Source organism: Dendropsophus ebraccatus, chromosome 1 (assembly GCF_027789765.1).
Source record: "Dendropsophus ebraccatus isolate aDenEbr1 chromosome 1, aDenEbr1.pat, whole genome shotgun sequence".
Lineage (NCBI taxonomy): Eukaryota > Metazoa > Chordata > Amphibia > Anura > Hylidae > Dendropsophus > Dendropsophus ebraccatus.
The window spans coordinates 167,425,290-167,713,647 of NC_091454.1; the positions used below are offsets into that span (position 1 = coordinate 167,425,290).

Below are 288,358 nucleotides of genomic sequence, written 5' to 3' on the forward strand. Positions count from 1 at the left end.
GTAATAGGTAATGTTAAAAGGCAATGATCAGCCGACATGCACGATGTCGGGTGATTGCCGTCTTTCAACATGTTGAAAGAGAACAATGCTGCTGGCGCTCTCTCCTATGGACTACTCAGGTGATTAAAAAACCATCCAGGCAGCCCTCCCGCTTCTCCTCATGAACGCCATCTCGCTCTTACCCGCTCTGTGTTGGTGCTCACTTGCTCCTCATATTGGGACATGTAATAGAGCTCTTAGTCCTTTAGTTGCTCCATTTAGATTATGCTACTCATTCTACATGTACAAGATCAGCATTATAATGTATGGTGCCCAAGACTTGGTGATACACATATGGAGGGAAAGTTAAAACTGGGTGGTCTTATCCCACATAATTTTTACTGGGGCACAAATTGCTAACACTGTTTTGTATGGGCTTGCATGGACTGGCCAGTGTGCCCAGGTTAACCCGTCTAGTATCCAAAGGACCTACAGTGGTGCAAGTGTACATTAGGACAATACTTAACACAATGTACATTATGTATATATTGCATAACTGGCGCCCACAGCTGCCGATTCCCGGGCTGCCTGCACAGACAGTATAGGATCTATGCCAAGTAACCATTTCCCGTGGGAGTGGCACGTCAGCAGATGTTGCTGAAATGCTGACCGTGGCAGAGAGCAGGCGGCCCAGGAACCGATAACTGCGGCAGAACGGGACAGGTAAGTATACATCACTGTCACATCCCTCTAAGCCCTGGCAGGATTGTTATTTATTAGAGATGAGCGAACCTGGAGCATGCTCGAGTCGATCCGAACCCGAACTTTCGGCATTTGATTAGCGGTGGCTGCTGAAGTTGGATAAAGCCCTAAGGCTATGTGGAAAACATGGATATAGTCATTGGCTGTATCCATGTTTTCCAGACAACCTTAGAGCTTTATCCAAGTTCAGCAGCTCCAGCTAATCAAATACCGAACGTTCGGGTTCGGATCGACTCGAACCCGATTCGCTCATCTCTATTATTTATCAATTTATGCTGCATAACCCCTTTAAGCAAACTATTGTCTTCATCTGTGACAGATTTGTCAAACAGGGTGCACGCATTGATAAATCTGGTGCACTTAAAAGACTTTCTACTTAGAGTAAGGGCCCTATTATTATATGGAGCGATAAGCTGCCAAATCGGGCCAATTATCATTCCACGTAATAAAGACAACAATCACATTGGTTGATCGTTGTTCCAGCCTAAAAATCATCGCCCACCGTGCAAGCATCACTACATGTAAAAGCAATGCATGGTGGACGCCTGATGACTGAGTACAAAAAAATAATAAACCTTATACATACCTTTCTTTGCTCCATGGTGTTCTTCTCGCTTCTGCCCTCATCCTGCAGCCGCCAATGGAACTTCTGGTCCTGTCTCTTAAGTGGCAGGCCGCTCAGCAAATCACTGGCTGCAGCACTGTCCTGTCTCGGCCAGTGATTGGCTGTGTGGCCTGTCACTTTAAAGACGCGACCAGAAGTTCCAGCAGCGCCTATTGGGAGAGGGTAGAAGCAAGAAGGACACTGTGGAGTGCGGAGAGGTATGTATATGGTTTTTTATTTTACACTAGGTCAAGGGCTGCACGGATATCGCTAACGATGTCCATGCAGCCCTTGTTGCACAATTATCAAGCTGTGTAATAGACAATCTAGCAGATCAGCGCTTGTTTATATTAGTGATTGGGTCATCTAATTTGGCCCTAAGTGTACCCATGGAAAGTTTTAGTAAATCTGGGAAATAGTGCCAAGATTCACCTTGGGTCCTGGCATTCATGTAGATATTACATTGATACTAGTTATTTAGGATAAAGTACTGTACACCATTCATTGCAACAATATTCCCTAATTGCAGTGGCTTCATTTAGCATAATACTGTGTCCTGCCATACTGCACAAATTGTTCAGGGATAGTTTGAGCAACAAAAAGCTTATTTTCCCAGATCTCAATTTGATTAAGCATCTGTGGGGTGTTCTAGAAATAAGTCTGATCAATTAAGGGCAGTGGGAATCATGGAACACAAACGGGGGCCAGATCTGTAGCTTGTCATTGTTTCTAATTACTATATGATGCTTGAATGGTTCCGAAGGGTGAAAATTTCAGGCCCATCCTTTATTTGTGGTGCTTTCCATCCATCAGACCATAATAACTCTAATGCTTGTTCAACTCTTATGGACTGCAGGAAAAGTCTTGGGTTTAGAAAGTGGCTTTAAGGGCTTTTTATACTCCTTATGGAAATTATTAGCTGAATGGGCCGATTAGCCAACCATTAGCTGATCGCTGGGATCATGCAGCTCTAAAAATAATTGTTATTCAGCCACACATGTATCTGTGTAAACAGAGGACAAGCCGCCGACAATTACCTAAGAGGAGGTCCGCATGACTAATCCACTGTTTATGTGGCCCCCGCACTGTCAAGGCTCCTTATAATGATCTCCAATAATGATAGGTGCTCATAACAAGCATTTATAATGACTGTACAATTTGCAGGTAGAAATTCATGGTGGCTGCAGTGGGTGTACCCAGCCTTATAGGTGTGTGTGTGCTGAGAGTAGAGAGAAGATTCTAGGCCGGTGGTCTGGGTCCAGGTTGTCTCTTTATTAAGATCATTATTTTCAGAGCCTCTCTGATTAAACCTTCCATTGCTTGTTATATGACAGGAAGTAATTATAAAAGTAAACGATGGAACCTTAATTTAGACGGCAGTCTATTACATCCCAGCTGCACAATTCACCTTCCCATTATTTGAATTATTTAAAAAAGAAAACATGCTCTTCAAAACAATTACTGTAAAAGTGAATAAATGTAGAAAACATAGTGTTGCCATGGTGATACTGCTGACGCCATTAGGTGAGTCATCCCCTTAAACACTCTGGACACAGGAAGAGGGGGCACTGAATGCTCCCCACACAGTGGAGGAGTGAAGGCTGGCTACCACCAGACATCGACTTTTGCAGAATTATTTATAGAATTATCAGCATGTATGTGTACTGGTGTCCACAGACATGCAGGTATAAGGTACTGCTATATAACATAGTATTATAGTATAATGCACTGTGTTACATGTATAGTAGTAGTATACACACTACACTCTATGTTATGATTGAGAGAAGGAGCTCCAGATGAAATCCAGACATTCCTACTATAAAAATATAATATGGTTTTTATTTCATCCCATGACCAGTGCACAGAAACATCAAGTATTTTTCACAGGTATACATCATCTTCAAACATGAGACTGTGTACAAGTTGCATGTTTCCTTATACCTAACACATGAGGGCCACATAGAAGAACATCTTTGCATTAAAGGGCAAACATATAGTTTTAGCCTGCAGGGAGTTAACACATATGAAGGTACAGGGTATATGGGGTATCAGAAACTTAAAGGGGTATTCCACTCAAAAATAACTTTTGATATGTTGTTGCCTATGGTCAGACTAACAATTAATTTCATACTTGTTATTATCTATTCATTCTTCTTCTCCCAGTTCTGAGTTTCTACTTTCTGCTGAAAACACAAAAATCTGTGTGTAAGCCTTTCTCTCTGTCTCCCCCTCCTCCCCCCCCTTCTGAGACGACTGATGTAAACAAGCCCCTGACTGGCTTTATCTGCAACACTGTAAATTCTTTGTAATGCTGGGAAGGATAATCACAGCGAGTTCATTAGCAAATTGAACTCAGAATAACTCTCTCAGCATTACAAAGAAGTTACAATCAGTAGCAGATTATAATAGGTCCGTTTTGGGCGGTAGCCACGGGCCCTGAGCTCCTGGGGAGCCCATGGCCACCCAAAAAGTCTTATACTTTCACTAGAGTATTGTCTCCTGGCTACAGTTCTGCCATGATTTGCAAAATTGCTGCTTTTTTACCACAGTTTTGAACAAATCAGGGCATCATGAGATTATCTATCCTGTACTATGAACACCACACTAGTGCTGCCATAGTTACAGTAGAGTTGGGGGGCCCAAGCTTGGTCAACAGCCCGGGGCCTATGGTGAACTTAATCCGCCCCTGGTTACAATGTTGCAGGTAAAGCCAGTCATCATTACATCATCTCAGCAGTAATATATCTCTTACTTGGAGAGCTGACTGCATACAAATACCCAGAAATGTAGGCAGCCTGCTGAAACCTTAGTCTAGGCATCCATGGGTAAGGTGTATTTTTTATATAAACTGGAGGCTTTATATAAAAAATATACCTTACCCATGATCTGGGCTTACATGTAAACAACTATTAGAATAGGAATATTCTGTTAAATATTCTTTATTCCTACTGATAATGAACAGGGTTGTTATCTTGTCTGTTTGCTCACATAGATGTACTAAGTAAGATTGAATTCTGTACAGGCGGTTACGTGTTCCTAATAAAGTCACATTGTTTAATTAAAAAAAGAGAATTACTGGGAAACTTGATGCAATATAAAGCAGCTTCATCCACACATTGTATTAACTCGATTTAGTGAACATGAAAGGATTTCCATGCAGAACTTAACCCGTGATAATCTACCTTAAAGGGGTACTCCAGCGGGAGGGGGGGGCACTTTTTTGCTCCGGTGCCCGGCCGCTTCCTGGTGTCTGACGTGGGCTCAAGACGTGACATCTCAGGTCCGCTCAGCCAGTCAGTGAATGAGGCGGGATCCGTTTCAAGTCCGCTCAGATCTGTGACCGATTGGCTGAGCGGACCTGAGACGTCACGTCTCGGGCCCACGTCAGACACCAGGAAGCGGCCGGGAACCGGGCACCGGAGCGCTGCGATGCGGGACCCGCCGCTGGAACCAGGGAGGTGAGTGGACGTCTTTTCCCTCAGCCACATCGTCCCCGGTCCAAGCGAAAAAGTGCCCCCCCGCTGGAGTACCCCTTTAATATCCTCATATGTATACCATCTGACAAAATGCTTCTTTCTCCTTTTATTGTGCTTCTTGCTCCTACTCGACCACCAGCTAAAATGCCATTCATTCTGAAAGCCAGCTCAAATCTGTCTACTGTTTATAAGACATACCTGCAGCACATAAGAAATCATGTTACAAGCTGACAATGTATGTCTATGGGTGATGGATGAGGAGGGAGATGGGGGGGAGTGGCTGGAGACCAGAAGCTGCAGAGAGACAGCATAGAGTCCACACAGAAGCTACTGTCAGTAACAGATCTCGCCACAGGGCTTGTTCAAAGTTGAGACTGTTCACTGCTGCTCTATAACGTCTTCCATGCTGCTCTTGTTCTTGAGGTGTTATGGAGACATAATACCCCAGGATCTTGTATTCTGTCTGTATGCAGTATATGACGGACGTCACATGACAGACAGAACCCACCAGCCCAGGGACAATTGAAAATTGGAGATGGAGCAAAGGCAAAATCTTATCAGAAAGTCATCTGTAATGACAGCAACACATTATCTTACCCATATTTTCATATTCTTTGATGGAGAAAACAATAAAAGTAACCTAACTGAATAGCCACTTCTCACCTGAGCTACATGGTATTACTCATGTTTATTACCACACCATCAAGGATAGGTATGAGGATAGAGAGCTGAGCGGGTGTAACCCTTCAGTTATAAAGCGCTAAACTCTGCACAGATCAATGTATCTAGGCAATGATTTCATTGGGGAAGTAGCCGCCTGAGGGGATGCATGGTAAATTTTCTGTATCTAAATCCTGAGCCACTCAGGCAGGGAGATGTGCGTTGCCTGGCTGCTCGAAGCAGACGTGTGATATGGAATTAAATGAGCTGGGGGAGGTGCAGCAAGGACCTAGAAAGTATGCCAAGAATACTAATCCTTCAGTTTTATACAATGGGAATATTACAGGATACAGCAACCTGAAGACCATGAAAACATCAGACACACTGACAGCCTTTAATGTAGAATTCTTTTAACATGGAAAACTAAAGAATCATACTTTCCACACTTAACCCTTTCAAACCTCTCGCACCACCTTTTCAAGGTAGCTTTCCCTTAAAATCAGTGTTCTAAAATATGACTGAGGATTTAAACCAAGCCAGAACTCTCCTCAGAAGAAAATCTGCAGACAGAAGTTTGGGGGGTTTCGCCCCTTGTCTGTACAGAGCTGGGTGATGGCTGGTTAGAAAGAGTGTCATAAAGATGCATGTAGAGGTCACTCCTGCAACACCTTGAATTATAGAAAGGAAAGATAAATAAAGCTGCTCGCCCATCACCTTGTCAAGGTAGCTTCCCAGGGCCCACTCCAACTAGGAGTCATTATTGTGCCTGGGAATGTATGCAAACCCAGTGATCTCTCTAGATGATATATTTGGAGGTAACACTTGTAGTACATCTTCTGTTATGTGGCTGATAGTAAGCTACCTGTATACTCAGGGCTATATGCTTTGTGTCTGGCTACATTCACACATTCCATAGTGTAATCCACAATTACGGACAAAAATTAACTGTGAACTGTGTCCCTGTGTGTGACAGGTGTTGGTGCCATGACAAGTGTATGGAGTGGGCTCTGGACTTGATTCTGCTCTATAAAGCACCTCAGCAGCTGCTGGAGACCACCACTTATAGCCAGCATGGAGCAGTCGTTCGTTCTGGCTATTTAACCATTTAGATACTGTCAAAGCTGACGGTGACATTTCAATGGCTCGGCTATGTATAATTGGTGGTGCAGTGGTTCGGACTGGCTCCCTGCAGTGCGATCGTGGTGAGCCAATCCTCTGCAAGGCCTCCCGAGGCTGCTTGTTTCGGCAATTGTTTTAGCCTGTCTCCAGCATGCTGAAGCAATCAAGTGCTGATATGACGGAGCAATGCAGTACATATAGAGGTTTATAAAACAATTATTTTTTTCTTTTTTGAATATAAATAAATACATCCTATAATAAAAAAAATTTAATCACCCCCACCCTACTCTATTTTTTACGTTAAAAAACAAACTTCTTCCGACATTGTTCATTACGTAGTGCAGCCACTAAACAGCTAATAGCGCATCAGTCCATTTTGCTTGGAAAACCCTTCTAAGGCCATGTTCACACACTGTGAGAACATCGGCTATTGTTTGACATGGCCGTGTCAAACAACAGCCGATGATGTCTGAGATGTTCTGCAGTATGTCAGCCGGATGAACATCACTTGATTTTAATTGGAATGCAGGCTCCAATTTGCCACAGACCACAGTGTAAAGTATGTCCAGGAGCCATACTTTACATTGTGAGCCATACTTTACATTTTGTACAGCCGCTGTTTCCTGAATAGCAGCCGTACAAAATAGACCTGTCAATTTTGTGTGGCCGCAGAGAACAATTGCTGTAGTGTATATAGGGTAGTGTATACACTTCAATGCAATCGGTATTGTTAGTTGACAACGGCCGTTGTTTTCAAGCTGCAACAACGTCTGTTGTTTTACTAACAAATACAGTATGTGAAAGTGGCCTAATATCCACTGTGTCTTTTGAGCTAAACTCCTGCACCAGTTTAACCCCTTAAGGTCAAAGCCAATTTTTGTTTTTGCACTTTTGCTTTTTCCACTTTATGTTTAAAAGTCCATAGCGCTTGCATTTTTCCACCTAGAGACGTATATGAGCGCTTATTTTTTGCGAAACCAATTGTACTTTGCAATGACAGGCATTATTTTTCCATAACATATGCTGCGAAACCGTAAAAAAATCATTTGCGCTCTCAAATTGAAAAAAAAAAGAATTTGTTTTGATTTTGGGGAGTTTTGCATTTACGCCGTTCGCTTTATGGTAAAACTGACTGGTTATGCATGTTCCTCAAGTCGTTACGATTACAACGATATGTAACATGTATAACTTTTATATTATCTGATGGCTTGTAAAAAATTCAAACCATTATTAACAGATATATGTTCGTTAATCCCTTAACGACCGCGGGCGTATATTTACGCCCTGCGGTCGGTAAGGACGTTCAGAGCGCTCTGAACCGCGGCGGTCCGGGGTGCCGCTTGTAGCCCGGGACCGCAGGTATTAGCGGGCACGGTCCGATTGCCGTGCCCGCTAATACAGTAATCGAATGCAGCTGTCAAAGTTGACAGCTGCATCCGATTACCGTTTGCAGCGTCATCCCTGGTGTCTAGTGGGGAGATCGCTCCTCCGGGACGTTAATAAAAGTAAATAAATAAACAAACATGTGTGCTATCGCCCAAACTATTAATTAATCACATTCCTGATCTCGTACGGTAAACTGCGTAAGCGCAAAAAAATCCCAAAGTGCAAAATTGCGTCGCTGTTTGACAGCTGCACTTAGAGGCTTAATTAGCTGGCGCTGCAACGGGACCCGCGCCGGCTAATAGAGGCACTGCCCGGCTGCACGTGTCAGCCGGGATCATCGCCGGCGGGACCCCGCTCTGAACACCCCCCGCGGCACCATGACGTATCAGATACGTCATGGGTCGCTAAGGGGTTAAAGGGGTAATCCAGCGCTACAAAAACATGGCCAGTTTGAAACCACACCCAATCTGGAGACAAGAGAGGGGAAAAAGTGGCCATGTTTTTGTAGTGCTAGATAAGCCCTTTAAAGCTGACCTCTTGCAATAGGCACTACAGAATGTGAATGCACCAAATCTGCATGTAGATGCTCCTTCCAGAATTTGTTCTCCGCCACTTTTGCATCTTAGTAAATGAGTGCACAAGATGAAGGCAACAAAGTAGGAATAATTATATTCCACACCACAAGAGAAGTAGTAATTTCCGTTTTTTTTTTTATAGGTTTTCTATTAATTTCAATGGAGGACATAGCCAAAGAGATAATGGATGTAAAATATGGTTAAAAATAGCATTTTCAATGTCATTATAGTGCAACCTCAGACACTTTGAATAAATAAATTCTTAATCAGCTTGAGGAACATTTAAACATACAAATGAATTGGAGTTTTGGGTGCAGACTGTGTATGTACATAAGATTGATAGGGGTAAAGAATGTGTTTAACATAGAGAAAGTCAGCACAGAACATAACTTTGCTTGAAATAAGATTTATTTTTCTAGTCCCCCTAGGCTATAGGAATAAGTCTGTGGCGAATTGCTTCTACTAGACAAGCATTCTAATATATATCTCCAGTAAAACATTACAGGACGGTCTCTGGGTTTATGCATTTCCATAATTATTAGAACAGTTGAGGCTAAGTAGAATATTAGGAGATAAACCAGAAAATGTGGAATTAGTAAAGGATTTGTACAATACATTTAAGGTTAAGTTTATATCGAGTGCAGCTTGTGGATTTCCCTCTGGGACTATAAACCCAAAAGTCATTATGATCTCCTAAAAGATAGTTTTACTGGTAAATTAGAATACATGTTATGGCTATGACCTTCATTATACCTTTATTTAGGATTTGGCTACTGCTAAAGTTTTTGCTATCTGATAGATATGTGTTTAGTTCCTATGAACAACTACCAAATGACCGTCACTAGTGGCTGCAGTACAGATGAAGACAAAGCCAGCAGTGCCATCACTGCAAAGAGAATCAGAACACTTATCATAGTCACAAGTGTTCTGCTCATCCTGGGGGTTTAAGTGGAGATGCTATGCATTCTCACTTAACCCCTGCCTAGCCAGCTAAGCAGTTTACGGCTTTGGCTCAGCAGCAGTAGGAACATTGGCCAGCTTAGGAGCAAAGGCTTCCTGCTTTTAAGTGGGAAACCCCATTCAGAGTGGGGATTCCCTCATTACTGATGGGAGTCCCCACTCCTGTAAAAAGTGGTACCATTACACCTCAAAAAACTGTTGCCCAAGGTTCCATTGTAAAACTATAATGTGCAGGTATAGATATACAGTATACCGTATAATACAGAGAAATATGTATACTAGGGCTTTATATACACCAACCAGACCACTGCTTTTGGAGCAGAGTGGTTGTCAGTAACCTAGACAACCAGCTATCAACAATGGGAGGGAAATAGTGGGCATATCAGGGGAAGGAGGCAAGTTTGCTAAATCAACGTATTTGCAATATGGCAATATGATTTGATGAAGAGGCGGAGCCTCAAAACGCGTAATCACTGCAATAAAAATATAGATTTTCATTACGACTCTCATCAGTCCAAGTAGTGTATCTTCACTGATGCCGTACAGCGTATAAAAAGTCTTGGACCTCTGCAATACTGTGCCTCCAGTTTGCATCTTAGGCCTTGCTGCGCATACAAAAGGGAGGGAGGGAGGCAAATGGAAGTGTAGAGGCAGGGTATGGCAGCAAAGATTCTACTAAAAGAAATCCAAAGCTACCACCAGCTCAATATGCATTGAGGGAGGGGGGAGACAAATTTGTTTTCAGATCCATGTAAATATAGTATTCATACTATAGAAGAGGCCTGTAAAAGGCAGCATTAGAGTAGACGAATGGATATGAGGAGGTTAGATGAGATTTGCTCTTTCCTTGTAATCTATGATTGTCCTCAGCTCAAATCTAATGCTGGTATTTGCATTAATTCCCGATCACAGCAGGAGAATAATGACCATTTGCTTGCTTTTACCTCATTAAATCAAGTAGCACCTGCATGACTTATGAGCATTGCACAAGGTCCTTGCATATTAAGTGAAGCATGGTAATAGCTCTTCGACCAGAAAACACATTCACCATACTCACTGGTGGATACAAAAATACACTGAGCTGCAGGCACCGACAAATTAACAATAACCATCATAGTGGGATCATCATTCCTAGAATAAGATTATAAGATTATATAAGAGGAATACGTCTTAAAGGAATCAGCTGACACAAAATTCAGATGTCAGAAGAAAACACTGTTAGGTGGTCACCACATATGTCTGGTGCAAAATTGATCTCGACCACAGTACTTGTGTGGTGTGTGTGTGTGTGTGTGTGTGTGTGTGTGTGTGTGTATGTATATATATATATATATCACATACATACACAGAATATAGTTACATTTGATGTGAATGCTGCCATGCTTTGAATCCACATATCAGAACCTATGGAAAATTTAGCTGCAGATCTGCAGCCGCTGATTATGTTGCATATTTATGATTGATTTCCTCACTTTCTGTGTATAGAGGTAAGATCCACAGTGAATATGCAACAAAATCCACAAGTAAATCATGCACTTTTTTGTGTATTTGCGATAAATCTGCTTGCAAAGAATTCTGATGCTTGTGTAATTGTCCTAATGTGGTGTATTAGGTCTGAATGCCTAGGGCAGCAAAAGCTGTAAATATGCCCCGGCATTGATTGGCAATGGTAGCATGATGGAGCTAAGGCATGGCCAGGGACATGAGGTTTGTCACCTGTACAGCAAATGGGATGTAACAAGCCTATGATTTAAGGTAACCAATGACTGGGAGCATCGCCACCAGTGCATTTCTGGCACTGGAGTAAGGACCAATTACATTAAAATATTTTTTTGGGTGGAGGGTCAACTATTATTTAATATATCCATCCTATATTGGATGGCATATAAGTGTTCAGTATATAGCATTTATGTTTCATTCCTTATAACAAGCAATGTTCCATACAAAAATAAACTTAAGCAAAGCTTTTTTAAATACCAGAATGATACGCTGCATACAGCCAGATACTATATACTTACATGCTAAGTACAGTAAATACCATTATTACAATAAAAGGCAGAGTAAATCTTTACATAGTCATTAAAATCAACCCAGACTGGGCAGCTATAACCCATATGACAATAAAATAATTTACTGGGAATAGAGAAATGTACAGTGGTAAAGGTCAGTTCTTATGGAAGAAAAAGCTATTCATCACAGTATGATATGGAATAAAATTCAGGGTACACAGGTTTTTACATTAGAGATTGCAAAGAGGTTGAACTTTACATATGAAGCAATGGGGTTGCAGGATTTCCCTTCTGTATGTCTGTAATCAAGTTCTGTAAATTATGGAGAAGTGACTAATTGTGTTTGATGTAATGTCTCCCTCTAGTGGTGATGGTGCCGGTACTGCAGTCTTCCCCAACCATAATCTCTATTCGCTTTTTTATCCCAGAATCCCTAGTGGGCCAAACTGAAGCTTCTGTGCAATACCAAGAGCCAATAAGGCGTGTGGCAGGACAAGCAGCCTGTTCCAATGGTTTAAAGGGAAGATGGATCGTACCCTGCCATAATATAGAAGGCGAAATAGCCATTTCCATGGCAACTGGCGACTTAGCAACAGGAACAAAGATCTTAAGCAGAAGTGGAGATTGAAACAACAGAGGGGGAAAAAAATCTTTAACAACAAATCCTTGAGAAATAAGGTAATTACCCATAAAGGAGAAGTAATTCCTCCACCACAACAACCAGTGTCCTGTGTCCCCAGATTTCAGTCCACGTACTGGCTGACCGGCCTGCCTCTCAGCTTCTGCTGTATCTCTGCAGCCATTATTACGTTACACAACTGTTATCAATGCATCATTACTGGGATCAAGACCTCAATATAACATGTATACATCAGCAGCAAAGGGCTGGCAGCACCCGGGGCAAGGCAAAATATTGCACCCTCCCTGCTTCCCGACCCATGAATAAGGTGATGCATGAACAATTTTCCTAAGGGTTGGGGTTACAAAAAGAAATACCTCTACATTAAGACAACATATTACAAGAGCAGTGGCCTAATAATACCGTCATACTGGTATTAAATAAATCCCCCAATACACAGACCAATATTACCAATAACCCCACTATAGAAGGGATAAATAATTCCATCACACCAAGACCACTACATAGTGACTGTATAATACCACCATACTGAATAGACACCACTAGGGCTGGGGGGTATACCGTGAAAATACCAATACCGTCACTGGCGTCGGTTAACCGACCTCAACTTTGCCAGGACGGTATCTGCGGTATTTTCACTATCTTCCTGTCTGAGCCCTGAACAGGTTGAAGGAGGTCTCCTATGTGCTGTCTGTGCAGGGACGCACAGACAGCACATAGGAGACTGGCACCGTGTATCTAAGCGCACCTGCCACCCTCTAACCCCCGCCTGGCGTGTAAAAACAGTCCCCCCCACCTGCCCGACACGGTATCTCAGAGTGTCTCCCCCTCCACCCGCCCGACGTCTCACAGTGGCTCCCTTCTAACCCCCACCTGCCCAGCGTCTCAAGACGCCCCCTCCCGTCCGGCCCGCTGTCTCAGAGCGTCCCCCCCACTGGTACAATACCCGAATCACCCGCCCGGCGCCTCAGAGCGGCCCCCCACCAGCACAATACAGCATCTCAGAGCGCCCCCCACCCCCACTGGGCGTCTCAGAGCGGCCCCCCACCGGCACAATACAGCGTCTCAGAGCGCCCCCCACCCCCACCGGGCGTCTCAGAGCGGCCCCCCACCAGCACAATACAGCGTCTCAGAGCGCCCCCCACCCCCACTGGGCGTCTCAGAGCGGCCCCCCACCGGCACAATACAGCGTCTCAGAGCGCCCCCCACCCCCACCGGGCGTCTCAGAGCGGCCCCCCACCAGCACAATACAGCGTCTCAGAGCGCCCCCCACCCCCACTGGGTGTCTCAGAGCGGCCCCCCACCGGCACAATACAGCGTCTCAGGGCGCCCCCCAACCCGCCCGGCGTCTGAAAGCATGTGCAGAGGGAAGGTCAGTGGTCACTACAGCCAAGTGATAAGTGCCTCTGTATAGTGAGGATATGGAGAGTGGGGGGGGTCACATGACTGCATACTATGAGGCAGGGAATGGGATTACTGCAGCCATCTATGGCAACCTGTATAGTGGTGACTGATACCAGCCCCCTATAATGTGCCACCATGTGTCCCCATAAGTACCAGCTACAGCCCCCTATAATGTGTCACCATGTGTCCCCATAAGTGCCAGCTACAGCCCCCTATAATGTGCCACCATGTGTCCCCATAAGTACCAGCTACAGCCCCCTATAATGTGCCACCATGTGTCCCCATAAGTGCCAGCTACAGCCCCCTATAATGTGCCATTCATAGTGTCCTCATAACAGTGCCTTTGTACTGTCACCTATATAGAATATACTATATACCCATTATATATACTGTGTCCCTGTAATGTCACCTGTCATATATACTTTGTGCCCCTGTAGTACATAGCTGTATACCTGTATATACATGTCCTGTAGTGTGTACATAGCTGTATAGCTGAAAATGCACGTCCTGTAGTGTGTACATAGCCGTATACATGTATATACACTTCCTGTAGTGTGTACATAGCTGTGTACCTGTATATACATGTCCTGTAGTGTGTACATAGCTGTATAGCTGAAAATGCACGTCCTGTAGTGTGTACATAGCCATATACCTGTATACACATGTCCTGTAGTGTGTACATAGCCGTATACCTGTATACACACATGTCCTGTAGTGTGTACATAGCCGTATATCTGTATATACACGTCCTGTAGTGTGTACATAGCCGTATACCTGTATATACACATCCCGTAGTGTGTACATAGCCGTATACCTGTATACACATGTCCCGTAGTGTGTACATAGCTGTATACCTGAATATACACGTCCTGTAGTGTGTACATAGCCGTATACCTGTATACACATGTCCCGTAGTGTGTGTGTATATAGCTGTATACCTGTATATACATGTCCTGTAGTGTGAACATAGCTTATTTAATTAATCGCGAAATTGATTTAGCCCAATATCGCCTAGCCCTAGACACCACTATACACAGACCAATATCAACAATAAGACCAATATACAAGGGACAAATAATTACACTGCACTGTGACTACTACCATTACCACCACACAGTGACCACCAAACAAAATAAACATCTCTGTACACAGTCCAATAACCCCTATGCAGTGGCCATGTTGTGATCCCAGCCCTGCAAACTGGGTAAGTTATTACAGTGCAGTGATTCCAGTAATTCACAGGTGACATCTTCTCGGAGTCAATCTCTATTATTTTCTTCTCTACCCATGTGCCGCTCCCTTCTGACTGCAGCAAAAGCATTGTGCCGCTGTATAGTACAGGAAAACATGAATTACTAACCGGTAATTGCTTTTCCTCAAAGCCCATGACGGCACCCATGGAGAGGTCCACCTCCCGCTCCTCTGGACAGGAAACAGTTCACTGGATCCATAAAAGAAGAGACCGCCCCTTCATTGCCAGTTCCTCATCAAGGAATCTCAGGAGCATATCTAAATCTTCTTTGGAAAATAAGTATATATATTTTTTTTTTTTCGAAAAAAACTTACTAATTTAATATCATATAATACTACTTATATGACTATATCAATACAAAGTCTCACTAACAGTGTAAGACCAATATATACAATATAAGGGAGGGTATTAGGCGGGAGTAATTCATGTTTTCCCTCTCGCCCTATGACGGCACCCATGGAGACTAGAATAGGAATTACTAGAGTGGGACCACTGCCTGCAATACCCTTCTCCCAAAGATTAAGTCTTCTTGAGAGGATAACTGGAGCCTATGGTGCTTAAAAAAGGTATGGGGGGAGCTCCACGTAGCAGCCCTGCAGATTTGCTCAATAGATACTGAGGCTCTCTCTGCCCAGGATGTGGCTACTGAACGGGTAGAGTGAGCCCCGAACCCTGATGGAACTTCGATACCTGCGGCTAGATAGGCAGAAGAGATGGTGTTCTTAATCCACTTAGCTATCACCTGGGCAGATGCAGCCTTCCCTCTATTCTTTCCCTGAAAGAGTATTAAAATATTATTGGAAAGCCTCCACTGTTCTGTATTCTGTAGATAATGGATAAGACATCTCCTGACATCTAGACAGTGAAAACGAGACTCCCCCTCATTAGAGGGGCTGGGGCAGAATGAGGGGAGTACCACTTCCCACCTTGGGAAGGAAGGCTGGGTCTGGAGATAGTCTGGAGATCACCCTATCCTCTCTAATAGACATATAGGGTTGCTGAATGGAGAAGGCTGATATTTCTCCTACTCTCCTGGCAGAGGTAATAGCTAGAAGGAAGGCTAACTTTTGAGTGAGAGTCTTGATGGAGAGATCTGCTGCTAAGGGTTCAAATGGAGGTTCTGTTAGCTGGGAGAGAACTAGATTTAAATCCCACGGTGGGAGTTTAGGCAGGGCCGGCCTTTGGGGTGTGCGAGCTGTGCGATTGCACAGGGCGCCTCACTCCCGGCCAGCAGGGGGGCGCTCTGGCAGACAGCTGCACATCTAACTTAGAAACAGAAGTTAGATGTGCTTTCTGTCTGTCTGCCAGAGCACCTGGCCTCCTCCTCACATAGTGGTTCGTTTGGGGCGCTCTAGCAGACAGACAGAAAGCACATCTAACTTCTGTGCAGCTGTCTGCCAGAGCGCCCCCCTCCTGCCTCCTGCAGTGGTATAATCCTCCTCTCCACTCTCCGTGCTTGCTGCAGGGCATCTTTGTTGCTGATTGGTGGAACAGTACGAGCTCCCCTGCTGTTCCACCAATCAGCTTAGCTGCTCTGTGAAGAGAGACAGGCAGCCAGAGCAGAGAGAGAGAGAGAGAGAGTAAGCGCCCCTCCCCCGGCTGACCCGTCCTGACAGAACAGCAGCAGACAGTGTGAGTAATATCCCTGCTTTACCTCCATCTCTGCTCATGCCGTGATCCTGTCAGGTAGCTGGGAGTGGGCTGTGACAGGGACAGCACAGCACTGATGTGGGGGCAGCACAGCACTGAGGTGGGGGCAGCACAGCACTGAGGTGGGGGCAGGGCAGCACTGCACTGAGGTGGGGGCAGCACAGCACTGAGGTGGGGGCAGCAGTCCTGTCACAGCTGGGATGGAGGAGGAGAGGGGGATGAGACCATTCTCCTCCTGTGACTCCTTATCTGTAACTTTGATTTATTGGGGCAGGAGAGGTTTAACCCTTACACTGCAGCTAATGACACAGAAATATATGGTGAAAAGCAATGAAAGAGTTAAACCTGACTTACTGTAATAAATAAAAGTCACAGCTAAGGAGGCAGGAGAGGCCAGATGTGTGTATACTATGGGGGGGTCCCTAATACACAGCATACCTGTGAGCGCAGCCAGGGCCATACATCAGCAGCAGCAGCAGCCCGCCCCAAGACATATCCCATTCACTTTAATTGTAGTCAGCTAGTGACTGGTCAGGCCACTTCCCATTGATATACACAAATGTAACTGGACTGAATAGTGGGATATGCTGCACTATTGTGGTCTGTTACATGTGTGTATACCAGCAGGACGCGGTCTGACCATAGTCACCAGCTGAGGTGACCTGAACGCGGCCCAATTATGGTGGGAGGCTGATAGCTAAGATACACTGCATACATGCTGCAGCAATCTAATATATATATATTATATATATATATATATATATATATATATATATATATAATGTGTGTATTATAAAATAGCCCTTACATGTCACATAGCATTTTTCAGAAAAATTACCCATTTGTTTTCAGTGTTTTCCCCCCTTTTGTGGACAGCAGGGGGTGTTAGGCTGTTTCCACATTTGTGTCCAAACATGGATGAAATCGCGCTTTCCTCTCCAATAGCCGTGCAATGCTGTGGGGATTATTGGCAATATTTCACGGCTCTTGCAATAGGGACTTTGTTTTCCATGTGTTTAAAAATGCATTCTGAATGCAAATATGGAAACACAGCATTTGATGTACATTTTACTTGCTCAGGAGGATATCTGTAAGGGTGACTTTACACAGACAGATTCACATAACAGATTATTGAAGCCAAAGTCAGAAACAGACTATAAACAGAGAACAGGTCATTAAGGAAAGACTGAGATTTCTCCTCATCTCAAATCCATTCCAGGCTTTGGCTTTAAAGTTTGTAATTGTGTGGGGGCTGGGGGGGTATTTGTTTGTATGGCTGGGGGGTAGTCGGGTAGTTGTGTGAATGGCTGGGGGGGGGGTAGGGTAGTTGTGTGTAAGGATGGGGGGGTAGTTGTGTGTAAGGCTGGGGGGGTAGTAGTGTGTATGGCTGGGGGATAGTTTTGTGCATGGGGGGAGGGGTAGGGTAGTTCTGTGTATGGCTGGCGGGTAGTAGTCTGTATGGTTGGGGGATAGTTTTGTGCATGGGGGGAGGGGTAGGGTAGTTGTGTGAATAGCTGGGGGGTTAGTTGTGTGTATGGTGGAGGAGGGGGTTGAGTGATGGGTGTTCCATGTTGTCTGCAGTAGGGATGGTCCAAATCTTCCGAGGTTCGGGTTCGTATGAATCCGAACGCTCGGCATCAGATTCCTGCTGTCTGCCCGCTCCATGGAGAGGGATGGATACAGCCGGAGGACCGCCTGGAAAACTGGGATACAGCCTATGGCTATGGCTGTATCCCAGTTTTCCAGGCGGTCCTCCGGCTGTATCCACCCTCTCCACGGAGCGGGCAGACAGCGGGAATCATTGCAGAGAGTTAGGGTTCGTACGAGGCTGAAGGAGCTTTATGTTACCTTAAAAGGGGGGGGGGGGGGCGCCGAAAAAAGGTTTTGCACAGGGCGCTATGTACCCTAAGGCCGGCCCTGAGTTTAGGCTTGATGGAAGGAAAGATTCTATCTGTCGCCCTCATGAACCTCCTAACCCAGGGATGTTCCGCCAGCTTAAAGTCAAAGAGGGAACTGAGAGCTGAAATCTGGACCCTAATAGTACTAGGCCTTAACTTCTTACTTAGACCTTCCTGTAGGAAATCTAGTACTACTGGGATATCTGGTGGAACTAATACATTAATGGGTTTATTTACAAACCTACAAAATGCTCTCCAAGTTCTAAGATATATTTCTGATGTGACTCTCTTTTTACTGGCTAGGAGGGTGGTGATGACCTGTTCTGAAAGCCCCCTATCTATGAGGATCTGCCTCTCAATAGCCATGCAGTCAGGTGGAGATTCTTGACTTCCGGATGGTAAATCGGACCCTGACTGAGAAGATCCGGAGTCTCTGGCAGTACCCAGGGATCTGTAACGGACATGACCCTCAACCAAGTGTAGGGACCCATGTGTATCAGATACCTGCACGTTGGTACATGGGGCAGTATGGCTTGATCAATTCATACACAAAATTCTGATGTGTCTTTTATTTAGCCTAGGGGCACTAGTATCCGCCATAGGTGTGAGGTGCAGCGCTCTTTTTCTTCCCTGAACCAAGAGAACCACACCCTCCTGGGCCAGAATGGCGCTATCATAATGACCAGAGCTTTGTCCTGCCTGACCTTCCTGAGAACTCTGGGGATCATTCTTAACGGAGGAAAGGCATACAGGAGTCCCTGAGTCCAAGGATGAGCTAGCGCATCTATCCCTATTGGGTTGTCTGATGGGCTCAGGGAGAAGAACCTCTCTATCTACTTGTTCGCTTTGGAAGCGAAGAAATCTATTACTGGATGACCCCACCTGGCACAGATCTGTTGAAACACCTTGACTGACAAGCTCCACTCCCCCTGGTTTAGCTGGTGTCTGCTCAGGTAGTCTGCTTTTATATTTTCTGAACCCTTTAGATGTAGTGCTGTGAGGGAGGAGAGATGAGGTTCTACCAGTCTGAAGATGAAGTGAGCGACTCTCATTAGCTCTCTGGATCTTGTGCCCCCTTGGTGATTTATGTACGCTACTACTGATGAGTTGTCTGACTGGATCTTTACGTGTCTGTCTCTTAGGAGGGGCAGGGCCTGGGATAGGGACATGAAGACTGCTCTTAGCTCTCTGACGTTCTGAGACAAGGCAGCTTCCTCTGGCTTCCATAACCCCTGGAGTATGATGTCTGTTGTGTGGGCTCCCCAGCCCCGAGGGCTGGCATCGGTAGTCAGGATGACTTCGTCTGAGCGTACCCAGGGAACCCCCTTTTCCAGATTTTCTCTCTGGGTCCACCAACTTAGGGAACGTACTGTCTGTGGAGAGAGAACACATAGAGAGTCTAAGGAGTCTGTAGATCTATCCCATTGAGAGAGGATCTGTGTCTGCAGTGTTCGGGAATGATACTGGGCCCAGGGGACTGCGGGAATGCAGGAGGTCATCAGACCTAGAACCGACATGGCCTCTCTGAGTGTAGTGCTCTGACTGTACATGAGGTGCTCTATTCTAGTCAGTAACTGGGTCACTTTACTAGAAGGTAGGAAACATTTCTGAACCCGAGAATCTAGGAGAATCCCTAGGAATTGGCAGGTGTGAAAAGGAGTCTTGACTGATTTATCTTCATTTATTTCCCATCCTAATTTTTTAAAGATTATTTCCACTTGTGCGACTTGAGATTGTAGGATCTCAGGAGAATCAGCCACCAGGAGTAAAATCATCTAAGTATGGAACAATGATGATATCCTGTTCCCTTACATGTGCCATCACCTCTGCCATAACCTTTGTGAATATTCTGGGGGCCTGTGAAATACCGAAAGGCATGGCCCTAAACTGTAAGTGTAGGAAGGCGCCCTTAAACCAAACTGCAACCCTGAGGAATCTCTGGTGTTCTGGGTGAACTGGGATGTGATAGTACGCATCCCTGAGGTCAAGGGTCACCATGGAGCAATCTCTAGAAAGACTCAGAATGGCTGAAGGTATAGATTCCATTCTGAATTTTTCATAGGTAAGGAATTTGTTGAGAGGTTTTAAATTAATTATGGTACGAAACGTAGCATTTGGCTTCCTGACCAGGAAGAGAGTGGAGTAAAAGCCTGCTCCCCTCTCCTCCACCGGTACAGTGACCAATACCTGTTTATCCAAGAAAGATTGCACCTCAAGTTCCATGGTCTGTTGACGCTCTGGATCCCAGAATTGAGTGGTGACAAATCTATTGCCTGGAGGGGACACAAAAGAAATTTTCAAACCATATTTTATTGTATTCAAAATATTCTTGCTGGCTGATATCTTATGCCACTCCTGAATATATAGAGAAAGGCGACCACCCACCGGGGCCTGGCGTCATTGGGGATTGGTTTTTTTGGCGGAATCAGCAGTGTTGAACAAAAGACCTTTACTCTTTCTAGAGGTCCTCCATTCCCTTCTACCTGAAGAGCCTCCCCGCTGACCACCCCTACCTCTGCCCCTATAATTACTTTTGGGAGGCTGGGGTACAACAGGAAACCCTTTCTTCCTATCAGAAACTTTTTCAAGGACTGCATCAAGGGTGGAACCAAAGAGAAATTCACCCTCAAAGGGTACGGCACATAGCTTTGCCTTAGAGGTAATGTCCCTGAGCCAAACTGTACGCCTTGCAGAGTTGGATAGGGCAGCAAATTTGGCGTTTAGTTTCAGGGTATCTGCTGAGGCTTCCGATAGGAACTTAGCTCCCTGACTAATGTTGGAGATAGAAGCTAATAACTCCTCTTTAGGGGCATCGTCTTTAATCTTTGTGGTCAGTTTATCGATCCAGATATCCATAGATCTGGCTACAGATGTGGCCGCAACAAGAGGCTTAAAAGAGGCAGCGGCTGCTTCCCAACCTTTTTTAAGGTAGACCTCTGCTCTTTTGTCCATAGGGTCCTTTACAGTAGCAGAGTCATCAAAAGGTAAGACCCCCTTCTTAGAAATCTTCGCTAAAGGTGCATCAACTTTAGGGGCTCTATCCCAAACAGTTGTCTCCTCCTCATTGAAGGGATATCTACGCTTCATTGCCCTAGGCACGAAGAACTTTCTGTCTGGGTTGTTCCACTCTCTTTTAATCAAGTCCTTAATAGTATGGTGAATAGGAAATACTCTTTTCTTCTTTGGGGTAAGGCCCTGGAACATTCTATCCTGTACGGTCCTGGACACAGGACTGTCCTCTAGCTCCATAGTGCGTCTAACTGCACTGACTAATGGATCAACCTCCTCTATGCTGGAAGCCGAAGGTTCCGACTGGTGAGATTCATTATCTATTTCAACTACCTCACCAAAGTCCTCTGTCTCTGACACAGGATCCTCCTCATCTGCCTCCGTACTGGGACCAGGCATAGGCTCAGACCTGGAGGATTCTCCCGTTTCTACGGGGACTAGGGCCTTTGAGGGAAGGGATGATTTAATTTCCCCTCTAATAAGTTCCTTTGTGTCCTTCATGAAGGATGGTGTTTCTTCCTCCAGGAATCTATTACGACAGGAGCTGCATAATGTCTTATTGTGACTACTCAGCTTTCTGTCACACACAGGAGACACTCTGGTCTTAGTACGGGATGTCTTTGGTGTCTACAAGAAAAAACATACATACTTTGTGTACACACCTATATACCCATAATAAATATATGAAGGTACCAAGATAGCCCCTGTCATACCGGTTGAGTCTCAGAAGGAGTCCCAGGATTATCTGCGCGCTCTTCCATAATGGGAATAGATCTATCTGCAGAGTCTGCAGCCAAAGCGTGCTGTATGCAGAGATTGGCAGCGGGAGAACGTGCTGAAAAATGCAGAGTGCACAGCCAGAAGCCTGCTGAAATACCTGCTCAGCGTGGACACCATCCTCGGTGAACTGCTGGGCTCTTTTAAATCTGGCGCCAAGGAATGGCTGGCTCCTCCCCCTCCGCCGCACGCACAGCACACCCCCTCCGAGACCGGAAGCCCCTAGGAGCTCTCACCTAACAGGCCAAAGCCTGTGGCCCGGAAAGACATGGCCCCGCCGGAACCCCTCCCCGGAAACGCCGCTGCGTCCTCCGACATCAGACGCACGTGACGTGATCATGTGCACGCCGACGCGCGCGTCCAACCCGGAAGTACCTGCATGTGGACCGCGCGCCTGCGGGAGGACGCTGCCAGCAATCCGCGGAGCCAGGGAAGATCTGGAGGACATCATCCGACAGGTGCTGGAGGAGGAAGCCAGGCTTAGCAGCTGCTCCAGGAGAAGCCTTACGCCGCTGGGATGCCGGGAGTAGGTGAGTAAAGCTGGTTGCCCCATTCCCTCTACCTATAACGGATCCTTTGGAGAGGTGGGAGAACCACCTCCTGCCTCCTGCTCCAAAGGACAGGAAACAGAACTGGCGATGAAGGGGCGGTCTCTTCTTTTATGGATCCAGTGAACTGTTTCCTGTCCATAAGAGCGGGAGGTGGACCTCTCCATGAGTGCAGTCATAGGGCGAGAGGGAAAAGGAACCCTGGGCAGTCCCTGCTCCTGGACACGCATGCATATATCTGTAGCATGCTAAGCTATTGCCACAGAGCACCACAGAATCTACATGCAGTAGCAGGGACTGCTCTGCAGGACTCCCTGCTCCTGTACAATACTGAGTGGCCTACATTGTATGCAATGCTATTCTGCTAAGCACTCTGAAAAGACTTAAAAAAAAAAAAACTAAAACACTACCAGGTCAGTTTTTTTCCCATTCATCTCACCATCCAAAAACTGGACCTTGAATGTTCTATTCTTCTGCAAATGACTCTTCAAGGATGTTCTTGAATATCCTTGCAAAGTTTGCAGAGGCAAGGAAATTGTGTTACTGGAGGAGAAAGAAGCAAGCTGTCAGTGACAGGCAGGCTCTCCAGAGACAATTTATTACTGTATACATGGTATACTTGATAAGCATTATATGCACAGCTCAGCAGGAGCAACACGGCTTCCTGTCCTGGCGATCAACTGAATGCTGGGTATTTGCAGGAGCAAATACCCAGAAGTGAATGTATTGCAATGTTAAAATGGCCTCTATTTTAAAGGTTGTTTATGATTTTATGGGAGGCAAAACATGCAAAATATATTTACCTCTTAACGACCACCGATACGCCTCTCTACGGCAGTCGTTACATTAGCGGCGGCTTTTGGTCCTTTTACACGGAGCGATAATTCTCCCAACTGATCGTTTAACGATTTTGAGGCAACAATTTGGTTTTTATAACGATCAGTGTTTAGACGGTAACATAAATCATTTGAAACATTTATTGCAATCATTTTAAGATCGCTTAAGCCCATCTCACACATGGGGTGAATCTTTGAAAGACTGTTTAGACGAAGCGATCTGCAAATTTTCTGTGAACGACCAACGATTATTTGAGAACATGTTGAAAGATCACGATGAGCGATTTCTCGCTCGTCGCTTGATCATTTGCTGTGTTTACACAAGTCGATTATCGCTGAAATGCGATTATCGCAAATCGTTCACTGATAATCGCTTTGTCTAAACACACCATTAGGAGCTGAGCCCGTGCTATATGCAGTCAGTAACAGGTGAATGTTACAGCTGACACCTTTCTGCAATTACAGGAATTTAACCCTGTGCATGCTGCGATCAATACTGATTGCAGCACGCACAGAGAGCCCTAACAGATACAGGGTCTGTGAGGGCTCGCCCCCGTTCTTTGGTGCAGGGATGCCGATCAGTTGCTAGGGTTGCCAGAGGGTAATACTTACCTTCCGTGGTAGCCTCAGTCTCTCTGTTGATTGAGTCTGGCAGACTTAATGAGCAGAGCACCGATCTGACTGATTAGTGCTATGCAGAAGCATAGCACTGATCAGTACATACAAATTGCATTTTTATAGATTTTTATACCACTTCCCATGAAAAAATTAAATCCCCCCCCCCTTATTAAAATGAACCGTTATTGATCCCACATGGTATTCAAAGTAAAAAAAAAAAAAAAAACACCAAACGCAAAATTTCTGAATTTTGGTCATATCATCTCTTAGATAAAATAGAATGAAAGCTAATAAAATATCACATCTACGCAAGTCTTGTACCAATAAAAACTACAAATTATAGCAAAAAAAATAAGCTCTCGTATGTCTCCATAGACAAAAACCTTGGTTATAGAAGACAGAATATGGCAATTCAAAAGCTTGGGTTTTTTTTCTAAAAAGGTTACATTTTTTAAAGTTAGTAAAAAAAATAAAATAAAAAAACGCAAAAAGTATATAAACTGCCTATTGCTGTAATTGTACTCACCTACAAAATAAAGATAACATATAATACAACTTATATTGCAAAATGAACAACTTAGGAGCAAAGGCCCTTAATAAGAGCAGAACTGCAGGGGGGGGGGGGGGGTTACAATTTCGCAATAAAGAAGCTATACCTACCCAACCCCCAGAACTGGGCTCCTGAAGCTATAGGTTCTGTGACATCATATCCCACTCAGAAATGCCTGCTCAGTCAATCAGAGGTGGGACATTGCTGCAGTCACTGACTGGTTGAGCAGGCAGCTCCTGTGGTACCTTGACATAATAGGAACTCAGGAGATTCAGGAGCCTGGCGGTGGCACAGGGACAGGTAAGTATAGCTTCCTTATTATGTTCCCACCACACCCTTCCTGCCCTGGATATTTTTTACCTTTTATCGGAGAACCACTTTATAGGCGATAATGGTGTGATATTAAGAGGTCTATAGCTGGAAACCCTTTTGCCCACTATAGACTGCTCGGAAATTTAGCTGCCGGTCTACCATCACAGCAGAAATGTGTTGAGAACATTTATGTAAATCAGGTACCAAATTGGAGCATTTTCACTAATATATATAATCTGGATTTGCTCCATTGGCAGAACCCAAAAAAGAGGCAAAGCTTACTTGCCAAAATTCTGGTCCATTACAATGACAAACCTGAAAAGTATGAGAAAAACTACATGCGTTTTTAACACAACTTTATTGCTTTAACACAGGAGTGCTGCAATTCAAACAAGAAGCCATTTTTTTACGGATACCACAGGACGTGAGTGCAGTATGTTTATTTTTAGCAGAATACTGTACCATATGCTACACAGAACAATGAGATACAAAAGACAAGTGGAATTAACCATTCAAGGACGCAAACCTCTGTATACTGTATGTTACTGTATATGTTACTTCTGTAAGATTTCATACAGGAACTTAATAAAATATATGGCTTTAATGTGGTATAGGCATTCTCTATATTACTTGTCCCAGACCTAGTATACAATTCAACATATTAAAAAATAAAAACAAAGTTACAATTATAGAAACATATGGCAATAGTTAGTCTAATGGTGCTTTCCATCTACAGACTACTATAGTAATAGTAAATCCTTTCATATAATAAAAAGGAAATATTGCAGACTTCTTGAAAAATGTCCCTACTGCTTGAGACTAAGCTAAAATAAAAAAAAAAAGTTGTTCACATGATTAATCCCCATAACTTCTAGAGCTCCTGTACTGGTCCTCTCCGCTGGCTGCAGCTCTGATGCACCCATATACCCACCTCACCATTACCAATCATTGCGTCTCAGTGGTCTTCAGCTGTATAACACAGAGGCTAGTGATTGGCTGCAGGGGTAATGTGGCATGTTACTGCAGCAGTAAAGAGAGTAAAGCTGCTGAAAAGGATTGGAGGCAGTGCTAAACACAGTAAGGATCAAATTAGCAGATAATATATAATTTTTTTTTTTACCTTGGCAGTAGAATTTCTTTTTTTTTTTTTTTTAAATCAGACAACCCTTTTAAAAGGATTTGCCAGGATTAACAAAGCACAGCTACTTTCTTGCAAAAAACAGCACCATCCCTGTTTTTTAGGTTTTGTCAATTAGAGCGAATGTACCACCAGTCACATCACTTTAAGATTTTTTACATGAGTAGATCGGCGCAGGGATGCCAGTGCTGCAGTTTCCGGTTTCCCGGTTTCCACACACAGCGCCGATCTATTCCCAGTCACCAACCCGAAGCACTGGAGGCAGGCCCTTCTGTCCCCGCTGTGACGTTCTGCCCTCCCCTGTGACGCAGCTCCATAAGAATCAATGAGGCAGCGTCAGAGAAGGGAGGGGTTTCGTCACACTGGGGGCAGGCGGGCCAACCTCCAGTGCTTCAGGTCAGGTCAGCGACCGGGAATAGACCAGCGGCTTGCATTGGCCTATTGAGGTAAAAAATCTCAGAGCGATGTGCCTGATGGTACATTCGCTTTAAGCTCTATTCAATTCAGTGGACCTGAGCTGCAAAACTCCACTCAAACTAAGGATAAGAGTGTTGCTGTTTCTGGTAGAAAGTAGTCATGTTTTTCTAAGCCTGCATAACCCCTTTAATAACAGACTGTGCTTCTTGAGTTGGACCTCTACTGGTAAAGATAGAGTGAAATCAAGGTCAAAGACACAGGAGGTACCATGATTTTATGAAAATCATTATTGGATAAAGGATCAAAACATAACATATAAATTACACATATAAATTCCATCTGAAGGTTGTGTGTGATATTGTGGCTGAGCCCCACTGAAAGCCAGACACAAAAGGGCAGGTACGGCTCTTTTTTTTAAAATTAAACTGCCTTTTTATTATTCTGTGCAAATCTTTTAAATGAGCCCCATTGCTGTGTGTAATAATGCCAAATTGTTGCTTCAGGTAAAAGCTATGGACACCACTGAAACCATTTTTCCATTGTTTTGCATGTACTTTTAGGATATACTTTTACACTGAATGGTATGCTGACTATTTTTCATCAAAATCTGTAGTGTTTCCACATATGTATCTGAAGTGGCAATTCTGCACCAAATCTCATTGTACTTTGTTGATGACAATCATCATTTTTGGATATGTAAAATAAAAAAAATAAAAAATCTGTGTAAAACCATAGCAACCAATCACAACTCAGCTTCCATTTTACCAGAGCTTTTTAAGATATAAAAGCTGTGCTGTGATTGGTTGCCATTGCCAAATTACAAAAGTTTTTAGTTTTACACAAATTGATAGATTTGGGTCAATGATTCTAAATCCACAGATTTTGTTGCAGATCTGCTTCTGCAGCTTACATGTACATTACAACACAAGCTTATAGATGGTGTTCTGCCTTCATTGGGTCAGACAGCTAACAGCTCAGTCTGTAGCCCATCTCTGACCTCTCCTGATGCCTAATAAATATACATAATATAAAATTTAAACTTATATCTATATTCAGGACAGGTGAGAAAAAAAATGACTGAGCCACCAGAGAGCTGTATGATGAAATGAACACAGAACAGCTTGTATTGTGGTATATACACATGCATCTTCCACAAGCACAAGGGTAGACATTTTTTTTAATAAAGACCAATTGCAAATCAGTTTTATTTGTTAATGTACATACAAAGCATAAAATGTGGGTTCAAATGCGTCCATAGCCTTTAAGTATATAACTATTGTTACTGTCTTGGAATCAAAGTGGATAGTCGTGATATACCCTAAGGGTGGGTTCACATTAAGGAATCCGCTCAAAGTTCCGGCAGATTCCGTCGCTTGTACCTGCTCGCTGCAGCAGGCATTTCCGCCCCTGCCATAGACACCATTCTATGGCCGGGCCGATTCCGCTAAAATAACTGTCATGTCAATTCTTTTGACGGACAGCAGAATCAGCCCGGCCATAGAATGTTGTTTATGGCAGGGGAGGAAAAGCGTGCTGCCACTAGCGGATTCGAGCGCCGGAATCTGCTGGAACGTCTCTGCACGGGTTTCTCAATGTAAACCCACCCTTACACTTCACAGTGTACAATACTATTTCAATATGGGTACATCTAAATATATCCATTGAATTTTTCAATTCCACTATGTTCTGGATTACTGCTTGCTGCCAGGGAATGGATGTACGTTACCTGTGATATACAAGTAATCTTTAGCCTGGGCAACCCCCTAACAGGAAGACCTGGACATTATAAAATATAGATCACTAACAATATATATAATGAATGAAGTGTGGCTGCTCACTCTTTTTTTTAAATTGACAGTATAAGACTAAAACAGTTTCCATTAAGACACTATATAACAGTAAACAATATGCCCATGGTTTGCATTCCTTCTTCTATGGGAGGCCCATGATGGAACATACATGATGTCAAAATATGGAAAGAGAAGGAATGGCGAAAATAAAACCGTCATAAACATCCAGCAATCTCTTTTTGATTTCTGGAAATCATATTAGGCTGATGTTCTGGCACAAGTACATTTCCTTTTATACAGTGCAGGGCATCAGCCTTACTACTAGAGCTCAAACATACATAAAGCCCCAATAGGGGCAGGAACGCTGTCACCCTACAAGTTATGTACAGTCCTAAATGTGGAAACGGGATGGATTGTTGCAAATCAATTCTGATTTTGTAAGAATTTCCCTTTTACCGTAAAAGATTTTGTGCATGTAAAGTATCTGTTACCAAACCCAAATGATGTTACACTAGGCCCACACATGAGGCCATGAAAGAGGTGCAAGGTGTGTTCCCTTGTTTCCTTAGATAGTAGACCCTTTCAAATAAAGAAACCTACGTGTACGATCACAGTAGGTAAGAAACTAGCACAGAAAACCCAGCGAATAACTTACATACAACAATTATAAAGATGATCACAACATAAAGTGACAATTTACACTGTACTAATCCACAAGAAAAATCTACAATGTAAACAAATCTGAGCACACAGAATCTGTATACGTAACACCTACTGATCACAAACGTAGAGGATTAAAGCAGACACAAACTTCCTGTATTCAGCGCAGTGGTGACATGGTCCAACCAGTATGGAGAAATACATTGGACAACTGTTTCTACATAAACGTTTATATATATTTATATATATAATATAGATTTATTCATTTAAATTGTAATATTCTAAAAAATAGCATTTTTCTCTTCACTTCTGATACAATAAACCTTTTTCTAACTACAATTAGGGCTTCCGGTTTTATTAAAAGTTCATATTATATTTTGCCTTTTGTTGATTTTTCACTTTTATTTATTTTTCATATATATAATTTTTACAATAAATTACCATTTTAATATATCTCACAATGAAACTAGAAAATTAAAGAAGGCTTTAAAATGTGTTAGAAAAATGTACCTGTATGTTTATACAACTAAATTTCAGTACATCAAAACCGGTAGCCATAATCTGTGGTCAAGTATAACAGCACAGGATGCATTCTAGTAAGCGAGTCCATCGTCTTCTATTCTGTTATTACGGTTCCAGATTACATTCCACTTTTCCTTAAGTTTACATGATTACTTTTCCTAGCAATACTTGAGAATACAGGAAATGATTCATAATGTTATTCTCTTTTGGCACCTAAACTTTTGTTCGATAAGTGGACTGTGAACCATATGCAAGAAAACACTTGCTCAGTAGTGATTTTCAAGTATTCATCAGGACTAAAATGCACCCTGTAAAGTCCAATCAATATACAAAATATAAAGCCGTATCTGCTCTAGCTGCTTTTAGTATAAATCTCTTAGTGCCCAAAACAGGGACACCTGGCAGTATATTCTACACACAGTCTACCAAAGTAGGTAGAAAAAAATGAAATTCAGCCATTGGATATAGGTCCTAACACATACATTCAAAAATAATTTCGCGTTAACATCTCTCTGGCACAGTCAGTCATACCACAAGAGCGTAGAGTGCAAATGGTGTATGACATAATAGCTCAGTGCAGACACTTTTTCAGAACAAATTGAAGAATTCTTATGTAGATATAGACACCAACTCTAACAAATGAATTCCAACTTGAAAGTGTTGTATCGTTGTGGCGAGTGTTTCCAAGTAGACTCCAACTCGGGAGTATTGTATTTAACATTAACACAGTCCTTAAAAGAGTGAAGTATCGGAAACAACCATCAAAATGTAGTAGCTTTAAAACTGTAATCCATATCCACTTGAATAATCATGTAGTACTCTTAGCTTTCAGTTACTCATCAATGCTGGTGAGATATGGACGTACTGTTGTAACCAGTATTGCTTGGACGTATAGTCAGTATGTAAAGAATACTAATGAAAATAGATGCATATACAAATAAAAGTCAATAAATAGGTTGATTACAGTAATTCACTACAAAGGTGTTTAAGAAGTCTTCATCACATATCATTTTCTCAAGCACCCCCTTGGTAAGTATGAGCATGTTATAGGTGATGCTCAAGATGTAGATGAGTGGCTCCTTAGTATGGCAAAGTATTCTTTCACAATCATCGAGTTAAGCTGCGGTCCTATGATTTGTGTTAAAGCTGAGCAAATGTTCAGACTGTTCACCGAAAGGAACTATGGTTAAAAGGTTTCAGCTACATTAGGCTGCAAGCTTTTGTAATGTAGAGTGCAGCTAAACAGGGTCCATCCAAATGTACATGTTGCTGGCAGGCCATATGTAAAGAACTTAACATGTTTAGTTAAAATCCGGCCAAAAAAAACTGGTAAGTCAGTAGTTGAAGGCTTATTTTCCCAGTATCTTCAGAATCTTTTACTGTAAAAAAATCATCCTATAGCAGCTTATAAATATATCATTAAACTCTCTATAGTCAAAACAGCTAATGCTGATCTAGAAGTGATACTGGCACCTGTTCTTCAAGAACATATAATAAGATCTGTTCAATATCTGACCCAATTAAAAACAATAAATGTTTGTTTTTTTCAAAAGTTATTATCAGTAATGATATTGATTGGAAATTGTCTCTACTGTTTCACCCACATTGGGACTGATCAATGCATCTAAAGAAGCCCTCTGGGTTTTATTTTTTTGCACATATATTGCTGACTCACCTCCAGTATTCCAGAAGTGTCATCTACTTCACGCCAGCTCAGCTGAATGCATAATTTTCATTACTGCAGCTGTGTGATATAACCACCAGTATGATAGTTTCACCAGAGTTACCAACTTCCTGTTAACTACATGATGCAATTATCACGTATCAGATCCCTCCTAACAGCATAGATTCCTCCCTACCCAGCTCCAACCTCCTTGTTTATCTCGATGAACCTTTCACGTGTAGCCTGCTGCTAAAGATCTTATATGTGCCTTAAGAGACACAAGTGGTGAAGTGATAGAGAAGATGGGTCCATACACTCTACAGTATTAATCTGTGGACAGAAGATCTATGTCACTGATCTATCATTTACTGCACAAAGATATAACTTACAGCAGGTGTGTAAGTTCTCCATCTCCTCTCCCTCTAAAAAGTGGCATCATGGAAAATGTAGGCTGCACCAGGAAAATATATCAGTAAAGAAAAGGAATCAAGATGGCAGACAACCCACACATGCCACATCCAACTAAAATATGCTGCACTATATAAACAAAAAAATATATTCCCAGAGTGATTCTTTGTGAACTAAAGTGAGGTTTCCTGCCCGTATATGGATAGTTCTGTCAACAGTTGCTCATTTAGCGCTGACTGCTGAATTATCTGATCATCGGAGTCTCTGATCCATGTAGTAGATGTCGCCTCCTCTGTAGGATCTTCACTTGGAAGTAAGTCTTCGTCTGGTGGTTCCGTTTCAGAAGGAGTCTCATCTTCCACACATGGCTTTGATGCTGCTGGCATGTCACAAGGAGACAGTGATGATAGACACAATGGGTCATTATTTGCAGGTTCTTCAGCTGAAGGCAAGTTATGACATATGTCCTGACTGCTGGCTGTGTCAATATTCTGCGTCTGCTGGGGTTGAAACATATCAAGATTCAAATTTTTTCTCTGTTCTTCAGTCAGTGTCTTTTCATTAAAGTTGAAACGTGCTGAAAGGTCTAAATTGGTTGGGGATGAAGGACCGGCACTTGACACAGTGCTGGATGGACCGCTGCTATCTGTTAATGACAATACAAGGTATTTGTTACCATTCATTGGTATTATTCATTAACCAAAAACACTGACATTTTGTACAACCTAGGACTCTTAAAGTGAACCTGTCAGATGGAATTCATGTCCCAAACTGCTGACACTGTTAGATAGCTGTAACGTCAAGGAGACTCATGGTACCTTTCATATATCTGTCACTTTTAAAAAACAATAGGCGAAATTTATCAAACATGGTGTAAAGTGAAACTGGTTCAGTTGCCCCTAGTAACCAATCAGATTCCACCTTTCATTTTCCAAAGAGTCTGTGAGGAATAAAAAATTTAATCTGATTGGTTGCTAGGGGCAACTGAGCCAGTTTCCCTTTACACCATGTTTAATAAATCTCCCCCAATTTATCAAAGCTGTTCCAAAGCTAAGCAGGAAAAACTGAAACTAGACAATCAAAAAATAAGTCCATTAAACAGATATGTTTAAAGGAAAAATGGACCATATTTTTGTGTACGCCTAAAAAAACGGATGTGTTTTGATCCATCTTTATCCTTTCTTTATAATTGAAGTCAATGGAAAAATAAATAAAAATGGATGCACACAAATGCATCAATTTCTTTAATCCGTTTTTTTACATTAAACAGATCTGTTAAACAGACAGCAAAAATGCAGTGTGAACCCAGCCCAACAGTCTAGGTTTCGTTTTTGGGAAAGATAAAGTAAACCCTTTAGATGGGACTTTTATGCCCTTTCAGTGTTAAAAATAGTGTTCAATGGGGGCAGTGCACACAGGCTAGAGAGAAGGGAGAGCAGATACAATGCAGTCTGCAGGAGAGAATCATATAAGGCTGTGTGCAAGTATAGAGAGAAAACAGAGCTCACAAAGCAAGCTGTTGAAGCAACAGTTGGGTTGCAGTCACACTGTAGTTTTTGTTTTTTAAACTGCCACTACAGCTATTGAGCCAAAACTAGGAGTGCATTAAGAAGTAATGGTAAATATAAAGGACGGACTTATACTTCTGCTTCCTGCCAGATCCACTTCTGGCTTTGCCTCAAAAAAATGCAGTGAAAAAGTTTTTGTTTTTTTTAACAAAGCACAAGTACAAAGAATAAAAATGCTTTTCAAAGGGTTTCATAGAAATTAAAGGGGTTATCCAGCACTACAAAAACATGGCCACTTTTCCCCCTACTGTTTTCTCCAGTTCAGGTGTGGTTTGCAATTAAGCTCCATTTACTTCAATGGAACTGAGTTTGAAACCCCACCCAATCTGGAGACAAGAGAGGGGGAAAAGTGTTTTTGTAGCGCTGGATAACCTCTTTAGGGTGCGTTCACACCTACCGCATCCGCAGCTTATTTTTCCGCGGAAATCCGCAGGTCTGGTAGTGCAGATTTCAACCTGCGAGAAATCCGCGTATGTGTGCGTTTTTTTCCGCAGCAAGTTTATCGCAACTGAAATGTCAGTTTAAAATGTCTCTCATTCTAAACTGACATTTTAGTTGCGATAAACTTGCTGCGGAAAAAACGCAAAACGCACACATACGTGGATTTCTCGCAGGTTAAAATCTGCACTACCAGACCTGCGGATTTCCGCGGAAAAATAAGCTGCGGATGCGGTAGGTGTGAACGCACCCTTAAAGTGTTATGTAATTTGTACAAACTTTTGGCATGTCATTCAAACATGTAAAAGGTTTAGATGGGTGACATGTCAAAAGTTTGCATAAATGACACTTTAATCTTCCTATAGTGTTTGATATAGCGATACATACAGATTTTCTACATTTCTCTATGCAATTTTTATGAAGTAACATACACACAAAAAGGACTTACACCAAGGAGGCCGCTCTGAACGGTGTCGTAAAGGAAGTGATGAAGAAGAGAGAATCCTGTGAGGCAGATAAACATCTCCCGCTGTATGGCGGTTCATGGAGTCACATCCCCCTTGATATAAATGAACAAATAGTAGAGATAACTCAGCTGTGACAGAGATACTATGAGTAGATCCTGGCTCTCTGATAACTATGACTATCCGTGTGAGATATTTTTTCATAGACTTTAATATAGCACATTATTAAATTTGAAAAATGGTTCTATTTTTTCCCTAATTTTATAACCTGATGTGTATTGCTTTATACACTGCTTTTGCTGCCATGTGTATATGAAAAGTATGAATTTTATTTGATGAACATTGTACATCAATGGGATAGCAAAATCAACAATGCTAAATTAAAGAATTTAATGAAAAAAATTTATGTATTCACATAGGGAGGAATTCCCTTTTTTATGCAGAAAATTTACCAAACATATTTCTTTGTCAGCTGAATATGGTGCTCTACCGAAGGTCAGAGCTAGGGATGAGCAAATTTACAGTAATAACAAAGCTGTTGTTTTGTTACAAAGAAATTGTTTTGTTAGCTCAGCAGTCCGTTTATCAGCCGGTTGCCTTCTAATTCAATGTGGCTCCACTCAAGGTGGCGGGAAAAGCTGGATCCAGTCCTGGGAAACTTCTCCCAGTGTTCCCAAGACTGGATCCAGCTTTTCCCGGGAGGAGCGGCACGGAGCAACAGTGAGTTAGAAGGCAGCTGGCTGATAAACGGATTGCAGAGCTAACAAAACGATTTGCTTCGTTATTACTGTAAATTCACTCATCTCTAGCCACAGCTACAGGTCTGTACTCATAGTAGGCAAAACAGTACAAATATGAATCCTGTTCAACAGGACAGCTTTCACCACCTCCCTCTACCTCTTTCTCTGGTGAGGGATAGGTTGGTATGTATGTGTGTGTATCAAGGTATATCAACTGCCTTCTTGAAGGGTGGGAAGAGCCCTACCCTCATGACTACACTGGACTCATAACTATTCTTTTAGCACTCCTAATGGCAAAACTGCCCCAATTTGTGCTGTTTTGGTTACATAAATCAACAAAAACATTTGCCAAACCCAAACCTAATGAATCACCTGTCAGTTCATTTAGTATTGTAAAAGTCTTCTCACTTTCCAAAGTGTTCTGATTCTCTGGTCAAGTCTGGAAGAAGACAAAGAAATGACTTTTACAAGACTAACTGAATCTATAGTATGAGTCATCAAGATTAAACCTAATGACTCATTTAATCTTGTAAAAGCCATTCCCTTTCCAAGTGCTCCGATACCCTGGAGCAATCAGGAATAAGATAGTCTAAAGTCTCATTCCAGATTTCTCAAGAGAATCTGAACACTTGATATGCGTAATGACTTTTACAGAACTAAATGAAACTGGCCGATTTATTAGATTTGGTGAACCAGGCTGCAGATTAACTCAACTCTAACTAGGAGTACAGACCTGTACCTACACAGGGCAGTATATACAGCAATCAGACCAGCTTCAAAGCTGAAATCCAGGGTCCCGATTGCTGATGCTCATTTGTCTTAGTAATTGGGAAGGAAGTCCAAGTGCTGTCTTGTAATACAGGGACAAAAAGTGACCATAATGTGACTCTCTGAGAGCAGCCTAAGGTGGGCACAAATGAAACAGGACTGCATTTAACTACTTTCTTTGATCACTAATTTAGAAAAATTTACTTTTTTCCCTTCAAGCTTTGCCACTTACTCTATGTGCCTAAGAAAGACGGCTGAGAGCTTTATGTTTGAATAGACTAGCAGTGCCCATCTCTGACAGTTGCTCTACTCAAATAGCTGGACAAGGGACACCCGTTTCTGTTATCTATTAGGGTTCCGGTGAATGGACTCCCAATGATTAGATAGCCACTGTGGTTCGCAAGAAACCCCTTTTAAATAACACATATATGGCACTGTTTAATGTTGTAAACATACCTGCTGATCCCCTTGAATGGGTCTCAGCAAACTTTTTACATATGTCTGTTAAGAATTCGCTGACTTGTTTGAGAGACAATGAGTTGTGAAGAGTCTCCAGAGGGTAGATAGTAGGAACCATTGAACATCCCTCAAATCCTGTAATAAAAAACAAAATACTATAAGTGTTAGCATGCCTACATTTTAATATAGCACACTATCACATAAGTAGACTTCATTCAAACAAAAGTCTCTGCAAACTACAAATTCATATAGTTTGTATGCAAAGTTTGGGCAGAACCGTGCAAGGAAACCCAATTAACTAGCTGTACTGCACTAATAACCCAGTGACATGTCCCCTATGGCTTTTACTATTTTAGGCTATATTCACACATCCGTAGTGCTGTTTGCAATTGCAGAAAGCACTCTGTGCATTCATAGTGGTCCGCAATTTATGGAACACAACATAGACAGTGACCTGGTCCGCAATTACGGGCCTGCACTGCAACATTTCCTATTTTTGTGGAATGAATCACAGCCTATTCACGGATCAGCAAAAAAAAACAACAAAAAAAACAATTGTGGATGTTTGAATAGGCACGGAGAAACCTATACGTTTTAAATCGTTCCGTTATTGCAGGACAATAATTTAAATTGAAATTACGGACAAATTTAGCGATGTGTGAATGTGAACAGACATTTTGCGACGTGTGAATAGAAATACTTATACAGTGATCTATAGAAAGCAGGGTGTTCATCATAATAGGGGTTGCAAACTATTCCAACCTTTCAAAAGGCTACTGCTTTCTACTGGAGATCAAATAATACAAGTGGGCATACCCTACATCTGTCCTCATTTTACTTTCTCTCCACTATTTCTGTATGGATGAGAATCTTAAATCACTTAACTCATTCAACCTCTGCATCTGGTCAATATTTACTTATGTATACACAAAGGATACAAATCATGAAGGAATATTCTTGAATGTACATCAGGGATGCTATATTTAGTTATAATTTACAATAAAACAACATATTCCAGTCCACAGAAGCTCACACTCACCCCCTTACCACTCTCTAGTAGGATGTAATGTGTACCGTCCTGCTTCCATATCCCATATCAACGACAACAAGTCATCAAGTACCATAGCCATACCCAACCAATACACATCCCAACCTCCGAAACATCATTTTTACTCATTCAGTTTTAAAGTGAAACTATCAGCAGGAAATTCAGACATTAAAGTGGAAGTCCCACATTAAAAAAATTTAAAAGTAATAAGTAAAATAATAAGTAAACTCACCCCTCTTCGTGCCTCTGTTGCACAGCTTCCAGACCCTGTTGACGGCCGCCAGCTGTCATCTTCTGCTGGAAACCGGATACATCACATACCCCGCTCTTCCAGCTGCAACATCACAGCCAGGCTGTGTCAGCATTTTTTCAGTTTCGTGGGACTTCCCTTTTAACCTCTAACAATACTAGGTAGATGTTTGTGCCAGGTGACATGCAGCTTGTCTCACATCTTTTTTCCTGATGTTGCCAGGTATGAAGGAGGCTTTCCTAAGGCCTTACAGTGCTCTGGGCTGGAGCACCTCTTCATTCCCCCTCCCCTTGGCTTGACTGACAGTTTTCAGCCCTGAGACCAAAATCGTATGCATAAGCTGTGTTTTTGTAGTTGTTTTGGACCACAGACTGCTAAAAGAACGGCAACATATTTTTCCTGGGCCTCAAACTGACCTAACGCTGTTAGCAGTTAATGCAGTTCCTGCTGACAGATTCACTTTAAAATCACCCACTATTATTTATCGTACCATGTAGTACCACTTGAAACAGTGCCTGGTGTGGTTATAAGTGCCATTTAGGAACTGCTTATGTGTCTAGATGCGTATTTTTCTCTCTCTTTCATTGATAGTTTTTATTGGACTCTAGATAATCTACAGCATGAAAAATAATCACAGATTTTATTCCACAGTAGAAAATGGTTTTGGAAACCAAAAGCTTTAGCCAGGACCCCTTTTTCTGCAATGCCCTGGGAGGAGGTGGGTGAAAAAAAAAATACATCAATTTACCTTCCTGGCTCCAGCAATGTCACCCCCCTTCCCGACGCTCCAGTACCCCAGTGTCTGGCCACTTCCTGGTCTGAGCAGGCCTGCCACATGACGTCCCAAGTCCCATCTCAGCCATACAGTGGAAGAGGTGGGACACTGCTACAGCTGCTGAATTGCTAATAGCTCATGTAAACAGTGTCGGCTGTCTCTGCACTATATAATGCCCCTAGGGGTAATCTGAGGTTGAGACCACATCTGGAATACTGTGTCCAGTTCTGGAGACATCACCTAAAAAGGGATATTAATAAAATAGAACAGGTCCAAAGACAGGCTACAAAAATGGTGGAGGGTGTCAGGCATAAAATATATCAGGAAAGACTTAACCTCTTCCCACATGAGGGCGTAACTGTACGTACTCATTTAAAATGCTGCTTTTCCCCATCCCTGGTGTCTAGTGACGATCCTCGCATCTTAACCCGGCCGGGGTCTGCGCCATAATGGCGCTGATCCTGGCTCTGCATTCTATTGCTTTCGTCTGCAGCAGTCGAGAGCAATAGAAAACTGATCTCATCGATCTATGTAGAATATCTATACTGCATAGCTCTCAATGAGAGATTAGAGCAGTGATACTAGAAGACTTCTTGTATGTGTGTAAAAAAAGATAAAACAAATTTTGTGAATAAAAAATCCCCTCCCCTAATAAAAGTTTGAATCATGCCCCTTTTCCCATTTTATAAATATAAACAAACAAACTTGTTTGGTATCGCCGCGTGCATAATCGCCCGAACTATTAATTTATTGCATTCTTGATGGGGTAAGCGCATAAAAATTGCAAAGGGCAAAATTGCACATTTTACTCGCATCAAATCCAGAAAAATTGTAATAAAAAGCGATCAAAAAGTTCAATACGCGCAATCAAGGTACCGATAAAAAGAACACATCATGGTGCAAAAAATGACACCTCACACAGCCCCATACACCAAAGAATAAAAGCGCTATAAGCATGGTAATAGAGTGATTTTAAGGAACATATATTTTTTAAAAAAGGTTTTAATTTTTTAAAAGCCATCAAATAAAATAAACGTTATGCAAGTTAAATTTCGTTGTAATCACTTGAGAAACATGTACAACAAGTCAGCTTTACCCTAGGGCGAACGGCGTAACACAAAACCTCCCCAAATTAAAAAAGTGTGTTTTGTTTTTTTTTAATTTTACCACATTTAATTTTTTTTCTGGTTTTGCAGCGTACTTTATGCAAAAATTAAGCCCGCAAAAATTAAATTAGCCCGGTCCTGAAGGGGTTAAGGATTTGAATCTTTATAGTCTGGAGTAAAGAAGGGAAAGGGGGGACATGATTGAAACCTTTAAGTATGTTAAATGACTAAATAAGGTTCAGGAGGGAAGGGTTTTTAGTAAAAAAAAAAAACTGAACTCAAGAACAAGAGGACACAGTGAGAGGTTAGAAGCAACGTGAGAAAATACTACTTTACTGAAAGAATAGTAGATGCTTGGAATGAACTTCCAGCAGATGTGGTTGGTAAATCTACAATAACAGAATGTAAACCTGCCCCGTATATACATATATGTATCCTAAGATAATAAGAAGGGAAATACTAAAGGGCAGACTAGATGGACCCAGTGAACCCGATCATTTTAACGGACCGCCGGAGTTCTCTTACCTTTCTCTGTGCGGTCTGATTGGCGATCTGCTCATTGAGTCTGCCACAGGCAGGCTCAATAAGCAGAGCGCCTATTACACTGATCAATGCTATGCCTACGGCATATCTTTGTACAGTGTATGCAATCTGATGATTGCATGTAAAAGTCCCCCAGGGGAACTTAAAATGTGTAAAAAAAAATAATAATAATAAAAAAAAAAAGTTTTTAAAAATACCCCAAAGCCCCTCCCCCAATAAACGTTAAAATCATCCCTCTTTCCCATAATATAAATAAAACCTACAAAACTAAATAAACATATTACATACCGTAGCTTGCATAATTGTCCGATCTATTAAAATATAACAATTGTCATCGCGAACGGCGTAAGCGAAAAGCGGGGGAAAAAGTGCCAGGATTGCAGATTTTTTGTTACTTTATATATATATATATAGAAAAAATTTATAAAAAGTGATCAAAATGTCCGATTTACACAAATATGGTATTAATAAAAACTAGAGATCATGGCACAAAAAATGACACCCCACACAGCCCCCTAGGTGAAAAAATAAAACCGTTATAAGAGTCTCAATAGGGCCATTCTACTAATAATTAATTGCAAAAAAAAAAAAAGGATTTCATTTAAAATATATATAACATTAGAGAATCTGTGTAAACCTGCATGTGGTTGTGTTCGGACTGACGTATATAATAATGGTATCAAGTCTCTTTTTTTTTCGTATAGTGCATTACGTAGACACAGGAACCCCCCAAAAGTTACCATACTGCATTCTTTTTTTCCAATTTCACCAATTTATATTTTCATAAAAAATATTTTTGGGGTTCCATCATAAATGTTATGGTAGAATGAAAGCCAATACAAAGTACACCTATTCCTGAAAAAACAAGGCCTCACATGGCCCTGTAAATAGAAAATTGAAAGTGCTAGAGCTCTAAGAAGGGGAGGAGGAAAAAAAGAAAACATAAAAATGAAAATTGTCGCTGTCCACTGGGTCATTTTGGGATTGGTCCTCAAAAAAAATAAAAAAGACTTTATAGTACTGGGCTAGCAGCTATCTCCGGTGTATGGTCAGCTTTAAGTTCCTGATCACCCAGATCAACCCCACCCAGGGGTTTTATATTGATCTGATCACAACTAGAGATGAGCGAGTACTAAAATGCTCGGGTGCTCAATACGAATATTTCCCGATGCTCGGGTGCTCGTTTCGAGTAGCCAACCCCATTGAAGTCAAGGGGAAACTCGAGAATTTTTGCAGGGGACCAAAGCTCTGCACAGGGAAGGTTGCCTGAAAACCTGGAAACCTCAGAAAATGATGGAAACAACACGAAAAATGGACAGGAAACAGCAGGGGTAGCATGCATGGATGCCTCTGGGGCTGGTTAATCGCAACATTACGCCAAATTATGGGCAACAGCCGGGTGGTGGCCCTTCAATACAATTTTGCTGACCCAGACCAAGATGGGCAAGGCACATGTTAGGAAAGCACCCAAATAGGTGCAACTGGGAGGACTTTTGGTGTAGTCTATGGAGTCCGTGTGTACCAGGTACTGTTTGTTTCAGAGCACCCATTACACTGCACAGCCAGGATAGGTGTAACTGCACTACAGATCCCAGCAAGCCAAGGTACAGCAGCAGCAAAAATGAGTACTGAGAGAACTTTGGGCAATTTCTTTGGGGTCTATGTGGACCCACGTGCTGTCCCCTTTCTGGCACCAGTTGCTCTGCACAGTGTGCAGCCAAGATGGCGGTAGCTGCACTACAAGTCCCAGCCAGCAGTCAAGAGGAGGCCAAAAAAAATTTAGTTGTAGCCCTTAGAAGGACTGTTGGGTTGGGTTACTCTCCCTGACAGACAGCAGCTCTCTCCCTAATCTCTTCAAGCCTGCGTCTGACACGAGCATCACGGGACCTGATTCTTATATGCCCATGTCATCTGATCTGGCCAGCCAATCACTGATATCAACATGTAGAGTTCCCAGGTGTTGCTAGGAGGTCCCAAAGATTCTCCTGCATGATGACTGGCTGAGAAAAAGCCGCCAAACATGCAGGAAGAGGAAGATGCCACTGTCTTGAGTATTGCGAGATGCTCGTCCGAGTAACGAGTACCCTAATACTCGAACGAGTACCAAGCTCGGACAAGCATGCACACTCATCTCTAATCACAACTTCTTTATTGTGGATTGGTGCTAAAGCTTACATATCACCAGAAATTTCTGCCCAGGGTTGGAGCAAATATTATAGAAACACTTTCAAGGTGCCTACATATTTGAAAAAGAACCATAAAAAAATAAGATTTCTTTACTGCTTTTACATTACTGCTTAAAGGAGAAGTGCGACGCTAAGAAATTATTCTTAGTTATGCTCAGTTGCGGCTGAGCAGTTATGGCTGAGCCGATGACGCCGCAGAGGGGGGCCGGCATCAGGGACGGCTGCAGCGATTCGGGAGGCACATTACAAAGTTGTATAACTTTGTAATGTGTGTTATTTTGTGAATAATTTCTTAGCGCCGCACTACCCCTTTAAGCGTAACACATCTGTTAAATGATATCCATTAGAAGATAATCCTACTTATGACCAATTAACACAAATGTACACATATAACAAAGAATAGGGTTGTTCATGGTCAAGGCATTTTGCTGCATGCACATAAGAGATTCATTCAAGTTGATAACTCTTAGAAAACTTTTATCTCCCTCAGAAAAATAGAAACCATGCAACACAATGTCATAAACACTTGTAATATCCATTATTGGATAGCAGCACAGTAGAATTCAAGCAATTACTGCAATGTTATCATTTTTATTTTTCATTCATTATCATTTTAGTATTTGTAAAGCACCCGGGACTTCTGGCACAAGCCTTCTGCAACACACGCTGCCTGTGCCAGATGAGAGAACAGGGGAGAGAAAAATGCCGGGAGACCTGCAGCAGGTGGGGGAGAGTGGGAGGTGCATTTTGGTTTTTCTTTTTTATGTACAGTGGGGGCCATCTACTAAAGGGGGACAATACAGGGGGCCATATACCGATATGGGGACTACACTGGGGGCCATATTCTGATAGGGAGACTTCACTGGGAACCATTTAATGACAGGGGGACTACACTGGAGACCATATACTGATTGGGGGCATCTACTAAAGTGGATCTACACAGGGGGGCATGGACCCAATGGGGACTACACAGAGGGGCATCTATCTGAAGGGAAGTAGATGGCCCCCAAAGGGGAGTTTGCGATCTACCTCTAAATGGGTCAGTGTATGGGGGGATACTGTTATTTGTATAGTGGATGTTGATTTTATTGTCGCCACATGATTTGCTTCTCAAAGGGGTCCGCTAAGGCTCTGTCACCCAAGGGCCCACAAAAACTGGAGCTGGCCCTGCAAAAGGCCACCCTGCACACAGAATTTACTACAATTTACACCTTCCAGCAGAAGGGTGCAGCAGAAGCTTCTTTGTCTTCATGTGTCCATACTCCTGCATATCTTACAAGTGGTTGTACAGAGTATTGCAGCATTGCCCAATTCTTATCTTAGAAAACCCCTTTAAGGCACCTTTACATTTTCTTTCATAGCTGGGACTGAATCCAAAAAAGGGAAAAGTAAGTCTTCCTTTCACTGTCTTGGCTAATAAAAATAAAACACAAACTGCTCAAATTGTACTGTGTTGCTTAGGAACATTTCTAGCAAATGAACATTTAAGTGAATAAAAAAAGGAAAAATTATTTTTATTACAATACTGTTCCAGAGGCAGTGGTACGTAGCTATATATACACCTAGCCACTGCCAGTATGTATGCATTTAATTGATACAGATGGAGTTGGGCAATGGCATGGTGACAAGTTGCTATTCTCCTTGTAGCCAGCACAGTGTGGTTTTGTTATCTGAAATTGTAGGCTGGAGGCTAGAAATACACTAGTACTGTAAACAGTTATAGCCTCATATAAGGCTCATCCTCATTCAGTTTACATAAGTCCTCTTAGCCTCGAAGATGAGGCCATTAGAGGGATCGAAAAAATTGGCAGTGCCAAGTATTTTTATTTCTTGTTTCCATATTGATCATGTTTTTGATCTTGATAGTTTTAAAAGCCATGGTCTGAAGTATTAACTTAAGTGTTACTGTAGCTTGTAAATTGAGTAACCATTTGGATGTTTCAGCTTTTAACATGGATCGAAAAAGAATAATCTTTGGTGTCTACCATTTACCTCTATGTAATTTTTTTTGATCTTGTAATGTTCCTGTTTGTCACCCCCTATTGCTTGCAAAGCTGTAGAATTAAGGGCCCCTAATAATAAATAATAACAATAGTTTAGCTAACTGCATCTAGTTTATACTTAGTTTCTTAAGAACATGAGTAAGGCCACATTCATACATTTGTATACTGTCTGCATCCCCGCTACTACATGTAGCACTACAGATGTGCATCTGTAGCTGTCTGCAATTGCATGGACCCATTCAACAGTGATAGGTGATCCGTGCAAATACAGGCTGTATAAAAGCTTGCCAGTATTTTTAGCGGCACGGATCGCAGCTCTTTTAAAAAGTGTAAAACGTGACTATTGATATCAATGGGTACTATACTGTCCCCAATACTACTGACGTGTGAAAGAGACCTAACACAAGAGGACAAAAAGCGTTAGTTCACGTATGTATGCAATTCTAATAGGACCAATGCAATATTTGTATCAAAATCTATGAATATGAATCATATATAAATTTCATACATTTTATGACAGTGTGTATATTGCTTAAATAGCAGTCTTTAAGGCTGGGTTCACACTACGTTTTATGCAATCCGTTTTTTTTTCCCATTAGTTTTTTGGAAAAAAAACGGATGAAAAACAGATGAAGAAAACAGATGTATGTGTGTGCATCCGTTTTGATCAGTTTTATAAAAGAAACAGATCAAAAAGACGTACACAAAAACGTAGTCAACCTCATTTTTGTGTCCGTAAAAAAAAAAAAAGGATCTGTTTTGATCCTTTTTTTTTTTAATAATGGAATTCTATGGAAAAACGGATCAAAACAGATGCAAACACATGCATCATTTTTTTGCAAAAAAAATGGATGAAAAAAACAGATTGCTAAAACATAGTGTGAACCCAGCCTAACTTTCTTGTTTTTGTAAATAATATAAGTAACACATGTTCATATACTGATAGATAATAATTATTAACTAATTGTAACTGTGAACTTTTTCCATGCACGGATATAAAGATGTACATAGAGTTGAAAATTAATTACAGGCACTGTAAAAAGTATGAAGAACTAATTACTCATATGGAGTAGTAATTTTTAGGATGCCTCAGTTTTTTACAGTTCTTCAATTAACTTCAATATTATGTACACATTAACCATCAACTTCTAGCTGAATATTTAACATAAGAGCATTATTATTATTATTAATATTATTATTGTTATTAAAGAGGTCAGGTCCAGAACCGATGAAGATCAATTACAATCTCTGTGTAAACCTGGTGGCGTGTTAAATTCAACTGTTAACATAAATTTGGGGAAAATGTAGCATTACATAGAGGTTACTAAATTTAGTGGACATGATTATGTAATGTCATACAAATAATATGTATAGGTAAGGTATACTGACCATATATATGCTGAAATGTCCCAGGCTATTGAATATGAAAAAAGAATATAGAAGGTAATAAGCTAAAAAATAACCTTTATTGGTATACAGAATAAAAATATACTATGTATACAATGCAAATAACAAAAATACAATGTGCATGAAATGCTATACAATATACTGTATACAGTGTGCATAAAGCACTATCTCTCCAACAGATAGCAATACCACAGAACCATACAGTAGAAGTTGTATAGACTGTCAAATAGTGCCCATGAGTCCTCAGCCGAGGAGAGGGAGATACTATAATAGTCAGAATCAACTTCTCGGTCCTATATTGTCGATATTGTCCGTATGTAATACGTGCAGGTCACTGTCTGTTAGGGACTGTCAGTCCCAAATATGTCAGTGTGTCCTGTCACCATCAGTACCATCACCCTTGTTGGTGACGTCATCAGGGGTCAAGAGGTGCACAAGAGGAAGGTACATGAATGTGCGAAATAATGATCGTCAGAGCCCTTAGTGGCAGCCTGACTGGAACACATCTCCGGTTAATCACTGAAGACGGGGAGGCTATTAGTGGGAACACAGCAACACTCACTGTTACTTATTATCGACCCTGCAGAATTTTCCACATTTTGGCCACTGCAGCTTCGGGACAAACTGCACATGGGTCCAAACACCTGGGTACAGTGAGTAACCTGCTTACACCATCTCCCCATCATCTCTCAGATGCCAATATTCTCTAACCTTCATCACGGCTGGAATATACTAAGGGCTCTGACGATCATTGTTTTGCACATTCATGTACCTTTCTCTTGTGCACCTCTTGACCCCTGATGACGTCACCAACAAGGGTGACAGAAACGCGTAGGATAAAGGTGACAGGACACACTGTAACATATTTGGGACTGACAGTCCCTAACAGACAGTGACCTGCACGTATTACATACGGACAATATAGGACAGAGAAGTTGATTCCGACTATTATAGTATCTCCCTCTCCTCGGCTGAGGACGCATGGGCACTATTTGACAGTCTATACAACTTCTACTGTTTGGTTCTGTGGTATTGCTATCTGTTGGAGAGATAGTGCTTTATGCACACTGTATATATTGTATAGCATTTCATGCACATTGTATTTTTGTTATTTGCATTGTTTACATAGTATATTTACCAATAAATATATATATCAATAAAGGTTATATTTTAGCTTATTCCCTTCCATAATCTTTTTTCATGATTATGTAATGCACAGAAAGGCCAAGAACTCCAGAGTGAGAGATGCTCTTTATAGTCACTCTCTAATCTGGTCCAGAATAGGGGGTCACCCTTTACCATCTTAGTTATCTCACTGGCTACTCCATTTATTTCAAGAGTTGATCCTGTCAAGTTGATCCTGTCAATAGGGCAAGCTTCATTTCCCTATTTCCCAATACATTTCCCTATTTAGTTATTAGAAACGTATATGGTCAGAAGTGAGTGAGAGAAGTTGTTTGGGGGGGGGGGGGGGGGTCAGATTGTGGGTACAGAGTCGCTTTAAGTCAAAATTGAGAGAGAGAGAGAATGTTGCAGTTGCCATACAGTATATTTAGCTTAGAAAAGGTTGCCTAGTCCGATACCTTGCAGCCATGGTAAGTTAATAGTAATCATACTGGCAAGGAAAGGAGCAGTGGAGAACAGAGCATGCATGTGCAGCTGATCTCAAATAGAATTAATGCGAGCTACAGAAATTACCATATAATTGTCACCTGCTTTTTTTAGTGGCCAAGACTAATGTTCTTCTCCATTATTTTGACATATATTATTTTAATGTCTCCATTTTTGTGTGAAAAAGCACTTTAAGCCTATGTTCCCACAATGCCATTTTAGACAAAATAAGTAATGAACATGAAGATTATTTGCGGCCATTATTTATTAAAAGATGGATGTCTTTTTCACGGCGGTCCTGTTGTGTGAACATAGCCTAAAGGAGAACTCTGGCCAGGACCCATTTTTTTCTTACCCCCATGTTGCCACCCGCATACTTCTATTCCGAATACTGGCCGCTTCCTTGTCTTGAGATGGGACTTGGCACATGTGGCGGTTCCGCAGCGGGTAGCAGTATCCTGCTCTGCATGGTTGAGCAGGCCTGTCACATCTCAAGACCAGGAAGCAGCCAGACACCGGGGACTGGAGCGGACCCAAGCAGGTAGCAGTGCGGAGGCTAGGGAGGTAAGTGGATGTTATTTTTTCACCCATCCCCTCCCCGGGCATTCAGAAAAAATGACTCCCAAACGAGGTTCTAAATATTTACATTTCCAAGCATTCAAATACTAAATAAATCATTTTGAATGGTGACTTTAAAACTACAGTAACATGAGCAATAACAACTCCATTTACTCTTATAGCTCTATATTTTACAATTAACTGCCCATCTAGACATGATACTTTTACTATGATAAACTTTATAGCCAAGCAAGGAAGCTAGAATAGTACGGCTACTTTGAATCACAATTCTTGTCTTAAGGAAGCCAACTGGTTGGTATTTGGATGCACCAGATTTACCAATCAGCCTGATATACTTTGATAAGGCTGGCCCACTAGTAAACATGGGCCTGGGTGTGTGTGCGCTAATAGCCTTAGACTACAGCAAGTACTATTCAATTGTAATAGAAATAAAAGAGTAAACAATGTGTGTCAAATTTTTAGGTTAGCATTTGTAGCTGCGTGTCTGCCTATGTCTGACATCCCCACTATAAGCTTATTTGTTGGTGTGTGGATCAATGATAATGGCCACTAACTCTTAAATCACCATCCTAGCCATGTATCAAAATTTTTGGGCCACTGTTCTACTCTACGTCTGCATATATATATATATATATATATATATATATATATATATATATATATACACTGTATATGAAGCTATGGAAGCTGAAAAATGAAGTACTTTAGTTTATACTTGCATTTGGCATTTATATTGTTAAATGTAAAATAAATGGTAATGTCGATTTCTGATTACAAACACAGCAACCAAGCAAAGCTCTCAAGTGCATACGTGGAACTTGAGAAGTAATAATATGACTCAAGGCAACACAAAAATGCACAGGAAGCAAATCACTGAAAAAGAACACTGGGGTGAAAAAAGGCAAGTTAATGACCAGACAGACACTCATATGCTTGCTTTGTGGTACGGGCATCTTAATATTTCTCAGCACACTTTGCATTCCATAAAGCAGACAGCGGAACTGTCTCTGCCCCCATAGCTGAAGGCACAGCAGAAAGCGTGCAGTACCGTAGAGGCACTCCAAATCGTCCTGGCCCGATATTAGCCAGTTCTTGAAGAGACGGAGATGGTAGGAGCATTGGTGCAGGTGGTGGGCCATGGCCCCATCCAGACAGATGTTCCGAGACTGAGGGTATTCAGAGGAAAAGCGACGCAGCAGCTGGGCGACCTCGTGGTCTTCCAGGCATTCTAGAGGAAAGTGGCCCACAACAAGCGACAAGGAAAAAGAGAAGCGTGAGGATGGCAAGATGGAAAGAAGGGTCAAAAAGAAAAGCAAAATAAACACATGACGAGGTATCTGGAAATGTGTAAAGCCGTAGATGGAGGATTCTTGCATTCCATGCTAAAAGAATAAAAATATTCAAAACTAAAGCAACTTAATGAGAGACCTAAACATTGTTCAGATTATTTAACAGGCCTTTAGCAAATTGTGTCATAAGCAAAAGCTGCAAAGCATATCAATTAAGTTCATGGCAGTAAATCACTATCTGTTCCTGATTAGTAGCTGCCCAATAGCTATGTCTATAGTAAGAGATGTGATCTGAATATCATATGCAATATTCCACACAACAATCCACACAAGCAATTTTGCTTGTACTCATGTTTTATGTAAATGTGACTAGTTGCTTTCAATGCTTCTTTAAAAATAGTTTTGGCCCTATTTAGCCCTCAAAAAACTACATTCTGACTTCCTGGGCTGCGATGGGTGATTGTAAATTTCTTTTTTTTTTTCTGAATACCATAAAAGTGACATTGCATAAAACAACAAACACATGCAATTGCCATGATGTTAAGAGTGTGTGATAAGCCTAGGGATAGGGCATTCTGTGATTTGAAAATAAGTTCCGGTTGGTCATAAAGAACTACAGTTCTTTATGCGGTCAATGACAGGTACATGCAACTGTAAAGACATACAGTTATTGTACATGCCTGCAGCATATGATCATTGGCATTCTTTAAACCTGTGTTTCAAATGTACAGAAACTAAAATATAATATTTTATGTAAGTTGCATATATAAAAAAAATACACAAAAAGAATAGCTGGAAAATAGTCCTTTGCTTCAAGCTGGACTGTACATTATGCACATTATGTACATTATTTTAGCTTTGTGTTGTGATACATGAAATTATCACCTATCTCAAATTACAATATGTGTATGCGTCTGTGAGTTTGGTGTGAAAAACATCAACAGTTTATCAAGTTAACTGTTCCTTACTGTCTCTTACAAGTCTTAAGGCCCTATTAGGGTATGTTAACACTGAGCTGTGGAATCTGCCTGCCTCAGTGTGAAACAGCGTCTCTATGGGAGGGCTCGCACAGCTCTGCTCTCCACTCAAAGAATTGACATGTCAATTCTTCAAACGGAGAGCAGAGACACGCAAGCCCTCCGATAGAGAAGCCGTTTGACACTGAGGCAGGTGGGATTCCACGGCTTGTCACTTCAGAGACTCCTTAGTGCCAGTGTCGACTTTCCAGCAGGAACTCGGGAAAAGACTAAAGGATGTAAGGAAGCTGGGGAGCTTGGAGAGGTAAGGTAATGCTTTATTATTCTCTATGTAGTGCCGATCTTCAAAAAGGGCTCTCGAACTTCCCCAGGTAATTATAGACCCGTAAGCTTAACGTCCATTGTGGGGAAACTATTTGAGGGGCTTATAAGGGACTACATCCAGGAATATGTAGTGGCTAATAGTATTATAAGTGATAACCAGCATGGTTTTACTAAGGACAGAAGCTGTCAAACCAACCTAATATGTTTCTATGAAGAGGTAAGTAGAAGCCTGGATGGCGGCGCGGCTGTGGATATTGTGTACCTGGATTTTGCAAAAGCGTTTGACACAGTTCCTCATGGACGTCTGATGGGTAAGTTAAAGTCTATCGGTTTGGAAAATTTAATGTGTAACTGGATTGAAAACTGGCTTAATAATCGTACCCAGAGAGTGGTGGTCAATGATTCCTACTCCGAATGGTCCCAGGTAATAAGTGGTGTACCCCAAAGGTCAGTACTGGGCCCTCTTCTGTTTAACTTGTTTATTAATGATATTGAGAATGGAATTAACAGCAATGTTCTATCTTTGCAGATGACACCAAGCTTTGTAGTACAGTACAGTCTATGGAGGATGTGCAGATGTTACAGGATGACTTAGACACACTGAGTGTTTGGGCGTCCACTTGGCAAATGAGGTTCAATGTGGATAAATGTAAAGTTATGCACCTGGGTACTAATAACCCGCATGCATCATATGTCCTGGGGGGAGTTACTCTGGGAGAGTCGCTGATAGAGAATGATCTGGGTGTACTTGTAGATAATAGACTACAGAACAGCACACAATGTCAGTCAGTGGCTTCTAAGGCCAGCAGGATATTGTCATGCATTAAAACAGGCATGGACTCACGGGACAGGGATATAATATTACTGCTTTATAAAGCTTTGGTGCGGCCCCATCTGGAGTATGCCGTCCAGTTTTGGAACCCGATTCATAAAAAGGATGTTCTAGAGCTGGAGAGGGTACAAAGACGGGCAACTAAACTAATAAGGGGAATAGAGCATCTTAGTTATGAGGAGAGATTAAAATAATTACATTTGTTTAGTCTGGAGAAGAGACGTTTAAGGGGGAGATATGATTAACTTATTTAAATATATAAATGGCCCCTACAAGAGATATGGGGAAAAGATGTTCCAGGTAAAACCCCCTCAAAGGACAAGAGGGCACTGCCTCCGCCTGGAGAAAAAAAGGTTCAATCTCTGGAGGCGACAAGTCTTCTTTACCATGAGAACTGTGAATCTGTGGAACAGTCTACCACAGGATCTGGTCACAGCAAAAACAGTAGAGGGCTTCAAAACAGGGCTAGACAAGTTCTTAGACCAAAATAATATAAATGCATATGTATAGAACCTATCACCCCTCCCCTTCCCTGTATTCATCCCCTCCTTGGTTAAACTTGATGGACATGTGTCTTTTTTCAACCGTATTAACTATGTATATATACAGCAAGGACTGAATGATCGAGCCGTGTTATAGGCTTGGTAAGCGAGCGCCAAACTAGCAGATCAGCACTCACTTACACAGAATATTGGGCCGTGTAATACGGCCCTTATACATTGAGCAACAAGATGGGAAGCACTTAAGTGATTGCTTTTGGCTCATTCTAGCAATTGGTGAATGTCAAAAGTTTTTGTAAGTGGCAGTGACACTTAAAATATCAACACTGTCTCAAAACCACTTGTACCTTCGGATAGCTGCTTTTAATCCAAGATATGTCCTGCGGTCCGTTCGGCAGGTAATGCAGTCATTGTCTTAAAAAACTTTTAAATTTGCAGCCGGTGCCAAACGGGAGTATCTGTGTCCTAACTTTGCACCACCTCTCCGTCCCTCCTCCCCACCCTCCTCTTCATTAGGAATGCTCCAGGCAGATTGCCTCCTATTCCCCACCTGTGTCAGCCCGGCACATGGGCTGGATCATTAAGCACATGTGCAATGTTCAACATGGAGAAAATGTTCCAGTGTCATTCCTAATGATGAAGAGGGTGGGGAGGAGGGACGGAGGGGTGGTGCAAAGTTAGGACACAGATACTCCCGTTGGGCACGGGCTGCAAGTTTAAAAGTTGTTTTTTAGGACAATAACTGCATCACCCGCCAAATGCACCCCAGGACAGATTGGACCCCTTGGATTAAAAGCAGCTATCCGAAGGTTCAAGTGGTTTGGGGGGTCAGATTGTTGGTACAGAGTCACTTTAACAAAGCTCAAGTCAGTTCTAAAAGCAGTGCTACTTATTACTGCCTGACTCATAACAGTGAAAACTTTATATCTATTCTAAATCTGGTCCTGCTTACAATGTTTGAAAATGTATAATACATACTGTACATCAAAGGCAACCATTTAAATTTACCTTTACACGACTCTGAAGGGAACGTTTCATCACACTTGCCATAAGAACAGTCACAATAAGGGTACAAACACACACATCGTATACGCAGCAGATCTGCAGCAGATCTAATCTGCTGCGTATCTGCTGCGTATTGCAACAGAAAATACGCTGCGATATGGTGTGTGGGTTTGTACCCTAAGCTGAATTTTCCTATGGCTCACATGTCAGTTTTGTTGAAAAAAGGCTGCTACACTTTAGATTGCTCCCAACATCTTCAAAAGCATGCACGCTTTGTTCAAGCATGCAGCTATTTTTAAGGCAGGTATTTTTTCATATACATCTGCCTCTGAAGGGGAGCCAACACTACAATGCACATCGTGTCTGGACAGCCTTTGGCTGTCCAAGCATACTAGAAGTTGTAGTTTTGCAATAGCTCGTGGGCCAAAAGTTCCCCATCCCTGCACTACAGTAAGGAAATTTGTGTGTTTATTTCTAATGTGTTTCTAATGTGTTTAGGATACATCCCCTTCAACTACAACATTTAAAATCATTATACACAGATACTGTACATTCTAACAATCACTATTGACACAAAAGTTAGTTAGTGTTAAAGGACAACTATAGATTGCATAAAATAAATATCGAAAGATGCATGAAGCTAAAACTCAGAGTGTAGCATTACCTCTAGACACACTACTGTTTCAGCTTCAAGCTTTAAAAATTCCCGAAGGATGACTTAAAATTGAACTTACTGTATATCAGTCAATCTTTTCATTTTCATTTCTAGAATAATGGAACCAACTGCTCAACACAATTTTGTTATTCCATTTTTCACTAGAAGCAAAAAAAATGCCATAACGGTTGACACCATGTTGAAGATGACGATTTAGCTTGTGTCTTCTTACACAAATTGACCATCATTATTTTTTCTTATATTTGATGGAAGTTTTCAAACTATGGTCTTTATAGAGTATTTCCATTTATACACTTGAAAGCCGATTTTCATGTCATATTGCAAATTCAAGTGTTTATGTAACCCTTTCCAACACCTGTACACCTGTTTTCCTGCTCACAGGTCAGATATAAGCAGAAAATATTTCTCTACTGTGTGAGAAAGTGGTGTCCACAAAAATTTACTTACAGTGGAAAGGGTAGGAAAGAAGAATAAAAAGAGTAACAGTGCTGTCAGCTGAACGTTAATTCGCTGCCTATACACATAAATGTTGGCACAATTTCTGTATTCTCATTAGAAGGAGGTGGTGGCTTATGTTTCTGAGAATAATAGGGTCAGGCAGTTAAAATCAAATATTTGTGAGGCCTCCATACACATCATAGTGTTGGTCATTCCTGCTGCAATCAAAAGGTTCGGCCAACTTTTGACTAATGTGTAAGGTCCGTAAGGTGGGAGGTGAGCTGAAAGACTTTTAGAAACAGTGACCAGTGTCTGAGCTGCAGTTCCACTGTATTAGTAACATGGCAGACAATGGCAACAAACTCCTTAGAAAGTTAGAAAGTGAAAAAGTATGATAGGTATTCAAGGATTGAATGAATTGCTCTTTTTATAATTAAATAAAATCAGATACTGAACAATATTTCTTTCCTAATATGCTTCTATTTCCTCATTTTCAATTATATTTTCTTTATATGATTTTGGGGGCAGTATTTAGAAAAATCATTTACAGGACCTCCTTGAACCATTAGGAGAGTTTTAAAGAGGATGTACCACCTCCAGTGCTTGAGCACCGGCCGGTTCCAGTGCATAGAAAGGCCGTGCACGGGAACCGGGGCGTGGCACCAGCTTCCCCGTGACGGCGCCGTTCGATCTGTCGGTTCAGATTAAAGAGGATGTACCTGGTGGTACATCCTTTTGAAAGGCATGTTTTCCTGGCAGCCCTAAGGTGGCATTTAACTTCTCCAGCTGCCATGAGTCAACTGCAGAGTTTTTGGGTTCAGAGAGCGTTGCCGAACCTTAACAGTTCAGCAAGTCCATTCAACACTAATCATTAGCTTCATAAAAGCTTGACATGACTTGTTGCCATTAAATGTATGCTATTGTAGCCTATGGGTGACAGATGCTTTGTACAAATGCTTAACAGTGCCACGTGTCATCCATAGGCTGTATGGCACTCGTTTAACTAATACTGATAACGAATAACAAAAAAAGCTCACAAGGTATTCACTAACTAGATTCCATATTAGACCATGATTAAGTGCACCTCTGGGAAATGTGTTGGTTTTACATACAACCACAGATTTTAAACTTGGATATAGAATAAAAGTCTATTTTTAGTTTTTTACAGGTCTTGGAGTGCTGGATTCTTCACCTTCTTCCATAATGTCTCTAACATATTAGTGATATGCTACTGTTTGCCATCTGTCATAGACTCGTTTTAACATATATGCCGGAAACATTTCTTGCTATATATATGTTAAAAGAGACCATAAACACATTGTGACTAACTTTGTTGTTTTCCATGAAAAAGTACATCATGTGTACCAACGGAATCGGAAGATCTTAAGGGGATCCTGAAATAACATTTCTTTATTCTCTCAGAATGAGTAATTTTGTGTGTGTATATGTGTGTGTGTGTGTACCTTTAAGTCCACTTTAAAGCATCACAAAGGATATGTAGGTGGATAAATCAAAGCCTGATTGGGTGTACTGCAGTGACCCCCGTTGGTGTTTTTTTCTAGTTACTATAGTTTCCAACCCACACACTTCCTTTCCACACAGAATGAAGTGACCTAACATGGCACAAGTCACCTTGAGTCTATTTGTCTGAGCTTAGCTGCGTGTGGCTGACCAAAATGAATATTGTAACATGCTTTATCTCTTTCTCTATAGAGGTTTAAAAAACATCAATTACTAAAATGTTACTGTTCTTTGTTTTACCAGATAATTAAAAGTTGTCCTTTAATTCAGCCAACACAAACTAAAGCCAGGGCACAATACAGGGCATACAGTATGTGCTCAGCACAGATACACAACTCACAGGCATTACATACTGTGTCAATATCAACTAACAGATACATCAATTATATGCTGTAGGGTCAGTACACAAGGCAGCTGTGTGTGCTGCATAGTAGGGATGTCACCTGTTACTGCATGTAAATATTTACAGCTCCCCCCCCCCCCCCCCCCCAAGTCATGACGTCATCACAACTCGGGGGAAAAGGAGTTCCAACGGGGGAACCATGGCCGCTCCAGCTGCTCACTATGGACGCAGGGAGAGGCAACTTGTTACTTGAAATCAATTTACTTCCTCCCCCTGTCGGCTTTTAGAAAACACCAGACTTCTCCTATAATCTGTCTTAGACAAAAATCACATATTTTTCATCTTAGACAGATAGCTTTTACAGCTCAGGTTTTGTATCTCAGAATGAGCTGTGATTGGTTGCTCTCTGTCCGAGACAGACATGTGCCTGTTTTTTGTGTCAGAGATAATAATAAATTTAGATTTATGCGCGGCACCTTTCTTCCTTATGATTAATTTCCAGCGTATTATTGTGATTCTTCAGGTCATGCTGGGTAGTTCCTCACATTTGCAACAGTTATATCTAATTATCAGGGGAGTAACAATTTTCCACTACATGCTATATTGCTTACATCCAGCAGACATGTAGGGAAATTGTAGTATGTGCCCCCGAATATTTGGCCGTTATACAATAATATGTACTTGATGCTGTCCTGTATTGCCTAACTTAAAAACTATTAGAGGGGTATTCTAAACTTGAAAAGTTATCTTATCATCTTATTCACTGCTATGGGGGAATTTTATAAGCATCCTCTGTAACCTGTGCAGAGGTAATTTATCAGGGAGGGGGAGGCTGAGCTCTTGGCAGCAGCTATCATGATCCTGGCTATTCTATCTACTGGTGTCAACTTTTACTGTAATTCTGTTTGTGCATTAAAAAAAAAAAAGAAAAAAAGCACTGCTTCTTTAAAGGGCCCAATATCGTTCGGATAATCGTTAAATTGTTCGGAATGAAGCGATAATCGTTCGGTTGAATAGCAGTTAACGATTAAATGACAAACAAAAAATCATTGATCGCTTAAAAAGACCTGGACCTATTTTTATTGTTGGTCGTTCGCATGGAATAAGACGTTGTTCGGTCGTTCGCAGTAGCGACGAAGGCAATAGCGATGACAAGACGACTGCAAGAACGATCATAAGTAATGATCATCGTTCTATGTAATTGGGTAAACGATTTCAGGTTGTTCACAATAGCGGTCGTTTGAGATTGTTTATCGTTAATGATTATCGTTAATGATTATCCGAACGATAACCATCCCATGGAATAGGGCCCTAACCATTTAGATGCTGCTATCAAAATTTACAGCAGCATTTAAATGGCTTTACATACCCTCACTGGTTTTCAGTGGTCCAGATTGGCTCACCCCATATATGCTTTTAATATACAAGTAAATCCATCCCATAGTGCAGGTTTATGTCCCCGTCCACCCGTCTTCTAGTTTTTAAATAAAAAAATGTAATTGTAAACATAAACCTATTTAGTATTGCCAAAGTGCAAAAAGTCCTTTTTTGGTCACATCACATCCCAGAAAAAAATGAATAAAAAGTAAAAATAAAAATGTAATAATTCTTTAAAAGTAGTAAAATAAAGTTATAAAAATTGTCTATTGTTATAATCATACAGAGTTGCAGAATATAGTAACAGTTTTAACACATGGCAAACAGCATATATACGATACCAAAAATAGCTTCTTTTTTTACCTCACAAATAATTATGTGGTTTTGCAGCATATTTTATGGAAAAAAAAGAGTCTCATTACAAAGTACAATTGATGTCACAAAAAAAAAAAATGGGTCTATAGGTGAAAAAAATTTAATCAGTACGGCTTTTTAAACAAGGAGGAGGAAAAACTAAAATGCAAAAATAAAACTGGCTTGGTCATTAAGTGCTTAAACAATAGGTAACTTCCTGACAGTACGTTTCCTTTTAGACCTTATAGCTGTGAGTGGTTTACAGTTAGTCCCTGTTAATCTCTTCACAGGTACTGTACGTTCCTTTACCCCTTTATTTTCTTAGAATAATTAACAAGACTAAAATGTGTGCCAATGCAACCACCTAATAAGAGTCTGCCACAAGGCTGGGAACACCATGAAAGCTGTAGATTTATATGGCATACTGAGGCTTGTCAGACCACTGATTTAAATAAATAAGCTCAACTATAATGTAACATTATGATTGGTCAAAAACCTGTGATTCCCCACATTACTTGAGAACCTCCATATATTTAAAGGCCAAGGTGACTTTCAACTTCTCCCCTGCACAGCAGTGCTTCCAGCCAGAGTGGAAAAAAAACTTCTTAAACAAAAAAAAAACAAAAAACGAATTTCAAGCAAATAGAGCTGTGTTACAATTCTCTGTACATTAAAAAGAATAATTGGACCTCCTGAGCTCTAACAATGTGCCGCATGGTATTGGGCTGTCACCTTACCTGTTGCTTTACCCCAGTGTTTTTAAGTTGTTTTGACATAGAATAAAAAAGACTTTTTTGTATCAGAAAGTTGGAGAGTGCCACTTATTCTTTTTACTAGATTGAACTGTTTCTGTGATCTGTATTAGACTATTTCTCTGACCCTGGGCTGTTCTAAGTAGTGATTAGCGAACTTGTCAAATGTTCAGGCCCGGCCGAACCTAAAAGCTTGGCATTTGATTCCCGATGGCTGAAAGAGTTTGATGCCTCCCTAGGGAGTCCAAAAAAATACAGATAAAGCCATAAGCTTGCTAAACCCAAACATTCACCATCACTAGTGCTCATCACTAGTTCTAAGTATACAGTATGTGTGTGTGATAGCAGTGCTGACTGCTTTGGTCCCTTTTTATTATATAGACAGGCCCATAGCCTTTCTATGAAAGACCACTTGGTCAAAACCACAGAAAGAACATGCCTACTGCACTTCTTCTAGCTGTACCTAAGACAGTAACAGTGCCTAGTATCACTTCATAAACACTGCTGTATCTTCTAAGGACTGTTTGGTCACAACACTTGAACCTCCATTACTTGCCCCTTTTACTATTAGCCCCTACCCCCCACACACAAATATCAAGAAAAAGTGACTTTTATAAGTAATGTTTGCTTTGCTTTTAACTACAATAAATGGACACACTTCTGACTTTAGCACAAAAACCGTAGTGACAGCTTTCCAAAAACAATCTGGTGTGTGTGACAGCAGCCAAAAGATATCTGCAAAACAAAGTAGACTCAGCAGAAACTCTCTATGATCACGTCAAGTATTCCCCAACAGGAAGGGATTAACTGCAATGGATGCCTTGTCATGTGGATGAATGTTACAGTTACGAGTCAAGCTTATAAATAAAACGCATAAATATAGGATAAATACTGTTATACCAAACTATCCTCTCTATTAGGTCTTATTCACACCTTTGAAATTGCCCTGCGATTACGGATCCACGACAATGGACAATTTTAGGGGACATTAAATCCTATTAGCCTATTCACTCGATCCGTTCCACGAACCGCTCTGCGAAAAAAATAGGACATGTCCTAGTGTGGAGGCGGAACGCGGCACGGAACCCCTAATAGAAGTTTATGGGATTCGTGTTTTTCACTGATTCCATAGATGCCACATCCTTGGAATCTGTGAAAAAAAGAGTTCCCATGTAGCACACCCACAGCGAGATCATCCTCTCCTGGTGTGTTACAGATCATCAGGCTTTGTTTCCATGGCTGCAGTGATGACATGGCTGTATATACCCATTATATAGTATAAAACCACTGCGGTTAGTGATTGGCTGCAGTGGTAATGTGGGTAAAAGGGCACATATATCTGAAAAAATACCTGTTTGTTGTATTTTTTTCTATATAGTTAAAAATATGTAAGTATATTGTTGAAAATGATAAAGTATAAAAAAAAAAGAAAGGGCACATTATCACTTCAGATATATATATGTGAATAGGATCCTACCAACTGGGTCTCACATATGTGTTCAATTAGGCAGCTCCACAGCCAACATTCAGATTCCGTATAAGGCAAAAAATGAACACACGCCACACCAATCCGTGATTTTCAATTGCTTATGACTTCATTTTTTTTCATTCACATTTTTCAAGGACAATTACATGTCTCAAAATGAATAAAGTCACTTAAATTTTACATCACCCTGTGGCAAACGGTAGCAGAGTCTCTTAACATGCGTCCTAGTTCAGCTTGTAGCCATCAGGACACACTTCCCGGATGGGAGTAAAAGTCCAACTTCCATGCAAAGTACGCGACGTGGCTTGACAAAGGGAGCTGCTGCTCTTGAAACGTCGCGTACTTTGCATGGAAGTTGGACTTTTACTCCCATCCGGGAAGTGTGTCCTGATGGCTACAAGCTGAACTAGGACGCATGTTAAGAGACTCTGCTACCGTTTGCCACTGGGTGATGTAAAATTTAAGTGACTTTATTCATTTTGAGACATGTAATTGTCCTTGAAAAATGTGAATGAAAAAAATGAAGTCATAAGCAATTGAAAATCACGGATTGGTGTGGCGTGTGTTCATTTTTTGCCTTATACATTATCACTTCAGACAATAGTAAAGCCCAGTAGGGAAGTCTAGAGAAGCTGTGTTGGACGCAACATTGACATCTGTTGGGCTATTTAACTCGATGGACATGTTTGTGGTGTACACTGGGAGCTTTCCCAGCATACATGCTAAACATACATCACAAACAATATATAAGCAGTGCCTAACAAGGCCATTTGCCAAATAAATCCTAGTAAACTGTAAGTACTCTTAGTGTTAAATGGTAATATCGACCTAAGAATTATAATATAATCTTAGAATCCTAAGATTAGAAACCCTACTGCTTGCATCAGTTAAGGTTGAAATACATAGTTCACCATCCGGGAGTCAATATCCACCTCTAAAATAATTTTCCCTTTTCCCATCTCTGTTGTGCCTTGTTACTATTTATGTTTTAAGAGCGACATATAGGTGCACTAGGGGTGCTGGGCCTGTCTCCAGTGCACCCAAGCTGCTAATTTGCATAGAAAGAAAAAAGATCTTGTGAATGTATAACACAGTATATCAGCAACTGTGCTGATAGATTCATGTTAATCCTAAGGCCCAGGAGACAAAGCTGCAATCATACAATGTAACTGATATGAAAAAAGTCGCTGATCTCATATAAATATCAATAAAGGAAGTTAGATACTCTGTGATAATAAAATAAAATGTATTACCTAGATTTTATTTTACTGATTAGAGTCATATACTGAAGCGCATTCTTTTATTTTAATGTTCCTATTTTTTTACAGTAATTTTTTATTTCACTTTTTGTACATTGTTATAGGGGCTGCCATCTTGCCTGAGCTGTTTTCAACAGAATTTAGTGACATGCTTTACAGCAAGACTCATGGACGACAATAGAGTCTGTGCACTTGAAATGAATGTAAAACATTACTGAGCATAGTTTGTGACCTCCCTTTCACAAGGAGCTGCTATTGTCTCCTCTACCTACTGGTGTCAGATAATGCTGCAATGCTAAACAGATCACTTTACAGCAGCCTCTTCTTATCACCAAAGACACAACAGGAAGTCCCAGCCTAGTTTTTGCCCCAGTTGTGAAAATGAAAACTGCAAGATTTAGATTATTTTTATATCATAGATAGTAAAATAGAAAATAAAAAAAAGTCACCATTTTTTTTTAAACTCATTTTCTGACACTGTCTGACACATGGTACCTTTTATATATGTGTCTATGCTTTTATAACACAGAAAAATGCTCTTATTCTCTGGTGACAAAACATTTTTCTATGTCCATGAAGCACACACAGATGTAAGAAAGGTACCATATGTCTTAATGACCTGACAGCTATCTAACAGTGTCAGCAGTTTGGAACATGAATTGCAGCTGACAGATACTTTAAAGTGACTGTACCACCAGGCCCAGGCTGAAGCACTGGAGGTGGGCCGACCCACCCTTAGTGGGAAGAAACTCCAGCCCCTCTATGACATTACTCCATTATAATCAATGGAACCCTATCATAGAGGGGCTAGGGTTTCCTCCCACTAAGGGTGGGTCGGCCCGCCTCCAGTGCTTCAGCCTGGGCCTGGTGGTACAGTCACTTTAAAGTGGTTATATCCAGCATTAGAAAAACATGGCCACTTTCTTCCAGAGACAACACGACTCTTGTGTCCAGTTCAGGTGTGGTTTGTAATTAAGCTCCATTCACTTCAATGGAATGAAGTAGCAAAACCCCACAGAAACTGCAGACAAGAGTGGTGCCAGGTTTTTCTAATGCTGGATACCCCTTTGCATAGGTTCACGCTACGGAAACCGAGCGGAGAATTTCCAACGGATTCCGTACCTCGTACCCGTTCACGGCCGTGCGCCTCTCCGCCCGTGCCATAGACATGTCAATTTTTTCAGCAAATAGTGGAATCGGGCCGCCGTTAGAATGGTGTCTATGGAGTCAGCGGAAAAGCGTGCGGCCGAGAACAGGTAAGAGCTACGGAATCCGTTAGAAATTCTCCGCTCGGGTTCCGTAGTGTGAACCTACCCTTTAAGTCTGTTTGCCTGTCTATTTAGGAAAAAAGTGTACATGATTCATAAATACGTTACGATTACTATCCGCTTCTCTTTATAACTAAACACTGAGGTCACATGAAAGTCATATCAATAGTGAAATTTTACCTGCATGTTACTAAACTTTGCCGAAAAGGCTCAACCTAGGTAGAGACAAATGATACTAAGGGCTAAACAATTAACAAAAGGGAAAATAAATTAGTATATTAGTAGCTGGGTTAGTAAAGGTTAAAATAGATTGTACTCCACAAATGCTTAGTGCACACGTACCATGCATCTAAATGCAAAGTAGTAATTTCTGTGCTGAACACAAATGTTCACTACTACCATAAAGTATAGTTTTTAAATTAATAGAAAAAAAATATGTCAGTAGATTTATAGGCAATTCAACACAATATAAGAAACTGTAAGAGAACTAGAGAAGGTATATGAAATATATAGAAAATTACCTTAAATATGATCCATTTCTCTGTATAAGTGAGCTTGGTTTATCTTTTATATAACACAAGATTGTTAACCAGTAATGAAACTGAATGCGCTAAAAGCTAAACTGCTGAAAGTCCATATTAAAAGAAGAGATGGACTATGATCTTACTGGGGCATTAGCTGTTCATAGAAATCTAGAAAGGGGGAAAGGGTAAGAGGAAGCTGCTGAGTGAGAGAGTGGTATACCTCTTCTCTTCATTCACAGCTTACACGATTCACTATTGCTCTATAATATTCTTTATGCTGCTGCTGCTTTTGAAGGTTTGCTATCCTTTAATGAATTCATTATCTTAATAAGCACCAATACTATTTATTAATAGACTGGTCCACTTGAGTGGATAGTCTTTGCGGACTCCTGGCATGACCACTATCAGCTCATATGTTTCTGCGGACTTGTAGGACTGCCCAAGGTCACACAGAATCCGTGGAAACTAATGGTGGGCTTTTCAGGCGCTTCCCTGGGACACAGAGATCACCCAGATAGAACAAGATTGGATCAGCTTATTGCACAGACAAAATAAATAACCAACACCGCACTTGCTCAATGGCATAGAACAGTCCATCCACATCCAACCGGACCCCACTAAGTCCGCTTTAAATAATACCACACATGTGCAAAGATGTGTATATCGTATGAGAAATACCTTGTATTGCGACACTTGAACACTTGCTCTTTTTAGCAACAAGGATGAATACTCACAAAGATGAAGACTTAGTCTGCAAAATTCACAATTTATTCGGCTTCTCATACGGGACATCTAAAAGTGCTCACAGGCTGACGTGTGCTCTCCCCTCAGTCTAAACCATCCACCCCCACGGCGGACGTTTCGGAGGATAGACTCCTCCTTCCTCATGCGGGAGGATGTACAGGAAAGGAACGTCTTAAATATATGCCACCGTCCGTGTAACCATTCATGACCCAGACCACACACAATGTAATAACTACATATTACATATTAACAAATGAGCTTAAAATAGAAAATTAGACGCATGATCCATAAACCAAGAGAATCTAATCCCAAACTTATCTACATATACATACTATCGCAAGCGTTTGCTCCAGAGGGAAACATGGTGGATTATGAAGCTGGAGACACTCAGTCCTAATGGATTGAATGAAGTATGCAGCTTCAAAGTCTTTCTATAGTATGTATATGTACATAAGTTTGAGATTAGATTCTCTTGGTTTATGGATCATGCGTCTGATTTTCTATCATAAGCTCATTTGTTAATATGTAATATGTAGTAATTACATTGTGTGTGGTCTGGGTCATGAAGGGTTACACGGACTGTGGCATATATTTAAGACGTTCCTTACCTGTACGTCCTCGCGCATGAGGAAGGAGGAGTCTATCCTCCGAAACGTCCGCCGTGGGGGTGGATGGTTTAGACTGAGGGGAGAGCACACGTCAGCCTGTGAGCACTTTTAGATGTCCTGTATGAGAAGCCGAATAAATTGTGAATTTTGCAGACTAAGTCTTCATCTTTGTGAGTATTTATCCTTGTTTCTGGAAAGAGCAAGTATTCAAGTGTCGCAATACAAGGTATTTCTCATACGATATACACATCTTTGCACATGGTATGGTATTGCACAGACAATGCAATTCAGGGCGTCCTACCATTCATCTGGTTCATCAGGTCCACCACACAAAATAAAGGAAGAAGGACCCCCTGAAATGCTTTGTGGCAACCTCCCCCCCCCCCTTTTTCTGCTTCTTTTTTTTTTTTTTAATCGTCTGTCTGAGGACATTTAGGTAAGGGAAGTTATGTGGCAGCATTTTTCTAATTGCATGGCTCCCTACCATAATACCATGGACACACTTGCCCATACTGGTGGTACAGCGTTTAAAGGGACTCTGTCACCTCAAAAACACCTGCTAAACGTAAAGGGGTTTTGCGGGTAAGAAAAACAATATTCTAAATGATCCCCCTTCCCAATACCACCCTTTGTATAATATACGAGTATAACCTATATTGCACCCTTTCCCTGTTTTTTCCTCATTCTTATAGGCTTTGGATGTGTACAATCCTCTACTCTAGGTCCGCTCAGACCACACTCAACTCCCTCTTCCCCCCTCCCTTTGTAGTCACAGGACATGTGATCTCCTCTCTGGGGGCCGGGTTAGCTGTCTATTGACTTGTTAACCTGACCACCAGGAAACAAAATCTGCATCATCACCATGCACCTGTGCTACTTCCATAGACTTACATGTGTCGCTAGGTCTCTGTAATATGAAAAGGTATTGTTATATCTCTGCTTGCTGTCAGTGAATGCAGGCATATGTACCTGTCTTTGTGTATCAGCTCTGTATATTATAAGTGATACAGATGTTCACAGTCTGCCAGTCACAAATAATTGAAACTGTTTCTACACCATGGGAACTGTTTCTACACCATGGGAGAAAAAGTATGTTTCACTACATCTGATTTCTCAAGCAGCCACCTGATCGACATTGAGTACTCTAGTAAGATGCTACAGAATGAAAACATGTATTAATGTAGACATGGCCTTTGGTAGAAAAGTGCTATAAGCTGCTTTGTGTTAATTCATACCCCCCTTCTCTGTTTATATTACTTATCCCTTCATATGCTGCCTGAGGATGATAGGGAAAGTTTAGCATTACCCAAAACTTTTATTTCTTTCTGTAACTCTGACGACCCCACCAAATTCCTGGTCTTAGTATATTTACTTCTGCTGCATAACTACACAGCTCTTTACTGTTTCTGAAAGTGGTTTATAAAGTGTGTATTAACTGGGGTAATGAACTAATCATGATCCATCAATAACTGCAGGTTGCACCTGGATCTGCCACTGCTTAAAGCAACAAGTCCAGGTCCTGTCTACAATTAAAAATTGCATGCAAAAGCCACGACTTGTAGCCCTGTGTGTAAGTACACTCTAATGCCAGTTTCACACGTACCGAATCACAGCGGATTTCATGCTGCGAGTCCTGCTGCGATGCTCCGTTATGTCATTTCCTATGAATCTACATTCTCGCAGGGGATTTTCATCACAGTGGGAGAATGTAGCCCCTGCCCACCTAACCCACAACTGCTGGGCTAATACATTACCTGTGCGCACTCCAGCCTGCTTCTTTGGCTCTCAGCTGGCTGCAGCGGGAAAGCGCATGGATTTGCTGAGCAGGACACCAGGTAGTCTGGAGCAGAGAAGCAGGAAGCAGGGGGGAGTGGTAATGTATTAGCCTGGCAGCAATGGGTTAAATGGGCAGGGGCTACATTCTCCCACTGTGATCAAAATCCCCTGCGGGAATGTAGATTCATAGGAAATGACATTACAGAGCATCGCAGCAAATTTCGCTGCAGAACTCACAGCGTAAAATCCACTTCAATACGTGTGAAACTAGCCTGAAACTTTTTTTTTCTTCTGTTATAGCTGGGAAGAGGCAAAATATTAACCCTTCATATGCTGCCCTTTCTACTCACAGGAAAGAAATATTTAGGTAAATTAATTTAAACTTTTGCAGAAACAGAACAAAAGGACTGAATTACAAAATGAAAGAAGAAGAAAATAAGATATACAGAGGTAAAGAGTTAAACAAGAATTAGAAATAAAACCTGAGAAAATAAAAGACTGAAATTAATGCAATCTGAAAAAAAAACCTGAAAAGAAAAAAAAGAGACTAGAAGGAATATCTTACAGCAATTAATATTTCTTATATTTTAGTCAGTAAAGGGAATAAATTGCGGCTCTTTTAGAAAAAAAAATACATGGTTTAAATTCTTCTAATAATATACATCTGGATGTTATTATGAAAAAAATAATAAACTATATACAAAGTCATTAAATCTAACAATAATTAGAAGGGCATGTTATTGTAAAGAAACGTTGTTATGTTTGTAAGGATCTAGTGTTTCTTTAACAAGACAATGAAGGCTGATGGACGTAACAGAGGGACCCCCTTCTATTAGTGAAAGCTGAAAGACGTTCACAAAGTATGTAACACAGCTATCCCCTAGGTGTAGAAAACAATATTAGAGGTCTCTATGCCAAATCATAAAGAACCAAGGGAAATCAAACATCAACCTAAATAACTGACTTGGCACGTAGGTTATTGATGGCGGTCCATACCACATTGATGGACTACATTTGGTAGTGGACGATGTCTGATACCTGATACCACACTGATACCCGTGTGATTTACATTTGTTAGCAAGGGTGTGTGTGTGTATATATATATATATATATATACATATACAATTAATTGATTTGGGCACTGAACTTTATACCACAGCATTGGATGTACCCTGCATTACTGAACTGGAATATGTCTCCCATTAAGAAGTAGTGTATCTTACTATGAATTTTTGTCATACCCCTTCACCTTGTTTTAAAGTGTCCTTAGTTCATTGATGTGTTTATGTTTTTTAGCATTTTTGGGATGTTATATGTGATTTTCAATAACGATTTGTATTCAGTTTATGTGGTATTCCAAAGTTATTTAGGTTGTTTATCCCCTATCGGTGCCAAAAGTGACATGAGCGGATTGCTTAAGTTACAGTATCTTCATGAGACAAGACTAAGACTGGGTTTACATTCATGCGATATTCTATCTCAGTTTCCCTCCGGCGCACTAGTAAAGCGCTGGAGGGAAACGGATCTTTGAACTGATCCCATTAAATTGAATGGGAAAGCATGCAACACTTCAATTGTGTTGCCGGATCACCGGACAGGCTGTACAAATGCATCTTGCAGCATACTTGCAAGGATTGTTAATGAAATAGAAGCACAGGACATCTGATGACAACCAATGCTTTTTGTGGCCTTAGTTGTCATCAGTTTCTGGTGGGAGGAGGATGCTGGACCACTTGATGTATGTAAAGCCAGCCTTAACTAAATATGGTAGGAAATTTACATAAAAGGGATATTCTGGGCAGAGTGCAAACACCCGGCATTGGAGCCAATCAGCTGTTTGGCCCCGTACTATACTGTGAATGGTTTGTCATTGTTTATTGTGTACTGGAGGCAATGTGCAGTACAACTCCCATTCAAGTGAATAGAAAACCCCCCTTAAAGAGTTACTGTCGTATTTTTTTTTTTTTTTGCAGAAATCAATAGTCCAGGCGATTTTAAGAAACTTTGTAATTGGGTTTATTAGCCAAATATGCCATTATCTGCATTTAAAAAGCCTTTTCCCAGGCCCCCCCCTCCCTCCTCTTTTCCATCCACTGCAAAAAAATCAGGAAATTGTGACTTGTTGCATCAGACGTACCCAGTCTGGTCTAGGGAGAGGGGAGGGGGGAGGAGGAAGGAGGGAGTTAGTGCACAGCAGAAAGCTGAGAACAAAGGGATTACAGGCATGGAGCTGGGTGAACGCTGTAATCAGAGCTCAGAGAGGTCAGTGGTGACTGTCAGAGGAGATAAAGGGTGAGGTATTTGTAGATTAACTCTTTGTTTTCCTGTTTTGGTCTTTTATTTAGCTCTCTCCATAGGAGGACAATAAAAAGAGGGGGGAGAGCTTCATACTGCTTTTTCATGATAAAAATGCATTTTTCGGCTAATAAACCTAATTACAAAGTTTCTTAAAATCGCCTGTACTATTGATTTCTGCAAAAAAAAAAATTTCACGACGGTGACACTTTAAGACTTTTTTATATAGCATTCTAAACACAAATCAACTGGTGTAAAATGCACCAAATTCTGTAAGAAACGTGGGCCTTTAAATAAATTTGGCATATCTGGGATTGTTCACGTCACTGAAACTTAAATCTTTGTCACCTATGTGTAGTTTTTCTCTAGAATTTGCACAATTTTTAGCCTAAATTGCAGTAAATGTGTCATGTTTAGGGATTTACCACCAAAAATGTCAGGAGCAATGTGTGATTTTTTTATTTATTTTTGCAAAATAGGTGAGTGCAAAAATGTTTAACTTTTTCCCACCAGAGAACTGATGTAGATTTCCCATATGGCACCTAAAATTAAAAATAAATCACTATCTTGGAATGGACAAAAGAATTGGACAGTAGACACACATCTGCAGATCCTCTTGATGTGTGCTACTCGGGAATTATCATAAAAGTCAAAGTAGTACTTTTCTCTTTTCAAATTATATAAAAACAGGTCTTCCTATAATTCCCACTGCAATGATCCGTCATCATAAACCGTATTTTACACAATGTAAACCGGCCTTGTAAATGATTCTGAGTTGCATATTGCAGAAGTGACTCTAATGGCGTCCAGAGGGCAGTGGGTGTTCAATGTGCTAAAAGTATGACCTGGGGTCTACAGCAAAAATGTGAACAATTATATCTATTGCAAAATTTTAATTAATCCTGGACTCCTTTCAATGTCATATATGTAATGATTTTAAAAAATTAAATTTTTTTTAGACAAAGTATGTTTTTATAAAGCTTCTTTTGTCAATTTGGCATTATGTTGGTATTGTGACCTTAAAAAATGGTACTATATATCTAAGGGTTTATACACATTTGTTATGTTCGCTGTACATGTCAGCATACCAGCAGAGTGGCATGCCAATGTATACTGCCACACACTCAGGATGGACCAAGTGTGTAGTCAGTAGTGCAACTCAGGTACTGTTCTGCTGGTATACTGATGTATCCAAAGACTAAAAGCCACCTAACAAACGTGAACCTTACCTAACAACTCTGGAATAAAAGAGAAACCAGCAAACAAATCAAAGAATTGTTTGGAACGTTACCATGGTGGTTTCCTTTCCATTACCCTGAGATATTTTTAAGTATTATTAGATTTAGTTCAAATTGCAGAAACGTCTACTGGACAAAACTGGTAGATGAGCATGAGGAAATATGATACGACAAATGAATTAATGCACTTGAAGTAAAAAAAAAAATATATGGAAAAAAAAGGAGAGGAAAAGTCCACATCACAATATCAACACGAACAAGACTTGTTGGATGGCAAACGGACAGAAAAAGAAAAAAAACGAAAAAATAAAAATGGGGTTAATAGTGTGAGGCAACACTTCAAATCAAGGAAGCAAACGTACCATTAGTCGGATGCTTTGCAAACGACACAGAAAATCGTTTTACAGCTGGCATAGACAACAGTTCTGAGGAAAAAAAACAACAAGTATCTGCATTAACATTCTGATCTTGGGCACTGAGACAGGCACATACATACACCAACAGGATCCTGGGACAACATACTGCAAGCACAACTTCGGTTAAAGGCCAAACTGCATCCATTTGCTTTGGCATTGTTATCAAAAGCCACATGCATAAGAAAAGAAAAAGTTTTTAATAGGTAAGTTTATGCGGCCATGTCACATTCAGAATAGTTGCCATGTGCCCTATGAGAACAGCGTATCCTTAGTGTACACTTAGTATACTGAGTTATAACCGAGAAGCGTAGAAGAGGAGCAGTTAAAAAGGGATAAGATTTCACATTTACCATTACCATTGTGGGGTTCCATTACATGAATATGTTATTTTCTGAACTATATAATTAGAGATGAGCGAACCTGGAGCATGCTCGAGTCCATCCGAACCCGAACTTTCGGCATTTGATTAGCGGTGGCTGCTGAACTTGGATAAAGCCCTAAGGCTATGTGGAAATCATGGATATAGTCATTGGCTGTATCCATGTTTTCCAGACAACCTTAGAGCTTTATCCAAGTTCAGCAGCCACTGATAATCAAATGCCGATCATTCGGGTTCAGATGGACTTGAACCCGAACCCGGTTCGCTCATCTCTAATAATAATGCTGCATGCCACTGCTCACAACACTCCACACAATGGTTGGTGTGCTGCCATCAGAGCCATTGGTGAATGTTTGTAACAGATGGTTCGCCCCAATCTTAAAGGGGTTGTTCCACAGAGAATATGATGTTTATTCAAATAAAGCACTGAATTCAGAAAACTTGTGGGGTGGGGGGTTCATAAATAAAAACTGTAACAGCAAAACTGTCTGGCTTTCCTGCCAACCAACGACAGTGTTTGTTAATATATGAAAGCTCAGCTCTAATTGGTTGTGCGAAAGAAACAATTAGACAATGTTTAAAAAATTAAAGAATTCAAAATTAAAATAGTTTCTTTCACACTGCTATCTTATGCTGCCTCTACCTTTCTAAATGTTGTATAGTGGTCATGCATATACCATTTCTTTGTTTCTGCAGTTGCTCAGGCTGGTCTGCAGGAGGCGCTCTGCTGTGGTGAGTAGGCTGTGTCAAAATCTACAATGACTTCTCAGCCTGCCCACTAGAAAGCAAATATTTTATTGACTATACATTTTTTGCTGCAGCTTGAGCCATTACACAGCTTGGTAAACAGCAGGTCTCCACATTTATATTATATACAAAATTGCATATTCTGTCACCATTAGTGTATTTTTTTCCTGTCTAAAGAGACAGGAAGGTGGATCTGATGAGGGAGGAATCTGAGCCGCCCGGGGGATCTGGTAAGTCATAATTTAATCATGTAGTTTACATGTAGGGTACAAATCCCTTTCCAAGTCACATTTTCTGGTTCAGACTGGTGGTCACATGGCCCTGATAAAGTTATAATACTTAAGAGGATACAGCAGAGCTGGAATGAGAAAAAAAATTACAGCAATACTGGTAGTGAGCAGTGTGGTGCTAGCTTACAATAAGTAACAGTTTGGTTGTGTACTGCTTTAATCTTCATAAATAAGTGCTGCTCTCATTGTGCTCTAGAAAAAGATTGATACAGTCCCAAAAGACTTAAGATTTTCATCCTGGACATTACTAGGCAACTCAAGAACCTTGAAAGCAACAATATTCATGCAGACTAAAGCTTTAGGCTATGTTCACACAACATTTCTTCTCAGGCAAATTTTTGGACGGCCATTATTTTGACATAGAAATACAGCTGTATTTTACCCAAAATGAGGGTCATAGAAAAAATTTGTCTGAAAACAAACAATTTATGAACATAACCTTAAAGGGGTTATCCAGTGCTACAAAAACATGGCCACTTTATTTTAGAGACAACACAACTCTTGTCTCCAGTTCAGATGCAGTTTGCATTTAAGCTCCATTCACTTAAATGGAACTGAGCAGCAAAACCCCGCCCAAGCTGGAGACAAGAGTGGGGCTGTCTCTGGAAGAAAGTGGCCATGTTTTTGTAGCACTGGATAACCCCTAAAGGGGACACTCTTGTTCCGGCTCGGTTGCATTTACTGTTTAAAGGTTACTCAACACTAGTGTTTGATATTCAGTCATACAAGTAGTAACAATTTTACCATACTAAAGAATGAATATTCCAAAAGTATTCATATGTTAAAGTACAACAAAGCTTCCAGAACTAAAAAAGAAATGCCACTACAAATCAACAATTTATTTATAAAGAAAAAAAGCCATAACAGGTGACATCCACAAGCCAAGTAAGTCAATCTGTAGTGAACAAAATGTGGACTCACATTACCAGCGTCATCTATAAATGCAGGAACAAGGTACAGTCCATGAGTAATGTGATACAGTATGTATACAAACAAGAAATAGACTCCTCCTCAGCACAAGATTAACTGTGGTAACTGTACAAAATGAAAAAAGAAAGTACATACATGCTATGGAGGTACCAGACTAAATCATGCTCCAAAGGTACTGTATGGTTACATACATATTGAATATGGTAAAGAAGTCTAAGAAAATGACCTTTATTTATCTACTGATGTGAGAATACTATGCTTCTATGCTTATGGTTTGGTCTAGAAAAGACACAATGGGGGAGATTAATCAAACATGGTGCCCAGTTGCCTCTAACAACCAATCAGATTCCTCCTTTCATTTTCCAAAGAGTCTGTGAGGAATGAAAGGTGGAATCTGATTGGTTGCCAGGGCCGACTGGACCAATTCTACTTTACACCAGTCTGAGAAATCTTCCCCAATGTTTTTAAATGCCCCTGATTTGGGCAGAAAATTTCTTTTTTCCCCCCATTCATGGTGTGTTCACACCTACAGGATCTGCAGCTGATTTTCTGCAGCAGATTTAATTTAAATAACTGAACACAGCATCAAATCTACTGCAGATCTGCTGCAGATCCTGTAGGTGTGAACGCACCCTTACACAGTTTTCATATGGCAACTGCTCTAACTTACTGAGGCTTTAGCACAAAGGCATCAACGTCTAACAACAGGATATTTATAATCTGTAGAATAAATTGGCCTATTAACCACTAAAACCTGTTGCAGATTTCTTGCCTTGTATTGCACCGTCACAGGCTTTTAACTGAATATTAGGGGTTTCCCAGTAGTATAAAAATATAACAGGATAGAACTAGAATGAAAAAAAGAAAAAACAACAACATAAAAACACATATGCACATTTGCCAGTCATACAACGTCCCCTGTCAGAAATACTATGATGAGCATTCACATGGTACTGCAGCATGTCATTTGCAGTAAACACAGGTAGAGACTGCAGAGATACATCACAGTGTGAAGTTACACAATGGCAGCACTTGTGGCATGGGACACCAGAGTGGAATATAATTGATTAAGCCGATTCAACTACTTAACAGCTAGATTATATTTCTCTATGGCTATACTTGTCTATACGTATATTCAATTGGTCGCTACCAGGTACCAGATTCACCAGTGACAAAGCTGAATGTAGTCCATCACAATGACAGTCATTTTAAAGCTTTAAATCGTGCAAATTACAGCTAACCTAACTAAGCAAGTAGCCCCTGCATCATCCATGTTCTGTATACTGGTCTCTAATCCAGATAGCGCACACACAGACTATAGTCATAGAAATTGTAACTGCTAAGCAATTCTCTTAAGAAAACAAAAAATATCTTCCTCAATCAGTAAAACTTTATTTACTTAAAAGACTATCAGAGATAAATGAAATGGTTGTCTATCAGTTACATAGCAGAATATAGAAATCATAAGATGGAACCTAATTAAAAAAAGCAAAAACAAAATATATTAACCCCAAAACAACACAACGGTGAAAAGTGTAGATTGACTTTTAGATCACGCGTAAAAGGATGTACTATACATGAGAAACATGCATTTTGCTTTGGAATACTAAAGAGAACACAACAGTTGCTATGGTGTGACGGTTCACAATGACACAAATGAGACTTTAGTGTAAGGTTAAAGTATACTGGTAAATCATGTGTCTTACATACAGACCAATTCTATATGTAAGCCTGGTAAGGCAAAACAGTATGGTAACCTCCATTTAGAAGGTGACCAATGGAAATACATTTGGTGAAGGGAAGAAAAGAGCCATAGGGTGTACTACAGAGAATCCTTCCTGATACTCTATCCCCTCCACTCTATTATCCTTACACAACCTGAACAAAAAAACAGAACAGTGATATTCACAGGTGATATAAAAAAAGGCAACAGTATTGCAGATCTACATACTTAGTAGAAGAAGAATGACTTTTCCTGCGGGAAACAAAAGTGCCTTTAGGAAAACATGCAGCGTCTGGGAGTGGAGGGGTAAAGAAGATACACAAGACAAGACATCTTCTCTCAGTAACTGAGATTGTGATAAAGCTGAGATTAGGTTTGTAGTAGTTTGCTTACTGCAACTTCCGAGTGCAAATGACTAAAGTATTTGTCTAGATTTAACATACTCAACAACAGAGTCTTAAATAATAAAACACAAAAGAAACAAACATATCTGCAACACAAGAAATCAAGTGGAGTTTATTGGAGTGTATGTTTTTTTTTGGCTTAACAGGAGTTGTATACGGCCTAAACATTGCCCTGCTGTCATTGTAATATGGATTTCCAATAACATACTATATATAAGTTTTCTGCACTGCAGTTTTCTTTTTTATATTGTTTTAGTAGTAAAATGTAAAACTCTCACAGACATTTAAAGGGGTTGCCCCAGGGATAGAAGTTATCCCTTATCCACAGGATAAAAAATAACTAGCTCATAGCTGGAGGTCCAACTGTTAGGGCCTGACTAGCTGAAGTGGCAGTACAAACGTGTGAATGCCACTCCATTAACCCTCTATATTAGCAGCCAGAGACAGCCATGTGCTGTACTCAGCTATCTCTAGACAGCTGCCCCTGGGGATAGAGGATAACATCTTTTCATAAGATAACCCCTTTAAGGCAAATTCATACATAAATATGATCTTTAGAGCTACAGTATATTGTAATAAGTAACTTCCCAACGAAAATATAAGTGCAATCTGGCATCTACACTTGCAAGAGGACCAGCCGTTATTAAGATTCTACAGAAAACATTTCACATCAGATGAGTACTAATATATGTGCCCCCAAAAATACTCATACCACCTTTTATTATTGCTCCTATTTACCACTCCTTAAAGGGGTAGTGCGGCGCTAAACATTTATTCACTAAATAGCACACATTACAAAGTTATACAACTTTGTAATGTATGTTATGTTAGTGAATCGCCCCCTTTCCCGTGTTCCCCCCCACCCACACCCGGAAGTGTGGTGCTCTATACATACCTGCCTCTGGCCGACCCCCGTCCGCCATCTTGTGCCAATAATGTCATCTTCGGACGGACGGCCGAACCGCTCCAACCGTCCTAAGTGCCGGCCGGCCTCTGCCACGTCATCAGCTGCTCAGCCGCGATTGGCTGAACACAGTTATGCTCAGCCAATCACGGCTGAGCAGCTGATGACGCGACACGTGTCATCAGCTGCTCAGTCGCGATTGGCTGAGCACAGTTATGCTCAGCCAATCGCGGCTGAGTAGCTGATGACGCGGCAGAGGGCGGCCGGCACTAGGGACGGTCGGAGCGGTTCAGCCGTCCGTCCGAAGATGATATTATTGGCACAAGATGGCGGACGGGGGTCAGTAAGAGGCAGGTATGTATAGAGCACCACACTTCCGGGTCTGGTGTGGGTGGGGGGAAACACGAGGAAGGGGGCGATTCACTAACATAACATACATTACAAAGTTGTATTACTTTGTATTGTGTGTTATTTAGTGAATAATTGTTTAGCGCCGCACTACCCCTTTAATTCCATATGAATTTTTGGGTGGTGGGAGGTGATTCTCAAATCCTCTCCTGATTGAAACTAAATTTCCCAGCATCCCTCTACTTCTAATGCACATACTCCTAAGCCTGTGAGTAGCTGCACCCTCAAATAATAGGGCTTTCCTGAGAAGTCTTGTATTTAGGAATTTATGGTATACTGCCGGATGTACGGAAGACGGCTACACTGAACACTGTTCTTACTTTTAGTAAAGTACTTGCAGAAAGAGCAGTCACGCCATCTTGCTGAGGACAATGCTACTGTTGACCGTAAACAGAGGGAGGAAACCTTCCTTCTCTGGTTACAATGAAAAACTGCAAGTACTTTACTGAAAGTAAGGAGAGAGGTTACTGCCATCGATCCAGAAAGTTACTTGATGAGAGAGACAATCTCAGGAGGAGGACTTGCAGAGGAAGCTGTCAGACTTTTGGGTTAATGGCACTTACAGCTCCCATTCATGCTAAGAACATGAAGGGAAACCCATCGATAAAAAGACTCAGAACAGGTATTGTATGATCTTCTTACTGGACGCTCTGCAGCATGTGCAAGTGCTGATTTATGCATGCTATTACATCTCTCAGTAATAAAGTACCAGCTACAAACTGGGCATGCTAGACCAGAGGAGTGAGAGGCGTCTGATGGACGTAACCATTACCAATGAGGGCTAGAAATCACATTAACCAGGCTATAAGAGTAGGACTGACTTAGGAAAATTACTGTTTTCTGAAAATGACTTATATTTAATTTTAAGTTTATCATTTTGCCATATCTATCAAACAGGATGTAATCGCTATGGTAGTAAAACCCTTGTAATGGTCGTAGTGACATATAGCAGAATTTTTCACATGCAAACGTTTCCCCCTTTCCAGGGCCAAGTAATGAGATACACGGTGTCGGGATACAGAGTGCAACTGGTTTAGAATACACGTACCGTCTTTGTAAGTCAGGCTGGCAGCGGCGCTGATTTTTTTGCGGTAGCTGCGTGCGTAGTCCTGTAGATTTGGAGCGCTGGAGGAGCCTCCCAGCACTGTGGTGCTGAACAGACCAGTGCACTGTGATCCTGGAAAGGTTGGGATTGTGGATTAGTATTCACACAGATCTAGGACATGCCATTAAATATCAGTCAACCTTGTTAATGGTAGTCATCTTCAAATGTGTAGCAGATGTGATCTTTATCTGAAAATATTGAGACATCGCCGTTATACCATGATTTAGTATACATTCATCGGTGAGACACATCAAATGCCGCAATCACAAAGTACATGAGCAGTTTTATGATACATATGGGCAAGAAAATAACTCATACAAGCAATATCCAAGTCTAATACGACAAGTAGAGACAAAAAAAAAGAAACTCAATGGGGGAGATTTATCAAACATGGTGTAAAGCGAAATTGGCTCAGTTGCCCCTAGCAACCAATCAGATTCCCCCTTTCATTTTCTAAAGAGTCTGTGAAGAATGAAAGGTGGAATCTGATTGGTTGCTAGGGGCAACTGAGCCAGTTTCACTTTACTCCATGTTTGATAAATCTCCCCCAATGTTTCTAAGTAAGGGCCAGTCCACATGGAATTACGCTGATTTTACTCCGAGTGAACTGGCCCTTAAAAATGACATTTTATCCACAATCTCATCTTGTGTCGTATGTATAGTGAATCCTACCAAAGAAGATCTTTCATGTCTATGGGGAATTTCAACTCGTACTGAATAACTTGTAATCAAGTTTAGTAAAAGCAATGCTATATTATTTCCTGAATTTCACATATGTATCAAAATAACAAGAGCACATGCAGTTGTTAGTTGTGTCAATAGTCATGATGTCCACACTTAGGGGGACATGTATCATTAGGCGTATCTTTGATTTTTGGCGGAAAGTACCGCAAAACTGCACTTTCCGCCGGGTACGCCGGGGTGGGGTGGGGGTGGGGGTGGGGTGGGGAGCGGGTGTGGAGGGGGCAGAACGGGGGCGCGGACTCACGAGTCACTAGTCCGCGCGATTCATTATCTTTTTCTGTTAAAGTTACGCCGAAAACCTACTCCGGTCCTCAGCTGGCGTAGGTTTTCGGCTGTGCGCACCGGCGCGCACGGGATTTATGTTGAGGCAGTCAGTCTCTACATAAACCTCCGTAGCGCCGGAGCATTTTTAAGTCCGGCGCAGAAAACGCTGGACTTAATAAATGTCCCCCTTATACTTTAACCATTTGTAAATTCAATTTCTGAGAAGTTGAATAGAGGTAAAGCAAACCTATTCTTGTAATCTTGGAGCTAATAGCCCCTAAATCTGGCATGAGCCTCAGCAGTGAGGGCTGCATCCAATTTCTTCAGGCACCGCTGTTCAAATGCTGAACAAACAGACTCCAGTATGCTCCAGTTGTGCTCCTCTCTAATAATGTCAACTCTACCACATCAGATAATGCAATATTCATTTCATATTGATTGGAGATTTTTTCATTCCTCCCTTGTCTTATAGATATTATTTGTGAGGATTTTGGTGCACATATGCTGCAGGTCTTCACTGCAGATTATGTAAAGAAAGATGTGTAACCCTATCCTAAGTATAGCTGAAGTACACGAAAACAGAATAGGGAATACTGAAACAATGACTATTCAAATAAAGTGGCTGTCCAAGACTAGAAAGCAAAACTTTCTTCCAAAATGATGCCACACCAGTCCACAGGTTGTGTGTGGTATGGCAGCTTTCTTCACTTCACTTATTACAAAAAAATGCAAACAGATGATAGAAGATGAAAACTAGGTATGAGCTGTGAAAGAACTAAATCCACAGGAAAAAGTAGACTATTGTATTTTGCATATGAAATGTGTTGATAGAAAAACAAAATGAAGAACATATGCAAAACAAACATTTCCAGAGTAACATTTTGCATATTAGAGTAAGTATGCCATCACAATATATTACTTGTCAATGTTGCCAGACATAGGACACATTCAAACTACAACACTACCTGAAAGCACATGCAAAGGGGAAAAGTATGGATGTAAAGAGAGGTACTTTATTAATGCTGTGCCCAGTGTGGCTCTCCCATCATATACTAAATTTGCTGTCTTCGGTGCCGAATTTACCACAATTTACAGATGTAAATTGTAGTGTAAATCTACACCAGCTTGGAGCTGCCCCTTAAAATAACTCCAAAGTGAGTAAAAGGGTCGAGACTTTAATGAAGACCAGGGTATGGACATGCCAGTGGATATACTTCCCCCATTATTCCTACTTAGCTCTTTATAAATCTATCTACACAAAGCTATATAAAAACATAAAACAGTGCAACAAACAGACCAACTCAAGTTCCATAAAACAATACAGACACACACGTAATGCAGCCAGACATTATGAGTAGTCACTGTTAATATAAATGAAGACGGTGACCCTACGGAATCTGGAGAGTAGTGAAGAGAAATGCAGGCTTAGCAGCACCCTTTTATTTCTCTTACAGTTCTCAACACTAAAATTTTAACACCAAAAAGGACAAAGCATAAAGTTCTGCAAGTTGATTAAGTAGCCTATGCCCCCCAAGATCTGCAAATGATAAAATTTTAAAGCACTTAGCTTTAAAAAAAAAAAAAAAACCCTTGGCAATCAGATCAAGTCAGTACAGTATGATTGTGAGATTCCTCCTGTTAATTGATGTCACTGCTTGCTGGAAACTGAAAGGGATAGAATCCTTAAGCTGAGAGACCTTGGCGGATTGCTATGTACGTAGGCTGAGATGCCAGCATTGTTAAATACTGTATGCCCCAGTGGTTTGGAGACAAATGGTGAAGGGAATGACAGCAAGCAATCCACAGAGGTGAACCATTTTGAACCATTTTGTATTGTAAGTAAAATTGGGTGTCACCCTTTAAGTCTACGGTGTTGAACAGTATCTACACAAACCATTAGCATGATATATTTATTGGATTACCAGCTACAGGTGTTCCACTGACCTCATACTACCTTGTCCCACTTATCACAATGATAGGCAGAGATTGGTCTGGAAACCACATGGGCACTGACCTTCACATAGGCTCTAATCCCAGGATTATAGTGTGGGGTGGCATAATGCACAGTAGTTGGACCTGTCTAGTCTAACTCCAGTTACAGCAACAGTTGGAGTTACACTGATTTGGTTGTGGAACCAGTGGCACTGTCCAAAGTGTTCAAAACGCCACACAACAATGCCGGACTACATGTTTCTCATGCTACTGTAAAGTACCTGGATGGCCTACACATGGACTTTTCTGCCATCTGGACTGTCATTGATCACATCTGGAATGTCATTGATCACATCTGGAATGTCATTGATCACATCTGGAATGTCATTGATCGGTAATCGCAAAGAGATGCTAGCAATGGGTCATGATGATTAGTGTGCTTAAAGAGTCACTGTCGTTAATTTTTTTTTTGCAGAAATCAATAGTCCAGGCGATTTCAAGAAACTTTGTAATTGGGTTTATTAGCCAAATCTGCCATTATCTGCATTTAAAAAGCTTTTTCCCAGGTCCCCTCCTCCTCTCCTTTCTGTCATCCACTGCTCAGAATCAGGAAATCTTAATCAGACGGGTCCTGTCTGTGCTATGGAGAGGAGTGGGGGGATTAGAGATGGAGGAGAAATGTCAGCAACAGAGAGCAGAGAACAAAGGATTACTCAGCAGGGGAGCTATTCAGAGTGCTATTCAGAGGTCAGTGGTGACATCAGAGGAGAGAACCCGGCTAATAAACCCAACTACAAAGTTTGCTTAAAATCGCCTGTACTATTGATTTCTGCAAAAAAAATGTTTAATGACAGTGACACTTAAAGTGTATTTAGCATAACAGAACATTCCTCAGACAACTATTAATAACTTTAATGACACCATGGCAAAGCATATAATTGCTTGTGGCTTCTATACTTCACACTGAATAGATCAAAATGTTTGAATATTTAGTTTTCATTTATCTTCATTTACATATCATTAACATGTCTATCATGTGATTTCCATAATTCCATAACTTTTTCTTCTTGGTGTTGCAATTTCAATGTTGAGGAATATATTTTGACTACTTAGATCATCGAGAGAATAATCAGGTTTGAGGTACTTTAGATACATTTTAGATTAAAGGTACTCTGGCAAAAAAAAAAAAAATCAAATCAATTGAAGTCAGAAAGTTATATAGATGATATTTACTTCTATTTAAAAATCTCAATCTTGAATCTTAATCTTTCTCTACTTACCAGCTGCTGTATGCCCTGCAGGAAGTGGTGTATTCTTTACAGTCTGACACAGTGCTTTCTGTTGCCACCTGTCAATGGCAGAAACTGTGCAGAGCAGAAGAGGTTTTCTATGCTCTGTACAGTTCCTGCCATGGACAAAGGTGGCAGCAGAGAGCACCGATGTCTGACTGAAAATAATACACCACTTCCTGCAGGACACACAGCAGCTGATACATACTGAAAGGTTTTCTGACCAAAGTTGATCTGAAAATATAAAACAATTCACTGCAGTACCCCTTTAAGGTAATTTAAGGCAGGGAGGCCACAGGGATCTTCTCTGCAATATGTTAGAAACAAAGTATAAAGAACATCAGTTTATGAAACTTCTTAACAATTTAGTAGAGTATGTCAACACCCCCTCTTCTTTACGAGCTTTTCGTTTTGCATTACAGTTATACTCACCCTGAATATGATGGAGCTATAAGAACAAAGGATATTATGATCTGAGAATTATAAAGTGTGTTATGCCTATACTGCAACTTGTGAGTCTGTCTGGAACTATAGTTACATCATGTACACCAAGGGACGCTTCAGAGCAGCACATCCAGTACTGTATAGTTCAAACAAAATATGGGCAAATACAAGGATTATAGGAGAAAACAATTATCTTACCCCTTAAAAGTCCCAAATTAAGTCAGTTTAATGGAGAGAAACATGTTGCTAGTCAAATATCTCATATCTCTATAGAGCAGGGGTGTCAAACTGTGTCCATCTAGCTGTATCACAACTACAATTCCCATCATAATCATCATAATAAGCTTTGGCTGTTCAGGCATGATGGGAAATGGAGTTAAGCAACAGCTGAAGGGTACCCCTGCTATAGAGGCAACCACTCAACCGCTTGCTTTTAATTTTACTTTTCATGAACCTATATTTCCTATCTTCTATAAAAACAAGTTGATATATACAGAGCAGTAGTTTTTATAAAAACTATATTTTAGAGTGCATAATTTAAAGTAATGTAAATTACTTACCAGGGTGGTGGTGATGAACAAAACTTTTCATTCAAGCTTAGGGATACATTTTTTACTGGAAGTCCCAAATTGAAGGACCCTTATCATATCCTTTACATCTTTTGTAATAATTAATGATATAGTATATTGTAAAGCTGTAAAGCATTCATGTCCTTTTGAGTTACTTTTGACACGTCATCAAACATGTGGAAAGTTACTGATCGCACTGGGTGCCGGCCAGCAGAACATCCGACCCTCTTACTCCATAGACTGTAATAAAGCTACAGAATCAGATTTGACTGACAAACTTGAACACTCCCTCCAGCGGTATTTCAGGATTACGGTGGGTCTCAGGAGTGATATCTGGTGTGATCCAATTCTTACATTTCTGAAGGCATATCAAACGATAAGGCCCTATTACACTAAGCGATTATCGGCCAATACAGCCAATAATAGTCTCGTTTAATAGAAAACAATGATCAGTCGACATGCACGATGTCGGCTGATCGTTGTCTTTCAACATGTTGAAAAATCAACAATCACAAAAGCAGCGATAGGTCTCCTCTCACCGCGTCTCTCCGTGCTGAAGAATGGACATGTCCAGTCTTCAGCAAGGAGAGAGGAGGCGTGCAAGCCTCCCATAGACTGCCATTATGACAAGGAGGCTGGCGGGATTCTGCGGCAGAGAATTCTTACAGTACATCTCAATCTTTAGGAGGTAAGAAAACGTCATATATCCCACTGATGACAAATATACTTACAGCCTTCTCATATATAGTTCCTAGCTCTTACATTCTAACCAAGACAGGCATTTAAAGTCATCTGGTCTTTGCCAGTGGAAAGATGCAAACTATATTATATAGCCTACAATTACTACCATGCGATATAATCTACAATTACCAACAGATGATGAGAATATTTATAAGAATGCGACAATGTGACAAATATAAAAACCAGACAATGAAAGCCAACATACCTAAACCACTCTGCTTCATGTCCGATGGCTGCCTGGCATACGAAGTGAAGAGACGGTACCCACCCGATTTAGAAGAGGTCTCTGACAGCACCTGTGGGTCAGAGGTAACGACAATAAAGGCTTTATACCAGAAAGAAGTCACATTTGCTTCTCAAATAAAGTTGCCAGGAATAGTTATACAACAAAAAACAAGCAAGTTAACACAACAGCAAATGTGTTTTCAGAAGTTAACATTAAAGGAAAAGGAAAACAGAGGTCCATATAATAAGCCAGGGCAATGGGGATGAGAGGAATGAGCAGGCAAACAAGCTGTACACAAAGGCAAGACTAACCACAGCAGCAGGGATGATCTTATGCTAAGGCGGTGGCGTCTGGAGTCTCAGTATTTAGAGGGAAAGCACACATCAGGGATTGCCTTAGACATAGCCCACTTAACATGGATCATTATATAGCATTTGCTTAAATGGAAGTATCTAGGACAAAAGGATCTGCTATTTCTGCCACACACTAAGCTATGTCTGTCTTTTGAGTGTGTATGGCTGAGAAGCCCAATTCATTTAAATGGGTATAATCTCCTATACCAGCATAGCCCAAGGGCACACATGGTGCCATTATTTTTGGAAATAAAACCTTTTTTTCCCCTAATCCCTGACAAAATATTAAATAAGATATGTGCTATGATGTATGCAGACAGCTATATTTTATTATGTTCATGTGCAAAAGCTCAAATTCAGATATCTCACAAGAAAACCACAATAACAGCAATTTCTATTATTGTCTTATCAACACCAAAGTAAAATAAAATTGGCAAAAAGAATATAAGCATAAAAGTTCAACCAAGGAGAAAACTGAAGAGTGAAATAAATAAAAGAGGGCCAAGTGGAACATTAAATTATTTACGTTTCTACTCTGAAGTCTGTAGAAACGATTAAGTATCATTCTGTAAGTCATACATAACAGGAATACTTTAGTAGGAATTGCTTTAATTACACAATTAATCTACGTGTTCTAAATCTGCAGTTTACAGAAAAAAATATATATATCTATACTGTGGGAAAAATCTTTAAAAAAAATGGCAGAGTTTGATTTTGTAATAATTATTTTGCATTTTATTGCATAAAATAAGAATTTGATACAAGAGAAAATTAAAAAGTGAATATTTAGTAGAGGTTAGACGTTTCTTGTAGTTGTTGACCCAGTTTGCACAGTCTGCAGCAGTAATTTTGTCCCACTCCTCCAAACAGATCTTCTAGGTTTTGGGCTGTTGCTGGACAACATTGAGTTTCAGCTTCCTCCTAAGATTTTCTATTATGTGTAGGTCTGAAAACTGGGTAAGCCACTCCAGGAACCTAAAATGCATCTTATGGTGCCACTCCTTAGGTGCTCTGGCTGTGTTATTTAAAGGGTACCTATCATAGCGAAATGTCAGAAGTTTGTATCGGTCGGGATCCAGGTACTGAGATTCCCAGCGATCTTTAGGGTCCTATTCCACGGGCCGATGGGGGCCTGATCAATAATGTAAACGAGCACGATCTGCTAGATCGGCGCTCGTTTACTGGGCCTATTCCACGGCCCGATCATTATTTAGCCAGGGCTGCAGGGACATCGTTACTGATGTCCTTGCAGCCCCTGTTAAACACCATACGTTAATCGGCCGATTATCGCTCAGTGGAATAGGCCCCTTAGAATAGAGGCTCCATGGAATAGGCCCTTTAGAATGAAGGGGCAGGCGCGTGCAGCTTCATACACTCTGCCTCTTCATCCTCATCTCACTGCTAACGTAGTGGTTGACAGAATTATAATGGAGCCCTAAGGAAATTATGGTAATTGTTGTACTGAAAGTTCCATAGGGCTCCTTTATAACTCTGTCGACTGCTATGTTAGCAGTGAGATGGGGATAAAGAGGCAAAGTGTATGCTGCTGTGGGCAGCTGCCCCTTCATTCTAACGATAGGCGGGGGTCTCAGCACCCGGACCCAGACTGATACAAACCTCTGAAATGTTGCTATGACAAGTCAGAAGTTTGTGATGAAATGATAGGTACCCTTTAATCATAAAATGTCATTTTCTGGGAAAAATTTTTTTTAGAGATTCTGTCTCTCCCAGGTTTAGTGTACCTACAATTAAAATTACAGACCTCTCCATTCTCAGGGCTACGCTGTTATAATACTACAAGATTGATTTTAAAAGGAATATACAGCCTAGATTTTTTTTTTATTAATATTTAGAGCCAGATACTAGAGCTATTTAATTTTTTCTGGTTCTATTTTTGTACTGCCAGTTTTTATATTTAATTTCTTTTGTACAACCATCTTGCCTGGGTTGTTTTAACATTTAGAGAGAGATGTGCTTTACAGCAAGACCCAATGACATGAAATGCTAACGTTACTGGTCATATTCTGTAACCTCTACAGAGGTCAGAGGCTGAGTTACTAATGTCATATTCATCTACTGGTGTTATACTCACTGCAGGGCTATGTTTCCACAACGTACTAAAGATGACAAAGAACATGTCCTTTACTATTTCCAGCCATTGTTTAACAACAATGGACGTTCTTTGCGATCTTTAGTATGTTGTGAGAACATAGCCCAATACTGTACAGATGACTTTACAGCAGCCTCCTTCTTCTGATCAAACACAGAACAGGCAGTCTCAGCCTAGTTTTAGGCTTAGCGGTCAGAATGAAAACCAAAAGATTTCTGGACTATTTTAAATTATACAAAGTAAAATGGAAAATTAGAACAGATCTCACCACAAATTCTTAGAACACACGGTAAGCATAAGAACATGACTTACAGCTTGACAATAGGTCATTTTATGAAACATTCCCTTTAACTACTGAGTTACATCTGCAGTCCGAAGCAATACAATGAGTTGTATGCAATGCTGTGAACTACAGCTGCCACTCAACATTTAAAACGAATCTTGTAGCGCTACAAAAAGTTGCTGTATAGCCCTGGTCTAAGCTGCTTTTCTATTCTTATAGTAGTGGTATTGAACAACAGCTGCAGTATGTGGCATATCATCATCTGAGGTTTCTTCTCCTACTGCCTAAATTCCGCAAGTTTGTGTGGATGTATCCGTGTGTGAACACCCTTCAACTACACAATTCAATGATGAAAAGTCAATAAATAGTTCAATAATCAAATTTCTCTTCAGTGATCATTTTCACTTGTGATGTAAGGATATATATATATATATAATGGCCATTGTCTAATAATCTTCATTCCATGTAACTTCTGCTGGCACATCGGGAAACTAAGATCAATTCAGAAAAATCAATATTTGTACCATCTACTCTCCAGATCATGCTGAACCAATTCCATGTTCCTGTTCACCAACTTATTGTTGTCTCTAAAGCGTTATAAAAGTACATTAGTATTTGAAACATAAAGAGTTGTATATTCTAGTTCTATAACGTCATGTGAGCTTGTAAGTGGCAGACAGGGCAGGGAAGATGGCTGACGTCTGTCCCATGCCCTTTAAATTAGGCAACCCAGGTCTTTGAAGTAAAAGTGAAAGTAAAATAACATATAAGCCTCTAGTCTAAACCATCAAAAATAAATGACTATTTCTTTTCAATTCTTAGAGAAACCCTTTAGGCAAGACCACGGACTGAACTCAGCACAGAATTAAATCAAAACTAAATCAAAATACTAGATCATTTCCCATAAATCTATATATGAATATGCCCAGCTTCCCCTACTCTACTGCATAATGCCAGTGGACTGGATAACATTTTCATGATGACACATTCCCTTTTACAATATAATGAGACATCCATTAGAAACGCCAGTCCATTTTGACATGATATCATGGGCTGGGTTGCTGTATTCTATATTCTGTATTCTGTATTGAATTGTGATATAGTCAGAGAGAAGGCCACTAGAGTACACCAAAAACAGTAATGTGTAAGAAAAAGCAAACTAGGCTCACATGACATGTAGTTGTATTCCCTTGTTATAAGATTACCAGATTGTGGCTATAAAAAACAATAATCAGGTTGTTGCATTTTAACAATGCCTAGTCAGTAATATGGTCTTAAAGTTCACTAAGAAACCATTCCTCACACCACTGCACCTTTACTAGGCTTTAAAGGGGTAGTGTGGCGCTAAGAAATTATTCACAAAATAACACACATTACAAAGTTATACAACTTTGTAATGTATGTTATGTACTGTATGTGAATGGCCCCCTTCCCCGTGTTCCCCGACCACCGCCTGTATACCCGGAAGTGTAGTGCATTATACATACCTGATACGTGTCGACCCCCGTCCGCCGTCTTCGGACAGTGAGGTAATCTTCAGGAGGCCGGCCAACCGTCTCCTGTCGTCCCCCCTCTGCCGCGTCACAACTGTGCTCAGCCGCGATTGGCTGAGCATAACTGCGCTCAGCCATTCGCGGCTGAGCAGCTGATGACGTGTGCCGCATCATCAGCTGCTCAGCCGTGATTGGCTGAGCACAACTGTGCTCAGCCAATCGCGGCTGAGCATAGTTATGACGCGGCAGAGGGGGGCCGGCATGAGGGACGGCAGGAGCGGGTCGGCCGGCCTCCTGAAGATTACATCACTGTCAATAGACGGCGGACAGGGGTCGACACGAATCAGGTATGTATAATGCACTACGCTTCCGGGTCCACAGGCGGGGGTCGGGGAACACGGGGAAGGGGGCCATTGACATAGAGTACATAACATACATTACAAAGTTGTATAACTTTGTAATGTGTGTTATTTCGTGAATAATTTCTTAGCGCCGCACTTCCCCTTTAACCATTGACACAAGACCAAATGGATCCATGTTTCTTGCTTCCTACCCAACATCTGCATGATGATGCTAAAATCTTCAGACCAGACATTTTCTAACCTTCATTATTCAGTATTGTGAGCCTTTGCCAAATGAAATCACCTTTCCTTGCTTCCTTAGTTTTAAATTTAATATTAGGGCTTCAAGGATACAAAGACTCATCAAAAATGTGCTGCCTACCTTTGCAAACCAGGACTTAATGATCGACTGGGAAGAACCCCCAGACCCAAACATTTATCACAAGATATTCCTATGGATGTCATTGCCCGGGTCCATTTTCTCCAAGTTAAGTCAACTTTTTTGGCAACTACTAGACGGATGGCGACACTACCGGGCGACTTTCAAACTGTGGCGGCATACTCTGATCTCTCCCCTGGAACTCTACAGTGGCGCAGGTCATTTGCAGATTTTACTAAGATCTTGAGAGGCAACAATATCACCTACAGATGGAATAATTCTGTGCATCTCACGGTGCTTTATGGAGACAAAAAATATGTCATCACTACCCAGGAGGAAGGAATGCGGTTGTTACGCACCTGGCATCTTCTTTCAGGCTGATTTCATCTAGCTTAGGACAGACTGAGTGCTCAATACTCCATCCTGATTTAAAAGCTTACATACACCCGTGGCATGGGCTGGACTTTGTGCCCTCCCCTGAAGCATCCTTCTCTTAGTCACGCACTGATCTCTGCTACTGCGTTAGTTTTCATTGACATTTGTATTTTGCGTATACTTTTGTTTATGATAGCGGCAAATCACCTATCTATATCTGGTTTAACCGCACACATCTACCGTTACTTCTAGCATTGTGTCTTTGTATTTTCTTTATCATTCAAACCAGGCAACCCTCAGGGTCTGTTATCTTGCTAGTGGTTGTTTGCTACTCATCCTGCTTGACTCGTATTATATATCTGCAACTCACATATCAAAGTTTAGTCCATTCGTACCAGTTTGTTGCTTTAAAGTTGTGTTCTGCATGTTATTGGGTTATTATGTACCTGCATATTTACTGTTTAGCCGTTTCAACATATAACAGCATCTTATTATTATTACTTGCAACACGTTTGATACGCGCTATCGCACCTAATAGCATGTGATTTTCCTCACTACACCAATGCGTGGTTCGACCCACACTTACTATGCATATTATGTTTCTGCATTTTCTTTTGTTTGTTTTGGTTTTGTGTACTTTTGAAACTTTTGAGTGTACTGCATTACCTGCTTATATACCTGCAATTGTTTATGTTTGTTGTAAAATATAAAAATCCTTCTAATAAAAACTTATTGAAACATTAGGGCTTCAAGGTGCGTCACAAGAGATCTCGTCTTCCATACCCCAGTTGAAATATATGGTAAACCTGTAGATGCCTTTCTAGTCTGCATATTAACGGTGACTGCTGTGGGTGTAAATCTTAAAAAAAAAATAAAGAGCTTGTAAGATATGCAAACCATGTATCCAGCATCAACAATTATTCCAACAAGAAGATTAGATTTTAACCCCTTCAGAACCGGGCTAATTTTCAATTTTGCCCTTTTATTTTTTCCTCTACGTGTCTAAAAATAGCGCTTGCATTTTTTTCACCCACATAAGCCTTTATTTTTTGCGACACCATTTGTACTTTGCACTGACAGACAAAAAAATTATTTGGGCACTGAAATTGAAAAAAACAACAACAATTGGTTTTGATTGGGGGGGGGGAGGGAATTCGTGTTTACATTGTCCGCCCTATGGTAAAACTGACATTTTAACTATGTGCCCTAAGTCGGTACGACTACAAAGATATGTAATTTCTATACTTTTATAAAAAAAAACAAATGTGTTTAAAATTGCCATATGACCATCCTTATAATTCTTTTCGTTGTTGGTTTATGGGGATGTCTGAGGTGTCATTTTTGTGGCGGTGTCAAATTTTGCAGTTTCTGCGCTTACGTCACTTACTGCGAGAGATCATGAATGAGATAATTTGATGTGATAGATCGAGTGATTACGCACGTGGCGATACCAAAAATATGTTTATTTATTTTTATTTATAGAATGGGAAAAGGGGGTGATTTCAACGTTTATTAGGGGAGGTGAATTTTTACTAATAAAAAAAACTTTTTTTTATACTTTAACTCTTAGTCCCCCTGGGGAACTTTTACTATTACTGCACTAATCCTTCGTAGAGATCAGTGCAGTATACTTAATACAGCAGTTTTGCCAGCTGCATTTAAATAGCGAATTAGCGGGTGCGGAGATTAGACCGCTGGTCCCTGGCTACTAGTAGCAGCTGGGAGCGCAGCGGTTCAGAGCGGGGTTAAGGGGAAGAGGTTAAGGGTTTTCTGGGCAAAATGTACCGATGAGCTATCAAAAAGATAGCTCAGCAGCAACTGATCGGTGGGGTGCCGAAACCTTCACTGATCAGCACCACAATGCACAATGAACGAAGTTTGTCTCCATTCATTGTGTAGTGGTGGGAATGGGTAACTCCAGCTCAGCTCATGTTCGCTTGAATAGGAGCTGAGCTGCAGTTACACTTTGCAACAGCTACACAGTAAACAGAGACAAACTCCAAACTCTATTCACTGTGTAGTGTGGCACTGAAAAGATGACTGGTGTGGGCAGGGGCCTAACTAGAAAGGGCTGGGTCCCATAGCATCCCCCTCGACTGACCACTAAGCCGTCAAGTCTAGTCATAACTGCAAATGCTCGCCAGGATTGCTTGCTGTAAAAGGAACATTTACATTACCTGAGAGGGCAGCTTGGCCATCTGGTGCTGCAAATGATTATAGCCCAGGGGGCCAGTGTATTGCAGGGGCTGCCTGATGCAGTGGGCCCCATAGCAGCCGCTATGGCTACTACAGTGGTAGTTACGCTCCTGGGTGTGGGTGTTGGTATCCGAATCAGTTACTGATGAGCTATCTACAGGAACTATAAAATACCAATTATCCATACCTAGCTTGGAAAGGATTAACTAACTCTAAATGTAAAAATTATATTTATTCTAATGGCAAAAAAAGAATATAAATTAAGAGTTTAAAACACATCCATATCTTTGACCTTTTACAAATCTGGCAAAACTACCAAAATAACCGAGAATGGTATACATTTCTTTTAAACATTGGTCCAGTAATAAAAAAAGTCTGAAAAAGCATGCACATCTTTGCAAATACTGCTCCATTGTATTCTAAATAAATTTTGCGAATAGCCTTGACTGAAAAATCTTTGCATCTTTATGCTATGAATAGTTATATGTCTCTCATCCTACAGAGAAACCCTGTGTAGTCTGATCATGTAATCACAATCCCTTTCATTTGTCCTCTACTTCTTCCTAACCTCCCAAAAGTATGATAGCAAAAATTATGGGACAGATGGAGCTAGGACTGCACGGCCAGAATACACTGTTTGTAGTCTTGAACTGCCCCTGAGCTGTAGACAGAAAACGGTAAGAGATTTTTAAGTAACACAGCTTCATCTTTTTGGTTTCCAAATTGACAGATCCATTGAAAAGCCAGACTATGATGTATGTAGTGCACTCAATAGCACAAGAGCATTGCTACAGAGATGAGAAACAGTTTTCTGTTGCTGAATTTCAACAACTGCATAAACATTTTTGGTCAGAATACACATTACTATGGGACATAAAAGCACAAAGTAGACTACACTTATAATACTGCGGGAAATTTACAAGGCTAAATACACTAGACCTCTGGCTCCATTTGCATGAAGAATAGGATTTCACTAAGCAGGATATAAAAGGTAAAGAATAACCCTAATGCATAACTATGTATACATATATATAACTGTATACATATTTTTTGATCTAGGAGAAAGAAAAAGTATTTCTTTTTCTAACCTATAAAACAACAAGACTACTTTTTTAAAAGAGGCATAAAAATGGACATCATTGATAGAGAAAAGGGGTCGTCTAGAAAATACTCAGTAGAATATACTGCTGGGAGGTGCTTTGACGACAGGCAATGCCCACTCACCATAGACAGCACAGAGAATCGGCAGCAGCTGGTGAGCAGGACAGGTAAGTATATAGCTTTCTTATTTTCTATGCAGCCCAAGCAGCAGAATAAAATATAAATAATGTCTGCACAAGCCCTCTATATGATTATGTACACATGGTTTAACGGTAGTTAAGCCTGTCTTACTTTCAGACACATAACTATGCTCCTGGGGATTATACCCTGCTTTTGTGACATCTTTGAATCTTGGCTCTCTCTCCTCTCCCTGTAGAAGAATTAGGGCCCTATTCCACCGGACGATTATTGTTCAGATTATCGTTAAATCGTTCGAATCTAAACGATAATCGTTCGGTTGAAATGCAGTTAACGATTAACGACCAAACGAGAAATCGTTGATCGCTTTATGAGACCTGGACCTATTTTTATCGTTGCTCGTTCGCAAAGCGTTTGCATTGAATAAGACATCGTTTGGTCGTTCGCAATAGATACGAACGCAATAGCGAATAAATAGCGAAGAAAAAACTATCGCAATTACGATCATAAGTAACGATTATTGTTCCATGGAAATGAGTGAACGTTTTCAGGTCTTTCGCAATAGCGGTTGTTTGAGATCGTTAACGATTATGCAAACGATAATCGTCCGGTGGAATAGGGCCCTTACTTCTTATCATCCTGCTTCCTGAGAGGGATCATGTTTAACATGTTGGCCAGCAGATAATACAGTGTACAAAAGACCAGCAGAGCAGAAAAGAGGTAACAGCACTATCCCTATACACCTAAAGGCCCTATAACACAGAGCGATTATTGTTTAAAAATTCACCATAAAGACTGAAAGTAAACTATTATCTGCCCGTGTAATAATACCCAATGATCAAAAGACGAAGGAAAAATAGTTTGTCTTTCAACATGTAAAAATGTATTGATAATATTTTGACGATCATTCGCAATTCTGTTCGTATAACAAGTCATTTGCAGATAAAGCATGCTGTGTGGGTTGTCCTGAGTAACGATTAACAACCACATAAATGATCATTTATATCAGTAATTGGTGAACGTAACAACATCCGAATTGGTTGCTACTAAATCGCTAGTTATCACTGGTGATTGACTGATATAGCGAATCATTATTCGATAACCGCTACATGTAATAGGGCAAGATGCAAAACCCACCGCTCACAGTAGATTTGGCTGTCAATCTAAGGTTCTCCCAAACAATTTCAGGCAGATGCACCATTTCGCTAGGTCTACACCTGCAAATACTTTACACTTGAAGTTGAACAGATAACAGCAGTTGCCACACATGTACAACTCTTTCAGACAGACAACTAGCTGCACAAACTACATGAAGTAAAAACAAATAAAATCATCAGTATCTGTACTGTGTGTGAGTGCTTGTAAAAGTATAACTGTATCATCATTTTTACTGCATAGGGTGACAAATATGTTAAATATAGAAGGGAGAGAACACAGCTCTTTTAACTTGGTAAAAAATACTGTTGTCACCTGCATAAGATACACTAACAGATGGTCCGAATGTTAATCAATTCACAACTTGCCATCCGACTCTTTGGATACAAGAAAACGTTATAGGATCACATCTGTGCTTTTTTTGTTTTATCATTAAAGCTCACTTACTAGAAACTGCACAATGAAGCTACAGCTTAGTAGGAGTCCACAGTTACCATACAATATAAACCTCTTTTCTTTAGAATGTTCTCTTTCCCAAAGTTACCAACAACACAAAGGTCTCTCTTGGACGTGTTTCCCTGTGCAATTAAATCAATGGTATTGTATGGAGTTATTGCAATTCACAGGGCATCTACATCACCACAGTGATGGGATATTTGCTCACAGAACTTTTACTTCTCATCCAACTACCCAGTAAATATAATTAATGGTTTTTAAAAGGTCGTTTTAAGGATTCCTTTAGCCAAGTAGATTTATACAGTGTCTTCGCTGTGCACCAGACTACACCTATCTAAAAGAATTTTAAAATGTTACTTGGTAGGTTTAGTGATCTAGTCATTCAAAAGCAGAGTACTGCTATTGTGCACATAGCTGCTCTTTAAATAACAGTACATGGATTGCAAAGAAGAACATGAAAAAAGATAAAGTCAAGTGATATTGACTGCAAACACATCTTTGGAGAAATGAATACTACATGACAAACACAAATAAATACAGAACATACAGGGCATTCTTTGCGATGCTGAAAAAAAAAAATCAAAGCCTGTGGACTGCTAGGGAACAAAGGAATATATATAGCAAGTACTCAGGTTCTGAACCACAGCAATGTACAATGAAGCTCACAAAAAGGCACTTGGTTCTGATCTCCAAGAAGAAGAAATGGCAAATACTGGCTTAGCTGGTGTCTTTTATAATTGGTAGGCAGCTATGTGAGTCTATACAATGTGCCACGGGAACTAGAAATTATTTGCTGATTTTTACAACGCTTGTGTATTAAACCACAAATTTGAATGATTGAATGTGCGTTAGTGCAAAGGATTGTACAATGAGCCATTACTTTCTACTTTCTGTAGGTCACTCTGTGTATTGTTAAGAGCCCCTATTACTACCTTCAGTTTACACCTGTTGGTTTTATTTAATTAAAACAAGCAAAAAAGAGAGGATCCAGCAGCTAAGAGAAAGTGGGAAATTCAGGGATACAGGTAGCGGGAGCTGGGTGGCTGATGAACTCAATGTAAAAACAAAAAAGAACACCTGTCGCCATGATGCCAGGTTAGTGATGGACATGGCTCTGGACTGCAGAGTGATGGAACATGGGGAATGATGGGGCTCTCCAGATCTTCTCCTCCGACGTCCTTTTTGGGACGTGAACTCCAAATTCCCTGTGTTTTTGGTATTCATCACCTGAAATCAAATCCGGGGACAGGAAGGGTTCAGCCAAATTACAGCTGACTTAAGAAATATGAAGGTTAAGCTTCCCTACTACTGTAGGGTCACAATATCAGAGCCATCACATTAAAATAGCGACTAGTCTTATAACCAGTGGCAGTCATAAAGAATACAATACAGACATTTTTGTACAAGCAGAGGAAAACTATTTACACATCATGAGGTAAAGAACTGGTAAAACATACATTGTTATGTGAGCAATACTAACCCTGACGTCAAAGCCCAAGAGTACCATGTATGGAGAAGTATTACACTATACTTTCTATTAACAGAGGAAAAATTGTACGTATCGTGATCTTTTGTGTGGAGCAAAGTCTAAATGCTGCCATCTTAAGGATGGAAACACTGATAGCTATGTCTACAACGTATGGTGTGTCTCCACTCCAGGGCTACTTAAAGGGATATTCTAGCATATAAAAAATGACTTGTAATGAAAAATATGCCCAAAGTATAGAAATTAAATGGTTTTAGTAGCTTTTCACATAATCACTCACCAATTGCCCAAAATGCGATGGTTAGAGCTAAATGCCTAGAGTTATGATTAGAGATGAGCGAAGTGGGATTCACTTAGCTCTGTACGAAGATCGGCGATCGGCGTTTAACTCATGCAGTCTGCCCCTGCAGGGAGAAGGTGGAGATAGCCAGAGGATCGGCATTTTCCAGGCGGTCCCCAGGCTGTATCTACTCTCTTAACGGAGCGGGCAGGCTGCAGTATTCAAACGGTGATCTTTAGTTATGTAGAGAGGCAAATCAGCTCACCATGTGTGCAATAGTCAGTGGTGCTGGTCCTCAATTACGTCTGGAGCAGGTGGAAGGAAACAGAGATCCGGGCCATTTTCCGGTGGCAATAGGTAAAAAGTGGAAGTCCACAGCTCCAAATAAAATGTAAAGTCTTTATTTAGAAATCCTCTTAAAATCCAAACATAACAATAAAAAACACGCCGAAGCGTTTCAGGAAACTGGTCCCTTAATCATGGCAAATTTATACTGCCATTTGTAATTTACTCTTGTATATATTTATATTGTATATAAGTTGTATAAATGTGTTTAATTCAACTATTAGCACACACCTGTTAGCATCATGTGATGTTTTTCTCCTCCCTTTTGGGGGGCGTATCCCTTGTAACATACTGGTCATATCCTCTTATAAAAGCTTGTAATATTCAGTATAAATTTGCCATGATTAAGGGACCAGTGTCCTGAAACGCGTCGGCGTGTTTTTTATTGTTATGTTTGGATTTTAAGAGGATTTCTAAATAAAGACTTTACATTTTACTTGGAGCTGTGGACTTCCACTTTTTACCGATCTTTAGTTATGGCGAGTGTTGAGCCTATGGCTGGATACATATCTTCCACGACTCCATATGGTTGCATCCGCTTTCTGCAGCCATGGGGAGTCAAATGCAGAGCTTTTGGGTTCAGAGAACTTTGGCAAACCTGAACAGTTCGGCCTTTCCGTTCAACACTAGTTACTTCTACTAAAAGCACCATTTGGCCCACATTGACTGGTACCTAACCCCCTGGGATGTTTTTTAATGGGTGTTTTTAATGTAATTTGGATAATGTACGAATAAAGCTTTAATTTTGAAATAGATCATGTGTATTAATTTCTTTGGGGAGTGAAACTTGTCTGTGTTTTTAGTATCTAGTTTAGGATTTCACCCCCCTATTATTAGAGTAAACACAGTCTTTTTTGGAATTTGTAGGTGTATTAATCAACACTAGGTATGACCTGTAGGCCTGATGGCCAAGCATGCTCAGTTCCAGTACTTGGTGTTATAGAAGGGCAAGATATATATTTGTCAAACAGAAAAGGATAGAAGGTACTGTGGCTGACAACTAATGTGAGAGGATCAGCCATGAGGAAACACAATATAATGTGCACAAACGGGTGGGAAATTACCAGCCAGGGAAAAAAATAGGCTGATATCAGCAATGCACAATGGAAACTGGTGTTTGCTACCCACATGGGCTTCTGTTGAAGACAATCCTACCGTTGCTTCCCTGAGTGTGATGTAGCATAAATGCAGCATAGGCTATATCACACAGAATGATTATCTGCCAAATCAGGCAGATATCTCCCTGTGTGATAGAGAAAGAGATCAGCTGAAGAGCAAGTCACCGTATCCAGCAGTCAGAATAATGTTCCTGCAGCCTTCCTTCAGGTTTTTGTCTGAAATCTATAATTCCTATGCATCTACATCTCTGATGTGTAACAAAAAAAGATGTCAAATCCTTGGGGTGCTATTATACCTTGAGTAGGGGAACGTGAGCTATAAACTCAATCCAGTTCTTGATGGCAAAAAATGTAATCAAAGCAAAGCAAAATTAAATATTAACAATAATTTCAATTTAAACTATGAGGCATGTTTTATGGAATCTACTCTCCATGTAGTCTGTGCAGACCTGGAATGAGATCTTTACCTCCAACAGGCAGAGTAATTACACATGTATTATTAATAGCTGGGATGCACACATTCTGTTTGTGCTGCATAATAATTACTGACTCAACACGACAAAAATCACATTCCAGTCACACAAGCAATAGAACGGTCAGAAAAGGTGTTTTTGCTAACATATGATCAATAAACCTCCTCGGAGAAATACTATTGTCGTACAAAAAAAAATGCAATTCAATAAATTCTGAATAATCAGATACCTACAAGAACATTGTTCTGTCCTGCAAGTACTATACCTAATATGTACACATTATAGGCAGCACCCCAAAAGAGCTTCAATCAAAAATGTAGACTTCATCAGCTTTAGGCCATGTTCACACAATGTAAAATAAAGATAAAATACTTCTGCTTTTTCAAAGTAATAATGCACTCCATTGAAGTCATTGGGAAACTGGCCGGCAGTGCACACCTAGTATTAAAGGTGGAAAGTAGATCCAGCTTACCACATCCGCATACAATTACTCTCTGGTCGGTGCGCAGAGTTAACTTGGGAAATAGGAATGATGGTCTGCTACAACAAAGTAGATCCTATGAATTTCTTTATTAAAACTGCATTTAAGAAACAGATACTAGCGTTTCGATTGCAAAGATCTTAGTCATAGCCTAGGTATTCACAAGAATTTGCACACACACACACATATATATATATATATATATATTATAGAATAAAGCAGGTAGACGGCACTCCAATAAAGCCAGGCTTGAAAAAGACTCAGCTTTTAGTCGAAGCGTTGCTGTACGTATACGGGTGAATAAACCTGCACCTATTTACTTTATTGGAGTGCCGTCTACCTGCTTTATTCTATACTCTGTGGAGTCCGGGGTTGACTGCCAAGGATGTGCACCCATCGGCTGGAAGCCATTGACTTTAAGTCAGCACAGTGCTGTCCAACCCAATCTTTTTTTCATATATATATATATATATATATATATATATATATATATATATATATATATATATATATATATATATATGTGTGTATACACATATACATAGATAGACATGCGATACCCTTTCCTTCAACCTCACTTCTGGAGTTGACGTGTGTCCAATACATAACAATAAAACAGTATTATTTACATGTGAATAAAAACTTCAACGGCAACACGGAATGTAGCTGCAATATAAAAGAATGTATGAAAAAAGCAGTGCACAGTATATATAAGTGTGCAAATTCTTGTGATTACCTAAGCTACGAATAACATCATTGCAATTTAAATATGTACAATGCTGTTATCTGTTTTTTACATGGAACTTTAATAAAGAAATTCATAGGATCTACTTTGTTGTGACAGACCATCTCTCCTATTTCTCATAGCCTTAAAGGGGTTGTCCAGCGAAATTCTTTTTCTTTCAAATCAACTGCTTTCAGAAAGTTATATTGATTTGTAATTTACTTCTATTAAAAAATCTCAAGTCATCCCATACTTATTAGTAGGGATGGTCCAAACCGAGTTTGATTCGGGTTAGTATGAACCCGAACTCTCGGTAATGATTCCTGCTGTCTGCCCGCTCCATGCAGCGGGAGGACCACCTGTAAAACTGGGATACAGCCATAGCCATAGGCTGTATCCCAGTTTTCCAGGCAGTCCCTCCCGCTGTATCCACCCGCTCCAGAATCTGATGCCGAGCGTTCGGGTTCATACAAACCCAAACCTCGGAGGGTTCGGACCCTCCCTACTTATTAGCTACTAAATGTCATGCAGGAAATGTTGTTTTATTTTAAGTGTGACACGGTGCTCTCTGCTGACATCTCTGGCCGAGACAGGAACTGTCCAGAGCAGGAGAGGTTTTCTATGGGGATTCATAAAAAACCGAGACAGAGTTCCTGTCTCGTCCAGAGATGTCAGCAGAGAGCACTGTGTCAGACTAAAAATAAAACATTTCCTGCAGGACATACAGCAGCTAATAAGTATTTGATATTTTTTAATAGAAATAAATTACAAATCTATATAATTTTTTAATATCAGCTGATTTGAAAGAAAAAGATTTTCACTGGACAACCCCTTCAAATGTGCTCCATTTCTGTCCACTGAACTGGAGACTTTGTCAGTCCCTAGTACTGTGGGTACTGTGGTGTCATTGAAGCTATTTGTGAATGTTGCCTATTCTCTTTTTGAATACAAACTATATTAGGAGGATGTGTAGTCAAGGTCCTGACACCTGTGCCTGTTTCCTTCTATTTTTAATCTGGTGTGGATCATTTTATTCTTTTTAATATGGTGGCTCAGTGTTTAGCACTTTTGCCCTGCATTGTTGGGGCCCGAGGTTCACAATTTAAACTCCTTGCAGAAGTTGCCTAAGTTTCCCCATGCCCGTTTAGGATTGCTAGAGTACTCTGGTTTCCTCCCAAACACCAAAACTTATTGAAGAGAGTAATGGCAAGCTATGTACAGCACTGTGGAATAGGTTGGTGTCATTTAAATACACAAATTATTATATACAAATATAAGCGTATAAATCTCAGTATACAGCTTGTAACACAAAGTGTGAACAATGAATAAAAAAAGCAATGCAATGATTAGGTGTATGACATCAGCATTTAGTAAAAAAAAACTCATGGCCAACACTGCTTTTTAGAGGAATGGTTACATATGCTTTTGCTTTCTTTTTTTGCCCAAAAACCTTGAAACCTTGAAAGACAATACGAAATATATGAGTAATGAAAATTGATGAAGATAGATGCAAAATGACATTTACTGTTAGTAGACAGTCATGTCAACCTTTGAAAATGTATCTATAAATAAATACTGAAAAACTACATAACAAAAACTGAGTGCAGTCGTCTATTATATGACTGATCTAAGAAACAGAGATAATGTACTTATTCCATTTATAATACGGTTATAGTCATTACTATAGAAAGTAGTCTTGACATCTGCTCCAGAAGCAAGTCATTGAAGAATAATCCACACCGAGACAACACTCTGTTATTCTGCCAGTACCAACATTTTTATGCGCACTTGCTATTCGGCCCTTGGATTTATCTAGTTCTGACTTATAGCACGGTTTTCAATGTAGACTAAGCTAACATAGAAGCAAATCAAACAGGGTACAGAGGAGAGTACAAGGTAAAACATTAATGCGTGCTTGCATTAGATAAAGAGGGATAAAATGCTCTATTAGAAGATTATCTCCTTTTCCTAATACAGGTATCCACAGGGAAGCCGTTTCCGTGATATTAGCATACAGAGATCCGCTAATACTATACCTAAAATAAACATAAAAGCAATTTGGCAAGTGAATAGTCAGATTTCGGTGCAGGTTTTTGAGCACAGCAAAAGCACAAGGGAATAGTCAATATAAGCCAGTGGTTTCCTTGAACTGTATCACATTTGATGAATCTTAAAAGGGGAACTTCACAATTAGGACGCAATTCTCAACTGAGCACTACATCACTTATAAATATCAGGATAGTGGCACGAACTGTGGCTTGCATATTGACATTAATAGACGGAACATAGTCTAGTAATGACTATGTTTGATCTATTTCCCCAGTGTATACTTTTTTGGAGGGAATCAAAAGCCTAGTAAGCTGTGCTTTTGATTCTCACGCAAAAAAAAAAGTTGTGAGCTTCACATGAAAACGCGTTACAAATGGCTTTATGTGAGTGCACAAAACAGACAGGACAAAAGTTTACTCACTCAATCACAACTTCATTCAGCAAACTCAATGCGTGCCTGTTACCAGGCTTAGGCTATGTTCATACAAACAGTAGGATTTTTGTCAGTATTTTGGTCAGTGTTTTTTTTTTTTTTTTACCAAAACCAGGAGTGGATTGAAATTGTGCAAATCTTTCCATTTATAATTTCCCCTGTCAGTTCCACTCCTGGTTTGGGTTGAAAAAAGACTGACGGAAATAGCATGTATAAACATAGCCTTACACTTTAGGGTTAGGCAGTGTTTCCAGTCATAAATACTCATGGAGGAGGCAAGAAAGTCACAGTAGTAAAACCCTGTCAAAAGACAAACCCAACACTGACACAGTGAAAAACTGAACCTTAAAGAAAAAAATAAAACACATATATTTCAGCTTCACATGGATTCTGAACCAGTGTTTCTAGGCTCCTGAATGGGACATCTAAATAACCATGCAATGATATGAAATGAAAGCGTTTGGCAATGTATACTTTGGCATTGGTCTGGTAAAACTAGGCAATAAACTCTGCAGGGCTATGACAGAGAACATGTTGGTTATACAAAATACACACAATGCAATTATACATTGTGTGTATCTGGGATCCACTGTGGTATCAGGGCAACATAGCCTGTGGTCACCATTGGAGCACCACTTTGCTTAAAGGGAAACTAAAAGCAGGTTAGATACCTCCCTAATCTGCACTAGGTGCTGAGGATGATGGTAAGCTTCTTATCTTTATCCTTGGCACAGTTCCATTGGTTTTATCAGTTTATCTCCGATACTAATTAGGCATTTTGGTGTACTGGGGGCAGAACCACTGCACCAATCCACCCCTGGCTGCCCGCTCTGCTGATATTCATTAGGGGCAGTGCTCCTAATTAGCACAGGAGATAAACTACTAATATTACAAAAATGGAGCCAAGGATAAAGATAAGAAAGTTACCTTTATCCTCAGCAAGGACCACTCTTTAGAGTTGAAATCTTGAGGGTTGAAATCTTAAAGAGAACACAGCAGATCAACCAAATACTAATAAAATTATGCGTTCCAATGCCAGAACAGCCCCAACAGTCCATTAAGCCCTTAATATAATAGGCTGATTTAATATAATGGTGTTTGGGGACTAAAGAAGCAGAAGCTCTACTAAACTAAACACTGTATTTTTCAGGCAAGAGCTCACAATATTACAGAGCAGGGCCTGTTTAGTTTAGTGTCTGCAGACTTTCTTCATGTGTATTAGAGATAAGCGCAACTCAAGCATGTTTGAGCCTGATCGTTCAACATTTGAATACCCATGGCTGAAGAATTTGGATGCAGCCCTAGGGAGTCCTGGAAAACACGTTTTCTAGGCAGCCTTAGGGATGCATACAACTTCTTCAGCCACCGATATTTAAATGCCAAACTATTGGACTTGAGCATGTTTGAGCTGTGCTCATCTCTAGTAATAATGTGTCATGGTCTGCTGGCTGAGGTTAGTGGAGCTGTCTTGGAATCTGTCCATTCCTAATAAAAGTGCTACCCACAGGAGCACAGGCATCACAATATATATTTTTTTATAGTTCTGAAAAATTGAAGATTGTGCACATTAACCAGGAAGGAACTGCTGTTATTATTTACTAGGCCTGAGAAGACCATATCCCATAAGGGATATTATTCCTTTTCGATAAAAATGAAACATGACTGCACATCAATCAATACCTGCCATATTTCCAATTGTAAAAATACAGCTACTCTTAAAAAAAGAATATCTGAGCAGAACAAGTCCAACTAGTGTAGGTACCATAGAAAATGACTGGTAAATCCCTATTTCATTCTAGTACATTATTTTTCTTCAAGCAAGTGTGGTTATTTACAAATCTCAATAACAATACGAATGCCATTCTCTACATCAAGCTGCAAACTACTGCAGTAAGTGTATTCCTTCACAAACCCAAGCAACAATTTACAGTAAAAACATACAAAAGTATACATCAGTTTTTGTTAAGCGTGTTACCTCCATTGACCCAGTTTTTCTATTTCTGATGAGGGGCGATTTCCTGTGAATGCTGATTGGCTCTGACGGCAGTGGTGACATCAACATGGATCTGTCCACCTCATCTGTACTTTTAACCTTGGACAACTCTTCTAGACTCCCTTGATCTGTCTTTCTGTCATCATTCTAGGGCAAAGAAAGACACACAATTCTTAAAGGGGAGATAAAATGGTTGTCAATTAAAATGGTGTTATAAAGTTATAGAGATTTGTAAAATACTTCTATTAAAAAACCTCAAGTCTACCAGTGCTTATCAGCTGCTGTAAGTCCTGCAGGATGTGGAATGTTTTTTCTTGTTTGACACAGTGTTCTCTGCTGCCACTTCTGTCCATGTCAGTAACTGTCAAAAGCAGTAGCAAATCCCCATAGAACAGTGGTCCGCAAACTTTTTACCACCAGGGAACTGCTTCAGGACAGACCATTTTTCTATGGCCTGGTGGGGCTTTGGTAATAAGGGGGTTGGAATCTAGTGCATACTGTATCATTTAAATATGACGTTTATAATGTGAATGTAGCCAATGTATTATGCCCCTCGGTGAACCAAAGTACCCCCTTAATAGTGAGCTTTGGCATCTTTTTAAGCAACTAGCTTACAGTACATATTCACTAAACTCAAGGCCTTACTGCTTATTTAGAGAAAGGTCAAATACAACACCCAGGTCAATTATAGAAAAACTTTAATTTTATATTAATTTATATATACATATACAGTGGTACCTTGGTTTTAGAGTAACTTGGTTTAACCCCTAGCCGCACCATGCAGTTATAATACATCATGGTAGAAGGTTAGTTTCAGCCCGATGACGTATTATAACTGCACAGCTTCAGATGCTTGCTGTTTACACCAACAGTGACCGGATTACATTGGAATCTCTGCAAAGAAAATGCAAATTTTAACTTTTCACTCTTACTTTGCAGCTATTCCTGTGAAATGCCCAAATGGTTAAAAAAAACTGTGTGACTGTAGATTTGAATACTTGAAAGGGTGAAGATTTCAAAATGGGGTAAATTGTGGGGGTTTCTAGAATACAGGCCTCCAAAATATACTCCAAAACTGAACTGGTGCCTAAAGAATTTCTCAGTTTGAAATTTTCATGAAAAATTTGAAAATTGCTACTGAACATTAACGGCCTCTATCATCCTAAACAAGTAAAAGCATGTTCACCAAATGCTGTTATTATAAAGTAGACATGTTCTAGATATGAATTAATAAATAATTTATGTAGTATTACTATTTTCCTTATTGGCAGAGACTTTCAAATGTAAAGAAATGCTATTTTTTTTCAATTTTTCACAACATTTTGGAGTTTTTTCACAAAAAAATTCTTAAGTTATAAACCCAAATTTACCACTGACATAAAGTAGAATATGTCTCGAAAAAAAAAAACAATCTTGGAATTACAAGGATTGGTTAAAGCATTCCAAAGTTATTGATGCTTAAAATGACACGTCATATTTGAAAAATTTGTCTGTGTCATAAACGCCAAAACTGGCTGTGTCCCTTATGGGTTAAGAGCGTTTTGGTTTAAGAGCTCGCACTTTTTCTAAATTGTGACTTGGTTTAAGAGCATTGCTTTGGTTTAAGAGCTCCCTGTACTGGGTGGGAGCACGAGTGGAGGAAGGGCATGGTCTGCACAGCGTGGTCTGCAGCACTGTACTCTGACCCAGGAAGTCTCCCTCACCTTCCAAATCATGGCAGATTCACTTCAGGCTGGGGCTTGCATCAAGGGACAGGACTGTGCAGGTAATCTCTTCACAGCTGTAACCCCTCTCTCCCCGGACAGACAGTGCTGCATACATGTGCCCACATATGTCCTGCTCATTCCTTCATGCTCCCTGCAGTCTCTGTCCGCCCTTGTGTTTCCCATCCTCTCTATTACTGTACAGTAACTTATAATATCACATATTCTGCTGTTTCTGAATGTTTGTTTCATTAGTTTTACATGTTATCCAGAATAATAAATTATTATTTTTGGGGTGTGGAACCAATTGTCTTCATTTCTATGATTTCTTACGGGAAAATTTTCTTTGGTTTAAGAGTGGATTTGGATTACAAGCACGGCCCCGGAATGAATTATACTCGTAATCCAAGGCACCACTGTATATTATTTATATATTATTTTATTTAAAATGCTGAGGATTATCTCCAGTAAAAAATTCAAGCATATCTACAAAATCTCTGAACAGTGCACACAAAACCTGTATGTTTTGCTGCTTAAAGTAGGAGTAGTTCTCTCGTACCCAGCCATGAGTACAGTACTGTATGCATCTCTGCTCATTGCTACACAGAAGCAGGGAGTCTGGGAAATCATATTAATCTCTACTTCTAAATGAAATTTGCATTGGTGGATTTTTCTGCAGAAATATACGAAGTATTTTTGCAGAAAACTCTACAAAACACTTGTGGACTACAAATGCTTACTTCTTGGAGTGTACTTTGATTTTATTACCTCCCACTGCTGCCTGAATAAAGAAGTTGTACAAATATCAAGAGGGTAAGTGTCACAGTTTCATTTCTACTTTATCGGATGTACATATGGACTTGGCAGGTCAGCTGAACACCAAGTTCAAGGCTATGTGTGCAGATTTTTCTGCACAGAAATATGGGGTGGAACCATCAGCTGCATTAAATTGCATCTGCATATACAGCAAAAGTATAAACAAACCAACAAAGGATTGGACAACACACAAATATAATGAGTGCCAACCTATGCATATAATATGTCACAGCCTACAAGAAGAAGAAGCATTTACATACAACAGGTTGCACTTCAGAAAAACTTCTTAGGTAGGCGTGGCGATATCAGAACATGTGGGTTGCTTGTCCATCCCTTCATTCTACAATCCTAATTATAGTAGCATATCCCTTTATCACATCTCATCTTCTTTTAGGTATGCATACTGCATTATTTATTACTATCTGTTTACATTATCTTGTCATGCTGTGCCATAGGGTCTAGGGTTAGTATGGGGTATCATGGTTTGGATGCAAGCAAGGTACAGTTTGCTATGTTTTAATTGTTTTTATCTATTGATAGTTTGGAGGCTTGTCTTCTTAGTACTGCTGCTTTTAGATTCTTTGTATAGGAACATTTTTCAATAAAGGTTACTGTTGAAGCACAACCTGGTGAATGCATACGCTTATTTTTCTCTGTGGGCTGGTACAATAAAAGTAAGCAATCACACGTAAAAGGAACTAAATCTAAACAATGAATACGGTAATTTAAGTATATGTCTAAGCCCTCTAAGGCAGCAAGCTAAATAAGCTATAGGAGTTCTAGAACAGCACAGACTGCAGATCAACTAAACTAAAGAAATCCATTTATTTAGTATTCAATTAAAATGCAAGACATAAACACTGTATTAGTGGGAAAATGCTACTTAGTTCTTTGAAAACATGTGAACAAATGGTGTTGAAGTGTAGGTTAATAATAAAGGAAACTGGAAAACATGATTACGTTGCATATCAGGGCACTAGAATTCTGCTGTAAATCTCCTCTCTTTAAATCCCAAGATGCTCTTACTTCTGCTGATGCTGGCCGGAATCCAAACCCCAGGGGAGCATTTTCATCTTCCTCACAGCCCTTCACCCCTGGACTGAAATGAAGCTCCACATGAAATCTTTCTTCTGAAGAAGCATCCTGAAAACAGATAAATACAGGGGATGAATAGGGGACATTTAATGAAATCTGAGCAGTATTCAAGCCCATGTAGTGAGAACCTGGTTACAAAACTACAGCTAATTGTCATTGTGCACAAACAATAACTGAGGGGAAAAATGTCAATATTAGTAATCACAACTATAACAAAGGAAAAGTACAACAACCAACCAGATAGCTGCTTTTATTTTCTATACAGCTCTTTGCTTGTTATAAAAGTCTCTGTCATAGAAACATAGTCATTTGTCGGCAGAAAAAGACCACTTGGTCCAGTATTTCCTTTCTTGTTATCTTATGATAGATATATGTGTATCCCAGGCATGTATACATTCAATTACTGCAGATTTACCAACCTCACCTGCTGGAAGTGCGTTCCAAGCAACGACTGCTCTTTTAGTAAAGTTATTTTTCCCATGTTACTTCTGATCTGTCCCCCAACTAACCTCAGACTGTGTCCCCTTATTCTTAAGTTCAGTTTTGTAAAAAAAAAACAAAAAAAACACTTCCCTTCTGAACCTTCTTTAGGCTTTTAACTTAACCTTCTTCCTTATGTTTATAAACAACTGTAACAAAAACCGTTAGTGTGGGCACATAATTTTGAACGCAAATTTTGATTAGGCCAAATGTTATCATTGTGTGAAAACTTGATAAACAACCATGAGTAGTAAAATTAGAAGGAAGATGATATTTATATGGTGCCAGTACACATAGGGTAAAACTATTAAAAAATATTAGGCAAAATTTGGCAGAATTGGCTAACTATCTGCAGATGACATATACCGTCACGGACAGGTACAGGCCCCATTTACTTCAATGGCCCAAATGTATTCAGCTAGTGACCCCATTTGGATCACTTTTCACATGTACACCTCTTTTTTACTCAACAGCATGATTTTGTCATGATGAGTAAAAACATACATTTACATGGAGCAAATGACCCAAAACATACTCACTAGTTGACTACACTCAGGACACTGGAATAAATTGGGTCAGTGACTCACCATGAAGTATACGTTGGCAGCAGGACAGGTTGACAGGTTGTCAACTTTTACATGAAACAGGGGGCCAAATGTAGCATGACCTCTACCTAATAGCATCTTTCTTTCTTTTTTAAACTAACTTACCTTGTTGTTGTCTTCATACAACATAATGACAATCTGTGTCATGTAGTTTAGCTCTGAGACAGCACTTAAATAATCCATTGCTCTTTTCCACTGTTGATCTTTAGACTCCTAGGGGAAAAAATAAAGAGTAACCAAACTCTACTTAAGAAAAATATGTACAAATAAACATAAATGGGGAGGTATCAAATGAAAAATCTATTAGCTATTATATCATAAAGTGCTAAATTGGGCCATGCTGTGCCAGTGACCTGAAATGTCTCACAATCTATACGTCCATGAGACCTCTTTCCATGCATGACTGGTTCCAAACATATGTTAATATGCATGTGAAGTTGCTATTCAAAAAGTCACTAAATGCGGCCTCTGATTCTAATGGCCCTATTTCAGGGGTCGTTTAGAGAAGCAAACAAGCGCTCTCAGCGTTTGTTTGCTCCTCGTTCCCCGCTCGCTGCCGCGCTATTCAACGCGGCTGCAGCGAGCAGGTGAGTGCGGGAGGGGCGGCGGGGAGCTGCGGGGGGGGCTGCCCGGGTGATCGCTGATCGTCCGGGCAGCCCATAGGATATAGCAACGTCTGCTGCCGATGCTCCTATTCAACGGAGCGACGGGAGCAGATCGTTGCTGTATTATTCGCTTGTTTTTCAACATGTTGAAAAACAAGCGACTGCAACGATCAGCCGACATGAACGATGTCGGCTGATCGTTGCACTCTATTCCACGGGATGATTATCGTCCGTAGCGGCCGATATCGGCCGAATACGGACGATAATCGTTCCGTGGAATAGGACCTTAAGGGTGGTAATAGACAAAGCAATGCTTGTGTTCTCTGATCAACAATAAAGGATTGCTTTTCAGAATGATGTAAAATTGCTCACAACAATACACAAAACCATAGTCGTTATCTCTGCTAAAGAGATACAAATTTCTCTTTGAGCTGTTCAGTCCCACACTGCTCTAAACCCCCTCCCATGTAAACCCCCTGCTCATGTAAAAAACTCCTTATTTAAAACTTTGTAGCTTCTTTGTAATGCCGCGAGGGTTGATCATAGTGAGTTCATTAACAACTTGACCTCAGATTAACTATAAATCCACAGTTGGGGATTTGCCACAAAAAGCAATTGCTATGTTATACACTCACATCTAAGAGACCTCCATAACGGAAAATGCTCAGCAAAGAGTGCACATGGCTCTCACTGGTGAAGTACAGACGCGTTCTCACGTGACGACCTGGAGAAAGGACTCCTCTTGAATAGCTATAAAACAGGACATATAATGAAAAATATAACACAACCAAACACTTTTCTGTAGCACTGAAGATTTCTACTAATTTTATCCACAAGAGAAATGTTCTCCTATACAGTAAGTGGGGATTAGAACATTAGAGTGTTCTAGGGGCAGAAACATATTTAAAACAAGGGACAAATTATTATTGCCAAGATTTCTCCAATGTAGTCCCTGTACTCCCTACCACATCAGACTCTCAACGCTTCAGAAAGATAAAGGGATAACACCAAAATTAGTTATTTTTGGAAAAAGTACAATACCTTCGTAACTAGAGGAACCAGGCAGACTCTTTCCAAAAATTAAATTGTATTTTAGTCACCTATCACTCCTGTGTGCAGCCTCCTCTACAGAGCAGATGGGACAGTATAACTTTATAGAACACGTGATCACTGGAAAACTACATTACCCACCAGCACACTGCAAATTCTCTGTGCCCCAGGTACTTTGTCTCCTCTCCACTATGGAAACCACGCATTTATAGATACTGCTTGGATCTTTCTTTATCAACTGTGAGAGACATATATAGAAATGCAAGCAGTTTTGCAGTTCTAAATACTGGAGATGCCATTTCTTCCTCGTCTCCTGAACTACGTAATCTGTGAGAATGCCTTCACTCTGGTTACATAGCACAGGAGCTGTGGATAACAGCCTTATTTCCCATTCCCGATGAGTTCAGATGTTCTAATGTGCACTTTTGGTTGCTAATCTTCAATGCGCCACCCTGAACTGAATGCAGCGAAATCGTGCATCTGTGGTTTCTCTACACATGGAGCAGCATAATGAACAACAGAGAAGGAACTGCACACACTGATACAATAGGAAGAGGCTACCAGACATTTCCACTCCGAGGTAGAAATGGGTGTTTTAAGTGTGGAAAACCTGAATGTATTGGCAAAAATGACAGGATTTACATATAAAACTCAGTCATCAATGTGATATTTGGAATACACCTTTAACCTACTGTCTCAATATTTCATAGATTATAAGCCCTCATGGACAGGGCCTTCTCTCCTTTTTTTGTACCAGTCTCCCGGTAGGTCCATATACTGTATGTATATTCTTATTAACTACAGTATTAAACAGTATTTTACATGTAAAACAGCCACATGACCTATTATTAAAGAAGATAAATAGAATGTTTCAAGTAAAAAAATATAGATTTAGTTTATAAACTACATCCATTGGAGAACAGCCAATGTTATACCCATCCACAAGAAGGGTAGTAGAGAAGACGTCAGTATCTAAAGACCAGATAGCTTAAAGAGGTTATCCAGTGCTATAAAAACATGGCCACGTTTTCCCCTCTCTTGTCTCCAGTTCAGGTGTGGTTTACAATTAAATTCCATTTACTTCAATAGAACGGAGTCTCACACCCTACCCAATCTGGAGACAAGAGTGGTCCAAAAGTGGCCAAATTTTTTGTGTTCGATCCCATAAGCTGATGTCCCCTAGCTCTGCTACTTCTCCGATGTCCCCTGCCGCTGTTACAATCTTGTATCAGCAGCAGGGGAGAGAGAGGAGGCGGCAGAGCTGACAGGCCTCCGTAGATAGAAACCGGAAGCCTGAGGCTTACGGTTTCTATGACTACCATCGGGGCTCTGCGATCAGTTCGCAGAGCCCCGATGGACACCGGAGAGACAGTTCTCCCTCAGTAGAGGGAGAATTGTCTCTCCAGAGCCCTATAGATACTGCGGTCTTGCTGAGTTGCGGTGGGTCCCCGGCTATCACTGATAGCCGAAACCCGCCGTGGATGACACAGGCGTAGCTCCTACGCCTGTGTCATCCTCTGCAGTAAATTCACGTCGTTGCAGCACCAGGCATAGGCTGCAGCGAAGTGCATTTACTGTGCAGCGGCGGGAGGGGGTTAACATCTTTAGTAGTAAAAATGAAGGAAACTCTTCTAAAAAAAGAAGATATTTGATCACCTAAGAATCAACAATTTCATGGATCAAAACCAGCATGGCTTTACTTCGGGCCGATCATATAAGACTAATCTCATTGATCTCTTTGATTATGTCAATAAAAAGCTGGATAAAGGTGGTGCCGTGGATATCGCCTATCTACACTCCATAAAAGCCTCTGATACAGTTCCCCATAAAAAGCTGATGTTTTAAAATAACAGTAACTATTTGCCATTAAATGGCGGCCATCCACTCAATTTCAACAGTGTATGAACAGATCCTTTGTGTTTTCAATCCACTCCTGGTTGCAAAATACTGTGCAAAAATGCTGTGTGGGAATATAGGCTAAACAGGTAAAAAAAAATTAGGTGCAAACAAATGTTTTGTGTGTCTCTAACAATAGACAAATTTACTGAGAAATGACATCATGATATCATTACAATTTAACTCACAGTGGGTGCAGTTTGTTTACAGATTCATCCTCATGAGTTCTCTGCAAGTCCAGCAGGATCTTATTAATTAGTGGAAGACAGTATCCCATTGCAATCTCCAGTTTTTCTTCTTTATTAATCCCATATTCCTACAAACAAAGAAAGGAGGGTGCCTTGAATTGTAAAACTAGTGTGTTGAAGTAAATAAAAAACAAATGTCACAGGTGACCAATGCTGTATGGGTATGGCATGGGCGCCTGTACCTGAACGATCTGTACACGTACGCCATTATTTGGCATATGCAACTATGTAGCGTGCTCAGGAACTGAGCTTGTTTATATAACGGGTGAAGACTGGCTACTATCAGCAGCCGGGCTCTCACTGTCAATGACAAGCAGCAGCAAATCGAGATGCCGTCCATCATTAGGCCCTTAAACAATTGTAAGTGACAGGAGTGGCTCCTGTCACTTACTGATCAGGACCCCCGCAAAAACTGATCAGCTTCTCTGACTGCCGCAGGAATAATACTTACCTCTATGCGTTCTAAACGGCCATGTTCTCAGGCAGACTCTATGACAATACTGATCAATGCTATGCAATGGCATAGCACTGAACCATATAAGTAATCTAATGATTGCATGTAACAGTCCCCTAAGGGGACATAAAAAGTCCCCCCAATTAAAGTTTCAATTACCCCCTTTGCCCATTTCCCAAATAAAACATGTAAAAATAATTAATATTTGATAATGTAGTAAGCAAAAATGTCCGATCTATCGAAGTGTAACAATACTGTTCTGGTACGGGGAACCATGTAAACTAAAAACAGAAGAAAACTCAAGATTGCTGCTTTTTTATTTCATTATATATAAAGAAAAATAATAAAAAGTGATCAAAATGTCCCATCTATAGAACTTTAATGCTGATAAAAACTAGATCTCATGGTGCAAAAAATGATGCCTTAAACAGCCCCGTAGGTGAGAAAATAAAACTCATTGTCTACACAGTGGATAATTTTCTAATGAGAAAATAAAACTGTTATAAGAGTTACAATAGGGCTATTTTATTCATAATAATTTGAAAAAAAAAAGTTTTACTGTTAAAAAAAAATTGTAAAACACAAGAAAATGTATGTAAGCATGGCTATTATTGTATCAGACAGACACAGAGAATAAAGAAAACATGTCAGTACTACCGTAAAAGTGCATTATGTAAACTTGGAATCTCCTCCAAAACCCCTCCCCCCCAACACAAATTTAAATTTACCATATAAATAATATTTTTGGGGTTTCCTTGCAAATTTTATGGTAAATTAAGGCGCTATTACAAAGTACACTTGTTCCTGGGAAAAAACAAGCCCTTACATGGCCCTGGCAAAAATTAAAATTGGCCTGGTCCTCAAGACTGAAATACACTGTGTCCTTAAGGGGTTAAGTGGGTAAGGTTAGCTTTTAGAAGATTAAACTTTAGTGCTGTATATGTGCAGCAGTCTAAGATTCTAAATGACACTTTACTGGAGACATGTTTATGATAATACACTAAAAGCAAGTAATGTCAGGTGAAAAGCGTGATCCTGCTCTTTTATAGATGATACACTTGTTGGCGATTACCTGAGGGATAATGATATCTGCCAATGATTTGGAAAGCTTGAAGAGTTCATCAGTCCCTTCCAGGTTGAGGAAGCTGTTGTGCTGAACATCATACTTGACACAATCATAAATATCAGGAATCTTGCTAATATCATAACGCCCATTCTTCATGCGAAAATCTCTCTCCAGCTTGGTCCATCGCTGTAGCATTAACTCCAAAGTCTCACTATGATATAACTGCAGATCTGGGGAAAAAAAAACATTTTTATTAGTACCAAATACGTAGACCTACTAGCATGCTTTCCACATTTTAGAGGCTATAGACACATTTATTTTTTCAGCCTTTATTATTGTTTCCTGAATTCAAAACAAAGCAACTTTCTTAACAGTCTTTATTAGAAATTTTGCTTGAGTAATACCTTGAAAATAAAACACAACCTTTCCACAGAATAAAAAGTGTGACATGATAGTGTCTTGCCAAATCGTAAAGAGGTTATTCCACAAAAAACAGTGTTTTTCAATGCACTGATATCAGTGATAGCGCCTCCTGCTGTTCTACCTATTGCATAAGTACTGTTGCTGCCCTTCAAAGCAGTAGCACAGATACCTTTGTACATTTGTCCCATACACTTCTTTTATGCACTTCCATAAGGCTATGTTCACACACTGTAAGAGAACGGTAGAGACGAGCGAACCTCGAGCATGCTCGAGTCCATACGAACCTGAACTTTCTGCATTTGATTAGCGGTGGCTGCTGAAGTTGGATAAAGCCCTAAGGTTATGTGGAAAACATGGATATAGTCATTGGCTGTATCCATGTTTTTTGCCAGACCACCTTAAACTTTATCCAACTTCAGCAGCCCCGGCTAATCAAATGTCGATCGTTCAGATGGACTCGAACCCGAACCTGGTTCGCTCATCTCTAGAGACCGGCCTGGTCACGGAACGGCCGGGCTCTGAAAAGATCATCCTGGTCGGTACTGCAGTACCGTCCGGATGACCTTTAGGGCCAAAGAGTTCTGATGCGGGTGCATCCGTGCACGTCTGCATCAGAACTCCCCACTGTACACTATGGAGCATACGTCCGGAGCCGCTCGCTTCATAGTGTGCACTGACAGGGTTTTCTGCGGCCGCAGAAAACTGACATGTCAATTTTCTACAGCAACGCGAGGGATCCAGGTAACATATATTTTTGAATTAATCACAGCCTTTGTGGCAATCGGCCATACTTTTACAAAAAATATACGTTGTGTGAACATGGCCTAAGCCTGTATATGTAAAGAGAAAATTGTTCTCTGCAGAAACTCATAGAACTACCTTTCTTATAGAGAGAAAGGGAATAGATCTATGTGCAGTAGTTTTTCTCTTTGTTTACTTATCGAGGCTTAAACAAGTACATATAGGAAGTAAAATAAGCACAAATAATAAATAGGAAGGATAAAATGGTGGGCACAACAGAGAAGAAAATTCTGAAAAGATTAGATCCCATAGCACTATGTATCTCTGCAGCTATGTGTGAGGGATTAGATTCTACACAAGCCAGTGGAGGGAGACCGGAGAACTAAGCTGTATTAAATGAGTTATCGAGGATTAGAACAAAAAAAAAAAAATTACTTTTTGCAAAAACAGCACCTTTCGTGTTCCCAGGTTGTGTGTGGTATTACAATTCAGCTCCATCACTTCAATGGAATTGAGCTGTAAAGCTGAGGACAGATAGGCGTTTCTAGAAGAAAGTGGCCATGTTATCGTAAATCTGATTAACCCTTTTAATTAGCAAGTTACAAAGGGGCAGACTACTTCCTGGTCACATAATTACACGGATGCCTGCCCACTCAAAACAATGAGACCAAAGCTGCATAGAGGGAAAAAAAACATGGCAAAAAGGGTGCAAATGACACCGGGAAGCATCCGTTTTCACGAATAGTGTTAGAATAGTATTACTCCAGAGAATAATTTTCTTTTCATTTTTGTGGGATAACCCTTTTAAAAGAAATAACTGTTCCTCACTGCTCCCCATAACTCCTTTTAGTGTTTAAAACAAATTACACTGCTGGGCTGTAAAAAACAGAAATAAATATTCTTACCTATTCTTTCCATCATGCTTCAGTACAAATCCTGTTTGGCTCCTTCTGGTCCTCCACCGCTTCTGTCTGCTTCCAAGACAAGAATACAGAGCAGGACCCGTCTGACTGCAGAGGTGCCCAGTCTCAGTCAGAAAGTGGTCCTACTCCAAGCTTGACTTGACAGACAGGAGCATCAGAGGACCAGAAAAAGCCAAATGGGAGCTGCAGGGACCATAAATAAAACAATTTCTTCTATTTTTCTACAGCCCCAGCAATATAAGAATTTTTTTTCCTTAACACTTCTTTAAAGATAGCTGGAAGACGGAGACTGTACAGAGCAGCTCAGATTATGCAGATATAAGCATCTAGATATATTATGCAGATATAGCCATCAGTGCCAGTTATCAGGGAGTGCAGCTCACAGAAGCTGTACATAGGGAGGAAAGCACACACAAAACAGTATGCAGGGGGAAGAACACATATTGCATATGTGCAGCGAAAGCAGAGATGCCGCAGACCTCACATTCAGCATATATTATTGGTCACATGAGAAAAGCCTGAAACTAGGAGCAGGTTGCAAACTGAATATAAGGGAGGTTCTAAAAATGATTGCAGACCGAAAAACTAACATCAAAAGTGTTTATAGCCTTAAAGAAATATTCTTATACATGCAGTATAATAAACACAACAAACATTTTTTTTCTGAAACAGACAGGATAGCTTCTGATTCCCATCCAAGACTCCTGAAAATTACCAAGACAAATAATAAATGTGTCTACAATTATATAGTTCTTGATAGCATGACAAAATCCTCATGAGCGCACCTGCAGATTTAGGATCCTCCAAACGTTGACGGATCTGAGATGTCAGACTCTCAATCAGCGCAAACACCTCGTCACATGTCTTCACAGGGTTCTTTATAGACTCCATAGAATTAAGAAGAGAACTGCTACTTGTAGGGGCCAGCTATAGAAATGTAAATAGAAAAACCTAAGCATTTATTTACAGGTACAGACAAAATGAGTTTTGCCTTATATTTATCACCTTAACTGAAACTGAGGTTTCTATATTCTAGACACAAATGGCACAATGAAATGAGGAGTGGACTGGCTCATACAAGCACTTGCTCAACAGCTGTTGCTTTAAAGGGTTGTATGAGATTCAAGTGATTGGGGCAGAGCTGCAACACCAGATACAGCTCATGGACAACAGTGCTAAATGATTTCATCTTACCTAGTGGTTGTCAATATCCAGTATCTATGGGATTCAACTGGTGAAAATCATGATGCTAGCAAGATAAGGAAACAAATCTCAGCAGAACAACTCCATACAGTATTCTACTTTACCTTATCCATGCTATAGCGGGCAGAAAAGAACGGGTTTTAATTTTGTTTTTATAGATGTGCTCAGGCAGGTGGTAGGAGTTCCAGTCCCAAGACAATTCCAGGATCAGAGTCGGCCTGAGACACTGCCCACTCAGCCAATCAGTGGTGGGGGTGGGACACTACCGTGGCCACTGATTGGCTCAGCAGGCAATGTCTCATGCTGACCCTAAACACAGGATGTGCTGTACATCAGGAGCAGGACATCTATGGTGATGGAGGAGCAAGAAAGTATAGTTTTTTTTATTTTCCACCTGCCTGATCACATTTATAAAAGTTTTTTTTTTCTACCTGAACAGGCCCTTTAAATAAATGTGTATCTTAACAAAGCTAGAGTACAATATATCCCCTATTATCCTTATAGGGGTGACAAATTCTGCACTAATCTCAGATGCACATTTACACTAACATAAGAAAACAAATAACCAATATGTATTTAGAGAATCAGGAAGGAAATAATGAAGGGCATAGGGAGAATATAAAACATGTTGGTGCTTTGGGTTGGATTATAATCCTGAACCACACAACTACCTTTTCGTGGTCCTCTTCAGTGAAATCTGCATCTCTCTGCATGATCTCATGGAGACGTGCTTTCACTTTTTGTTGGCAGCTGCTTAAGGAATCGCTCTCACTGTCCAGGAGTCCGTTCATATTTGCGCTTTTTACCATTTGAACCAAAATAGGTGTAAGCTCACCTTCTAATGCCAGAAGACCCTGCAAACAATTGTAATACTTCATTTCAATTCAATGAACTGTATACAAAGAATACAACACATATAATAAATTAGTGCTTAAAGTGTCACTGTCGTTTAAAATTTTTTTTTTTTGCAGAAATCAATAGTACAGGCAATGTTAAGAAACTTTGTAATTGGGTTTATTAGCCGAAAAATGCATTTGTATCATGAAAAAGCAGCTCTCCCCCTTGTGTTCATTGTTCTCTATGGAGAGGGGAGGGGTGGAGGCAGATGAGGCACCATAACAGGACAACAGAGTTAATTTACAGCTACGTCACCGGGCTATCTACTTTGACAATCACTGACCTCTCTATAGAGCAGCTTTCACACATTTCCCACTGTGAAATACTTTGTTCTCTGCTCTCTGCTGCGGACTAATCTCCCTCCTTCCTGCTCCCTCTCCATAGAACAGAAAGGGCCCACCCAACTGATGTAAAACAGTTGAGATTTCCTGATAATGAGCAATGGATAAGAGAGAGGAGATGGGGGGGGGGGGGGGGCTGGGAAAAGTCTTTTTGAATGCAGATAATGGCATATTTGCCTAATAAACCTAATAACAAAGTTTCTTAAAATTGCCTGGACTATTGATTTCTGCAAAAAAATAAAAATAAATAAATGTGAACAGTGACTCAGAAACTGCACAACTTGTCTCAGGAAGAGAAATGGTTTGGGAAAGATGTCAAGGACCCCTGTAATGTTTTTTTTAAGTATTAATTTAATAATTTGCCATTTACTATCGAATTAAATGGAAATCATGGCGAAACATTTTATAGAGCAGAAATATTTTATAGAGCAGAAATAATTCATGATCAAATGTGACTTTTCAAATTCTTGCTTTTGCTTGCAAATTCTACCTGCATTTGGGTATCAAGGGTGATACAACTCTTATTGCCCTAGTTTTTCTGACACTTTATATTATGGAGGCATTCTGATCCCTCATTACACTGTCTGCAGGTAACCGCGGTGCAATAATTCATGGAAATAATTTTAGCACCATTTCCAGACTGAAATGCTCATGCTGGAGTGAGGAATAACTTACTACACTGTAAATCATTGGGCAGTAGTCTCTGCTGCCTAACATTTGGTGCTTAAATATTAAACAGTGTTCCTGCCTAATATCTGCAAACCACCAGTGAATTGTAATCACCCTCTTCTGTCATCTCAAAATAATAGGTTCTTCTTGGTTATATCTGTATTTTCCTGTGCTGTTTTACACAATGACTCATGCCCTCCAATATAGCTCCTACAGCAGAATATATTCATAGTTATGTATATCTTGTCTGGGCCATTGAACAGCTACATTCTATACCAGATGTCAGAGATCTGCTGTTATCACCCAACACATTTGGAAACATCATAATATAATGTATGTAAAAAAATTGTACAGTTCTTCAAAATTCTACCTTAGCAAAAGCAGCAGCCGTCATCTGCACCCGTCCCTCATCAGATGCATAAATCTTGAGGTCATGGCGATAGGTACTGTGTAGTCGTAAAAGTCCACAGCCTGGAAAGCCTGCATAATCTCCTGTAATATATAATCCAAGTCAGCACTATAGCTAAGTGATCAAGTTAATATATAAACATTCAATGGGTCATAAGTATCTGATCTGTGGGCGCTCCACTGCTTGTCCCCCCAAGTAGTGATGGTTGAGCACATGATGTACTTGGCTATCCTTGGCAGTCCCACAGTAAGGAGGGAAGGTAGCAGCAGCGCACATGCTTGACTTTCAGCCCATTCACATAGAGGCATAAGTGATAAGCATCTGACCTGGGAGTCAAACTACTGGACCCTCCCCAACTGTTCATCAAAGTGGAGGAGGAAGTCCAAGTAGTTTGACCCCCCCAGGTCAGATACTTTGTTTATCATTAGATTAGATAATTTATCCTGGGAACCTATCACTTACCTCCATGTCTTTCTCTGACACTGTAATGTACTGTAGGTTATCATATGTACATGAAAGAATGTAGTGTGCGGCTAGAGAATAGTGACCACTGCAGGTGCCCCAGCCAATGATACCAGCTTTTTCCCTATCATTATGCGTAAAAAATGCCTGTCAATGAGCAATAGGTGTGTAGGCTACCAACAGCCATGACTTCTCTGGTCACGTTGCCTACTTTCAGGTGTAGGTTCTTCCAGCCTATAGGAACAGACTGCTAAAAACAACATATTTGTCCCTATGTTATACTGCGTTTAAACAGAAACAACATTTCTTTGCCCGAATCCCTTTAAGTAATTATATACAGTATGCTGTTACACAAGGGGAAAGTGAATAGCACCAATATTACATTTAATCATAAACGGATTTTCTGGCTTTGAGTCAATACAGCTCAGTCACTATATAATAGAAAAATAAAGCAAATTATACAACTTTCTAATATACATCATGTTTAAATTCTTTACCACTTCCAAGATCTGTTAGTTGTCAGTATAAGAAAACATTCCTGGTTACATCCAGATGCTGAAATCCTGTAGGGACCCAGTGCTGCACTCCGCTCATCAGTTTAGTCATTTTGTGAATAGATTACTTTAACCTTCCTCCTTAGTAGTTACAGTCCAGAGATGTATCTCTGATGCTATAGGCATGGGGGGTGGGTGTATATGTAAGCAAGCTTATTGCTTCTAGTAGCAACCAGCAAATTTGGGAATATAACTTTTATACATGCATGTATTAGCTGTAAAACTGAGATCAAATGTAAACATAAGCAAATGAAAGCAAAGGTTCGGTTTAGTTTCAGAAGGTCGAAACACGCACATCACCTGAAGCCATCCTCTTTTCTTCTTTGATATGTCACAGAATTAATGTTCTGACCCCCAAAGTAAATAAAATAAGACAGGAAGCTGAACACAATCAGCCAATGGAATTCACCTTCCCATAAAACAGGGATGGGGAACCTTCGGCCCTCCAGCTGTTGCAAAACTACAATTTCCATCATGCCTGGACAGCCAAAGCATGGATCTAGATATCAAGTATACGTTACACCCTTCACTACCCTAGACCACTAGAGCTAATACATTAACCCCTAGGCTACCCTAAATATGGGATTTAGGAATTATGGTAATTTTGCATTATAAGGCCATGTTCACATGGCATAAGACACTGGCTGTTCTGTGACCCGGCCAGGTCACAGAACGACCGGTGTCAGAGAAGATCATCCCGCTCCGGCCAGGATTCCATTCATTCAAATGCAACATAAGCTGTGCATAAATCACGGTCGATGTTGCAAATTGCAACAACAGCTGTGATTTATGTAAAACATACGTTGTGTGAACATGGCCTAAGGGTCCCCACAAATTCTATTGGAGGTCTATATTTATTTGGATTCACTGTTAATCTGAAAATTGTGTTCCTAGTGTCAATAGCTACACTTTATATGTATAGTGATAGATTAGTAAATTATTTATTAATTTTATTAATATATTTAATACAGCTTTTTACTGTTTGAAGTGTTATTTTTTATGATTAAACAAACAAGAACAATCACAAAAATCACAAACACTTCTGGAAACTTCTAGAAGTTCCTTGACATAAGACTACTTTTTCACTGCCATTCTCCCCTGGGTCTGGGGCTCTCCTGAGGTTTCCATGACATTTGACAGCAAGCTGTCCTATCCCTGATGTCAAAACAAGGAAGGCCTTGATGGAATCACAATGGACTTGAGACAATATAGTCCTTCATTTAGATCCATAGTGTGACTGGAAAAGTGTCATGTTGCCATTAAAAATGGAAGCAATGATGTCAGTGTGAACATAGCCGAAATACTTGTGAATAAATGAGCGAAAGTGTCAATATAAACTTATATATAGTCTATATGAAGCAATTTCTTGCTAACAGTATACTGATCAAAAATGTGCCCTAAGAAAGAAGTGCTAAAAAGTAATGAACGCTAGAGAAGATATATAGCAGTAAAGTATAATAGTCTTCAAAGATGCATATAAGATCACAACCAAACATTTGGTTCCAATGGAGCTCAATTTAAAAACTTCTAAAACATCATTCCTATGGCAGATGGGGAATGTTCGAGTGTGTTGGAGAGTTTCTCTCCCTACAACAAATAAATATGTGGAAGCTGCAATTCTGCAGGATATAAGGTACACTGAATCCAATACGTTACATTGCATGCTAAAAATTATCTCATAGGACCGCCAATCCACTTGGATATGCAATAAAACAATCCAGTTAAGGGGGGGGGGGTGTTAAATATAAGTACACTTTCCATAGAAATTAGTTGTATGGTGTAGTATACATTGTACACTGTTTAGTTGAAGGGAAGGGATGTGCAAATCACATCGTCACTCAATTTTCTTACCAAAGTCTATAGGGGAACTACAGCCCAAAGCCGTGATGTTACCATTTACTAGAATGATAGGTTGAAAGAACATAAAGCACAAAAAGGATTACGAGAGGATATACTTAGTCATATCCTGCAATTACCTAAGTTCACTAGGGCTACAGAGATATAAAGAAAAGGTATACTATAGAATAAACTTATAGAATACAATGACAGAATGCTAGGCAAAGAAGTGAAAACAAAATGTTATTAGTAAGATGGAAGAAGAAGGAAAGTTACAATAGAGAGGCTTGCATACATGAGCACTTCTTAGGCGGGGGACTTTCCAACAGTGCGATCTTCCCTTCTATGCATATGAATGGATGAAGATGGTATTAGATGGGTGCGGCTTGAATTAGATGTAGTGGCATATAAACTTTTTCACTATAAACAGATATTGGGTGGGATTTATTAAGAGCAACGTTTCATATGCCACTCTTATCTCAAACTCCAGCACATCTGCTGTACTAGATTTATAGAGAGAGGAGCACTCCTCTCAATAAATACAGCTCACATAAGACGCAGCCACAAAAATCTATGCCAGTTCAAGCTGGTTTAAATTTAAATACAATTATGTTTGTGTGCAGGTGTAAATTATAATAAACTGAGCACATGGGGAAGCCACTATCCTTTCAATCAATACTGCTCCCCCACCGCCTACTTAGCCTGGGCGGTGCAGACTGGAGAAAAGTCACACATTTTTTGTGCAACCGATTCCCCGGTGTGCACAAGGTGAAGCTCTTGTGTCCAGTATTTGAAACTACTTCAAGTTTTATCATTTCTCAAGTATTCATATTTCCAGTATTTACAAAAATTATGCATGTGTGCGTGCGTGCAATCTGCTTCGTAATCTGGCTAAGCAATATTAGTCAATCTCCACAAATGCAGCTAACCCAGGTTAGTTTCTTTACAGCATAAAAAGTTCTAATGTATGCCCAGCCCATTGTATGGTCACTACTAAAGAGGAAGAAAGGGAACAGTAAGAAGAATAAGAAGAAAATGGTTTAAATAAGAATAGTACTTTTAAAAAGGTAGCTCAGTAAATTTCACTTTCTAAAATACATTGTTTGTTCTTGTTTCCTTCTTCCCTCACTACTTTAGCGATATAAATATAACTTACATTACTGCTTTTCTCAAGAGCCATCACGGTGGCTTCAACACTCTGACCCTGAATGGACATGATGTTGTGTGACCTCCTATGAGAGGTAACAGAACAGGATGTCCATAAAGATTTAAAGAGTTGATGCCAGCATGACAAACTAAGAGCAAGCAGCCATATAAACAGTATTTACATCACTTATAGTGTTATGGGATCATGCAAAGGTGTGAGAAATGTATATTAGAAAGAGTCATTGTTCTGAATCTAAATCAATTTGGCTGCATTTATTAAAAGTAAAAATTCCCTTTAAGGAAGTGATACAATAGCATCAAGAAAAATCTGAAGATGAAGAAGAAAAGAAGAAGCAGAAGAAGAAGAAAAAAAAAAAAAAACATACCTTGGCCTCCTGGGTACATACACCGAAATGCCCGCCCAAGCTCTTCTGCTTGCACCCGGCCAGCTGGAGTAAGTTCACCACCCCATTTCAAAACTAGCAACAAAGAAGGGGAATCCTTTCGAGCCTCTGTGTAAACAAATAAAATAAAATTCAGAGACAAGTTAGCTATGCAGCAAATACACATGATTTCTTATCTATAATATCATTTTCAGTTTTTATAGCAATGCCAAATTTTGCCACACATAGGACAGAGAATCTACCAAACTAGATCCGCAGGTTCATAAAAACATTAACCTAAGGGTTATTCTACGAACCAGAAATTTCCTAGGCACACCCAGGATGGGAAAAAGAGGAGAAAATATTAAACAAATGAACGAGCATACAATCATACTGTAATAAGAAATATTACGAGTTTACAGTCGTACCTTCATCCTCACTACATGTCTTTGGATGTCCATGGGGTAAATATGTCAGCTGCACCTTCCTATTAATGCCAGAAAAATGTCCATACCTAAAAAACAAAGAAGAAATAAAGGGCACCCTACAACATAACTACAGCTTACATAACAAACAGCAAGTATTAGTGACAAACTTCTTAGCGATTAACTGTGCTCTTTAATCAAAAATGGTCAAATAATTATAATATACCAGCATGATATACCCAAACCACCAAGGAAGAAGTGGGTGAAGACGCATTTCTAGCTTTTGTTCAGTGAACCAACTTATAGCATTTCTAAGCCCACTGCTTCTAGAGAAATGTCATTAAATGGCAATTGGATAGAAAGTCAGAAAGATGGATGGACATGTACAAAACGTATACATGTTTCTATTACCAAGCTTTCACCTTTAAAGAAAATGAATCCATGCTTTCTAGCATCAAACAAAAATGCAGCTTGTATTTCCTTGTCCTCCCGCACGAAGGTTATTTATCAAACACACAAAACAATGAATAATACACAATATAATGAAGGTTCAATACAGCAGGTTTTAATAAATAATGCTAAACCAACACTGCACATGCCCTGCTATAATCAAATACAAACTAGGAGAATATTTACTCTATGAAGCCAATAAATATAAAATGCTCCCTATTAAGTCTTAGAATTTAAGGCAGACCTCAGATGTGATATAATGTGACACATACATTCTGTACTAATGTTCCTATAAAGTATAATTGTGATAGCACAAATAATTAAGATATTCATTTACAGACTGGTGGTGACATGTCCTGCCCTAAAGAAAAGAAAACACATCATACCCAGAAATAGGTAGGGCCAGTTGGAAGAACTCACGAGTGTATTTGTTTGGTATAGACACATCGCTAACTTCAGATCTGCAGAATGTTGATGAAGTTTGTTGGTGAAGCTGGTTTATCAAGTTGTTTTGACCTTTCCTATCGCCTAATCCACAGTACTTAAAGAAGATTAAGAGCCAGCAGGAAAGTGCTTTGCCTGAAATTTCTGGTACCTACCCTGCTGTATTCTTCCCTGTAGATCAGTGGTGAGGGACCTGTATTCCTCCAGCTGGTGCAAAAGCGTTGGCTGATCAGCCAGCTATAGCTGTAAATTGTAATTTACTAAAATATGTCCATTTAGGGTGGAAAACCTCTTTGAAGGATCATTGCTAGACTTGACAGATCTTAGCGTCTCCATGACCTGTTTTATGTTGTATGCTAGTTACTGATAAAGTAGCCAAAAGCTAATATACTATAAATTAAATATAGTAGCATAGACAATAGTTGTAATATGCCCATTGAGTGCCAGAAATCTGTATGAGAAAAGAACGGGGACACCTTCTGGTGCAGTAGCTCTATAGCAAACAGCTAGATAAGAGTGAGAAGATGAATGAATTCAGTGATCACTATGCTTTGCTTGTGTAATATTGCGGAATAGTGTTTTTTTTAAATGAAACGGGGAAACACAGAAGTGTTTGTATGACATAAGGTTAATAATTTGTATTTAAGATTGCAATTTTATAGAGATTTATAGATGAAGGCTTTAATATAATATAGAGGTGAATCGCATTGCAGCAAGCTGTTAAAGATTTTTTATTTTACTTCAAGTCCGACCTACTGTCTTATCTATGGATAGTTCAGACTATACATTGGCTATATGAGTGACACCTGAGATCCACATGGGAACACCTGCGCTCCGCTCATTACAAAGGTGCCTGTCCCAGACAGTCTCAGATGGGTAACCTTTTCCAGGAATCTGTGTAATGGATATCAAACATTCAAAAATGGAATGTGCCATGCAATACTAACCAGAATACATAGCCATATTTCCCATCTGCATTTGGATTTTATAATTCTGTCCATCCTCTGAATGCAGTGAGGATATAAGACACCCAGAGGTCTTGGGGACTGTATATTAGATTGACTCCTTACTGTTTAGATGAACATGTTTCACTTACATTTCCAGCACAGTTTTCAACTGCTCCAGCTTAGATTTCCTCTCCTCGATCTCACAGTCATTATGGCTTCCAAGTTCTGTTAGCAGCAGCCTTGCTATATCGAGCACTTCCTGTTTTCAATAACATGGGATTTCAGACATCATATAAATACCAGGGAAGTCATTAAAATTTTGATAATATTTTAAGAGAAAAATTCCTTGCCTTGAACTTAGAGTAATGTTACAAACGTCCTCATGCTTTATTCCCACACAGAATAAGGGATAACGGAGAATGGAGTTTAATAGTTCCCAAAAAGAATAGAGTAGTAGCATGCATGCTCAGCCACCTCTCTATTCACAGTCTAAAGGACTTCTAAACATAGCTTGGTAATAATCCAAAGTCACTCAGGGGACACATGACCTCTGTTAATGTGACACATGACCTCACCACCAATCAGCTAGGTATCCCATATCCACAATAATTACTGAAGCAAGTGTGGGCCTTGCTGGTAAGAGTATACAATCTTCAGGGCCGTTTCAGCAAGTTAGCTCCAGTGGTTACGTGCCTTACGTACATAGTGGCGTCATCGCTGTGACAACTGACTGATTACAGCAATAACACGTCTGCATGGCACATGACTGCTGCTCCATTACAAATGCTGGGTTCACACACAGTATATTTCAGGCAGTATTTGGTCCTCATGTCAGGTCCTCATAGCAACCAAAACCAGGAGTGGATTGAAAACACAGAAAGGATCTGTTCACATAATGTTGTAATTGAGTGGATGGCCATCATTTAATGGCAAATATTTGCTGTTATTTTAAAACAACGGCTGTTATATTGAAATAATGGCCGTTATTTACTGTTATATGGCGGCCATCCACTCAATTACAACATTGTGTGAACAGAGCCTTCCTGTGTTTTTAATCCACTCATGGTTTTGGTTGCTATGAGGACCTGACATAAGGACCAAATACTGCCTGAAATATACTGTGTGTGAACCCAGCCTAAACATGTGACAGTCAGGGCCTGAGTGATTGGAAATTTAAAGGGAACCTGTCACTTGGTATGACAGCGCCGAGACCGCGCGACCCCCCGGTAGAGCACCGGATACTTACCCTTTCCTGCAAGTCCCGGTCCTGCAAAGGAGATATCACCGTCGGAAGCCGTGCGCGCACTCAGCAGAGAAGAGTCCAATGCCCATAGAAAATGACTGCTCCAGTCATTCTCTATAAGCATGGAACTCATCTCAGGTACTTAGCATACAGCGCACGCTCACCTCCGGGGCTCCACGGGGGGTGGGACGGGCTGAGTGCCATCATCACGGGTGACAGGTCCTCTTTAAAGTGGCACTATAACCCCCTTTTTGCATTTTGACTTCTCTACACAGTTGTAATGGGTAAATTTAGCAGTTTTCATACCTTACTTTATATCATACGTCATGGTGCTTGTTCAAGTAAAAAGTGATCTTTTATCAACTGCAGATTGTGCTAAGTGGGCGGGGCTTCACAGCAACAGCACCACTTAGCTCCGCCCACAGTGTTACCATGTGCCCCGCCCCTATGTGACATCATCGACACATAGGCCATTGGTATGGGCCGTCCTAGGGGGGTGGGGCCTAAACCTTTAGGCCAGCCTGTTCCAATGGTCGGCGAGGCCTATGTGCCTAACACGGTGGTGCCGTAGGCGGGGCTAAGTGATGCTGTTGTCCTGAAGCCCCGCCCACTTAGCACAATCTGCAGTTGATAAAAGATCACTTTTTACTTGAACAAGCACCATAACGTATCATATAAAATAAGGTATGAAGCCTGCTAAATTTACCTTTTACACCTGTGTAGAGAAGTCAGAATGCAAAAAGGGGGTAACAGTGTCACTTTAAAAATTGAGTCAATCCTATCCATTATTTTGGACCAAAAAGTAGATAATTTATATTTTTTCCTAAAGCTAGAAAAAATCCTCAAATTGTGTGGTTCATTGAATAATTATACCCTTAGCCATACTTTATTGTAATTTATTAGAGTAGGTTGAGAGGGTTGAATTACTGTTACAAGTAATACTCCCATAAAGCATATGTTCAGCCACAGCTACAGACTATAATTTTGAGGTCTTTGTGTCCTTTCTGGCACTAATGTACCTGTAGTTGCTCGGGCTTCTTTAGCTTGAGCTTTCCTGTTTTGTAACCGTCATGATGTTCAAATAATTCAAAAAACCTGAAGGCAAAGGAAAGGCAGAAAGATGAAATAAAGACATTGCTGTAAAAAGGGCTTATGCAGCTGATGAGTGCTCCCTGTACATAAGAAGCCACTTCTCTGCTGCCCACATAGTTTTCTTGACAATCTTCAAATACCAATGTCCTGAGTTATTATATGTCCCCGCTACAAGTACACAATAAGAAAAGCCATCATTTTCAAGCTAAGTAAAAGCAGCAATTTTGTCATTACCTAGCATGCCGGACTTCCATCTTCATCTTCTGCTTTGGCGTCCGATCTCCATGACGAATTATTGCAATTACACATCGCAATTCCATCCTAAATTATTGCATAAAGTACACAGTTAACATTGAATATACAGTATAAGTACATGTACATTATGTAAGAGTCTTTAAAAAACAGTCCTGCCTGGACAACCTTTTATTTTTACACCCAGGGAGGGGATGAATAAAAATAAAACAACACATACTTACCTTCCTGGCTCCCGTCCAGCCAAAGGTATTATGCGGCTTTAGTCTTCAACTTACAGGTTTTATTACACTGTAAACTAGTTTACAAACTCTGACATCCTTATGACTTTCAGAACCTTGTAATGTCCTAGTCCAGATCAAAATGCAGCACAGACACCAACAGAAGTCTAGTTTACCTCTGTAAAAAAATACGGATCCAAAGTTCTATCTAGTGTCATAAAAATATGGATGATATGGAGGATACTACAGATGCAATATGAACAAAATTTTGCGGATTGTGGACAGAAAATTGCAGACTGAAAATATGGTCCACCCAATAAAATGGGTTTTCAGGGTACACAGGCAAGAACTGTCATATGCTTCTGCAGCATTTCCATTTTCTTTATCGAACATCAGGGTACCCCTTTAAGAGAGATAATAGCCAAATTCTTGTTTGCCCATTATTATCATCGGCGCTCACCTCAGTTGAGTGTGCATGTATTTTCATTAAAGGGACAGGGTAAGAGAAGTCAGTTTATTTCTGACAGCCCAATCCCTAAAATTCCTGACATTTGCCTTTGAGATCCTTTAATCAGGTTTTATATAGTCTTACATATAGAAGAGTAAGAGGTGCCCATATACATGCACGCTTGACTAGAAAAAATAAAGTAATAAACTGCTGCCAGACACCTATTTCCCTTAAACAAAAATTTCTTATTTCCCCGACATCAGCCTGTCAGGTGAGAGTCGCCCCATACACATCAGATGATCAGCCAGTCCCACTGAAATCTGCAAGTTTAGCCACTATTCATCTAAGGTGTATTGTCAGCTTTACTCACTTTGCTCAAGAGGTGTAGGAGGTAGTGGAGCAGCAATGGTCTGTAAGTCTCAACATGTCTTTATGACAGGCTCTCCTTAAAGGGGTAGTGCACCAATTTTTTTTTTCTTTTAAATCAACTGCTGCCATGAAGTGCCAGAGATTTGTAATTTACTTCTATTAAAAAATCTCAAGCCTTCCAGTACTTATCAGCTGCTGTGTGTCCAGCAGGAAGTGGTGTTTTCTTTCCTGTCTGACACAGTGCTCTCTGTTGCTTCCTCTGTCCATGTCAGGAACTGTCCAGAGAAGGAGCAAATCCCCATAGAAAACCTCTCCTGCTCTCCAGACTGGAAATAATACCACTTCCTGTTGGGCATACAGCAGCTGATAAGTACTGGAAGGCTTGAGATTTTTTAATAGAAGTAAATTACAAATCTCTGGCACTTCATGGCAGCAGTTGATTTGAAAGAAAAATTTTTTTGGTGCACTACCCCTTTAAGGAGAGTCACTACCTCTTTGACCCAGCTTTACTTATGTATCAGATTCAGTTCATAAAGACTATTTTTTTGACACTTTAAAAATAACACCATACAATCTCAGCTAATTTTAAACAAACTAAAGAGAACCAAAGATGGGTATAATGCCACTTACATTGTGCCAGATGTAGTTGGTACAATCGGTATATCCTCTGCCTCTGTTGGGATAGACCAGGGAATTTGGAACTGTGGAGCAAGTTCCCTCATTATTATATTCCTAAAAATATATGTGAGCGAACCTGTTAGCTGAATTGATGCCAAATAAAGATTATAGTACAATATTATATAATAATTATATTATATTTTATATACTTAGACATATACACATATATTGTAGTGGCGCATTCACAGTGAATATTATCATAAAATATTTTTACAGACCTATACATGTGTGTATAGACGCACAAATACACAACAGACATGTGTCACCTGAACCTAGCACTCACCCATCTAATTATATACACACACACACACACACATATATATTTATATATATATATATATATATATATATATATATATATATATATATATATATACACACACACATACATATATTATATATATAATTATATATATATATATATATATATATATATATATATATAGGTAAAAAGGTGGACGCGGCACTCGAGAAAAATAATGCGGTTGGTGCCAGCAGCATATACCCTTGAGGACCGTGGGTATGAATGCATACAATAGAAGAAAATCACTGCGGCACTCCAATACAGCTCTTGTTCAAATGGTTTGGTTTATTTTCTCAAGCTGTGTTGAGAAAAGCTCATGAGGATTGAGCTGAAACGTCGCTAATGCACTTTGTGAGAGAAATAAACCAAACCATTTGAACACATATATATATAGGGCTTTCCAACTATTCTACAGCAGATGATGCCAGGAGAGAGAAGGATTGGGCATGCTGGATTTCACCTGCGTAATACTACTGCTCTGGGGGAAGATATGGGGGGGGAAGGTCTGGATTCAGCTTAGCTCCTTAGTATTTTTCCTGAACACATGCTCAGCCAAACGTAGAAGCAGGAGAAATAGCTCTTCTCGAAACCAGTGTTTGGCCACTATCTAAATGCCATGTTATACGGAGTGATTTGTCAAATGTGACCCCAAATATTTTCCCATATAACAGAGCCAGCGATAAGCAGACAAGTGAAAAAACACTCACTTGTCAGCTGATCATTCACTTTATACCAGTCAGAAAAAATATGCTGCTTCCATACATCTTTTTACGTAATAGATGTGGGGGGCTATGGCTATAAAAAAGAAAAGGGCGGCATGAACATTGCTAATAACATTCGTGCAGCCCTGGGCACACAAATATTGATCAGTGTAATAGGCTTGATTACACCACATCTCTGGCCATGTATTACAACCTTTACATGTACTGTAGGTCTACAAGCGGAATTCCGCATGGAGCCCGATGGACAACACTCAGAATCCAGTCTTAGTGTGTCAATGCGATGCATTGCGCGCCTCCGCTTAAATAATTAACAAGCTGTGCTTAGCAGTGTAGATACTCAGGGCTAAACAGTAGTAGTCAGCAATGTTTTTTCTTTTTTACTTTAAGTGCTCTAACCTTCTTCATGCCAAAGGATAACTCCTCCTTTATAAAGGTTTTACTGTATTATTTAATAACAGTCCATATAAGAAAAAAGCTATACACATACCCGAGTATTTTGGCACAGTCATCGTAGTATTTCATAGAGTTCTTTACAAAACTGAAACCGTTGACATCACAAACAAAAGAGTGCCCGTTGGCTCTTAGCAAGTCAAAGCCGCAGACAGTTTGCTGAAAACACAAACACAGTCATATATTGATGAATTACCCACAAACCAAGTATAAGTGAAAATACAATCTGACAAGCGGTGTCCCGTACACCTCTGCTTTTTATAAAATAGGGACACCTTCATTTACAAGCTCCAGGCATTTTAGATGCCGTATGCAGCTTTTATGAAGCTCGATAGAGGTTGGATGGTGCAGCCAACATTGCACAATGAAGCATAGTGAAGTAAGAAATCTGCACTATTAAATCACTTGGAAATCTGTGTTCTGTCACTAATCCTCCTTACTTGCATTTTTCCAGCCAGGGGCAACTCCATCCTCAACACCCCGTATAGTTATCAGACTACAGGGAGTATATAAGTTTTTATCTGATCTTTTGAGTCATAACTCATAAAAAATAACTTGCATTTACCTTAAAGGCCAAACAGACTTTACGAGCAACCAGCTTTTCCATGGCAGTCAACATGACCGGATATCGGATTTCTTTCCCCTCACTGTCGCGCTCCACTTTCCCATCCAGAGCTGGAGACTTGCGGGCCTCTGCATGAGCATAATCTGGCCCAACCGTATATACCTAAATGACACATAAAGATTAATAATAAAAAGGGCTTTTTTCTCACTGCCAGGTAACCAGAAAGCAAGGTAGATGGAGTACTTTGTACCTTAACATCAGTGCCATCAGTTGGCATGAATTCTTCATAAATATAGGATCCAGTCTTCCTAACACTGCTCTCTGGAGAATAAACACTGCTGCGGCTGCCAATCTGTAATAATAATAAACAATGGGAAAACCACACAAAATATTACAGGTTACGCAATATTTAATGGGTATAAAGTAACAGTACAGTACATGAAAAGTAGTGCTGCAAATACCATATGCTTAGTGCAATAAACATGCCTACTGAACATGGAAGCTGGAACACCAGAAGGAAAAGACATGAAATTATGGAAACCACAGGACAGATCTTCGTGATAAGCAAATTATAAAAATAAAAATAAAACATTCAAATTATCTCAATTTATTCAGTATCAAGTATGAGCACCACATGATGTAATACACACGTGTACATGCCTTAGCGTGCTACCAGTAAGGGCGATATCCATCTGTAAAAATTATAACTAGCTGATCATGGGGGTCTAAGCACTGGAATCTTGAGTATCCTGTTTGAATGGAGCTCCATTCATTCTCATTAGGAGCCATGGAAATAGTTAAAGGAGAAGTGTTACGAAAATTTTTATTAAAGTATTATATTGCCCCCCATAAGTTATACAAATTACCAAAATACACTAATTACGGGAAATGCTTATAAAGTGCTTTTTTCCCTGCACTTACTACTGCATCAAGGCTTCACTGGATAAAATGGTGATGTCACGACCCGACTCCCAGAGCTGTGCGAGCTGTGGCTGCTGGAGAGGATGATGGCAGGGGGACACAGGGCACTGGAGGGACACTGAGCATCCCTCTGCCATCATCCTCTCCCGCAGCCACAGCCCGCACAGCTCTGATGTAACCAGAGGCAGTCATTATCTTCTCAGTTTTTCCATACAGTCACAGGCAAAAAAAACTGTAAAGTATGATTCAGAGCTTTGTAAGCACTTTAAAGAGTCACTGTCATTAAAAATAACTTTTTAATGGTTGACTGTACATGGTGGTTATGTGGTGGTGGTGGGGGGGGGGGTTTCCCACGAGTTTTGGCAAAAACACTTTACAGATGTAATGTATAATAATTCCTTTGGCATAGGTGCGAGTAGGAATGTGCAGGACTGCAGGTCTGGAGGCTAAATTGCTGTCCCCTGCAGTCCTAATGGAGCAAAGCCTGAGGCGAGAGCTGCTATTTGCCTCGTGGACAGTGCAGCCATGAATACAGTGTATATGTTGTTAATATTTTTCTATTAGATAAAACATCATTTAAGAAATCAAAGTCTGAAGCTTTTAAATTTCCAACTCCATACCTTCCTGAAGAGCCTCTGGCTGCCACCTCCTGCTGAAGTTGGGTAATAGATGTATACATTGTGATCTTCGGCACTAACTGGCTTCTCTACAAAAGGCTTAGGGAAGATCTCTCCATTCACTTCTACTTGGTCTTCACCTTCCACTAGGTTACACTCTATGGATAAAGTCTCAAATTATTATTTTTTTCTTCAAAGTCTGAGCTTTATTAACACAGACGCTCAGGCCAATCAATGGAAAAGTCACTCCTTGTATACAGCATACACTATAACCATAAACAGTGTGCACAGCCAATTGTGGAGTATGGAGCAAGGGTTTCAATCTTCTACTTTTTTTTCTAATTAAAGAAAAAATGGTGGAAAAGCTTCATGACATAAGACCCTTTAACATAGCCTCCATGACCGCAATGGTGAGAAAGCCAGGAAACCAAGAACAGTTTTTTTTGTTTATTATGTTGACCAGCTGCCTGAGCATGCTTTTAAAAAAAGTTACCCCAAACAATGCTCTTAATGGTACTCTGGGGATGATCTACATTTCTCCATAACTAGAAGGGAGTGAATACATATGATCTCAGAACTATATTGTTTTTACTAATTTACTTTTTAAGGGAGGCATTTTTTTTCTCATTTCACCGTAACAATCTGGAATGTTTTGTAGAAATTCTTTTTAATTCCAGGTTTTAATGCAACAACACAGAAAAACACTAAGGTGTCAGATGAGTCATGAGGTACTGTATTTTTCAATTAATTTATACCAGAAATACATAAATAAAACTTGCTCAAACGTATCAATAATATAGCCGTGCTTTTAAGAATGACAAAATATATAAAATGCTGAAAAATGACACAGATCAGATTGAATAAAGAATACAGATGGAAAGATTTTTTAAGTCAGCTTATAATTACAAAGAAGCCCTTTGTGTATTAAGACCCCTGAGTCTTAAAGAAGCAGTTCACTTTTTTTTTTTGGGCCCCCCACGGTAGCCTGTGGCATGTATACTTACAGAAGATGATCGGTGTCCCGCGGCCTAGCTCCGGTCCCGCAGTGCCGTACAAATCCAGCGCGCGCTCACTTCCACCGGTGCTGTGACTCCTCTTCTCGGCCTTGTAATTTGAACGCCGGAAGTCACGCGCTTCCATAGAGAATGCATGGAAACGAGTGACTTCCGGCGTATAATGACAGGACAGAGCAGAGGACTGACAGCAGCCAGCGGGAAGTGAGCGCGCCGGATTTGAACGACACCGCGGGACGGGACCGGAGCTACGCCGCGGGACACCGATCATCTTCTGTAAGTATACATGCCACAGGCTACCGGGAGGGAGGGGGGGGGGGGGGAGTGAACTGCTTTAAAGAAGCCCTCCTGCAATTTTCTTTAAACCTATAATGCACACCCACTATTCTTGCTGTGTCATTGCGGCTCCATACATTTCTTTAGGGTAAGTTTACAAATAGGTAATGCCTGGCATATTTAACCAAGATAAATAAATAGCTGAAAGCTGTAGCATAAAATCTACACCAAATCAGAAGAGAACGTACCCTTACTGCATCTGGGTCATGTTACCTCTGATCAGCAACCATCTTGATTGAAAATAATGCTCTATATGTCCTCTGTTATAAACCTTTATATATCTTCAAAGCGAATTTACCACTAGTACATCGCTTCACTGTTTTTTACGTGAACAGACCCTTCCCTCTGTGACGCGGCTCCTTTAGAATTAATGGAGCCTTGTCACAGAGGTGATATTGTCGCTTTGAGGACAATACAGATCATATAGTAAGTTCTGCTGGCTGAGTTGGTGACCCCAGTGAAAGCACAGAAACACATGCCATTTTCAGGGGGTCATCAATACAACTCAACTGGAGGGAAGGATTCCAGGAATTTTCAGATGGAAAGGAACAACTAAGTTAGGTAATACTAGCTGAATTATATATTGTCTGACTAGCTGCATAATGAATAAAAAATAAAGCAGTGCTTCTTTAAGTATAAGAGAAAATATAAGAGCAACACAAGATATTACTCTGCCTCCAGTGACAGCCAGGCCCCAGGAGTACAGTTAGTTTTTCACAGGTAAGTTTAGCAGCCATATACATGATGTGAAATGTGAACTCACCATCTGGCTTGTCAGGATCTCTGTTAAGCACAGCGTAACGTGGAAGATCTATTCCTTCCTGCTGTAAAATGCGATATACTTCCCTCCTACCGATAAAAAAGAACCAAAAAAAATTAGAGTGAAATATTCCACAGAAATTGATATTTTACATCTGCTTATGTCTGAACATCTTGTTTATGTTTATAATATGTTTCTATGTAAAATTGATTGTATTCACTGATATACTTTATTATGTCCCGGTGTGCTCCTCTTCTAGTCCCCTCAGCTCCACTTTCACAATCATTACAATTCAACCAGGGAGTAGTAGTAGCTGAGCCTGCCCAGCTAATGAACTGAGCCATAAAGCTAGCCCCTTCTTAAAATTTCCCACAAAGAGAGAGGGGGGGCTCCCTGCCTATGTCATAAAGAAGGCATAAAGGGAATTTTTGGGACAAAGAAACGAATGCTGAAACCAGGACATCACTGCATAATTGAATAAAAAAAGTTTGATTATTTTAAAAGTTGCTACATTCATAGGGATATAGGGATCCTACTGTCTACAACTGTAGATAAACTGCAGATTCAAGGGAGACTAAACAATTAAATACACAATATATTATAACAAAGAAATTCCCTGTAATATAAAAGCAAAAATGATATATCAGATTACAATGTAATATAACATATAAGTACTCCTTCAATGATGGTAAAAGCTGCATATTATGGCAGATAGTTAAAAGGAATCTGTTGGCTCTATATCATGCTCACAACTCAAGTGTCATAGAAACTGTGCAGAGCCGCAGCATACATGCCTGCTCCCTCCTCCACTCCTCCCTGCTTGGATTCCAGCACTGTGCCCTGTACATTAATCATACAGGACAAAGCAGAGATGGGTGGGGGAAGCAGGAGATGTGCATAATGTAGCTCAGCGCAGCCTCTATGAAACTTGAACTTGAAAGGAAAACATAATTTTATAACTTTGCAAACAGCCCTCAGCTAAGATACAGGTATCATTTGTTGTATGTACCTGTCATTGCAGCTCTAAGCAAGACATAGAGCTGACAGATAAAGTTGTTTTTTTTTTTAAAACTCATATGGTGGTCCTAGGGTCATGGTAAACTGTCTGAGCAGGCCTTACATGTCACCTCCTGGGTCCCTGCTTAGACCAAGTAGCGGCCGGGGACGGGGAACCGAAGCAGAGGAGAGTGGACCCAAGCGCTGGAGCCAGGGAGGTAAATTCCAGTTGTTTTGTTTAGCCACCTCCTCCCTGAATGTTTTTTAAAAAATAACAAAATTTTAAAAAATAACAAAATGGGGGAAAAAATCCAATAATGTTTTGCCCAGTCTAATATAAAATCAGGTAAAGAAAGCAAAGGGTAAAGTCACATACTAAAAAGCTTTGGCGGTTTTTAGGGTATTTTGATGTAGTAGGCAACTGGAGGAATATTTTCCATTTAAAACAATGGGAAATCTATGTGAAGAACAGTGCAGAAATTGTAGTTGTCTGGTTACCCAAGATGCATATATAAAGAAGTTGTCAAATCAAGGGACTTAACAAGCTTCCCTTTTGGTTTTATTCTTTTCTTGATGTGTCAATCATATATCAGCTGACCGCCCTGTGCCCACCTCCAGGCATTCCTGGCAAACAGCTGATTTTGCTTGGGAAAGCAGCAGCCAGCCAAGCATCTTCCCTGCTGCATCTGCAGATCAGTAACCATTCACAAAATAAAGGAATGACTGAAGTTTAGGAGAATGGGAGTAGGTTTGAGGCTCATAGAGGGAAGTCCTAAATACGGAACCCCTCTCCATGATGTTCATTTGTCCTAATAAGACATATGGACAGGAGTCGTTTACTAGAGACAACCCCTTTAATACTCTGTAACGAACGTTTCATTACTATATTACTAGTTATTTATACATTACTGATGTGTGTTTAACCCCTTCATGTCTAGCAGGAAATTTCATCTTTTGAAATGCTGCATTCTACAGGTTAGGCTGGGTTTTTTTCATTTGTTTTTACAAAAAAAAGATGAAAAAATGGATAACTTTGTGTGCATCCGTTTTGATCTGTTTTTTCATTGACTTTGAAAAGGTTTTTTTAACATACAAAAAAACTCAGTAGTCTACATTTTTGTGTACGTTAAAAAAACTGATTCATTTTGATCCTTTTTTAGAATGTAAGTTAATGGAAAAACATATCAAAACAGATGCACACAAATGTATTCGTTTTTTATCTGATTTTTTTTTTTTTTTAAAACAGACTGCAAAAACGTAATGTAAACCTAGCCTTAGTCTAACCATTTTTTTTATTCTTTTTTTGCAGTACACATTAGGCTTTATAATTGCTTATAACTGGAGCAGATTTTAATTCATTCTTCGAGCCTTTTTAGGGAGAGATAGAAAGAAATAGAAAAAAAAATGTTTTGAAAATTTTTTATGCTGTGTCTTAATGCTGTTTATCCTATGAATAATATTTACCCCCCGCCCCCCCCAACATATACACACACACACACACACACACACACACACACACACACACAAACAAATCCTTTAGCTCTGCCATGCATATGATGTTGCTATAACACCAATAATAAAGGGCCTATTTTACCTTTAAATGTAACCTTATTTAGGTTTAGGACTACATGGCAAATAGGGTTGGGGAGGAACAATTTATCTAATATTATTTGTTCAGTGCCATGGGTAAGTGGTGACACTGTCTTCTCTGCTGCCACCGATGTTCATCTCCGGAACTGCAGGACTGTAAACACGCACACGCACAGTACTGCAGCATTTTAATATTTATCTGTGTAGGACATTGCCAGGTTACCACGAGGGAGAGGATTAGGTCTCTTTTTTGTATATAGTGTTTGTGTACTGTATTTATGATCAGTTCTGTATTTATTTACGCATTCATAGTACATTTATATTATTGGGGTAGTTCTCTTGGGGAAAACTATGGTTATTTTTTCAGTCTTTTCCATGATATCCATTGATTTTTTATTTTTGATCCATTTTTTTTTAACCATGTTGGTGTTGTTAATTTTTGTAATAAAGTCAATTTGTGTGCATAAACAATGTGTGGTGTGTACTCTATCTGTGCTTTTTCATGGGAACTGCAGGACTGCCTACTATCTGCAAAGGTTGCAGTGCAGACAGATTACTGACAGACAGCATCTAAAGGCAAGGGTGCTCTGTATCAATGGCATTCTCTGTGCAGCAGCGCTGGATCAGAGCAGGAGAGTGGGGACAAGGGTTTGGACAGCCCTGCAGTTCCTGGTAGGAAGGTTGGCAGCAAAGAGGCCTGTGTGTGTTTCCATATTTTTGACACTAAAATAAATATATAAAAAGTTTTTTTTTTGTTTTTTTTTTAATACTATTTTATATTTACTCATATGCAACAGTAATAAGTTGGCTAAATGGGCCTATAATGTCACATCTCTGAACCCGCAAGCACTGTGCAGTAGCAACCAGAGGTCTGTGATATCAGCAGCATTTAAACTGTTTTAATTGTTACCTGAACTTTCTGACAGCAAGTGTGTCAGAGAGTATCATTGTCACAATTGATTTCAAATGCGGTGGTCTCAACCCATGCACCTCTTCAAGACCATCTCTAACAAGGATTGTTCACTCCCCTCCACCTTCACCTTTGTCACTTACTGCCAACAGCAACTTGTGTGGGCACCCCTCCTCTTGCCTGTGCCGTCCTGCTCTTTATGCTAAATAGCGATTCTGTCCTTAAGATGTCCGGCATGAAGGAGCATGTGGCCATGCCCCTCCCCTTGTATCCTCCACTGAGCCTGTATATGCCTATGGAGGACAACAAGGGATGGACATGGCCCTCCATTTTATGGAAAGAATCTCTGTTCAGCATACAGAGCAGGACGACACAGCCTGGAGGAAGGATGCCTGATAAGAGTGCTGCGAGGTACATAAACCAGTAGCAAAAAAAAGTGTGTAATTAAAGGGGTTATCCAGTGCTACAAAAACATTCCCCCTACTGTTGTCTCCAGTTTGGGTGGGGTTTTAAAACTCAGTTCCATTGAAGTAAATGGAGCTTAATTGCAAACCGCAGCTGAACTGGAGACAACAGTAGGGGGAAAAGTGGCCATGTTTTTGTAGCGCTGGATAACCCCTTTAACAGATGACAGACAATAACTTACCTGTCCTGGATGAAATACTGCATATCTAAATCATTGATCAAGAATGGATTGCGCAGCTTTGAATAAGCAACAGCTTTATCTAGTGGAAATCCTAATGGGAAAAAAATGACATTGCTAGTTACATCGCTACACCAATGTTCAGTTCACATACTAACACATGACATTTTCCAGCAGCCCAATTATACTGTCCTAATAAAGGTTCACCTGGTGTTGTAGGTAAATTATTTTCAGTAAGAAAAGGGTGTGACATTTATATAAACTGTGCCTCAACCACATCTACAGGATTTTGTCTCTAAGGACAGCAGGGTGGCTCAGTTGTCATTGTTATGCTGAAATCCAATCAGGGCAACACATGCATGGAGTCTGTATGTCTTCCCTCTCTCTGCATTCTGACAGGGTCATTTAGAATTTAGATTGTGGGGACAAGGGCCAATGTGAGTGATGACAAGCTGTGTATGTGCTGCTCAATCTGCGGGTGCTATATAAACAAAGAAATGATTTGACTGAGAAATAAGCTGGGGGAGGGGGTGTTGTTTATTATTTTTTGTTTTATTATTGCTTATATTATGTAATTAAACTGGAAAAATAATTATCACTATCAGGCACATTCTAGATTAAAGAGAACCTGACTGCTGTCCAGAGGTTAAACCTCCCCATCCCCTCCAGTAGCGGACACTTTTCCCCATACTGTGGAAAGGGAATACATGTTTTTTTTGGGGGGAGGGATGAATACCGCTTCAAGGAATGGGTCAGAAAGTTCCTACTCAAGTCTTAATCAATTTATGTAAATGGATCTTAATAAATGCATGCTCCATGTTAAATAAACTTTGTTTACATGATACCAAAGAACCATTTTGACTAATCAGTTAAATTTAGATCTTGTCGTCACTATATTGATCATTTTATGTTGCTTCTTAGGTGACATTTTGGCATGCCAGCCACCTCCAGTAAAATCCTCTGCAGTGGGAATGCATACGTGCAGAATTCCAGCCCATAAAAACAGAGGCATGCCCCAGTTCACAAGCGGTCATTAGATATCCCTTATTAGATGTACAACATCCAATTTAACTGATTAGCAGACAGGATGCATTGAATTATTCAAACAGATTTTGCTTTGAAGTAGTGTGAAAGAGAGGAGCGCAAGCTGTCAAGTCCGGTGACACGAGAGTGTGCAGGGCCACGCCGGGGAGATGTTACCTTTGGAGTGGAAAGAGATGAGGCAGTCACAGATGGGCCACTTCTCCACAGGCTCATTTAGGATAATGTCTTCAGACATGATAACCACAGTGATGTAATCAAATTTGCACAGACGCTCCAAAATTTGCGTCATGGGCTTTGACTTGGACTTTTTGGTCATGGCACAAATTCCCACCACAATCTGGCGCTCCGGAGGCTGCAATTAATAGACAGACATATGACTATATATAAAAATGCCTGCAACTAGAAGAGTGCACAGTAGCAGCAATACATTTATTCCTTGCATGAAAAAAACACTATAAAACATTTAAACTATGCATTTTGTGATAATGTACATCTGGATCTGGCAACATGAAAAGCAGTGTCTCTTATTTCCCAGTGATTCACAAATTCCTTACAATGACTGTATTGGTATTTGTTTGGAGACGAATGGCTGTCATCTGATTAAGCCACAGACATAAAAAAGTATTGCTATGATATTTCCCAGGAAATGTACGTAGTGTGACTTCATCTTCTTCACTGCCCAGCATGGTCCTGACACCAGCTACTGAAAAGGATTACTTTTCTGAACAATAAAAAGGATTTCTATCAGTCCAGAACCTCAGCATTATTTTCTTGGTAAAGTGATAAAAGGCATGTATCTAAACCCAATTGTAAGCTACACGAGTAATGTGCAGGCACAGCAGGGTACGGAAAGTTTCTTGTGTAACACTGTCTACCTCTTTAATGAAAGAAAATCTTGCTAGTACATACAGTTATAGCTATGGCTTAGGCTCTGTTCACATTGATGTTAAGTACCATTCAATTGCGTTCTTCTGTAGAATACTGTAGTCTGCAGTGTAACTAATTGTAAAATATTAAAATGAGTTTATTAAATCCATCATAAATCCTGTACAGAACCCAAGAAACCATACAGAAGTGAGCCCTACAGATACTTATACACATAAATGCCTATGTATTAAGTCCATAAAGCTCCACCTCGAAGTATCACATGTAGATATTACCTGACGTGAAAAACATTCTTTATCTCGGAGGAGATGCCAAAAATTCAGCCTGGAAGCACGAGTGCATGACATCTTTGATTCACTAAATAAGGTTTCTGGGATCTTCCCAGATTCCTGGGAACTCCCTTAGTTATATCCCTGAGATACTCTACACAGTCACTGGCTCTCTGGATAGACAGGTAGCTAATACCTCAATCCTTGTAGCTTTTTTTTTTTCCATTTCGAAATTGTAAACCAGGGGCCAGAGTCCAAAACTTCTGCTTAATCTATCTGTTTGTTATCTAACATGGCAGGGAAATTAACACATAGCACATATCTAACCTAGAGAATAAGTTACAGTACTTTTCAGGAAAGCAATAAGGGTGTGTTTTTACATATGCATTTAGAATGGGATACGAACACTGTGGAAAACAATCCCCTCTCCTCCCCCAATAGGCGATAATCCCAGCTACATAATGCGGTATTGGGGGAGAATGGGGGGGGGGGGGGGAGTGGTTTCCACAGTATTTGGAATGCAATCTGAACACATATATGGAAACATGGATGGGATTTGTGAACCAGACGCAATAATTAACCTTTATGGCGATTTGACACAGCAAGAACAATCTTGTGGGGAGAAATATCCATGGGCAGCTTCAAATATGTCCTGGCTTTAAAAATAATGTGTCAGAGACTGATACCTCTACTGGTTCCAACAGCAAATTCCTATCTGTCATCCACAGCCACATTTAAGGCAAACAGACACCTTCTTCTTAGCTCCAGTGATGCCTCAGTCTTAATACACCATCAGCATTCCTGCAGTGTAATCTATTTCATCCCAGCTCTGATGCAGCCATACGTTCCCTTATTGCTGCTGGGTCATGTGACCAATGTTACCATTCAGACTTCCTGACACTGTAAAAGCTTTGTGTGTCTCAGGAAGTGGTCTGTCCTGTGTTGATGACTTGTGAACTATAGGATTAAAAGATTGCCTGAGGGCCCTACTACAAGGGAAGTTAATTGGTCGAATCAGGCAGCTTTGGCCATTTATCGCTCTGTGTAATAGAGATAACGATCAGCTTCTTTAGGTCCAGACCTAAACTCATCGAGCGTCGGGCTCGCATCGCTACGTGTAATAGCGATGAGCGGCCAATGGCTGATGACTGAGTAAAAAAATTTAAAATAAACTCCTTCATACCTCTCCGCACTCCCTGACATCCTGCTAGCTTTGGTCTGCTCCTGGCACCGTCTGAAATGGCAGATGTTCAGCCAATTATCGGGACAGCGTTCCAGCGCTGTATCGGTGATTAGCTGAGCAGCCTGTGACTTCACACAGTGCCAGAAGCAGACCATCAGGACCTCAGGGAGCGAAGAGGTATGTAAGAGTTTATTATTTTACAAGGGCTGCACGGATATCGCTAATGATGTCCGTGCAGTCCTTGCTGCGCAATTATCAGGCAGTGTATGGGCTCATTGCTGCCCTATCTAATAGAACAGGAATGCAGTGATATGGTAGGTGAGTCTATGCAACTCGTATACAACTCTCCTTATACTGCCTGTCTTTATCTGCACTGTGCAGATTTGTTGCCTATTATTGAACATTCATTGAGTTTACATACGTTGGCACTAGAAGTAATAATTACACACACTTTGTCATGTTTTACACAGGCTTTGGCATGCTTCTGGTCAAGAACAACCTTACTAGTACCTGCAAACAGCATCAAAAAATGTTCTGTAAAACAACAGCTCAGAATAATATTATTTTTCTCCATGTGGTATAAAACATGTTAAAATATGTCAGCTTCTCTGTGGAAATGGTAAGGGCACTTGCAAGTAAGAAAATAATCCTATACAGCCTTGCTTTTCAGCACCGTTGAATAAATTATACATATGACTTCATGCTTTTAACAATACATTACCTTGCAACCATTGCTAGCCCAGACCCCTGCAAACTACTTTCCCAGGATACAAATGCTGTATTACGAAATCTTTGCTTTATGTAAAATTTAATTTGCGAACAAAAAAATGTGGAAATTATAATAAAAAAAAAAAAAACTTTCAAAAACATTTACAAAAAAGGAATATCTCTGGATTAAAACACACTATTAAACAAAGATTTAAAGTAAGTTTTTCCTTACCGTCTCTTCCTCATCTTCATCTTCCTCTTCTTCATAGAAATCAATCTCGTCTGGATTCATGTTTGATTCCAGGAAGTCTGTCTCATCATCTCGGGCACCGACAAAAAATCTGGGTGTCGAGCTGTCGCCCTCGCAGGGTGGGGTCAGGGATGACATCACAAACTAGTGGGCCTAACATCACGCTCTGGAACCATCACGTAAAAATAGGACAGATCTTGTGAAAAGATGGGGTCAGTTCTAAGGCCTCCAGCTTCAGGACACAGGGTTTAGAAGCAGGGAAGGGATGCATGAGTGGTAAAGGGATGCCCAGGGGCTTCTAGCTATGTGAAAAAGCACAAGCTTTAGCATGCTCTATATGTCCGGGTAATACATACATTTTAATGGTTAGAAAGCAGCCACAATTACAAGTGCTTATGTCATCTAGTCCTAGAAGCAAAGAGCTTGAGTACCAATGTGGGAGGTTTTGAGTCCTATATGTGTTTTCTTCCAGACATCAATCTTCCAGAAGGCTCCACCTAGAACAAACAAAACAGCATTGGTTTATATATATAGATGTTTACTCATCAATAGACAGAACACAATGCAAGGATCTGGAAAAGAACTTACTATGTGCACAGGAATAGAGACAAACTTAAATGTCTCAAACAAGTCAGCAATAAGTGTTATCCTTAAGACAAACTGATAATATTGTTCTCTGTCCTTCAAGCAGGGTATACAGAAAACCAGCCTGCTCAGCCAAGAGCTTGCGGAACTGATGATTGGTAAACAGCTATTCTCCTCCGTGCTGCACATGCACTCAAGGAGAACAGAAGTTAGAGGTGAATTAAAGTTCTGCCTTCTCAATAACCTATGGCTCGCTGTCCTGAGGGCTCCACCCCGCTAGACAGCTGTCTCAGCACTTCAGAGAAGTAGGCACTGCTCACAAGTGACAGTATGCAAGAGCTGCGTATAACAGTATTGTCAATGGGGGAAGGGGGGGGGGTAAAGCTGGCTTGGTGCTCAAGGCAGAAGAAGTGTCAGCATGCTCCCAAATGTTCAAATGTTAATTCCTGGCACCAAAACGTCTGCATGACATAACTGCTGGATAGCCAACCTATCTGCTCACAGCCACAGTCTCGGTTCTAAAAGTACAGAAAAGCAAAATAACAGCCTTTGTCTTCCAAGCATGCATTTTATGTATGTCTGTATGTATGTGTAATATTCATAGCTTTATGTACAGTGGTGTCACACGGAATCAGAAGCCACAATGTGCCCCACAGGCTTAAGGGCGGGAATTCTCGCGGAATTCCGTCAGCTGTCCGCCCACACATCTGGGCGCCTTTCCGCCGGCCCCATAGACACCATTCTATGGGCCGGCGTATTCCGCTATACGCTGAAAGAAGTGTCATGTCACTTCTTTTAGCGGATCGCAGAATACGCCGGCCCATAGAATGGTGTCTATGGAGCCGGCGGAAAAGCGCGTTCCTGTGCGGGCGGACAGCTGACGGAATTCCGCGAGAATTTCGTAGTGTGAACCCGCCCTTACTGAGAAAGTAAATACAACTCTGATCCCTTCCCTGAAGGGACAGCTGACAGTCTCTAAATGGATGAAGAAACACAGAAAGAAGAAAAGGGAATAAAGCGATTTTGGAAATAGTCCCTTATAAATATTTAGTTGTTATAAATATACAGCCACTATGGCGATCTATAAGTCTCCATGGTTGGAATTCAAGGTTGAAGCGGACACGTTTTTGCAGTATTTGAATATGGAAATAACAAAAAGCTTGCTGGAGGTTGACAGTATTAAGGTTCTGACTAGTAATTATGTGCTTCCTATTAAGACAGATAGGACTTTGAGTAAACTGTGTACTTTTAAAATGAATGAAGTTATGTCTGGTACATCCCTCCTCCCATATAAGGAAGAACTTTTATTGGTTAAAGATATGGAATTGTACCTGAGACATAGAATAGATGTCTGTTTCTTAAATTTATGTATGGCTGATAAGAAGGTTCCAAAAGGCTTGATTTTAGTACCAAGTCCAGTTTTGAGAATGATAGTTTTTTTACTGCATGGTGGCAAGCACATTTTTTGCTACTCTCAGGTAATTTGATGCACCTGCTAGTGGCTAAACGAAAAGCCCTCTGCAAAGTTCTTTTAGGGTATATTCACACGAACAGACTCGCAGTGAGATTCTCGCTGCGAGTCCGGCAGGTCCTGGCAGTTCCCACACACTATATACTACCGCCTTTAACCCCTTCTGCTCCCCCGCTGTAAGCATACATTACCTCTCCTCGCTGCACGGGTCCGGCGTCCTGCTCTCCCGTCCAGCCAATCAGTGTGTTGCCCAGCCGCAGCCACTGATTGGCCGGACGGGAGAGCAGGACGCCAGACCCGTGCAGCGAGGAGAGGTAATGTATGCTTACAGCGGGGGAGCCGAGCGGAGCAGAAGGGGTTAAGGGCGTTTAGACCGCAGCGAGTATATAGTGTGTGGGAACTGCCAGGACCTGCCGGACTCGCAGCGAGAATCTCGCTGTGAGTCCGTACGTGTGAATATACCCTTAGAAAGAATTATTAGAAAGAGTATAGATATTACATTGAGTAAAGAAGCTTGTTATAGAGTTAATAGAATAGAAAGACAGTTAATAGATAAAAAAACGAAGAAGATAGAAAGAGATTTTGGAATAAGAGGAGGTAGGTATAAAGGATGATTTGGTGCAACAGTGCAAAAATATGAGAGGAACTACAATAAAGTAGAGGAAAAACCTGCCATGAACCAAAAACAGATGACACACGGTATGGCTAGAAGAAGAAATGTAAGGTTAGCTAATACAGAACAATATGCGAAGGAGGGGAACGTTTCCAACCAAGTAACTAGGACATTGACTAGAACTTTTATATTTACTATAATAGTAAATTTAATTATACCAACAAGAAATGCACTATAGAGACAGAGAGAGCAAGGGATAAATCGCTTCAATCAACACCCCTTGAACAATCTTCTATATCAGCGCCCACCCATTCCCCCCTCTCTTTTTTAGGGTTACCACTCACACTCAAGGACCCACAGTCAGTAAGTCCCCTACCATTAAGAGCTGCAAACAGACCGGAGGAGAGTGCGAGTCCTGCCCCAGGAAATCTCAGTATAGTGGACCAGAACAAAAAATTCCCAATAATTACTTGTGCAATTACTAGAGCAAACGCAACTAATGATAAGAAGCCCCCAGAAATTAACACAGTTTTTTACACCGATTGGGCGGATAAGGACAAGAAAGAGGGAGGAGATGGAAGTAGAAGAAAAAGAAGAAGAAAGAGAGGGGGAAAATGTATCCAAAAATCAAAAGTAAACAAAGAAAAGGAGAAAAAGAATTCCCCAATAGAGAAGATTTGAGAACAGGTGGAGTGTTTAATATTTGCCAGCACCAGATAACGTGGGAAGAACTAGAGGACATTCTATCCCTCCTCCAATATGGACCTGTTTGAAACATTTGTAGATTTAAATGATTTCATTAGGAAGTTGACTCTAAAAAGGTTTTTTGAAGTAAAAGAAAGGAAGAAAGAGGTTCCCCTTTATATACAACAAATAGAGGAGGGAGACAAGAATAAAGATTTGGAGATCCTTACAAGCAATATTCTAAATGAACCTATAGTGTCAGGCCTGAAGAATGCCTCACAATTTTACCCCACTCAATCTAGGGGTCATTTCGTGGAAACATACTACGAAATTACTCTAGCAGATCTTAGAAAATTAGAGAAAGAGAATCTTAGGGAAGGAAATATTACTAGCTCAAACTTAAGCAAGAGTGAACAAAAAGCGCTAAAGAACTTAAAGAAGCAGTTCACTTTTTATTTTTTTTCGCCCCCCCGGGTAGCCGCTGTCAAGTATACTTACAAAAGATGATCGGTGTCCCGTTCCCGTCGGTCAGTTCCGTCCCACGGTGCCGTTCACATCGGGCGCGCGCTCACTTCCGCCGGCGCTGTGACTCCTCTTCTCTCCCTTGTCATTTGAACGCCGGAAGTCACGCGCTTCCATAGAGAATGCATGGAAGCGAGTGACTTCCGGCGTATAATCACTGGGCAGAGAAGAGGACTCGCAGCAGCCGGCGGAAGTGAGCGCGCACCCGATGTGAACGGCACCGCGGGACGGAACTGACCGACGGGAACGGGACACCGATCATCTTCTGTAAGTATACTTGACAGCGGCTACCCGGGGGGGCGAAAAAAATAAAAAGTGAACTGCTTCTTTAAGAGAAAATGAAGATATAGTAATAAAAAGGGCAGATAAGGGGGGAGGGATAGCGGTTATGGACAAAAATTATTATATAGAGCAAGCACATAGGATAATCAAAGATGAAAAGTATTATCATAAATTGGAGAAAGACCCCAGTGAGATTTTTCTGAAAAAAATGTCTACCCTGATAGAGGAGGGGAGTAAAAATGGTATCCTAACAAAGGAAGAAAAAGAATATCTGAAAGCAAGCAATCCCTAAACGCCGTATTTTTATTTTCTGCCAAAATTACAAAAAAATCAACAGCGTCCTCCTGGAACGCTTATTATTGCGGGAGTAGGTTCCCTCATAAGTCACTTAGGAGAGTACTTGGATAGAATTTTACAGAAATATGTCTCCTCCATCATATATGAGATTCAGGGCATCTTCTAACTCAACTAGAGACACTGAACTGGGAAAATGGTGATTTACTGGTATCTTTAGACGTAGCAGCATTGTACTCCAACATCCCCCATGATAGAGGTGCCGGATGCACAAAAGCACTTTATTTTGGAAAGTCTTGAATTTATTTTAAAACATAATTTTTTTTATTTTTAAGGAAGATTTTTATGTACAGCACCTTGGTACCGCAATGGTCGCGAAATGCGCAGCGGTTTTTGCAAATATCTACATGGGGGTATTCGAGCAGGAGTTTTTTTTATAAAAGTAATTTTATGAAAAATATAAAATTTTCTGGGTGTTTTATTGATGACCTGTTTTTTATCTGGAGTGGTACTAGGAAGGAATTTAAAAAGTTTTTGGAATTTTTAAATAGAAATGAGTGTGGTCTGGCTTTTACGGAAAATGGTAGTAACCAAGAGATTTCGTTTTTAGATCTAAATTTGTATATAAAGAATGGAAAATTGAATACCAAAACATATTTTAACGCAGTTGATGCAAATGGATATCTACATTTTAAAAGTAAACATCAAAAACAGTGGAAAACAAATATCCCATTTGGGCAAATGGTTCGATTAAGAAAAAAATGTTCAGAAGATTTGGTATTCAACGAACAAGTAAAAGTGATAGAAAAAAAGACTGAAGCCAAAAAATTTCCCAAGCAAGGTGATAGAAGGAGCACGAAAAAGAGCAGAAAAAATAGATAGGAAAAAAACAACTAGAGGAGCATGGAAAAAAGAGCAAAAATCAGAAGAGAAAAAGGAGGAAGTTCTATTTATTACAAAGCACTCATCTAACAATAATGACATCAAACTAATTTTAAAGAAAAACTGGAGTATTTTATTGGATCCGTTTTTAAAAAAATATGTGAAAAAAGGACCCAAGATGGTCTTCAGAAGATCAAGGACACTAGGACAAATAATTGCCCCTTCTTTTCCAGATTTAAATAAAAATAAAAAGAAGAAAGGGAGGATGAATGAAAATGAGAAGGGAATATATAGATGTGGTAAAAAGATGGGCAAAACCTGCCCTTATATACAGAATAATACAAAAAAAGTGATAAATAACACTTCAGGAGAGGAATTTGAGATAAAAAGTCACCTAACTTGTGGTAGCGAGTACGTTAACTTTATGCTGGAGTGCCCACGTGGCCTCCAGTATATAGGGAGAACAAGCCAGACCCTAAGGCGTAGAATAAATACTCATCGTTTTAACATTAGTCACCGTTTTAATAAACATAGTGTCTCTAGACATTTCTCGCAATATCATGAACCTAATGCAGATGATCTTAAATTGTATCTGATAGAGAAAATAGACACACAACTGCACAGATTCAGTAAACATTGCCGCAGGGAGAGTTACTGGATTTTTAGAATGAACACCCTGGTGCCTAATGGGTTAAATGAAATGCTAGAGAAAGTCTGATGGACAGGTCTGATGAGGGTTCTGGTCGCACATGGTAGTGGGGAGGAGGGGAAAGGAGCCTATATGTGGTTTTAAAGGGAATGTACCATCAGGGCTGGGCTGAAGCACTGGAGGCGGGACGACCCACTCCCAGTGGGAGGAAGCCCCCACCTCTCTATGACACGGCTCCATTAGAATCAATAGGGCTGCATCATAGCCCAGGCCTGATGGTACATTCCCTTTAAAAGTCTTGTATTGTCATTCATTCTGTTTATCCCTGAGGAAGGGGGGTACAGTGTACCCCTGATACGCGTTGGATTGTGTTTAAATAAATGTTTTCTACTTACCTGAAGTGCCAATAATATATAGTTAGTGAACGGTGAAGCTCAAGGAGGTTTGAAGTGTCTGAAGCATTCCCTGTGCAATAAGGTGTGTGCTACTGCTGAGCTGGACAAGTTGGAGTTTGAGCAGCCATGGAGTTCCCACTGTCATAAGGAGATATAAGAAAAGGATGTTCCTGGCCTGGGGGGGGGGGGGGGGGGGGGGAGTCTGGCTACTACGCCCCTCCGAACAGTAAACTCATATATCTGAGAAGCTAAGGCCTTTATTGTTATTTATGAAACTAGTATCCGCTCTCCATTTTTCTTCTCTTTTGTGCAAATAAGTCTCCATGGTAACAGACTAATTACAAGTCCTGTGTAATCTGCCCGTCAGTCGTAATGCTTTTACTCTGCCCGTACTTCTTATTAACGTGACTAAAGTGACAGGTTAGGGCAATTATTAAACAGCCAATATGACCTATGTAAATGTAAAAGACCCCGTATCAGCCAATGGCAATCACCCACCATCTGATTGCATAGAATTATTCCTTGACCATGCCCCTGTCTTCTGCTCCCTCATACTCCCTTTCCTGTCCAAGCCTCACTGGACCTGGCGTTTGAATGAGTCCCTCCTCTTGGACACCGTTTGTGTTGCTGACCTTAAACAATCGGTCACGCACTTTTGTTCCGATCATGCTGTGGATACTACTTCCCCTATTATTCAATGGGAAGCTCTCAAGTGTGTCCTCCGGAGTCCTCATTAAACACGGTTCCAGACTTAAGAGGGAGAAGGCGGCTTCCCTGACAAAAGCGCTTGCTAAGGTTTCCTCCCTTGAGCTCGCCCACAAACATGCTCTGTCTCTCCCGATTCTGAGGGACTTACAAGCTGCACGCTCGGAGGTTAAACGCCTCTTAGAGGCATCGTGGGGCCGTCTATTGCAGTCCTGTCGTAGTAAATTTTATGAAAATGGCAATAAGTGTGGACGCATGTTGGCGAGGGCTTTAAGGGACAAACTGGCGCAATCGCATATCCCCTGTATCCGGACCACTGCGAATGTAACTACCATATCACCCCGGAAATAGCATCCACATTCCATTCCTACTACACTACCCTTTATAATCTTCCTAAACCCTCGGCCTCAGTGCCTGAGCCCTTCTCTCCCCCTCCTATTGCTACTCAGATCTCCAGCGATACGGCAGTAACCCTGGAGGAACCGTTCGCGTTGCACGAACTCAATTGTGCTATTGCACAACTCCCGGGGGGGAAGAGCCCAGGCCCAGACGGCCTGACAGCCCAATTCTACAAAGTGCTTCAGGAATCCCTAGGCCCCACCATGCTCTCGGCCTTCAACTCCATATCCGACACCGTCCCCTTTCCGCAACACACTACTATGGCCCATGTCGCCCTTATTCCTAAACCGGGAAAGGACCCGCAGACCTGCGGGAGCTACAGGCCCATCTCCCTCCTCAATGTGGACCTGAAACTTTATGCCAAACTAATTGCCAACAGGCTGAACCCACACCTGCCAGATCTCATCCATGCGGACCAAGTGGGTTTTGTACCAGGGAGGGAGGCTCGCGATAATACTCTCAAGACATTAGACATAATTCATTACGCTCAATCTAACAATGTACCCCTGATGGTTCTCTCTTTAGACGCCGAGAAGGCTTTTGATAGAGTCTCGTGGTCCTCCCTGGTACAAACCCTACAACGTGTGGGCATAGGCCCGCCCTTCCTCTCGAAAATTCTAGCCCTTTATAACACTCCCTCCGCTCAGTTGAAAATCAATGGCACGTTGTCGGCACCCTTTTCTATTTCCAATGGAACGAGACAGGGGTGCCCCCTGTCCCCCCTCCTTTATGTCCTGATCATGGAAAATCTAATGTCCACCATCCGACCTCTTGCTCTATATCACAAACCCACGCTTGTCCCTCCCTTCCCTTATGTCTCGACTAGACCGGTTTGGTGTATGGTCAAATTTTAAAATTAACCTTGCTAAATCTGAAGCCCTCAATGTCTCCTTGGACAGCGCCACGGTGCGCTCTCTTCAGGAAAATTTTCCATTTGCTTGGCCCCCCGCAGGCATATCATACCTGGGCATACGCATCCCCCCCACATTGTCCCAACTCTTTGATGCTAATTTCCTGCCTCTGTTAGGCCGTTTCCGAACGGACCTGACAGCCTGGACCAAGAAAGATTTCTCTTGGTTCGGGAGAATTAATATCCTGAAAATGACCCTTCTCCCTCGACTGCTCTATCTCTTGCAGACCATCCCAGTCCGCATCCCCGTTTCCTTTTGGAAACAAGTGCAGCATTGCTTTTCTTCCTTCGTCTGGTCCCCTGGCCGTCCCAGAATCAGACGCGAGGTTCTTTCTCGTCCTAAGGATGCGGGGGGGGTTGGTCTGCCAGATTGCCGCCTTTATTATCTATCTTGTGTCCACGTGAGGATCTTGGACATGTTTCATCATTCTACTTCCAAGCTGTGGGTACAGTTGGCACAGGCCCAGTGCCCTCGGCCTTTGTCCACGCTCCCATGGACATGGTCCCCTACCTTGGCAGACCGCACACCTCTGTCCTACACAACTCGCCATACTCTTGCATCTTTACCGGCCACCAGGTCTCCTTGTGCTCTGTTGGATAGTCGCGGTCCTATGACCCCCGTCAAAGATAACCCTGACTTTCAAGCAGGTATATCCCGGACCTTCTTAGGCACGCCCAGGGACACCCCTCTCCGCTTCTATCACGTGGTCAAACGGGGAGCACTGTTACCCTTATCCGACATTCTCCCCTCCGCACCCCCCTTGTCCAGACACCTGTTTGAGTATATTCAACTGCAGCATTTCTACACGACCACCTCACGTACTCACGCTCTCCATAATATGTTGTCGGACTTTGAAAAGTTGTGTGTGGCGCCTTCCTGTCTCCCACATGCCGTCTCTCTCTCTTATCAACTGTTGCTCTCCTCTAGACTGGACCATCTGCCCTCCTTCTGCTCGGCATGGGAGACAGAATTGGGAAAAACTTTTACGCCTCAACAATGGTCAAAGGCTTTTTATCTATCTCACAAAGCTACTATGGCATGTAAGACACAGGAGACCAGTTATAAGATTTTGTCCCGTTGGTACCGGGTTCCAGCTGCCCTTCATCGCTGGTACCTCTTGGTCCCTGACATTTGTTGGCGTTGTGGGGGCGTGGGAGGCACCATGACACACATTTGGTGGGGATGCCCCAAATTGCGGTCATTTTGGCCCACGGTCTTGCGCCTCATTAAGGAAATTACCGGCATCACTATCCCTAATACCCCTGAAGCGACGCTGCTTTTCATGTTCCCCACAGCTCAGTCGCGCTTCAAAAAATCTCTGGCACGCCATCTGCTCCAAGCTGCCAAGTCAGTCTTCCCTCGGAAATGGAAATCCGTCGACCCTCCGACTATTGACGAATGGTTTGCGGAAATAGCCCAGACACATCACATGGAGGACCTCATTGCTGTTACCCCGGCAGCAGTGAAGAGGTACACGGCCACTTGGGGCCAATGGCTCCTATTCCTAGATTCTGATTCTTATAGAACCGCCACGGCCTGAAACCGTCCTTCTGTCCCTAGTTGCCCGAAGGGTGCCCCCCCTTCTTTTGCCGCCAGGGACAGCCTCTCTGTTATGATCCTCTTGTTGTCTTGTCCCCTCCTGTCCGGTGTGTTTTGTTTGTCGTCTTCTTGCTTCTGTCTCCCCTATCTCTGCAGTACAGCTTGCATATGATAGTACATTGTTTTTGTAATGACTTATGCTGAGATCAACCGGAATACTGATCCCGTTTTTTTCTAGTCATGTTACGGATGTTGACATTCCTACTGTTCTTTGTTATAGTTCACGATTGCATTCTGTGCATTTACATCATTCCTTGTATTTACCCCTTCCCCCCAGAGGGACTTGCCGTCCCGAGTTCCCATTTGTATTGTATACTTTCTTTTCTTGTCTTTGAAAATAAAAACTTTAAATTAAAAAAAAAAAAAAAGAATTATTCCTTGTCCACCCATCTCCCTGTGTAATAAGGGATGGGCAGCCAGCAAATGAGGAAGAGCGATCCTGCGATCATTTATGTGGCCCTGTCCACACGATAAGCGAGTTATGTAATAGGCCCTTTAAATGAGCACCAATCTACTTGTTTAACCCTGGCATTGGGCAGCAGTCTGGCCTTGTAATACCACTCTTAAGGTCCTATTACACGGGACGATTATCATGCAGAAAATACTAATAAAATTCGCTGTTAAATGGTAATCGTCCTGTGTAATTGCAGGCAACGATTGAAAAATCGTTCATCTTGTTGTTGATCGTCGGTTTAGAACTGACCCTAAAATCATTGCTAACTGTTCGCTGTAATTCTACATTATTTCACTAATCATTCAGTGTAATGCTACGTTTACACGGAACGATTATCGGGCGAATTTTCGCGATAACGATCGATTTCGAATGATAATCGTACGTGTAAACGCGGCGAACGATCGATAAATCGTTCATTTTGATCTTTTAACATGTTCTTAAATCGTCGTTCGTAAAAAATTCACCGATCCCCTCTTCAGCCAATCAATGCACGGCAGCACTGATTGGCTGAAGAGGGGAGTCGGGAATTTCAAACGGCTCCTTTTCAGTCAATCAGTGCTGAAGAGGAGCACTGATTGGCTGAAGAGGAGCCGTTTGAAATTCCCGGCTCATCTCTTCAGCCAATCAATGCTTGTGGCCGGGGCGGCGGGGGCGATCGGAGCGGGGGGGGGGGGGGGGGGGCGCGATCGGAGCGGCAGCGGTGGGGGTGGCGTTCGGAGCGGCGGGGTGGCAATCGGAGCGGCGGGGATGGTGATCGGGGTGGCGCAGGGGGCTGCGGGCGCGCAATCGCAAAATGATTTTTCCGGACGATATATCGTACCGTCTAAACACTGATCGTTATAAAAAAAAAAATCGTTACTTCGAAATCGTTAATCGTACGATCGGGCCAATTATCGCTCCGTGTAAACTTAGCATAAGGGTCCATTTACACAGAAAGATTATCTGGCAGATTATCTGCCAAAGATTTAAAGCCAAAGCTAGGAGTGGATTTGAAAAGAGAAGAAATCTCAAGCTTTCCTTTATGACCTGATCTCTGTTTATAGTCTGTTCCTGGCTTTGGCTTCAAATCTTTGGCAGATAATCTTTCTGTGTAAATGGACCCTAGTTCCAAATCGTTCCCTCTTTTGCTGGGATCAGATGGAGTAAATGATTGTAGTCACGATCATAGTAAAATGAAAAGATCGAAATGAACGATTTTTCGCTCATCACTTGATCGTCTGCTGTGTTTACATGGAACAATTATCACTCAAATGCGATCGTTATTGCGAAAATTCAAACGATAATCGTTCCGTGTAAACGCAGCATAATACAGTGAACGATTTCAGTTAACGATAAACAATGTAATTTGCTATCGTTTAATGTTAAAAATCGCTTTGTCTAATAGGATCCTTAGTCAGAAGTAGAAAATAGACTGCAATATGACCCGAAATTAGTCTGATTAGAGAGATTACACACTAGAACAAAACTGTTGCAGAGTTGTGTAAGCCCTTTAAAGGGGTTGTCTATGGGCTGAAGAAATCCTGCTTAGTTGAGCACCAATGTAGAGCTGGATCAGGGCAGGTAAGTATATATATATATATATATATATATATATATATATATATATATTTTTTTTTTTTTTTTTTTGTCAGCCTGAGCTCACAGACAAGAATTCTGTGGGGCTGAACAACCCCTTTAAGTCACTTCTTCGCTTGACATCCACCAAACTTCTAGTTAGCCCTGTGAATAGTGGTTAACTAGCTGCAGCCTACCTGTGTACATTGACTTTACTGGCCCAAATGTAGTCTACATTTCCAAAGACAATTTATTTTGCACAATTCAAAAACACAGGCGCAGACTACATCTAGTAACGGATTGTATAGGTTCACTCAGCCCACTGAAATCAAAGGATGTGACATAGTTACACTGTGGTATACCATTCAGCCAGTATGCCAACATATCTCTCCGAGTGCAGCCTAGTTAGTAGTAGTGAACGTAGCCTTAGCAATTTTTAGGTCACATTCAAGTTGTGTTAAAGTTACTAATAAAGTTGTTCTTTAAAATTACATATCAGGCAGTGTGAATGTCTAGCTTATGTTACATACAGTCACCAGTCAGACTGGCCTATTAGGGGCCAAATACTTGCTGCTAGAAACACCAGAGATCATAAATAACTGGTTGGGATATATTAATGATATCAGGGCTGTGGAGTCGGTAAGCCGCAGCTCCGATTCCAACTCCTGAATATTATCAGGACCGACTCCGACTCCCGACTCTGACTCCTGCTCCTTCATAAATGGCCAGTCATATACCAGGGGAGTTATTTATCACACTGGCTCAGCAGCTTCTCCCTAATGTATTACATGATCCTGGGGCGACTTCTGAAACATACAACGGAAGCTTCTCCTGTGTGTGCAGTGGATGCAGTCAGTCTCCAGCCTCCATGTCCTGAACAACTCAGAACTGGACTAGATGGAGCAGGTGGTCTTTTCCTGCTGACAGTCTTTTATGTTTCTAACTAAATATTCACCATACAAAAAGAAACACTGCTAACAATGCCAGATACCTGTGAAATAGAGGTCAGCCATAGTGATATACACGGGGTCACACATAGTGATATAGAGAGGGGTCACACATAGTGATATACAGAGGGGTCACACATAGTGATATAGAAGGTCACTGTGGGGGAACGCAATAGCACGCACACACACGCAGCCTGCTGCAGCCATAGCACACACACACACACCCACACAGCCTGCTGCAGCTATAGCACACACACAGCCTGCTGCAGCCATAGCACACACACACACACACACACACACACACACAGCCTACCGCAGCCATAGCACACACACACACACAGCCTACCGCAGCCATAGCACACACACAGCTTGCTGCAGCCATAGTGTGCACACACACACACAGGTTGCTGCAGCCATAGCACACACACACAGCCACTGTGGACAGAAGTTACACCTACACTACTTATGTCTTCTCCTCCTCCTCTATATTACACAGAAAATCTTCATATTACACTGCTGCTCATATACAGTCATCCAGCATCCAGGAAGAGAACAGCGCTGATCTCCCCCCACACAATGGACTCTTCCAGCTCAGAAACAAACTACCAAATAGTGACCGACAACTTTTCCATGACCCCCTTATGTAATAGGGCCAGTGTCCTATTAGAATGTTGCTCATAATATATATTCATGAGCAAAACTTCATAAATTCATATCAAAATTCAATTCTACATTTTTTAAAAAATTTTTTAAAGCTGGAGTCTGAGTCTGTAAATTTTTTTCCGACTCCAGCCAAAGCTAGCTCCGACTCCAACCAAAACTAGCTCCAACTCCGACTCCACAGCCCTGAATGATATGACCTATATGCACAGTGCTCAAAGTACAATCCAGGACGTAACTAAAGGTGGCCATGCAAATGTTTTGTCCAGTCTGACAATGTATATTCAGCACTGTATATACACACAACAAAACACGTTTCAGTAAATCTACTTTGCCACATTACTAGTGATGGAAGAAACCAAAAATCTCCCAAGGCAGCTGCACAAGAAAAGTACAGAGCAGGGCCAGCAGGGAGCAAAGACACAGATACAAGCAATCTCAGCAAGCGACAGCCTGTTCTCTCCATCCACAGCAATGTAAGCGGCCCCGGGATGCCAGACAATAACACTGAACACTGAAGCAGGGAAGAAACTGGGCGGATCTGGAACACAATGTACTGCACATCAATATGATTTTATTAGCTTTACTACTTCCTTTTCATACTCGTTTCTAAAATTCAGATGACAGTGCAGTTTACTTTAGCTGGAAAGAGTTTTGAAAAATGAGAGCGCCCCACTGTCTACAAAGTGAACTGTGTCTGATGACGGGCATGTCGACAATTCTTTATTTTACAAACCTAGGACAGGGCGATCCGGCAAGTGTTTGTTTCACATCCAAAGAACTGCACAAAGCTCCAATTCTTCTTCTAGTTCACTCCATCACCATTCTGTGTGCACAGCAACCACCATTTCAATAAGTAGGCCAAGGAGAAGGAAAAGTTTTGGCTGCTCTTTGGTTGATAGGAAGAGACTGGTTACGTCAGTGAAGTCTGCTAGTATGCTATCCTAGGAGGGAGGAAGTGACACTGCATAATATTCACTTTAGCAGCTGACCACCTACATTTCAGGCTGTGGCCTCATAAAAGTTTTATATGTGAGTGAGAGGAGGCCGGATGTGCCCAGGGTGATGTGCCGCCACTGGTGTTGGCATCATTCATTTCTTCAGCAATACATTACATTAGACTGTCTGGGCTGTATGTGAATGTCAATAATCAAACTGACAATGTAAGATATGGGTATGTTGTATGCTGGGGCAGGCTGTCCCAACTGCAACAGGGAGGTCAAAATCTGCAACATTTCAGTCCTGTTTGAATATACCCTAGTCTATTTATTGCAGGTACATGCACAGGCCAAGGAAGCTCAGTAATATACCATGGAGGATGATAGGGTGGATTTGGGGGGATCCCTGCTTATTTTAAAGCTAACCAACTATGTAACTACACTTGTATCATTTGCTACACAGTGTGTAATCTCAACTTGTGGTTACATTTTAGAAATTGTTTATCATCATTGAATAAAATTCAGTTCTGGTTATGTACTGTAATGCAGTCTGTGTACTACTGAGCCGCTCTCTGTTCAGGATATGTGATGGGGGTCCGGAGCAGCAGGGCTGTCTTCTAGAAGCAACCAAAATCAATAGGAAGTTGTTAGATTAATATGGAAGGGAAAATAAGACAAAGCCTTGAAATCTAAATAAGATACTAAAAGTGAGAAAAGTAATTAAAAAAAGCAACAGAGGATTTTGACCAGGTGTGTCACTACTACTGGGCATCTAGGCCTATGCCTTGTATTTTTGCCCAGTGCCCATTCAGCTAGGTCAGCATCCTATAGCTAAGCCCTACAACATAGTAGAGGACTATGAATCCTCCGCACCACCAGTCCACAGGATATTTTAATTTGGCATCTTATCAGATAATGCAGGGAAAAAGTTACAGCAGACAACACCAGGTTTTGACATACTGTATATAGAAAGGGGTCTTGACATTTTTTTATTTAGACAAGTGGAATGCAGAGAGATGTTATTTAGAAAGGGTCAACCTTTCAAGAGAAAGACAAAAGGTATAGATAAGAGGGTTAACTATTATACCAAGGAGAACAGAACACAACTGTGGAGAGGGCAGGGAATACCAAGGAGCTGTTTACCACAAACACCAAGCTATTATGTGATTATCTAGCAATTCATTATTTTATTGATATGAAAAGCTTATAAATTGCTGTTTACATTGGCAATGGCATTGGTTCCCTCATTGTTACCTAACACATCAAGGCGCTGTACACCAAAGTTAATACTACGTGAAGGATTCGAGTACGGACAGAAGCCATTGATTCGTCTAGGCGAAAATCTAATGGGATTCAACTTTAGCTTAGCTAAGCGTTCAGGAGAGGACAGACCAGGGCAGAAAACGGCGTCTGATGGATTTACCACATGCGTAGTCTGCAGTGTACTGTAATACATACATGTAGCGGGGAAAAAAAAACATACACAATTCGGTAGATAGGTAGAATGTGGTCTTTTATATAGGATTTCCTGCCACATTTGTGTATCTCCTGATACTAACAGTGTGCTATAAGTCCTAAAACATCATGTAAACAAAATGAAAAAAGCTACAGCCATAACTCCTGACTTGGTGGAGCTTGCACAGCAGTAAAACAACACCCATCATAGTGCACTTATTGTTTTGGACTGATGCTCTGGTTCTAGATGGTTTATTCTGGCTGTATCTGGCGGTAAATGGGCAGCTGACAATATGTCTTTGATACCATCCAGTGCCCTTCTAATCGGGTAACAAGGCAAGTAACTTCATGATATGAAGAGAAGATAAGTGCAGATTAAGGTTTAACCAGTTCAGTGCCACCTCTGGGTATGTAAAAAGCTGTGGGTCCTTGTCATAAGAAAGAAGCATGCGGCTCAGCTGTCCCTTTACTTACAGGCAATCCCATATACCATTACATCTTCTATTCCCATTCTAACCTCATAACCTAGATCTATTTTAGCCTTCTAAAGTTCAGCTTATGCTGTTAGTCATCAAGAAGAATGTCTTCACTGTTTACTATGAACAGAAATGGAAAACAATGAGAAAAACCAAGTGTTAAAGAGGTACTCATGAGAAAAAAAAAATATTTTTAATCAACTGGTGTCAGAAAGTTATGTAGATTTGTAAATTACTTCTATTTACAAAAAATCTCAAGTCTTTCCGTACTTATCAGTTGCTGTATGTCTTGCAGAAAGTGGTGTATTCTTTCCAGTCCGACCCTGTGCTCTCTGCTGCCACCTCTGTCCATGTAAGGAACTGTCCAGAGCAGTAGCAAATCCCCATAGAAAACCTCTCGTGCTATGGACACTGTCACAGACAGAGGTGGCGGCAGAGAGCACTATGTCAGGCGGAAAAGAATACACCATGTCCTGCAGGACACACAGCAGCTGATAAATACTGGAAGACTTGCATTTTTTAAATAGAAATAAAATAAAAATCTTCATAACTTTTTGACACCAGTTGATATGAAAGAGAAAAATTCTCTGGAGTACCCCTTTAAATATAAGCAAAGGCTAAGTTTACACTACTTTTACAGTATACCTTTATGGTGCGTTCACACCTACAGGATCTGCAGCTGATTTTCTGCAGCAGATTTCATTTAAATAACTGAACACAGCATCAAATCTGCTGCAGATCTGCTGCAGATCCTGTAGGTGTGAACGCACCCTTAATGTATATATTGGGAGAGTTCCCCCTCTTTATAGGAGTCACTTAGGAGTCTAGTGAGTGGTCTTAAACACTGCAAGCTGGACCGTTTTCCTGCATCCTCTCCCTTAACTGACACTGCTTAGGGCACTTCTAGCTGAAACTATCAATCAAGCGGAGGCAGGGATGGGAGGGGGATCAAGGCGGCGTTCCAGCTTGCACCATTTCAGGAGGCCCTTTTTGATCACGAATGGGGGACCAACAAAGCTGGCATATGCCCCCTGCCCTTTCCAGCTCATCCCAGGAAGGAGTGTTACTTTTCCTCTGTCAAAAGAGCATTGTTCCAACTCAGTCTAGAGGCTCTACTATACACTGTAAGTATCGGTCGAATAGGTCAATACTGCCCTGTACAAAAGGCTCAGTGATCAGCTGACAAACAAGAAAACGCTGATCGCATAATTTAAGGCGGCTTAAAAATCAGTATTAGTCTGCCACCTTGTAAACAGGAAACAGGCTTCCAACAACAATGAAAGTGAAGGCGTGCAGGAAGAGTAAAGTGGCCCCAGTGGCCTTGCAGCACTGGGGTCCCTGGGTTCAAATCCAACCAAGAACAACTGCAAGGAGTTTGTATCTTATTCCCATGTTTACAAGAGCAACATAATGCAAAACATTCTATAACACTGGAGGTCTCATTAAATTAATATAACCTACAAAACACCCACAAATAAGTAACAACCTGTATTCTTCAGAATAAATATTTATTTGAGACTAAAATCAATAATCCCATAAAAACACATAAGACAAACCGGACAAGCCAGGGTCTACAACAATCATGAAGCAATATATATATATATATATATATATATATATATATATATATATACAGGCCTGTATTTAGAGTTCATGCTGCCCTAGGCACTTTGCACGCAGAGGCGCCCCCCCTCACCCCCCCCCCCCCCCGCCGCGCCGTTACTGTACATGCATGGTATATACCCTGGCACTTGGGTGCCGCTCTGCTTGATGCCCGCTGTTCTCATCAAACAGATGTGATGGAGGAAGGAAGGAGGCCGGGGGACTGGTTCTGTCCAGTGTTGGACTGGGGGACCTGGAGCCACCAATATACAACCAGTGAGACACGACATGCTGACCCCGTCCTTTCCTGAATTCATCTGTATCTGTGACAAATCCCTACATTTATACAGCTCTCAGGGTATGCTGGGAGTTGTAGTCTCTGAGAGGACAACCCTGTAATAAATCACTGTGTGCAGAGGCTCCTGGTGGCTGCAATCTGTGGGTGACAACCATCAGCCCTGAAGGTCCAGTAATACATCTGTCTACAGCGGCAGTTATCATAGGATTGTACTACTGTACTACAACTCCCAGCATATCCTGAGGGCTGCAGACTGTCAGTACATGCTGGGAGTTGTAGTGCCTGCAGCTGTTGTAGTTGGGTCCTATACACTGAATGCTTTGTGGCATATAAGAATAAAGAGATCTGTGGGGGCTCAGTGCAGGGAAGTGACCCCAGAACATTACTAATAGGGGATAGAACAAAAACATCTCCCCCAATATCTTATTAGTGATGTTCTGGGGTCACTTCCCTACACTGAGCCCCTACAGATCTATGTATTCTTATATGCCACAAAGTATCCAGTGTATGATGCACCTAGGACCCAACTACAGCAGCTGCAGGCACTACAACTCCCAGCATATCCTGAGGGCTGCAGACTGTTCTGGGAGTTGTAGTGCCTACAGCTGTTGTAGTTGGGTCCTGGAGGCGTTGCGGGAGATCAGAATACATAGATCTGTGGGGGCTCAGTGCAGGGACGTGACCCCAGAACATCACTAATATGGTAGGGGGAGATGTTGTTGTTCTATCCCCTATTAGTGATGTTCTGGGGTCACTTCCACACACTGAGCCCCCACAGATCTATGTATTCTTATATGCCACAAAGCATCCAGTGTATGATGCACCTAGGACCCAACTACAACAGCTGCAGGCACTACAACTCCCAGCATTTACTGACAGTCTGCAGCCCTCAGCATATGCTGGGAGTTGTAGTGCCTGCAGCTCTTGTAGTTGGGTCCTAGTTTAAAAGTTTGCACTAGTGTACTGTAGTGACCGCAGGGCTGTGTCAGTACACTACCGCAAACAATAAACTGACCCTTAGGGTACAAACCCACACACCGTATACGCAGCAAATACGCAACAAATACGCAACAAATACGCAGCAAATACGCAGCAGTTTGATGGTGAAGATTTAATGCTGAGTTCAGTTATTTAGATCTAATCTGCTGCGTTTTTGTTGCGTATTTGTTGTGTTTTTGCTGCGTATTCGCTGCGTATCGCAGCAGTAAATACGCTGTGTATACGGTGTGTGGGTTTATACCCTTATAGACCCCAATGGTACACAGGCTCTGCACACTATAGAAGTGATTACAGTGCAGTTACTAATGACTCACAGGTGACGTCTTCTCGAATTGCTGTCGCTAACTTTTTGCTTTCTTATCCATCTGGCGCAGCATCATGAAGACTTCTCCGACCACAACTTGTCTGCAGGGGCAGCTGGGGGTGACTGGGGCAGGAGGGCAGCTGGGGGGGCTGGAAAGGGAGGCAGCTGGGGGTGACTGGGAAAGGGAGGCAGCTGGGGCGACAGGGGGACTGGGGAAGGGGGGCAGCTGGGGGTGACAGGGGAAGGGAGGCAGCTAGGGGTGACTGAGGAAGGGAGGCAACTGGGGGTGACTGGGGAAGGGAGGCAGCTGGGGGAAAGAGAGAGCAGCTGGGGGAAAGGGAGAGCAGCTGGGGGGCAGGGGACCAGCAGGGAGGGGCAGCTAGGGTGGCAGGGGAGAAGCTGGGGTTCAGGGGGGGCTGGGGCTCAGGGGGAGAGGCTGGGGGTCAGGGGGAGCGGTAGGGGGGCAGGGAAGAAGCTGGGATTCAGGGGGAGAGGCTGGGGTCAGAGGGAGAAGCTGTGGGTCAGGGGAAGGGGCTGGGAGGCTGGGGAGCAGCTGAGAATGCAGCGGAGAGAGGCTGAGAATGCAGGGGGGAGAGGCTGGGGACCAGGGGAGAGGCTGGGGACCAGGGGAGAGGCTGAGGGTTAGGGGGAGAGTCTGGGGGGGCAGGGGAGAGGCTGGGGGGGGCAGGGGAAAGGCTGGGGGGGGCAGGGGAGAGGCTGGGGGGGCAGGGGAGAGGCTGGGGGGGGGCAGGGGAGAGGCTGGGGGGGGCAGGGGAGAGGCTGGGGGGCAGGTGAGAGGCTGAGGGGCAGGTGAGAGGCTGAGGGGCAGGTGAGAGGCTGAGGGGCAGGTGAGAGGCTGGGGGGGCAGGTGAGAGGCTGGGGGGGCAGGTGAGAGGCGGAGAGGCTGGGGGGGCAGGGGAGAGGCTGCAGGGGGGCAGGGGAGAGGCTGCAGGGGGGCAGGGGAGAGGCTGCAGGGGGGCAGGGGAGAGGGCTGCAGGGGGGCAGGGGAGAGGCTGGGGGGCAGGTGAGAGGCGGAGAGGCTGGGGGGGCAGGGGAGAGGCTGCAGGGGGGCAGGGGAGAGGCTGGGGGGCAGGTGAGAGGCGGAGAGGCTGGGGGGGCAGGGGAGGGGCTGCAGGGGGGCAGGGGAGAGGCTGGGGGGCAGGTGAGAGGCGGAGAGGCTGGGGGGGCAGGGGAGGGGCTGCAGGGGGGCAGGGGAGAGGCTGAGGGGCAGGTGGGTCAGAGGGAGAAGCTGTGGGTCAGGGGAAGGGGCTGGGAGGCTGGGGAGCAGCTGAGAATGCAGGGGAGAGAGGCTGAGAATGCAGGGGGGAGAGGCTGGGGACCAGGGGAGAGGCTGGGGACCAGGGGAGAGGCTGAGGGTTAGGGGGAGAGTCTGGGGGGGCAGGGGAAAGGCTGGGGGGGGCAGGGGAAAGGCTGGGGGGGGCAGGGGAGAGGCTGGGGGGGCAGGGGAGAGGCTGGGGGGGGGCAGGGGAGAGGCTGGGGGGGGCAGGGGAGAGGCTGGGGGGCAGGTGAGAGGCTGAGGGGCAGGTGAGAGGCTGAGGGGCAGGTGAGAGGCTGGGGGGCAGGTGAGAGGCTGGGGGGGCAGGTGAGAGGCGGAGAGGCTGGGGGGGCAGGGGAGAGGCTGCAGGGGGGCAGGGGAGAGGCTGCAGGGGGGCAGGGGAGAGGCTGCAGGGGGGCAGGGGAGAGGCTGCAGGGGGGCAGGGGGAGAGGCTGGGGGGCAGGTGAGAGGCGGAGAGGCTGGGGGGGCAGGGGAGAGGCTGCAGGGGGGCAGGGGAGAGGCTGGGGGGCAGGTGAGAGGCGGAGAGGCTGGGGGGGCAGGGGAGGGGCTGCAGGGGGGCAGGGGAGAGGCTGGGGGGCAGGTGAGAGGCGGAGAGGCTGGGGGGGCAGGGGAGGGGCTGCAGGGGGGCAGGGGAGAGGCTGGGGGGCAGGGGAGAGGCTGAGGCTGGGGGGGCAGGGGAGAGGCTGAGGCTGGGGGGGCAGGGGAGAGGCTGGGGGGGGGGCAGGGGAGAGGCTGGGGGGGGGCAGGGGGGGGGGCAGGGGAGAGGCTGGGGGGGGGGGCAGGGGAGAGGCTGGGGGGGGGCAGGGGAGAGGCTGGGGGGGGGGCAGGGGAGAGGCTGGGGGGGGGGGCAGGGGAGAGGCTGGGGGGGGGGCAGGGGAGAGGCTGCAGGGGGGCAGGGGAGAGGCTGAGGGGCAGGTGAGAGGCTGGGGGGGCAGGTGAGAGGCTGGGGGGGCAGGTGAGAGGCTGGGGGGCAGGTGAGAGGCTGGGGGGCAGGTGAGAGGCTGCGGGGCAGGTGAGAGGCCTGAGGGGCAGGTGAGAGGCTGAGGGGCAGGGTGAGAGGCTGGGGGGGGCAGGTGAGAGGCTGATGGTTAGGTGGAGAGGCTGGGAGGCAGGTGAGAGGCTGGGGGGCAGGTGAGAGGCTGGGGGGCAGGTGAGAGGCTGGGGGCAGGTGAGAGGCTGGGGGCAGGTGAGAGGCTGGGGGGGCAGGTGAGAGGCGGAGAGGCTGAGGGGCAGGTGATAGGCTGGGGGGGCAGGTGAGAGGCTGAGGGGCAGGTGAGAGGCTGGGGGGGCAGGGGAGAGGCGGAGAGGCTGGGGGGCAGGGGAGAGGCTGGGGGGGGCAGGTGAGAGGCTGGGGGGGCAGGGAGAGGCGGAGAGGCTGGGGGGCAGGGGAGAGGCTGGGGGGGGCAGGTGAGAGGCGGAGAGGCTGGGGGGGCAGGGGAGAGGCTGCAGGGGGGCAAGGGAGAGGCTGGGGGGCAGGTGAGAGGCGGAGAGGCTGGGGGGGCAGGGGAGAGGCTGGGGGGCAGGGGAGAGGCTGGGGGGGCAGGTGAGAGGCTGAGGGGGCAGGTGAGAGGCTGGGGGGGCAGGTGAGAGGCTAAGGGGCAGGTGAGAGGCTGGGGGGGGCAGGTGAGAGGCTGGGGGGGGCAGGTGAGAGGCTGGGGGGGCAGGTGAGAGGCTGAGGGGCAGGTGAGAGGCTGGGGGGCAGGTGAGAGGCTGGGGGGGCAGGTGAGAGGCTGGGGGGGCAGGTGAGAGGCTGAGGGGCAGGTGAGAGGCTGATGGTTAGGTGGAGAGGCTGGGGGGCAGGTGAGAGGCTGGGGGGGCAGGTGAGAGGCTGGGGGGGCAGGTGAGAGGCTGGGGGGGCAGGTGAGAGGCTGGGGGGGCAGGTGAGAGGCTGGGGGGCAGGTGAGAGGCTGGGGGGCAGGTGAGAGGCTGGGGGGGCAGGTGAGAGGCTGGGGGGCAGGTGAGAGGCTGGGGGGCAGGTGAGAGGCTGAGGGGCAGGTGAGAGGCTGGGGGGGCAGGTGAGAGGCGGGGGGGCAGGTGAGAGGCGGGGGGGCAGGTGAGAGGCGGAGAGGCTGAGAGGCAGGTGATAGGCTGGGGGGGCAGGTGAGAGGCTGAGGGGCAGGTGAGAGGCTGGGGGGCAGGGGAGAGGCGGAGAGGCTGGGGGGGCAGGGGAGAGGCTGGGGGGAGGCTGCAGGGGGGCAGGGGAGAGGCTGGGGGGCAGGTGAGAGGCTGGGGGGGCAGGGGAGAGGCTGGGGGGCAGGGGAGAGGCTGGGGGGGCAGGTGAGAGGCTGGGGGGCAGGGGAGAGGCTGGGGGGCAGGGGAGAGGCTGGGGGGCAGGGGAGAGGCTGGGGGGGCAGGTGAGAGGCTGGGGGGGCAGGTGAGAGGCTGGGGGGCAGGGGAGAGGCTGGGGGGGCAGGTGAGAGGCTGAGGGGCAGGTGAGAGGCTGATGGGCAGGTGAGAGGCTGGGGGGGCAGGTGAGAGGCTGGGGAGGCAGGTGAGAGGCGGAGAGGCTGGGGGGGCAGGGGAGAGGCTGGGGGCAGGGGAGAGGCTGGGGGCAGGGGAGAGGCTGGGGGGGCAGGTGAGAGGCTGGGGGGCAGGGGAGAGGCTGGGGGGCAGGGGAGAGGCTGGGGGGGCAGGTGAGAGGCTGGGGGGCAGGTGAGAGGCTGGGGGGGCAGGTGAGAGGCTGAGGGGCAGGTGAGAGGCTGAGGGGCAGGTGAGAGGCTGGGGGGGCAGGTGAGAGGCTGAGGGCAGGTGAGAGGCTGGGGGGGCAGGTGAGAGGCTGGGGGGGCAGGTGAGAGGCTGGGGGGGCAGGTGAGAGGCTGGGGGGCAGGGGAGAGGCTGGGGGGCAGGTGAGAGGCTGGGGGGCAGGGGAGAGGCTGGGGGGCAGGTGAGAGGCTGGGGGGCAGGTGAGAGGCTGGGGGGGCACGTGAGAGGCTGAGGGGCAGGTGAGAGGCTGGGGGGGCAGGTGAGAGGCTGAGGGGCAGGTGAGAGGCTGGGGGGGCAGGTGAGAGGCTGAGGGGCAGGTGAGAGGCTGGGGGGGGCAGGTGAGAGGCGGAGAGGCTGGGGGGGCAGGTGAGAGGCGGAGAGGCTGGGGGGGCAGGGGGGAGACGGAGCGGCCGGGAGAAGGATGGGCAGGCAGGCTGGTTCCCTCCCCCCATGCAGCGCCGAGGTCCGGGGTCCGGGGTGCAGGGCTGGTGTTGAGCTTCCGGCACACACAGTGTGACAGAGGCCGGAAGCTCCCAGCTGCAGCCCCGCGTTCCTGGATCTTCTCTCCTGCTAGGCGATGACGTCACATCACGTGAGCGCCGCCGAGCAGGAGAGAAGATCCGGGACCGCGGGGCTGCAGCTGGGAGCTTCCGGCCTCTGTCACACTGTGTGTGCCGGAAGCTCAACACCAGCCCTGCACCCCGGACTCCGGACCTCGGCGCTGCATGGGGGGAGGGAACCAGCCTGCCTGCCCATCCTTCTCCCGGCCCGCTCCGTCACACCTCCTCCTCCCCCCCCCCCCCCCCCCCCCCCCCCCCCCCCCCCCCCCCCCCCCCCCCGGCGCGGACTAGGCACCCGTGGGCCGGTGCCTACGGACGTGTTTTTTTTTTTTTTGTTTTTTTTTTTATAATAATAAAAAAAAGTGTTCCCTGCGGGTGCCGCCCCCCCCAGGGCGCCGCCCTAGGCACCGGACCACGGGTGCCTAGTGACAAATACGGCCCTGTATATATATATATATATATATGGGTGGGTGGGGTGTAGAGATGAGCGAACCGGGTTCGGGTCGATCCAGCGTTCGGTATTTGATTAGCTGGGGTCCTATTCCACAGGCCAAGGAGGGCCCGATCAACGATGTAAATGAGCGTCGATCTGCTAGATCGCCGCTCGTTTACTGGGCCTATTCCACGGCTCGATGATCGTTGAGCGAGGGCTGCAAGGACATCGTTACCGATGTCCTTGCAGCCCTTGCAGCATCATACATTACGTGTCCAGGCTTTTTCTCTGCGCTGTCTTCATCCCCGGGTCCCGCGCGCTCTATCTTCCGAATGGCCGGTCAGCTGACAGGCCACACTCAGCCAATCACAGGCCGCGGCGGTCCCGGCCTGTAATTGGCTGAGCACTCCGTCAGCTGACCGGCCATTCGGAAGATAGAGCGCGCGGGACCCGGGGATGAAGACAGCGCGGAGAAGAAGCCCTGACAGGTAATGTATGATGCTGAGCTTCTGAAATCGTTGGTCGCCCGCCGCGCACCGCTATTCAACTGTAGCGATGCGCGGTGGGGGAACGATGATTTTAGGTCTGGCCCTAAATGAACGATCAACCGATGACACGATTATCGGATGATCGTTCTCTCTATTTCACTGAACAATAATCGTCCGAATCGGGCCAAATGGGGCCGATCCGGCCGATTATCGTTACTGTGGAATAAGGCCCTTAGGGCTTTATCCAACTTCAGCAGCCACCGCTATGAAATCAGCATGCTTGAGTTTCACTTATCTCTAGTGGGGTGTTAAGTGGATGAGCTGGGGTCGATGGCCACTGGGTCAGTGAATGAGTAAGTGCCTTTTTTTAGGTATACTATTATCTATTGGGGTTGATTCACTAGCATGGTAATATGTGCACAGTTGTCTAGCATTTTATGGCTATGTTTACACGAGGTACAACAATGGCTTTTGTTTTACATGTCTATCCGGCTGATACTGCATTATTGGCCAGATGAACATTATTTTAAAAAATCATTACAATCCCGCCGTATGGGTGTGCCCCGAAATTTTTCAGGCACCCTATAGGCGCTAGACAGCCACTGTCAATTACTTCCTTTACTGTATTGAACACCAGCTGTTGTTCAATACACTGTGTGAACAATGGCTGTTTCAATTATTTTTTTTTTTTTTTAATGAAAAGAACGTGTATATCTTTTTATGGGATTGTTGATTTTTGTCTCAAATAAAACAATTTATTTGGAAGAATACGTGTTGGTACTGGTATGTGGGGTATTGGAAGTTATATACAGATTGTGAGCCCTAATGGGGACAGGAACCTATTTGAGTGATGAAAAACCATGTAAAGTGCTGCAGAATTGGTTGGTGCTATATAAACATTGGAATTTGTATTATAATTATAAATACAAAGTGATCGTTCATGTGGCCCTGCCTGTAAGACAATTAAGCTGCATAAGGGTGCGTTTACACAGAGAGATCTGACAGAATATTGAAGCCAAAGCCAGGAACAGACTATAAACAGAGAACAGGACATAAAGACTCCTCTTTTCAAATCCATTCCTGGCTTTTTGTACCTGTTCAATTACGTTGATTCACATCAACCAAGAATGACCCCACTTAGAGGTGGATTTACATCCCGCACATGCGCAATACTCATTGAGTGACGCCGCTGCCATCTTGGGAGTATGGACGAGACCTGTAGCTGAAGGGAGGGGTAAGGTTCATATAATTCACTTTCATACTTTATGGATTTAATCTGATTACAAGTGCCATATATTTGTCTTTTCTTTAAATCAACAGTACTCTTGAGAAAGTCTCATGTCAGAGACGGAGCGTGTGGGGTTTAGAGGTCCCCGGCATGGATCCCTCTACTTGGGTCAGATTTACTCTTTTTTTCTTCCACTACTAATATGATTTGATGCACCTGGTTGTTACTCTCTTCTTTTGTGTCCATCATTTTTTCAATATAGACTTTATTGTATTTTTAGGATACTGATTCTATACATTTCTTGTATCATTAAAATCAGCGCTAGGAGGGGTCTGCATACTTTATCTTGTCGGTGGGTCTTGGATACCGTACTTATCATATACAGTTCCTTGTATGTTGTGTGTTTTTAAAGAGAACCTTTAACCCCCCGAGCCGGGGTGAAGGTCCGCTAGAGCCCCGGATACTTACCTAATCTCACCAAGTCCCGCTCCTGGAGCCGGTCCTGGGACGGAGATATCCTTGTTGGAAGCCCGCCGCGCGCACTGCAGAGATGGGTCCGACGACCATAGAGAATGACGGCTCCATTTATTCTCTATGGGCATCGGACTAACATATGCAGCGCTGCGCACCGGGCTTCCGACAAGGATATCTCCGTCCCGGGACTGGCTCCAGGAGCTGGACTTGGCGAGATGGGCTCTAGCGGGGGGGGGTTAAGTATATGAAAGTATACTTGAAAGTATAGGTACAAGGATGTGTGAGGTTGCACATAGGTCTTAGCATTAGCTCGGGAAACATCGATATAAGCAAATGAATCACACACAAACAGATTAAGGAAGAAACACTGACAAAACAGAGACACAAAGTGGGTAGACAAGAAGGGAATTTTGGAAGTAAAAGAAAAGAAGGGAATGAGGGAAGGGATGTCTGAGGCGAAGCTTCCAAAAAGTGTAGCGAATGTCCCCTAGCAGATAAAAAGATCAAGGTGTAGAAGGGGTTTGCAGCAGTCCCTTCTACATATCAGTGTCTTGGAACTGCATCCAAGCGAACAAAGTACGATTAAAACGGACATTAGAATCCAGAATGTTAGCCGTCAGGTCCTCCATATGCATGAGGTCATTGACCTTCGAGATCCAGAGATCGGGAATGGGTTCTGTTTTTTCCAATAAAGGGGAACGCATGCTCTGGCGGCCATGACCAAGAAACTGAGCAGGGAACATTTGTAAACTGACAAAGATAAGTCGCAGTGATGAAGGAGAAATAGAGCAGGACCCATATATCAGTGACCTGCCATATCACCCGTGTGACCTCAGACCAAAAAGTTTGAAGGCGCGTGCAGTCCCAAAAAATGTCGAGGAACGTACCTTCCTCAGTGCCACACCTCCAGCATGTGGGATCAACCTCAGGAATGAGGGAATGTAGCCGGGAAGGAACCCGGTACTATCTAGAGAGAATTTTGTATTTATCTAGTGTGTCTTGTCACTTGTAGTTTTTTTGTACCAATAAAATTTATACATATTCTTTCATTTCATGGATCAGTGTCACACAATTTTTATATGGCTTACTTTTCTTTGTGTTCTTAGTTAAGGTGACTTATGTGTATATGTTTTAATGGGATTGTAGATTTTTGTCTCTAAATAAAAATGAATTTATTTGGAAGAATACGTGTTGGTACTTATATGTGGGGTGTTTGTAGGTTATTTAAAGATTGTGAGCCCTAATGGGGACAGGGACTGATTTGAGTGATGACAAACTATGTAAAGTGCTGCAGAAATGGTTGGTGCTATATAAACATAGGAATTATTAGAATTGTGAAAACAAAGCGATCATTCATGTGGCCCTGCCTGCAAGACAATAAAGCTGCGTGAGGGTGCGTTTACACAGAGATTTATCTGACAGATTTTTTAAGCCAAATCCAGGAACAGACAATAAAAAGAGAACAGGCCATAAAGGAATCACATTGAAAATTACAGGCAAGGGATCCACAGCAGATTTTGCTGGGAATTCACAGCGTGAAATCCGATGCGGATCCGGTTTGCGTGAAACTGGCCTAACACTATGTTCACACAACTTCTTCTTTCTTTTGGCCAATCGATATTTTGATACAAAAATAAGGCCATATTTTGTTTTTGTCTATAAAAAAAAAAACTCCCCAAACAGCCTAAAAAGGCCTTAGGCTATGTTCCCACACAGTATTTTTGCTCAGTATTTTGCAACCAAAACCAGGAGTGGATTGAAAACACAGAAAGGCTCTGTTCACACACTGTTGAAATTGAGTGGATGGCCGCCATTTAATGGCAAATAATTGCCATTGCTTTGAAATAGCAGCTGTTATTTGCCATTAAATGGCGGCCATCCATTCAATTTCAACAGTGTGTGAACAGAGCCTTTCTGTGTTTTCAATCCACTCCTGGTTTTGATTGAAAAATACTGACCAAAATACTGAGCAAAAATATTGTGTGGGAACTTAGCCTAAATATCTTGGTGTTACTTCTACTATAATCAAAGGAAATATAATCAATTTAATACAATCCCATTCAGTCAATTATGGATTGCCTGCAAGATTATGGCGTGTAAATCCAGCCATCCAAGCTGTAAATAGCAATCTGCCCATCATTTTCTATGCAAGTTATTTAAGCATTCCACAAAGTGTATGGGAAGATTTTTTTTAAAAAGAAACTAAAAATAGATACATACTATAAAATAAATCACATACCGTAACAGCCTGAAAACCTTAAAGGCGTACTCTGAAGACTAAATCTTTTTTGCTCATAGCAAAAGTTATAGCATTTTGTAAAATAAATGTAAAGTTTTTTATTTACATACAGACTTCCATTGACTGGCAGCAGTAAGGGGACAAACGGGCCCCCCTGCTGCCACCAATGTTTGTGTCAGGAATTGCAGGGCTCTCAAATTCCTGCAGTTCCCGATCCCGTTTTCATCAAGCACTGCACAGAGCTATACAGAAGAGGGTACCCCCCTCCTGTGGCTGTGTGAAGCAGCCTCTATACCAGGGGTAGGGAACCTTGGATCTCCAGCTGTTGCAAACTACAACTCCCACCATGCATGGACAGACAAAGCTAAAGCTTTGGCTGTCCAGGGATGATGGGAGTAGTAGTTTTGCAACAGCTGGAGAGCCAAGGTTCCCTACACAGTGCATTGTGATTGCTGTTACTGCTCACTGTGCTAAAACCATTAGCAGAGCCAGCAGTCACTGACCAAAGATGTCACCTGCTAGTGACTGGCAAAGAGGGCATTACCTTGTGTTAAAAGAAAGACCAGGTAGTGCTGCGCAGCAGGAATCCAATGGTAACAGAGCAGTGGCAACGGGGGATTAGGACGGGTAAGTACACTTTTTTTAAAAGGGAACCAGTCACCTAAAAAAAACGTTACAATGCTATTAATCCACTCTAATACATCCTATAACATACTTTGAAAATGTATGAGTATTTCCTGGCTGCCTGCCAGCCAAGTATAACCAGAAAACCTACTTATACTGATTCCTGTGCTGTATCCTAATTGCTTCCATCTGGTCAACTGGGCGTTTCTTTTGGTCCAACTAGTCGTGGTCCCGGAGATGGGTTTCAGCGTAATCACGCCTCTAAGGGCGTGAGTCACAGCTCTTTGTCATGCGATCGCCATCATGAGGCAGGCCTAGCAGTGAGTAGCTGCAACCGCCGGACATGTGCAGTGCAACTGCGTTCTATCTACTCTGTATGGCGCAGGTCCTAAATAGCCCCAGACTTATTCTGCTGAGTCTGAGGCTATTTCAGACATGTGCAGTACAGAGGGGATACTGCTAGGCCTGCTTCAGGATGACACTTGACAAGGAGCTGCGAATCACGCCCATAAAGGTAAATCCCAGCTCCAGGACCGTGACTAGTATGACCAAAAGGAACACCAAGATGACCAGATAGAAGCAATTAGCACAGGGCAGGAATCGGTATAAGGAGGTATTCTGGGCATACCTGGCAGGTAGGATATACAGATACGTTTACAAAGTGTGTTATGGGATGTATTCGAGTGGATTTATAATGCTAAAGAAGATTTTTTTTGTAGGTGAGTGGTACCCTTTAAGCCCAACCTGTCCACAGTCAGCTCATTTATGGTGCGTTCACACCTACAGGATCCGCAGCAGATTTGATGGTGATTTGATGCTGTGTTCAGTTATTTAAATGAAATCTGCTGCGGATCTGCAGCAAAAAAAAACAGCTGCGGATCCGGTAAGTGTGAACGTACCCTTAATATCTATAGGTCTGATGCAATCTCACATACACTGACACTATGTATAAGGTCTATATTGGAACTGCACCACCCATTGAAATCTATGTTCCATGTCTGAAGACTCTGTAAATGTTAGTCAGTAAAACGTATTCTATTTCCCTCTTTATCTGCTGTGGATTTTATGCATTCTGGCTACTAGACAAGTTTTCTGGGTGGAAATAAGAGACACAACACTAATTCATATTTTATAATAATAATATGATTTCACATCTGCTCACAGTGTGCACTACAGCCTATGTACCCGCTGAAGATGGGAGATGTAATAGGGTCCATTTACACAGAAAAATTCTGATAGATTATCTGCCAAAGATTTGAAGCCAAAGCCAGGAATGGATTTGAAAAGAGGAGAAATCTCAGGCTTTCCTTTATGACCTGATCTCTGTTTATAGTCTGTTTCTGGCTTTGGCTTCAAATCTTTGGCAGATAATCTGTCAGATAATCTTTTTGTGTAAATGGACCCTTAGGGTACTATTACACGGAACGATAATCGGCCGAATTGGCCCGATTCGGCCGATTATCGCTCCGTGTAATAAATGCAACGATCAGCCGATGACAACGATCATCGGCTGATCGTTGATATAGGTTAGACCCTATTTTCGTCGGGCGCCGACCGCGCACCGCTACGTGTAATAGCGGTGCATGGCCGGCGACTAACGATATACATTACCCATCCACGTTCCAGGGCTGCTCCTGCCGTCCGCTTCTCCCGGGGTCCCGCGCGCGCTCTAGCTTAACAGAGGCCTGTCAGCTGATAGGTCGCGGTGGTCCCGGCCTGTGATTGGCTGAGCGGCCTACCAGCTGACAGGCCGCTGTGAAGCTAGAGCGCGCACGGGACCCCGGGAGAAGCGGCCGGCAGGAGCAGCCCTGGAACGTGGATGGGTAATGTATGCCAGTTTAGCAAGGGCTGCAAGGACATCATTACCGATGTCCTTGCAGCTCTTGTCAAACGATTATCGGGCCGTGTAATAGGCCCAGTAAACGAGCGACGATCTAGCAGATCGCTGCTCGTTTACAGGTATTATCGGGCCCTGCTCGGCCCGTGTAATACCACCCTTAGATGTGAGGTCCCAAAGCAGAATCCATGGGAAATATACTCTTAGGGTACAAACACACACACCGTATACGCAGCAGATACGCAGATCTGCAGCAGACTTGGTGGTGCAGATTTGATGCTGTGTTCAGTTATTTAAACCTAATCTGCTGCGTATCGCAGCAGTAAATACGCTGCGTATACGTTGTGTGTGTTTGTACCCTTATACTCGATAGTGACGTCACTGCAATGTGGATTCCTTCGGACTTCGCACGGTGCAAGACAGGTAGGAAACTACTGCACCACTGAATCAGTCATCTACATCAATACATCAGTGTACCGTAACTTCTAGTCAATCATTGTCAATGAGGCAGTACTACATTGAAGAATACTAAGTACCCACTTATTTTAGCTATTGCAATTTTTTCCACACTGATTCTATACTTATATCTATCGTTTTATCTCACCATTGTATCAACATCACCTCTCATCAGCTACAGCGCTAAAGATCATATTGTCATTTGAAATATACTCTTACTTGGTGCCTCCATTACTGCCCTGATAGATATATATATATATATATATATATATATATATATATCACACACACACCTTACTGTCTATACTCAATGACTACAAGATGAACTGAAATTCAAAGTCTCAAAGAACTTTATGCAGCACCAGGAATCTCTATGAACTAGTATGCTTGGCAAAACCTACACTCCTACATGGAGAAATCCCATTGCATCTAGCCAGCCCTCCATAGAGAGGTGAGCAGGTGAGGACAGCTCACTAGCGCCCCCATGTTACTGTGGTGACCGCAGGAGGGAGCCAGCAGCAGCACACGGTACAGCGCTATAGTGAGCAGCAGGGGAGGTTCCAGCTGTATACACACAGAGCACAGCTTGTTTATTAGGGCTGTCACTGACTGTATTACATACATTCACCCACAGCACGGTACATTCGGGGACCCCAGCCCCGCAGCCAGCCGCCGGCCCCGCTCACGTCACACGCCCACCATCTCTGCTGCCATTAGGTTTATTTACACCGGCAATTGCCTCTATTCACTAACCTGCCTCCTCCGCCTGGACCAGCCTAACCCGACTATGAGACGGACAAGCATCTGCAGCCAATAGAAAGCGACCTCCCAGCAAAATTTGCCAATCAGAAGCTAGAAAAGGAATAACAAGGAATCCAGCAAGGTTGGCTGCGCCGTGCGCCTAAAGGAGTCCTCAGCAACCCCAGCTTACCACTAGCGACCTGTAGCTGCGGGAGTAGTGCGCATGCTCAGAAGGTGTGATGCCGATGACACAGTGACGGATGCGCAGCCCTGAAAGTGACTCAGTGGGGCGTAGCTGTAAGGGATGCGCCGTCACCCGGGCCCTGGGGTCACATGATAGCTATAGATGATATACATAGCAATAGATGATAGAGATGTAAGATACAGATAGTAGCCGTACTAATTGACAAAGGAAAAAAACAGTGCACCCTAATAGAAGTGCAATAGTGTAAATAGTTACAGGTGTGGTCTGGTCCTACCTGCTTCCTATGCTGCCCTATGGGAAGAGCTCTAGGAGGCTACTTTTGGGCAGTGTACCTCTTGAGTGATCATTGCCTGGTGGACATGTCTGTACAGCACACTGGAGGGTGTTGTGCCCCTAGACTTTGACAGGGGGCACCTGCATGAGAGGTGCAGAATGGTTGTTTCAATGTGTTTCCTGCTATCTGGCCCTTGTCCACCATCCATACACAGGTATCACCTTCATTACATGCATTTCCTGGCATTTAGCAGATGGAAATGTGGTGTCATGGCGCCCATTACATGTCCTCTATATAAGAAGCCTGGACTGCTACAGACTCGCCCTGCATAATCTTTAGAGATGAATCCAGGGTCTGTTAATGGTTGGATGTGAGTATGGAGGCCAATTGGTCAACAGTGCCATTGCTGTGGGGTGACATCCTGCCCCAGCTGCTGGTGTGATGGGGAGCAGTCACACAATAGCCCATCACCCCTATTAGTGATACAAAGGACACTGACAGCTGAGTGATATGTACAGGACACCCTCAGGCCACATATGTTCCTGTCATGGTGGAGGCTTCCAACTGGAATTATTCAGCAGCATAATGTTCACCCACACAGCAAGGGTTCCCCATACTGCTACACTTCCTTTGCCGGCCTGATTGGCAGATTTATCACCAATAGAGCATTTATGGAACCAGCTAGAAGGCCATCTCCAGAAACCTATAAGTGTGCAGGATCTACTGGCAAATGTGCTGTAGGAAACCTGTGTACCCACATGCCCAACTGTATCTTTTGTACCTGGGTAGGTATCCTGGCGCTGCCAAAAATTCCTTCACAACGTGTGGAGTATAAAAAATAAAATGGCTGATTTATTGGATAAAATCAGTAAAACATACATTTTATTTTAGGTATAGTACATTTTTACTAATTTTAACCAATAAATGAGCCATTTTGATTTTTTTATACTCCACTCGTTGTGAAGGAATTTCCGGCAGTGCCAGGATACCTACCCAGGTACTTTTTTTCTTCTCTCCCCTGCATGAAACCACGGGCCCGGACACTGGGCGAGTCACTTTCCTGGAACCATCATCCGACACTACGAGCTACCCCCAAAGCGGATTGATACGCATAAAGCTTAACCCCTTCAGAACCGATTTCATATTTGAACTTTCATTTTTTTCCTCTTCATGTTTAAAAGGTCATAGCACTTGCATTTTGTCACCTATAGACCCACATGACACAATTGCGACACCAATTGTACTGCAATGACAGACTTAATTTTTCAAGATATGTTTATATTTTTATTTTTATTTATGAAATGGGAAAAGTGAAGTGATTCAAACTTTTATTAGGAGAGGGGATTTTTTTTATTAATAAAAAAAAACTTTTTTTTAAACATACATTAATTTGAAGTCAACCTGGGTAACTTCTAAGATAACTACACTGATTCCTCATAGGGGGGGATCCCCCCTCCATGATCACATCATGGGTGGGAGGGAATCCCGCCATTAGACACCAAGGAAGGGGCTATGGAGGACTATGTTTGACAGCTGCATTTAACGGCCCTAATTAGCGGGTGCAGATAGTAGCCCGGATCGCCACGGTTCAGAGCAGGGTCGCCGCTGTTGGTGTGATAGGGCTCTAAATGTACGCTTTGATGCAGGACGAGGTTAAAGGGGAGAGTCCACCTTTACTTTTACTTCACACATCTGCACATAACAGGATTACATGAGGCGCCATACTCCCAGCCCATTTTTTCTTCTTGTCTTATTAAATGTATCTTTTATCTCTGATAGAAGTGCCCAATAAAAAAAAACTAGAGCCTCCCTTAAACTATACAGTTTTCTCTAATAAACATATACATGCTCTCTAAGGCTGGGGTCACACAGTGTATGACATCGGCAGTTCTGTGACCTGTCCATGTCACAGAACGTCTGGTGTCAGTGAAGTTTATCCCGGCCAATAATGCAGTACCGGCCGGGATAAACTTCAATTCTATTGAATTAGGATGCGGGCGCATCCGTGTGCCCCCGCATCCCAATTTACCATTGTGTGACCTGTCAGGCTCGTACGACCGCTATTCAATGTCAGTTTTTACTGCGGCCGCTAGCGATCCCGGCCGGAGTGAATACTAAGTGTATACACTCCAGCCAGGATCCCATTCATTTGCAATTGAAAGTATGTTTGAATTAATCATGGCCGTGATTAATTATAAAAATAAGTTGTGTGAACATAGCCTAATATTGTAAGCACTTTTGTTCACACATGTAGAGTTTCATTCTAATCCAACAACTAGTACAAATGATGATGATAATAATAATAATAATAATAATAATAATAATAATAATAATAATAATAATAATAATAATAATAATGTTTATATAGTGCCAATAAATTCTGGAAGGACATAAATGATCTGACATTATGGAATTACACACTGAACACAAGGAAAATTAGGAAGAATTGATGTAAGACATGTCTGATATCGATAGTTGATATATATGGATAAATGACAGACATAAATAACAGAGATATATGATATGCACAGAAATATAGTAGCTACATATAGAGATATATGATCTAGATGGAGACATGATATGTGAGGTATTAAAGATATGTGATGTAGATAGAGATATATCATAGAGGTATATGAGATAACTATAAAGATATATAGGACTGATTAAATAGATATGAAAACCGATAACAGAGACATGTAGATAGCAGATATGATAAAAAGGATTATTGAGTGATAATAGAGATATGCGATAGAGATGTAAATAAATAGATATACAGTGTATATGTACATAATATGTAGAGTTATATTGGATTTTTTTATGTACATAGTATATAAAAGATATGTAGATAATAGATGAATAGCTATGTGGATAGAGATATACAGTATGACTGCTCATCTCACCCCTTTTCTTCCTGACATATACACAACTAAAAAAAAAGTTAAGGATATTTTGTGTGCAATTTTATGGAAAGCGTAAAATGTTCCCACTACAGGGATATTATAACATAAAAGCAGGGCATTTAAAGGGGTAGTGCACCCAAAAAAATTTTCTTCCAAATCAACTGCTGCCATGAAGTGCCAGAGATTTGTAATTTACTTCCATTAAAAAATCTCAAGCCTTCCAGTACTTATCAGCTGCTGTGTGTCCAGCAGGAAGTGGTGTTTTCTTTCCTGTCTGACACAGTGCTCTCTGTTGCCTCCTCTGTCCATGTCAGGAAATGTCCAGAGAAGGAGCAAATCCCCATAGAAAACCTCTCCTGCTCTCCAGACTGGAAATAATACCACTTCCTGCTGGGCGTACAGCAGCTAATAAGTACTGGAAGGCTTGAGATTTTTTAATAGAAGTAAATTACAAATCTCTGGCACTTCATGGCAGCAGTTGATTTGAAAGAAAAATTTTTTTGGTGCACTACCCCTTTAAGTACGAACATGCAATGGTGATTTAAAAGCCAACATCGGTATACTGGTTGTCGAGGTAACCAGTCTCGGTAATCTCAGCAATCTACACTAGACTAAACTAATCTAGACTCAGCTGATCACATAGGTTTTCTATAAGATTCAGGTCCCCTAGTCTCCAGCAGCTGTTCCCTAATGATGCGACCTCGATGAGCTGGAGAAGTGTCGTCCATGAAGATGAAATTGGGCGTCTGTGTTGTTAATGAAGAGGCACAATGACTGGATTACTAATGTTATTAGTATGGGCTGATTACTATACCATTCACAAAGTGCAGGGCAGTTCTGGATTGACTAGTCACACCTGCCCAAACTGTAACACCACCACTACCAAAGGCAACAGTAGCTGATGCATAGCACTCTCCTTGATGTCGCCAACATGGTTGCGGTTCACTGCTTAAAGTGACTCTGTACCCACAATCTAACCCCCCCCACCCCCAAACCACTTGTACCTTCAGATAGCTGCTTTTAATCCAAGACCTGTCCTGGGGTCCGTTCGGCAGGTGATGCAGTTATTGTCCTAAAAAACAACTTTTAAACTTACAGCCCCATGCCCAACAGTCGTGGCTTAGAGTATCTGTGCCCTAACTTTGCACCACCCTCTGTCCCTCCTCTTCATCATTAGGAATGCCACTGGAACATTTTCTCCTGTCTGAACATTGCACAGGTGCCTGCTGTGCCAGCGCTGCTGGACGAGGCTTTGGGGGTGATGGTGTTACAGTGGGCATGTGTGTCTACTAAATACAGAACTGCCCTACACTAGTGAAAAGCCCATACTACTTGCTTAGGTAAAGGAGAAATTTACATCATGGCCTTGCACAGTTACATTCATGTGATAATGAATTATAGTCTATTAGACATGCTGGAGAGCATCTCTCCCTCTGAAGAGCTAAGCACCTCCATTAATCTCAATGGGAACAGTGCAATGCTTCATTTCCTCTGAAATGCAGCTGGGGGTAAATCCTTTGCTGCCATGGTTTACAGCCAATTGTTGGGGTCCGGCAGCAGGAAACCCTGTGATGGTCTTATTGTTATGAGGCCTTTCTAATAAAAATGAATTGATCAGTGCTGGTAACCCAATAATAAAAGCCTACCGTGCAGTATATGTTTGCAGTATACCGTATACATCTGTAACCTTAAACAGATGTCCATGTTTAGCGTAGGTATAAACCTGTACTATCTGGATCTTTTGGAACTCTATGAACCTAGGCAAGCCTGGCTATAAGATACTCTCATTTTGTTTGAAGAGTCAGGCAATTGTCTCTATACTCTGGTTAGAATTAGTAAAGCATTTTAGAGAGTAAACTGTAAACCATAACATTAAGGTTATTTAGCTGCATTATACATTCCCTATAAAAACCTAGACTAGCAGTAAATATGTTTAACCAGTAGATGGCGCCTTTACTTTCTGAATGTGTGTAGCTATAGTCCCAATTTTGTGTATTAGTCTCCAATATTATATTCAGTGCTTAATTTACAAGAAAAAAAATAATCTTCTAATAAATTAATTTGTTTTTATATTGAAGGAAAATTACTATACACTACTCTATTCCTTGAATTTATGACATCTCTTAGAAACGTAAGAATTTAGAAAGGAATGGACTCGGTACTGTCAAAATAAGCAGCTAACAGAAAGCCAATTACATTATTTTGTAAGTAGGGGACGTCCCTGCCGAGGGGTGTAAAACTGCCGCCCTCCAGCTGCTGCAAAACTACATTTCCCATCATGCCTGGAAAGCCCACACGTTAGCACAATGGGAGGGCTACAGCTGGGGGCCATGAGTGACCTAGAAGAATTGATGCTGTGTGTCTTGTAGGCAAAGGGAGGTCACACCAAATATTGATCTGATTTATATTTTAATTCCATTCATTTACTTTGTTTTTCATTGCTAAAAAAAATAAGCAGTTAGCACTTCTATTTTTTCACCCATTCTTACTTTGCAGCATTTTCCTACTCTTGCCTAACACCTCAAGCATTGTTTCAGCCCTATTCGTGATTTGCTTACAATGTTGTTTAGCTGCTATGTTAGGGCACTATTACATCAAGTGATTTTTTTTGTCATTTAACGATAAAGGATCTCAAATGACCGCTATGGCAAACAAACCAAAATCGTTCGCCCAATTACACGGAACGATGATCGTTATTTATGATCGTTCTTGCGGTTGTTTTGTCGTCGCTATTGCGCACGTTTCAACTATGACTTCTTATTACTCCGAACGACGTGCAAAAGATTTGCGAATGATCAAACGATAAAAATAGGTCCGCATTTTATCAAACGACCAACGATCTCTCGTTGGTCGTTTAATCGTTCTCTGCTATTTCACAAACCGATTATCGCTTAAATTTGAACGATCTAATGATTTTTTTGAACAATAATCGTCCGGTGTAGTATGGCCCCTAGTATTTGAGTCCCCATACTAGTGTGATCACAATAGATTATATTACTGTAGTGGAAATTTTTGCAGCTGAAAATCTGTTCCATTTATCTGAATGGAGTTACTTGTTTAGACCTAGATTCCTGTAAATAACATACATAGGGGGGCACAAGCCACAATACTATAATATATAAATGGTAGTGCACACACAAATCTATGAGAAGCAGAAATAGTTTATTAATGGACAAAAAGACAACACTTCATGAATAGACCTAGATTCCTGCACGCCCCATTCAGATGGATAAGACAACAAATCTGCTGTGTATGCATATACCATTAGTGTCATTGACTGATCTGCCAGCTGTAGTGCCATATGCGTATACTGTGGCACAATCTACGTTCAGTCAGGGATAAGAAGGCTATCTTTACACGTATTATCAACATTGAAAATCACCCCCTCTCTAATAAATGGTATGTTTCAAATACCCAGTAATAATAATCTGCGTCTGCATCTAAATCCCTACAAATACATATGGATTTACAGGGCAGGATTCTAGCGCAGCTTCGGCAAAGGTTTCCTGCAGACATCTGCAGCTTTAGATCTCACTGCTTGTATCCTCTGTATATAGGGGAAAACATTACAACGTTCATGTCTTCGTATTACAATATTGTTTAAACCTGACATCTTTTTTGGATAAGTGAGGACAGATCACTGCAAGATTGTTCTCCATTTTATACACATAACCATACAACAAACACAATTGAGATCAATGCACATACCAGTTCCTTGGATTCTGCTGTGGTGTGCAGAATCTCTGCTCGGAAACTGACAGTAAATTATTCCAGACTCTTCCCAACCTGACACATCCTCTGCTTTAGGGTCTTATTCAACAATGCTCTGTCCTTTAGATCACACATCCAAGCCCTTACTATCTCCTGCCCCCACAATAGCAAAACATTTCCCATGTCTGCTACTTGCTCTTATTATATCACATGCAGACAAAGGTTAGGGCCCTATGAAATGGAAAGATTATCGTGCACAATAACGTTATGTTGTGCGGATTTAAACAATTACCATTTTGTGAATTAATTTGTTGTAATTCCACATTTGTTCGCTAATCTTTCACTAATCGTTTAATGTAATTCCACATTGTTAAGTTATTTGTTGGGATTAGATGAAATAAAAATCGCTTTGTCTAATAGGACCCTAATGGTCTGTTTACACGAAGCGATAATTCGCCCAACCGATTGTTTAGCGATTTTGAAGCAACGATTTGGTTTTTATAACGATCAGTGTTTAGACGAAAAAATCGTTAGAAAAATCGTTAGTGCGATCATTTTTAAGATCGCTTAAGCCCATTTAACACATAGGGTGAATCTTTGAAAGACTGTTTACACATACCGATCTGCGAATTTTTAGCGACCAATGACGATTTGAGAACATGTAGAAAGATCAAAATGAACGATTTCTCGCTCATTGCTTGATGGTTCGCTGTGTTTACACGAGGCGATTATCGCTCAAATGCGATCATTATAACGAAAATTTGAATGATAATAGTTTCATGTAAACGCACCATTATAAGGGTTCATTCTCGTATGTATTGGGATCTGGAACCACCCCAGATGGGAATGCTGGATGCAACAAATGGCATGTTTTGCACCTTGCCCAAAACCTTTGGATACCAGTCAACTTCCTGATGTAAAAAATACATTCATTTTTTTTATCTGGTCCAATGACAAATATGTCCTAAGTGAACCCGCTATAACAACTCCTAAGAAAGTATCTTGCACATAACTGTATACTATAAGGGCCCTCTCTCATATACTTGTCACCATTATTCTTTAAATCTTGGCATATTTATGTTTTACTCCCTTTATTACCTATTGTACCCCTCTGTGGAGTTAGATCATAGTATACAAATAAGTACTACCTTGTGGCCTGTTATATTAGTAGCAGCACTGAACTTGGTCTTCATCCTAAAGCCAATTGATATAATACAAACAGTACAACACTAATAGCTACCCTCTAAAAGGAATAGGACATTGAACTTAACTGCTATTTGCATGGCTCTCTGTCCCACACTTTAAGGGCCATTATGAATGCGTGTCTGAGATGTTCACTTACAGAGTAGCCATAAATTACTTGCGTGAACTAGCCAGGGAGTGTTAGTGAAAGGCCTTTTGTCAATTCTAAATACTGTATATGATAGATAATCCAATCCAGTTCAATCAATGCCAGTTTGGGTAAAATTCATTTTATTATGTATTCTAAATTCTCAGCTCTTAAGTGCATGGTACTGTATGTTTCTATGAGCATTCTCTGGCTTAATAATATCCCCATAGCCCTGGTTGTTTACACATGAACACATTGGTGGACCCTGCCGCCAAGTCTTTCCACCTTTTTGAAAAGGTGGCATAACCAGCAGTAACATGGAAAGGTTTAATTTCTGTGCAAAATTATAAAAAATGTGCATTCTAGGAAACTTTTGAACATTTTGATAAGTTCCACCCATATGTTTTTTCTTTTGCTTTCTTTGCTAATACTGTCGCTTCTGGGATGTGTTTGAGGCCTGTGGTTCTTACCAACCATGGGGAAAGAGGTGGGAAAAGCCTAATCTCAAATGATCCTCCATGATTGTAGCTGCTGCAGGGAATTTGGACCCTTCTATCCCTGTTGCAATAGTTCCAGTGTTTTCCAGCATATACCTGACACCCTATACTAACTAATCATCTGACTTTCCTTAGAAGTAGACTTTCTGAGCACTTAGTACTAAAGGTGCAAATCTTCACGTAGCAACTAAAGTGCCGACCTTTGATACTTAGTAAAGCAGGTAAATCACCATATGTGATTATTACTACAGAGATTAGATGTAAGAGTGAGTATTACATGGATTTTACTCTCATTTTTTATGGCAACGTGTCATCTCATCTTATCGCAACAAATCACAGTGAATCCTGTCTCACCCTTCGGCCCACTCTATTTAAAGCATATATATATATATATATATATATATATATATATACATATATATCAGTGCAGCACTCCAGAGCAGTGTCACGCCAATATCATATGGCATTTATTCCATCGAATGCTTTACAAGGTGCAACGTTCCAACTCACAGATTCTTTTGCAAGCCTATGTACATTTGTAGCGGCTGCTAACACTTGAAGCAGCAAAAAACATTGACAGCCAAGAGTGGTGTTGTTGGTACTCGCTCGGTCTGTAAGCTCACCACCACTTTTTGAAACAGAGAAGCATCAGTATGTAAGTAAGCTACACTGCATAACACTATGGGGGAGATTTATCAAAGGGTGTAAAATTTAGACTGGTGCAAACTACCCACAGCAACCAATCACAGCTGCTCAGCTTTAGGCAGTGCTGAAAGGAAAGCTGAGCTGTGATTGGTTGCTGAGGGCAGTTTGCACCAGTCTAAATTTTACATCCTTTGATGATAAATCTCCCCCTATAAGTTCACATCACTTTCTCTGACACTTACAAGAGTTGGGAAAAATTGTGTGGGGTCTAGTAGAGACAGTACTAAGTCTGTAAATCTGTAAATCTTCAGTAACTTTCTCCTGACCTCCCCATACACATAAACATTCAGCAGTTCTGAACGTTGATATGTTCTTTATGGGGCGGGTAAGTCTCAGCCAGCTTATCTCTATAAAAAGGTTAGGCAGAGAAAATCCATAATATGTGACCCCCTACCTCTACAAACATCATCTGTCAGATCTGTCAGTGGAGTCTGGGGCAGCCCCCATACACTTTATACAGATAACTGGCACAACTGCATCAATATGTATGACCTAATGTACATATATATTCTAACCTTATCATTTTATGTCACTAAATACAACATTTCTTTACAAATTATAGATGGTAGGCTAAGACTCTTTTAGCATATTGCCCTTGTTTCCTTCTGTTGGAGGTATACTTTATAATAGTATGTGTTATCCCCCTCTAATATGTCTGTCAATCACATGACTGCCTTCTCTGTGAGCGCTCAGATGGCCTGGGATACACTGGACTTCCTGTTTTCTGACAGTTTCCTGTTTTTTTAGAAAAAAGAGTCAGAAAACAGGAAGTACCATGTGTTCCATGATAACTAAAAAAAAATAATGAATGTATATTGCAAACTTGCTTTATATCACATCTACTGTTGATTTAGATTTTGAAATTTATAACGACAGTGACACTTTAGGCCCTTTGCTCCTCGTTTCCCGCCGGCGCTATTACATGCGCCGACAGTGAACGGGTAAATGTGTGTGTGTGTGTGTGTGGGGGGGGGGAGACAGGGAGCTGCGGGGCGGGTGGGGTGGGGGTTGGGAAACTGCAGAAGCGATCGTTAAATTGTTAGGGCAGCCCATAGAAGATAGCGCTGGTCTGCTGCCGCCACTCCTATAACGCAGACGGGGAGGGGTGATCCCAGCCCAGTCAACCCCGCTGTCACAGGACCAGTCAGCCATTGTCAGCCATAGGTGAGATGCAGCAGGTCCTTTCTCTTCATGTCCGTAGTTTCTTATTACCTGCATAATACAATTATACTGTTACACACAGAACTTTAACTTCAATATTTGTAGTAAAAGTAAAATGTTCTACTATTATCACCGTAATATGAGGTTGATGAAATACATATGAGAAGATATTATCCCAATTTATACTCATATAGACTTTGGTCTACTACTTCTTCTTATCCAGCTCAGCAGACTGTAAACGTCAGACAGGTTATTGGTTAAAGGCGCAGTAAACCTAAGGTTTATCTTATCTACACTTGATATGCAGTTGAATGTAATATATTGTTCCCTGTTAATGGCTATTACAGTCTATGGAGAAGGCAATTATATCACATATATTTAGTAATGAGCACCTGTCCGCTATGTAATGCTGCCCTGGTGTAGATTCAGATAATGGACAGATACAAGCAGGATGCTTTTAGTAATGGTCACCCTGACTGCCTTATATCTGATATGATTGTGATGTGTCTTCTGATACAGTTACCATCACTGATAGCATTAACGTTTTCTGGTGGATCAGACCAGATGGACTAGTCTTCATTCTCACTATACTTCATTAAGCCTTGGGTACATGTTATCCTTTTTATTATTTTTGGATGCATTCATAAAGATGAATTGTTTTATTACTTGGGTCCAGGACCTGGTTCTAATTGGTGATGTATTTTCTGTGTCGCATTTTGGATTGATCAAAACAAAATATATGAACTGAATATGTGGTTGTTCACATCAGTTCTCTGTTCTTTTTTATATTGTTTATATACACTGATCAGTCTTAACATTAAAACCATTGACAGGTGAAGTGAATAATAGTGTTGAGTGAACCTGTCAAAATGTTCAGGTCCGGATAAGGTTGCTGATCCCGAACATTTTGACAGATTCACTCAACACTATTATTCACTTCCCCTGTCAATGGTTTGATTCCCCTGGAGAACACTCTAGGGCTGCCAGGAAAACATGGATAAAGCCTGTTGCTGTATCCATGTTTTCTAGGACTCCATCCAACTTCTGTAGCTGCGGGGAATCAAACACTGAGTGCTCAGGTTAGGATAACGTTCTAGAACCCAAACATTTTGACAGGTTCGCTCAACATTAGTGAATTACACTAAATATTTCCTATATTGTCTGATGCATTGATGTATCTTCATTCTTTTACAGGTAGAATTTAATCCAGCTCTGTGGGGTCCACAGCGGATGATTCCACCGACTGCCAACTCAAAAATGGACCTAGACCATGTCTAGGATTAACTCTTTCAAGTCCAAAGAAACATAAGGCCATGACCGCCATGTTACCACCCTCCCGGACAGCGCACCCATTTGCTATTGTTAACAGGACTACATTGTGCCCATGTCAGGAGTATGCAAAGATAGTGTCGGCTTATGTCTATATACAGTATGCCTCCCCCATTGACATGCCTGCTCCAGAAATAGCATATCTAATTGTTACTTCTATAATCACAATCACATACCTTCTGTGATGCCGATCTTTATCACTGGCTAGTGTGTTTCACATCTCAGTTCTGGTGCAGTATTAGTTATGTCTTACCTTTACAGTCATAGAATTGCCTACTTTTTGGATACATATGATTGGCCAATGATTACGTGTCATATACTGAATGATGTATTGTGCATAATGTTGATGTTTATTAGGTATACTGCATAGGGCCCCTGTGCAAAAATGTGCCTGAGCCCCCATAAGCATATTACGTTACCACACTCCTCCGCCATATAAGACTAAGCACATATATATATATATATATATATATATGCTCAACAATTTCCACCTTTGCAGTGTTTTGTGCAAACATTTGAGAGTATTGTTCAAAACTTTCCAGCCTTTTAAGGCTATATTCACACACAGTATTTTTACTCAGTATTTTTCAGCCAAAACCAGGAGTGGATTAAAAACACAGAAAGGCTATGTTCACTTACTGCTGAAATTTAGTGGATGGCCGTTGTTTTAAAAAAACTAATTATATTTCATGAAATGGTGGCTATCCACTAAATTTCAATAGTGTTTGTGAACATAGCCTTTCTCTGTTTTCAATCCACTTCTGGTTTTGAGGGGGCTGAACGCTGATAGCTCCTGCCGATTTGCTCCTGGATGAGGAGAGCTGCTTTGGGTGACATCCGGAAGCGAATCGGCAGGACGCGGGGGCGGCAGTGCTCTGGCAGTCCAATACAGGCAGCGGCAGGGAAGTGAGTTGTGCGGTGGTGGGGGAGGCAGGGGGCTGGAGAGTGGGTGATGGGGGCTGGCAGTTTACCGACGGCGGCGGTGGGTGTGTGGGGTGGCTGGGGGCCAGATCATTGAAGTCACCGGCAGCGGGGGCGGCATCTAAGCGGCCGGTGTGTGGGGTAGCTGGGGGCCAGATCTGTGAGCGCGGCGGGTGTGGGGTCGGTGGTGGGGGCTGTCTGCTGACGGGGGGCTTGGTGCTGGGGATCTCCCTGGCACTACTTCTCCCATCATCTTCTCATACTATAAGCAGATGATGGGAGTATTAGTGCCTAACTGTCCAACTGCACCAGGGAGGGAGGGAGGAAGAAAGTAGTTAGATTCACGTAGCTCTCTCCCTCCCTGCTTGGTGCCTTCCATTTGGGGAGCAAATGTCCTTGCACCCCAAATTATCCCATAAACATAGTGTACCAATAAAGTGTAGATTACATTACACATTACATCTCCCATAGACTTCAATAAAGTCCATAGGCTTCTATATATACTGCACCCTGGTTCGTGACGTCACATTTTTTTAGAGAAATTGAAATCTTCATGATCTACTAAATTAAGGGAAATAGCAGTATATGTCGGACCCACATTTTCTTCAGCTCAATTTGCTTGCCGACGGTCAGCCACCGCCTGGAGCCGTGCACCCTCTTGAATGCATTGAAACCCTAGCAACACAACTCAAAGGTGAGCTGACTTCCATTATTGACTTTTGTTGTTTGCTTCACTGTATACCTTTATCTGTGCACCACCTGTAGCACGCTCCAGGATATTGGCCACAATGCACATTGGATGACGGTGTCTACCAGCGATTGTGAGTAGTGCCGAGAACCTTACTTGCGGTGAAAATATAGTTTATGGTTATGTAAGCATTCCAAAGTATACAATGAAGGTCTGTATTTCAGGTAATTTAAACATTAGATATGTTTTAGCTGAACTGTTGAAAATAAACCATAACTGACCAAAACATTTGACATGGATTCACAAACTAGATACGTGACTCTTAAAGCTCTTAATTTGGATTTTTCATTATTTACTATATTATAGGTAATTACTCTGGATGTACATATATTATATTAATGTATTGTTTTTATGTAATATTTTCTATTGGATGTTAATATTTGTGTCTTTTTATATTGCAGATTTGTAGACATCAGTAACATGGATGAACAGTGACCATTGTACAGTGATGCTGTGTTTGGGGTATAAAATTGGGATATTGTGGTTTAATAAAAATATGGGACTAATTCAGTTTTATTTATTTATTTTTTGCTACCTTGAATTGTGGATGGTGGTGGCTATTTGGTACAAATTTCTGAGGCTACGTTACTGTTGCAGATTTGTCAGGGTCCCCATAGCTGCTGCACATCACATCTGGGGGTCCGGTAATGAACCGTGCCCCATATGCCCGCATCAATGGCAGCGCCAGGCGGCTAAGCAGGCCTCCTGGGTGATGCAAATGTCCTTTTAACTGTAGGCGCTCCTGATGAGCACTTGAGTTAAATGCAACATTGTGATTGCAGAGCAGGAGACCAATAGGTTCCCCGCCCTGCCAACCACTCTTGTGGCCGCAGGCAACATTCTGCCACAAGAGGCGTTCCCTTCCACATCACTGAGGGGTGGAGGGAGCAACTTTGGGGAGCAGAGGACTTCAGAGTACGAGCCAGATAAGTATTTTTTTTTCAATTACAGAGGAGAGATTTCTTCAAAAAGACTAAAATTTATGTGACACAACCATAGGTAGGGTATAGCCTAAGAAGGGCAAGGGAAGGACACAGACAGTGAGCCCTAATCTGATCCCTCCTGCTGACCCTGTCTCCTTGCCCCAACAGTCCTGGGTGACAGCAGACAACCAGGGAGATGGTCCCTACTTGCAATAAGGTGATTACACGGAACAAGGAAAAGACAAACTTACATACCAGGGGCAGTCAATAGGCCAGGGTCAAACAAAATGGGCAGCAAGGTACAGAAACAAGATCCAAGAGAATAGTCAAGACAACAGAGCCAAAGTCAGGGAAAGCCAGATAACAATACAGGAAAAGATATTGGGACTATTGCATGCTAGAAAAACTGATCTAATAGCCAGCATGGATATCAGGGTACTGATACTGGACTAGACACACACGAAACAGACACAGCAAGGGTGAATGGAAAAAGCAAATGTCAATCACCTAAGCAAGACAGAGGTTAACTGTTAAGTGGCCAGAGGGAACTAGCAGGGAAGAGATGGATGTGGTTAGATTTCAGGGCAGAAGGAGTAGAGTTGTGTTAAGACAGTGTTCATAGAAGTGAAACTAAAACACAGAATGCAAACACAAAACCATGTCTATGTTCACACATAGTATTTGGATCAGTATTTCAGCCACAGCCAAGGGTGAAACTGACAGAGAAAAACTATAAAAGAGAGATTAGAAAGACTTGCATCTTAGATCTTTACCCACTCATCGCACTGACCAAAATACTGTGTGTGAAGCCATTCATAAGCTATTATTGTGCTATGTATGTGTTATGTCCAGTTCTTGGTTCCAGTATATTAAGCAATGCTTATATGACGCATAAGTGATGGCACACTGTGCAGCCTAAAATTAGGCATCTGGATCCCCCCTTCAATCTGAGGTAGACAGAGGTTATCATATTATATGCAAGCTCTTTTACCTGTCCATAGAGAATGAGTATGCCAAATGAGAGGGAGGATTGTTTGTAAGGGATAAAATATTTTAGAAAAACTGACCATTTAAATCAGATTGGCCCTGCCCAGCAGTGATAGGGGAAGCTCATCCCACCTCTCCAATTCCTTAATCACCTTGTGAAAAAGCAGTGTATAATTGAAGTTATAGAGTGATTCTGGTGATTGTTTCCTATTTTGATGCCTAAATACATGAGAAAACCTTTAGCCACCTCCACCTTCCAGTTAAAGCTATATTTTATAGGTGTCCGGCTCAGGAAAAGCATTTGGCTCTTATGGACATTAAACCTTGTAGCCAGAAAATGTACTAAATAAGGTAAAGACGTCCAAGACACTGTCAAGGTCTACAAAGCATGTTGCCTTCCTATCCTTATTCCTGCATATACAGATGAGTGAATTCAATGTTGTGTTAATGGTTCCAGAGCTAAATTGAATCCAGATGTAAGTACCTTTTTTTAAATCAAGAATTTTTTATTAAGGTTTTGTCAAACAACAACAACAGGGATGGAAAATAGATAGAGTCCATCCCTGGAAGAAAAAACATGCACAAACCAAACAAGAACAAAACAAAAAAAAACATTTGGCAATGTCCTGTATGTTGCAATAAAGTCCATCCTGAAGAGTGTAAGCGAAGCTTGATAAAGAGTCAATGCAAAATAATAATGGTGGTGTCTTCTGTGACAGCGATCTCCGTACAGTTCAGTGTTCAACCATCCAATTGCTAACATAAGTAGTCACCCAGCCAGTACTACCCGACCGGAGGTGAGGACAGGGTAGGAGTCCTGCCCCTGGTAAGCAATGCGGGTGCCAGCCCAAGGGTGTCAAGCCATCGGGCCCAAATCTTTTTAAATTTCTTTAGAGCTTCCCTTTTTTTGTAAGCATATTTCTCATTGGCTATCAGCCAATTCACCTTTGCAATAAGTGAGGGCAGAGTGGGGGGATCCCAGTCCAGCCAGGACTGCGCTATCAGTTTTCTGGCCATATAGAGTATCCGGGCCACTGCCAATTTCTCAGGGGCTACTAAATTTATGTCTTCAACATAACCCAACACACAGACTAAGGGGGATTGTTCTAACTGAACAGTGAATACCTTCTGAATTGTGGAGGCCACATTTTGCCAGTATCTAGTTAATTTAGGGCATCGCCAGAACATATGCAGGGGTCCCCCCTCATGCCTCTGACATCTAGGACACAACGCATCAGGTCGAATCCCTGCCGCAAATAGGAAAGCAGGGGTCCTATATACACGGTGTAGTAAATATAATTGTGATAATCGATGCTGTTCACCTACCATTAACTGGGGAGGTGTGAATACCTTAGATTGTGGTGGTGCATAAATAGCATTAATACAGGTGCAAAAGTTGCCTTTAACGCCAAACTTTTCTAAAGCTAGTGAAAGCCAATGCCAGCTGACATTACCAAATGCCTTTTCAGCGTCAATTGCTAAAAGAGGATTGAATTTGCCATAAGACTGTCTGCTGACAGCGTCTTAGGTTGGGTTCACACTACGTTTTTGCAATCCATTTTCTATTATCCGTTTTTGCAAAGATAGGGATGGCTGACCACATCCAAGTTTTGACAGGTGTGTAGGGTGGGGAACAGGAGAATGGGGAGTCAGAAACTGGAGCTGCTTTAATCACTGCCTGGCATATGCTGTGTTGGAACCAGAAGTCCCCCCTACAAAGTATTTCCCAGTACCGCAGTGGTCACAGCCACCAGCTGTGCATTGAACTAGGGCAGCTACATTTTGGGAGATATGACTTCCTCTCTCACCACTAATCAGTTGTTTGAAAAGGCACGGTGCTTGTGTTAGTGCTGCAGATTCGTCAATGTCTACACCAGCTACAAGCCTATTCATACTTGCAATAGCCTTATTATTTGTAGCACTGGTGCATGGTAAGCAAGTGCATGTGAACCAGTTTGGAGATTGTAGCACTCTCAGGAACATTGCACCTCTTCCACCAGGAGTGCTAGGAGTCAGACCTTTGTCAATCTAAAATTCAATATCAAGTTTTAAAGGCTGGATAAAGCCAATAAAAGGTTACATACATTTTGGCATGGAAAAGTTAGAGGGCCCCATTCACAATGTGTATCCAGCTTACTCTTATCTAACCTCTATCCAGCTTACTCTTATATAACCTCTCTGTACTATGAACATACATGTTTGTCTAACAGCTATCTAGTGTATGGCGAGGTGCACATATGCAGATCTCAGACCAAATATTCGTATCTAAAAGACTGGACAGAGTTCACCATTTAGACAAGGTTATTTGACTAACACAGAACAAATCTACCAACAAAGCTACCCATATAGATACAATACTTTGCACATACTTGTTCAGCTATTGGTCCCAACCATCTCAGTGGTCAGAAGGAGACAAGCAATTGCCATACTCCTCTGGCAGCAGAAAGTCACCCATGGGAACAAAGGATTAAGGAATATTGAAATCTAGTAGCCCACTGGATACATAGGTTTTAGGGATGGTCCGAACCCTCCGAGGTTCGGGTTCGTATGAACCCGAACGCTCGGCATCAGATTCCCGCTGTCTGCCCGCTCCGTGGAGCGGGTGGATACAGCGGGAGGACCGCCTGGAAAACTGGGATACAGCCTATGGCTATGGCTGTATCCCAGTTTTTCAGGCGGTCCTCCTGCTGGATCCGCCCACTGCACGGAGCGGGCAGACAGCGGGAATCCTTACCGAGAGTTCGGGTTCGTACGATCCCGAACCGAACTCGGTTCGGACCATCCCTAATAGGTTTCATTGACCACATGTAGAATTGATAACTTTAAAAAAAATGCTTTCCGTTTTTTCTTTTCTTAGTTAAATAGGAGTTCTTCATATTTTTTGGGATGATAATTTACAAGCAAACGTCAAAATGATAGTGGTCAGAGGAACATTATTAAAAGGCTTTTTTCATTTTAGGAATATACTGGGACTAGGACTTCCTGTTCCATCTTTTTAAGCAGAGGCAAAATGGATTGGCTGCACTGTTCTGTCCATTGTAGCCAATGTGAGCTCTGAAAGTAGCCAAGCAATCTTGCTTTTACAGGTAACAAATACCAAATACATCCCTATTCTAATATAATGATATAAACTACCAAGGTTCAATACATGGTCACTCACTATGTCTCTATAATGCACTGCCTTTCAACTGCACAAAAATCCATGGAACATAAGGAAATGGACGCATTACCAGCTTTATATTCCTAATTGTCCACTAAAGGCCCTATTCCAGGGAACGATTATCAGCCGTATTTGTTCCGTGGAATAGAAGGCAACGATCAGCCGACATCGTTCATGTTGGCTGATCGTTGTGTCGTTTGTCTTTCAAACATGTTAAAAACAGTTGAAAACAAGTGCTGACAGCGCTCATTTGCTCCTCTATGTCGGCCCGTGGAATAGGGGCTTTAGAGTCTGTAATGATTTAAATGTTCTGTGAGTAAATTTGTAAGCAGATTAATCAATTTGTCTTAAGTCTTGCCTTGTCTTGCTTTAGTTTAGTTTTGTTTTGTTTTTCTTTTAGACTCTGATTTTGTTCATTTATCTGATGGAGAGCTTGACATTTTTTAATCCGACCCTGCAAGCCATTTAGGTAAGCCATATAGCACAAGGGATACAACATACCTGCATGATACATAGATTTTAATATTACATTAAAACAGCTTTTCTATTGATATGTTTATTTGATGCAACACCAGTATGGATTGATAAGATGACATTTAAAAAGAAAGATACAATGATGAATTGATTAATATATACGGGAGGAAAGGGTGGAGATACTTTTGTCTACTGTAAAAATAAAGGTTTTCATTCCCCCACCATAGGTTATATTTCCTAGCTACACAATTCAACTTACTGATTGAGGCCATGTTCACACATAGTATTTCCAGCAGTCTTTTGGTCAGTCTTTTTTCAACCAAAACCAGGAGTGGGTTGAAAACACAGAAAATAGTGCAAATCTTTCCATTATAATTTCGGGCAAAATTATAATAGAAACATTTGGACAGTTTTCTTTTGTTTTCTACCCACTCCTGGTTTTGGTTGAAAAAAGACTGCCCAAAATACTGCCGAAAATACTATGTGTGAACATGGCCTAAAAGAGGAAAAGTAGATCTATTTCAAGTATCTAAGTTTCTAGTAGGAAAGGTGTAAGGATATTGGAGGTTTTGGAGACTGGTCAGCTGGAAGATGGTAAATGGGAACAATTCCCCTTGGTGAAGTTGTTAACGAGATGTTGGAAAGAGTTGAAAAAGATATTAATTAGAGATCTTCATTAGACATCACGCCATCTCCATAAAAATAATGAGGCTCTTGGTATACAATTTGCAAATAGTGTAAACCATCCCACCACGATAAGGTGGCCTCATGCCGGGACAGACCTACGCTGTACTTTGGCCCCTCCATGGGAGAGTGGCTGCCTCTACTTTGTCGTGCACTCCACCCATCCCACCCTGGTGGTTTATTATTTTTGCCAGTATAAAATTGATCTTGTATGCTCAGATCATAGGCTTATTATATGTCATGGAGAGGCCAAAGTTCAGTGTAGGTCTATCCCGGCATGAGGCCACCTTATCGTTGGCGGGATGGTTTACACTATTTGCAAATGGTAACTAAGAGCCTCATTATTTTTATGGAGATTTTTTTTAGCAGTTGGGGGACTGCTTTTAGGGTATATTCACACTGCGAGTCCGGCAGGTCCTGGTAGTTCCCACACACTATATACTCGCTGCAGTCTGAACGACCGCAGGAGTATGTAATCCTACCGCCCTTAACCCCTTCTGCTCCCGCCCGGCTCCCCCGCTGTAAGCATACATTACCTCTCTCCTCGCTGCACGGGTACGGCGTCCTGCTCTCCCACCAATCAGTGGCTGCGGCTGGGCAACACACTGATTGGCCGGACGGGAGAGCAGGACGCCAGACCCGTGCAGCGAGGAGAGGTAATGTATGCTTACAGTGGGGGAGCCTGGCGGGAGCAGAAGGGGTTAAGGGCGGTAGAATTACATACTCGCTGCGGTCGTTCAGACCGCAGCGAGTATATAGTGTATGGGAACTGCGAGGACCTGCCGGATTCGCAGCGAGAATCTTGCTGCGATTCCGTTCGTGTGAATATACCCATAGCAATTTTTTTATAACTGTGTTGGGTCTGTATCTTGCCATTGCGGTGAGCTGTTGCACTTTTTGTGTGTTTGCAACTTCAGCCATAGCAACGTGCTCCTGTCTAGTGTGAATGGTGTTGTAGGAGAGATGACCAAATTTTTTTTTTTGCCTATGTTCCAGGTGGGGGAGTGGCTGCCTCCACTTGGTTGTGCACTCCACCCATCCCACCCAGGTGGTTTAATATTTTTAGCTTATTTGGCTTATTATATGCCTGATTCTTTGCACCTCTAACAACTAGGAAACATTAATCATGTAATCCATATAGTGCAAGGAATCCAGCATTCATGTATGGAACTTACCTTTTAATATTACATTTAAGGGTATGTTCTCACTGAGCAAATGTGGTGGAATTCCACAGCGGAACTCTCCGCCCCGGCATCCCGTCTCCCTCAGTGTGACACGGCTTCTCTATGGGAGGGCTCACGTGCCTCCGCTCCTGCCTCTCTCTGCGCAAAGAATTTACATGTAAATTCTTTGAGCGGAGAGCGACACACGCAGATTTGTGCGAGCCCTCCCATAGAGAAGCAGTGTCACGCTGAGGCAGGTAGGATTCTGTGACAGAGAGTTCCGCCACATTTGCTCAGTGTGAACATACCCTAAAACATTTACCTGGAGATAGAAATATTAAGGTACATATATCACTGAGGGATCCCAGAAGGCAGCGTGTTTCCGATGCTGACCACACCCTTCATTATAGCTTCCTTCGGCCTTGACAAAAAGTGTGGTCCGCACTGGAAACTTTTCTTTTGGGATCCCTGTAATTTATGTACTTTACAATTTGTATCTCCTTGGAAATGTTTCAAATAGAATATTAGTTTAAAAGGAAAATATCAGCAGGCTTGATGAATCTAGCCTGCTCATATGTCCCTTTTGTGCACAGGGTGCTGAGGATAAAGTAAATTTTTTTAACCTTCATCTTCTGCACCGTTTCTGTGTAGTTGATTTTTATATCCTCAGGTTAATCGAGCAGTTTGGAGCACTGGGGGCAGGACTACCTCCCCTAGAGCACCAATCTCACCCACCCTTGGCATTAGAAGGGGCAGGCTGGCCTGGGCCGGATCCGAGCTCTGGGGGCGGTACACATAGAGCCAGGAAAGAACACACTGACCACAGACTTCTCCCTTTTGACACATCTCCATGACATGTCAAAAGTTTTTTCTAATGACAGGTACACTTTAAAGAAGACTCCTCTGGCCGAGTCCCGCTCCCGGAGCCGGTCCCGGGTCGGAGATATCACGGTCAGAAGCACTGCTCCATTCATTCTCTATGGACGCCGGACCTCTCCCCACAGCGCGCGCGCTTCTGACCGGGATATCTCCGTCCCGGGAACGGCTCTGGGAGCAGGACTCGGCCAGTTGGTGTTCTGTATAAGGGCTCGTTCCCACTAAGGAAAGGTAGTGGAATTCCGCGACGGAATTGTCCGCCGCGGAATGCCGTTAGCCTCCCGCTCATAATGGGAGTCTATGGGAGGCGCGCGCTCCTGCCCTGTCCGCGCTGAAGAATGAACATGTTCATTCTTCAGCGCGGACAGGGCAGGAGCGCGCGCCTCCCATAGACTCCCATTATGAGCGGGAGGCTAACGGCATTCCGCGGCGGACAATTCCGTCGCGGAATTCCGCTACCTTCCTCAGTGGGAACGAGCCCTTAAGGGGATCTAGCTGGGGGTCGGGAGCCTGTCGGGGGGTGACAGGTCCTCTTTAAGTTTCATATAAGTACGCTGAATTGATGTGACTTGTTCATTACTGAATCAAAGGTATTCATCCATGTGAAGCTTGGAGGAATCTTGGACCAGTGTACTGATGGTTATTCCTAATATAGTACAAGGGATCTCACAATTCTATGTGTTAATATTAGAAGGTCCAAGGGTCAAAGCTTGGTTGGCAATATAGGTGATAAGACCTGACAATGTAAGTCATGGGAGGCGTTTCAGTTCTCCTGCAGTTTACTATGGAAAGGTTTATAAGGCACTTCCTGGTATGTAGACTGTTCCAGTCAGTACTGCAAATAAAGGAGAGTCACCATCCAGACCCAGAGTGCAGCCACCAGGTAGGAGAGCAGCACTGGATAACTACCTTTCTCATCTATAAAACCGTTGTGTTTTTTTTATACTGCAATATGACTGGTAAATATCCAATGTATGCTTATTCTTTTGTCATCCTTGCAATGTTTTCTGTCATATTGAGTATACATCGATTGTATGGTGACTTTCTAATAACCTTTCCACACTGATAAAGAATGAGCGCTGTGAAACAATTTATCTTCATAAAGAATTCATTTGTACAGTAAAGTTTAGATACCTTGATCTACAAGGAGCAAACGTAAAAACAGGAGATGGCTTGGAACAGCCGTACCCGAGTGATAACCAGCGCTGCCCAAAAAAGTATTCAGGAGTAGAATGAGAGTAAAACATGTAAACATTTATTGAATAATGCACATATTACGCGTTTCAAGAGTACTAGGCTCTCTTCATCAGATTAAGTGCACTTAATCTGATGAAGAGAGCCTAGTACTCTTGAAACGCGTAATATGTGCATTATTCAATAAATGTTTACATGTTTTACTCTCATTCTACTCCTGAATACTTTTTTGGGCAGCGCTGGTTATCACTCGGGTACGGCTGTTCCAAGCCATCTCCTGTTTTTACGTTTGCTTCTTGTCCACACGGGCCCCTCTTTTTGGGAGCATCCCGTTCATGTACCCCCAACTAGCTTATGCAGCCTGACATCGTATCAGAAGGATCCTCGCCTGGACCTACGTTTGGATCACCTTTCTACCTACCTACCCTAACTTCAGGGTGATACGCACTAAGCCCAAGGGGCAACAAGGTGAGCCTTGCAACTTCCCTTTTCTCACTACCACCAACATTTGCGGTATCACACGAGGCGCCGCCCTCTGCCTGTTTTTTCTCCCTTTTGCTCTTGATCTACAAGGACCTTTACCACTAATGCTTCCATTCATTGTTGGGGTGAATGATTAATGTGGGTGCACTAGTGATGTATCACTAGTAAGTGGTGAAATCTGCAGGGATAGAGCTTGCCATATAAGAAATCGCATATTTCATCACCGTTTCACATGTAACGTTTACTTATTATTTTATGTATAAAGAGCTCAGTATATGTAAAGCACTGCATCAGACATATAACACACACATGCCTGGTCTCCAGGGGGCAATGTCTTTATAAAGTCTCTGGACATACCCTTCAATGTCAGAGACAAGCACCACGGAGATATGTGTCGTGTGTTTCCAAGAAATACTACTTAAAATCTATTAAATCCTGCTCGTTCATCTTTATATAACACCCACATGTGGGTGACGTGACATGTTTAGAAACGCCCATTTTGGCAGTGCTAGTGTTTGGGTAGGTGTGGCACTGGCACAAGAAACTACTCTGAGCAGTCAGGTGCAGCACGTACGTTCTGTAAAGATAATAGTAGAGAAGCACGTAGGATCTATAATGATATTGGGAGAGACATATTATCCGTATAAATATCTTCACACTGCCGCACATAGAGCATGGTGCATCGGAGGAGAGAAATACCAATAACCTAAAAAATGTTACCCCCCCCCCCCCAAACACACACACACACACACTCTTCAAAAAGAAAGTTACATGATGAAATAATGCACCTATGGGTGTATGTGCATGATACAGATCCTTATATTATATACAGCTATGTGACATAGATTACCATTAGCTCGGTATTACAGACCACGACATACGCTTGTATGAAACCGGCCCAAGGAGGGTTTTGCATACAGCATTTTGTGGCACTTCTTCCAGTCATTTTTTTTTTTTTTTTAGTCAAAGCCAGGAGTGGATTCTAGCAAAATATGTAATAATATGGAAGAATGTATGCTTCCTACCAGATCCACTTCTGGCTTTGGCTCAAACAAACCACAATGATATTTTTCCAAAGAAGTCTACGTGTGATACCGGGTGATAAGGGTGTGCCATGTTAATGATTGATAGAAAATACAGGTCACATCTCCTAATGACAAGCACTGTATGTAGTCAGTGCTTCTACCAGGGACATACACATACTGTATGCCTTCATGTCTTTTAGAAAACGACTGTATTTTTTTTTTCTGCCACCCAAGTCCAGACTTCATGAGGTCATTCTACAGGAGGGGGGTGCTGAGATGCGAGCAGCAGCTATTGTGTGCTCCTCTGTGTTATGTACATACTGGTGTCACCTTTACTGTACTTCTTTTTATATTGATAAGAAAAACACTGCTGGGAAATAAAAGAACAGGAAGATTCAGCTTAGTGTTCAGCCTAGTGGCTAAAATGAATACTGCATGATTTCAGTTTTTTTTTTAATATAGATAAATAGAGTGAAAAAATGGCCTATATTTTTAAATCAAGTTGGTATGATAAACTTTTTTATTTTTTATGCTACTTTTTATATTATAAAATAATCCTGACATTTTGCTTTTTTTTTCTCACCACTTCTGTTATGTTTGTGGCCATAAGGCTAAGGCTTCTGCAAAATTATCTGTACAGCATTACAGTGAAAGTTGACACCAGTAGATAGAGATTTCAATAAATAAAACTCTCAGCTCAGCCTCCCCCTCCTTAAAGCGAATCTGTACTGGACACCACCCACCCCAAACCACTGGTGCCATTTTCTATTGAGTCGGCGAGGCAGGGTGTAAAAGAGGTGCATTTGTACCCTTAACCCCACAGAGCACCCCGTTCAGCCTGCGTGTCGCCTCTTTTGATGACGCCTATTATGCATATTTATATATGCATAACCAGGGCAGTCTTTGATGTACAGGTGCAGAAGGAGCTTCTATAGCGAGATGGGGGAGCATCTCTATAGAGAGATGAGCTGCTATCCTGTCCATGCACGTCAAAGACCGGCCCGATTATGCAGGTGTACCCCCACTTGGCCCCACTGGGGCCAAGGAATACCCCTAGTGGATTTAATGAGCTGAGTTGCTAATTTGCTCTGAATCAATATGCATGAACCTGCTGATAGTTCCCCTTTAAAGAATGACCCTTTTAAACGTCACAGAGTATGCTAAGTAATGTTTCCCCACTTATGTCAATGGAGCAGGTCCTGTCCTTTGTTGTCTATGTCCATGAGGCTTGCTGTAAAGAATATTACTAAACACAGGGAAAGAGCTCAGGCAAGACTTTTATAACTTATTTTATTTAATTGCTTTTAAAAAATTAAAACCTTTCAAAAAAAAAAAAAAAAAAGCTAAATGTGTTTAAAATTGCTCTATTATCATTCTTATAAAGCTTATATTTTTGGGTCTATGGGGCTATTTGAGATGTAATTTTGCATCATGATCTATACTTTCTTTTTTATTAATGGAATTTTTTTTTTTACAGTACTTTGTAGTCCTTTGAGGGACTTTTATGAACAATGCATTGATTGCTCATATAGATCAATGCAGTACATATGTACTGCAATGATCTATGTTATCGGCACTCAATTATTATGGGCTGCTGGAGCCCATAGTAAATGTTTGCCCAGCTGGGATCAGCATCATTGTGTCACTGAGACCGGGCCCATCTGAATATTCACCCGAAAAGGGCAAAAAGTCACAGGACATGAGTAGTGAGTCGTTTTTGGATACTTGGTGCTTCAGTTACATGTGCCTATCCCAGGCCTTCTAGTAGATCACAAGCATGACACAGGTTAGCTCCTGAAAATGTTTAGCCCTCCTGCTGTACTGTACAGTATCTCCCTACTTATCTAAATATGTACAGGGGTAAGCATATCAGTGCAGTCAATGGCCCAGTCTATGGTGGTTGTTTCATCAAGTGAGAGCGAAAGTTAATTCACCGAATCTCCAACTAGATAAAAGGTTCATTTACACATGGCTATTATCAGCAAAATCTGGAAAATGATCAGCTTTTCTAATGATAACTGATGATTCATACATATAATTATCTTGTTGTATGATATTGATGCACTGTAACAATCCTCCTAGTTAGCTGTATTGAGGCACATTAGCTTTAGTAAAGGAACACTTTGAAAGGCGCTTCAACAGTGTATACTTGGCTATGATATTAATGATAATAAATTTACAGAATTACATAAAGCAGCCAACCAGTATATTATGGTTATTGCCAAGTAGGTCAACAGACTGAAAGGGATAGCAGGGATCTCTGCCCGGTGCTTGTTGTATGGGTATCTTATTGGCACCTAATTGTTCAGGAAGACATACATACAGTACTTTCATACAATCATTTATTAAAGTGCCTCCTTTTTACTGATTTTTGGTTTAATCAAATTGATAAACACCTTAACGTTACTTTATTTCTAATGTCATACCAGGGAATGTGATCTCTATATAATTAATTCATTCTAGAAATAAAACATACTGCTTCTTTCAGATAAAATAGTGCATTCAGTAGTTAAAAAAAATCAAAAGGTTGTGATCCTAGCTGACCCCTGTAGACTGTGCATTCACATATAACCCCCCCACACACACACACACACGCTGTCTGAGAATCACTGACTACAAAAAGCTTGGCAGGCAGCTGCTGCAAACTGCCAGGACATTGATGATGAGGGAAATGCTTCAGAATGCTTGGTGTATGCCATAAAAGCAGACTTCACAAGTTTTAGCCAATGTCATTCGGAAATTAGAATTTCAGTCTAGACATTTATATTGATAATATTGGTAATGGGTCAATAGTTATTTAAATAAATTAAAATCTTCAGTTTTCCATTTAAAGAGGTCATCCAGGATTAGAAAAAGAACAGCTACTTTCTTGTAAAAACAGCACCACCACCACCCCACCCCCCCCAGGTTGAGACAGGTATTACAATTCTTGTTAAAGGACAAAAGTGGTGCTGTTCAGACAGGTATTACAATTCTTGTTTCTGAAAGAAAGTTGACAGGCTTTTTTTCGTCTGGATCTCATCAGGCTTGTTTTGGTTTGACCATATTGGACACAAGATTAATGGACACACACACATATATATAATTATATACGAGCATAATTGGTTCCAGGACCGTGCTTGTAATCCAAATTAATCTTAAACCAAAGTTAATTTGAATAAACAAACATTTAGAAAGCTGGATATGTCATATTATAAGTTACTGTGGAGTATAGCTAAACAGAATGTGGTTTATAATGTATAGTGAGGATATAAAAACAGCAGCAGTTCCTAGATACAGGATGGAACTGCCGATCCCCATAATGCAGAAGCGTAGTATAACAGGCTAGAATAGAGAAGCAGGGCTGCTGTCAGAGGTCTGTGTGGTCACATGACAGAAATAGGAAAGGGGTGTGTGTTCAGCATGGACCAATCAGGAAGTGAGAATCACAGAGCTGTGCAGGAGGACAGAGACAGAATCTTTTCTATACAGCAGTGTGGATAGCTGAGTGTAAGTGCAGGCACTTATAGCAGGAATGGAGAGGATGTGAAACACAAAGGATCTGCTATGATTTGGAAGGTGATGGAGACTTCCTGGGTCAGAGTACAGGGCTGTAGACCCTGCTATGCAGACCATGCCCCTACATCACTCCCCCTCCGACCCAGTACAGGGAGCTCTTAAACCAAAGCAATGCTATTAAACCAAGTTACAATTTTGAATAACTGTTCTTGCAGAGTGCTTTCAATCCAAGTTACTTTTAAACCAAGGTACCACTATATATATATATATATATATATATATATATATATATATATATATATGGAAATATATGAGATTTGATATCTCTGCAATCTGCTTATCATCCTGCTGCCTTTCTGCCTTTTAACTCACTGCCGCTCCGTGTTGCTTCTGCCCGGGGGTGAATCTAGTCCTGGGAAACTAGAAGTTTCCCAGGACTGGATCCAGCTTTTCCCAGTAGTCGTGGAGGAGCATCACAGATTGGCAGTGAGTTATAAGGCAGCCGGCTGATGAGTGGATTTCAGAGATAATTGAGCGATTCGCTTTGTTATTACTGTAAATTCACTCATCTCTAGTAGGGAGTCTTACAGGCCACGCAATGCTTCATGGGAAAAGATTATGCAAAGCAGCTCAGTTCCAGATTGAAAGGAACTTTACTGGAGGAAGCTTTTTTTTTTTTTGCAATTATTGCCTAAACCTTTAAATAGCCTGAAAACATGATTAAAGATTATATTTTAACCCAGTAAGAGGTTTTCAATATGGGATTATGGAACCAGCATGTGTCAGCCCTGATGGTTGGGGGCGGCACAGCATGGCAGCAGATTGTGCCCCCCTATTAGACACTATAGTAGGGTTCTGTTGTAGTCTGTTGTGGGAATCTGATGTCTATGTATCAGATTCCTCTATGAATGTGCACAGTTGGATTGGCCAAGCTTGCGTGTTTAGTTCACTAGTGTCACTAGTTGTGAAGTGTTCCTTACACATTTTATTTCCTAATGATGTCAACCTGTCCAATCTGTTTCCTTTAACGTCTGCCTTCACATATGCACTACAGACATAAGACTGACTTTCTATCATACTAACAATTTTGTCTTTAATATAAACATCTGAAACCCCACGTTTAGCCAGCTTATCGATGCAAATAACAAACTGAAGCTTCCTTCACCATTACTGTAATGCATTTAATAATTCATTGTGATACAAAATATATAGTGATACTGCAGCATTCTCCTTGTATACTGCTGGTTCATGTTTTAAATGTCCCACCACATTGTGGAATCTCATTGCATTATACTGTGAGAGAGCGGAGGGGCAGGCCAGATTTATAGTGGGCTGTTAAGAATCTAAGGCAGGTCTGCTCTCACTGCGTCTTGCTGTAATCTCTCCGGTTTTGTTGAGTAGTTTCTATTCATATCACGTCCACCCCCACAGCCACTGCTCTCGTCTCTCTCATCTCTCACATACTCTCCATCTCTTGCCCTTGGTGTCTCTGCAGATCGACTGGTTCCCTTCTTCCATCACTTTCGTAGAGCTCCAGGATTGTAAAAATGGCCAGCACCTTCTCAAGAGTCCTGTTATCCAGGAAATCTGCTGGACTTCTGGCAATGGCAGGTGCTGGGTCACTAGCCGCTGGCTACCTCATCAGCAGGGATGTCATCAGCGCTGATACAGATAAGAAAAGGAGACTCTACCCTCCAAGGTAAATGCAAGGTTCTTCTCCAGTGTAGTACCTTAAAAAATGTTTATTTATCTCATATATATATATATATATATATATATATATCTCAAGAATGCATGCGATTTAAATATAATTTTGGCTTAAAATTAGAAAAAAATTGGTACATTTTACGATTTGTTTATGTATATAGTTATTCTTTAATAATATAGATTCCAGTATGTAAAAGGTGCATTGAGATTAATTAGTTGTCACTATGATAGAGGCCCCCCTGATCGCTCTAGCAAGCCAGGATGGAGGGGGATGGGGTTTTATTGATACACAATGGGGGAAGGGAATCCAAGCATCTAATGAATTCATGAGCAAAATTCTAAAAAAAAATCTCTAAAAAACAGAATTTCACCCAAACCGTTAGCACAGGATATTGTCAGTAAGGCATACCTTTAGTTTCTAATCCTTATAATAACAGGCCCTCTTGTGTATAAGATTATAATAAAAGCACATTCATCCACAGCATCACTTAGATGCTTTCCCAATGTATATTTTATGCCTGTGTCGGCCTATCAATACATTCCTTTGGACAGTGGTGACATATGACTAATGCAGTATTGCTAGTAGTAGCCCCAGGGAAATGCTTACTTAATTATATGCGGCCGTCCTCGCAGTCTGATGCCTCTGCAGATAGGTACTAGCCATCTCCTGTGTTATGCACAATGCTGCAGCTCAGGGTCACTGCAAAGGAAATCAATACAGTTTGCTTAGCAATATAATGCATCCTAGGCTAGACATATTACTGAGCATTTGTGTATTTTCCAATGAAAGTTGCAGCATACAGAAAAATGTTACATGTGAATGTTATTTCCTATGGATTTGCAGAATACTGTGTTTTGGATGCACTTATTTCCAGTTGAAAAGCATATAAATAAATATATATATATATATATATATATATATATATATATATATATATATAGTATACTTTTTACCATTCTACTACATTGCTACTGATAATATATATATATATATATATATATATATATATATATATATATATATATATATATACTGTATACTTATTACCATCCTACTACATTGCTCCTGATATGTTTGTTGCCTGAAATTGTCATTGTGACTATAGCTGTACTCATATAAAGACAGGCATGGAGTTTACCACCTTAGCCTGTTTTCTGCCACATGATGATGTTTTGAGGCCTCCTAAGAGCCTGTAAGTAGCAGAAGGTATCAGTGCTCACAACACATTACCCCAGATTGATGGCTGGTGAGAAGGAAATCATAACATGAATGCTGTGACAATGAACGCTTCATTACATCCAATATTCCAAAACAAGCCATTGATACTGATATCCACCATGTTTTCTTGCCTTACACATGAGGTAACTGTTCCCGGTAAACCTTCTTTCATGGATCAGCCAACTGTACATGTTTACTGCCATAGGGAAAGGGGGATAAGCTATGGCAGCATTTATCTCCTAGGGAACAAGGGATTCAGCATGCTATAATCCAACATGCCTGATCCTTGAAGTGACATGAAGTAGTTCCTGGGCCCCAGTGCAAGGTTTGTAAAAAGGCCCCTATTAACCATGTGCCATTTACAATACTGGTATCATCGAATGTGTGATGAGGGCCTATAGGTCCATTCAGGCACCACAGAGCAGGTGTGAATTCTCCCGCTGCAACCCCTGTAGCTACATCTTTGCTGTCACTGTTTGCCTTTTAGGACACAGATGAGCGCCAATCAGCAAGATCAGCATTTGTCGGCAATGCCTTTAGAAGGCAGGAGAATAATTGATCGCCTAGGCCGCACAAATGATCACTGTATCGTTCCTTTTAATTATACTGCTATCGGCCGCACATGACATGAATTTTACCGCCTGCACAAAAGATGCGATCAGCTGGAGAGGAGATGTTTTCCTCAGCTGATCATTGACACTTTTACATGGGCCGGTTATCGACCATAGGGGCGCTTATAGCAATGCTCCTTTCCGATAATTGGCCCCTGTAAAAGTAGCTTTTCTTGTGTTCTAATAAACTGACTGACAGCATTGTAAATGTTTATAACCCATAAGGGCTGTAACTAGCGCACCAGTAAGCGAGCACCAGTAAACCAGAGCGTTCTGAAGGCTCAATCAGTTGTGTGGTTCTTTGCTGTTATCAGACCTTGCGGCTCTTTTACACAGCCCAATATGGGACCATGCAAGGACACAAACGAGCACCGATCAGCGAAATAGCTTCTCGTTTACAATGTCTTCAGAAGGGGCGATAATTCCTGCTGCTGAGCCACACAAAGAATCCCTACATCATTCGTTAAATTTATTATTGTAGGCCGCTCATTACCTGTTTACAAAGGGAGATGTGCGGCCCATAGCGATATATTTTAGCGCGGTACAAAAGACACAATCAGCCAAGGATCAGGCATCTTCCCTCTTCTTGGCAGATCACTGACACTTTTACACAGGACGTTTCTAGCAACGCTCCTTACCGATAATCGGCCTGTGTAAAAGAGGCTTCACCTTCTAAAACCAATTAGAGGTAGCTTCGCTATAAGCCAGAACTATTGCTGTTGTGTGGTGCTGGGTAATATATCAGACCTCTTCTAACAAAAGGTTAATCGCTTAATACTCCATCCCCCGTCTGCAGTGGCTCCTCCTCAGGGCGACGCTTCCGCTGTGTGATGGCAGGTGTAAATTTCCTGCTGATCAATATTCACCACTTAATATGACAATAAAACCTCAGGATCATTCCTCCTGTATCCTGGTATCGATTGGTGCAGTGCAGTAGGGCTAGATGGGTTATTACAACATCACAAATCAAAAGATGAAGAACATTTTAAAATCTGTTCCTGTTATTTAAAGGGTTGAAACTTAGGAAAAGTTTTTTTCAGCACTTTAGTGTCTTGTATCATTGGAACTGTTCCTACAACCTTCTAGTGTAAGAATGAGGTCAGTGTGCACATGGTACTAATAAGAAGATTAGGAAAGGAGGATTCTGCTTTCCTGTAATACAGTAGTCTCCGGGGTAGTCTAATCCTCTGTATCATATATGTTTATTGTATATAAAGTCTATATAGGCAGTCTAGGTTATTGAACTAAAAGGCTGTAGGGTACAAACCCACACACCGTATATGCAGCGTAGTTACTACTGCGATACGCAGCAAATACGCAACAAATACGCAGCAGATTAGATCTAAATAACTGAACACAGCATCAAATCTTTACCATCACATCTGCTGCGTATTTGCTGCGTTTTTGCTGCGTATACGGTGTGTGGGTTTATACCCTTAATCAAAAAAAGACAGGGGTACATATACCTTCTTAAAAAAAAGGTCTAGGGCTAACAAAGGAACCTAAGAACCTTCACACACAACGTATCCGCAGCAGATTTCGTGCTGCAATTTCACAACGAAATCTGCTTTGGATACTTGCCCATGCATTTCAATGGGATTGTCATTCCGCTGCAAGTATTTTAAATTCAGCGCCAATAACCCCTGCAGCCCCAGAGCGTACTATACCTGCTCTACACTTCTGCATGCTTTGGGGGTCTCCTGGCAGTCAGCCAATCAGTGTACTGCCCTGAAGCAGCGCAATGATTGGCTGACCACTGGGAGTTGTGTATAAAGGCACCCTTAAAGTGAGATCAGTGCTCCACTCATCAAACCCGCAGCCTTTCAGCGCTGCTCCTCTCCTTGCCACTCCTTGCAGTATGACGGTAAAAGCTAGATCCAATCCTGGGAAACATCTACCAGTTTCCCAGGATTGGCTGCGGGCTGCGGGCTTGATGAGCAGAGCACTGATCAAGGAAAGCGCTATGCTTTGTTAAAATCAGCAGTTCGCTCATCTCTACCCTTTGCCGCGTTTTGTTGCCTGATTCGACTGGATAACCTCTTAGGCAAATAGTGAAACAAACAGGTCAGTGGTGACTTATCAATGGTCACTTCCATTGTATCCCATACCTTTTGGGTATTAGGACAAGACCATAAACCATGTATTAAATCTGCCTTAGGTACTGGCGAATATAGTTCGCTGGAGCTTCTTTATAGGAAAGTTGATGACATAAACGGCCTTGTGAGTCAGTTTGATATGGGATTCTCGCCAATCTTCAGTAATGATTGTGTTTCTTACTGTGCGCATTCCAGCTAATATCTTTGAAGATGTATCTTCAGTTTTCAAAACCGGCGCCCAATGGTCAAATACACCATTGGCTAAATTCTTTAGGGTTTTTCTCTTCGAGACCCTAATAAATGCTAGAAAGATATTCCATTTTAATCCTGTCTTCCATAAAAATGTCGAAAGGTCTGCAAAATTACAAAGAAAGGAGTTACGAAAGCTGATCACCTGCCAATACTGATGGAATTGGTGACGGGGAATAATATACCTCAGTTCTAACTCTGACCAAGGGTAGATCTTTAGATAAACATTACAGAAGTTTAAGCAGTTTTCTAACTGCCTTCCATGTAGCTATGGTATCCTTAACTGTAAAGTGTTTAACCTCATGGGGTAAGAGACCCATCTTGGTTTGCTTAACGTCCCAAGGGGCAACTAGGTTCCTTTCAAGTGCGAGATTAAAAAAATAGGCATTATCATAACACCAATCCCGTACATGTCTCCATAGGGATGCCAAATTCTATAATCATATGTTGGGAAGCTCTACACCACCTTGATGTTTGCATAAGCATAAGTTGTCATAGGCTATGCACAGACACTTTTGGTAGAGGCAGATTGCAATATTTTAACATCAACAATAACATCTGCAATAACAGGGGAATGGTCTGCAACAAAAAGATTAGTTTAGAGAATGACATCAGTTTTATCATATTAACTCTTCCCATAAATGATAGAAGGAGAGTCATTCACTGTTCAAGTTCTGAAATAGTTTTCACGATGAGGGGAGAGTAGTTAAGACGATATAAAGATTTAGATGTATGGACAATTTTTATAGTATGTTCTTTATGTGTATGGTAACACAACATATTTACACAACGTATTTCTATGGCCGTTGTTGCCGATTGCAACAACGGCCGTAGTTAATATGGAAAAATATGTTGGCTTGCTGTCTATGGGGTCCCGTCCGGAGCTGACATGTCAGTTTTTTGCTGAAGCGCTGTCAGTGCACACTATAGAGCGAGCGGCTCCGGCCACAAGCTTCATAGTGTGCTGTGGTGAGAACTCTGCGAGCCGAAAGATCTTTTCAGAGACCGGCCGCTGCGTGACACGGCCGGGTCACGGAACGGCTGGTCTGTTAATTGTGTTCATATATAAACCGTAAATAATCGTAATTGCATTTGTATCTATAAACTGTAAACACTGAAGGACTTGAAAAATACTCAGAATTGATCAAACTGCGTCTGATATCTAGAGGTCAATATTGGTTTACAGTATCACATTGAATTAACAAATATCAAGGAAAAGAGGAAACTGTATAACCCTTCTTCATCATGTGCTGAAGAATTTATTACAAAAATAAGTGATAAACATACAGATATAGAGATACAAGTTTATTTACATATGTACAGATGTCTACAATGTCCCTGCCTGAACTCTATACAAACTATATGGATTCAACAGAATTTAGATCTCCACATACAATTATATTGGAGTTAGAATCCTGACAATCTATCTCAAAATTTTTTGCTGGGGATGAAGCACTGGAGGCAGGCCGGCCCGCCCCCAATTGGCGGAAACCCCAACCCCTCTGTGAAGCAGCTCCATTGATTCTAATAGAACGGCACCGTACACCGGACGGGGCACCGGCGCTGTTCTATTGATGTGTTAAACGTAAAGCGAATGTACCTGATGGGTAATTGCCTAGATGGATGTGCCACCACCAAACATTTATTGCATATCCTTTAGATAGATATTTTAGGTGGAAACTCTTTTATGTCAGTGTCCTAGATACAACAATACAGGGCAGTAGCAGGTATGTCAGGTGTCTAGCAACATTTCCTTCAATCTTCTGTGCTAATCTATCGGTGCCCAGCTCTCTATAGTCATTCATAGCTAGAAATCCCAGGTGGGTTTCTTTATAGCAGAATAACTGAGGTCATGGATGCTAGGATATCATATATAGATAACGTGGCCAATGATGGGGAAATAAGTTTGTGTGTAGTAATATGTCTTGGTTGCCAGCACCATGTTATCAGGTTATGATGACTGCTTTGATACTTTGTTTATTCTGTATTTTTGTGTCTTTTTGTTATAGTGCAGAGTACCCAGATCTCCGGAAGCACAATAACTGTATGGCAAGTAGCCTGACTCCTTCCATCTATGCCAAGCTCTGCAACAAGTCTACTCCTAATGGCTTCACCCTTGATGAATGTATTCAGACTGGTGTAGATAACCCTGGACATCCCTTCATTAAAACTGTGGGCATGGTAGCAGGCGATGAAGAATGCTACGAGGTAAGAGAGAATGGTGAAGGCAGTCTAAGTGTAATATACAATTGGCTGATCTATTCTTTATAAACTCGGTATGTATGCCAGGAAATGTATTACTGAGATCTCACAACTAATATACTGTAGAGTGAAAACACAGGGATGGTTTATACAAAGGTAACCATATTAACCAGAGCAAAGTGGGCTAAGCCTGCTAATTTTGGCAGGACTGGCCAACCATCTTATGGGAACTATCTTTCCCCCAAAAGGGGGAAAATATTATCAGTATGTTGAATTTCTACATGCTTATCCTTTGTTCTCTCAGGAGATAAGCTACTGCCAGTGATGTCTGGCAGCGGCTTTTCCTCACTTCCTATTGAAAGTGCATGCATGCATGGCCAAAGCAATCATGCATGTGTATTGAGGAATGGGATGGAAGAAATAGCTGTTAACCAAACATGCATACTGTATGTATAGGGAATTGGGAGGAATAGCTGTTGACTAAACCAGACATATATGAGTATAATGGTGTTGGTTGAACACAGCTACTGACGGTGTATGGCAATTTTTAGTAACAAAGATTCTGCTGAAGGCAACAATTTTCTTATTCTTGGGATATATCCATGGCAACATCGACACCGTTTTGCTTTGTAAAGGACAGAAGTAATATAAATAGCAGTCTTTCTGTGACTGTGTTGGATCCTGATAACATGATTAACTGTAGCAGTCTAGTTCATTATTACTGTAGAGAGTAATGGACACCCCATATGTGCAGCACAGCTAATCAGTTTAATGTAATCTAATAGGAAAAACCTCTTATGTGACCATGATGTGGACCCCGCTCCACGATCACCCATCCCCCCCAAGTACAAGTCTCCCCTTCTGCCAAAACAAAGAAGCCAACACATGAATCCTGCTTACCATTTCTTCTTGATATCATTCAAAGGGGGCACACAAGCAGCAGGCCCTGCTCTCCATGGTGGAATGGGATATATGGTAGCATAGACAAGTACAGGGCTGAGGTCCACTTTTCAATTTCAGCTATGCGACCACCTCTTCTCTATGTATATCTTGGCAATGATATATGATTTGCACTCACTTTATTATGTGTGCCTACATAAAGGTGTATTCCTGCTAGAAATATTCACCACCCATCCCAGGCATACACCTGGTTGGTCTAACAACCCTGTTCACATGTTTACCACCACCAGCATTGCATTTAGACCCTTTTTATGGGTGGTATTACACGGAACGATTATCGTTCGAAAAATCGTTAAATCGTTCGGATTTGAACGATAATCATTTTGTGTAATAGCAGGCAACGATTAAACGACCAACGAGAAATCGTTGATCGTTTAATAGGATCTGGACCTATTTTTATCGTTTGATCGTTTGCTCATCGTTCGCACATCGTTCGATGGAATAAGAATTCACAGCTGAAACGTACGCAATAGCGACGACTAAACGACCGCAAAAACGATCATAAATAACGATCATCGTTTAGTGTTCTTTGGTGAACGATTTCAGGACGTTTGCCTTAGCGGTCGTTTAAGATAGTTTATCGTTAATCGTTAGTCGTCGGAAAATTGCTTGGTGTAATAGTACCCTATGTCTTGTTCTCCTCTCTCTAAAAATGCTGCTGCTGGGACAATTAACAAGTGCAGCGGTTTTGCTTCTGCTCAGCCCTTCACCCACAGTCACTCTCTCAGTGTGTGCGACATCACATTCCCTACCCATTATATATGAGACTTAATACTCTGGTAGCCGCGCAATGATTTCCTGGTTAACTTTTTAGCGATCTAGCGTCACCGATATTCACCACTCTACATAGAAAAACAAGTATATATAGCAGGAAATGCCCATTTAGCCAATCACTGGTTACGGTGGTGATCCATTGACGCCAGTGATTGGCTGAGCGAGATTTTATTTATGTCCAGCCTAGACAAAAAAGTGTTGATCACCCAAAACTCCAGCCCTGTCTGTAGGGCAGCAATGCGGGATCCGGCAGATCCACCTATTTAAAAGCAAAAAAAAAAAAGAAAAGCCTGACTCCTTTTATCTATTGCAAAAAATAAAAAACATGTAAAAACAAACACTTTGACATATATTTAGTGATAAAAGATAGACCGACAGCCTGTAATACTGTTTTGTTGTTTTCTGATTTTTTTTTTAGGTATTTGCAGATATTTTTGATCCGGTTATAAAGGAGAGACACAACGGATATGATCCAAGAGCCATGAAACACCCTACAGACTTAGATGCCAGCAAGGTATTGTTAGAGGAATGTTAAATATGAGAACAGTGAATCCATTCATGATGTGTGACTAGAAAATTCACATATGTGTTAATGAGATTTTTCAGTTTTATGTAAAACTGTAAATAAAATGTAAACGAAAAGTTCTACTTGCATTTTTTTTATATGGATTTTCATTTCGACTCTTAACATTTCAAGATATGTGCTTGCCTTCAGTAAATGGAAAGATTTCTGAACACTGGGGGAGATTTATCAAACTGGTGTAAAGTAGATTTGTCTTAGTTGCCCCTAGCAACCAATCAGATTCCACTTTTCAAAGAATTTGTGAGGAATGAAAGGTGGAATCTGATTGGTTGCTAGGGGCAACTAAGACAATTCTACTTTACATCAGTTTAATAAATCTCCCCCAATGTTCCTATTTAATAACAGTGGGTAACCAATCAAGACTGGTATGTATCCATCAACCGGTCATAAGTAAAGTATTTTCACCCACGTGGATATATTGAGAGGCGCACACCATGCCAGCTTCAGATATATGATTTTTACTGCAATTAACCCCTGCTTGCCGTTTACTGACGCCATATGTCTTTTTTCACTCATGGCAGATTAAGGCTGGTCATTTTGATGAACGTTATGTCCTCTCATCACGGGTTCGGACTGGAAGAAGTATCAGAGGTCTTAGCCTACCTCCAGCATGTACCCGAGCAGAGAGGAGAGAAGTTGAGAGAGTGGTAGCCGATGCCCTCAGTGGTCTTTCTGGAGACCTGACTGGACGCTACTACAGACTGAGTGACATGACGGACCAAGAACAGCAGCAGTTAATAGATGTAAGAGGGCACATTTCTGAACTATGAGTCTACATGGAGGGTATAGAGGGAACTGAGTTGCACATGGAGCTGCCAGCACTCTGAAAGCTCCCATTTGTTAGATCTTTAATAAGGCTCTGTTCACTTTTGCATCTACCATAGATTACAGTTTATACTAGAAGACTACAATGCATAACTCTATATGATGGATACCACTGTAAGAGTCCATCAAGTTTCATTATAGTCTTCTTTGAGCAACTGGAATCCATCCGCAATGTAGATACAGTATGAACATAGCCTGATAAAATGTGCTATGTTAAATTTACTTAAGGATTTATTTAGGCTACCTTAAGATTAATAACAACCCAGCACTATTTTTAAGAAGTCGTAAGAAGCCTTTTCGCTTTCATCTGGTTCTTGTAACATATTGATTTTACACAATGGAGCTTTGTTGCTTCACAGCAAGTTTACTAGTTTTGTAGGGAATAAAACCAACCTATTTTCATTCTCTAGGATCACTTCCTCTTTGACAAGCCTGTTTCGCCACTACTGACAGCTGCAGGAATGGCACGTGACTGGCCTGATGCACGTGGAATCTGGTGAGATGCTGCCGTATACACAATTATTTTATGAGAAGCTCATATATTTATAACAGATCCTCTTTTGTTTCAGTGTCTCAAAGAGAATTTCGCTCCAGCTGCATAATACTGTCCTTATTGTGCTGTAGTATAAGCTGCTGCCTTCTGTCCACCCCCTGCCAAGCACAGTGCTTATGTTCAGCAGAAGGATAGCAGTCATGGTCTGAAAGCCCGCCGAGCCAGTCAACACACTTAAGAGTTGAATTAGCATCATTAAGCTATTTACACCTGGTTTACACTTATGAAATATCGGTCTTAATACGTCACCCCCAGAGGTGTGACTTAGAGGTGCTTAGGCAGGTGCTAAAAGTGGCAAGAGATTAGAAAAGTTATAAATTATCATGTAATTATGACATACGCCATCTTTGTCACTGTTTATTTGCAAAAAACTTGCACAAATCCTTTAATAAATGGTCCTGTGCTTCTCATGTACATTACAGGACTGTGTGTGGGTGCTATACGGCGGCATGCAGAGTCCCTTTTTACTCTGCACTGCAATTTTGCAGGGATCCTGTGTGCTGCCAAATGGTGCTCAAATTGTACTTTTTTCCAGGGTATTGCTTCAAGAGGGTAGGTAGTGCCTCTGGATTTGGCCTACATTGATAATATGCATTTCAATCTGTATTTAAAGGCACAACAATGAAAAGACCTTCCTTGTCTGGATAAATGAAGAAGATCACACCAGGGTCATCTCTATGGAGAAAGGCGGGAACATGAAAAGGGTGTTTGAGCGTTTCTGTAAAGGTCTTAAAGAGGTAAGGAAAATGTTGGACTTACCAAGTTATATTTAATATATGGGATACTGCGGTTGATTCCACGTCATTTGCTATAAAAAAAAAAAAAAAAGAAGTGGGTGGAGGCCTATCCTACAACCCAGTGCATAGCCTAATTATTTGCTGAATATTATGCACAGTTTTATTCCTCACCCTCTTAGCACCCCAGTGATCCCGTTTGAAAGATTATTTGGACTTTTGTCAGTTGCCCTTGCTTCGGGAGGAGGATCTAACCCTTCTTAATGCACCATTTTCCTTAGAGGAATTGGTAGACATGATTAAGGAACTACCTAATAGCAAATCATCTGGGCCTCATGGACTGCCATATTCATACTACAAAACATTTACTGACCTTTTAGCCCAAAATCTATTGACATTGTTTAATTCTTTCATATCAACCAGGATGTTAGACTCTTATATTACAGTAGTTGCCCAACTTAATAGGGACCCTTCTGACCGTGCCTGTTACAGACTTTTCGACCTACTGAACTCGGACTTAGTGATTTTTACTAAGTTGTTAGCCAACAGATTGGGGGCACTCCTGCCAAGTCTTATAAACTAAGATCAGATGGGGTTTGTTGTGCACAGGCAGGCGGGAGACATTACAGGGTAAACGATTGACCTGATTGATGTCCTCAATCTAATAAAATCTCTTGGACTCCTTATCATCTTAGACCCTGAGAAGGCATTTGACAGGCTAGGATGGTCTTTGGCATGTCCAGACCTTTGGTGGAGTCAATTTTGTCTTTGTACTCTTTCCCATCGGCAGAGGTATGTTTGCCATGTGCAATATACCCTCGAATACAAATACATAATGGGACTTGCCAGGGGTTCCCCCTCTCCCTCTTCCTTTTTTTTTTTTGTGCATTGAACCTCTAGCAGCCCAGTTTAGACTGCACACAGATGTGCAAGCGATCTTGGCACAAATTTAGGTTATGTTTGTTTGCAGACAACGTTCTTCGGACTGTGCATAACCCTCAGACCTTCCTCCCTTACTTGCACCATCTTCTAAATAGTTATGGAATAAGCATTACCTATTAAACATCCCTGTCACCTGACAGACACGCTGGAATCTGCTTTACCTTATAAATCGAAGGAAGGGTCGATTTGTCATTCGGGGACAAATATTACACCGTCATGTGCCTCTATCTTTAAGAATATTTTCCCCCCACTTCTTAGTCTTTCTCTCCAAATGGGCCAACTTGCCTTTATCACTCCTGGGGCAAGTGGCAGCCATCAACATGGCCATACCCCTAAGTTTCTTTATTTGTTGGAGACCCTACAGGTCCTTATCCCTAAAACATTTTTCAAATCTTTACAGTAAGATTTAATGAAGTTTGTTTGGGGGGTAGGCGCCGCTAAATCCTTGCTTGGTTATGTTAACCAAGACATCCCAAGGTGGATTGGGAATTCCTGGTATCTCACAGTCCATCTTTGCAGAATTCCTTTGTGGACTTCCTTACAGGCACTTACAAAGCGGACTGAAATCAAGAATCTTTGGCTGGCGCTTTATCTACCCAAATACTCTGATTTGGCTCCCCTCCCAAGACATGCCTAATGGGAACCTTTTAGGACCCATGAGGCTTACTAGAGAGATGTGGGACACTGCAAAAAGTAAGGCTTTGCTACAGTCTACCTACTTGTCTTCCTTCTTATATATATATATATAATTGCTCCATCTCTGACAGTCTGACAGTCTGGGCTATTGCTCCTTGGCTGCAGGCCAAACTATTCCATTATACAGACATTGTGGACCCTATTAAGCGCACTATACTACCCTTCCAGAAAATACCTTCTCAGGCTACCCAGTTCTATGACTGTATATGCCATGGTGCAGTACGCATGTGCGGTATGACACCCTTCTCTAAACCCACATCTTTTGAATGGCTGTGCAAACAGAAAGTATCTACAAGAGGCCTCAGAACTGCAATAAATTACTGTCTTTCCCATCTTCCTGACTGCCCTTCCTCAAAACATGGGTACGTGTCGAAGTAGGAGGCGTATGTGGGCAAAGACATCCCCTATACACTATGGCAGATAATATGGTGCCAGACAGCAAAGTCATCAGCTTGTATCAGCTATAAAAAGAATCAATATAAGATACTATTGCACTGGCACCATACTTCAGACCTGCTACATTGTCTCTTCCCACAGATGTCCCCCTTGTGTTGGAGATGCTCCCAGGCTAGGGGTACCCTATTGCGCACACTCTGGGAATGCCCCAGTCGGAATGCCCCAGTCTAACAAAATACTGGACAGAAGTTTGTGATCTTATTTTATCAGTTCTTTGAGTTATTGTACCGTTGAATATTTACACATATATGATTAATGTTCCACCAAAACAGCTCTGTAAACCAACAGCTAGGTTACTGCTACACATCCTTACAGCATGGAAGAGTCCCTGGGCCCCACATTAGTGTCCCTAGTTCAAAAGATAGTGGAGCTGTGGCAGATGGAATACCTCACCTTCCTGAGTAGTAACTCCCTGGAAAAAATGTAATGTGATTTGGGATGCTAAATATGGGGCCTCCTGCCCCCCATAATGTTCTTCCCTTAGATGTTTATCTATGTTTGTGTCTTATCCGTAGTCCTAGTGCACCTGATTTGAGACTGATTCTGTTTTTGGTTCCATTGTTTTTCTGTTCTTACCATATTTGAACAATTATTATATGTGGTTTGTAAGCCTCACACGTGTAGACTTGTGAGTGTTACACTCTCGCTTGTGATGCTACCATTTAATTTGACACCCTATCAAGGTACTTCTAGTGGCGCAATAGAAGGACTCGTAGATACTGTTTGCTCCATACAAGATTTTTTTTCAGGCAATGTTTTATACATACGTCAGACATCTTGAAACCTCTGTTATGTTCCAAATTGTTATAAATTTTCTTTTTGTAGGTCGAGAGATTAATTCAGGAGAGAGGCTGGGAATTCATGTGGAATGAAAGGCTGGGATATGTCCTTACTTGTCCATCTAACCTGGGCACAGGCCTGCGTGCTGGAGTGCACGTTAACCTACCTCGACTGAGCAAGGTACGTTCATTTCATGTTTCATGCACTTTTTTAGAAGATTTTGTGATGATGGATTGGTGGTAGTCAGATCAGATTAATATCAATCGATGGGACTACGACACTTGGAACCCTGCCAATCAGCTGCTTGCCTGAGTTGTGGTGCCAGCACATGCAGGAAACAGCCAGAGGCAGATGGCGCCATACTTTCTGTAGTGGCTTTGTTGGATTACTACAGCTCATTTACCCAACATAACCATTATACAGTGTATGCTTGCTCTATATAGGCAAAAACAGCTGATCAGTGGGGTGTTAGTATCCTACGATCTTAATATTCAGTGTGTATATTGTACATTTTGGACAACACTATGTTTTATCCTCTATAGGATTCACGCTTCCCTAAGATCCTAGAGAATCTACGCCTACAAAAAAGAGGTACAGGAGGAGTGGATACGGCAGCGGTTGGTAGTACATTCGACATCTCAAACCTGGACCGCTTGGGAAAATCTGAGGTATAGTATTTATTGACTGTGCATGTGATCGCTCGATCATTGACATGTTTAGGATGAAAATCTACTGACGTAATATCCTATAAGTCTTCTACTAATCGTATAACTAAGAATCCTACTGCTACAAAATGGGTTGAATGATCTTTACCACAAACAGCCTGAAATGTAAGGCCTGTAATCGTGCATATACTTGCAGTGTCACCTTCAGGTCACAATAAGCTTTGTTAGGAAAGCTGATTTGTGTGCCAAAAGTATCTCTCCAACCTTCTTACTGTTTGGAGGCATTATCTAATCTGTATGTAATCCCTGCAGGTGGAACTGGTGCAGCTGGTCATTGATGGCGTGAACTATCTTATTGACTGCGAGAAGAGACTAGAAAGGGGACAGGACATCCGTATCCCTGCACCAGTGGCTCAGTTTAAGCATTAATCCAAAGCTCTCTCTTCTACAGCAAGAAATGTGGCCTACAGTATCTGTACGCACCATTAGGGTACAAACCCACTTGACGTATTTGCTGCGTGAATCAGTCTTAAAAATAAGCAGGCAAAACGCAGGTTGGCTTTATACAATTGTTCTGCGTTAAAATACGCAATTGCGTATTTATGAAGCGTGAAGCTACATGCGTTTTTCACACAGGTTGTTAACAACTGATGCTTTGCTAACAACAAGCTTCACGCTTCAAAAATACGCAATTGCGTATTTTAACGCAGAACAATCGTATAAAGCCAACCTGCGTTTTGCCTGCTTATTTTTAAGACTGATTCACGCAGCAAATACGTCAAGTGGGTTTGTACCCTTAATAAAAATGCATTAGTGAATGGTACCTATTAATGCATTGTGATCCCACCACAGTGCATTGTGATCCTACCATACTGCTGATCCCACCATACTACTGCAGCGGAACATGAAGGCTGTATGTAAAACAGCTCTATCATATTGTGAATGTTGATGCTTATAAACAGCATATTGTTACCAGCTTAATAAAGCTCATTGCTGCCCTATCAAGTCATGGTTTTCTTTTTTACTTAACATGTATAATTTACGGTCCAAAAGATATTGTGGGGTGAAATGCCGGATAATACTCTTTAAAAATTGTCTGCATTCTGTATATTAATTTCTAGGTCCTTATAAGTCCATGCGCATTAGGCTGGGTTCACACCGCGTTTTTGCATTCCGTTTTTTTCATCCGTTTTTTGAAAAAAACTGATGTAAAACGGATTGCAAAAACGGATTCCTTCCATTATAAAAAAAAAAAACGGATCAAAACGGATCGTTTTCTTTTTTTGACGGACACAAAAACATTGCTGACACTATTTTTTTTTGTCCGTTAAAAAAACGGATCCGTTAAATGTATGCTAAAAACGCAGTGTGAACCCAGCCTTACAAGTAAATGCTGTACCAATATCTCATGCCCTGTGTTCAGAGATTCTTCACAAAAAAAACACCTCCTTACTTTATCTTTCCATTCATTATATGGATGGCAGGGTATGGCAGCCTTTTCTGTCTGTTTTTGAGAACCACAGCACTAGAGCCCCTTCCCCCACTAGACTCCTATAGAAAAAGAATTGTGTTCACAAGTAGTTGTTTCCATGAATAACAGAAATGTGTATGTACACGTTTCTGTAGTTCACTGTTGCACTAATTTCTTGAGACAGGACAGTGTATACATGGTAAATATGTCAATGTGCGATAAAGACCCCGCTGACCTAGATAGGACGCCAGAGCAGGATTAAGGGTCACATACAGAACCAACAAAGAGCATCTATATGTTGTGAGCATCCTCAGGCTTTGGGAAAAATGATCATTACTGAAACCGTTTGCATGAGCTTGTGAGTTTATGATTAGGAAATTTATGATGAAACATGGGAAGAATTTTATTTCAATCTATATTGTATCAATAGTCTGCACATTTTTTGATGTGATTTATTTGTATAGCTGATGTAGCTGATGTATAAATTGCAGTTTAGACATAAACTCAGTGTAAGCTGCATAAAAGCTGGAGTATCCTCCCCAAAAAATTACATTACTTCCCATGCAATGTTTTTAAGCTTCAAAATGTATTATAGCTGTGAACTATTTTCTTATTTCTGCTATTTACCTTTAGGAACCATAGATAGTCTGTCTACTACAATTTGAAAAAAAGAGTATGTGCTATACTCAATCCTGAAAGAGTTATGTACAATGTCTGTTCTAAATACCTCCCAAAATGCAATTCATCAGAATATACACAAGCATTTAGAATGGCCTAAAAACTGTCATTCCCCCCCCCCCCCCCCAAAAAAAAAAAAAAACACCAAAATTGTCACATTGCTTTTATTTTTTTGGGCTCAAAAATGCTGCGTCCAGATGTTTTCTGAAAGTCAATAGGGAAATATGAAATGCCATACATTGGTCTTTTTCCACTCTTTGGCAGTTTTGCTAAATCACAGCAGGTGATGCATTTAGTGGGGTTTTTTTTAGTAATGGTAATGGAGTTTTTCCTCCAATAGACTTCTATTGGGGGGGGGGGGGGGTTCAGGTAAAAACATTGGGGGAGATTTATCAAACTGGTGTAAAGTAGAATGGTCTAGTTGCCCTAGCAACCAATCAGATTCCACCTCACATTTTCCAAAGAGTCTGAAAGGAAAATGGAATCTGATTTTGATAAATCTCCCCCATATGTCTATATTCATGTTTATAGTCATACTAGTGTTTTTTCTGTGTCCCCCCCCCCCCCCCCCCCCCCAAGTCTTCAATAGAAATCCTCATCACACAATAAGGATTTAGAAATAGGCGATTAGAAAAGTTAAATCTCACATACAAAGAGCTGAATTTAGAAAGATCCTCCATTGGTGCCAGCAATTGTTAGTTGTGACAGTTGTGAATCCTGGTACCTGCACAGTGCCTATCCTTCTCTCTGCCCCATAAACATACCTGTTTAACTTGGCAGAAAAGCATTATGTAAAAGCCCTTGTCTATTTCACACAGCCATTATTTGATACTCAAAACCATGGCTGCTGTTTGAGTATCAAATAACGTCCGTTGTTTAACATTCTATGATAGTGGTACATTAATTAGAAGTAGGTTCAACGTGGATGCTTTTCATATGGATCATCCAGTTTTTTATCTGTAGTAATGACACTGGTTTTATCGGACCCATTCCTTTGAGAATATACTGCAAACCAACAATTTTATAATTGCATCACCAGTAGAATTTTATTAAAAATCCATGTGGGACGTATAAGCAATGTTTTACAAAAACATTTCCTAAAGGGCCAACCAACTAGGCTGGTACACTGTAGCTCAGTGTAACAATAAAAGCAGCACCATGATATAAAGAACAGGATGCCAGGCAGAAAGTGACCCCACATTGTTCTCTCCTAAAAGGAAAGGAAACCAGGAGACAGATGTTAGTTTAAAGAATGTTCAAGAATGTAAAGTCTCACTAAGATGACACGTACAAAATGACTTTTTAGTCTTCATGAGAGGTTAGGATTTATTTTCATAAAAGAATAAACGGCTAAAGACTACGACCCACTTTAAAGGGGTCTTCCAACCCTAGAGAAAAAAGGAATATGCTGACAGGGTAAGAAAAACATACTTAGACCCGGAGCCAGCACACTAAGTGGCAGCACAGCACACTACATGAAGAAGTGAAAGTCTGATCTGTTTATTATAAAATTTTCTGAATTGATCTTTTTTTAAAAGGAGAACCCTACTTTATAACTTACCTCGCAGATCCTGATGAATGTCCCCGTCATACTGTGCACTAGAGATGGCCTGCCGTTGTTGATTGCTCAGATACTCATACTGTTCTGAAGTGACTGCTATGGCCTGGTCGCTGGTGAAGCAGGAGAGCTGAGCTGGACTGAACACAACCTGGCATAAAGAATATCCAGTCATTCTGAATGTATTACCATTGCTTATAGAGAAGTACACTGGCATGCACCAAAGTAAGTGTAATCCTTAATGGGCACAAATTTGTCTTGAGTAGGAAGTTTGGCCAAAAAACATGCTGATAAGTTTTTATAATGGTCAAAGGCCAAAAGAATTCTGTTTTGACCTCCATTGACGATGAGTTTTTATGGCTACATTTTGCCTACGTGCATTCCCTGACATATACACAGAGGGGTGATTTTTCAAAGGGTGTAAAAGTTAAACTGGTGCAAACTGCCCACAGCAACCAATCACATCTTCTCTTTCATTTTACCTGAAAACTGAGTTGTGATTGGTTGTTGTGTTTGCACCAGTCAAAATTTTACACCCTTTGATAAATTTGGGCCAGAATGTTCACAAATAGTGATGTTAACAGAGCTTTTCTGCTTTTATTCTGGGGTGACCTAAATGGGATAGTAAAATAGACACACTAATCATGTAATGTACTTACTGCAAACTTGGGTGCCGAAATAAGACATATTGCATCAGGTGTTAATCCTTGAATCTGATCTCTTATCAAAGATGACAGGACAATGTCTGGGAGTCCAGCTAATAGGTTTCCACATGAAAGAAATAAAAAAAAGACAATTTAGTGAAGTAGATAGAAATGAATGAGCCTTATAACAAAGATAACACGGGCTGTCTATTATGATAGCTGGCATTACTACCCAGAAAACAGGGTCTATTGGTTTAGTTTCCCTTCGATTCCCATTTGGGTCTGTTTCCTCCTCCTTGTAGTCCATCTGAGTAGGGGGGTCCTGTAGCAAAGAAGAAGGGAGACCCATACTGGGTGTTCCAACTTCAACACCTCCTGTGGCCCCTTAGAAGCTGCCTGCTCTGTCTTTGCAGACAGAATAATACACAGAATTTTAGCGTACAATAAGACTGACACTATATGAGGCTACACTACTCCCCAAAGAATTGTCTCATGACTCCTTTTTGCACCCAAAGTGGCAAAAAGCTAATTTGTTCCATTATATAATGCAGTAAATACACTAGATAGAAGGACTGTACGTTACTCACCTGCAAGAGTTCCAATCTCCGTGAAGATCTCAGGACCCCATCTGCTAACTAATCCAAATGCTGAATTGTAGGTTAAGAGTTCGGCTAAAGTCTCCATCTGAGCCTCAGTGCACTTAAGTTTTAGGGTGCCCACAAATACAGCTGCCTGGCTGCAGAAAAAATATGTAAAATATTGCTTTACAAAGTACATCGTTTTAGTTAGAGCATCTGCAAAATGGCAGGTGCTATGAATGCTTACAATATATAGTGAATATAGTGAATAGTACCTTCCAAAGTGGTGCAAGGATGGACAACTAGTGAACCAGCATGGTCATAGATCAGTGGAAAAGGGTGGCTGGTCTGATTAACCCCATTTTCTTTTACAGTGTGTGGATAGCTAGGTGTGTATGTGATGCTTACCTTAAAGAGTCACTATCATGAAAAATAACTTTTGATAAGTCATCAAGCATGTAAAAAGTTATTAATTGTGCTGAGACCTGCTGCAATCAGAAGATATTGTCCCGGAGAGAGCCCACAGCAGCAGCACCATCCACTCCCCATCTGTATCTTCTGATCATCTTATTCTGACAATGTAAGTCTATGAGGCAATATTGTCAGAATTATCAAGTGGCCAGCGAGTGGATGGCATGACCGATGCGCTCTCCCAGGCTATATCTCATTATCACAAAGGGGAGACCAGCTGCAATCAATAAGATTTGACATGCTTGATGACATGTCAAAAGTCATTTTTAATGTCAGTGACTCTTCAAGAAGGGATTACACCAGGTGCATTGTGGGGAAAAAATAAGCTGGTGGATGCAGTCTGTTGGGTCCTGGCATTAATATGCATGTTACTTTGATACATACCATCTAACATGGATGGTGATAAAGTACAACTTAACTGCAAAAGTATTTTTTATTGGCAGTGGACTCTTTCAGCATTTAAATTTACTTGAAAAAAATTGTTCAGCAATGGTCTGAGAAACGTGACCAAGGGTTCAATGTGTTGGCCTCCAAACTCCTCAGATTTCCTTTGGTTTTAATGTTATGGCTGATGGGTGATAACATATGAAGTCTCAACAAACTTCCAGGTTATTGCACATCCATAGTGACTGTACATACATAAGTTCATGAAAACAATCCCACTAACCAACCTGAACTCTTGTGGATTTATTTTTTTCAACTCCTCTACTCCAAGGCCACAGAGTAGATGTCCAAGAGCCGTCAGCTCCATGAGATCCAGGTCTGATGAGCTTTTCTTCATCTGACGTAGAACACTAAACACCAATGTTTTCATCTGTAAAAAAGCAGGAAATGTTTATCGAGAACATAAACATTCATTCCACTTCCTTATGAAGAGATTGTCACCATGAATCAATGACTATTTGCAAACACATATTTAATGATAGTGACAATAATATAATAATAGGAAAACCTGGAAACCAAATTATAATTATTAGTTTACTATAAACCAGCCTTAGTTGTCAGACCTGTTTCCAAGTCCAGTTTTCCATCCCAAGAGAAGAGACAACTCCCCAGTCTGATATATTGATTTCATTAAGGTCTTTCTCAGTCATGTATGTAACAAGGTGACCAAGCTGAAGAATCTGTGCCGGACTCATCATCTTAACTGGACCAAACACCTATAACACAAATGGCAATGAGTGACCTGAGACTGGAGCCTATGTCATAAACAAGTAGTTTATAAGCAACAACACTCCTTTTTACACATATTACTCCGGCCGCACTTTCCATTGTCTGCAATGATGAATTGGGATGCGGTACCTGGCTGGTACTGCAGTACCGGCCAGGATGAAGTTCACTGACACTGGTTGTTCTGTGACATGGCCGGGTCACAGAATGTCTGTTGTCTCACGTAATGTGAACCTGGCCTAAGATAAAGGTCTTTCTTTTTATAGGAGTAATACTTTTTGAACACTAGTTAGAATAGATTTCCCAAAAACAATCTCAATGTCTGTGTTGACCTTCCATGAAGGGGGAGGGGGGTAAAGGAATCGTATGAGCATCTGATCCTAAGGTTCTGACCATTATATGAGAGAGGTGTTTGGTGGTTGTCTATTGCACTTTGGCCACAGAAATAACATGGTCATTTGACTGACAAGAACAGGTATGCTGATGGAGAAGTTAGGGTAAATGGATGTAATTCGGCAACCAGTTCTTTAATGTCTGTGATAAATGGTTAACATACAATATGTCCTATTTATTTATACACAGAGGCTTTCTGTGTATACAGTATTAGTTCGATAGCCCCTTCCTGTTATATTATATTACGAGGTCATTCCTCTTTAATAATTATGGAGTCAGAAACTTTGCCTGTGTGCCTGCTCCATCCTCTGTGCCACTTCTGACCATTCCGCTGAATCTAGGAATGTCAGGGCACATTGTGTGGCCCATCAGCACAGAGCGGGCAACCAATCAGGAAGCAAGAACATCAGGCCAATTAGGTCCAACACTGGTGTTTCATGCCTTTTTAGACTCTGTATTTAATCAGGACACCTGCTGGCAACAGATGCCGATGATCGGCCTCACTAGCATGTATGCTGTTAAGTATCCAGCTTCCTGGTATCCTCATTTCCAGCCTGTATTTGACCTTGCTTTTGCCCGATGATTAGGACCCCATGTTCTCCCCCTCCTGTGCAATCCTCCCAGTGTAGAAACCATCACACAGTTGGGGGCCACCATTTAGGGTGGATCATCCAAGTATATAGGGATAGTGGCAACGGGTCAGAGCAGGGCTACACTTATCCCTACCCAACGTGACATATGGCCCCCTGACATGCCCAGAAAAAGCAACTAATGTCATATGGCAGATCAAAGCCCTGTGGTTGCAAGTGCAGTCCCTGTGAATCCATGTTAATTGCATAATTATATTTATTAGACAAAAGAATAGTTTACCTACAGATATTTAATTAGAGATTGGTGGTAATTTGTTATTATACAGTGTGTGTGTGTGTGTGTCTGTGGGGGGGGGGGGGGGGGGGAGAAAAAAATTTAGAATGGGTCTTCTTTAAACATAGGATCTGGTCTTACATCCAAGAGCGTCTTACCTGCTTTGCTTTTGCTAGAGCAACTTTTGCCTGATCAACTGAAAAACTCGAATCTTGTGTGATAATCCCCAAACAGCCTTCAAATTCTGACAAAGGCATGCCGCTAATCTGAGCAGGGCTCCAAGCCGAAGGGAAGGTTACCCTCATGTCCACACATTTGGGAACAGGCTCTAGAATTGATGCAATATGAATATAAATATTATTAGACAATGTTCTTTCTACCAGTCATTACAATCAAATTCATTTCAAATACTCTGTATTCATCCTACTCTTGTACTCACATTAATAAGAATTATAAGCCTTAATAGCAGAATTTTGGTTTTGCTTCTTGGTTTCTTGAATCACTTGCTTGGCAGCTAGCAAGTCTGTTTTTTTTTCTGTTATTTGGCCATTATTATCGCATCAATGGGAGTCAAACTCTTGGTGTCCCAATAATCAGCTGGTTGAAGAGGCTGCGGTGCTCCAGCATTAAGTAATGGCTTGTTGGAACTGAAACTTACCATGGTTCAGTGTCATTTAAGTAAATAGGGCTGAACCACAAGTAGTACCACACACAGCAAGTACAAACTGTATCTGGTAATACAGAAGTTACACCGAGTGCTGCACTCTTCTCAGTCAGTTAAAGGTAGAGGATTCCATGAGTTGAACCGAACTGATCTCACTAAAGGTGCGTTTACACGTAACGTATCGAATTCGAACGATAATCGTACGTGTAAACGCAGCGAACGATCAAACGACGAACGAGAAATCGTTCATTTTGATCTTTCAACATGTTCTCAAATCGTCGTTCACAAAAAATTCACAGATCGTTCCGTATAAACAGTCGTTCGCCGATTTAACCAATGTGTGAGACAGGCTTAAGCGATCGCAAAACGATCACATAGTGAATTTTCCATACGATATATCGTACCGTCGAAACGCTGATCGTTATGAAAAAAAAATCGTTACTCCGACATCGTTAATCGTACGATCGGGCCAATTATCGTTTCGTGTAAACGCACCTTCAGCCATCAATATTAAAGTTATGGAAAATGCACTTTAAAAAAAGGACTCATGGAATCAGTTTATAAACTGGCATCTGTGATCTAATTTACTACTAGTGGTCATAAGGAAAATCAATCCAAAATCACTTCACCTCGAATGCCTCTAAAACCACGTTTAGTAAGAGAAGAGGCCAAGGACATCTTGTTTCTCCTTATCCGCTCCTGAACAAGAGGGCTTTGTGATGTACAGATCTTCCCAATCTCACTGTCTTCCCATTCTCTTTGACTCTCCAGGAGCCATTCCAAAGCATCTCGCCCCAACACATCCTATTGAGACATCAAAAAACTATGTTCAAAAAGAAATCCACAAAATTAATAACAGCTGCATTTAAGTATGAAAAAGTTATTGTCCTAAAAACAACTTTTAAACTTGCAGCCCGTGCCAAACGGGAGTATCTGTGCCCTAACTTTGCACCACCCCTCCGTCCCTCCTCCACCACCCTCCTCATCATTAGGAATGCCACTGGAACATTTTCAACATGCTGAACACTCCTCAGGTGCCTTAACGATCCAGCCTATGTGCCATGCTGACACAGGTGGGGAATAGGAGACAATCTGCCTGGAGCATTCCTAATGATGGAGAGGGTGGGGAGGAGGGACGGAGGGGTGGTGCAAAGTTAGGGCACAGACACTCCCGTTTCGCTCGGGCTGAAAGTTTAAAAGTTGTATCCCCTGCCGAACGGACCACAGGACAGATCTTGGATTAAAAGCAGCTATCCGAAGGTATAAGTGGTTTTGGGGGGTCAGATTGTGGGTACAGAGTCGCTTTGAAGTGTTCCTGTGCATCATGGTAACCCCTATCACCACCAACAGATGATGGTTCTAGATGGCCCAGCTATCTAGACTGATGGGTGAATCAGCAGCAGGTCAGGCCGATCAAAGTCTAAGGTGTAAGAGGACTCTTAGATTTCTATGAAATGCTGTGAGTTGGGCAACATGAAACTAATGATAGGCTTTCTTTTATCTAAAATATAAGTTAAATGCATGGAAAAACACACAGATGTTGTCATAACACAGTTTTAGGCTATTACCTTGGGTACAAAATGAATGTTTTCTGGTGTCAAATAGAAGATCAATCTTCCCAGTTGTTGTATATGGGTATGTGTCCAATGAGTTGGATGCCTGAAAATCAGTAAGAAACATTACTATATAGTAGACGCATGTATCATGTGTAACCATCACAGAATATTAGATAAACAGTACTAAGAAACATAGGAAATTTTATATCATGTAATATAAAATGAGTATCTTAAGAAGAGCTGCACCCTCCCAAATATATTCGCTTGTGGTGGTTGATGCCTTGCATAGAGAAGGGTGGGAGGAAAGGGCACGAGAGCCTCGTTGACCACAGCTGAATTAAAATACGATTTTTATGAATAATATATTTTATTACAACCTGCACAATGGTACCAGCAGCTTTGAGTGAACTTTTATGTCATACCTGTAAAACGTGTTGATATCTTTATCTCTGCAAAACAACTATTTTATTTGCCACTATAAAATGTCACAGAGGTGTATACTATTGTCCACTGTGCCCTAGGATTACAGCGTCTGTTTCCCCTGTATCCCTGCCTATCCCTTCCCCTCAGTATAATGACCTATATGCATGGCTGTGCCTATAGGCCTTATTATACGGCACAATTTTCCAGGGGAAGCAAGCACCGACCTGTCAGTTAAGCCCTCACTTCCCCCTTGTTCCCGGTTTGCTGCCTGTGCTATTACATTCACAGACAATGGGTGGGGAGGAGCGGGAGGGACCGCCCAAAGGATCCTTAGGTCATTCAGGTGGCCCATTGAAGTCAGCAGCAGTCTGCTCCCCACTCCTGTTGCTCAAGGCAACGTGCAGCAGACTGTCACAGCAAAAATTAGGATTTTTCAACATCTTGAAAGATCACGATCTGCCAACATTGTGCATGTCGCCTGATTGTGACTTTTCAATATGTCCTATTACACTAAACCATTATTGGCTTGAATGGTTGGTAATCAGCCAAGTAAGGCCAATAATCATTTAGTGTAATAGGGCCTTAAGTCATAGAGCCCTGCCCAAATCTTGTGTTGGTGCCATGATATGCACTAGCAGTGCAGGTGAGTCTATGAACTGCGGCTGGAGGCATTTGGAAAAGAGAAGGTTACCAAAGAGAGAGAATAAGTAAAAACTTTAATAAAGTATTATGGAGTAAATGTTGAATAGAAAGTACAAGGATAACAAAACGCATTCAAAGGTGTCCAGGGTCTGTCAATGCGGTGGCTTTTTGGTACCAAACCCCCTTAAGAATAGATGGAAATTGTACATACCCAAACAGATCATCTTCAGTTAATATGTGTCCGAGCTGTGCACTGAATTCCTCAGACAGACAGTAGGACTTCAGCTCCTCCAAGTGGAATAGTAAATGTTTCCTATTGATGCGGGAAATGTCCTCTTCTCCGATAAATCCAACCAAAGGTCCCAAGAGATCCAGGTCTTGTGCAGTTATTTCTCCATATATAGGGATACGCTAGAAGCAATGCAATTTATTCAGTTTCAACCAAACTACACAATTCTCCCATTATTTTATTTCTGCTTTATGGTCTTCTATTCAAACATAAAGCTGTCCTTGATAAATTTTGTGATCCTTTGTTCTACATTATAACAACATAAACTCTGATGGATATGCAGTTTTTATACACCTAAAGGACCTATCTCTTACCAAGATATGAAGAGCTCTCTGAGCTAGAATAGACTTCTTATGAGAGGGAAGTTCCATGAAGCTTTTCGGATACTTATGAGCATGTTCTAGGAATAGCTTTACCGATTCATTAGAAAGTCTATCAATTAGTTTCACTCTAGAAAAACAATAGAATAATTATTTTTTGTAGTGTTGGAAATCATAGGCTCACAATTACACTAGAAAATACAATTACAGTATGGGATTTCAAAATGTGATTTCAGTTACTTCTGCATTAAAGTAATATGTGTTAAATATGACCTCCTTCCAACCTGTAACCGAAGCGGACCCCCCTGCTGCAGCAGCACTTTTAGGCTTGGGATCAGGTAACACTGGGAAGTGTTCCTGGTGATACACAGACTCTTACAGTAGTCAGATGTATTCAGGTACAGCTGATCTTTACCAACAGCTCATATACTTTCTTGGTGTATAATATATACATTGTAGTCTTGTGTAGGAGCTTCTGCCTTGCTGGAAACCTTGATTGTAGTGATGCCTGCACTCTTCCTTCAGCAACATGGATCTGCACGGCTTTTTTAAAGCGAATGTACCAGCATGTACCACAATGCACATCAACAGACCGCTGCCGGCACAGGGATGCCAGTGCCGCGGTCCTTTTTCTGAAGTGCAGCCCACCTCCTGCGCACGGTGTTGGTCTGTTCCCGGTCACCAGCCTGTAGCACTGCAGGTGGGCCCGCCTGCCCCCATGTGATGACACCCCTCTCCTCTTTGATGCGGCTCTATTGATTGTAATGGAGCTGCGTCACAGAGGGGTGGGTGGGCCCGCCTCCAGTGCTTCAGGTCGGTAACCGGGAATAGCCCAGCGCTGTGTGCTGGAACTGGGATGCGGTTCAAAAAAAGGGCCGCGGCACTGGCATCCCCACACCAGCTCCAGTCTATTGATATAAAAATCTTAAAGTGATGTACCTGCTCCTGTATATTCGCTTTAATCATCGAAGACTTTGCAGAAGTACTGTGTACACTGACGCCATAGAATGGTAGCATCCCCAAGTTAGTACAGTGGTACCTTGGTTTAAGAGTAACTTGGTTTAAGAGCATCTTGCAAGAAGAGCTCACAGTTTTTCAAAATTTGAATTTGGTTTAAGAGCATTGCCTTGGTTTAAGAGCTCCTTGTACTGGGTGGGAGCAGGAGTGGGGGAGGGGCATGGTCTGCATAGAGGGGTCTACAGCACTGTACTCTGACCCAGGAAGTCTCCCTCACCTTCCAAATCATAGCAGATCCACTTCAGGCTGGGGCTTGCATCAAGGGACAGGACTGTGGAGGTAATCTCTTCATAGCTGTAACCCCTCTCTCCCTGGACAGAGAGTGCTGCTATACAGTGCTCACACCTGCCCTGCTCATTCCTTCATGTTCCCTGCAGTCTCTCTCAGCCCTTATATTTCCCATCCTCTCTCATTAGTGGACAGTAACTTATAATATAACATATTTAGCAGTTTCTAAATGTTTGTTTCATTTGTTTAACATGTTATTCAGAATAAAAAAATCATTATTTTTGGGGTGTGGAACCAATTGTACGTATTTCAATGATTTCTTATAGGAAAATTTGCTTTGGTTCAAGAGTGATTTGGATTACAAGCGTGGCCCCGGAACGAATGCTCGCAATTCAAGGCACCACTGTACTGTGAAGACTAATGGCCCTATTCCACGGAACGATTATCGTTCGTTTTCGGACGATATCGACCGCTACGGACGATAATCGTTCCGTGGAATAGAGTGCAACGATCAGCCGACATCGTTCATGTCGGCTGATCGTTGCAGTCGCTTGTTTTTCAACATGTTGAAAAACAAGCGACTGATATAGCAGCGATCTGCTGCCGTCGCTCCGTTGAATAGGAGCATCGGCAGCAGACGCTGCTATATCCTATGGGCTGCCCGGACGATCAGCGATCCTCCGAGCAGCCCCCCCGCAGCTCCCCGCCGCCCCTCCCGCACTCACCCGCTCGCTGCAGCCGCGTTGAATAGCGGCGGCAGCGAGCGGCGAACGAGGAGCAAACGAGCGCTAATAGTGCTCGTTTGCTCCTCTAAAACGACCCGTGGAATAGGGCCATAAGCCTAGGTTACAGCCACACCCCACAGCCTCCTTTACATCTAAGTGTCTGCTTCTGGTATTTGCTAGTGCTGATGTTATGGACTTACGGGAGATCAGTGATAAATTCAGGACCCATCCAGCCCGTGTCTTCCCAGGAAAGCTCAGGGCGCTTTTGAATTTCCTCCAAGATGCACTTCCTCTATGAAGGATAAAGAGAAAAATCTTAATGAAAGAAATCTGAAAATTTAGCTGTAATTTTTTGTAGTCAAATTTTATTTCTTACAAGACTTTTTCGCAGACCACTAGGGATGCCTTGGAGATACTTAACCACATCTCTGATTTCCGACAGAGTGTTTAGTTGCTGCAGATTGTCGCACTGGATCCCATTGGCCAGCGTTCCAAGGCTGCTATTAGCAGGAAAAAGATATTGCAAGTATTATTACAAGGCTAGTATCTGGTTAGTTAAGATGCATGTTACACATCAGGGCAAGGCAACACTTAATTCTCCATGAAACATTCAGTACTCCTGGAGGTTATCTTATCACATTACATACAGACTTACAGGATTGTATTCTTGGTCAGATTTGCACCAGCCTGAATCTTCCTCCAAAGGAACTGAGTCTGAGCCAAAAGATAAAAGTACAATGATACAATACACATATTCACTGTCATTAACTAGGAAAAGGCTACAGTGAAAATATCATTCTATTCCTTATCATTAAGTGCACAATTGTGGGTGTATATAGCATACATTTTACCATTGTATACAATTGTCACTTTTGGGACCTATATCATCACAGTAGTAAAAGACCTTTGAGATGTTCAGTAAGCTCTTCTATAATAAAACCTGAAGAAACATGAACACCTTGTATCCATTCCTTTTAGCTTTTCTGTAATGCTAGTGACACAGGGTACTAGATTTCATGTGATAGGATGTTGAAGCAGGGATTTTTTCAGATTGCTATTTTGGAGTCGGGAAGGAATTGAGGGAATTGGCATCATGAGGGTTTTTGCCTTTCTCTGGATCAACACAGTTGGGTTCTAGGTTGAACTCTTGTCTTTTTTTAACCTTCCTATGTAACAGGTTACCATCCACAGTCCAATGGCAGGAGCCAGTGACAGATAAAGAATGGGGTTGATTATGTCAATGAATGTCCAATGTTCACCATGAACATTGTTTGCGGCTGTTATTACCAATAGACAGCCGTCTTTTGGCACTAAAATGATGGCCGTCCAGAAAGATGGACGCCATTTTCCAGTTGTGGGAACATAATCTATAACATGTTGATGAGATATCCCTTTATGGGAAATTGATATTGCTTCTTGAACGTGGATTAGGAATATTGAGATGTACAGTAGATGAATTACCTCTTTCTACAAGAGTTTTTGGGTATTGGTTTATTAAAAGGGTACTTCGGAGGAAGTTGTAAAGACTTGTAAATCACTTCTATTAAAAAAATCTCCAGTCTTCTGGTACTTATCAGCTGCTGTATCTCCTGCAGGAAGTGGTGGATTCTTTCCAGTGTGACACAGTGCTCTCTGCTGCCACCTCTGTCAATGTCAGGAACAGTTCGGAGCAGGAGAGGTTTTCTATGGGGATCTGCGTATGCTCTGTACAGTTCCTGACACAGACAGAGTTGGCAGAGGTGGGAGCACCGTGTCAGACTTGAAAGAAAATATTGCATCCTGCAGAACATACAGCAGCTGATAAGTACTGGAAGACTTGAGATTTTGTAACAGATTTAATTTACAAATCTGTATAACTTTATTTCACCACTTGAAGGGCTCTCATCTAACAAATGAATACAATTGTACGAAGGTTACCTGCTGTGGCATCCAGGCAACTTCTCCATACAGGCTCATGTTCCGAAGTAATATTTGTGTGTCCAAATGTAACAGTTTCAATGGTGCAAAGGGAAGAAGGCAGGAGAACTGCTCAGGCCACAGTTCAACATCTTGGATATGTTTCTACATAAATAAGAATAAAAGAACATTCCTACATAACTGAGTAGACATAACCAGTTCTGATATCCCAAGCCTGTGCTGTAATCCTCAGGATAATATTTTGTCAAGATTATTTGTGTTATGTTATAAATGTAGTAAAAACAGAATGTAGAGTGTCTTGGACATTAGCATAGGAGTCTGCATTAAAAGTATTGCAATAACAATAGTCTCCCGATATATTCCTAGCATTTTATGGGCTGAAAAATCATTTTCATCTGCTTCTTTCTTACCTGCACTTTCCCTCTCCTATAAGCCTTTGTGCATTCTTTCAGTAACACACTTATCACAGGTTCAGTAGTACCACAGTACAAAACAGTAAACTACCTAGTCTGCTGCACTCTTTCTGCCTGGCTGCTACATCATGTATGGTGGTACCCTAGCTGGCACTGCTATGGGGCCAGTTTGGCATTGTTAGATGGCCTTGTGGCTGACACTTTTAGGGTAGCATTGTCACAATCACTGTAATGGGTGAATTCTATTTTTAATGCAATGGGGTCACTGTGGCTGCTGTAGGAATATTATAGGAAGCATTATATGAAGGGTAGAGATAAAAGCTGAGCGAACGAAGCGAGCCTGAGATTTGTTCAACTCTAATAAAGGGGTATCTGATGATAAAAATGCTACATTGCATACATCTCACATACAATAGGGGAAATTAAAAACTGTGCAACAGAAAAACTGTCTGGCTTTCCTATGGCAACTGATCACAGCATTCAAGTGTACCTGTCGTGCCAGAGTGCTGCTGGATCAGCATCAAGTTCCTCTGTTAAATCGAAAGTTCCAGTCTTATTAGATACCGAAATGCAAAGAGACCAATTATGCCCTTGACTCCCATTGAATCCAATGGGGGTTGTGTGCATTACGGTCTCATTGCTTGTTAGCTGTGGGAAATGCAGACAGTTTGTATTTATTCCTCACAACAGCTATCCCCTAGACTTGGGAGGTAGGATTTACGTTAAAAAGTCACTGTCTTAAAAAATTACTTTTAGATCACAGGTGATGCCTGATGACATGTCAAAAGCTATTTGTATGCTAAGCCTACATTTTAAAGCTAAAGCAATGATCATGCAAATCATATGCCAATACACCAACCATAATACTATGCAATTTTGCTTATAAAGAATTAGTAATACACTAGTAACCCGATTGATTCATGCATGTACCAATAATGCTTTTTAAAAAAAAAACATTTTGCAAAGAATACTAAAGACAGTGATGACACAAAGGAAGTAGAAGACATGCGCGCTTGTTCCATATAAGCATTTACAATATGTGGGAAACATCATACCCGTAATGACTGCATTAAAGCCGCTTTCTGAGCAGCTGTCAGTAGAGGCAATGAAGGACGCAGGCACTGGCAAACTTTGGCCAATAGAGAGGTGGACAGAGAGCGTAAGTGCTCTGGGCTGAGAACGGGAAGCAGGGGGTGCAGTTCACAAATCACCTGCTCTGCGACCTACAAAATAACACAGATGAGTTACTGTATTTCCTGACTATAAAACTGCATGTTGTTTTTTGTTTTCATTTATAACGCACATGAAAATACAGAAAATCCTATTTTCTAAGCCCCTCGTGTGCAGCAGGTGGTTGTAAAAGACAGTATTAATATATCCAAAAATATATACGAGGTAATGATAGTATATTTATGGATCCATCCTGTAGCGTTTATTAATATATACAGTTGATTCCAAGGCCTCATGCATCCACATCTATTAAGGCTCCATAAAACTCGACTTAACTGGATGGAGCCTTCCTATAGTACCCAGAGGCTTTTTGTCTATTAGATTGCTTTGTTTATTTCAGGGAATAGCTTGTTATTATGGCACCACATAGAGTATTGTATTGGATAGCATTACACATGGTGCCGAGGGGCTCTCAGTGTTCTTGCACAGCAACCAAATGTTAGTGCATTTGAAGTGGCTTTGTGTTAAAGGAGACCTGTCACCCCCCGTGCCAGGGTGACAGGCTCCCGACCCCCCATTACAGCCCCCTATACTCACCTGATCCCGCCGGGTCCCGCTTTTGGATCCGGTCAGGTCACGGAGATATCAGCTCCCGAAGCCCGGCGAGCGCGCTCTCAGGAGAGTCCGATGCCCATAGAGAATGACGGAGAATCGGACTCCCCATTCATTCTCTATAAGCGTCGGACTCTCCTGTTAGCGCGCTATGCCAGCTTGGAGCTCATGAAGATTTCACCTACAAGTTATATCTGCATGCCACAGCCATGCCCCATTCCTGTATCTTTGGCATAAGTGGCACAGGCAGCTAGACGTCATGAAATGTTTGTGCAGAACAGAGGTTTGTGATTAAATTTTGCACATTTTGTGGGAGATTTATCAAAGGGTGTCAAATTTAGGTGCAAACTACCCACAGCAACCAATCACAGCTTAGCTTCCAGCTCTGCTGAAAGGAAATCTGCGCTGTGATTGGTTGCTGTGGGCAGTTTGCACCAGTCTAAATTTTACACCCTTTGATAAATCTCCCCCTTTGTCTTCACCTGGCACATAGAATAATAACCGCCCCCATTCTATCTACTACTACAAGCCATTCAGATATTGTAGGTGTTTGTTTCTCTCTCTCCACTATCTAAGTTTCACATTTATTATCATATCTACAATAGATATTAGTTCTGGCATCTTTAGTATTCTACGTAAATGATCCTCTGTTCACATACAATAGAATGAATTGTGAAATTGGGAGGGCTTAAATAAGAACACCAAGAGGATAACAAAAACTATACTGCCACCTCCCTGTGCTTGTGCTGTACTGCAGCGTTATAATACAGTATGTCACCATCATTTCTGCAGACCAATGAGTGACAGGTGCATGGTGAGCCAGTATAGCCACCCACTGGCTGTAGTACCTAGTACCTTATAAACATTACTCAACACTATCTAACAAACAATTGCAATTGCTTCTTCTGTTTTTAATTTACAAGAAATACACATACAAACATGCTACATTGGTGATCAGAATGAGAACATTGAATGATGGAGTAAACACAAATCTTTCTAGTGTAAATATATTGACATACAAGCTCATTTTCTTCCATTGAATACTTACATTGAATTTTGAGGTGATGTTATTGAGTATTGAGAGTGCCTGAAAGGAATGAGAAAGACAATGGTTATCTCAGCTAGGTACAAATGTGTAGAATCCACTGTAAAAAATGTTTGATTCATCTGAAAAAATACTACTAATTATAACTAGGATGGGCAAGATGTTGTACTGCTATACACTGATCACTGCTATGCCACATGAACGCTTGTACACCACAGATTAAAGGGGTACTCCGGTGAAATTATTATTCTTTTAATACAACTGGTTTCAGAAAGTTATATTTGATTTGTAATTTACTTCTATTTAAAAATCTACAGTCTTCCAGTACTTATCAGCTTCTGTATGTCCTGCAGGAAGTGGTGTTTTCTTTCCAGTCTGACACATTGCTCTCTGCTGCCACCTCTGTCCATGACAGGAACTGTCCGGAGCAGTAGCAAATCCTGCATAGAAAACTTCTTCTGCTCTGGACAGTTCCTGACACGGACAGAGGTGGCAGCAGAGAGCACTGTGTCAGACTGGAAAGAATACTTCCTGCAGGACATACAGCAGCTAAAAAGTACTGGAAGATTGGAGATTTTTAAATAGACGTAAATTACAAATCTATATAACTCTCTGAAAACAGTTGATCTGAAAAAACAAGATTTTCAACAGAGTACCCCTTTAAGTCTACGGTTTACAAAATGATGCAGGTCATTAGCCACTATCAAATAAGGCAAATGGTGCTGAGCAACATTGTGTAGCAAAAAGTAAGAATCCTATTACCTGGGCATTAGAAAGGTCAGATGCCTGCAGTTGAGGAAGTAGAGCGGTAATATAATTCCTTGGAAGAGACTGGAAGAATTTAACCCCCATTTCAGGAAACAGACTTTTCCATCCAATCAAATCATCAAAATCCGTTGTCTGTAAATTAGCCCTTTTCAGTAAACTCACTAAAGAATAAGCCAGCTGAAATGCAAAGTATAATAAAATTTAAAAAAAATTATTGTACCATAATTGTAATTTTAGTTGAAACATTTGCAAAATGTTTACTGTATTAAGATAGAACACTAGTAAATTATACAAAATAGATTTATAGAACCATTTAAGGGTACCTGCCATTAAAAATTATTTTTGACATGTTATCTCAGTCCTGAGATCCACTGCAAATAGGAAATATAGCTATGGAGAGAGCACGACAGCTGTGCAATCCACTGCCTGGCCATTTGCTAATTCAGACAGTGTAGCCTTGTAGACTTACATTGTTGGAATTAGCCAATCAGAAGATACAGTCAGGGAGTAGATGGCACGGCCGCAGCAATTTCTCCTCATCAGAGTTGGGTCTCAGGAGTGAGACCCACTGCGATCAATAACTTTTGACATGCCTGATGACGTGTCAGAAGTTATTTTTAATGACAGGTAAAAACACTCATTTTAAATTCACTACATCATAATAACTCATGTATGGCTAGCTTACAGGGGTTTTCTCATGTTATAAAGAGTTGGCTTGTAATGTCTCCAGAGTGGGGCCCTGAGATTTTGTTATGAATGGAGGTGCATAGCATATCTTCATAGTGAGTTAAGTGCAGTGATTCCTTCATGTCATACTATAACAACTTACCCGTCCACGGTGGGATAGTGTTCTGTATGAGACACAGTCGAGCAACTTCTTCTCCACTGTTCCCAGTGGGTAATGAAAGGGCTGAAACTGTTGTAGATCTTCATATGTCAAGTAACAAATGAGATGACCCAGCCTGCAACAGTGGAACTATTAATGTAGTAAAGTACAAATAATCTTAGCGTAATTGTACTGTAGAGTTGAAAGGCAAGGTAACGTCTAACAAAAACTGTACTACATGTACCTTTCCTACCGTCTGTCTGTACTCACTTTTACCTAACATTATAATAGAATAGTGGCCACCATGGATCTTATAAAGGGTTTTCCAGTTTAATAACCATAGGATAGGAGACAGTTATGAGAATGTGGGGGTGCTGTACTTGACTCCCTCCGGGAGGCTCCATAGATAATGAATGGAGCCGCGGGTCACGCGCACCTGTGGCTCCACTCCATTTAAAACAAAGCTGTTTGGGCACCACTCTAGAGATCCCGGGGGGCTAGACCCTTCACGATTTCATACTTGTCCCCTAACTGGTGGATAGCGGAAGAGTAATATTAAATTGGAAAACCTCTTTAAGCCTCTTTCCTGCTGTCCTTTAAATCAGTACATGTACACTATACCAAAAACGCTTTAAAGTGTACCTGTCGTTTGCAAAAACAATTGATATGTTATAGAGACATGTCAAAAGTTTTGATCGGCCCTGGTCTGAGTGTTCAGACTCATACCGATTGAGAGAACCAGTGGGAAAGGACTTGCTGCAGCGCGGTCCACTCACGCTGAGTGTGAGGGGAAAAAAATCTTGCTCATAATGGAAGTCTATGGAGCCTGACTTTTTTATTCTTATACAGAGTGGGGAGCAGACATGCTGCAGTGTGGTCAACTCCCCGCTCGTTCTCCTGATTGGTACGGGTCTGAACAGTCAGACCTTGAACAATCAAAAGTTTTGACGTGTCTCTTTGACATGTCAAAAGTTTTTGCAAACAACAAGTACACTTTAAAACCATACAATGCTATAAGCCATTTGTCAAGCCATCCTTTTTGAATAAATATCTAGGGCATTCTCATCATCACCATTCACATCATTTTCCATTGGTAGATAAAGGGGTCTAATATCCAAACCCATCAGTTTCTATTGATTCCATGATGGAATTGTGGATTTACCCAGAAACCATCCTTTAGTAATTCTGTTATTAATGTCAATAAATTGTAGTACCGACTGTAGTTTTACTTAGTTTGCCCTCAAAATCCTAGGCTCCTTACAGCATCAGAGGGTAGGGGGCTCTATGCTTTCTCTTACACAGTCCACTCTCTATCTTACAACTCCCAGCAGCCTGACAGACACACTGACAATAATCACTCAGTGTCAAAGCTGCTGCTGTTGCTCTTCTTCACAGTCCTGTCCCTGGCAGCCATAACCCTGCAGGATCCCTCCAGCCCGTCATCACATGCTCTCCTCTCCTCCTCACACAAGGTATACTGGACAGTGCAGTACAGGAGGGGGAGGGGTTGTCAGCAGCAGCGTGCAGGAGGAGAGGAGGAGAGAGGAGAACCACCCCCGGCCAGGCACAGCATCCAGTAACAGCAGGGGGCCCGCACTTTCCAGGTGCTAATACTGCCTGGGGGGCCCACTACAGACAAGTGCTATGCTGAGCTAACACTTTAGAGTCTGAGCCTGGCGGGCCCCTCTTTTGGCCTGGGCCCCTGTGCAGCTGAACAGGCTGCACAAGTGAAATGTCCACCTCTGGTGTCTGAGCAGTAAGTTCCACCATATCCACACTTGATCCACTATATGACTGTCCATTCCCATTGGCAGGGGTGAAGGAAAGAAACAGATTCTAATTACAGGTTTATAGCCATAAACCAAATCCTTTAGTGAATAGTGATGAGCGAACCTGCCGAACGCTCAACATTGGACTCCTGCTGGCTTGAGAGGTTGGATGCAGCCCTAGGGAGTCCTGAAAAAATATGACTGTTTTGTTTTTTTTGTTTTTTTGCTGAATACAGCACTTGACTATTTTATTATATAACAAAATGAAACATGATGAAATGAAAATAGTAAATCTCGAACAGAAAACTCAGCCTAAGTAAGTAACTATCAGCCACTATACTGGAATTGTGTGAAAAGAGCCATCAGAATCCCCTTTAATATATATTCTCCACTCCATTTACATACAATAGAGTTCAAACTTGGATCAGGGAACAACGGGAACAATTCTCTAGATAAAGAAATTCATAGTGAAAGTATACCTCTGTACTTTGTCTATATCTTGGCTTGTGTTCATAAGGCTTTGTGCCACATGACGGCCTTGTATCATCCCCAGGTTCACATCTTTCCAGCCATCTGCCAGCAATTTAATCTGGGAGGGACAAAAGAAATGATTAGTACAACTGTCAGTACCTAGGTAGCGTCTCTTTTATTCTGCATTTGTACACTTCCCTAGCACAATAATCTTATGTATAATGCATGAGTCAAATGTGCTGTCATGACTTCTATCACTTCATAATCACTGTCAGATTAGCTTCATGATGACAAATAATAGGGCACTTTGCCCATTCCTATAAATATTAGAATGCCTGGTGTGGGTTTATAGTGTTTCATTCAGACTCTGTTAATACCTGTAGAAAACCAATGAAGCATAAGTTACTAAAGTACTATATGTGTATCACCCCCCCCACACACACACACACTTGCTGTCTCCAACATATTTTAGCCCTTCAAAGTGTGTGAATTTATTCCTTAGTACCCCATATATTATAAATAAAGGAGCACCAACCTGATCAGAGCTGAGCTGGACAAAGTGGCAAAATGGCAGGTATGGGAGAAGTGGCTGGATCGACCTCAGAAAGTGTGGTGGCCAGGATCGCACTTCACCAAATATGTCCGCTTGTAGAAAATGTTTAGCAAAAGCTCGCTTCTGAGCAACCTTCATGTCTTGACTGTGGATCTTTATTGCATCTAATCTAGAACAAATGATAATTTTTCAGTACGATGTCCATCTAAGGCTGGGTTCACACTGTGTTTTTGCAAAAAATTATGAATTTGTGTGCATCCATTTTGATCTGTTTTTCCATTGACTTCTATTATGAAAAGAAAAGATCAAAACAGATCAGTTTTTTTTTTATTTGGAAAAAAAAAAAAATGAGGTTGACTGTTTTTATGTATGGTAAAAAAAAAAGAGATGAGTTTTGATCCATTTTTTTTATAATGAAAGTCAATGGAAAAATGAATCAAAACGGATGCACACAAATGCATTTGTTTTTTTCATCTGTTTAAAAAAAAAAAAAAAAAACGGATTGCAAAAACGCAGTGTCAACCCAGCCTAGACAGGAATTATGAATGGGGTATGTTGTCCTGTATTATAATGACCATTTTCTCTTTATAAATATATAACATGGTATAATGATATAAAGACCCACTACATTTACATCAATATATAGTGATACAACAAAAAAATAATGTTTTCTCCTACTTACACACTCTGGTTGGCCAAAAGAGATATTGGAAAGCTCACAATGTCAGATATGGACATGAAAGGTATGAACTGGGAAAGGTCCACAAAGATCTGAGGTGTTAAGAGTGGAAATTTTTGAATGACCATTGAAGTTAAGGTCTCCAAACCCCTTTCATCAGGACTGGTTTTCTAGAGAGATAGAGAATTACAATCTTTTAGGTATTTTAATTATACATTTTATTTGGAACAAGTATTCTAAAAAGTGCACCCTTATGACTGATAGATGCCAGGCAGTTCCTTGGCTGTTCTGAGATTGTATCCAATAATAACACTAATTTATAACCTCCTTAGAATCCACCAACAGGACATCTGTAAGCCCATCTCATCTCTTTTAGAATAGTTTTCATGTGAGGTGTGCTACTCATTTGCTTGGACTGTTTCTCTCCTTATGCAGTTGATTGGATCTAGAGATGAGCAAATCGGGTTCGGGTTCGAGTCGATCCGAACCCGAACGTTCGGTATTTGATTAGCGGGGGCTGCTGGACTTGGATAAAGCTCTAAGGTTGTCTGGAAAACATGGATACAGCCAATGACTATATCCATGTTTTCCACATAGCCTTAGGGCTTTATCCAAGTTCAGCAGCCACCGCTAATCAAATGCCGAACATTCGGGTTCTGATCGACTCGAGCATGCTCCAGGTTCGCTCATCTCTAATTGGATCAGATGATTCCAAATGAACTTGCCTCTTGCACTGAGTACCAGGTATTAGGGTTCCAGACTATTGTACTTCAATTATATCCAAGACTGAACCCAACAAGTACACAAAATTACATAGCATTGAATAGATTTACTTACAGGCTATGTGCACATTGTTAAAATTATGGCTTTTTTTTTTTTTTTAAATATATTTTATTGAAATTTTCTAAAATTTCCCCACCAAAGATAGAAAAAAATGATAGAGAAAGTAGAGAAAGACAATATCAATGTACGATACTCATGTAGCGTCTTGATATACAGAGAATGGTGCCTACCCAAGGCCAACGTATATCACCTAGCCTTGCATAAAGCGCGAAAGTACATGCATTATCCATTCAGAACAAATAATAACAACCCCCCACCCCTCCCCTTGTCTCGCATAATGATGGCCGTTTTTATTGGACGGGCGTAATTTAATGACAAATAAAGGCTGTTACTTTATAACAACATCCACTATACGTATAATAATGTCAGTTGTAATAAAATTACGTTCGATAAAAACTGCCATCATTTTGAGAGTTTGTGAACATAGTTTTCCTCTGTAATATTTAGTAGTACTCAACCAGTATGGGATATTATTCACTCACCTGAATTCTTGGCCATGATCGATGCATTAGTGAGATGAAGCGTTCAATTGCATCATTTTCTGCTGATAACAACACCTTCTGGAAGCCTTCCCTTGGCATTTGCAGATATTCCTGCCATGAAAGTGTGCCATGGATTATTTTAAAAAAGTTCATAGTCTTCTACTGGTGAGGACATACAATAAACAGCAGAGCACCCTGGCACAGGGGCCATTGCTATCTAATTCTAATGTTAGGCCCCGATCACACTACGGAATCGGCGCAGAGGTTCCGTGCGGAATCCCCTCGCTTGGACTCGCCCCCAATGTGTTTGAATGGGAGGGCTTGTGCGCCTCCCCACTTTAAGAATTTACATGTCAATTCTTTGAGCGAAGAGCCGTGGAGAGCGCAAGCCCTCCCATTCAAAAAGATAAAAGGTGAGATTCAGTAGCATGAATGGGGCCTTATAGAGTATCTCCATTATCTATATCCATCAGATGCTATATGTATTGCTCCTAAGGAAAAGTAGTTCCACACAAGAGTATTGTATTGCTCTAAATGACTCCAAGCTTTCATGTGCATAACGAGCTAGGTGAACCAGTATTATTTAATAATTATTTGGGTACCTCTAAGTCACATCTGCACTGTCTGAGGCTATGTTCACACAACGTATATTTTCGTATAAATGATTGCAACAACGGCCATGATTAATACGAAAATATTCGTGCCGTTGCCGTCTATGGAATCCCTGCAGGAGTGCATACACATAGTAAACACTCCGGTTGGGATCCCTAGCGACGCCGCAAAGAACTGACATGTCAGTTTTCTGCAGGCCGCTATTAATTGAATAGCGGCTGCAGAAAACTCTGTCAGTGCACACTGTGGAGCAAGCAGCTCCAGCCCCTCGTTCATAGCGTGCAGTGGAGAGTTATGATGCGGGCGCGCACGGATGCGCCTGCATCAGAACTCTGTGGCCCTAAAGATCATCCGGCCGGTACTGCAGTACCGGCCTGGATGATTTTTTCTGAGACCAGCCGTTCTGTGACCCGGACGGGTCATGGAACGGCTGGTCTCTTACAGAATGTGAACATAGCCTGATGGATCATATTATAAGGCAAATGGGTCTGACACTGTGGATCTGTGTACTGGTTTCTGCTATGACTTTAAATCACATGTGACACAAGTCTACAGTCATGGCCAAAAGTTTTGAGAATGACACAAATATTTTATTTTCACATGATCTGCTGCCCTCTGGATTTTATGTGTGTTTTTAAGATGTTTTTATCACATACAGAAATATAATTGCAATCGTATTATGAGTAACAAAAGCTTATATTGACAGTTAGAATGAGTTAATGCAACAAGTCAATAGTTGCAGTGTTGACCCTTCTTCTTCAAGACATCTGCAATTCTCCCTGGCATGCTCTCAATCAACTTCTGGAGCAAATCCTGACTGATAGCAGTCCATTCTTGCACAATCAATGCTTGCATTTTGTCAGAATGTGTTGGTTTTTGTTTGTCCACCCGTCTCTTGATGATTGACCACAAGTTCCCAATGGGATTAAGATCTGGGGATTTTCCAGGCTATGGACCCAAAATCTCTATGTTTTGTTCCCTCATTTAGTTATCACCGTTGCTTTATGGCAAGGTGCTCCATCATGCTGGAAAAGGCATTCTTGATCGCCAAACTGCTCTTGGACGGTTGGGAGAAGTTGCTCTTGGAGGACATTCAGGTACCATTCTTTATTCATGGCTGTGTTTTTAGGCAAGACTGAGAGAGAGACGATTCCCTTGGCTGAGAAGCAACCCCACACATGAATGGTTTCAGGGTGCTTTACAGTTGGCATGAGACAAGACTGGTGGTAGCGCTCACCTCGTCTTCTCCGAATAAGCTGTTTTCCAGATGTCCCAAACAATCGGAAAGGGGATTCATAGGAGAAAATGACTTTACCCCAGTCCTCAGCAGTCCACTCCCTGGACCTTTTGCAGAATATCAGTCTGTCCCTGATATTTTTTCTGAAGAGAAGTGGCTCCTCATAGTGCGTGCAGATGCACTCACACCTGCCTGCTGCCATTCCTGAGCAAGCTCTGCACTGCTGGTAACCTGATCCCACAGCTGAAACACTTTTAAGAGACAGTCCTGGGGCTTGTTGATCTTTCTTGGGCGCCCTGGAGCCTTTTTGGCAACAATGGAACCTCTCTCCTTGAAGTTCTTGATGATGCGATAGATTGTTGACTGAGGTGCCAATCTTTCTAGCTGCGATACTCTTACCTGTTAGGCCATTTTTGTGCAGTGCAATGATGACTGCACGGGTTTCTTTAGAGATAACCATGGTTAACAGAAGAGAAGCAATGATGCCAAGCACCAGCCTCCTTTTAAAGTTTCCAGTGGTGTTATTACTTAATCATGACTATGACATGATTGATCTCCAGCCCTGTCCTCATCAACACCCACACCTGTGTTAATGGAGCAATCACTGAAACGATGTTAGCTGGTCCTTTTAAGGCAGGGCTGCAATGATGTTGAAATGTGTTGGCAAATATTGACTTTGCAAGTAATTGCTGTTAAGCTGATCACTCTTTATAACATTCTGGAGTATATGCAAATTGCCATTTTAAAAACTGAAGCAGTAGACTTTTAAAAATTAATATTTGTATCATTCTTAAAACTTTTGGCCATGACTGTACTTGGATATTGGGAAGAAATTATACATACTATGTATAAAATATGTATATATACTACATAACTAAAGGTTAAATATGCACATATGTATATTTGTATATAGACATCATACCTGGAGGAGAATTTCAAAAGCAGTGACATTTTCCTCCTTCTGGATGAGGTCCCATAGCACAGGCTGTCAGGCAAAAAGACATACATTAATATAGTCTACATCCACTCTCCTAATGTCTCTCCAAAATGCAGCCGTACATTATTAACAACGGCTTATCAAGAAGAGAAGTGTTTTTGTAAAACTCCATAGGAAAATATTTGTTAGATATGAAAACATTAAAAAATAATAATATCAATGGGAAAAAACTCACGCTAAAGCAGCTGAGGAGATCCTCCTTGTCTGATTCACTGCTCTCTTTTTCTAGATACACTTGGACAGTCTGCAGGATGCTCATTGAGGAGTTCATCTTGAAAGAAGTCCAGAAAGAGCTATTATCCAGCAGGCTAGAGAGGAGAATGGCCTCTCCAAGTTTATCCCTTGTTTCCTTACCTATTTGATCCGAGTCTGAGAGAGAGAAGAGAAAATCCAGCACCTTAAGAAGATACTGTACATTTGAAGCCCAACCATATGATTCACTGTCACACTGGGAGAGCTGAGAAACCAGACCTATGATGTAAGAGATCGGATTTTTGCAGAGTTGGGAGGAATCAAAGCTTGAGGACAGCGAGAGAACATCTGCAAGTCTCTGAAGGAAACATTTGCCATTTAATGTAATATTTTTCCAGCACTGATCCACAATCCATGGATGAACCGATTTCAGGGCAAAATACAGAGAGGCATTTCTGCACACAAGATCCATAAAATCTTGAATATTTACCCCCTTACATTCTTCCACCAAAGTAGCATTACTGAAAGTTTTGCTCCCCCATGTCTTATAATTGCAGGTGGAGCTAGTTATATTTTCTGTACTGTTTTTTCCTGTCTGTCTACTACAAACTCTGGACAGCCATGCTCTACTGTCTTCTGACATGCCAGACAATGAGTCGTTGCTACATAGCTTCTCCATCATGATTGTTTTATTATCAAACAGACATGTCTTTAAAGCCTTGGGGTTCATAGATATTCCTTGCCACATATCTGAACACCGGATGTTGTTTCGCAGCTCCCGAGTCGCCTCAGAACTATCGGAAACATTAGTGCATAGATCGGTCATTAATGCTGATTCTTGGTTAAGTATTGGAAATGAGGAGTTTTTGCAAACAGTAATATTAAATTCCAGTGGGAAATATTCCCTGCACACCCAAACCCAGAAAGAGTCTTCTTCCATGGATGCTAGGTACCAAGCTGCATCAGAACAGGCAGCCTGTAGATCATACGACGTGTCTACTGAGTATCCTGTGGCATTGTATATATTACAATACAGAAACACTGTGAAGTTGGAGACACCTGGTAACCCTGGGATGGTGTCATTGCATACAGCCTCTAATACTTCAGTATAGGAATGGGGCTCTTCCAAAAAATCAGTTGGTGACCTCTTTGTAATATTATGAGTTGCATGCACACTTTTCCCAGTAGGCTTGCTGCACGTTAGGATTGGAGGGGTGGATGGGAAACTAGTGGATGTAAAGCCAAGGGACTGGGTATTCCAGCTAATATTGTGTTTTATGCCCCTATGTAAAGAGAAAAAAAGGTAATTATGAATTTCTGTAGTAAAGCTCTCAAATAACTAGCATGAAAACTGAACACTTACAAAAGGAAAACAAACAGCATTCAAAATTACAGTATAAGTTCCAGTGCAGTATCTTTAAATTATCCTTGTTTTATATATTTTAAGATAACCTGTACGCCCTGACAGTGGGCCAGAACCCACCCTACCCTGGGATCAGTGATTTCTTATGGGCATCGGACTTATCTCTACTCATTTGCCTTATGAGCATGGCAGCAATATCTATGCAACGGGATCAGCATCTGGAGCAAGACCATCAGGAGAGGGTAACTTTCCCATGCTGGATCCTGGGGTATGGTTGGTTCTGGCCTGCTATGAGGGCTGACACGTTCCTTTTAAAGGAGAACTCCAGGCTGTGGTGATTTTTGAGAGAGTGCTGGGGAGGGGGAGGATGAGAGAAGTAACATGTTCTCATCTCTGCTGCTCCGGTCCCCCGGTCCTGACCGCTTCTGGGTCTTAGTGGGTACCTGGGATGTGACTTTTTTGCTGGAGTACCCATTTACTGGGGCTTCTGGACATTAAACTCGGCAACTTTTGGCAATATTTGCCCCATACAAACTAAACAGAGCTTTGGGTATGCACCCATGGTGTGCTCCAAACATTTTTGTCCATGTTCTTGGGATCAGTTTGAGTTCAAGTGGTCAGACCCCCACCGATCAGCATGTTATTATCTATGCTGTGGAACAGGAATATATCTTTAACAGAAGAGGAAGATAAGCTGAAAATTTCTAAGTGTTAAAATTTATAATGAGCCACATTATTATAATCTTACACCAAAGGACATTGTCAACTATCTCTATTACATTTATGATATGTTTTAAACTTACCACAGAAGTAACTGTTGTAGGTTACCTGAGAAATAAAGAGAAACGTCTATATGCATATGAGTTTGACAAACAGCAATATCAATAACTGTGATGGGCCGATTCTCACCTACTGAGCATCTTCCATTCTGATCAGCATGAGGTATTCCAATGACTGAGGACACCCTATGCATCAATGTCCCTGTCATTCGGGAAACTTTCCTATTCAACTTGTCATATACAGACCTCTCCATCTTTTTCATGAGACTGTAGCGCAGGTCTTCTAATACTTCCCAAACAGCCTCCTCTGTAGTGCTATCAGCGTCAGACACTTGGCTCCCCTTTTCCTTTTCCCTGGAACGATATAATATTTCTAGGACATTTTGTACTTCCTCTTGTGCTGACCCAGGACTCGGTCTACTGGAGTTGGATTTTTTGTCTTTTAAGGATTCAGCCAGCATGCTAAAAGGCCTATAATAACCCCCGTGTGATCCAACAGAGCTCCCAGTCTGTACGTTCACTACTGGCTTCCATTTATTGGTCTCGAAGGGAAGCAGTAGTCTTAGAAACTGGTCAGGTAGGAAACCACAGTTACGGTGACCCATAAGGGCACATAAAGCTCCTTGAAGTGTTGTACTGGTCTGAGCCAAGGTGCCACTTAGGAACGCCTGAAACAGTGTATCCAGCAGCCCGCTCAGCATGTCCCAGTTCTGACCTAAAAGATGAACAGCGTTCTGACTGTTGCTGATGGATCTAAAAATACTCTGTATGAAGCTTAGGAGGATGCTCCAGTTTTGACTTCCTCTTAAAGAGACAAGAAAATCCTGAAGCTTAATAAGTGGTATAGCTGAAGACCTCTCGGCTGGAACCTGGAGAAACTGACTCACTAGACTGTCCCAGCCTTCAGCCTCTTGTTCATGAGCTTCTTGATTCTGCAGATAGGTCGAAATATTGTGCAAAAACTGAGAGAGACGGTTTTGTTTGACTTTGTATTTTGGAGCATGAAAAAATGGTGGAGCTTGTTCTGGCGTAGTCCACAGGGACTCAAACCTAAGTGCCATTTTATCCAGTAAAGTCTGTAGATCCACTGCATTTAATTTAGTCTTTAGATTTGACACAATGGAAGGAGAACGCCTCAATTTTAATTTCCAGATAGAAAGGAGCTTTTCAAAACTGCTTCGTTCTAATACTTGGCTCTCTGTATTAGTTAAGAAAACAAATATACTTAATATCATCCACATTCTAAGTATTCTTTACCGTAAACATATGTATACATACTGTGCATATATACTAGATGTGTGCAACAGTCTGCCTAGGTTATAGTGTACCCCACATAAAGTGTGTATGAATGGGGATCCAGGTGCTGAGACCCCCTCTGATCGCTGGAATTAAGGGGCAGACACGCTCAGCAGGGCATGCTCTGCCATTTATTCTCTGCTCTAAACTTCTAATACAAGCGGTCTATGATTATAATGGAAGCCTATGTAACTTCTGGTAGATGGAATTGCCAAAAGTTCCATAGACTTCCATTATAATTCTATAATTAGCAGTTTAGAGCAGATATGAATAGTGTACTCTGCTAAGCTTCTACCCCTTTACTCTAGCAAACGGAGGGGGTATTAGCCCTTGGACCACCACCGATACGCAATTTAAAAAAAAAAAAATTAAATTAGTCATCCAACACCCTTCTAGAATTTACTGTACCCATTTATATCAATAACATTAAATAAGGCTGTGAAAGAGTTCCCAAACAAGTCACTAATTGCTGTAGGACCAAATATAATGCCCTATACAACAACCTTAGAAGCCACCAGAGAGACCACCCCGGTTTAACAGCCGCCCCCATGGTCTCAAGTAGCCTGTCTGTTTTAATCATCTAATAGCAAGAAAGCTTTCATAAGTGTGCAGTGAATCTAAGAAGACAGTAGAACGGGCAGTCTATCCCGGAAACCCATATAGTTTCAAACTTGGACATGGCCTTAAGCTTTATGTATACCCATTTCTCTAATCTGATGATAATATTCAGTCTATCAATTCCGCAGCTGTGGGTTCTACTGTCTGTATCCAGAATCGTGCAGGTAAATTCAGGGCTTGATAAAAGATTCTGGCTAAGGCTATTTCAATATCTGAAGGCGACTTCAGCAGGAATATTAACACCATACACTTATCTGTTCAAAGCCAAGACCACTCTCCAGAACCCTTCGAGAGCCATGCAGCTCCACATCATATAAGGAGTGTGAGCCTCTTCATCTCCACATCCTGGACAGGCAAAATCAGGGCATACCCTTATCCTACTTAAAAATCTAAGCAAGCAATACACCCTGTGAAGTTGGAAGATTTGCAACATTTTAGCTGTCTCAGACACAGCCAACATAGGGGTCAATGCCAGGATGTTAGACCATTGGTCCCCGATACACACTTCTGACATGTTGCTATTGACAGATGTTTGTTTAAATAATAGGTATACTTAAAGGGATTTTTCTCTCTGTTCCTCATAAAACCATCTCCAAGATTTCTGCTATTCATTTCCCATATTGTGGAGCGCACTACTCCAAAACATTAGACTTTCCCCCAGCTTTGAATTTTTCAAAAAAACCCTATAAGCCCATCTACACCCAAATAATCATATCCCCATAGATCCACCATGCCCTGACACTAATTATGATATCCTATCTATTAACAAAGACTATCACTATCGTCTTCATGAAATCACTGTCCTGTTCCAGCAAGTAGCAATGACTAATGGCATACAATCTTATATAATATAAAACAGTGATTGCAAGTATAAACATATAGGCTATGTCTCCACAAGGAGAAAACAATGGCGTCGTTCTGGATGACCGTCATTTCAGTGCCAAAGGACAGCCATCTATTGATAATGACAGCCGCATGTTCATGAAACATCTCCTATAAGTTTCTCTTTTGCTTAGTTTTTAGGCTAGGTTCACACAAAATAAAATAAAAGCTAAATACAACAATAATTTTGAGTGAAAATAAAACAATATGTGAACAGATAAAAAGGCCATATTTAGCAAAAACAGGTCATAAATAATGTGCTGGTTCATTATTTGGATGGTCGTAATCAATTATGGCCATTAATCTACACGGTGTGTGCACTGCCGGCCAATCTCTCATTGACTTCAATGGAGCCCATTATTATACTGAAAATAAGGCCATATTTTTCATTTATTTTACGAGATGTGTACATAGCCTAAAGGTTCATTATAGCAGAAGATCAGGATAGAGATCAGTAATATTTTCTATTGTTATCTGTAAAACTTTTTGGAATTTGGGTGAAAATAATTGTATTTGTGAAACAATACTTGTCATGAATGTATAAATGTTCTAACTGATTAAACCCAACAGAATGTCATAGAGCATTCACTGTCTAAACTACAGTATGTTACAAAGATGGTTGAATAATAGAGATGAGCGAACCGGGTTTGCGTTCGAGTCGATCCGAACCTGAACGTTCGGTATTTGATTAGCGGTGGCTGCTGAACTTGGATAAAGCTCTAAGGTTGTCTGGAAAACATGGATACAGCCAATGACTATATCCATGATTTCCACATAGCCTTAGGGCTTTATCCAACTTCAGCAGCCACTGCTAATCAAATGCCGAAAGTTCGGGTTCGGATGGACTCGAGCATGCTCCAGGTTCGCTCATCTCTATTGAATAACAAAGAAATAACAACTCACTACCATATAACCATTGCACATCTTCTATCTGGATATCGCAAAACCACATAGTGATACCAAACCCACATAGTGTTGTTAAGATACATTTCCAGATATGCAATAAACTCCATAATGCACACATGCACTAAATTCATGCATTGAAAATGTTTCATTGGTCATTTTTTTCCTTCAAAATGTAATAGAACACATAATAACACTTTTTTTTTACCTTGGCTTTTAAGTGGCAACAACATCAGCACGATCCACAGAAAGAGTAGTTGTTTAGCCATATCCTGTGATCACTACCGGAGGAAAGAGAATTGTTTCTATGTGACATAGAGGTTCATGTCTCCGAGCGTTGGCTTATTACAAACCGAGGGACATCTTCAGTGTAATATGCACATTTGGAAACAGGATCTGTAACATGACATGAAAGATCTGTCACCTGAGCATCAAAGACAAGTAGCTCTCCTAACCTATACAGTTTCTGGAGTTACAACCATTATTTACACTCAGTCCTCAGGTTACACTTTCCACTAACTAGGCATGTGAAACAGAAGACAGGGAAAGTGGGAACTTCCTACAATAAATATTGTAAAGTAAAACCTATACAACTCAATAATAATTACAAATTTGCGACAGTAACAAGTGCCATAAAATAAAGCTGAACTAAATAAGCATCAAAGAGTACTAACCTTAGAAATGGCCATACACAATCAAAAACTGATGGTCAAACAATTGTACGTCCATCAGTTATCTGTCCTGCCTGACGCCTGTCTTCCTTACACACATGAATATTCGGCATGGCAAAGCGTTCCTGTATCCTCTGGGGGTAGAAGGAACAAGCTGCAGTGAGAGAGCTCTAGCTACGGTTTATCTCTCCCTGAACAAAGGAGTCAGGTGGTGATTTTCCATCACGGACGACTCCTATCACCACCGACATCATCTGGAGGTGGTCATTCAGAAGAGCACCCTACACCTTAGATTGATGACTGAACCCACCATAGTGGGTACAGCTTACTATAGTCAAAGATGTATGGAGACCTTTACAGCACAGATCTCAGGGACTGTGGATGTGTATTGGGAAGAAATGTTTGATTACTCCGTGAACATCACATTTCAAACTTGGGGTGCAACAGGTGTGGACCTACTGGGCTACTGACCTTTGGGTCACACTTGGGAGTGGAATCTAAGTACCCTTTAAGTCTTCACCCTCTATCCCTCTACTGGATAATGACTGGCCCAGTGGACCAGATAGTACTTGGTGTAGCTGGATAGGTAGGAGAAGGACTAGGTATGTGAGACTTAAAGTTCATGACAGTGCGCATGCACCCTAGGGGCCAGTTGCGGAGAAGACAGCATAGCAGGGCTTAGAGATGCAAGACCTAACACCTGCCTGTGTTACAGTTTTATTATTTGAATTCATTGTTTGGCACCTTCCTGCTATACCAAAAACAGCCTATAGACCAGAGTGGTGCTGTTTCTGGTGGTAATCTCATACAACCCCTGCAAGTGACAATCTGTACTTGAGAACTTTAGAGCCAGTAAAAGTTAGTTATAATTCATCTGTTTCTTCCTGTATTCTTTAAAACTGACAAAAAAAGAGCTGAAGGATGTATATATACCATACAGATATTTGCATGGTAAAATTCAGGGTCAGGTTTTAGTCCTATATAAAGGTCAACTATATTATTTATGAAGAGACAGACAGATAGACTGACAGGTAGGCAGACACATCAGCCATGCTGTTACTCTTCCTTTTTGTTTAGGATCATAATCTATAATAAATTACATTGCACAACAATTGCCATTTACAGAGTTTTACATAGTTTTCCTTTTCATAAATAGGGAAGAAATTCAGAATCAGACAGGGATAATTCAAGAACTCGAAAAATGTATAGAAAAGAACAGTTTTATTTTCAATGCAAATATGATGTACTCACCTGTTTAGTAAGTCAACTTGTGCAGAGTAGATCATATACAGACCTAGTTCTGTGCTTATTTCTTCTAGTAGTAGCAGAAGTCTAAGTAGTGGAAACTTAAAGGAGAATTAGGTGACTTCTCTCTGGGTCCCTCACGCAGCTCCTTCTGATCAGGTTACCTTTGCTCAGTACCACTTGATGGCATAAGCTCCAGCCAAAGTGACCATGTCATAGAGAGCAGTCTAGAAATATGTTAGGGCAGGGAGGGGCAGGCTTCAGCTGTCAGTCATACCTGTCCTGAAAGTCACATGTCTACTGCATTATTAATGCAGGAATAAGACATACAATGCACAATTGTTTCACCATTTCCTTGGAGAAAATTAGGCTGCAAAAGTAATATAATGTTTGGTGATTAACAGTCAATCTATAAAAATGAGGGTAAAGGGCGATTCATAGTGCAGTACATTCCAAACAATGCATAATGTGAATAGGTCCCAATTGAAATGCACTCGCCTATGTTGGTTGTACAAAGGCTAGACACAACACTATTGTACAAGCAAACAAGAGAGTGTCAGCACTATGCACCCAAATGATATTGTACAGTTCAGCGGTGCAGGGATTGGCAGGACTTGCTATCATACATGGAGAAGGTGCTGTCAGGATATATCATCCAAAGGCTTGAAAGGCTAAAACTTTTACTGTGGTGCACAATTTTTTTTTTTTTTTTTAAAAAGCATGTATTCTCTAAGCTATTGAGAGCAGGACGCAATGAAAAATTGGCACTTACCAAAATTTTGTAGTCTGAAGTTTATTTCCAAGATGTGCAAACGTGCAGTGGAGAGAGGCAGGAACGCGAGGCACTGTGCACACAGGATACAGGCTGTTTCGTGGGTACAGCTCCTGCTTCTACACTATTTTACGCTTGTAGGCGGGTCAGGTGCGGCTTGCAGAGGTACACCACCGGAGGCTTCCATGGTGTGGACAATGCAACAGTAACTCGCTGGATCAAGAGAGTGGGTGAAGAAGTTCCTCCTATGGGCAAGTGCAGGTGACCACAAGTATCTCCAAGACAGGAAACCGAATCCATGTGAATCAAGGTCACGGAAAACACAGAGGCTCTTCCACCAATACAAGGGTTTTTATTGTATAAAACAATGCGTTTCGGACCATAAATCATAACGAACCTTCCTCAGGCAGAGGAAAGTTCATTATGATTCACAGGCTGTATGAATGAGCCTATATACTTGTATACATAATAAAAAGGGACCCCCTCAGTCAGATAATTGGCATAGGTCTAAAGAGTTGGACCCCCCAGGCCCATGCTTAGTTCTGGAAAACCCCTTTAAGCCAATATGCCAATAATTTACCCTTCCCGGACATTTGATATGTTTGGAATAATCTTTTAGACAATGATATCATACTTTTGGGTAATATTATACATTTATACTAACCAATGGATAATACAAAACAGCAGAACTACACAACTGCTTTGTGCTGAAACTTTTGTGACTTTCTCCCTTTCTTTTTTTAATTCCAGTATCTGTATTAGCGATCTGTGTTCAGTGTCTGAATGCTTGGAAAGGCTGTAGCCAACATTCATATTACACGCTTGATAGAGACAGTTCTGATGAGTGGCTGAAAGATGGCTTTGTGCGCTGGATGGTAATTGGCCTCCCAGTACTGATATCACTGAGTATAAGCAGACAGATTGGTGGGATAAAAGTAGACAATTGTCTGTTCTAATTGGCAGAAATTCAAGGCTCTTAAATGCCCTCTGTAATTATATGAGGCCATAGACAATGCCTGAGCGCTTTGTATTCTTTATCTGTAACAAGGAACACTATTGTACATGTAATACGCTTGTACTGTAGGGGTAAGGAATCCCAGTACAGAGCAGTCTGAAAATAATATCTAGAAATTCATAACTATACTTAATTATAGCTAAAAGAATGGATTTTGGAAGCATCTTACAATCTCAAATTATAGATAAACTATTTAAAGGGGAATTTGGCTATTGAGCATCATTTATCTAAAATATTGAGCATTGTTCAAGTATGTACAGTCACGTTTTGCAGCCACAGTAAATGGGCACCTTGCAGTCATTGAGTCGACCTTGAACTTCGCCTTACACAAAAGTAATGTAAAAAATGTGATGCCACCCACACAACAGTAAATGTTTGGCCAAAACTGGGTCATACAAATGCAAGCAACAAATCTACAAGGAAATGGCTGAAAAAGAAAAGAATCAAGGTGATGTAATGGTCCAGTCCTCCAGACCTCAAGCCTATTGAAAGGCTGTTGTGGGAGCTTTAAGGAGTTATCCAGCATTAGAAAAATATGGCCACTTTCTTCCAGAGACAGCACAACTCTTGTCTCCAGTTTGGGTGTAGGTTTTGTAACTCAGTTCCATTGAAGTGAATGGAGCTTAATTGCAAACCACACCTGAACTGCTGTCTCTGGAAGAAAGTGACCATGTTTTTCTAATAGAACTGTGCATAAAGGAATGCCCACAAACCTCAATGATCTGAAGAGTGGTCCAAAATTCCTCCAGAACCATGTGAGAGACTCTCATACATAGAACGATTCCATGTTATTACTGCTAAAATAGTTTCTACAAGCTGTCGATTTATGTGGTATACTTATTTTTTCACACATGGCTTTCCCATCTTGTGTCACTTTTACTAAATAAATAATGACACGGAAGAATCTGTCATGTGTTTTGTGGTTTTTACACAATTCCATGATCTTTTAAGGGCAAAATTTTTCTGTTTTTGTCCTATTCATAAAACTATAAAATTCAAAAGTGGGGTACTATTTTTTTCTCATGACTGTATGTAGACAGCACCATATTACACTGTTTAAAGAGGTTGTTTCAGAACAGACATTGATGCGTATTAGTAGCATATGTCATCAATGTCCATTCTGAGAGAGGAGTTGGTAACCACTTTGACCTCCATTGGATGCTAGAATAAACTGGCAGTGGCTCTAGGAAAGCACTGTGCCATGTGGCTTTCCATAGAAGCAATATAACTAGCACCAATTGTGGAGCACAAAGCCTTCAGAAAGCCACTGGAGCGTTATTTAAGAAATCTATAGGGGTGTAGCTTATAGACAGAGAGTATGGCTTATTGGTAAATAAATAAATCCCAAAGTATCCCAAAATTGTGCCAACATTTTAGCAAAGAATATTGATGTAAATAAACATGTTATCGACATTTATGTCATATCCACAAACACCTTAAGCAATGCTGTTTACATAATCCCTGGGGTGCAGCATAGTTCACAGTGCTGGTTGACTATCTATACTTTCCACTAAACAGTCAGAATGGTGGGAATGTCATTGCAAAAATCAGATGTGAATGCTATGCTAAAGAAGTGTAATTCAGAGCATTATATTCACCCCAAAAAGATGATTTACACCCTCTCAGTCTCCGTATCATAACTCCTGAGTCTAGCATTCACACTCCATTCACAATAATCTATTCAGTGAAACTGTTAAACCCGTATAACTCGGAAACAAAGGGCATTGCAAGAAAATAAAACACTAATGAAAACAAAATTATATATAAAACTAAACTTTTGTGAACCACAGGTTTTCTTTAAAGTGTAACTGTCATGAGCAGGCTTTTAAAGATTGGCAATGAAATCTGCTAAACACTGCTAGTCCGGAAGTTTGGGTCTCCATGGATATTATGTAAAACGTCATCACCTTATAAATGGAAAGTTCTGCAACTTTCCTGCATTATGTATACAAATTGTGTAAATGATGTGGAAGCAGGGCCCAGCCAATGAAGCAAGCAGGAGTAGGCATGGGACAGGGAGTGAGGAGGCATTATAGCCGTCATCACTTCAGGGGCTTTGGAAAGATTCTTTGACACATTATATTAGATAATAACTCCTTTATTTATATATCACCATCTTATTTGGTAACGTTTTACATAGCTCCTAACCATGCACATTAGCCCCTGTCCCCATTAGGGCACACAATCTATATGGGAAGAAATGGCATACCTGAAACCCAAGCAAACATGGGGTGATTATACAAACTCTTTGCAGATGTTGCCCTTGGTGGGATGTGAACCCAGGACCCCAGTGCTTTTCTTTTCATTACATGTTATGTGATTTGTTGTGTCATTCCATGATTTTTACTGAATAATTGGGGGAAACAACAGCAGAAAAAATGCTAAATGTTAAACACATAGTCCGCTGTGATTTTGCATTAAAAAGCCGAAAAATGCCAAGCCCCAAAATGTCCCGTGGAATTGCATTTTAGATTTTCCCACTCACTCTCAGCTTACACCTGGCTGGAGTAAAAAAAAATGCCATGCGCTAATTTAGCTTTTTTTGATTACTGTATTTTATTTTAATAATGCCTAGTCCACCCTCAAGAATTTTATTTTAGTTTTATATAAACAAAGCTTCATCACAGTAATATATGAGATCGATAAAAAATGTATTGGCTATGCTCAAAAACTCTTTCAGTTTACGGTACTGTTTTTTTTAGTCTTCTGCCTGACAATAGATAGTATTTTATTGGCTTTCTATTTATCTTTATTTTGAGTTTTGCCAATTAGTAATTGATCTATCAGTTTGCAAAAGGTAAGTGGTAAGAATGGCAAAGCTCTAACTAGGAATCTTATTAGTTATGCTATACATTAAATGAGTTAGTATAGAGAAGTGACATGTGATCAACAGCAGGAGAAGGTTCAAGTAACCACAAATTATGTCCCTTTTTAATGTTAAATTGGATCATTTTAGCCTTTCATCTGACACCACAACCCCGTCACAGCCTTGTCTCAACCGGTAACTTGAGACTTTGCACTTCCATCCTCCTGCCATGAGCAGCCGTGTCCAGGTCCTTCATTCCTAGAATACAAAAGAAGAACACCTGAATTATTGATGGTCAGGGATGCAGGTTCTCCTCTGTGTCTAGGCTCCATTTGCTTTTCTGAATAACAGGGCACCATGTGAGACCTATTGCTCTTTTATAAGTTGTTCACTTCCAAACAGCGCAGGCTGAGCTCAAGGATATGCTGCCATGGTAACTGAGCTTTCACAGAAGCACACAAACCAGGCCTATAATACTTCTTTTTGGAGAACCCACATGTATATGCTCACTACAACTATATTTTTTCACATTTAAAAAGAAAGTACATAAATGAATTCCAGGAAAAAGCATTCTGATTACTGCCACAAATCTTGTAAAACAGTGCCCCCTTGTGGAGATCTGCAGGAACTCCACACTCTAGTGCACAAGCATTTCAGTTAGTAATATAACAGCAAATGCTGGTTGGCACTGATACCTGTAAAATGCATTATTTCCCTTTTAATAGTGAAATAGTGCCCCTTCCCCTCAAAATTCGAGATGGTAAATCTTTAACCCCTAGACGACCCAGGGCGTATAGTTACGCCATGGAAGTCTGTCCCCAGACGACCTAGGGCGTAACTGTACGCCCTGGGTGTTTCTCTCGCTATGAAGCGCGCTCCGGAGCGGAGTACGCTTTACAGCAGGTGGGGGCCGGCTGCAATCAGCAGCCGGGACCTCACCGGTAATGACACGCTGCAGCGATCGTGACCGCGGCGTTTAAGTGTGACAGTGTGACTGCGGGGGTCCCGTTCGGTAAAACGGACTGCCGGAGGTCTCTCACCTGCCTCCGTGCGGTCCGATCGGCGATCTGCTACACTGAGCCTGCACAGTCAGGCTCAATGAGCAGATCGCCGATAACACTGATCAATGCTATGCCTATGGTATAGCAATCATCAGTGTAGAAATCAAACTAGTGTATGTAGAAGTCCCCCAAAGGGACTTCAAATGTGTAAAAAAAAAGTTAAAAACACCAATACACTACCCCAAAACCCCTCCCCCAATAAAAGTTGAAATCACCCCACTTTCCCATTATATAAATAAAACATATAAAAATAAATAAACAAATAAACATATAATATACCGTAGCGTGTGTAATTGTCCGATCTATTAAAATATAACAAGCGGCATTGCGAACGGTAAACGGCGTACACGAAAAGAGGGGAAAAAGTGCGCAGATTACCGATTTTATGTTACATTATATATAAAAAAAAATTAATAAAAAGTGATCAAAACGTCCGATCTTCACAAATATGGTATTAATAAAAACTAGAGATTATGGCGGAAAAAATGACACCCCATACAGCCCCGTAGGTGAAAAAATAAAACCGTTATAAGCGTCACAATAGGCCCATTTTATTTATAATTAATTGCCAAAAAAAAGGATTTCATTTAAAAAAAATTATAAAATTAGAGAATCTGTGTAAACCTGCATATGGTTGTGTTCGGACTGACCTATAGAGTAATAGTATCATGTCGCTTTTACCATATAGTGCATTACGTAGACACAGGAACCCCCCAAACATTACCATATTGCATTCTTTTTTGCGATTTCACCTATTTATATCTTCATAAATAATATATTTGGAATTCCATCATACATGTTATGGTAAAATGAATGACGCCATTACAAAGTACAACTATTCCTGTAAAAAATAAGCCATTACATGGCCTTGTAGATAGAAAACTGAAAGTGCTAGAGCTCTTAGAAGGGGAGGAGGGAAAAACGGAAACACTAAGATCAAAATATGCGCAGTCCACTGGGTCATTTTGGGCCTGGTCCTCAAAGGGTTAATGGTGAATTAATGACAAAATGCTACAACCCTGAAATCAGGAAAACATACCAACTGAGGCAAAATTCTCACTTCAACTGGATGGTGCACTGTGACCCCAGGATAGCTACCCTCTAAACCTCAAGTCTAGTCAAAAACATGTATGCTTCATTCTTTTCTTTTCTTTTTTTTTTTTTTTTTTTTTTGTGGCGTTCGGGTGCCCTCAGACGGTACTTTTGTTGGGTGCTTTTTACGCCAAAAAACGACACAAAAACGCTATTGCTATGTGTGGTGTTCTTGCCTTGCTTTGTGAAAGTCTGTGTGTGACACTGGGCATTTTTCAGGTCAGGGTTTTTTGCACGAATCCAAAACATAAAAGAGTAGGTTCACCACTCAACCGTAATGAAGCTTAGTAATAGTTCTGGTTCATACCTCATGAAGGAACAGTGTCCCATAGGATCTAGAGCGGTGCAGACGAAGTCCAGGAGCTTGCTGGACATGCGGTATATGAGTCCAATGTAACAAATCTCGTAGCACTCCAGCTCATAAAATCATGATCCTTTATTTATCCACGAATACAAATACATCCAAGAACACACAAGATGTGTACAGCAACGCGTTTCAACGTGACCGTCTTTTTCACAGCTTATACACCAATGTATAAAAACAGCTCATATATATATCAAAAAGTAAAAACAACAAAGGAAGTTCCACACTTACCCCCTCCTCCAAACAGCGTCTAGGTGAATGTAATGCGCATGTGTGCAATCAGGCCGCGCTTGTCACACCTGAATTCCGACACTGTGGAGGTAGGGGAAGGTGCTCCTCCTTATGGATGAACATAGACATGACACACCACAATGCATAATGAAAAACAACTTAAGATAGACATGATCATATGAAATCATAATATGGTATATAACTAATAAATGTACATCAAATCAGTTTTATAATTAAGTCCTTTAGGGAAGCGGGTATCTAAATTTAATATCCAGAAGGCTTCTCGATTGAGAACCTTCTGTGACCAATTACCTCCTCTATAATCTTTATATACTTTTTCTAAACCAAAAAATGTAAAATGTGTCAAATCGCCATTATGTGCAGTGATGAAATGTTTAGCCGCACCTGATACATTCTCGCCTTTGCGGCCAATGTCATAGACATGTTCCGCAATGCGAGTTTTTAACCTTCTTGTGGTGCATCCTACATATGATTTGCTACAAAGAGAACATGAGATAGCATAAATTACATGGTCCGTATTACAATTTAAAAATGATTTTATCTGGAAGCTCTTATCTAAATCATCTGTATTAAAGGTGACAGTCTTCTTAGCATACTTGCATACGTTACATCGAGATCCTCCACATGGGAAGAACCCTTTCTGAGAGAGCCATGTTTTGCCTCTATTCACATTATGTTTTGGTATCGTGGGCGAAATTAAATTGCCGATAGTGATTCCTTTTTTCGCAACCACATTATATCCTCCCTCTAAGATCTTATTTAATTTATCATCTTGATACAAAATGGGTAAATGTTTATTAAAAATCTTTTTTATTTCAGAAAACTGTAGGCTATATGCTGTACTGAAAGTCACTTGTTTGGATCCATCGTCTCTGTTGCCCCCATCAGTGGATGAGAACAACAGAGACGAACGATCCCTTTCAGCTGACAGCCGTTTGGCCCTGTCCAGCATCCAGGGAGCATATTTTCTTTTGCGTAGCCTTTCATCTATTCCTTTTATTTCCCGAGTGTAATCCTCCTCTCTTGAGCATGCTCTTTTTGTCCTAAGATATTCTCCCTTAGGAATTGCTGATATAGTGTGTTTGGGGTGACAACTTGTGGCTTCCAAAATACTATTACAGGCGATTGGCTTTCTATACAGGGAAGTAATAACGGTACCACTTGCCGCATCCCCCGTCAGGGTAAGATCCAAGAAATCGACCGTCTCCACTAAACCTGTATTGGTAAACTTAATGTTAAAATTATTGTCGTTAATGTAGTTTACAAAATCCTCTATGGGCGGTACATTGCGACCCCAGATAAACAAGAGGTCGTCAATGTACCGCCCATACCAAACAATGCATTCCTTGAATGGATTTTGATCCGAGAAGAGGAACATGTCCTCCCACCACGACATGTATAAATTTGCAAGCGTGGGGGAGAAACATGACCCCATCGGGGCTCCAGTGATCTGAAGAAAATATTCGCCTTCAAACAGAAAATAATTATTTTTAAGGAGATAGTTTACAGATGACAAGATGAATTCATTTATTTCATTAGAGTATAAGTTAGCTTTTTTGAGATGGTATTCAAGCGAAATTAAAGCAAAATTATGGGGTATACATGAGTAAAGACCCACCACATCGCATGAGAACCATTTGTATGGCTTTTTCCACTGAAAATTACACATGGATTTTAAAACCTCCTTGCTGTCTTTTAGGTAGGCTACACAGTTTTTAACTATAGGTTGCAGCAGTTCATCTACCCATATACTCATTTTCTCAGACAATGACCCTATGCTGGAAATTACGGGTCTCAAAGGAGGAGGGAATATGGCTTTATGGACTTTAGGGAGTCCATGGAAGGCAGGGGTTATGGGATCCTCCACCATCAGAAAGTTGCAATCCTTCTCTGTGAGGATACCCAAACCCCTACCCTCTTGAAGTAACCCATGCAGTGACGCCCTACAGATTGCCTCAGGGTTTTGATCTAACTTTCTGTATGTTTGATTGTCACTCAAAATAACGTATGCTTGCTGTAGATAAAGATCCAGGTCCATCACAACCACTGCCCCCCCTTTGTCCGCCTTTTTTACAATCAATCTGCTCATGCTTAATTCTGATAAGACTTTGGACATATGGGAAAGTGCCGTACTTCTGGGGGCAAGGTTGTGTAGGGACCTGAGATCCTTCTCCACTGCATACTGGAAAATGTCGAGGGCGGGTACTCTCGATTTTTTTGGGTAAAACCCAGGGTTACTCTTTACCCGAGATGGTAATGGGGCTGTGGAAGGAAAATCATTATTACACTCAGATTGAAGATCTTTTAAATGTGATACCATCATCTGTTCATTAAAGTCACATATCGCCATAGTGGGTACATCTAATGTATTGTGTGGTTGTTGCATATTATCACCTGTAACCACTTCATCATCAAAAAAATGCCTTTTTACTGTTAATAATCTTGTAAATCTATTTATATCCAATAATGTATGAAATAAATGAAAATTTTGTTCCGGAGCAAAATTAAGTCCTTTTTGTAGAATCATTTGTTGTTCCATCGTTAGAACTACAGGTGACAAAATAAACACATTATCTATGATTCGCTCTGTCTGGTTTTGTAAGTTTTGTTCACTTTTGTGGTTTTTCCTCCTTTTGCCCCCCCCGCCTCCTTTTACGTTTTTTGCTTTCTTTTGGGTTGTGTTCACATTCTGATTCGGTGGTGGTGGCGTCTCAGGCTCAGATATCGTGGTCTCATCTGTTGTATCCATCTCTGTTGATGAAAAGCTTACTGTGCGGCTTGTTGCTCTTTTTGGTTTTTTTAGGATAGATTTAGGAGCTCTATATCTCTTCCAATTGTATACGTCATTGGATGCATAATCCTGTGTATCTCTTTGTAGCTTTTTCTGTTTAATCTCCATAATAGATTTTTCCAGTTGGATAATATTATTTTTCATTTTATCATGCAAATCATCAAAATCTTTAATGCCAGCGAATGGAGAGATTTGGTCTTTGATAGATTGTATTTCCACCTTGATATTTGCAAGCTTTAGTTCTTCCTCTTTTATGATTAAGGACATTAATTTTAGCGAGCATTCAGTTAGTATTTGGTTCCATGCATCCATAAACTTCTCAGAAAAAATAGTAGTTGGTAATTTCTTTATACGTAGGCCGCGTGGAATCATGGACTTTTGAACGTACATTTTCAGTGTATTAAAATCCCACCACGTTCTTTGTTCGCTTGCCAAAAGTTTTTCTAATTTATGTAACAAGCATTTATAATCGTCTTCCGATGAGACACCTTCTGCTTTGTTAAACATCTCAAGGAGTCGGTCAAACCGTTCATCTTGTGGAAGTGTCTCTCTTGTGTCCGACATAACGCATGCGGTGTGAACAATAGTCAATAAAAATTAGAAAGTATTTTTTACTTTTTGATAGTAGTTTTTACTTTTTGATATATATATGAGCTGTTTTTATACAATGGTGTATAAGCTGTGAAAAAGACGGTCACGTTGAAACGCGTTGCTGTACACATCTTGTGTGTTCTTGGATGTATTTGTATTCGTGGATAAATAAAGGATCATGATTTTATGAGCTGGAGTGCTACGAGATTTGTTTTTTGCACGAACATGGACTTCAATGCTGAAGTCCATGTTCGGGTCAAAATGCTGACCCGAATGCACCCACTCCAGAAAGGAAGGGGTTAAGTGACCCCTTCCTGGCTGAAGTGATTGGCAGACATGGCCGTGTCCCGGTGGGATGCAGAATGGCACAGTCTGGTCCACAAGCAAGATGCTGCATACTGTAAGGTGCAGAACACCTGTCACAATGATTGGTGTTTTGCTCCTGGCCTTTCTTTGTTCAGATATCGGCATCCAGAGGATTGAATCAGATTTGATGGACTACTTTAATGACCAGCGTTGTTGTTTTTTTAAAAATAAAATGGTCAACATGGGGTGTAGGGGTGTTCTTTTTAGAATATAAGACTTTTCTGTATTGTGTGGCGTTTTATTTTTATTTTCTTACAGGCTTAGTAGTGAAAGCTGTCTGATAATAATAATAATATTATTATTATTATTATTATTATAATATCTATTATTAACCCCTTAAGGACCGGGGCAATTTTGATTTTTGCGTTTTCGTTTTTTCCTCCTTGTGCATAAAAGGTCATAGCAGTTGCATTTTTTCACCTAAAAACCCACATGAGCCCTTATTTTTTGCGCCACTAATTGTACTTTGCAATGACAGGCTGAATTTTTGCATAAAGTACACTGCAAAAGCAGGAAAAAATTCAATGTGTGGTGAAATTGAACAAAAAAAACACATTTTGTGTATTTAGTGGATATGTGTTTTTACGCCGTTTGCCCTGGGGTAAAACTGACTTGTTATATATGTTCCTCAAGTCGTTACGATTAAAACGATATATAACATGTATAACTTTTATATTATCTGATGGCCTGTAAAAAATTAAAACCATTGTTTACAAATATATGTTCCTTAAAATCGCTCTATTCCCCGGCTTATAGCGCTTTTATTCTTTGGTCTATGGGGCTGTGTCAGGTGTCATTTTTTGCACCATGATGTTTACTTTCTATCGGTACCTTGATTGCACATATGCAACTTTTTGATCGCTTTTTATTAACATTTTTCTGGATTTGATGCGACCAAAAATGCGCAATTTTGCACTTTGGGATTTTTTTTGGGGGGTGATTCAAACTTTTATTAGGGGAGGGGGATTTTTATTAATAATGACCCTTTTTTTTAAACTTTTACATTTATACTAGAAGCCCCCCTAGGGGACTTCTAGTATAAGTTCCTGATCTCTCATAGAGATCTCTGCAGCATAGATATGCTGCAGAGATCCATTAGAGAGGCACTCGTTTACTTCCGGCTGCTGCAGCCGGAAGTAAACGAGTGCCAACCCGGGACAAGCGCCATTAGGCTATGTTTACACTACGTAAGTTTCCGGCCGTAGCGCGTTTCGTGAATAAGCAGACGGAAATTTACGTAGTTTGCGTACAATGGAAAGTATATGATCTACGGCTGCACAGTTCACACTACGTAAGAACTTACGCCAGGTTCGTACGTGGCGCCGTAAAAAATTAACCAGACCATTGTTTGAGGACGGAAATGATGTATCTTACGCCCGTAGCGTAACATGCGGTCCCGTGCGTAGTGTTGATTTCTTTATTTTAGCACTTTGATTTTCCGATCCAAAAGGTTCTGTGGGGTGTCCGGAGCTAGCCGAAGATTTCCAAGTAAAAGGCCGCTGTCAAATCGCTCCGTACGGCGCTCGGGAAGTGTAAGTAGACTACGGGTGTAAGTTCGCGGACCGTACATAGCCGGCCGCAACTTACGTAAATCCCCGGCCAGAGTTTTACACGTATACACGCGGCCGGACATATACGTAGTGTAAACATAGCCTTACAGCGCTGACACCCGGCTGGCACAGACACGGGGACAACGTCCCGGAGGAGCGATCTCCCCACTAGACACCAGGGATGACGCTGCAAACGGTAATCGGATGCAGCTGTCAACTTTGACAGCTGCATCCGATTACTGTATTAGCGGGCACGGTGATCGGACCGTGCCCGCTAATAGCCGCGGTCCCGGGCTACGAGCGGCACCCGGGACCGCGGCTGCCGCGCGGCCCCACTCTGAACATCCTTAACGACCGCAGGGCGTAAATATACGCCCGCGGTCGTTAAGGGGTTAAATCGGGGCTTAGTGTTAGCCGGTATAAAATGGCTGACACTAACCCCCCCACACCATAATTACCCCAGTACCCACCAGAGCAGGGGTATTGTAAAGAGTCAGTTATCAGTAGTTCGGGAGTGCCAAAATTGGCGCTCCTTGACTGAAGGGTACCAGGCTGGAATTATTAGGCTGGGAAGGGCCAATAAAAAATGGCCCTTACCACCCTGGTACTACTAGGCTGCTGCTGTTTGGTTTTTAAACCTGTCTGGTTATGAAAATGGGGGAACCCTATGCATTGTTTTAAAATATATATATATATATATATATATATATATATATATATATATATATATATTTAAATTATTAAATTATTAATATTCTATTATTAAACAAATTATTTAATAATTTTTAAAAAAACGGTAGAGTTTTTGGCAGCAGCATATGACTAAGAATCCTGCTAAAAATCTACAGTTTGTGATTTTCTACTGTTGGTTTTAGACTATGGATTGCTATCATTGTTGCTGATTGATACAAGGTTGCTACCTTGGGGAGCACAAACTGCCACAACTACGTGACTGCATCTGAACTACTGTACACAGCAAGCTCCGTGGCACATAGCTGCCTATTATATCTATAGCTACTCTGCCTATTGCTGTTCGGACATCACCCATTACAGACTTAACCCGCAGTGCTGGTATCCAAATATTCATTTATTTATTTTCCCGCCAGGGCCCGGCGGCATTTTTACTAGTATCTTTTATTGTACTTTATTGTTTCCATGATCATTATATGTGATTTTATATATTTTAATTAAATCAGCATTTTATATTGTTATTTTATTATGTTTCAATACTATATCACATAGGGCTGCTGTGACTTAGAGGACTATATAATTTTTGATTACACTTCTTGGTACTCATATGCCACTATAGGTAGGTATATATTTTAACCTCAGTCATTTGCACTTAGACCTGTGAGCTGCACCACTTCCCCCCTTTCGATTTTTATAATCAGCCAGGTTCAAAACCAAACAGCAGCAGCCTAGTAGTACCAGATTGGGAAGGGCCGTTTATTTTGGCCCTCCACAGCCTAATAATACCAGCCTGCTACCACCCAGTCCAGGAGCGCTAGTTTTGATGCTCCGGGACTACTGGATAGGCTATGGGGTTTTTAACTGGAGCAGAAGGGAAGTCTCCATAGACTTTATTGGAAGTCTTCTGCTCCACCTAAAAACGCCACAGTTTGCGGAAAAAAACACCAAACAAAAAGAATGCTATGTGTGCGAGGAAAATTATAAACTTCTATTGACTCCCAGCTAACATCTGGCAGCAGGCATTTTTGGGGAAAAAAAAAGAAAAGAACACCATGGCTTTTTACTAAAAAGAAAAAGGAGGCAGTGTGAAGGCAGCCTTATATCAATAAATATGTTTAAACAAGATTACTTAAAAGCAAGTCCATTGCTGTGCTAAGTACAATAACCAGAGGAAAGAAGCCTTTTTAGAGACTGATAATTAAAGTGTTCTTGTCAATTCAAAAAAGGGTTGCAGACACATGCCAAAAGTTTTGATGATTGGGTGTCAGGTTATTTAAACCCCACTGATCACCAGAATGAGGGGTGAAAAACATGCGACCAAAAGCTGCTTCTCCCAGCTCTTTGCGCACAATAGACGTGCCCATAGACTTTCTATAGAAGTTTGTCTCACTTGTGCGGACAAAGTTGGGATAGAACATGCTTAGTGTGCACTTATCTTAGCTATAACTAGTGATCGATAGGGGTCTTAGCACCGAGACCCCAACTGATTAAAACTTTTGACGTCTCTACAATATTTTTTGGAAGTTTTTGAAGTGACACTGCCATTTAAACTTAATTAGTAAATAAAATGACATGGTTAAAAAATCTAAATGTTAAAAGACATAAAAATAAAAAAAAAATTGAAAATCTGAAAAGAGACTGCAGTATAAACAATATAATACTTACCTAACCCACTTCCAACAGTGCCCAATCCTGCTGCATAGCGCTTCCTGGTCTACATCTTGGCACAAGAAAGTGCTGATGCCGGTCACAACTGAGGTCAATGATTTAAAGTGTAAGGGTCCATTTGCCATAAACTATTGCAAACAAGTGCATTTGTAACCGACTTGAAATCGTTCACCACAACAACAGTCATTAGTTACGATCGTAGTAACAATTGTTTGTACACTCTATACTATACGAATGAATGAACAATGTGTACATACACCAAACAAGTAGCAAACTATTTGCGGATGATTAGCAAACAATTAATGATGATTTTATGGTAAGCTCAAAAGATGTTGTTTTATGGTTTCCTGCATACACATGCAAAAATTATTGCTTAACTTCAAACGATATAACGATTTTTCGCACGATAATCTTTTACCTATATCTGAGTCAATTGCACAATAAAACTGTTCTCTGGGCAACCCCTTTTGAATGTTATGGCATATGCTGACCCAATCAGCGTGCAATCTATTCTGCCACTGAAAGCTCGGCTATCCATGGATATGACCACACCAGGTCAAATCTGAGCATGAGCCCTATTGGATTAGAATGGGGCTCATGCAAGGAGTGGTGGTATCCATTGAATGGATTGCACGCTGATCTGGTCAGCGAACATCAGCACTTTAATTGTGTTATTGTTGGTTTCTTACATCTAGCCCTATTAGTATTATAGTTTCTCTTCTACCTATTTCTACCCATGAATTCTGCAACCCTGCCTAAAAAATGGGCCTCAACCTACTAGACATGTACAGTATGTCTATGAAAAAAAACTTGTGAATTCTTACAGAGCAGGGAAATCTATTGCAGTGGATAAAATCATACTTCTATTACACAGTACTTTGCTATGGATTTCTTTGTAGTTTAGCAGATACACTTTGTGTGAACTTTTAGGCTGCCAGTTTGTCGTCTGCCAAAGAAGTAGAGTTTCCAAAATGTATTTGTACAATGAGTCTTTGAAAAATAATCCATAGAAACAAATTCTCATGACAGCCATGTGAGAGATGATGTTATGTTGTTCTTATATGGCACATTCCATACACAATATTATACTGTCTGACCCCTCATCTTCTTGGTTACAATATTTAACCACTACAATTCAAATTAGTCAAATTGTTTTATTAAGAATTTAGGAAATAAAGAAAAAGTAGCGCAATATGCTACAACAGTGTTTGTACAGGTGACATCATGCACATCAAAAAGTTTCATGGTAAAAAGTCAAACACATATGACTTAAAGGGGTTATCTAGACGTGAAAAAAATACATACTTTCTTCCAGAAACAGCAAATCTCATGTCCTCTATTTGGGTGTGGGTTTTGCGGCTCAGTTCTGCTAAAGTGAATGGAACAGAATTGTAATACCCCATGCAACCTGAGAACAGAGGTGATTCAGTTTTTGCAAGAGAGTAGCTCTGCTTTTTCTAATCCCAGATAACTTCTTTAAAAAGTTTATTTAGAGGCTAGTTAGAAAAAGATTATCCTTGGAGATATGTTCTTAAAAAAACCCACAAAAACTACAGCTCATGTAGCAAAAAAACACAGCTCCTTAGGCTGCATTCCCACGTTCTGTGATCCTGACGGATCACGGACATGGAATGCATGTACCGGAGTCCCCCCGCGCCCGGACAGCATCTGTAATTAGATGCTGGGAGCGGGGGAGACTGTATTCATAAGCGCCGCGCTGTAATGAATCAGCCACGCGGTGCTGTTACTACAGCGCGGCGCTTATGAATACAGTCTCCCCCGCTCCCAGCATCTAATTACAGATGCTGTCCGGGCGCGGGGGGGGGGGGGGGCTCCAGTACATGCATTCCATGTGGGAACGTGGGAATGCAGCCTAAGACAGAAAATAAAACCAAACAAATTGTAGAGCAAATTTAAAGGGGTACTCCTGTCATTTTAAACTTTTGATATGTTGCTGCCATGGCGGAGAACATAACAAACAGGTTATTCTTACCTTTCCATGCTCTCCTGGTGTCCTCCTACTGCTTTTTGGGGGTCCCCTGCTGAAAGATCCCACCTTCACATACAAAAAAGACTCATCTCGACAATCACAGCCCGCTCAGCCAATCACTGGGTGCGGCAGTGTTCCGTCTCAGTCAGTGATTGTCTGAGCCCTACAATGTCAACTACTAACTACTAATGTTAGTAGTTGAGATGGAAATACCCCTTTAAGGGGTTGAGGGGTAATCTGCACAGGCTCTCCCCAAAGAATCAGTTCCAAAGCTTACTTTTGTTACTCACTGGCTCCCCGAAATTTTAGAGACCTCTTCCTTGCTATTTAGTCCACTGGGAAACTACATCTCCCAGTTGCTGTGGGCTCAGCTGCTGCTCACAAATCTGCTGGAGACTGGAAGGGAGATACCAGAGAGTAGAAGGCAGTTGTCCTAGAGCCCCTGGAGGCATATTGTGGGGTCGGGCTGTCAGTGTAATACCCTTTATCACGTGTTCTCTGCAGTGGGCCAGGTTGTAAGCGCTAACCCGGCCCACTGCAGAAGCGGAGGACACATGAGTTTCGTCTCCGATGGTAGGGGGGAGAGAGGAAGAAGCGAGAAGGAGAGCACACCGACAGCAGGTTTTCAGAGTCTTGAGGAGGTGAGTGCCATGTAGAACCTCAGAAGTTGTGATTACAACATTTTGCAAATATATAAAGCTTGCTGATTACTACTGAATAGAGGAAAAATGTTTTTGAGACGATTACCCCTTTAGGCTATGTTAACATACAGTATTTTTTCTCACTATTTTGGTCAGTATTACCAGGAGTGGATTGAAAACACAGAAAGGCTATGTTTCTACACTGTTGGAATTGAGTGGATGGCCGCCATTTATTGGCAATTGACGGCTTTTAAATGTGCTGTCGCATCCCCCAGCACACTTCCCACGCGTTTTTCTACCCTCCGTTTATAAAACTTTTGAGCCGAATACTCATTTTATACAATAGGCACGTTGTATTCAAATCAGTTCCAGGTATTCATCCTGGCGTGAGCCACTATCCGGTAGTTACTGTCCCTTGGGCGTTTCTCGTCTGTAATCACACCCCTCCCGGCGTGATTCACAATGCATAATTGCTGTAATGTCACGCAGGCGCGCCCCGTTCCTCATGCCGTGTGGGAAGTGTGCTGGGTGATGCAACAGCACATTTCCATGAGTTAATAGGCGATTTTCAGGTGATTGGTTCCCTTTAACTGACGGCCTACTACTCAATTACAACACTGTGTGAACATAGCCTTTCCATGTTTTAAATCTACTCCTGGTTTTGGTTGCAAAATACTGACCAAAATACTGAGCAAAAATATAGTGTGGGAACATATTCTCAAAGTTCTCTGCAGCCACCTATTGATGAACAGCATTCTTTCTAGTTTGCATCTTAGAACTTTCTAGTGAAAAGGGAGGAATTAGTATAATTAGCTGTCTGAGCGAGACTTGACTTGAAGGGATATCTCTTTGCTTAAGAGGTGTGAGAGCTACTTTGCATATTCTTTCTTCTTATAAAAATATATGTAATACGTGTTCTGGACTCCAGCAGTGCTGTCAAAAGTGTCTATGAACCTCAACATCAGAGCTTCCTGTGCTAAGTTTCACAGTGTAAAGCGCAGGTTTCTCCTTCCTCAGATCTTGATTCAGCAAAATCATAAGATGAAACTTCCGCAGCTAATACTAGTTGTGTTTATATTATTGAGGTCTTGGACAGACTGGTGGATAACATTGCTGCATTGGACTGCAATAGTCATGGGAATAACGTGAATCCGACAGCTGCAATTCACCTTCCAAACAGCTTACAGACACAAAAGGGTATGTTCACATGCAGAGTTTCATTGCAATAATGCAATAAAGGATGGCTGGACGGCAACTGAATGATGCATTCACATTGTATTTTCATTGCGTTAATGCATATGTGAACACAGCCTGATAACTTTCCTATCTCCAGCTGTGCTTCCATAAGTTTCAAATTAGAAACATAGAAGGTTGTCGGCAGAAAAAGACCACTGGGTCCATCTAGTCTGCCCTTAGTATTTCCCTTCTTATTATCTTAGGATAGATATATGTTTATCCCAGGCAGGCTTACATTCTGTTATTGTAGATTTACAAACCACATCTGCTGGAAGTTTGTTCCAAGCATCTACTACTCTTTCAGTAAAGTAATAATTTCTCACGTTGCTTCTGATCTTTCCCTCAACCAACCTCTTACTGTGTCCTCTTGTTCTTGAGCTCAGTTTTTCTTTTCTAAAAACACTTCACTCCTTAATCTTATTTGGATCTTAACATACTTAAAGGGAACCTGTCAGCTGGGTCACCCACCTCAGGACAGGGCCCATCTTACATATCAGCTCCTGCGCTTCCCGCTTCCAGTCACGCCACGGAGATATGGCCATCGGCCCATCAGCACGCTTAATATTCAGATGAGCTAAGATGAGTCCGATGGCCATAGGAAATCAGTGATTTCCTATGGCCATTGGACTACTCTTAGCTCATGTGCATATTGAGAGCGCTGTTTAGCTGACAGCCATATCTCCGTGGCGTGACTGGAAGCAAGAAGCGCAGGAGCCGATATGTATACTGGGCCCCTTCCTGAGGTGGGTGACCCGGCTGACAGGTTCCCTTTAAAGGTTTCAATTATGTCCCCACTTTCTCTTCTTTCCTCCAGACTATACAGATTCAAATCCTTGTATTTCCTGACTTAATCAAGCAGAGTCAGGGATGGGAGCGTCAGTGCACATTATTCCCTATGTGGGCCGTTTAATTTAACCAGGTCAGCATTGAGTGATCAGTGGATCATTGAGTGTTTGCTGGTTTGTCACTCCTCCTATTACATGGAACAATCTCTGCCTGATGACTTGCTGTCTAATAGGTCCTGTACCTCTCTATACCCCTGTGTAATAACAGCAGGCTCGGACTCGCCCACAGGGAAACAGGGGAATCCCCTGGTGGACCCTACCCCTTGGTGGGCCCCTGGCAGGAGATGGGCCTCCCTGTCTGACTCTTTCTACCAGAAAATAAAAAAAATTTCTATGCTATAGAAGCACAGACAAATAAAATTAAGGTACCATGTGTCTTCCGGATCTAACGGTGTCAGCAATTTGGAACACGAATTAAGAGACAGAAGTCTCTTAACAAAAAATGGCAGGCAGTGCGGGAACATAATAAAGAAACTATACTCACCATTCTCTGTGCCACAGCCCCTGGAAGTCATTTTCAGTCATTTTTGACCAGGTTCTGAGTATGGCATGGCCCCAGCTCAATGTCACATACACGGCTGATGGATCGCTGCTTAGCCAGTCAATGACTGCAGCGATGTCTATCCCCAGTCAGTGACTGACTGAGCAGGCGATCCATCAGCCGAATTAAGTGGCACATTATGGTGTTTGCATCGAGTGACTGAAGAGTTACTAGTAGTAAGCCAGCATCGATGGTCACATACACAGCTCTGTGCAAAGTCACTATAGTAATGTGAAAGGTTTGGTGCTGTAGTGTGGGCCCCAAGAATCAAATTCCCAGATGGGCCCAAGGTACCCCAGTCTGACACTGGCCAGCTGGTGCTCCCCCTAAAATCCATAGGATAGGGGATATCATCATCATCATAAAGCCCCTGTCAGTGTAGGAACGTATATATACATTCCTACTGCACGAGGTATGTGCAGTAGGAACTTATATATACGGATTGCTGACGCGAAGGGGTTAATACTGTGGGCTATTTTACTTTTAAACAACTAGACGACCCCTTTTGTACAGTCAGTGCAGTTTCTCCACTGATCAACTAATCAGGTGATCACCGATTTCCTATGACAGCCTGGGAAATGTAGTTTTACATGCCACCCATACTGCTTGTCTATACTGTGGAGGATTTCCAGGTAGGGATCCCCTCCTGCTCTATTCTTTTCAACAGCTTTATTTATAATACTGTTTGGCCGCCATTTCTACATACAATTACATCAGATTGTCAGTCATCTCCGCTGCATATAACCGTATACCAGTGGATTCTAAATTGAGTGACAGGAAATGCTGGGAGTTGTAGTTTATAGAATTGTCTGTGAACCACAAGTGTCCCTGCAAAACGTTGGGCGGTATGAAGGAAGGACTGACTGCAAAGCATTATGGGGAAATATGATGTCATGTGTTTTCAGTCATCATCATCATAAATTTTACAGTAATGGAGCAGCTTTATCAATCTGCCAGAGACAAAACACAGTCTAATTTGCCCATAGCAACCAATCACAGATCACCTTTCATATCTTAACAAGCGCTTATAAAATTAAAGATGAGCTATGTTGTGCATGGCAACCAATCACAGTTCAGCTTTTATTTTGGTAGAGTAATTTGAGAAACAAAAGCTGAGCTGTGATTGGTTGCTATGGGCCACATCAAACCATATTATTTAGTGTTCTTAGTGCGGCCTAACTATAAGCTGTTTACTTGGTAACAAAGATACAAACAACCTCCAACTCCAGACTACACGGATTATGGGGCGCAGGTCCAACTTGAGATCGAGGCACAGTGAGTAATAAAAATGTTTTATTGTGGAGACTCAACGCCCCCTGTAAATAGAGGTAGTCACGAGAGGTAATAGAGGTAGTCTGGAGTTGGAGGTTGTTTGTATCTTTGTTTCCTTTTGGATATCGGGAGTGGCTGCGGTCCTTGATCTATACGCTGCAGAGTGTTGTGCCTCCCTTTGCACAACCACATCAGGTGAGGGTTGCCGTGCACCCCTAACCCCTTTGCACCTTGTCCTTCTGATCCTCGCCATGGAGCGCTGTCGCCCTTTGTTTTTTCTACTTGGTAACAAGGGTGTTTAGTGACTTCTGCAGTAAAGCACATCGCCAGTCATTATTGGGTTAATGCCTCAGATGTGTTTACCTGCAGTAACCATGGCAACCGTGCACTGTGATGACAAGCGCTTATGTCATAAAGAAGGTTCCATAAAGCAATGCACCGCGCCCAGATCAGTGCCATCTTGGATGCGCCAGAGGACCTTGAGCTTAACCACTTTACTGCCCCCTACCCTTGATGTAATTTGGAGGTTCTAGCAGGGGAAAAGGGGTTGTCTGCTTTAGATTATCCCTTCATCGAGTCTCCACCTTCTAGAGAAGTGGATCTGGATCTGTGAAGGAGAAGAGATACATCCGCCTAGCCATCAGTAAGGTGACAGATATTGCAGCCAGATCTCTCTTCAATCCAGGTTATTATATTTATAGCATGGTATTACCCTCTAAGCCCAGGGGAGGGGCAGCTCTCCAGCCATGGCTCCCTTGAGGTTTCCCCCACAGGGGTTTTTTCCTCGCCTGAGTGCTGGAGGGTGACTCTTTGTGAGTCGGGGGTCTGCCATTTTCAGTGTCATGTAATTTTAAATAAAATTGGGCCCCTTTGACACCTGATTACAATGCGTTGTGTCTTTATTTTGCATTCTTTGGTTTAACTTATTATGCTTGGGAGTTGGGGGTCCATCACATATTGCAGAGGGATAAAGCTGGACATCTGCCTGCTACACAGATCCATCACCTGCACAATGAGCGCAAGTAGGATGAAGCAGTGAATAATAAAAATCCTGCATGTATATGTATATTCCTGGATTAAAGGGACACTCAAATCTTGAAGAAAAAACATGCATCACAAGGTTTATACAGGGTCACACCCAGGGCCGGACTGGGACTTAAAATCAGCCCTGGCAATCAAACCCCAGCAGCCCACATACCATATCATGGTATATCAATTCTGCTTCATTTAGCCATGTCCCCCACTACTCCCTTAAAGGGAAACAATCAACCGATCAGTTCCCTGGAGCATTGTATAAAGCACCTGGAGCGGCCGCGACAAGTACCGACCACGGCCGCAGCAGGTGCTTTATAACGGAGAAAATGACTTTTATTCCCCGGCTTGTGACTAGATACAAGCGGGGAAGTAGTCATGGTGGTCGGCTCCCCGCTTGTATCTAGTCACTGCGCTCTGCCTGTCAGCGCGCTCGGCGGGATGATTGACAGGCAGAGAGGCCAGTAACGGACCTCTCTGCCTGTCAATCATCCCCTCTGAGCGCGCTGACAGGCAGAGCGCAGTGACTAGATACGAGCGGGGAGCCGACCACCATGACTACTTCCCCGCTTGTATCTAGTCACGAGCCGGGGAATAAAAGTCATATCAGCTCAAACGGGCTTATTAGTTCCCTTTAAACATGTGAAACCCACCATCAGCACCTAAAAATAATGCTATAACATAATCTGCTGTGGATTTGATGCGGCATATTTATGCATTCATTTCAACTGATTAAATCAGAAGCATCAAATCTGCATTGGATTAGGTATGAACGTGCCCTTAAAGGGAACCTGTGGGGTCTATACCAGGTACACAGCTGTAGATCCCAGCGTACAGGTCAGGGACCTGACCTTTAGTCCAGTGTAAACCTTTATAATCATTCTTTCCATTACCAGCTGAAGTGTCACAGATGTGGAGCAACAGCAGCACCTTCTGCCTCCGCCCCTTCCTGCCCTGACTGATGGACGTATAGGGTGGTGGTGCTGCTGCTGCGGCTGCTGTTGTGAAACTTTAGTTGGTAATGAAAAGGACAATTATAAAAGTTTACACTGGATTAAAGGTCCTGTCAGTGATATCTCCCTCACACCTGTCTGCTGAGATCTACAGCCCTAGACCTGGTATGGACCTCACAGATTCCCTTTAAAGGAGAAAAACATGGCCACTTTCTTCCAGAAACAGTGCCATACCTCAGTTTGAGTGAGGTATTGCTGCTCAGTTCCATTGAAGTGAATGGAGCCAAGTTGTAATACCTCACATAACCTGAAGACAGGGGTGGTGCTGTTTTTGGACAAAAGTTACTATATTTTTTTTAATCCTTTTATCCTGACTATGTCTCCATATAATGGCGGTATAAGTAGTAAGGTTTTAATTATTAAAATGTGTCTGCTGGTTGTGATCTCATGTGTAATCAAAGCTACATAATAAGCTGGTAGGTAGATATTTCCTACTGGATATCTATCTATCTATCTATCTATCTATCTATCTATCTATCTCCTATCTATCTCCTATCTATCTATCTATCTATCTATCTATCTCCTATTTCCTATCTATCTATCTCCTATTTCCTATCTATCTATCTATCTATCTATCTATCTCCCTCCCTATCTATCCATCTCCCTCCCTATCTCCTATCTATCTATCTATCTATCTATCTATCTATCTATCTATCTATCTATCTATCTATCTATCTCCTATCTATCTATCTCCTATCTATTTCCTATCTATCTATCTATCTATCTATCTATCTATCTATCGCCCATCTATCTATCTATCTATCTATCTACAAAAAGGATCGCCCACAGCACTCCAGATAAGTTGAAAATTCAAAAAAGTGTTTTATTCCATGATGGTGCAGCACAGCAAACAAGTCAAAACCACAAGGAGAGTGACCTCAAATGTATGGTGATAGATAGAGTGTTCTCATCTCCACGAGGAGGTGACCGACAACTGGCATTGAAAAAAAGAGAACTACAGTGGATCTTTAAAACAGAGGCATTAGGTACACATGGGTTAAATGTTGAATATAAAACTACTAAACACCAACTGAGGTGATTGGATGTATTTCCTCTATTCCGCTATCTTTGACTGACAAACCCCGCAGTAAATATTGGAAATAATAGATCTTGATTCATTATATGATTTAATAATGATTTTTTTTCAATTTTTTTAGATCATACCAAAAACACAGTGTGAAGATTTACCACCTGCGAAGACACCTATTGGAACCCAGGCAACTTTTTTTCTTTCTTTTTTTCTTATTGACTTTATCTGTGTGTGTTCACAAAGAGCGATTTACCGGGTGTGTTTTTTTTTTTTTTTTTTTTTTTGGAGCGTTAGTCTGAGAAAAGGCCAGGAGTGGCCATAGGAACCCAGGATGACGCGGTACCGAATACTTCGGGGTGATGCGATATCCATATAAGGGCTCCTTAAGTATCGGAACATACGCTACCAGACACACGTATGGGATCAAAAAAAACTGGTGATTTTTTAAAAAAATTTTTTAGAAAAATTTTTTTGAAAAATTTTTTTCTGGAATCCGAGAAAGGATAGTGGAGACAGCGGTACCGGGCCAGACAACTTAGACCCGGGGTGAAGCATCCGCACAATAGAATCATTCCGAGTACCGGAGACCACACCAGTATGTGAACAGCGGTCAAGGAAATGTGACCACACCAGCATGTGAACAGCACTTAAGGAAATGTTACTACACGCAGTAGATGCACTGACAAAGCATTCCACTTTAGTGCACCTGCGTATGTCTGCCTGAGGTTCCTGAATCCCAAACAGCCAGAGTGGTGAGCCGGATCACAGTGTGATGATACAAAGAAAAATGTTTTTTTTATCTATGTCCATAACTTTATGATTATGTAATCCGCCGTCCGGCTTAAGCTTAATCTTTTATTATACACTAATTTTTCACTTTTTGTATTATACACTCAGAATGTATTCACATTGTGTTTGCCTGTCAAACTCTGATTAATCCAACACTTGTGCACCAATCACGTCCCTGCACTAATTACCACACATGTATAAAGAGGTCTGTTGTTTTCTGTTAGTCATGCTTGAAAAAGACGACGGTAGGTCGTCGAAACGTCGCACTTTTGACTTGTTTGCTGTGCTGCACCATCATGGAATAAAACACTTTTTTGAATTTTCAACTTATCTGGAGTGCTGTGGGCGATCCTTTTTGTATATATTTGGAAGTCTTGGTCAAGACCACCTGCTGGCACCCTTCTACAACAAGTTGTGCTGCTCTAGCTATACCTATACTATCTATCTATCTATCTATCTATTGCCCATCTATCTATCTATCTATCTATCTATCTATCTATCTATCTATCTATCTATCTCTCTATCTATCTAGAACTTTCTGTGCATGATACTCTCATAGTTAATAACACCAGTAAGCAAATATTATCCCCACACTGTACACGTTACTGCCATACTGTCACTAAGCAAACCCATAAATATTTCCTATACTACCAGCATATAAGTAACAAATAATATCACCACACCATGAGCAGGGCCATTATCACCACATAGTGACTAATACCACTACACTGTGACTGAATACAATCCACTATATAAAACACTAATATTACCAATAATACCAGAATACACAGGACGAGTAATACCATCACACCATGCCCACTACTCTCAGCATACGGTGACTGGATAATACCACTATACCATCACACCATGCCCACTACTCTCAGCATACGGTGACTGGATAATACCACTATACCATCACACCATGTCCACTACTCTCAGCATACGGTGACTGGATAATACCACTATACCATCACACCATGTCCACTACTCTCAGCATACGGTGACTGGATAATACCACTATACCATCACACCATGCCCACTACCTCCTCAGCATACGGGGACTGGATACCACTATCCACCAAATAACAGCCGCTATATAAAGACCAATATTCTCCCAAAGCAGTGACCAGAGAACACAGGTGTCACACTCCGGCCCTCCAGCTGTTACAAAACTACAGATCCCATCATGACTGGACAGCTAAAGCATGATGGGAATTGTAGTTTTGCAACACCTGGAGGGCCTGAATTTGACACCCTGATACAGATGTAGATCCCAGCTGTGTAAAGGTTCTGCAGACCTTATAGGTGATTATAGTGCAGTTACATCCTGTCACTCACAGTAGGCGTCTTCTCTGCATGAAGAGACGTCCACTTTTCCTTTTCTTCTCCATCTGGCTTCGGCCATCATGAAGGCTTCTCTGGCCATGACTCCTCTCCACGGGATCTGCCAGACAGACATTTTAGGCTTCATGCACCAGCAACATCTTCCTCTATACATCCTCATCTATACATCCCTCCATATATAATAGCCTCCCCTCCCCTGCTGCACATCTCTCCATATAGAATAGCCCCCTGCTGTACATCCCCCATATAGAATAGCCCCCCCGTGTATCCCCCAATATAGAATAGCCCCCCTGCATCCCCCAATATAGATTAGCCCCCTGAACATCCCCCCATATAGAATAGCCCCCTGAGCATCCCCCCATATAGAATAGCCCCCCTGTGCATCCTCCCATATAGAATAGCCCCCCCTGCATCCCCCCATATAGAATAGCCCCCCCGTGCATCCCCCATATAGAATAGCCCCCCGTGCATCCCCCATATAGAATAGCCCCCCCCGTGCATCCCCCAATATAGAGTAGCCACCCTGTGCATCCCCCAATATAGAGTAGCCCCCCTGTGCATCCCCCAATATAGAATAGCCTCCCCTGTGCATCCCCCCAATATAGAATATCCTCCCCCGCATCCCCCCAATATAGAATAGCCTCCCCTGTGCATCCCCAATATAGAATAGCCCCCCGTGCATCCCCCCAATATAGATTAGCCCCCTGAACATCCCCCCAATATAGAATAGCCTCCCCTGTGCATCCTCCCATATAGAATAGCCCCCCCGTGCATCCCCCCAATATAGAATAGCCTCCCCTGTGCATCCTCCCATATAGAATAGCCCCCCCCCGTGCATCCCCCCAATATAGAATAGCCTCCCCTGTGCATCCTCCCATATAGAATAGCCTCCCCCTGTGCCTCCCCCCAATATAGAATAGTTCCCCCTGTGCCTCCCCCCAATATAGAATAGCCCCCCCCTGTGCATCCCCCCCAATATAGAATAGCCCCCCCTGTGCCTCTCCCCCAATATAGAAAAGCCCACCCTGTGCATCCCCCCAATATAGAATAGCCTCCCTCTGTGCCTCCCCCAATATAGAATAGCCTCCCCCTGTGCCTCCCCCCAATATAGAATAGCCTCCCCCTGTGCCTCCCCCAATATAGAATAGCCACCCCCTGTGCCTCCCCCCAATATAGAATAGCCTCCCCCTGTGCCTCCCCCCAATATAGAATAGCCTCCCCCTGTGCCTCCCCCCCAATATAGAATAGCCCCCCTTGTGCATCCCCCCCAATATTGAATAGCCCCCCCCTGTGCCTCCCCCCCAATATAGAATACCCCCCCCCCACCATGGCCACATGTTAAGGGGTTAAAAAAAAAAACCCACACATTCTCACCTGTCACCTCGCTCCCGGCAGCTTCTTCCTTCCGGTCCCGGATCTTTAGTCTGCAGCCTCTTCTCCCTGCTGCAGCGCGTCGGCGGCGTCTCTTCTCACAGGTCCTCAGCGGCGCGTCAGGGAAGTGACGTCAGCCGCTGGGGTCCTGTTAGAGGTGCCTGCAGACGTGCCTGCGCGCGGCACGTCTGCAGCCCCGGGCCGGCCCTGACACCTTCCAGCTAGGAAGACTGGCCGGCCACAGGAGTGACTGGCAGGGCCGGGGGCCAATGGCTCCCTGGCTCTGTCAGTCAGAGGCAGAGTGCGGCCGCTGCAAGCTGTGAGCGTTCATCTTGAACGCTCACAGTTAAAGGGCCAGGGCGCCGGCTCTCTGCAGAGGCTGAATGAATAGCGCAGCGGCCGGCTGCGCTATTCTTGCAGCCACTGCTGAGGGCCGGCGCACATGGGGGCCAGGAACGGCGGCCCCCGGATTGGTAACACTGGCAGCCCAGCGGGCATGTGCCCGCTTTGCCAGGTTACCAATCCGGGCCTGGTCACACCAATCATAGCATATCATTGCAACATGGACACCTCCTTATAGATCATATATACACAACCCAGTGGCTCTTGTGTGTGTGTGTGTGTGTGTGTGTGTGTGTGCTCAGCACGAGGAGCAAGCCAAGGTATTACGCTCCCCCCCCCCCCCCAAACCCCTACATGCAGGCCCTTCCCCTGCAAAATCCACAGGATAGGGATATCAATCTGATTGGTAGGGGTCCCAGTGGTCACGAGAATGTGGGGAACGTGTCCCCCTCAAATAAACAGTGGGGACAGTGCTCCATTAGTTCTCTATAGGTCTTGTTATCCTTTATCCTGTGAATAGGAGAGGGGTATGTTCTCATGTACCATATGGCTGGACTCAGTCTAGGTGTATTTCAGAAATATGGCATATGGCATTTTTGGGGTTCAAAAACACAGAGAACAGATGCTAGCTGATAGTCAGTGGGGAAAAGTGAAACACAACACCCATAGGACATTTTTCTGCTATGATGGGTTTTTTTTGTTTTGTGAAATCATAGCAGGCTGTGTGTTTGGTGTTTTGCCACAGACTTCTATGGGGGGATATTGTCATGTCTATGTGGAAATTAGTGTTTTTTCCCCAGTTCTACAACAGCAAACCTGGAATCACATGATAAAGAATCACATGACTTGTACTGAAAAAAAACCCCCAGAGGGAATAAAATACTTATAGTCCTTTACACTAAAATGAGAACATGGCAGAAAAAACACCAGAAGGGTAGTTACAGACACACACACACACACACACACACACACACACACACACCGTATTGCAGAGGATTTCCACAGCAGATCTGATCTAAATAACTGAACACAACATCAAATTTGCACCATGAAATCTGCTGCAGATCTGCTGCGGATCCTGTACGTGTGAATGCAACCAAAAGCAGGAAACTGTGCAACAGTCTTAATCTTGGTTCAGATTTGTAGTGAATTCAGTAGAATTAAATGGGTACTCCGGCAAAAAAAATGTTTTGTTTCAAATCAACTGGTGTCCAAAAGTTATAAAGAATTGTATTTCACTTTTATTAAAAAAAAAACAAAAACAAAGCAAAACAGTACTTATCAGCTGCTGTATGTCCAACTGGAATTGGTGTATTCTCTTTAGGCTGACACAGTGCTCTCTGCTGCCACCTCTGTTCATGACATGAACTGTCCAGAGCAGGAGAGGTTTTTTTATGGGGATTTGCTACTGATCAGGACAGTTCCTGTCATGGACAGAGGTGGCAGCAGAGACTGTGCACTGTGTCAGCCTGGAAAGAATACAGCACTTCCTGCAGGACATACAGCAGCTGATAAGTACTGAATGACTTCTAAATAGAAGTACTTTACAAATCTATATAACTTTCAGACAACAGAAAAAAAGTTGTTGCCAGAGTACCTCTTTAAATTAAATAAAAAATTCAATTAGCTTGACAGTGGAAACTTAGACTAGACAGTGTAAAAATGCACCATATTAAGGTCTTGTTCACACCACGTTTTTACTCTTTTCGCTCCCTGACAGATACCTTCCCATATAGTTATGATGGCTGCACTTTATACCATCTGTTCTACATAGACTCCCAAAATTCATACTGCAATACCTCCCATTTCTGCTTTTTTGTCCCCCAGGGGGACTTTAAATTAATATATGGTAAAAAGAAAAAAAATATCATTATGAATAAAAATAGGTAAATAAACCAATTTGGTATCGCCGCTTGTGTATTCTACCGAACGATTCCATTTTCATATTCCTGATCATGCACGGTAAACAGCGTAAGTGCAAAAAAATGGCAAAGTGCAAAATTGCTCATTTTTGGTAACATCAAATCCAGAAGAATTGTAATGAAAAAAACAAGGCTGCATATATCCAAGCTACCAATAGAAAGTATGGATCACGGCAATCAGGGTGATTGGAGTAAAAAAAGCCCCCCCCCCCCCCCCCCTCAATTTCGCAGCATATTTTATGTAAAAAATAGAAAAAATGTAGGTGACAAAATGCAAGCGCTATGGGTTTTTAAACATGCAAAGGAAAAAACAAAGCACAAAAACTAAAATTGGCTTGGTCTTTAAGGGGTTAAGGAAGCACTACGAGGGCACTGGAACAGATAAGTATACTTTTGTTATTATGTTCCCGCCTGCCTGAGATTTGTCAGTGTAATGGGACTTATTTCAAGAAACCTATGTGGCACCTTATACTGTTCGCATAGAGTGACTGACAAGTTACCAGCAGTAAGCCAGCATTGCTGGTCACATACACAGCTCTGTGCAAAGTTGCTATAATAATCTGAAAGGTTTGGCGCCTCTCTATACCCCTGTGTAATAACATGTCCTGTACCTCTCTATACCTCTGTGTAATAACAGGTCCTGTACCTCTCTATACCCGTATAATAACAGGACCTGTACCTCTCTATACCCCTGTGTAATGATATGTCCTGTACCTCTCTATACCCCTGTGTAATAACAGGTCCTGTACCTCTCTATACCCCTGTGTAATAACAGGTCCTGTACCTCTCTATACCCCTGTGTAATAACATGTCCTGTACCTCTCTATACCCCTGTGTAATAACAGGTCCTGTACCTCTCTATACCCCTGTGTAATAACAGGTCCTGTACCTCTCTATACCCCTGTGTAATAACAGGTCCTGTACCTCTCTATACCCCTGTGTAATAACATGTCCTGTACCTCTCTATACCCCTGTGTAATAACAGGTCCTGTACCTCTCTATACCCCTGTATAATAACAGGTCCTGTACCTCTCTATACCCCTGTATAATAACAGGTCCTGTACCTCTCTATACCCCTGTGTAATAACAGGTCCTGTACCTCTCTATACCCCTGTGTAATAACAGGTCCTGTACCTCTCTATACCCCTGTGTAATAACATGTCCTGTACCTCTCTATACCTCTGTGTAATAACAGGTCCTGTACCTCTCTATACCCGTATAATAACAGGACCTGTACCTCTCTATACCCCTGTGTAATGATATGTCCTGTACCTCTCTATACCCCTGTGTAATAACAGGACCTGTACACCTCTATACCCCTGTGTAATAACAGGTCCTGTACCTCTCTATACCCCTGTATAATAACAGGACCTGTACACCTCTATACCCCTGTGTAATAACAGGTCCTGTACCTCTCTATACCCCTGTGTGATATGTCCTGTACCTCTCTATACCTCTGTGTAATAACAGGACCAGTACCTCTCTATACCCCTGTGTAATAACAGGTCCTGTACCTCTCTATACCCCTGTGTGATATGTCCTGTACCTCTCTATACCCCTGTGTAATAACAGGCCCTGTACCTCTCTATACCCGTATAATAACAGGACCTGTACCTCTCTATACCTCTGTGTAATAACAGGACCAGTACCTCTCTATACCCCTGTGTGATATGTCCTGTACCTCTCTATACCCCTGTGTGATATGTCCTG

General features: G+C 41.7%; 3 protein-coding genes and 1 long non-coding RNA gene across 17 annotated transcripts; 2 read left to right on the plus strand and 2 right to left on the minus strand.

Annotated features, from left to right (window-relative positions):
* The first annotated feature begins 2,914 nt into the window (after positions 1-2,914).
* LOC138801321 (uncharacterized) lies at positions 2,915-25,628 on the plus strand. Its single transcript, XR_011364601.1, has 3 exons — positions 2,915-3,037; positions 11,959-12,208; positions 25,399-25,628. It is a non-coding gene; the product is annotated as an uncharacterized lncRNA (long non-coding RNA).
* Positions 25,629-27,967: 2,339 nt separating this feature from the next.
* Positions 27,968-175,883, minus strand: PPIP5K1 (diphosphoinositol pentakisphosphate kinase 1). 13 transcript variants are annotated; one of them, XM_069983927.1, is made up of 33 exons: positions 143,759-143,845; positions 143,602-143,667; positions 143,153-143,336; positions 140,032-140,227; positions 138,835-138,925; positions 134,696-134,781; positions 132,587-132,741; positions 131,296-131,397; positions 131,046-131,207; positions 130,518-130,639; positions 128,957-129,058; positions 127,271-127,357; positions 126,964-127,039; positions 124,851-124,960; positions 122,864-122,949; positions 122,439-122,564; positions 118,016-118,137; positions 116,410-116,592; positions 115,321-115,462; positions 112,455-112,678; positions 110,869-110,996; positions 108,370-108,484; positions 107,235-107,342; positions 105,976-106,092; positions 102,413-102,577; positions 94,126-94,275; positions 82,648-82,738; positions 76,403-76,531; positions 69,516-69,578; positions 48,616-48,795; positions 36,057-36,194; positions 34,077-34,187; positions 27,968-32,268 (listed from the first exon to the last, which is right to left on the minus strand). In XM_069983927.1, the coding sequence occupies exons 3-33, from the start codon at positions 143,306-143,308 to the stop codon at positions 31,796-31,798; spliced, it is 4,296 nt and encodes a 1,431-aa protein (XP_069840028.1). In that variant the 5' UTR covers positions 143,309-143,336; positions 143,602-143,667; positions 143,759-143,845; the 3' UTR covers positions 27,968-31,795. The 13 variants fall into 13 exon arrangements, with proteins under 13 accessions (XP_069840028.1, XP_069840021.1, XP_069840012.1 ...); XM_069983920.1 differs by lacking the exon at positions 143,759-143,845 and adding an exon at positions 175,810-175,883 and having other exon boundaries at positions 143,153-143,667; XM_069983911.1 differs by having other exon boundaries at positions 143,153-143,667.
* Positions 175,884-198,750: 22,867 nt separating this feature from the next.
* CKMT1A (creatine kinase, mitochondrial 1A) lies at positions 198,751-220,755 on the plus strand. 2 transcript variants are annotated; one of them, XM_069984034.1, is made up of 10 exons: positions 198,751-198,859; positions 205,672-205,875; positions 212,068-212,266; positions 214,413-214,508; positions 215,099-215,320; positions 215,813-215,898; positions 216,569-216,692; positions 219,609-219,743; positions 220,106-220,231; positions 220,541-220,755. In XM_069984034.1, the coding sequence occupies exons 2-10, from the start codon at positions 205,724-205,726 to the stop codon at positions 220,655-220,657; spliced, it is 1,257 nt and encodes a 418-aa protein (XP_069840135.1). In that variant the 5' UTR covers positions 198,751-198,859; positions 205,672-205,723; the 3' UTR covers positions 220,658-220,755. The 2 variants fall into 2 exon arrangements, with proteins under 2 accessions (XP_069840135.1, XP_069840143.1); XM_069984042.1 differs by having other exon boundaries at positions 198,843-198,935.
* Positions 220,756-223,451: 2,696 nt separating this feature from the next.
* STRC (stereocilin) lies at positions 223,452-263,383 on the minus strand. The gene is made up of 26 exons (XM_069958646.1): positions 263,316-263,383; positions 261,049-261,113; positions 250,672-251,845; positions 248,489-249,788; positions 248,239-248,301; positions 245,468-245,578; positions 244,146-244,312; positions 243,446-243,632; positions 242,919-243,028; positions 240,674-240,806; positions 239,839-240,021; positions 239,080-239,118; positions 237,305-237,472; positions 235,837-235,980; positions 234,575-234,633; positions 234,296-234,419; positions 231,552-231,751; positions 230,288-230,378; positions 229,349-229,523; positions 228,214-228,383; positions 226,636-226,788; positions 226,300-226,442; positions 225,167-225,315; positions 224,595-224,692; positions 223,939-224,086; positions 223,452-223,587 (listed from the first exon to the last, which is right to left on the minus strand). The coding sequence occupies exons 1-26, from the start codon at positions 263,381-263,383 to the stop codon at positions 223,511-223,513; spliced, it is 5,499 nt and encodes a 1,832-aa protein (XP_069814747.1). The 3' UTR covers positions 223,452-223,510.
* Positions 263,384-288,358: the final 24,975 nt, after the last annotated feature.

Excerpts from the sequence above, each read along its gene's own strand:
- PPIP5K1 (XM_069983920.1), bottom strand. The coding sequence starts at position 143,308 with ATGTCATCCCTGACCCCACCCTGCGAGGGCGACAGCTCGACACCCAGA. Across the intron at positions 132,742-134,695 it reads AGATCCTGACAAGCCAGATG|AGTGTAACCTAGTGGAAGGT; the intron begins GTGAGTTCACAT and ends CTTTATCCATAG. Across the intron at positions 129,059-130,517 it reads GACTGTGCCAAAATACTCGG|GAATATAATAATGAGGGAAC; the intron begins GTATGTGTATAG and ends ATATATTTTTAG.
- CKMT1A (XM_069984034.1), top strand. The coding sequence starts at position 205,724 with ATGGCCAGCACCTTCTCAAGAGTCCTGTTATCCAGGAAATCTGCTGGA. Across the intron at positions 215,321-215,812 it reads AACAGCAGCAGTTAATAGAT|GATCACTTCCTCTTTGACAA; the intron begins GTAAGAGGGCAC and ends TTCATTCTCTAG. Across the intron at positions 220,232-220,540 it reads ACCGCTTGGGAAAATCTGAG|GTGGAACTGGTGCAGCTGGT; the intron begins GTATAGTATTTA and ends TAATCCCTGCAG.
- STRC (XM_069958646.1), bottom strand. The coding sequence starts at position 263,383 with ATGTCCAGCAAGCTCCTGGACTTCGTCTGCACCGCTCTAGATCCTATG. Across the intron at positions 244,313-245,467 it reads GATCATGGCCAAGAATTCAG|AAAACCAGTCCTGATGAAAG; the intron begins GTGAGTGAATAA and ends CTATCTCTCTAG. Across the intron at positions 235,981-237,304 it reads CTTTAATGCAGTCATTACGG|AAACATATCCAAGATGTTGA; the intron begins GTATGATGTTTC and ends TTATTTATGTAG.